This window comes from Cupressus sempervirens, chromosome 2 (genome assembly GCF_028749045.1).
Source record: "Cupressus sempervirens isolate cs-2001-9-10 chromosome 2, ASM2874904v1, whole genome shotgun sequence".
Taxonomy (NCBI): Eukaryota; Viridiplantae; Streptophyta; class Pinopsida; order Cupressales; family Cupressaceae; genus Cupressus; species Cupressus sempervirens.
The window spans coordinates 290,746,923-291,035,280 of NC_143119.1; the positions used below are offsets into that span (position 1 = coordinate 290,746,923).

The 288,358-nt window shown below is 34.9% G+C and overlaps 2 protein-coding genes and 1 pseudogene across 5 annotated transcripts; 2 read left to right on the forward strand and 1 right to left on the reverse strand.

The window, feature by feature from the left end:
* The first annotated feature begins 82,386 nt into the window (after positions 1 to 82,386).
* Positions 82,387 to 237,383, forward strand: LOC149572212 (DEAD-box ATP-dependent RNA helicase 17-like). Of its 4 annotated transcripts, none has more exons than XM_089813467.1 (10): positions 82,387 to 82,646; positions 120,232 to 120,304; positions 120,436 to 120,545; positions 121,572 to 121,715; positions 161,494 to 161,602; positions 161,860 to 162,218; positions 162,330 to 162,403; positions 179,632 to 179,939; positions 235,754 to 236,006; positions 236,694 to 237,383. In XM_089813467.1, the coding sequence occupies exons 1-10, from the start codon at positions 82,562 to 82,564 to the stop codon at positions 236,934 to 236,936; spliced, it is 1,758 nt and encodes a 585-aa protein (XP_089669593.1). In that variant the 5' UTR covers positions 82,387 to 82,561; the 3' UTR covers positions 236,937 to 237,383. The 4 variants fall into 4 exon arrangements, with proteins under 4 accessions (XP_089669593.1, XP_089669595.1, XP_089669594.1 ...); XM_089813469.1 differs by having other exon boundaries at positions 82,416 to 82,646; positions 120,450 to 120,545; XM_089813468.1 differs by lacking the exon at positions 121,572 to 121,715 and having other exon boundaries at positions 82,417 to 82,646.
* Positions 237,384 to 248,616: 11,233 nt separating this feature from the next.
* Positions 248,617 to 249,841, forward strand: LOC149572213 (uncharacterized; annotated as a pseudogene).
* A 28,060-nt stretch (positions 249,842 to 277,901) lies between these two features.
* On the reverse strand, positions 277,902 to 278,843 carry LOC149572214 (uncharacterized). Its single transcript, XM_089815789.1, has 2 exons — positions 278,155 to 278,843; positions 277,902 to 277,953 (listed from the first exon to the last, which is right to left on the reverse strand). Exons 1-2 carry the CDS (start codon positions 278,841 to 278,843, stop codon positions 277,902 to 277,904), a joined length of 741 nt encoding a protein of 246 aa, XP_089671915.1.
* Between the last annotated feature and the right edge of the window lie 9,515 nt (positions 278,844 to 288,358).

The following is a 288,358-nucleotide window of genomic DNA, read 5'->3' on the forward strand; positions in this document are numbered from 1 at the left end:
TGTCATTCATCTTTCTCTACATTATTTTGTAAGGTTTCTTTGTGATTTTTCTCTATTTTTCTAGAATCATAGTAAGGCCATGGGGGGACAACATAAGCATCCTCAACCATTAGACTGCAATAAATGGAAGAGGTGAATGAAGGTCTTGGATATTTTGGAGAGAGACGACCTTACTACTCTCATGGTGAGGCTCCATGGAGGCAATATGAATATCACCCAGTTCTTTCTGTGTAAGTGGAATGAAGATACTTTAAACTTTGGTAGCAGAAATATCACCATAACTTAGGATCTTATCTCTAGGGTGACGGGAATTTTGATGGTTGGCTGAAAGCTTTACAGAGACCGTAAATCTTAGATATGGCCATTGATGACTTTCTTAAGGAGTTGGGTGAGAGTGAGGCTTTGGTGAAGAAATAAGGCATGGTATTAAGGTTTCCATTCCATTTTATCTTGTATCTTCTATGACTACTATTGTGGTGTCCACAACACATGCCCCATTCCTCACTAGGAATGGAGACCCCCTACCTTTTTCCTCTCCTAGTCTCACAGTTCAAGAGTCAGGAGAAGAAAATTTTATTACAGTTAAAGTATGAGTCGTCAAAAAAAAATAATAATAAAATATAAAATATAAAATACAAAAAAATTAGAAAATAAGTAAATTTGAAAAACACAAAAACATTAAAAAAAATTGAAAAACACAGAAAAAAAATTAAAAAATTTTAAAAATGCAAAAAATCAAAAAGGAAAATATAATTTTTTAAATTTTTTTTAAAAACAACAAACAAAATTTTTCAATCATGCGCATGCATGTGCATGGGCAGAGTGCGCACCGCGCACCCGGCCCGATGCGGGGTTATAAAACCCCAAAGCAAATCCTTCTTTTTTCATTTTTTCATTCAACACTGATGAGGGCCCAAGGTAATACTGATGCATCATTTTCCATTGGCGTTGTGCTTGACATGCGCACCGTGCACTATGTCGCTGCACAAGCGCCCCAAATTTTGTTACCACTATCTTTGTTAAATTAGCGCCACAATGCCTCATTACCCCTAGCACCACTTCCAAAACCACAGCACACTGGCCTTGGCACTGCACCACTAACAGTTGTGCCGCTCACCCAAACCCCCGATACCACTTTTAAAACCACCACATGTTGGCCTTGGCACCGTGCCACCAATAGTTGCACCGCACGCCCAAACCCCCGGCACCACTTTTAAACCCACCACATGCTGACCTTGGCACTGCACCACCAATAGTTGTGTCATGCGCCCAAACCTCTGACATCGCTTTTAAAATCGCCGCGTGCTAGCCTTGGAGCTGCACCACCAACATTTGCACCCCCGTAGCCTTAGGGCTATAGCATGCCTCCAAAACCCCTCCCCACATACTTTTTTTTTATTTCATTTTTATTTATTTATTTTAAATTTTGAAAAAACAAAAAAATAATAATAATAAAATAATTTTAAAAATAAAATAAAATAAAATAAAAGGGGGATAAAGTAAAAAAATTAAATAAATAAAATGCCCAAATGGGAGCCTTTTTTTCTTTCTTGTATGTTTATTTCAATTCATAGTTTTTATGTTTTATCTTTGACTAATAAACGTTTTCTCACATGTACAGGTGATCAAATGGTGTCCACATCCGGAGCAGCACCCAAACATGTAGTCTTCAAATTCCAAGGTGTACCTGCAAAGTCTAGAGTCCATGATGATTATGTAGATATTAGAGATACCGACCTCAAACACACAGACTTAGGAGAATTCTTAAGAATTTGCAACAAGCCAATAGAGAGGTCAGCCATGATGTTCACATTGATCCATTCTAGATTGGTGAACATAGTGTCACATCCCATGTCAGTACAATCAGCTGAACTAATCATGGCCCTGTCACAGCATTTTGTTCTCGATGAAAGAATAGTCAAGAGTGTAATTGGAGAGGTTGTGTTGGACCTACAACCCAACAATATTGAGAGTGTCTTCCACCTACCAAGAGTAGATCAGTTCATCAAATTATCATATGAAGCAGTTGAGAGATGGTACAGGGAGCACCAACTGGAGGTAATTGACATCATATAGTCTTCATACCTCATTGAGAAGCCTCTGAGGGGAAGGATAATAGGAAAAGTGAATATGACCTGAGGATACATGTAGAAGGATATTGAGTACTCTATTATTCTCCTGAGCAGAGTCATGGGCTTACCTACAGCGAGTCACCTCAGCACCTTCATGGTCAACTTCATTGAGACCATTACATAAGGAAAGATACCACTAGATTGGGCCACCACACTAAGTGAAAACTTGTGTGAGCAACTGAGGATGGTGAAGGACAAGAAGAAGTTTTACATGACTTCTTACATGGTGTACCTACTTGTAACAAGGGAAACAAACTATTCTGGTTTGTATAGGAGAGGCAATATGTGGACCCCAATGCCTGGCCATACATAGTTTATCCCTAGCTAGTGAAGAAGAAACTCTCAAGGCAGAGCAAAGAATATAGAATTGTAAATGATGTGTTCATCTTTGTGATCATTCGATACATTGAGGGAGACTATGGGAAGAGGTTATTTGATGAAGCCAAAGCACAAATCACTGCTCTTGGAGCCTACTTCATCCAGTTCAAAATGTTCACCTATCTACGAGTAGCTGGTGCATCCATCAATCCTAAGAAGCTCCCGAGATACCCAAGTGACAAAATGGTACTATTTTAGATCTCCCAAAAAATTGAGTCAGCCTATGAGAAGATAAAGAGGCAATTGAGACCTTGTTGGGCATGGCCATTGGTCATTGGACCATATTAGGTGAAGAGGAAACAAGATATTTCATCTTTTGAATGGGAATGGGAGAACTATCCTCTTGAAGAATACAACTCTTCCTAGCCATAATGTCAATAAAGTGGACAGTCTAGCAAGAAGAGACTTCCATCATGAGGATGTTGTTGAAGATCACTGGATGAATGCCATAAATGACTATGATGTCCACATTAGGTACCATTGTAGGATGACTTTGTATCTAGCAGAAAGGGCTCTCCAGTTGAACATCCTGGAGAAGATAAAGTAATAGGATTCTAAGGAGTTACTGGACCCCTTATTCAACGCTGACAAAATTGGTGAAAGACCCACTATGAATGTTGAAGTTAACAGGGAGGAGGTCGATGATATTAATCATCGAGTGAGGCATGTCATCAGAATGACAAATGATTGGATCAAGAAACTTTTTCCACTTGATTAAATTCCTGATATTGTGATCTTCCATGCATATGCTCACCCAGAAAGAGGTAGAGGAAGGAAAGTAACAATTCCTACCTTCACAACTCAGTCTCCTATCAGGCCAGAAATAGTGTACCAACTTGATCACCCAGTTGGATATTATCACCCTCCTGAAAGGAAGGGAAAGAACAAAAGAAAGAGGACCTCTCCTCAGAGGATTCAAACAGAATAGGTGCCTCCCCAGTAGCAGGAATAGAGTCCACATGGGTCTCAAGATAGTGGAGCTACCCAAGTCTAGGATGAACCATAGTTGCCTCCCATTGTGTCTAGCCAACTAGAAGAGGGAGAGATTACACAAGTATCCATTCCTCCTACACAAGATGAGCTAGCTTCTCCTTCTAGCTACAAGAAATAGAAGAAAAGAATTAAAATTCAGATGAAGAAAAGGAAAAGAATTAGTAGAAGATTAGTGCCTAATCCATCTATCCCCAAAACCATTCTAGAGGGAGATGATGAAGAAGAAGAAACAAAATCAAAGGAGGAAGAGGAGGAACAAGTGCCCCTATAGGGAATAACTTGACTAGCTAGAGCCACAGAGTTGCAAAGGAGAAAGAGTGTCATGGGTACTCTGTCATCCACTCAAGTAGAACCATTAGAGCTCTCTTCTTCAGAAGATGAAGTACAGCAGTGTGTGGATGAGAAAACTGAAGAGACCGATGATGTTTTCTCAATGTCAAATTTTGATTTCATTCTCGCAGGTACAAAGCTAATCAGGGATAAGATCAAGGACACCCCTATAAGTGAACCTCAATGGGAAGACTAGATGCAGATGACACCAGACACACAAGGTGTTGATCTTACTCCTCCATCTCCACCTCAAGTTATAGTGGTAGAATAGGGCTTGGTGATAACCCCACCTTAGAGTTCAGAGGAAGAACATATCCAGAAGGAACTAGTATTTAAGGAGAGATTGGAACAAAGGGCTACCAATGAAGTGTCAAAGGAAGGACAAATGGTAGAATATTCACAACAACCTTCCCAAGACACTGAGGTACAAGCTACAAGATCCATAGAGACTAAAGCTACAGAAGGGGAGTCCTCAAAATAGGAGATGACTCCAAGTAAGAATGATAAAGGGAAGGAGGTAGTTGAAGACACCCCTTCATCATCAAGAGCCAGGTCCTCAATAGGATGCATCCCTAGATGGATTCGAAAGGAAATAATGAGGAGTACTAAGCCTCAATTCTATGCTTTAGAGGAAGACATTTGTGATATTGCAAAGATCTTGAACAAACTTGAGCCTCCATCACATGAGGCAACACCATTGGCATTTGTCACCACCATTAGGAACTAGGATTTGTTTGTACAAGTGGCTCTCCCTCCTAAAGGCATAGATGCAGAAGGCCTTAGCCTCAAAGATTATGAATTAAAGGATGTTATGTTGGGAAGGCCTACATAGGATTTAGCTTGACAAATGATGACTATGGGAGTCAAAGAGGTCCTCAAGTACATGGAACAAGAAGAGATTGAACTTCATGCACTTCGAAGGCAAGTTGAGATCCTAAAGGGATATCTAGCCAAAGTCGTTGGTCCTCTTGATGCTGAACACCCTGAGCATACTTTGAACACTATACTTAGAGAAGGGGGAGGTGTACAACTTGACCCATTTTTGAGAGCTTCTTAGGAATGGCGAGAAATTTTTGAGGAGAAAGGTGTTACTATCATCACAAGAAATTTGAAGTTATTGCATGCTACATAGGAGAACGTGAATAAGATCATAGCAATTTTGAAGCAGGACTTCAGTATCATGGATGAGGTACATGCCTAGAGTAAGGATTTGTAGACTCTACAAGCCATAAAGGGCCAAAGATATCAGGTTTTGATTGATGTATATACTAGAGAAGAATTAGACATGATTGATTATTGGATAGAGAAAATAGCGGATAGCAATAAAGTAATGGAGACATTACAAGAGGAGATCCATCATCTCAAGGACCAAGCCCGAGAGCAAATTTTGGAAGTAGAGAGACACTATAGTGGTGCATGCTTGGATATTTTTGAAGATGAGGAAGGAGAGAGGTTGTTACCTATAGAGACAGTAGTGGAGAATTTTAGGAAGATTTTTGTGGAGGTTGCCAATGATAAGGACATCCGACAAGCCTTTAGGACAAAAGAAGCATTGTTAGAGTTGGACACCAAACTCAGAGATTTTGCAGAGACTCTAATTGAGGTGGAAAACTACAGACAAAAGGTCAAGGATAAATATGAGGCTTTAAATCTTCTAGATGCGGCTAAGATTACTAAGATGATAGAGAAATTCAAGGGCAAACATCCAAACATAGCTTTGGGATGAAGAAGAACAAAACCTAGGTGCCAGAATTTTAGTTTTGACACTTAGTAAAATTTTGAGATTTTTGACCCTGTTGAGGCCCACAACTCTGTAGGTATGCAGCTCTGTAATTCAGAGGTGCACCAACAATTAACTACCAATTCCAAAAATAGTGCCTTTCATGCATCAGGACCGCATTCTGACGGCAGTTTAACTGTGACACACACCTAGTGAAGGACTAGCTTCTATTTTTGGCACCTCCAGATGCTCCTACTTCGACCGAAGACTTCCTCCTACTTTCTCTCTCATATTTTCTATATTTTTGACATGTAAAGGGATCATGCATCCAATTAATGAATAAAATATGGATGGAGCCCCTCTAAGCACCAGATTAATTGTTAGTTTGTATATATTTAGTTTTTTTTAATGTTTTAAAAGCATTTTATTGCATGAGGATATCTCTCACTCTCAACACAAATTGAGGAGAAAATTTCTTATAAATACCCCATTGTAATAGGTAAAAAGGGTCATCATTATTATGCAATAAAATTATGCTTTTGGTGCTCGCATTTGGAGTGTAGTGATTCTTGCCTGAATGTGTCATTGTTTTGTGAATTTTGTTCATGGAATTGTGATTGAGCCAAAGGTTTATTGCATTGTTTCTGGTTGTGCAATCTTTTAGTTCTAGTGTTTTCTACAGATTTGCAAATTCCACTGACGTAATGAGCTTGAGAAGAGATTATCAAATTGTGCCTGCATAGCCTTTTGTCTCACATGAGTGCACTTTCTATGGCCTTGCAATTTGATGAAAGGTGAAATATCATATGATTGTTAAAGTTTCTTACCGATGATTGCATCAGTGGATTCTAAGAAGCGTTGCTCCTATTTTCATTGGTTTCCTACCAATTTATTTGAAAGCTTAACTCATAGTGTGTTGTTTTCTATAGCTTATGTCCATTTAGGATTTCAATTTCATGTTATTTGCTTTCAGTTTTGTTATTTGCTTTGCTAACCCCTTGTTAGAATAGGAACTCATTTTAGTTGCACTATTAGAATTGCATTCATTGAAAAACTAGAAAATACAAAAATATTGTTCTTTTGTGTGTGATTTTGAGATAGCAAATAGATTTACTTCATTCTGAGATCATAATGGAACCAGCAAAGGCCTCCTTGTGAACAATCACATTTATCTTCAACTGAGCGGATTTTGGTACGTCGCAAGACAAATATTGAACCTTGGAGTTGATCCCAAAAGATTATCTTTTCAAGAGAGGAATTGCGTGAAGGATTCGTGTCATTGGCCTCATGCAGAATGACCACTCAACAACTACTAGTATTAATGGGGTGAGGGAGAAAAATTTGGCTAACCCTTCGCTCCATGAGGGCTTAATGTTGCTTATTTATGAGCACAATAAAGTCCATACTATTGGAAAATTTGTTGAGCTGAAAGAGATGGAGGATGTTAAAGAGAATGAGTTAGAGGAGTCTCAGGGCCTCTCTGACACTAAAGGCAATAAAGGTTTGTATTCAAAGGATGAGGAGATGGTTCTTAAAGCCAAGAAGAATGATAAGGTTTTTGTCCATAAAACCCCTGTGAAAACTTTGAAGAAGAATTTATCTTTTGGGACAAAGTAGAAAAAGAAAATGGTAGAGTTGGATGAGGATTTGTATGAAGAGGACTCTATGGAAACTGAAACTAAGGATGTTGGCTACAGTAAGAAAAATAAAGGAAAGATGGTGGATAAGAAGAGGAAGGAAATGTAGGCCTTGAAGTATGACAGGACCCTATGCCCAAGAAATAAGCCAAGCTAGTAATCCCATCTAATGAGTAAAAAGATGACAATGATGATATGGACATGAATATTTAGGAAGAGTGTACCAGCTAGATTTCCAAGCTGGCCAAGAAGAAATAGAAAATGGGTAAAGGTGAGTTGAAAGGCACAAAAATATCAGTTTCCCCACTAAATTTTATTAAGGATCAGTATGGGGATGCCTCTTCTTCAGAGGAACATGATATTGAGTATGTGCCCACCCAAAATACTAAGACTAAGGTTGGTGTTGAAGTGCCTGCACCTTTGTAAGGTAGGATATTGGTCTAGAAAAATATGAGCATGGATATGGTGAGGGTGGGGATTGTGAGGGAGAAGATTAAACTGAAGGTTAGAGAGGTGAAACGAGGTAAAGTGGACTTCTAAGGGCTCATTGATTGTTCTATGATCACTTTTAGTAATAAGAGAAAGGAGGAGGACATGGACTTACTAGACAATGCCAAGAATAATCTTTTGGATAATTTTAGGTCCATTAAGTGGTTGTTTCATCAGGTCATACATTTGAAAGATAGGATGGGGTCAGTAGGAGGGAGATTTGATGGTGACAAGCTCTAGGATGCTACTGAGCGAGACAAACCTCCTATGGGATCTCTCATTAACATGGCTACTCTCTACAGGCTAGATGTCCAGGTGCCGGAGCAAGACAATAAAGTGAATAGTATTGAGACAAACCTTAGGAATATAGTGGATCAAAGCTATAAAATCCTCAAAGACTCCAATGAGCATGTTGAAATTCTCATTAGTAAATTGGAAGGTAGTCTAAGGGAGAAAGCCATTTTTCACCGTCTTTGAAGATCAAGGTGTTGTTACTAATAATAAAGAAGGGGCCAGGAGGAGGACTAGGGCCAGCACTAGGAAAATGACTGTTGGGGCCTCTTCAAATGTTAACCAAACCAAAGAAGTTGTTGAGAAAATAGAGCAAATTGTTGAAAAGAGATTGTTTAATTTTTTCATTGATGTTAAACCTAATACTTGTTTGTGAGACAATTTCTCTTTGGTCTGAAAGCTATCATTTAGTTGATTGATGAAGAGGATTTGAAAATAGGAGATAACAAGAGCACCTAGAGAAAGGTTGAGTTATTTGGTATATAAAGGAGCACTAAGACCAAGTAATACATTGATACTATAGTGTATCATTTATCTACTTAAAGTCTAAAATGAAAGATTACTCAAGTTAAGACTAGAAGAAGATCAAGTAAGAAAAGTGTTTGCCAAGTCTTATCGAGTAGTTAGTGCAAGCCGAGCAGAAGTCAGTAGAAGCTGAGTGAAAGTCAATAGGTGTTGAGCAAAGAAGACAAACAAAGCAAGCCAAGTGATTGTTAGTATATGCCAAGTAAATTTTAGTTGGTGTCAAGCATCAATAAACTTTAGTTTTTTTTGAGTGAACTAGTGTTGGTCAAGTGATAGGATAATATAGATGTCGAGTGATAACAAACAGTGTTGAATCAAAGATTTGATGAATTTGAATCAAAAAAATTTATTTCTTGAATTGTGTGAAGCATGTGGAAGATAACTATGATGAGCTAGTGGCACATAATTCAAGGTAAACCATTTTGAGAAAAATTCAAGGAAGATTGTAGAGGAAGTTTCTAGAGGAACCAAATGGAAAAGTGGGTAGATTCATTGAATCTTACCTAACCCTAAAATGGATGATTGTGGTTAAGCAACAAAAGATCTAAATTCTCCATAAATAGAGATAGCTAGTTAGAAGAAAAGGTTTTCATGTGCGAAAACCTAAGGAAGACGAGGAGTCTAAGGTATTTCTTCATCTAGTGGCCAAATAGAAGAGACCGCAATTGACATACAAAGAAAGAAGGCTTAAGGGGATTAATGCTTTAAGGGTGAATAAGCTATCAAAACTAAAGATTATGAATGCCAAGAAGGATGGAGGAATGAAACAAATATTTGTAATCTACATGTGAGTTGTAAGTTTTTATCAAGTCCTACTCTTACTTTCTAATAACTTAATCAGTGTGGATAAAATCCTTTGGATTAAGGTTGACCTAACAGTAATTTGTAAATCCTTTAAGTGGGTGGCATTCTAATGGAATGGTCTAAAGTCCTCTTACAAGGCTCACTCCTAATAGGGTGATTGAAATCCTTTAACCATGTCACATTTAACAGTGTGTATGAGTTGGCCTTTCATAAGGCATCACTTTAGAAGAGTGAGAATTAGTTGTATGTTATTGGTGGTTGATCCCAAATTTGGTTTCCACATAAAATTCTTGTGTAAAATTGTGTGAATGTTCTTATTGTATTTCATGTTTATATTTATGAAAAGTTGTTTTGTTCGAGGACAGTAACCTACAAAGTTTAAGTATTGTATGATCTAATGGATGCATAAATGTTAAGGTTTAATGGATATGGATATGGTTAGTACTAAATTTTTTTATTTGTATATCTAGACCTTGGATAAATGATTCACCTCCCTCCCCCCCCCCCCCCCCCCCCCTTAGTTATTCTAAAGAATTCCAACAATTGGTATCAGAGCCATAGTGTTTGAGAGGAATAGTTTGAAGGTACTAAGAGCTAAAGATTAGGATGTATAAAAAGGAGGTGCCCTAATTGAACAAGGAAAATTTTTCTACATGGAAAAGTTTGATGAAGCTACACCTAGGAGGTCTTGGAGACCATGCACAATCTACCATCAACACTAAGCATGTTGATCCTGTTGGAGCCTTAACTGCTGATGATTTGAAAAAGAAGAAAGAACACAATTAAGAAATGTTGGAGATTGCCTCTACCCTAAGTTACTTAGAGTTTGATGACATCAAATATTGTGACATTGCAAAAAAATTGTGTAATGCTATACAAATAATTTATGGAGGAGACATAAATGTTTTGAGAGCTAAATTTGAAAGTCTAAGAGGGAAGTTAAATGACATGAGAATGCAACAAGGTGAGAACATTGTTCAATATTGCACTAGAATAAATGATGTTGTGAATGCTATTAAAGGAGCTAATGGTATTTGATGATGAAACTACAATCAACAAAGTACCGAGAACACTACTACCTATCTATGATATTAGATTTTCTACCATGCAAGAACTAAGGTGTATACTTGGTAGTAATTTGTCCCTTGAAGGATTGATGGGTAGGCTCATTGCCTTTGAACTCTCTAATTTTCATAAATTCAAAATTGAAAATGTTGAATCTAATTTCAAAGCTAAACTCTCATTAAAAGAACCTAAAGAAAAAAAGAAAAAGGTCAAATGTATTTCTAGTGACATTGATACGGGTGAGGAGGATGTAGAACAGCTTAAAGCACTTCTAAGAAGAAGATTTCAAAGAGGCAAAGGGAAATTAAAAGGTAAGCTACCTATCATGTGCTTTAATTGTAATGAGGTTGGTCATATTGATGCTAGATGCCTAGAGAAGAAGAACAATAGAAGTGGAGACAAATACAAAAGTAAAAGAGATGAGGACAAAAAATATTCTAAAAGTAAAGGAAAGAAATCTTGCTACATTACTGAAGAGGGAAAAAAAGATGAATCTGATAACCATGATGATGAAGTGGTGTATGTTGCAATGAAGGATGATTCTGATAAGGATGAGGCAATTGCACTAGTATCTTATGTGAACAAGAGCGACAAATGGATCATTGATATTATGTGTTCACATCACATGACTAGAGATAAAAGTAAGCTCATTACCCTTGATTATTACAATGGAAATAGTGTAAGATTTGGTAACAATGCAACCTATTTGATAAAAGGTAAAGGATCAATAAAACTGGAAAAAAAAATCATGTGTGACAATGCTTATTATGTCGATCTACCTAATAGAGAAGTACATAGTGATTCTGAAAATGACAGATCCATTGAGGAAAGAAGAGAAGAACCAAGATTGTCAAAGTATACCAGAAGACATCACCTTGTTGAACAACTTATTGGAGATAAAGAAGCTAGACCAATGACAAGGAATAACATGAGAAGTGATACATGTTTATTGATCATGCATGAGCCCAAGATAGTGAAAGATGCCTTAGAGAATAAGGATTGGATTAAATCCATGAAAGAAGATATTGATCAGATTAAGAAGAACAAGACATGGACTCTAGTACCTAGACCAGAGAATAAGAATGTGATTGGAGCCAAGTGGGTGTATAGAAACAAGTTAGATGAGAATGGTGAAGTCACAAGGATTAAGGCAAGATTAGTTTGCAAGGGGTGTGCTTAAAAAGAAGGAATTGACTAGGGAGAAACATTTGTCCCAATTGCAAGATTGGAAGGAGTAAGAACTCTTCTTGCTTACTCTACATATAAATGTTTCAAAGTTTATCAAATGGATGTGAAGTCAAAATTTCTCAATGGTATACTCAAAGAAGAGGTTTACATAGAACAGTCTGAAGGATTTAGTGATCCAAAAAACATGAACATGGTATGTGGACTACAGAAAGCTTTATATGGTTTAAAGCAAGCCCCAAGAGCATGGTATGAAAGGCTTCACAATTATCTTATGAAGATTGGTTTTGAGAAGATTGATGATAACAACAATCTATACTTGAAGATAGAAGGAGGTAAAGGTATTTTACTAGCTGAAATTTTTGTTGATGATATTATATTTGGAGGTCAAAATGCATTTTGTAAGGCATTTGCAAATGAAATAAAGAAAGAATTTGAGATGTCTATGTTTGGAGAGATCAATTTCTTTTTTGGTTTTCAAGAATATCAAATGAAATATGGTATATACATCACTCAGTCTACGTATGTGAAGTAAATATTGAAAATTTTTGGTTTGGAGAATTCAAAACTAGTTAGCACTCCTATGGTGATAGGACATAAACTTTCAAAGACTAATGATTCTGCTGAAGTGAATCAAACATTATATAGGTCTATGATTGGAATGTTGAAATATGTAGTACATAGCAATCCTGACATTGCATTAGCTATTGGGATTGTTGCAAATTTTTTTGAAAATCCTAAGGAGAATCATTTGATGGTTGTTAAGAGAATTATGAGATATTTGGAAGGAATAGAAGACTATCGTCTATACTACAAGAAAAATGACAAATTTGAGTTAAGAGCCTTTATAGATGTTGATTGGGTTGGGAACATTGATGATAGAAAGAGAAAAAGTGGTGGATTATTTTTCTTAGGAAAGAGATTGGTTAGTTGGACCAGTAAGAAACAAAATTATATATCTCAATCTACTACTGAAGCTTAATATGTGGTTGATGTAGTAAAGTTTACAAATGTGGTATGGATCAAAAAACTACTCAAAGGTGTAAAGGAGGAAATCACTAAACCTGTGGTACTTTATTATGATAATACAATTGTTATGAAAACATCAAAGAACCCTATGATGCACACAAAAACAACACACTTTGCAATCAAGTAGTATCATTACTTGAGGGAGTTGGTTCAAGGAAAAGAAGTGAGGATGGAATATGTGAATACAAAAGAATAGATAGTTGATATATTTACTACATCTTTACCTAAGGATACACATGAATATCTTAGAGGTAAACTAAGGGTGATACCCCTATCCCAAGCTACTTAAGAAGCTTGAGTAGTGCCTTGTATCAACTAAGATGAATGTTATATCTTACAACTTGATGTGGCTAATCTTACTTTAGGAGCTACCTAAAGTAATGATTAAGGAGCTGAATTAGAAGATTTATAGTCACATGCAAGGTGAAAAAGGGAGAACATAAATTGATTATATTTGCATGAAAAGATGACAAGTCTTTGGTATTGTTGTCAGAGAGGGAGATATCAAAAAGAGGGAGAAAACCTAAGGGAGAGATACTCTAAAGAGGGAGATATAAGAGAAATACATTGAAGGAGATTGAAAAAAGCTTACATCTCCATGTACATAGGAAGGACATATACTAATAGAGGGATAAATTTCAAAGATATTATTTTCTTTTTGGTATTGCTATTGGTATTGGTTTGCCATCAATGCCAAAGAGGGAGATTGTTTTCATTATTTTGTTAATGATGTCAAATCTACTACTTGCTAGTGAGACAAAAAAAATTGGCTTGAAAGCTATCATTTAGTTGACTGATGAAAAGGATTTGAAAAGAAGAGATAATAAGAGCACCTAGAGAAAGGTTGAGTTATTTGGTATATAAAAGGAGCATTAAGACCAAGTAAGACATTGATACTATAGTGTATTGTTTATCTACTTAAAGTCTAAATTGAAAGATTACTCAAGTTAAGACTGGAATAAGATCAAGTAAGAAAAGTGTCTGCCAAGTGTTGCCAAGCAGTCAGTGCAAGCTGAGCAGAAATTAGTAGAAATCGAGCGAAAATCAATAGGTGCTGAGAAAAGAAGACAAACAATGCAAGCTGAGTGATTGTTAGTATATGATAAGTAAATTTTAGTTGGGGTCAAGCATCAGTAAACTTTAGTGTTTGTCGAATGAACTAACTTGTCCGAGTGACAAAACAATATAGATGTCAAGTGATGAAAAATAATGTTAAATCGAAGATTTGACAAATCTGAGCTAACTAATTTGATTTCTCGAATTATGTGAAGCATGTGGAAGATAACTATGATGAGCTAGTGGAACAAAATTCAAGGTAAACCATTTTAAGGCGAATTCAAGGAAGATTATAGAGGAACCAAATAGAAAAGTGGGTAGATTCATTGAATCCTACCTAACCCTAAAATGGAGAATTGTGGCTAAGTGGCAAAAGATCCAAATTCTCTATTTATAGAGATAACTAATCAAAAGAAAAGGTTTTCATGTGCAAGAGAAGAGATTGTAGTTGGCATAAAAAGAAATAAAGCTTAAGGGGATGAATGCTTGAAGGGTGAACAAGCTATCAGAGCTAAAGAGTATGAATGCCAAGAAGAATGGAGGACTAAAACAAAGATTTGTAATCTACAAGTGAGTTGTAATTTTTTATCAAATCAAGTCCTACTATTACTTTTTAATAATTATACTGGTGTGGATAAAATTCTTTGGATTGAGGTTGACCTAATAGTCATTTGTAAATACTTTAATCGGGTGACATTATAATGGAATGGTCTAAAGTCCTCTAACAAGGCTCACTCCTAATATGGTGATTGAAATCCTTTAACCAGGTCACATTTAACAGTGTGTATTTTAACTTTTAACAGGTTTGGCCTTTCATAGGGCATCACTTCAATAAAGTGAGAATTAGTAGCATGTTACTGGTGGTTTTCCCAATTGGGTTTCCACAAAAAATCCTTATGTCAAATTGTGTGAATATTCTTATGGTATTTTATGTTTACATTTTTGCAAATTTGTTTTGACCTAGGACAGTATCCTACAAAGTTTAAGTATTATATAATCTAATGGATGCATGCATGTTAAGGTTTTATGGATATTGATATGATAGTACTGAAAAGTTTTATTTGTATATTTGGACTTGGATAACTGATTTAATCCCCCTTCCCCCCCCCCCCCATCTTAGTTATTCTAAAGAATTCCAACACAAATGAGTAGTAGGCAGCTAAGCTAATCAAGAAAATGGATTAAGTTCTATTTGATATCCTTCTTGTAGTTCTTTTTTTGTCTTCTCGATTCTATCTTTTGATACTTATTTTGTCCTTCTATAGCTAGCTTTGTTCGAGTGTTGGCTCTTTCTCTTTTTACTATGTTGTATCTCTGGACTTAATGATATATCTTTATTTTGTTTTTGTAAAGGGTTTCAAGGCCCCTTTAAAACATGTTTTCATAATAAAAAAATAGATATTACATCTCATTTTCTAGCCTCTCTCCTCAACCTCATAGGAAAAAGGGTTGACATTATGATGTTATTGAGGAAGACCTTTAAATGATACTACTTGGTCAATGACATTGAGGTTCTCATTCATGCACAATTAGGGGTGGGGATCCCATATGCAAGTGAACTCCATAAACTTCTACAACCTAGCATGAATGTGGCCTTGCAACCATTTCTATTGGACCTAAATGATGGGCATTTGAAGCACCACAGGAAATGGGTAGAAATTGACAGGAATTTTCTTTGAAAATAGTTTTATATGGATAAAATAGAAGGAAACATTCAACTTCAAGAATTTGCAAATATAATCATGATTGATGATTTCTACACATATGCACGTGCAGGGGAAAATCACTAGGGCTTTCGCAAGCCCCGTCATCCCTGTTGACATTTTTGTTTGGTTTATATTTTTTTATACCAAATGAAAGTCCTTGTACATACATATGGCTATATACATTATAATTTTCAAAAAAAATTAATGGAAATTTTGCAGTTCCATTTACAATTTTGTTTTATTGTTATATTTTAATCATTTGCATTTTTGAAAATTTCCTATAAATTTTTAAGAGGACTATAGTAGAGCTTCTAGCTAGTATATTAATTTGAATAAGTTCAAAATTTTCTTTTTAAATACTTCTCTTCTAGTACAAGAACATATTTGTAGAATACTTGGTATGAAGGTTGGCTCTCTGCCTAATAAATATCTTGGGATACCTTTGTTTGGCAGTGCAAATAGACCAAGTCTTTGGAAAGACCTAATCAATAGTTGTGTGAAAAGGTTGGAGAGTTGGAAGGGTAGATGGTTGACTTATGTGGGAAGAATTTTGTTAATGCACTTGGTTATCTTTGTTATCCCCAATCAATAATTGTGTGAAAAGGTTGGAGAGTTGGAAGGGTAGATGGTTGACTTATGTGGGAAGAATTTTGTTAATGCACTTGGTTATCTTTGTTAATCAGTTTCTTAAACATTCCTATTAAAGTGTTAACCCCATTAGGATATCATTGGTGCTAGAAGGATGTTTCCTCTTGTGACTTATCTAAGATCATTAAAAAACTATGAGGAACATTTTTAAGAAACACACTTCTCTCTGGTGGAAGGCAAGGACAAGGTTATTTGGTGTGCAACAAAAAGTGGTAAATATTATGCAAAACTAGGCTACCATCTCTTAACCAGGGTAGAAGCTAATGATGAATGGCCCTACAAACTCTATTGGGATAAAGATTATTTATAAAAATTTGGAGCATTTATATGGTTAGTTATTCAAAAAAAAGATCTTCACATGTTAAAGGGGGAAAATGTTTGGTCTTATTGGCTCAACAATGTGCATGATGTGTAAAATTTCACAAAGGAGGTCAATCATCTCCTAATCCAATGTGATGTGGCACAAGCATGCTGGGAAATGTTAAAAGGTAAATTTAATTTGGTTGGTCCTCCTACCAAATAAGTTTTTAAGTCTATTTCAATGCTGGCCTACTTATTTTCACAAGTTGATGATGTCAAAGATATGGATTATTAGTCCATCAATAGTAATTTTGGGAGTTGTGGAAGGAGTGTAATCGAAGAATATTTTAGGGTTAATTTTGATTAGTAGATAATATTCTTAATATAATTAATATGGTGATTAAATAATTTATGTACATGGTTATGAGTAATTTGAATTCAAACAGGGTTTTCTCTTCTTGGTCGGATAATATGAAATAAATGCATTAGCCTAGTATAAAGGTTAGGTGGAAGGGGGATGGTTTTAGCTCTTTTAAGTAGAAGGATTGTAGGGGAGAGGTTGTTTGGTGTCAATAAAAATTAGGTTGGATTAAAATAAACTTTAATGGTTCTTATAAAGGAAATATGGGGGTGTCTAGTGAGGATGGTATAGCATGAAATAAAAAAGGGGAGATTGCTATTAGATTAGAGTGGGACAAATAATATGGCCAAGGCGAATGCACATTTTCTAGTTGTTAGACTAGAATGTCAACTATTAGAAAGTAAAGTACATGTTGGTTAATAGTTTGTCTTCCTTGGGTTTGGTTTATACCTTGACTCTTAATATGCTCAGTGTGATGCAAAACAAAATAGTTAACGATAGAATGGGTCAATATAGTAATCTATCAGAGACCCCTAAATTGAAAAGTAGAGCTTCATTGTGGTGAAAACATTTGTAAAGAATATTTTTTAGTATATCAGCTAATTTTGGGGGTATGCTCTTAACCAAAGAGCAGAAGAGCTATAACTAGATCTTCCAACACTTCAAGCAATCTAGGCTAATTTCATATTATGACTCACAACCTCTACAGACATAAATGTATATAAGTTGCTATTAAGCTCATCTAACACCTAAAATGCAATCTATTCTATCTTATGAATGCAAGATACAACAATGCAAGACTATCTACCAATGCACATTGTATAAGAAAAGAAAGTATGGTCAACTTGACAATACCCAGGTTGCCCAAGTGACTGAGATTTGACAATACCCATATTACTTCTTACTCAGTCCCTTTCATTAAACAAATCTTAGACTTCTCACATAGCATGAAATTCATATGAACTAACTTGCATAGAACAAAGAAATTAAGATAATACTATAAATGAGGAAAGTGAAGCCTACAACTATTGAAAAGAAAGAAAAAAAACCTAGTTGATTTGCAATCTCACAACTTTCATTAACAACACATTTCATTCTAAGAACCATACAAAAATTAAATGAACAACAAGATCAAAATGTAGATGCAAAGTCTCACATAGTAGTCCCATCTACAGGGGTTCTCCCACATGATAATTTTTTGATCTTATTTAATCTTCAAAAAGTTACATTTATAGGCCATCTTAGAAATGGCCAATCACATTTAATGATTACATTGTAGAGCATCTCTGAACAAATGAGTGCTAAAAATAGGATTAATTGAGTTATCATCTATTACAAAGTCTAAGCCTATGAGGAGAATGCCAAACATGGCAAAAATATTAGAAAAGAGAGAGAGAAGGGGGACTACTTGTCACATGTGTAAAGAGGATGTATGTGACACTTCTGTCAGAGCATTAGTTCTTTGGAGTTATGGATTTAGCTCTATAGTCCTTCATTGCTTTGATTACATTCTTCACCTCCATGATACTTGGAATAAGGATGTTGTCATCTCTGACCATCCAATAGTCATGCATTTCTGTTAGTTCCTCCACTCTAGAAATCTTTCATTGGATCTTCTCTATTACATGCTTCAGGACACAGTCTACTACTGTGAGTATCAGAAGCTTTGCCACTTGGAAGTTTGTTGGATTATAAGTTTCTTCAATGAATTCCAAAAACTTAGTCTTCATTCGATCAACATCCACCAACTAGTGGTTATTGGTGACATAAGATTCAGTATGCAAAATCTTTAAATATTAAAGTATCTTATCCATTTATTTTTTCACTAAATCATAGAAATATTTCAATTCATTCTCCAACATCATTGAACTCACATATTTGAATTCCAAATATTACTTCAAATGAAGCAATGGCTCTTGGCCAGTTTTAAGTATCCCATGATTTACAAGCACATTAGTCTTCATGTCAACCACCTCTTGTAGCAAAGACAATTACTCTATTAAGCTTTCTAATTCCTTCTTAATTAAGTCTTGGTGCTTTGACATTTCTTCTCTCAATCTACCTGTATCTAACAATAGATTTCCAAAGTTCTCAATGAGGGGAGGACCTTGGGTCGTGAGTTCATCTATCCAGGCATGACCAATTATACCAAATTGCCTCTATTGTTGTAGCTTAAGAAATAAGCTCTTGTTCTCCTCCACACTTGAATCAAATGTACTTGAAGACATGCTTCCAACCACTCTCTAATATAATCCATCAATTCCCTATTTGAGGCATTCAGTGCCTCTTTTCTCAGACCTTAACTCCTCCAGGTTATCTTCTATCTTTGTATTAGTTGATTTACAGATGTTGACCATAGATTCATGCACTGGAATTCCCATGTCAATAGTTTCAATCTAAAAATCATTAGGAGTTAGTTTTTGAAAATTTCCCATCTTATGGGGTTCTACAATCTCCACAAGCAAGTGTCTAGAAATCAAATCTATCTCCAAAGTTGCAATGGTCTTCTGCTTCTTTTCTTTCTTTGAAATAAGCTGAGGCTGAGTTGCTTGCACAATGAGGTCTTTAGATGGATCACTTTTCTCACATCTCCTCTTCTTTCTATCAATGGTCTCTTCCAGCCAAGATTTGGTTGAAAGGACATTGGGTGTTAACTATAGGGCTATAGGATCAAAGAGCTTCCACACCATTGGGGGTGTCACCTTTCTCCTGCTAGAAAATGGAAAGGCAATTGTTTTAGTAATTGAAAGGGCTAGATTTTTATCTTGTTGAGATGTATCTTGATCATGTCCATAGAGAGGATTATTGTCACCATCTAGGTTGATGACTAGTACAAAGGAGGATTCCTTGACTACTGATTGCTCCTTGTCTTTATCTTTATCTTTTTCTATCTCTTTATCTCCCACTTTTCTAATATGTAGTAGGGATCCTCCTCCATAGATTGGAGGTACTTATATATTCTCTTCAAGAGGTTAATTTCCTCCTCCACCAATAGATTTTGTTGGTCCAATTGATGTTGATGTGGCAATAGTGGTGGAGGTAGCAGTCGATGATGACTAAATAGTTCCATATGCTACTCCATTGGCAAAAATAATGGCTCTAGTTCTCTTATTGCTTTCTAAGGTCCATTCTACCCAATTGTCTATCCTTTTGATGATGTCAGCCATGAGAATTTCCATTGTATCAATGACTATATCAGTGTCCTCAATATGTTCTAAGTAGAGGGCCTCATATAAGAACCATCATCTACAATATCACTAACATCACTTTTCTCATTATATAACTTGATTTCATCAAGATTTAGCCTAGACTAGTACCTCTCTCTAGTTTGGTACTTGCTATAACATCCAACCTAAAATTATTCAATATCCAGAACACTCCTATAAGCATATCCTAGATTTATATGATCTTTGATAATGCTAATAGGATCATATTGGGGCCTTATAACTTAATAGTCAATCAATTTAACCTTGTTCTCAAAGGCTTTCACCAAATTTTGGGCATCAGACCTAGAGGCACAAGAATAAGGTCCTACCACAGTTGGGAAGGGGATGTCGGCTAAATTCTTTACATTGGAACATAAGGCATTCACATCTAGAATTTTCCTGCATAATTCAATAAGTACTACTTTATCTTCAAGATACCTAGGGAATCTTTTTAGAAAACTAGCGAGTGTACTGATCCTTAGGTATGAGAATGACGAAAATTGAAAAAAAAAAATCCCAACTAGCTCGCTATTGATATAGCTTTAGGTGAGAATCTCCACTAGGGGCACCCTTGCAACTTCTATCATAGCCTCTTTGTGGAGATGTCATTCACCTTTACGTATTATTCAAAGCTCTTTTCCAGTTGTAGATGAGGATAGAATTCATATACCTTAGTGTTCTCATCATAGTCTTCAATGTTGGGAAGACCACGACATAGATGATGCATGGATAAAGAATATATTAGGTATGATGACTTGTAAAATTTCTTGAGTGCTTTTGCCAAATTTATCCAGGAGGCTTTCTCTTCACATAGTATTTGGGCCCAATCAATTTTTAGCTCAACAGCATAGATGATCTAAACTATATAGAAGTGATGCTTGATAAAATCTAAGATCTCCTTCCTACCTTTCAATCTTAGCAACAATGCCAAGATGTCCACAATTTCCCTTTTTAAATTGGTTCCAAAAAGGGTTCTTGGCATTTTACTCTTTTTGGAATGAGGATTCTAGAACCAAGTTCTCTACATGTCCTCTATTCTCAAAGTCTTCTTTTCATTGAACATTGATGTAGAAGAAGAAAATTCAATGTCACGATATTGCTCCTTCACTAGAATTCCTAATGTAGATTGTATCAATGCTCTGTTCACCCAAAATAGAATAGATTGGTTGGAGAACAAGATTTTATTAGTTTCTATGTTATACCTTTCAATGTATTCCTTCACCAATTTTGGTGCATGCATAACCATGGGAAAACTAGTGGCTTCGACTAAACCACTTTCTTTCAACTTTTGTGTGATTGATTGGAGAGGCTGGGTGTTTAATCTTCTGTGCAAATTACCAAGGTTGAAAAACATGAGAGAAGTATCAGAAAATTTCTTTAGCTCACTTCTCTAACCCAATCAAACGATCAGACCCAACAACTCTATCTGCGATTAGCTTATAACTTCACACAGAGAAAGCAATTATTTCAACAAACTAGGCATTACAAAATGAGGGACCTCATTTGGAAAAAATTGATTGTATACATTTAGAAATTGGATCATTGAAGCCACATGAACAAAGTAACTCATAATTAACAAACATAATGGTTAAATTTGTAATGAATTGGGTAGATCAATGTCTATTTAAATTATATTCCACCCATATGATAGCTCATAAATATGACCACCATAAAATTCACTTTAATCTCCTATAGTAGCAAGATTATTTCCTTTCCGGATCCTTTACTCAAGTTTACTAAGAACTACCCTCATTACTTGAGAATCCAGAGAAAAGGCTTGCACTTTAATCCATTAAGTGCAGAGAAAGAAGCATTACCTTGATTTTTCATAGACTTGCCTTTTCCTTCAATTTCCTTTGATTTAGGGGTGTAATGTGAGAACTATTCTTTTCATGCCTTGAGTGCTTTACCTTTTTCTTTTCCACACAAGGCTTTTTCTCTTGATTTCCCAACTTAGCTTGGAGAAGCTGCTAAAATAATTCTCTACCTTTAGCATGTGAACACTTTATTTCCTTTGTATTAGACTCTTCTTTGCAACTGACTCCATCAGAAGCATCTTTCTAGAATCTTCGCAAAAGATACTTATATTTAGCTTTAGAATTATTTTACCTTCCTTGTCCTCTAGAAAAGAAGAATTGAATGTTTCCATTAGATGGAAAAACAACATTGAGACATTCTCTTTCCAAAGAGAGAAACACTTAGAAACATTTTCCTTTGCTTTGGCCACTTTTCATTATATATCCTTGAGATGAATCACTGACTATGGATTCATCATTTAGTAATGCATATCAAGGGTCCAGATTATTTTCTTTATAACACCACATCTAGGTCTAGTGGACATGTGGAGTCTTCTAATGGAACACAAATTCTCTTGCTTTATCCTCGTAGCTATTCATTTTTAAATCACAACCTTTGATCTGAAACGGCATTAACGATTAGGATATGTCTTAATCTTTGGAATCACATTAGAAGATGTTCACTTCCAGAGGGTGAATAACTGAAAAACATGAAGTTTCATTCCTCTACACATAAATGATTTCTGACTTCAGATCTTCAATCTTAGAGTTTCTTAGCTTTATCTTTGTCTTTTCACCATGAATCAGTTGGATATACACCTACAAATATCATTGTTTCTCATTCTTCGATGGGGTCTCACTTGATGAAGTTTTCCAAAGACAGAAAACAAGTAAAGAGCGTCAGAATCCAGAGAAAATATTTTTTTGAGGTAGGAATTGAATTAAAGAACCAAAGTAGGACTTTTCTTCTCATTGGGAAATTTCTCAATCAATCAACCCTCCCAATCCTAGATCACCTAAGACCTTAATGCAATGAAATGACAAGAATCCCACATGGAGGCATAAGGGAGAAGTGGAGCAAGGAAAACCTAGAAAGAACACATACGAGAAACCTTAGGATGTTTGATGAGAAGAGAGCTACCTAGGGGCTATCTAGATAAGAAAATGAACATAATTTCATTGAAAACTCTTCAAGCTAGAAGCTTAAAAGGGATAGACTAAAAGTCTAGCAACAACTGGCTTTGATTGGGGATTTAGGCATGCAAATGCCTGAGAAGGGACCTAGCATTTCTAGTTTTACACAGTCTAGATGACAAATTTGGGAGTAGGGAAACCACTAAGCTAAGCACACAATACAAAGAAAACTAAAATAGGAAAATATGAAACTAAACTAAGAAAGTAGGAAACTAAAGCCTACCTAGACTAACCTTTAACTATAGGGGTTACCTACTTTTAGTTGTGAGATTGATACAGCTTTAGGTCCTGGTCATTGTAGGAAAATGACAGAACCTCCAGTGGGATAGGCCAAAATAAAAGAATTGTTCTAATTTACTTGCACAATTTTAAAAGGTGATGCAAGGAGGGGTGAACAACTAGGGTGAAAGGCACACCTAGCTATCCAAACCACTTTTCTGGGTAAACACAACAGAAGAAAACAATAGAGAACAACACTAAGGAGAGAGAGAAAAAAAAAACTTTATTAATTTTTCAAGTAATCAACATACATGCCCAACTGTAAGGCCTTCTGGATTATGACCACATACAAAATACATTCAAGATCCACAATCCAACTTCAAATTTGCACTTCCAGACACATATACCTCCCACTTTCAAAACCCTCTAAGTTCTACCTTTAAACTAAGCCTAAGCATTCTATTTATACTTACCAAAATGGCTTATAGAAGATTCTAGATCATTACATGAAAGAAAGGCAGAACAACTATAATGTTTCATTTTTATCTTCTCTTATTACCAAAATTTCCATCATCTAAACTCTAGAATTTATCATTATTCTATCTATAATTGAGATAATTTTCCAACAAAAATAATACTTCATAATCAAAACTATGACCCTTACTCTAATTCTAATTAGAATCTAACCTCAAGAATACTTGCCACTCTAATCCCAACCCAAACCAAAACTCTATTTTATTATTATCTTATATCTATTTATAATTATAATCTAAAATTTGTCCTTATTATAATAATAATTATGATCTAATCCCTATCCCTAATTATAATTCCACCATATCTTTTAAATTAACCTTAATAATAAATCATAACCCTTTTCCAAAGTCTAACTATACTCTTAACTATAATTACCATTGTAAACCTAACCGTAACTATAAATTTAAGCGTGACCATAATCTTAACTAGACCTTAACCTTAATCACGACCCCAACCCTAATCATAATCATGATATAAATCCTAACTCTATATCTTAAATCATGATACTAAGCATAATCCTAATCCCAACTCTACCCCTAATTCTAACCATGATACCAATCCTAAGTCTAACCTCAAGAACACTACCCACTCTAATCCCAACCCAAACCAAAACTCTATTTAAAAAAAATATTTTATCTAATTATTATAATCTAAACTTTGTCCCATTATAATAATAATTATGATCTAATCCCTATCCCTAATTATAATTCCACACTACCTTTTAAATTAACCTTAACAATAAATCCTAATCCTACAAAGTCTAATTATACTCTTGGCTATAATTACCATTGTAAACTATTGGGCATTCGTTTTGCACAAGGTCAACAGCAGGAATCCATAGTGTAATTCCTCTCTTGAAAAGAAAATCTTTTTACGGATCTGCTCCAAGGTTCAGTATTTGTCTTGTGACGTACCAAAATCTGCTCAGTAGAAGATAAATGTGAGTGTTCACAAGGAGGCCTTTGCTGGTTCTAAAACTTTTTTTTATCTCAGAATCAAAGTGAATCTAGTTGTTGTCTCAAAATATCACACCAAAAGAACAATATTTTTTGTATTTTCTTTTTTTCTATGAATGCAACTCTAACAATGCAGCTACTATGAGGTCCTATTCTAACAAGGGGTTAGCAAAGCAAATAATGAAACTGAAAGAAAAATAACGTGAAATCAAATGACTTGAAATTGAAATTCCTAAATGGACATAAGCTACAAAACACAACACACTATGAGTTAAACCTTTGAAGAAATCAGTAGGAAACCAATGAAAATAGGAGAAACGCTTCCTAGAATCCATTGATGCAATCATTGATGAGAATCTTTAACAAATTGAATGATGCTTCACTCCTCATCAAATCACAAGGCCACAAAAAGTGCGGTCACGCGAGACAAAAAGCTATGTAGATACAAATCGGGTGATCTCTTCTCAAGCTCGTTACGTCAGTGGAATTCAAATATCTATAGGAAACACGAGAACTAAAAGATTGCACAACTAGAAACAACACAATAAACCTTTGGCTCAATCACAATATCATGAATAAAATCCACAAAACAATGAGACATTTAGGCAAGAATAACTACACTCTGAATGCTAGCACCAAAAGCATAATTTTATTGCATAATAACAGCAACCCTAATTACATATTACAATAGGGTATTTATAAGAAATTGTCTCCTCAATTTGTGTTGAGAGTGAGAGATATCTTCATGCAATAAGATGCTTTTAAATTAATAAAACAAACTAATTATATACAAACTACCTATCTAACTGGTGCTTAGTAGGACTCCATCCATTTTATATTCATTAATTGGATGCATGAGCCTTTACATGTTAAAAACAAAGAAATTATGAGAGAAAAGCATGCAAAAGCTTTGACTAATGCCCTGTGAAGGATCAGTCTCTAATTTTGGCATCTCCAGACACTTCCACTTCGACTCGGAGCTTTTGCATGTTTTTCTCTCATAATTACTTTGTTTTTAACATGTAAAGGCTCATGCATCCAATTAATGAATATAAAATGGATGGAGTCCTACTAAGCACCAATTAGATAGGTAGTTTGTATATAATTAGTTTGTTTTATTAATTTAAAAGCATCTTATTGCATGAAGATATCTCTCACTTTCAACACAAATTGAGGAGACAAGTTCTTATAAATGCCCTATTGTAATATGTAATTAGGACCACCGTTATTATGCAATAAAATTATGCTTTTGGTGCTAGCATTTGGAGTATAGTTATTCTTGCCTGAATGTGTCATTGTTTTGTGGATTTTATTCATGAGATTGTGATTGAGCCAACGGTTTATTGTGTTGTTTCTGGTTGTGTGATCTTTTAGTTTTGGTTTTTGCTACAAATATATGAATTTTACTGATGTAACGAGCTTGAGAAGTGATCACCTGATTTGTATCTACATAGCTTTTTGTCTCGCATGAACGCACTTTCGTGGCCTTGCGATTTGATGAGGAGTGAAACATCATTCAATTTGTTAAAGATTCTCACTAACGATTGCATCAGTGGATTCTAGGAAGTGTTGCTCCTATTTTCATTGGTTTCCTACCGATTTCTTCAAAGGTTTAACTCGCAGTGTGTTGTGTTTTGTAGCTTATGTCCGTTTAGGAATTTCAATTTCAAGTCATTTGATTTCACATTATTTTTCTTTCAGTTTTGTTATTTGCTTTGCTAACCCCTTGTTAGAATAGGACCTCATAGTAGCTGCATTGTTAGAGTTGCATTCATAGAAAAACAGAAAATACAAAAAATGTTGTTCTTTTGGTGTGATATTTTGAGACAGTGGATAGATTCACTTCGATTTCGAGATTTAAAAAAGTTTTAGAACCAGCAAAGGCCTCCTTGTGAACAGTCACATTTATCTTCTACTGAGTGAATTTCGGTACATTGCAAGACAAATATTGAACCTTGGAGCAAATCCATAAAAAGATTTTCTTTTCAAGAGAGGAATTACACTATGGATTCCTGTCGTTGACCTCGTGCAAAATGAATGCCCAACATAAACCTAACCATAACTATAAATTGTAAGTGTGACCATAATCTTAACCAAACCCTAACCATAATCCCAACCCTAACCCTAATCATGATATAATCCTAACTCTATATCTTAAGTCATGATACTAAGCATAATCCTAATCCCAACTCTACCCCTAATCCTACACCCTAATGTTAACCATATCTCTTAACCCTAACCTTGATCGTAGTCCTTGTCACAACCCTAACTATCATACTAATTTTAGCTTAAATCATAATTTTAATCCTAATTCTAATAATAAAAATAATATAACATGTTACAAAACTTAAACATAATATTATATTATAATTAAGGAAATAACCTACAATGCATCGTAAATTGTGAGCCTCTAACTATTAACACATAATAATAATTAATCTTAACAATAACAAAAAATAATCAAGTGCTTTAATAATAATTAATCTTAAGAATAATAATAAATGAATAATAAATAAAAAGTACCACATAGTGGCTTAGTACTTGCCTTTAGTTTATTTATAAATATAGTTTTAATTTAATAAATTTATTGTAGTTTATAAAATATTTTAATTAATAAAAATATTATATATTTTTATTTTCCTATAATGATTTTTTTTATATTGGTAAATGGCCAAGGCCATAATAATTGATTAGAATAAATTAAATACAATAGCGTTCCTCCATTCAAACAGGCACTGGTAGGAAAGAACAAGGAAATAAAACCTCCAGTCTAGCCCAAGACCATGGTCCTTTATTATTACAGAATAAAAGGGGCATACTTGAGTCCAAATATCCATAGTACAAGTATTTCAAAATCAAATGATGATGAACAAAATGGAAAAATTACATTCCTTAGAGTTCCCAGCCACCTCTTGATGAGGATATAAAACTTCTCTTACATATACAGAATCGAAATATATTTATCCCTGTCTGATCACTTCCAAACAATCTGGTTGATAAAATAACATGATATTAATTCAAAACCTCTTTATCATGTGATACTATTATATTATAAATAAATTATAATATTTTTATAATAATAATATTTGTTAAATGATTATATAATATGAGAAATATTTGTTTTAGTATTTTTTATTGAATGACAAAAATTATATTATAAAAAAATATAATATTAAAATATTAAAACGTAAACAATTTTTGATTGCGAGATTTTTTAGCTCTGCTCCGCGTGCAAAAATGTCAAATTCGAATATGAAACCTACAGGAATTTCAGGCCAGAAATGGAGGCAACAAAATTGAAAGAAGCATCCCAGAGATTTTGATAGGAGAGGATGCTCTATAGCAAACCATAGTGAATTTCATTGCAAAATTTTTGGAAAAGTGAATGCTAGATTTGAGGTTTCGATAGCCAATAGTTTTGCGACTTTGGATGAACCTGTAGGAGGAAATCTAAACCAATTTCGGGTAGGAGGGCATCAAGGTAAGAAGGACAATTCAAAAGCCTCCTCTGATTTCTCTAGTGGATTTGAAACCATTGCCCATCTCCCTTTCTTTACCGTTGAACAATTAGATAACCAAATTCGAGTTTTTAATCTGACTAGATATGTGCAATCTAAGCTATTAAAGCCTTTATCCTATCCGGAGAGTAACTCTCAGTTGGCCACGATCCCATTTAATAAGGCACCTTATAAACCTAATTCCCCTTCTTCCTACATTCCCCCTCATCGCAAACAAACCAATACCACCCAGCCACCTAACCCTAAGACAACTTCAGGGTCACCCCCATAGAAACCCCAAGATAAGCCTATTAGTATTTCCATTAAAGTCGTAGATGATACCTGGTATGATTGCCTTAAGAAAGGAGTTTTTGCTATCTAGAATGGTTCTTTAAAAGATATCCCTCTTTTAATGAATTGGCTAAATGACAACTGTCAGGAACAGGTAAGTATCTTTCACCATTCGGATAACATATTATTTTTAAAATGTGAGGAAGAATTTGTTAAAAAAGAGCTCATTTCTATTTCTGAATGCTTTTTTAAAGGTCATTGTGTCAAATTTGTAGAATGGTTTCATAATGATATGATTTCTAGGATCTAGGACTATTACAGAGAATGCTAAGCAATTACATAAAGTTAATTTTAAAGCTTTAATAAAGCAAAATCAACGTAATTGAAAATAAGAAAGCACAAAATGAGATGATAGAAAGAGAGATAGAAACACAACACATTTGATTTTGGAGTTCGTTTGGGAAGGACTACATCTCCAGGTCCAGCTCCAATAGGGGGACCGATCCGATTAACTCCAATAAATCAATACAAATGATTTGTGACAATTCCCTTCAAGCACATGCAAAAAAATTCCTCTATGTGCAGGAAAAATCACTAAGTCTCCAAATACACAAAACCTCTCTCACCATTTGCATCATTTCTCCCTTAATTTTCATGCCTTCAAAAGGCCCCTAACCCCTCTTTTTATACAAAATATTTGCCTAATAATAGGGCAAAATATATTTAGACCCTTACAACAATCTCCCTCGGAATGAGTCTCATTTCTATTTTATAAATTTGTCCTTATTTACTAATTGCCCTTATTTAGGCAAGGGAGAATCAGGCTTTGATAGACTTCAAATAAAGTCTGTGCTAATAATATCACAAGCCACTTGCATGGCGCAATGGTAATAAAGGTTTTGAAAATGCACATAATACAGGAAGGTCGGTGGTTCCAACCACCACACCGACCTCTAGCATTTAACTCAAATTAGCACCATATAAACAATAAATAAAACATTCCTTAAATAGTTCTCAAAGGTCGCCAATGGTGTAACGGCCACCGGTTGGATTTTAGGGCCGGTGGTCACGGGTTCAAAACCCGGTGCTGCTATCAAATATTTATTATTTTTTTTTTTTTTTTTTAAATTTTTGTTATTATTATTTTTTTTTCCACCTCAAACTTCAATCGAACATATCTTTCACATGCGAACTCCATTTTTGACAAAACAAACGTCGCTGGAAAGCTCTTGACAAGATCTTCAATTTGAAATCCATTTTTTACCACTTTTGAGATGATTTTATTTTCACCTTTTGATGACCTCTGTACCTGGTTTGACCAAACTTTGACTGGCTATAACTTTTGCGTACGATCTCCTTTTCTGCCCGTTCGAGTTGCATTGGGTGCAAAATTTTGAGGACTTAAAACTTTTGCCATTTATTGGAGTTTTGGAGATACTTCAATTTTTGGTAAAAATATCCCTTGAATCAAGCCTCCCCACTGAGAAGCTTTCAGACCACCAAAAGTTTGGATTACTCGAAAAGAAGGTGAGGGTATTTCTCCCTCACTTTACCAATCTCCATCCATCTTGCCTTGCTTGGATGCATCCCCTTCAATCCCACTTGGAGGTATTTAACTGGTCCTCTTCATGAAGTTCTGACATTCTTGTCTAGGATGACATCTTCTGGCAATTCTGTCATGTACTCTGGTGAAAGATCATCAACTGATGGAACCTGAACACTAATGTCCTCATCCAAGATCATTGGAGGCTCATACAACTTTAGATTCTCAACATTGACAACTGAGTAAATTTGCATGTATGGAGGAAGATTAAGGCAGAAGGCATTAGTACCAATCTTTTCCAAGATTTCAAAAGGACCATACCTGATAGGCTTGAGCTTCCTTCCTTCACCTTGCATTCTTTCCTTACTGATATGTAACCAAACTCTATCACCAACTTGGAACTGATGATCAATGCGATGCTTATCATGGCGAGCCTTGTATTTTGCTTAGCTCTACTCCAATTGTGCTTCTACTGCCTAATGGATTGCTTGGACCTTTTGGATGAAATTCAAAGCCCTTTCTACATCATGGCGTCCATCAATGATGTCATCCTTTCCAAAAGCAAAATCCATTGGTGTTTTTGGCAAATATCCGAAGCAAGTCTCAAAAGGAGACCTCTTTGTAGAAGAGTGTGTTGCATGGTTGTAAGCGTGTTGCACATAGTGAAGACTTTCATCCCACAACTTAGGATGTTTGCTACAGTAACCTCTAAGCAGATGCACAGTTGTCCTATTCACTACCTCTATCTGTCTGTCGGTCTGTGGATGGAAGGTTGTACTCTTCTTTAGCTTGGTATCCATGAGTCCCCACAAAGATGACCAAAATTCCTCTAAGAATCGAGAATCTCGATCCGATACAATAGAAGTGGGTAACCCAAAATGAACCCATACATTTTGAAAGTACAAATGAGCAGTTAGTTCAGCAGTAACTTGCTTTTTACAAGGCATTAAAATACACATTTTACTGAACCGATCAACTACTACATACAAATAATCATGACCCTTCCTAGACATAGGTAAACCCCCCACAAAGTCCATAGACACACTTTCCCATGGACAGGATGGTATAGGTGATGGCATGTACAAACCCAATTTCTTGTTACTTGGCTTGCTGGTTGCACACATTACACATCCTTTTATATACTTGGTGATAGTTTCCTGCATACGAGGCCAATAATTATATTTCTGCAATTGAGCTAATGTCTTACTTACCCCAAAATGTCCTGCAATCAAAGAGGTGTATGCTTCACGGATTATATGTGCTTGTTCATCTTTAGGAATGCATAATTTTCCCAAGTGGTACAACAAATTATCCTGCACATAGTAATCTTTCTCTTCCACATGTTTACCCTAGATTAAAGTTGCATAGATATCCTTAAAGTCCTCATCATTAGCATATTGTTCCTGAAAACTTTCATGAACCATAGAACTATTCTGAAGGATTATCAAAGCATTCTTAACAGGAGGCCTAGAGAGCATATCTGCTACTTTGTTATGGGAACCCTTTTTATACTTAATTACCAAATGAAACTGTTGTAGAAAACCTATCCACCTAAAATGCCTACTCTGTTGCAACTTAGATTGTGAGTGCAAATATTGTAGTGGCTGGTGATCAGTGTGGATTATAGTTTCCTTTCCCATTAAGTAGTGCACTCTAAACTAAAGCATAAAATTCTTTATCATAAGTAGGATAGTTACTTACTACTCCTGAAAAAGTTTCAGAGTGGTAGCAGACTGGTTTACCTCCTTGCATGAGTACAGCTCCCATGGCAAACCCACTTGCATCTGTCTCAATCTCAAATGGTTGATGTTAATCTGGTAAAGCCAGAACTGGTGCGCTGCTCAACTTTTCCTTCAAAGTGTCGAAAGCCTTCTGTTGTGGACCTCCCCACTGAAAAGTTACCTTGATACTAGTCAATGCATGCAATGGTGATGCAATATAAGAGAAGTTTGCAATGAACTTTCTCCAGTACTGAACTGCACCTAAAAAGCTTTTGACTTCTATAACTGTACTTGGCTTAGGCCATTTTACAATACATTCAACCTTCGCAGGGTCTACTTTCAATTGACCATTTCCTACGACATAGCCTAAGTACACTAAGGATGTCTTTGCAAATTCGCATTTTGACATCTTTACATAGATTTTTTCTTTTCTCAATACATCAAGAAATTTCTTTACATGAAGTACATGATCATCCCAAGACTTGCTAAATACAAGAATATCATCTAGATAGACAATGACAAAATCATCAATAAAAGGACAAAAGACATCATTCATGACTCTCATGAATGTAGCTGGTGCATTACAAAGCCCAAATGGCATAACCAACCACTCATAAAGTCCCTGTTTTGTCTTAAAAGCAGTTTTCCCAATATCATTTTCTGCTATTCTTATCGGATGATATCCACTACATAAGTCTAGCTTAGTGAAATAAATTGCATGTTTCAATTGATCAAGTGAATCATCAATTCTAGGAAGAGGGTACCTGTTCTTTACCGTTATCTTGTTCAAAGCCCTGTAGTCAATGCACATTCTCCAAGTACCATCTTTCTTTGGAACCAACACAATAGGAGAACCACAAGGAAAAGTACTAGGATGGATAACTCCTTTCTCGACGAGCTCTTGAACTTGTTTCTTGATTTCTTCATTCTGAAAGACTGATAAGCGGTACGTGTCAATATTAGGAAGTGGTGCATCTTGCTGCAATTGAATCTCATGTTGTATCTCTCTCTTAGGAGGCAATCCTTTCGGTTCCTGAAACAAATCATCATAGGCAGAAACAACTTTGACCATTTCATCTTTATGTTTTGGATCACATCCCTTAAATGCCTCAGACGTTTCATCTTCTTTGGCTTTTATAATCATCAACACAAAATTCTTACTAGAGTTGACTAACCTTTTCATTTGACCAACTTTAACTAGTGCCAGATTAGTCTTAACCTTATGTGCCCATACAATGTATTCAATTTTATCTTTAAACAGATGATACTTATTTTCCCCCCTATAGAAGATAGCCTGTCGATCATATAAATAGGGACTCCCAAGTACAAGACCACAAATATCTAGAGGGACTACATCAGCTTCTACCTCATCTACAAAGTTTGCAGTGATAGAAAATCTTAACTTACATTGCTTGGTTACCTATAATTGCGCATCATTGCAAACCCATCCAAGAGGATATGGCTTTGGATGAGGTGTTGTAGTCAGATTAAGCTTCTTAACAATTTCCTCAGATATCAAATTAACTTGAGAACCCGTATCAAATAATGTATCAACCTTATTTTGCTTGATGATAATTCAACAATTCATTCCTTTTCTTATCATTCTTAGGAGAAGAATCTTCACTTGTACTTGCACTTATGCTAGAAGAACTGGTAGCTGATGAAAGAGAAATACCTTTTCCTTTACCTTGGATCCCAGTAGCAACGATCTTTGTTTCATCTCCGGAGTCAAATCCAAGATCATGTTGAGCTACAGCAATAGTCTTTTGTTTGCCTTTATTTCCACCAAATTGCTTCAGCCTCTTTTCAGGATGCAGCTTCTAGCACTTAGAATCATCATGCCATTCTTTCTTGCAATGTGAGCATGTGGGTTTCTCACCCTCTTTCTTTACTGTAGCTGTCTTTTTACCCTTCCCTTTGCCTTTGGACTTTTCCTTAGACTTAGATGACTTTTTATTAGACTTATCAATGAAGGTACCCTTACCTCTTGACTCTAAATGGGTTGCCTGGACACATACTTCATCCAAATTACAAGGATTCAGGACAAGAATAGAGTGCCTTAGGTAAGAATGAAGACCACCTATATACTTGAGTAAAGTCTCTTGGGTATACAATGGAACATTTAATGAAATAGCCCTTTTATGAAACTCATGGGTGTATTCTTGGATAGTTTGACCTTTCCCTTGTCTAAAATGTTGCCAACTCATCATTAACTGTTGCATATGGCCTAAGGGATAGAATTGCTTCTTTAAAGCACTAACAAATTTTGACCGAGACATATTTAACTTACCATGTTTTGAAGTTTCATGCTGGGTCCTACTCTCCCACCAAGATAGAGCTACATCGCCTAACCGAAGAGTGGCTAACTGAATTTTATCAACTTCATCTACAAGGTTTTGGACTCTACGGTAGACTTCTACTTGCTGAATCCAATCATCTAATTTCTCAGCATTTAACTCCCCACAATATTTTGGCAAGTCAAAATTTACATCTAGCTTTATTCGAGGCTTATGTCCACCCTTAAAAATATTAGAAGACTAAGAATGTGTAGAAGAAGGAGAAGAAGGGGGAGAAGGAGAAGAGGGAGAAGAAGGAGATGGAGGCTCATGATCAAGATCACGATTAGTGCCTTTATTTTTCCCTTTGTCATCACGAGCTGCACGCCTTTGCATCTTCTCTTCTCTTTCTTGTAACAAAACTTCTACCATTGTTTGCAAACTCTGGAGAGTCTTTTGGACATTTTGATCTTTTGAACCTTGTCCACCACCTTTATATTCCATCTGGAATGGTGGATTGGCTCTTAATTTTCCTATCTCAGGATTATATTCTTCAAGATCAGCCTCACCTTGATTGAACCTGGATCTTGTTAACATTCAAATCTGCAATACTAGTCCAACAAAGCTCTGATACCAAATTTGATCTGATTTCTAGGATCTAGGACTATTACAGAGAATGCTAACCAATTACATAAAGTTAATTTTAAAGCTTTAATAAAGAAAAATTAACATAATTGAAAATAAGAAAACACAAAATGAGATGATAGAAAGAGAGATAGAGACACAACACATTTGATTTCGGAGTTCATCTGGGAAGGACTACGTCTCAGGGTCCAGCTCTAATAGGGGTTCCGATCCGATTAACTCCAATAAATCAATACAAATGATTTGTGACAATTCCCTTCAAGCACACATAGAAAAATTCCTCTATGTGCAGGAAAAATAAATAAGTCTCCAAATACACAAAACCTCTCTCACCATTTGCATCATTTCTCCCTTAATTTTCAAGCCTTTAAAATGCCCCTAACCCCTCTTTTTATACAAAGTATTTGCCTAATAATAGGGCAAAATATATTTAGACCCTTACAACAGTCTCCCTCGGGATGAGTCTCATTTCTTTTATAAAAATGTCCTTATTTACTAATTGCCCTTATTTAGGCAAGGGAGAATCGAGCTTTGATAGACTTTAAATAAAGTCTGTGCTAACAATATCACAAGCCACTTGTGTGGCACAATGGTAATAAGGTTTTTGAAAATGCACATAATAGAGGGAGGTCGGTGGTTCAAACCACCACACCGACCTCTAGCATTTAACTCAAATTAGCACCATCTAAACAATAAATAAAACATTCCTCAAATAGTTCTCAAAGGCCGCCAGTGGGGTGAAGGCCACCGGCTGGATTTTAGGGGCCGATGGTCACGGGTTCAAAACCCGCGCCGCTATCAAATATTTATTATTTTATTTTTAATTTTTTTAAATTTTTGTTATTATTATTATTTTTTTCCACCTCAAACTTCAATCGAACATATCTTTCACATACGAACTCCATTTTTGACGAAACGAACGCCACTGGAAAGCTCTTGATGAGATCTTCAATTTGAAATCCATTGTTGACCACTTTTGAGATGATTTTATTTTCACCTTTTGATGACCTCTATACCTAGTTTGACCAAACTTTGACTGGCTATAAGTTTTGCATACGATCTCCTTTTTTGCCCGTTCGAGTTGCATTGGGTGCAAAATTTTGAGGACTTAAAACTTTTGCCATTTATTGGAGTTTTGGAGATACTTCAATTTTTGGTGAAAATATCCCCTGGATCACATAATTTTCACTTAGAAATGGTTGCATGATCTGCTCATGGTTTACCTTGATTTCTCTCCCCTCGGAGCTGTGCGATGTAGACATTATTTATTCATTAGGTTTTGCAATTGGTGAAGTTGTAGCTATTGATGCATCTTTTTCTACTATAATAATATTAAAATCCTCATTAATGTCAACATTAAGCACCCATCAGAAATCCAAAAGAAAGTTGAAACTGGTAAAGCTTCTTATGATATTAAATTTCAAATTTATAAAGGGAAAATCATTGACATCTTGAGATCTAATGAACTACACAAAATCAGACCCAAGATCCTTCCCCTTACCTCAGATTTTAGAAGCAAATTCCCAAGGTTGAGCTCTATGATAAATAGTAGGAACTAGGAGCAAGGTAAGAAGATTTCCCATTCAGAGAATTAGAATGGATAGAATACTCAAAAAGGGCCGAGGATCTCTATAAACAGTATCATAACAAGCAAGGCAAAAGATTCCTTACCAGCTCCAAAATCAAACTCCATGGCAAAAACTAAAGGGGGGAAGGTTGGTAGATCCTCAAAGAAATTTAAAAAAATAAGAAAAAAGAAACATATGTAATCAGAAATGATACTAACATTAGTGGATATGAATCTACTAAATCACAACAATAGAATATCAAGGAGAATACTGCTGAGATTACAGAAGAGTTTTCTTTTATACATAAAAAATATACTAATAATGATAAAGAGCAAGGAAAGTGCTTAGATATAGCTTTAACAGAGTTGGAAAATGAGAATATTAGTACCAATAAGGAAGAAGGGGGTGTCCTAGATCATCCTAACACAGAACCAGATATCATCGTGAGACACCTTGAGAAGGGCTTACAGAAAGATATAACAAGTGATAAGGAAGACCTAGTAACAACTATACCTAAGACAGGAAACAAAGAAGAAGTAGGTCTTACCAAAGTATTATCATGTAAGTTAGGGGAGATTTACAAAAGCGAAGAGGCTTTTGGAACTATACCTATCAGAGCCACAAATAAGTAGGATAATCTAGACATATTAGAAAAAGAAAACACTCCTCTATTTTCTGCACCAAAGATGGGAAGGAATAACACTTCCAATACAGCAAAAAAATAGGTCCAGGAGTTGTTGCACTCATAGAGAGAGGTTGAACCAGAGCTAGTGACTCCCAGCATTAAAGGACTCAAAGGAATATCCAAATCTTGGCAGACCCCGACTAAGTATTCTTCATCTCCCTTCACTCCAAAGAGGGACCAATCAAGTATGTGGGATAAAGAGAGGACTAGAAACTAATCAAAAAGATTAGAAAACAATGGAAATACAATTAATGTAGATTCTTATATGGAAGAAGCCTCTACTCCATATCAAGCAGGTCACCCAGAGGATAATCGAGCAAGTCATTTAGAGGAGAGGGAAAACCTCATGCTGTTCACCTCATGTAAGATAAGCAATGAAAAAGAATCACTAAAGGACCCAAACTCCTCACATTCAATTTTGCCTCTGGCTTCAGACAACATGGTGAAGCTGACCAAAATGCTTAGTAAATTTTGGCAGATTCCCACTACCAACAGTAGCTCACCTTTCACTCCTAACAGCATGGCTCAGCAGACACACAAGGAAGAGGCTCAAGCAGAAGATCTACCAATATTGGATTTCCAAGAATTTATGAATGAGGAATGTCTCTCAGATCCTTCATATGATAAAATAGATATGGAAAAGGATGATGATGTAATGATCGACCAGCTTACTGAAGAGTTGGTCCAAGTTTTCTGTCCAGACAATCTTGATAAGACATCGGTATCACAAAAGGAGGAACTCGTTCGAAGGGTTCTTAAATTGGGTGGTGAGAACTATTCTAGTGAAAATCTTAGAAGAGATATATTGAACATTCAAAAGGAAGAACTGGCTTTAGCATTTACCAAACAATCAGATATAGCTAATCAAATTATTGAAGAAAGTAACTCAGAGTATCAGGAACAATTACTAGCAAGAAAGATTGACATAGTTCAAACAACAGAGGTCAATATTGGACACCTTGGGATCTACATGACATAAGAAGGGCCTAAGTCCCCTTGTTTTGGTAAGATAAAAGGTAAAAGAGGGAGGAAGTCGCTAAAGGAACTTAGAGAATCAGAGAGTCTCAACAAGGATCAGCAGAAGATAGATCAACTATTTCACAATGGGAAGGGGAAGTGCCTTCCCGCTTAGGTATGAAGCTCACCACATGGAATGCTAGGGGCCTTAATGCCCCTAGCAAAAAGAGGTTACTAAAACATAACCTCAAATCTTTTAATTCTGATGTTATTCTTATTCAGGAATCTAAATTAAATTCAGTAGAAATAGATAAATTTAGCAAAATGCTTGGAGTATGGTGTTTTATGTTTCAGGAATCCCTAGGGGCCTCTGCGGTTATGGGCATCCTCTGGGATCCTAGGAAGGTCAATATTAATATTCTTAACTGTACTAAAAATTAGATTAACTTGGCAAGGTACAAAGTTTAAAATCATATCTAAATTTTATAGTTATTAATGTGTATGGTCCCGTCAACAACACGAATAAACTACTAGTCTGGAATGAAATTGGTCAACTCTTGGAGAGTCTAGAAAATGAACTCTGTATATTAGGGGGTGACTTTAACATGATCTTCGATATTAATGAGAAGATAGGAGGTTCTCAAGTGCTATCACAAGCATCCAGAGAATTTAAAGAATGGTGTGCGCTGCACAATTTAATTGGTATCCCTACTAATAATGGGACCTATACATGGAACAATAGGAGAAAGGACTTTGCCTATATCACAGAAAAACTTGATATATTTCTAATGAAAGGTGAACTGGACACTAACAACTTAAACTTTCAGTCTTCAATTCTTCCCATTACTAGATCTGATCACTTCTCGGTCAAATTTGAATTTATTGAGCCCCTCAAGCCAACTAGAAACCCTTTCAAATGTGAGAAGATGTGGTTTCTTGACCCAAAATTTCTCAAAAATGTTAAATTATGGTGGGCTCAAGACAACTGTGTAGGATCTAAAATGTTTGTCTTTATTCATAAATTAAAGATGCTAAAGGAGCACATCCTTAAATGGAATAGAGAACAATTTAATAACATATTCAAAGAAAAGTTGGATATAGAAAATAAACTTAAAGATTTAAATTCAGAGGTTATTAGCAAAGGCATGGAAAACAGAAGCTATTATCTCAAAAACGAATTGTTAGCAAAGCAAGATTCTATCCTATCCAAAGAAGAAACCTTCTAGAGACAGAAATCGAGAGAAAGATGGTTGGCTGAAGGTGATCATAACACAAAACAATTTCATAATTCCACCCTAAATAATAGAGCTAAGAACATAATCATATGCATTAAAGACCAGCTAGGCAACTTTACTGAAAATCCTGGAGAAATAGCAGACACCTTTGTTAATTATTTTCAGGATTTACTGAATAACCAGTAAAGTTCAAATTATACTCCGCAATCTAGTTTATTAAAAGTTATTCTTAAAATTGTTACCCAAGATGATAACAAAAACCTAAATAGACCTATCATTTTAGAAGAAGTCAAGAGAATGGTTTTTGACATGAATCTGGATAAATCTTTGGGACCAAATGGATTCTAGGCCTTCTTCTTCCAAAAGTGATGGGATATTATAGGTCTGGATCTTTGGAAAGCCATTGAAGCTTCCATAAATGGTGGCTCCATCCTTGCTGAAATCAATCATTCCTTCATCATTTTGATTCCAAAGAAGTTTGATCCTGAATCTCTAGGAGATTACAGACTAATAGCCTTGTGTAATACAATTTATAAAATGTTCTCCAAAGTTCTAGCTAACAGGCTGAAAGAGATTCTCCCCAAGATTATCTCTGAGGAACAAATTGGTTTCATGCCAGGTAGATCCATCCTTGATGGCATCATCACCATTCAAGAGACTATTCACTCTGTGGGCCTTAATAAGGAAGCTTGTATGCTCATGAAATTAGATATCCAAAAAGCTTATGATATGGTGGATTGGGGATTCCTGTGCAAGATTCTAGAAGCATTTGGATTCTCTCATCAATGGATTAATCTAATTTTCAAATTTATCTTGACACCTAAAATTTCAGTCCTTGTCAATGGCACACCTAAAGGATATTTTGATATTTCAAGAGGCATCCAGCAGGGAGATCCTCTTTCTCCCTCTCTTTTCATCATAATGGCAGAAGCATTTGGGAGAGCTGTGACGAATGCATATAATAAGCAAAGAATATCGAGTATTATTGTCACGAAAAACTTGCCTAATATTACACATAAGCAATTTGTCGATGACACCATTCTCCTAGGGAAGAGTAAGATCTCTGAAGCTCGCTCCCTCAAAGGTATCATAGATTTATAGATGGAAGCCTCATAACAAAAGGTCAATGCTCTCAAATCTGAAATTTTCTTCTTAAATACCTCATCGGATATGGAATCACAAATATGTAGGATTATGGGCTTCAAGAAAGGAACCTTCCCTTGTAAATATCTGGGTATAGCTTTAGAGAAAGGTTTAAAATCAGGAAAGGTATGGGATAATACCCTCAAAAAATTAGAATCAAAATTATGCTCTTGGAAGGATAGATGGCTCACCAAGGCTGGAAAATGCACTAAGATCCGTGCAGTGCTTTCAGCCATCCCGACTTACTCTCTTTTATGTCTCCCTCTTTCTGAATAGAATCTTTAAAAATTTGATTCTAAAATGAGGAAATTTCTCTAGAACAATAAGGAAAATGAAAATAAATTAGCTCTTATCAAGTGGGAAAATATTTGTAAACCCAAGGCTCTTGGGGGTCTAGGGATTAAAAACTTACAGTGGCAAAATGAAGCCTTAGGAGCAAAGCTCATTTGGCGTCTATACAATGAATATAACCGTAAATGGGCTAAGATCCTCTATAATAAATACCTTATTGCAGAGGACCCACTATCAATTTTTAGAATTAGCTCTCCTCTTAAAGGGTCAAAATGTTGGAATTTTATGATGAAGTGTCGCCATTTGATCAATAAATTCCTAACTTGGGATGTTGGATCTGGGAAAGAGGCACTATTCTGGGAAGATTCATGGGAAGGTAAACCTCCACTCACCTCCTACAAGGTTTCTCTGAATCTTAAAAATAGGTTAACTGAACTCTAGGGCAACAAAGTTATGAACTATTGTATTATGTCAAACTCCGAAGGTTCTCCAACTTGGAATTGGAAATCTCTTAGAGGTTTAGATCTTGATGAAGAATCAATTAACCAATTTGAGAAGATTTTGTAAGGTAGCAAACCTATGCAGTCTAACAAAAGAGACATACTTATTTGGGCAGCTTCCAATAATGGGAAATACAATGTCAAAGATGGATATAAAGCCATTCTAGAAGCCAATAGACTAGTATTTGCGGACATCCCACTTAAGCTTTGTTGGGATCCTTCCTACCTTCAGAAAGCTAGATTCTTTCTATGGCTTGCTCTTCAAAATAGTATCCTTACTATGGATAGATTAAACATTGTTGGTATTCAAGGCCCTTCTAGATGTGTTCTTTGTCACCAAAGCACAGAGAACGTGGATCATCTTCTGTATCTTTGCCCCTACTCCCAAAGATGTTGGGAATGGCTCAGATAGATGTTGGGATGGTCTTCCTCCTTTCCTAAATCATTTATTGTTTTGCTTTGGGGCTGGCCATCTAATAATGGCATTGGTGTCTATAGTAAACTTTGGAACATCTCTCCTTCCATCTTGATTTGGGAAATCTAGAAGGAAAGAAACTGCCATATCTTTTGAAATTTGGATCTCAAACCTGAGAATCTTATATCCAAAATAGAAGCCTACATAGTAGAAACTATTAATTCATACTTAAGGAAGGTGAGCCTAGAAGAAGGCTCATTTTCCAAATGGGATGGCCTCATGAAGAAAACCTAGCCTAATTTGATTAACCCCCCTCTTTACTATTCTAAGGTTAATAAAGAGGCTAGGAAAAATTGTAAATGGGAGCCACCTCCCCCTGGATGGGTTAAACTAAATTTTGATGGGGCAACTCAGGGTAACCCAGGTACATATGATATTGGATGCATCATTCATAATGAGGATGGTCTTTGGATTGCCAAAAAAGCTTTGTCAATTCTGCCCACATCTAATAATTTAGTTGAACTTGAGGCCCTCCATCAAGGAATCAAGTTATGTCATAAGCTTAACTTATCTAAAGTTTTTATTGAAGGCGATTCTCAAATTATTATAAATGCTATAAGGAAACAGTCTACTCCTAATTGGGTCCTCAAGTCTCAACTAGAAGTGGTTTTGTCTCTAATAGACAAGCTTGATGATTATAGGATCGATTATATATATAGAGAAGGAAATCAACTTGCAGATTATCTAGCTAACTTAGGAGCAGATGGAGTTAACTCCATGCTTATAAATGGCGGTTACTCTCTTGCTCCTTAATTTCCTAATATCCTTTATATATATCTTTATATATTGTAATTTTTAGCTAGATTAATATTAATTTTTATCTATTTTATTTATTATTTATATCTATTTTATTTTAATTTTTCGATAGATTATGTATAATTTTTATCTATTTTATTTTATCTATATCTTTATCTATTTTATTTATAAATTTGGTCACCTTCGACTTATCATTAATTATTATTTGTCGAGATGGATGGCTGCGGTACCTCTCTCATCACTTCAATGTCAAATTCATATGTGTGATCACCAGGAGAATCGTGTAATTATAATCCCCATCATGGTTTATCATGAGCTCTGGTTCAACATTTATTTATCATTGTTTGCCTACACTTGTGCATTTGCCCTTGTAGCTTATGTGTTGTCTTACAGAAGTTTCCCTGCAAAATTCCTGGGTGTTATCAGTCAGGTCTTGCTGTTCTTTGTCATCGTTGAGCATGGAATCCAATATCACACTCTTTCATGCTACAGAGAATCCCACTATGGCCTTTTGTGGAGTAGTGAAACCAAAAAGATGGAACCGAATTTTACACCCAGTGGATGACATGACGCGGTTTGCAATCAAAAAAGCCCTGGGTGAAGGGGTTTTTGACTATCAATTCACTTGGAGAACAAATAGTGATATCATTGGGTCATTTATTGGCTATCTGGTTAGAGCCAAAGTTCAAGCAGATAACATAGTAAGGCTTTGTCGCGACTTGTTCAACCCGTCATGGAGAAAGGGGCTTGAACAAGCGGTATATAGTATAGACAACAAATTTTGGATTCCCTTCCCTAAAAATATATGAATATTCCACTTGGTCATCTGGATTTAGACACAGTCCCCCGATGCCAATCTTTGGTCATTCAAGAGAACTTGACGTTTTATTGTGAATGGACAAAGATGGAGGCCAGCCTGAATTTTCTTCTTCGCTGGAGGGGTATCATTCCTAAAGATAATGTGGTATGGCTAATTAATTATCTCCATCTCTTGAATGCTTACATTCAGCCAAGGGTGACATTTGAGAAGCTGGATGATTTGGACTTCAGCACTCCAAATGTAGAAAGAACGAGCATAAAGAAATTTGAGTTTGAGTTTTCGTTGAACTACCAGGTGGAACAGTTCAGTGACATCATGGACATGATCATGGCCTTGTGGAGGGAAGGTAGAGGTCCGATTGGAATGTGATTGTCTCTTACGGTCACAATCATCATATTAGGGTTTTTTGCTACACAAAGTAAGTGATTTTGTTAGTATGCTTGCGACTTTCTGGTTTAGTATCACAGATCGTTACATATGTATAGTCTATACAGCATAGTTTTCTCACTCCAAGACTTATCTCTTTGTTTATGAGAACTTCTCAGATTATATATATAATATATGGCTACTATTAAGGATAATTTCAATCCTTGGCTCCTAAGGGATTTTGCTTTCTTTTGAGGATTCGATTCATTTATGCTCTAAATGTGGGTGGATTTGGAGAAAACTCCACTTGGGCAGTGATCAGGTTGGATTATATTTCTTAAAATAGGTCTCATTCTGAACATGGGTTGCCTCTCCATTTGTTCCTTTGAAAATGTTATGTTGTGATTTGGCATATGTCTTCTATATGTGATCTCCCTCTTTGTTAATATCCCTTAGCTTACAAGTTATAGATCTATTAATTTAATTGTCTTCTGTGTGTATATATATATATATATATATATATATATATATATATATATATATATATATATATATATATATATATATATATATATATATATATATATATATATATATATATATATATCGATTAGCTCAATCTTTCTATGCTTTAGAACATGGACTCTAATTTGGGGATGAAGGATTTCATTACTTTCTGATAAACTATGTAGCTTTTAGCTCTTAAGTATTAATTCATACTCTTCAATTTTGTTATGATTATATCTGCTAGAGTATCCTCTGGTTGTCGATTGTGATTCAATAGGTATTTCTTCGTCCTATACAGATGGTATGGATCTCTTAATTGGATTAATGATTTCTTAAGTATGAAGTCTGTCTAATTGAATTCCTCTTGTCAATTTGAGTTCTCTGCTTATATCGTAATTTTCAAGGGATGCTCGGTTTGGTCCCCTAGTTTTCTCTTGAAATCTTGAATACTGCCTGATATCGGGATAGGAGTATTATCATTTTAGAATCTCAGAATGTTGTATTTGTTTGTTTGCTATTACAACATTTGTTCCATTCGATCCTAGTATGACTTCACTTGGTGTGGCTGTGTTTTTCTTGGAAGCAGGGGTTTGGACTGGATTCATGACCATTCCTCTATTTTTGCGCTTCTCAACTATCTATCATTAACCCTTCTCGAGATTATCTCTTTCATGCACTGTCGATTTTATTTCTTTTAGTTATACAGTGTTCTCTGTTGTGTGTTTTATTAATCCTCTTTAGTGATTATTAAATTGCTTGCTTAATTACATAGGATCTCAACTTGCTCTGTCTTGAGTAATTTATCGTATCATTATTGCTCTCTTCAGACTGAAACTCATATTAATTTCAATTTTAGTATTCAGGGTTATCTCTTATTATGTTTCAATATGGTAAAGTAGGGAGCATCTTATCACATATTGGTTCTCATATAGTCTCTCATAGTTTCCTCTTGTCTATTATATCTTATTGCTTTGTATTTGACTCATTTCATGGGAGGTTTCTTCCTTTCCTACCCCTCAAATGGTATATCATAAATTTGTGTCCCTAATTCTAACTTCTTAACATGTTTAGCTGGTTGGCAATCACATTCAAACATTAGATTCTCCTCGTTGATGAATCTATGGACTAAAACCTTTTGAAAGTAGCTTTGGATTTTCAAATGAAGATGTTGTCATCAGGGGTATAACCCTTTATCAATTGTATTTTTATATACATAATATATACATAGATTTAGTTTACTGGGGTATGCCCCTTTTATTTTGTAATAATATAGGACATCTCTCCCAGGCAAGACTGGAGGTTTTCTTCTCCGTTCTTTCCTACCAGTGCCCGTTTGAATGGAGTAAGCTATTGTAAATTTTCATTTCAATTAATAATAAAAGTATCATGGCCTTGGTCGTTTATCAATCAAAATAATAATAATATTAAAACATAAACCAACCCACTTGCATTAAAAAATATATTTAAAATGAATCACATAGTACTTAGTCTACCGACAAGTACTAAAAGTGCCACATAATTGCTTAGTACTTGTCTTTAGCTTTTATATAAATATAGTTTTAATTTAATAAATTTATTATAGTTTATAAAATACTTTAATTAATAAAAATATTAGATAATTATAGTTTTCTATAATGATATTATTTATAATTATAATTTAAATTTTATTTATTAATATATGTTCTATTGTATATATGTCATGTGATAATATCATATTAGAAATATATTAAAATATGAAAATAATAATATTTTTATAATAATAATATATAATTGTATTTCTTAAACTAATATATAATATACAAAATATATCTTTTTAATATTTTTAATTGAATGATAAATATTATATTATAAAAAAATATAATATTAAAATATAAAAAATGAAACCAAATCATTTACATTAAAATTATTAAGCATCAATCTGTGGGGTTGGGTGTTGGGTCGTCTCGTTCTCCTATGCTTGAGCTCTGACTGGGCTGTTGGAGGGTGAGTTTATGGGTCGTGCACGGGGTGCAGCTTGCTCCTTTTGCTATATTTGTTGCTACGTATTGGGTGATAGTTGTTTTAGTTGTTGGTGGCTTGTATTCCCACGGCTTGGTGTCTTCTCTGTTGTGTGGGGAGGGCGGACTGAAGGTGTGGGATTTGGTGGGGTTCGACTAAGGGTGAGGGGAGGATTCCCTCTTCATCCTTCTAGAGCTTGTCTTTTGTCCTGGCATAATGGCATATTCTATGGGTGAGACGTCGATGAGGAGCATTCACTTGGATTTTCGGGCAGCGATAGGCCCAAAATCTTTGAATCAAGGGATGAAGACCTTTGATAACAATTTGTTTGCACCGAACTCTGGGAGTGTTGATTTGGGGCCATCTAATTATTCAAGGATTACAAATACTAATGGATGTCTTGAGAGGTTCAAGGAGAGGCCAAAACTAGTTATTCCAGTTGTGATGATTGTTGAAGATGTTGAGTATTTTTTGCATCACTCCTTATACTGTAAGTTTTTGGGGATGAGGGTTTCCTTGCAATTTTTGGAGGTTTGGGCCTAGAGGACTTAAGAGCCAAAGGAAGAAATGGAGATAATGTTACTGGCAAAGAATTATTTCATGGTTACTTTTAACTACACTGTTGATCGCAATTGAGTATTTGAGGGGGGCCCTTATTTTCATAATAAGGTAGGGTTGTTTATCAAGCCATGGCATGTTGGATTTAACCCTACATAGGAGCTTCCAAATCGTGTCTTGGTGTGGGTTTGTTTACCGCAGCTCCTGGTGGAATGTTGTCGAGAGGATGTGTTGCACCTTTTGGCCTTTGTGGTAACCCTATAGGGACGTCATCACAGACCTTGGGCAAAAAGGTAATGACTTTTGCACACATTTGTGTTGAAATTGATCTAAGTAGACCTTTACCAGATGCAATAGAGATGTGTGTGAGTTCTTATTCTTGGGTGCAGCAATTGGATTATGAAACTCTTCCTTTTCGCTGTCAACTTTGTCGAGAATATGGCCATTTGCAGTGGAGATGCCTAAGGTACAAGTCTAGGGAGACCCAACCTTCACAACCTATGAGTAATCTTACTAGAATAGATTTGAGGTTTTGGATGAGCTCAACCAACAGGAGGTGAACCAAAGTTTGATCAACTTGGATCAAGGGCTTGTGGACTTAGCCCAGGAGGATCCTATTCTTGATGCTTCTATGAACCCACAAGGGGATGATTATTGGCACTTGGAAGTAGATCAGCAAAGGGGAATTTTTGAGATGCAGGAACCCTTGGCCATTGTTACTACAGCAAGAGTGGATTATTTGTCTATTGGGTAGAACAATGGTTCAGACTCGACAATGAAGCCTAAGCCTCCACCTAAATTGGGCAGTTTGCAAAAAGACATTAAGAAGGGTGAGGCAGAGAAATTTGTTAAACCTAGCAGAAAAAAGGATATGGAAAATATTAAGCTAGCTGGTGAGAATTTGGTAGAGTCAGGGGTAGTTAAGCCTTTGGATTCTATTTTTTCATGCCCTTTGAAATGATTGTTCTATCATGGAATGTAAGGGGCTTGAACAGCGGCCCTAGACAAAAAGTGGTTCGTGAGTTAGTCAGAGGCAAGGTCCTGATGTCGTCTTTTTGCAATAAACTAATTTATCTATTGAAAGTATGCAAGGTTTGACGCCTAAGTTGTAGAAAAATGGGAAGAGCTAGTACATTGGAGCTCATGAGCTTCTAGGGTCTGTCTCGCTTATATATCCTCGAAGAGTCTAGCCTCTTTGGTGGATTTCCTCTAAATCCTCTATGTCTATGATTGCTACTAACCTTAAGACAGGGGACGTCATATTATTTTCCAATATTTATGCTTCTACTAATTTCTAGGGTAAACAATGTTTGTGGTCTCACATTAGATTGGTTCATAGCATGATGCCTTTCCATCATTGGATTTTGGCTGGAGATTTCAATGCTATTTGTGAGTTGGTTGAGAAGCACAGTGGTACTGGAAGGTTGGAGCCCTCTGCAATACTGCTTGGAGATAATATCAATACCTTGAATCTTATTAATATCAAACCAAACAATAGCCAATTCACCTAGAACAATCATCGAGTTGGTGAGTTTTGTATTGCAGAAAGGTTAGATTAGTTTCTGGTTTCTTATTGTTGGGTTGGAGGGATGTGGTCCTCTTGCTCTGAGATCTTGGATTAGAGAGGATCGGACCATTGGCCTATCAAGATGACTATGGAGTCAACTCAAGTGCTTCATAAGCCTTCTTTTAGGTTCCAACTCATGTGGTTGTGGGACCCATCATTGAATGATTTGGTTTCTGATTGGTGGAGGAAGGGGAGACCAGCCTATGACAGATCAATGTATGTCTTTGCTAAACTTCTTCAATATGTTAAATTTGAGTTCAAACAGTGGAATCATCTGTAGTTTGGGAATGTCTTCCAGGAAAAGGTGTTGGCGTAGGCAAATCTAGATGACATTACAAGGAGAATAAGGGAGGATGGGATCATAGTTGAATTGCTTCAGGATGAAGCTCGGGCTGTGAAAATGCTGGAAGAATGGGAACTGTAGGAGGAATTGTACTGGAAACAAAAGGTTCAGATTGAGTGGCTCTGGGAAGGGGACAAAAATACTAATTTTTTCTTTTTAACTCTGTAAAAGCTAGACGCCGCAGAAATTCTATCTCTGGACTAGGGGAAACCTTCTTTCTTCCTTCTTGGAAATTTCTAGTGAGGTAGTGCAGTACTTTGAGTCTCTCTTTCGAGAGGACTCGCAAGGGGGGTCTCCTAAGGAAGCACAAATTCTTTCTTGTATCCCTTCTCTTGTTTCTGAAGACATGAATTAGCAGCTCATGTGGGATATCTCACTTGAAGAGCTTGAAGGGATTGTGTTTAATATGAAGAAGGGGAAGCAACCAGGTCCGGATGGTTTCCTAATTGAGTATTTCCAAGAATTCTAGGATATCATCAAATTTGATCTCTTGGTTGTGTTTCATGATTCTTAACACATTAAGTAGATGTTAAGGGCTCTAAATGCTACTTTTCTTGCTCTTATCCCCAAGAAGGAGGGAGCTGATAGGTTGAGCCAATTTCGGCCCATCTCTTTATGCAATGTTATCTATAAAATTATTTATAAACTTATTGCTGACAAGTTGAAGAAGGGGCTTGTTGATTTTATCTCTGAAGGGAAAAGTGGTTTTGTAGCTGGTAGGCAAATTCTGGATGGGATTGTCATTGCAACTACGGTCATTGCTTATGATAGAGTTAGGTGACCCTTCCTTTGGTGGGTTCTTAGTGCTTTTGGCTTTGTGGAAGATTGGATTCAATGGGTTTGGAGTTGTGTTACTTCAATTTCTTTTTCAGTGCTTATCAATGGGAGTCATTCTAAGCTTTTTGGGGCTTTGAGAGGGCTTCATCAGGGAGACCCTCTCTCCCCTTATTTACTTATTCTTTTGGTTGAAGGCTTGGGGAGATGGATTAAATTAAATGTGGAATCTGGTCTTATTTAGAGTTGGAAGTGGGATGGAGCCTTACCTCTGCAAACTCACTTGCAATTTGTGGATGATACTGCTTTGATGGGGATGGCTACAATAAGGGAGGCCTCTAATCTAAGAAGGGTCTTGGATGCATACCTGGTTGCCTCTGATATTCAGATTAATGAGGGAAAATCTTCTATCTTCTTCTTCAATACTTGAGCCCTATTTAGCAAAGGATTGCTTGCACGTTGAGATTTTAGATCGAGAGTCTTCCACTGACATATCTAGGCATTCCCATCTCGGTGAGTAGACTACCCATAGAGTCTTGGAAGATTATTTTGGATAAATTTCTAGTGAAATTTAATCACTGGATTCATCTTTGGTTATCCTTTACTAGTTGCATCCAGTTGATTAAGTCAGTTGTACAGGCTCTGCCCATTTATAGATGCATGCTCCAGGTTGCTCCTATGGGCTTTATTAAGGATCTTGATTCTGTGGTGCACCAATTTTTATGGGCTGGTTTCTTAGAGTCCTCCAAATGGAGTTTGGTTAGATGGGAAGTGGTGTGTAGTCCAAAATAATATGGTGGTTTAGGCTTGAGACAATTGGCTTTGACTGGGGAGGCTTTGGCTGCGAAACTTTACTGGCAGTGGTGTAATGAGTAGGATAAGAGTTGGGCCAAGCTTCTTTCTCAAAAGTATCTCCTGAGGATCCCTCCTCTCTATATCTCTAGGTACCCCCTTGTGGGGAAGGGATCTATGATTTTGGACACCTTTAAGAAAGGGGCTATGCTTATTAAGGATGGATTATTTTGGATCTGCAAGAGTGGGGAGGAGGCCCAATTCTGGTCAGATTCTTGGGATGGTTATCCTCCCATCACATCTCAGTTTCCCAACCTAGTGATTCTTTGTTAGTGGTTTTAGGAGGCTAGTTGGTCATGGGTGAGGGACTTTAAGTCCTTTTTCCTCTATGGTCAAATGGAGATGGCTAAATGGAAGTCCCCAGATGAATGGTTGGTTGCTAGGTTACAGGAGGAAAGTGATATGCTACAAAATATCCTCTCCAGTCGAAGATGTTTCTCTCTTTGGGAAGATGATGTGCTTGTCTGGTCTCCCAATCCTATGGGGACCTATACTATAACCTCTGATTATAGCAAGTTGTTGTCTCATAAGTTGGTTGGGCCTGAAATGCAGTGGTGGAAAAAGGTTTGGAACAAGCTTTCTTGGCCAAAATGTAATTGTTTTGTTTGGATGCTGGCTTGGAATAAGTGTTTGACTTGGGATAATATTCAAAAGAGAGGATTTCCTAGTCCTTCTATGTGTGTTATGTGTGGGGCTAATGAGGAGGATTCTACCCACTTGTTCTTTCATTGCTCTTTTACACTATAGCTTTGGCACTTTTGGTGGGGTGTTTGGACAACTCCTTGTGTTCATGCTTCTTCCTTGTTTGAGTTTTTGTAGGGGATGGGTCGGCCTCCTTCTATGGCTCCCTTTCTGTAGGAGGTGTAGTTTTGTGGGGCCTATCTTCTTATTGTGGTAGATTTGGCTGGAGCACAATCGAAGGATATTTCATGGAGAACAGAGACTAGTGCAACAAATTTGGAAAAGGATATTGGGCATGGTTCAAGAGATAGTGGAGGCTAAGTGTGAAGTGGAATTCCCTTTGGGGAAGAGAGGTACAGAGTTGGTGGAAAGATTGAGGATTCTGGGGTCTTCTATGGCCTTGACCAGGGCTAAGAGACGACATCATGAGAAGCAAAAAATTGATAGGGTTGGCAAATGGCAGTTTCCCCCCCATGGCATTTTGAAGATCAATATTGATGGATCTTCAAGGGGAAATCCAGGTCTAGCTGATATTGGCAGGATTGGTAGAGATTCTCTAGGCTTAGTGATCTTTGTCTTTTCGATCTATGAAGGGATACAGACCATTAACTTGGTGGAAGGCCTGGCTATTCTTGTTGCTCTTGAGAGAGCTCACGCTTTAGGGTGGAGAGGGATAGTTTGTGAATCTTATTCCCAGGTTTTGATCAATCTGCTTATTGAACAGAAAGTGGCTGATGTTAACTGGCAGTTGGCTAGGATTGGCAACAAATTTTATGGATTAGCTCTTTGATGGAAATGGTGACCTTTGTCCATATTCCAAGGGAGTGGAATAGGGTAGCTAATTGTTTGGCGAAATGGGCTTCTGAGCATGCCTAGGGATGGAGAATTGAGGAGTGGGAGTTGATCTCTCAGGAGATCCGTCTTAATTTAATGAATATTCTAGATGAGGACAGGGTTGAGAATGGTGACAGATGATGGTGATGGTTGTTTTATCTTTGTGTGGGGCAGTGCTTTGGTTTTCCTTGGGACCTTAGGTCCTTGCTTTCTTTGTAATGGTGCCTTCTGATCTTCAATAAAGTTTTTATCCCTTTTTTCAAAAATTATTAAACATCAATGAATCATATTCACCTTAATAAAAACCAACTCTTAAAAAAAATTAGTTTTACAATTCACCCGGCCAGTATAAGAGCTAAATGAATTCAACCAATCAAATCTTAGAAAAATAATATCTTAAAAGTGTAATGTTAACAATCATGCATCTATCTATGCAACATATTAGTTCGATAAATTTTTAAAAAATCAATTCATTTTAAAGTCACTGAAGCCAAAAAATTTAATCACTAGTTGAAGCATAAAATCCAAAAAGTATTACAATAGTACTTAGCCTACCAGCAAGTACTAATAATAAGACAAGTCATTAAAAAAGAATGTATCATTTTACTCTTAGAGTTCAATAGTTTTTTTGGGCACCTTACCAACTTAGGTTTCTTGGGGTGGATGATTATGCATCAACTGTCCTTTTTTAAGAAAGTATATTTTTATAACTTTTTTATTCTCTTTGTTTTCAAGGTTTGATATTTTATGTTATAAATTTGTTTTTAATAATTGAATGTTTATCATTGGTTGTATTATTTAATAATTTTAATTTAGTTTATATTGATAAATGATATTATGTTATTCTTATATTTATTTTTATAATTGTTAATATGAGATATTGATATTATGTTAATCTTACATGAATAATTTTTTAATTTTTCTTTGTTTTTTATTATTAATATAAATTTTTAAAGAAAATTCAATCTTTTTCTTTAAAAAATCTTTAAACTTTTTTCTTTTGAATAAATATTTGATAAATTACATTTTCTTAAATATATTGATATCTTATAGAATTTCATCTTCTTATATATAGAAAACTCTAAGCTTTCTATAATTTTGAATAGTTCAACTACAAATTTTTTAATTTGATACACAAATATTATAACATTTTATTTAGCATCTTATCATATATATATACATGTATACATATATATACATGTGTGTATATATATATATATATATACATGTACATATATATATATACATGTACATGTACATGTACATGTACATGTATGTACATGTACATGTACATGTACATGTATGTACATGTACATGTGTACATGTATATATACACATGTACATGTGTACATGTATGTACATGTACATGTACATATATATACATGTACACATGTACATGTGTATATATACATGTACACATGTACATGTACATACATGTACATGTACATGTATGTACATGTACATGTATATATGTACATGTACATGTATATATATATATGTATATATGTACATGTGTGTATATATATGTATACATATATATACATATATATACATGTACATACATATATATGTATATATGTATATATGTACATGTGTATATATATATATGTATACATATGTATCTATATATATATGTATATATACATGTATATGTACATATACATATATATGTATATATACATATATATATATATGTATATATACATATATATGTATATATACATGTATATGTATATATACATATATATACATATATGTACACACACATATATACATATATGTGTGTGTACATATATGTATATATACATATATATATATATGTACACACACATATATGTATATATGTGTGTACATATATGTATATATATGTATATATACATATACATGTATATATACATATATATGTATATGTACATATACATGTATATATACATATATATATAGATATGTACATATACATATATATGTACATATACATATATATATATATATATATATACACACATGTATATGTATATACATATACATGTATATGTATGTATACATGTATACATATGTATAAATGTATACATATCTATACATGTGTATATATGTATATATACATGTATACATATACACACATATATGTGTGTGTGTGTATATATAAACAACTATTTGTTATCTTTTTATTTGTACACGAAAGGAGATATTTAATATATTAAATATTGAAAATAGAAAAGTATAATTAATAAATTTATTAATATATTGACATATTTATTTATTAGTACTTGCGGTAGGTTAAGTACTATTGTATGACTATTTGAATAATGCGATTAAAATTACATATATCAACCAATTAAGAGCTTCAATTTTTCTCATTTCTTTACGTGTTTTATACCATGAAACTCATTATTTTTTATGTTTATAATATTGACAAATTACTTTTTTATCATTTGATTGGCTAGATTGTTTGAGGTCTTATTGTAAAGAGTTTTAAAGCTCTTTTCATATTGCATGAGTTTCAATTTTCGTAAATAAAAATATGAATATATATTTTTAAGTTGCTTTGAAAGTTAGAAACTAATAAATACTTTCACTAAGTTCTTTACTTTTGTATTAGTGTATAATATATTTTTTCAATAGATTTATAATATAAATAAAATACTATAAATATACAATATAACAATTTTTTTATATAGAATTAATTTATTATATATTAATTATGTATTAATATATATTTAAGTAAAAAACAATTTTAGGATATATTATAGTTTAAATTGAAAAAATGAAAAAAATATTTGATTTTATTATAATAATGTTTCATGTAGTATATTTAAGTTAAAATAAAATGTTTTATATTTTTTCATTATATTTAAATTATATTCGTAATTATATAATTTTGTATTATTAGAAATAAAATACTTAGATACTATTTAAACTAAATTTAAAACTTATATTACTTATATTTATATCTTGAATTTCTTATTATCATTATATATAGTAAATATATAATTATATATTAAATATAATTTTATTAATAAGATGCCATAAATTAATTAAATTTAAAATTGAAATAATATTTTAATTAATCAACTATTAAATATTTAAGTTATAAAAAACATAATATTTAAAAAAATAATATACTATTACTTCTATATTATCTTTTACACTTGTTACATATACTCTCTCAATTTAAAATAAAAAAATTTAAGATTTGAGAAGTATAAATATTTAGAAATTTACTCCTTAGAAAAATGAATTAACCTTTTTTTTTAATATTTCACTTTTTCTTGGTTTTACTTGTAAATATTTATATTTAAATTGGAGAAAATGGCAAACTTTCTCATAAATGAGAAAAAAGTAGGTTAGTCGATCAATCTCAAAAACAAGGCTAAAAACCCTAATTCGCATTAGTGGATAGACAACAATTCCAGAGCAAATACAAAGGTTCAGGCCAAACCACAGTGTCTCCCTGCCATTAAAGATATAGCAAGATCAAAATATGCGGCCCAAATGGCAAATAAATTCTCCATTCTAGAGAAATTTGAGGAGAAGGAAAACTAGGGTCATCCTAGTCACCATGGAGCTATTATCTTGCAACAGGAGGAATCAAGTAGGCAGATAGACAATCTGCCTAAGTTTAAGAACTCCAAGGTTGAATCTCCTTGCAGATCTTCAGGTTTGACAGGGTTATTTAGGCCTTAGTTGATTGTTTTTACTATTGATAGTCTGGACAACTAGATTAGGGTTTTTAACCTTACAAAGTATGCCCATTCTAACAACTACGAGTTATCCCATAAACAAATAGGGTTATGTATGTCTAAGTCTACAGATCAATTTCATTCCAATAGGTTAGGGTTTTCTTTTCCACCTTCTGTAAGCGCATCTCCTAGCTCATATATCCCCCCCCCCCCCCCATCGAAGACATGTGGTTGAGAAATCTCTTGCTTCGTCAAAACCTAGTAAGCATCCCAGTATTCTGGCTCCATCATTTCCTAAAGATAATTCTATCATTATCAACAATGAGGAAAGCAAAGACAAATGGCTCGAATGTCAAAAGGTTGGAGTTTTCACTATTTGGAATGGCCCTAGGAAAGATTTACTCCATCTCTCTAATTGGCTAGAGGGAAATTGCGAGGAGTAGGAAATTATCTCTCACTTTTTAGATGGAATTCTTTATTTGAACTGTATGGATGAATATGTTTAAAAAGACTTTATTTTTGTGTCTAGGTGTTTTTTCAAAGGTTAAGATGTTAAATTTGTAGAATGGTTCCCGGATTGTAGAGAACAAGTTTTAGATATCATGTTACCAACTTGGTTTAGCATACAGTCTTTCCCCCCATAGCTACTTCAAATAGAGATTCTTAGGTCATTAGGATCTGCTTTGGGAGAACTAATAGGTATTGACTCTTCCTTTCAATACTGTAATAATGTGAAAATGCTCATCAAAACTAAGATTAATCAATTTGCACGGATATAAAGGAAAGTAATAACAAACAGAGCTACATATGATTTAAATATGTATATGTTTGATGGTAAAATATCAAAAATTATAAGATTAGATGACAATAGAAAGATCAAATTTAAGACATTGCCACTTACTTTAAATTTCAACAGTAAGTTCCCAATGATGAGAATCAGGAAAAAGAGGATATGTCAAAGGATTCCTAATCATAAGACTCCTACACTTTCTCATGGAAAGATTGAGATTCATGCAGAACCTTCTTGCACAGAAAGGATAGATAATAGAGGGAAGGTGGATACATCAGCAGTAAGATTAAAGCTTAATTCAGTTATAGTGGTTGATCATAAGAAGAGCCCAGGATTTATACAAGATGATAATTCAATAGGAAAACAAAGTTCCACTAAAGAAAAACAAAGAGCTTCAAAAAGCAATAAAGGATAGAGTAAGACTGTAGAAGAAGGTAAAGGTATAGAGGCTAGTGGGAGTACAAATTCATAGCACTTTTATAGACAATTGATATTTAAAGATATGAAGGAAAAGTCTAGCCCCATTGACACTAAGTATCAAGGACTAAATATAAATCTCAGAAAAGACACTATGGACAAAAATTTAAGTCTAACATGCAAAGAAGTCAAAGACAAAGATATTGCAGCAACACAACAAATATAGGCATTACTTGACATTGAAAAGGGTAGTTAGAGGATATAGAGAACTCATTGTTATTCGAATTAAATGCAGAAGGTGAAGGGGAATACAAAATCCCAGTGGAAGAGATTAAATCTGGACAACGCCAAGTACATGTAACAGTGGACAAAATAGTAACACCTATAAAAGAGGTTTCTAATAGGTTATTCAAATTTTGGCAAACTCCATTAGCATCAATTAGTTCACCATTTACCCCAATCAGTAATCAAAAGGAGATGAACAGTGGTGTAAAGAGAATAGAAAAACCTCTTTCAAAAGAACTTCATGACTTCTTAAATAAGGATAACATATGGGAAGCAGAATTGGAGAACATGAGCATACCAAAATCAAAAGAAGATAGCCTTCATCTATTAACTAAGGAATTAGTTCAAGTGTTTAGTTTGGAGAATATTGATAGAAGCACTGAAGCTCAAAGAGAAGACTTAATTCAGAGAGTACTTAAATTAGGAGGAGACAATTATACATGTGAAGATTTAAAAAGAGATCTGCTAAACATTGAGAATGAGGATAAAGAGAAGAGTCAATCTCATATAAGTGAAAATGAAACATTTACAGAGCAAAGGGATAACGTTGTGGGTAAGGATAGAAAAAAAGGTTTAGATCCAAAGATGGAAAATCAATCAAGTCTAATAAATCAAATCTTAAGAGAATTGGAAAATGAGGATGCAGAAGGAAAAGATAGCAATAAGCTATCAACTAGTCAAAATGTAGAAAAAAACTTGGAGCAACTTGAGATTCAGATGAATCAAGAAGATCTAAACTCACCTAAATGCGGCAAAGTGAAAGGTAAAAGAGGAAGGAGATCTTTGAAGGAACTCAGGGAAGCGGATGGTCACAACAAGAGTGACAAAAGATAGATTAGATACTTAACAACGGGAAGGGGAAGTGCCTTCCTAAGGAGCCATGAAGATTACAACATGGAATGCTAGGGGTTTAAATGCCCCTAGCAGAAAAAGACTTTTAAAACAAAACCTTAAATCATTCGATTCTGAAATCATTTTATCATAGGAAACAAAATTAAATAAGCTAGAAGGAATTAAATTAGATAAAATGTTAGGTATTTGGATTTTTGTCCTTCAAGAGTCAGTAGGTGCTTCAGGGGGTATAGAATTCATTTGGAATCCTAGGAAGGTTTCCTTAGATATTTTAAACATAAATAATAATTGGATAAATGGTAATGTCCAGAGTTTGAAATCCAACCTAAAGTTTATTCTAATTAATGTTTATGGTCCAATAAGTAACTTGGAGAAAAAATCAGTTTGCGAAGAAATCAACGTATTTACGAATGATCATAAGGATAGTTTGTTCTTAGTAGGTGGAGATTTTCATACTATTCTAAATTCAAGTGAAAAAGTAGGTGGAATTCAATAGATCTCCCTATCATCTAAAGATTTTAAAGAATGGTGTGATGTTCATAACATGATTGACATTCCACTCATTAATGGGAATTTCACATGGAATAATAGGAGGAAGGATTTTGCTTATATTGCTAAAAAATTAGATAGGTTTCTCATTAAAGGAGATTTGGATCTAAACAATTTGAATATACAATCTCCCATTCTGTCGATTGTTGGATCTAATCATTACCCAATTAGATTAGAATTTTCAGAGCCACATAAACTTTCTAGGAACCCATTTAAATGTGAAAAAATGTGGTTTCTAGATCCTGGCTTTATAAGTAATATCAACGAATGGTGGGTGCACGGTAATTTTGAAGGTTCTAAGATGTTTATTTTCATTTCTAAAATGAAGATGCTTAAGGAGCGAATTCTCAGATGGAATAAAGATTACTTCAATAACATTTTTAAAGAAAAATTCGATATTGAAGAGAGAATAAAGGATTAAAATTTAGAAGTAATTGATAAAGGTATGAATAATGACAACTATTAGTTAGAAAAAAGAATTACTCGCTAAACAGGAGGATATATTATCCAAAGAAGAAATTTTTTGGAGACAAAAATTGAGAGAGAAAGAGAGAGATGGTTAGATGAAGGGGATTGGAACATGAAAATTTTCCACAATTTTACCTTATTTAACAAAACTAAGAGTAAAATATCCAGTATTAAAAACCACTTAGGCATCTTAACTGACAAGCCAAGTGAAATTGTGGAAACCTTTGTGGATTATTTCCAAAAAAATTTAAACAATTATGAGGGGTCAAACAGAGAAGCTCAAGCTAATTTACTCAAAGTAACCCCTAAAATTGTTACAATTGAAGATAATAAGCTATTAAATAAACCTATTTCTTTGGAAGAGGTCAGATCGATAGTCTTTAATATGAACCCTAATAAATCTCTAGGTCCAGATGGTTTTCAGGCTTTCTTTTTCCAAAAATGTTGGGATATTATTGGCCTAGATCTCTGGAAAGTTATTGAAGCTTAAAAAAATGGTGGAGCTCTGCTATCTGAAATCAACTATTCCTTTCTTACTCTGATTCCCAAAAAGGAAGAGCCTAAGACTCCAAGAGACTTCAGACCTATTGCGTTATGTAACACAATTTACAAAAAAAAATTTCTAAGATTCTAGCAAATAGATTAAAGGGTATCCTTCCAAAAATAATATCTAAGGAACAAACAAGATTTGTTTCGGGTAGATCCATTCTTGATGGCATTCTCACCATCCAAGAAATAATTCATTTTGCCTACAAGAACAAAGGGGCGTGCATGTTCATGAAACTAGACATACAAAAAGCCTATGATATGGTTGATTGGTGATTCCTTTGCAAAATTCTAGAAGCTTTCAGTTTCTCTCATTAATGGATTAACCTTATCTTTAAATTCATATCTTCTACCAAAATTTTAGTGCTTATTAATGGGACTCTCGAAGATTTTTTTGAAACATCTAGAGGTATTAGACAAGGAGATCCACTATCTCCTACCCTTTATATTATTATGGTTGAAACCTTTGGGAGAGCTATTACTAATGCTTATAATAATCAAAATATTATAGGCATTACTGTCACAAGGAATATGCCTAACATCATGCATCAGCAATATGCAAATGATACTATTTTGCCTGGAAAAAGCTTAGTAAAAGAGGCGCTTGGCCTAAAATCCATCATAGAATTAGACATGAAAGCTTTCAAACAGAAAGTAAATGATCTTAAATCTAAGATTTATTTTATGAATACAAAACCTAAACTGGAAAATCACATATGTCATATCATGGGATACAAAAAAAGGTCTGTTTCCTTGTAAATATTTGGGCATTGCTTTAGAGAAAGGTGTGAAGTCTAGTAAGGTTTGGAACAACACCCTGGAGAAATTGGACACTAGGATAGGTAGTTGGAAAGATAAATGGCTTACAAAAGCTGGAAAGAGTATCAAGATAAGATTTGTTTTGTCTGCCATTCCAACCTACCTGCTTTTCTATCTTCCTCTATCCAAGCACCTTCTCCTCAAATTTGAGGCAAAACTCAAGAATTTTCTTTGGAATGATTGTGAGGAAGATTAAAAAATTGGCTCTCATTAAATGGGAGAAGATTTGTAAACCTAAGGATTTGGGTGGGTTAGGAATTAAGAATTTACAATGAAAAAATGAAGCACTAGGTGCTAAATTAATATGGCATCTCTTTAAGGAAAGAGAACATAAGTGGGCTAAGATTATGTATAATAAGTATCTTGATGCAAATGATCCTCTATCAATTTTTAGAATGAAGATCCTTCCTAGACGGTTAGAGAGTTGGAATTTTATGACTAAGTGTCATCATCTCATTAGCAAGTACCTAACCTAAGATGTCGGTAAGGGTGATGATGCCCTATTCTGGGAGGATTCTTGGGATGGGCATCCTCCAATAGATACTAGTCACATCCCTGTGGATCTCAAAGAAAAATTAGTCAATTTGTGGGGAAGTAAAGTTAGTAACTACAAGATAGAGATCACTTCGAAAGGTATATCTAGATGGATTTGGAAACCTCTGGAGGGTATAGAATTGGATCCAGCTGCTATAAAGTCATATGAAGAGATAATACTAGATAGGAAAGTTAAGCAACTTGAGAGAAATGAAGAACTCATCTGTGAGACATCGAATGATGGTAAGTATTGCGTGAAAAATAGATACAAAGCATTGATACATTCACAAAAATGGGATGAAGTGGAAATTCCACCTAAACTCTACTAGGACTCTGCCTGTCTTCCAAAGGCAGGATTTTTCTTATGGCTAGCATTTCAAAATAGGATTACGATAGCAGATAGATTTCCTAAATTAGGCTTTGAAGGTCCTTCTAGGTGTGTGTTATGTAAACAAAACAACGAGGATTCAGATCATCTATTATATAGATGTCTATTTTCTCAAGCATGTTGGGAGTGGCTCAGACATATGTTAGGATGGTCTTCGCCTTTGCCAAAATCATTTATTGACGTCCTCAAAGGATGGCCAATCAACCTATTTAAGGGCATCTATAATAAAATCTAGAACATCTATCCTTCCATCTTGGTGTGGGAAATATGGAAAGAAAGGAATAGACAATTTTTTCGTGACTCAAAATTGAAGCCAGAAGAGTTAATATTAAAAATTGAAGCTAGCATAGTTGAGATAGCCAATTCCCATCTCAGAAACTCTAGAAAAGAAGAAGGCTCCTTTTCTATTTGGGATGGTCAAATGAAAAAGAATTGGATAAACTTGATTAATCCTCCAATTGTCAATTTCAAGAAAAGTAAGGAGGCTAGGGAAAGGTGTAAATGGTCTCCCCCTCTGAAAGGATGGGCTAAACTTAATTTTGATGGTGCAACTAAAGGCAACCCAGGAACAGTAGGTATTGGTTGTATCATTAATGATGATACGGGCAAATGGATCACCAAAAAAGCCATGTCTATTCAGCTAACTTCTAACAACCTGGCAGAGCTAGAAGCACTAGATAAAGGTCTAAAACTTTGTCATAAGTTAGGATTATCAAGAATCATCATTGAGGGTGATTCGTAGAACCCCCAACTGTGTCCTTAACTCTAAGCTAGAAGAAGTTCTTGGACTTCTAGATCAGTTTGCAGAAACTCAGATATGTCACATTTTTCGAGAAGGTAACCAGAAGGCGAATTATTTACAAACAAGGGAGTTGATGGTGCAAACTCCTCGGTGATCAAAGATGTGCCATAAATACTTCTACCATAGTTACTCTTTAAATTCTTAGTTTATCCTAGAAGGTTTGGCTCTTTTAAATATGATTTAGTCAATATTATGAATAGTCTAGGGTAAATCTCTACCTAAAGAAGAAAAGGAATGTAAGCATAGTATATTGTTTATAATAAGTCCCCAACTAATGGTATATAAGCTAGACTAACAGACATAGGTTTAGGTTAATTTCTCCGTAACATATGCTTTGGGATATCTTAATTAGATTATGGCTTCATAATGCATTTTATGCTAGGTTTTAAGTATGACTCGCCACATCATTAACAGGTTTGGTTTGGATGCCTCATTATTCCTTACTGATAGACTTTTTTGAGGACTATCCATAGCATAATAGTCTATTAAGTGACTTCAAGCCCTAAGAAAGTGGAGGAAGGTTCGATGTATTTCTAGAGTCTTCGTGAGTATCTGTTTCATCCCTTTTGTAGAAGCATTATCATGAGTTTGTCTCTTTACTTGAAATCGTTGAAATGGATACTTTCATTTGTGTCTTTCACACCTCAAAGACTCATACTATGGCCTTCCAAGGCAATATCAAACCAGAAAGGTGGAACAGGATGATGAGGCCGGTTGAGGAAATGACACGCATCGTTGTTAACTGGGCAATAGGAGAAGGTGTCTTCAAATATGATTTCACCTGGAGGACAAATAGTGGCATTATAGGTATTTTCATTGGTTGAATGGTGAGAGCCAAGATAAATAAATGGGACATGATAAGATTGTGTTTGAATATCTTTGATTCCACCTGGTGTCATGACTTGGTTGAAGCGGTCATGGGCTTGGATGAGAATCATAGAGTGCCCCTTCCGTTGATGTATATGGAGCACCCTCTAGGGAGCCTAGTCATTGCAAACATACCGAGGTAGCCTACATTGGTGATAAGAGACCAGGTAGCTTTCAATGAGGTATGGCTGAAGATGGAATTGTGCTTCCAATTTCTTCTTAGATGGCATAAAATTAAGGAGGATAATGGAACTGATTGGCTCTACAATTATCTTGGTTTGTTCAATGCATATATTCATCCGGGGTTTAAATTTGGTAATTTGGAGGCACTTAACTTCTGCACACCTAATATTGAGAAATCAAGTAGAGAGAAGTTTTCCTTTGAATTCTGTCCCTTTTTCAAGTCTAAAAACCCTTATGACATTGCAGAAGTAATCATGGTATTTGGAAAGAAATAAGGTAGTCACGGTTTAAGTTAGACAGCTCTAGTTTGTTGAATTCTGATGCATATTCTGGTCTAGGTTGTTGGTTGTATTTGGGTCTTATGACGTCATTTTTGGAAGGAAATCTCATTGGTATTCTACCTTTATTAGCAATTTTGGTCTTATAACTTTTAGTACTATGTGGATAGTAGCCCTATAGCTTAGATCAGATAGCTCCCTGTTGTCTGAGGGAATAGTTGCAATAGTTTGATCTATATTATGCCTTTTGTAAGAGGAGGATCTGAGTAATGGTATTTTCATATAAAGCAATTTTTGTTTAATGTATTTACCCCAATTATGAATATATAAGTGATAGTTATAGTAATTGTGGCAATCCTGAGTTAACTATTATGCAACATGGTCTTCTTATTTATTCATAGTTACTTTATAATGGTTTTCATTCGACTTTGATTTTAGCATTGGAAGATGTTTAGTCATGCATGAATGATATTGCTATGATAACTTAAGAGTAACACTCGGTATCTTAGCAGAATATTTTATTATGTTAAAATTTCTCAACAATCGTGGCTCATCTTTCTCAGTAAGCACAGTCGGTTTCAGTTAGGAAATTTGTTCCAGTTTTGTTTGACATGCAATTCCCTTTGTTGAGATTATGCAACCTAATTGATTCGTATATGCAAAGTATAAAGGATGGTAATCTCCATAGTGTGAATGGGGCAATTCTCAGATTAATCTTAGTGCATGTAGATCTTTAAGATTATATTTGAAAGTTATACTTTGTTTTCCGACTACCAAACCTTGTCACGGTATGCTCGGGCTGACAATTTAGTTTAGTTGTTTGTTGATTCATTTGAAGGTTTTATTGTTGTCCTTTTAGTAGCTTGGGTGGTTTTGAGCATTTGAGGTTTTTGAATAATATAGTTGCGTTTAATTATATCCTTGAATGGCTATAGAGCTTGATGCAACTTGAGGATTAATTAGTTATTTCTTCGAGTCTTAAAGTTAAGAACAATCTCAATATAGTGTCTAAGTTATGTGAGGATACTATACCAATTTTGGCCTATCAACATGAGTATCATTGGAGATAACTAGGATTTAGTTTCTGCTTTTGGTCTCTTTAGGAATTGTAATCAGTACTTAGTATTACAATATTGCCTAGTATATTAGGTTAGAATCAGGACAGTGCTTTCTCAATTACAATTATAAATATAATTCTCTGATAGGGATTAAATTCAATAGTTTTATTGATAAGTCTTTAATTTTAAATAAGGGATTACAACTATACTGATAAATCGGTAAGTGTAATGTCAATCCAAAAGGTATGAGTAACAATTTATTTGGTTCAGAGTAGCTTTTATGTTTTAAAGATTATTCAGTATTATTATTAACTAGTCTGATTGTCAAGATAGCTAGGCAGGGATGAGCGTATCTTTCAGCAATGGAAGGACACAAAGAGAAGTGGATGGAATGGTTTTCTATAGGTTTCAACTGTAATTATGAATTATTTGATCATATGCACTCATTTGAAATAAGATCTGTCTATTATAATAATAGCAATGATGACAATTTGACTGGGGTATGCCCCTTTTATGATGTAATAATAAAGGACCATGATCCTGGGCTAGACTAGAGGTTTTCTTCCCCATTCTTTCCTACCAGTGCCCGTTTGAACGATGGTACGCCATTGTAATTAAATTTTTTTATTAATAAAAATTATCAAGGCCTTGGTCGTCTACTAATCAAAAAATAAATAAAAATAAATTATATTTAAATTTTGATTTTCCATATAGCTTTATTTACTTTTTCAAAATTTTAATTTCTAATAATTTATTTTAGATTTATTTTACTATATAAAGTTGTTTTTTTGGAAAAAGGGGTAAAAATTTATTCAATCAAAGTCAAATTATAGAAGGCCTCAAGCCCAGACAACCAAAACACAAACCCAAGAGCAATTAAATTCTATCCTTTTCCACTAACTGCTCAAAAATCCCAATATAGTCAGCAGGAAGATCATCCCTTTCTGAAATATCCTAGCCAGCTCCTTTCTCTGAAACCCATTTCGCCAAGACATTAGCCACTCCATTCCATTCCCTAGGAATATGAGAAAAGGAGATCCAATCCAAAAAGCTACTCAAGTAAAGAATCTCTTTAACAATAGAGGCAATTTACAAGTTACAATCATCCACCCTCTAGTTATTAATCATATCCACAACAATATGAGAATCTAACTCACACACCATTTTCCTCCAACCTAGAGAGCATCCCCGCTCCATAGCCACCTTAATGGCCAAGGCCTCCATCACGTTATTGGAATGAACTCCTTTGTGAATAGAGAACAAGAAAATAACATTGCCATTTGTATCTCTCCCAATCCCCCCCCCACACCAGCCTGTCCAGGGTTCCCATGAGAAGAACCATCTGTGTTAATTTTAAGGATATATGTTGGTGGCGGTCTCCATCTCCCCACCGTACAAACCTTTCTCTTGAGTGGTTGAGGTCTCTTACCACTTGAGCAACCCAATCCTTTGTCCATCAATCCTAGATTCCTGACTATTCTGAAGTCACCATGATCCATAGGTTCTGTCATATCACACTTAGCATAGATAGTTTCCTAAAGTATGCTTAAAATCAACTGCCATATTTTAGTGACTCCCAAACTGGAGTTACAAAAAATCCTATGATTACATTCCAGCCAAAGATTCTAATGAATAATAGTAGGTCCAACAACCCAAGCCACCTGGAGGAACAAAGTTTTTGCTGGGGGTCTACCAAGGCTATCCCAAAATTCAATAAGAGATTCAACATGAATGCATCTATGACACCACACCTCCCACCATTTATGCCAAATTTCTCTAGAGAGAGGGCATAAGAAGAATAAGTGTGAAACATTCTCTCCATTCAATATACAGAGGGAGTATAGAGGACCCTGAAACCTTCTTCTCTAGAGATTATCCTAAGTAAGACACTTCTTTTGAGCAACCAACCATAGAAAAAAATTACATTTCGGTCAAGAGAATTTATTCCAAACCTTCTTCTACCAGGGAACTTCATGAACTCCATGGCATTGATTATCTAGCTAAGCATAGCCTTGGGCCACGCTAAACTTGACAAGGACCCCAAGCAAGGATGTCTTTGTCCTTAGAGAAACTACATAGCCTAATAGAGAGAAGATTAGCTAGCTCAACCCGAATCTCTGAGGAGCCCCCTAGAGGCCATTCATGTGGGTCCTTCCAACTAGCCACATCCATTGATCCAAATCACTTAATAGTCTTGAAGTGAGCTACCTTGGTCCATCCTGCAGTAGAAAAAATTTGACATAGAGGCTGGAAATGAGGGTAGTTGGAGAGAATGGGAGGATGGCCATCCTAAGAGTCCTACTAGAATAGCACACTCGATCCCTCATTACATATCTAGAAAAGGCCTTCCTTGATAAGAGGAGCTCCCCTTTTCAGAGTATCCCAAATAAAGGAGCCCTTTCCATCTAGAGCCAACCTAGGAATATCCTGATACTCCACTCCTAGAAAGTACTTTTGGGCTAGAATCTTAGCCCAATCTCGATCTTGATTCTTTCACCACCTCCAGTATAACTTAGCAGCAAGAGCCTTGATGACAAGAGCCATACATTTAAGGCCTAGACCCTAGTAAACTTAGGCAAGCAAATTGTGTCCCAGTTGACTAAGCTCCATTTAGAAGAGAAAAGATTGCCTGACCAAAGGAATTTTCATGACAAAGCATCAAATTCTTTCATAACTCCGATGGGACGAGTTTGCACTAGACACCTGTAAATGGGAAGAGCCTAAACCACAGTCTTGAGGAGGATAACTCTCCCAACAGAAGAGAGCCACCTATGAGTCCAGTGACTCACCTTGCTATGAAATTTGTCCAATAGACCTTGCCAATATTCTTTCAGCTAAGTCCCCAAAGCTAAGGGAACTCCAAGATAGATCAAAGGAAGAGAACCAATTTGAAACCTGAGAATCCTAGCAATCCTAAGCTAGATCGATTGTGGAGTATTAAAGAAATAAATAGATGATTTACCTTCATTAATTTCCTGTCCAAAAGCTTTTAAATAAGTATCCAAAATCATTTTGAAGTTTCTTGCCTCATTAATAGTAGCCAAGCTTATCAGTCCAGTATCATCCACAAATTGGAGGTGTGTTTACGCTGGAATATTATTGTGCCACTTCCACCCTTAGACAAGCCCCTGTTCAGCTTGAAATTTTATAAATCTGCCTAAGCCCTCTGCCATAATGATAAAGAGATATGGAGAGATAGGATCCCCATTTCAAAGTCCCCAGGAAGTAGAGAATAGCTCAGTGGGTTCTCCATTAATAAGAACTGAAAAAGATGAGGAAGTCACACAACTAAGAATCTAATCAACCCATTCCATATCAAATCTGAAAGTGAGGAACACACTACCCAAGAACTCCCAACTAACCCAATCATAAGCTTTTGCTAAATCCAGCTTAATAAACATAGCCTTTTCCTTAGATGTGGTCATTGAGTGAATAGCCTCTGAAGTAATAACCACCCCATCAAGAATTTGTTTGCCACCAACAAAGCCTCCCTATTCCTCGGAAATCAAAGTGGCCAAAAAAGGCTTGAGCCTTTCAGCATTAATTTGGTGATAATTTTGTAAATGACATTACATAAAGCAATAGGTTTGAACTAATCCAAACTGTTAGCCCCATCGATCTTGGGAATAAGAACCAGGAAGATAACTTTCAAAGACTTGAGCATTTGTTTGTTTTGATATGATTCTTGGACTACTTCTAGAAGATCAAATTTAATAATCTCCCAAAATTCTTGGAAAAATTCAATGGGAAAGCCATCTGGGCCCGAGGATTTACCTTTCTTCATACCAAAGACCACCTTCTCTAGTTCTTCAAGCACAATAGGCCTTAGCAGATCCCTGTTCATATTGCTAGACACAAGTTGAGGAATGCAATCTAAAATAGTCCTTGTCTCCACCAATGAACTAGGTTCTTCCTTAGAGAAAAGTTGAGAAAAGTATCTAGTGACCTCTAGAGAAATTGCCTCTTTGGAAAAGAGTTGATCTCCAAAAGTAGAAACAAGAGAAGTGATAGAATTTCTAGACTTGTGAGCTTTAACCGTGCTGTGGAAGAAAGCAGTGTTTCTATCTCCCTCCTACAACCAGTGCACTTGAGACTTTTGCTTCCAAAATATTTCCTCCCGAATCTCCCATTCCTTTAACCCCCTTAGAGTTGAGGACTCTTAAGACATTAAATCTAAAGTCATGCCTTGATCCCTGATATGGCGAGTGACACTATCTAGCCTGGCCTGGCCTCCCTCAGGTGTTCTTGAAGGTTCCCAAAGCACTATTTATTCCACTGTTTAAGCCTGAATTTCACATGTTGAAGCCTCTTATCGAAAGTGAACATGGAAGTGCCATGAGGAGGCCTACCCTCATGCCACCAAGCCATCATAAGATCCTGGAGGGAGGGATCCCTCAACCACATCAGCTGAAACTTGAAAGAAGGATTCTTAGAAGTCTTGAAAGGAGTGATAGAGAGCTTAATAGGCTAGTGGTTAGAGCCTCTCCAATCAAGAATTTTTGATCTGGTAGACCATCTAATATCCAACCAAAAACAAGAAACTAGGAACCTATCTAGCCTTTCTGAAATAGCCTCGGTCCCACTCCTTTTGTTATTCTAGGTGAATATATTAGAACCATGTTTAACATCAATGAGATTCAAATAACCAATATTATCTCTAAGCATACTAGAAGAAGGGCCCAATCAAGCAACCCCACCTCTCTTTTCCTCTAAATTAGTAACAACATTAAAATCTCCTGCCACAATCTAAGGAAGGAAAGGATCAAAGGACCAAACAAATGTGATATGTGACCACATAAGAGATTTGTCGACCAAATCACTAGGAGCATAAATATTGAAGAACAAGCACCTTTCTCCTGTCTCAAAGTGAGAAGCCATCAAAGAGATAGAAGAACTACTTGAAATCCACCACAGAGGAGTCACCTTCTTAGGATTCCAGAGACAAGCGAGTCCACCCAAGCTCCCTTGAGCACCCACTCCTTGCCAGCGACCATGGGGCCATAACTTTGGTCCACAACTATCCAATTCATCAATTATAAGCTTAGTTTCCTGAATGAAAATAACATCTAGAGAATGAGAGTCTATCAATCTACAAATAGCCTTTTATCTAGGGATGTTGTTCAACCACCTCACATTCCAAGAAAGAATAATCATTTAGAAGATTGTTAGAAGTGGGAATCAATGGGCTTCACAAACCTTGCCTCCACTAAAGTCTCTCCCATCATCTTAACTTTCTCCTGATCAATCTTCCTTCCACTCTTAACAGACTTCTTCAAGGTCCTTTTTTTAAAGGGCTTTTGTTGTAAGCCTAAAGAGGATGCAGATTTAGAACTTTTTGTGTTGTCAGGCATCTCTTTCTTGCCAAGAAGGATAGAAGCTATGATATTTGGGGTGTCACCAGGATGCGACCCACCAAGAATATCACAACTTTTCTCCTGAACCAATCCATCCAAACAAACTGGTCGACCTTGTTTCTCTTCAGGTACTTGGGCTAAATTCCTAACCTCCTCCATTAGGGGCCCCTGAAAAGAACCATCACCTGAGGGTCCATTTCAACTGGTATGCCTTCCTCCTGTACCAAATTATCTAGGACATTAAACTTGTTAAAAGTGTCATCACTTTGTCTATCCATCCAAGTTCTCTTCTGCCCCTTTCCTTTATTACATGACTTAACTGGGATAAAACCCTCCTTGTCCCGGGAAGAACCTTCTGGCATAGGGGCCTTACCCTTCTCATCCTTAGGGGTCAACACAGTGGAAGTCAATGGTTGAGAAAATTTATTCTGGGGGCATTTGTGTTGTAAGTGCCCATACTCATGACATATCTTGCATCTAAAGGGTAAAGTCTCATAGTCCAACTGTTGAATCCATGAAGTAGGGCCCAAGAAAATTTCCATGGAATCAGGCAATGGATTATTAAGATCAACCTCTACACAAATTCGTGCATATGAAATTACCTTTCGATATTGGGTTTGTGTGGCTGACCCAATTGGTTTCCCAAGCAGAAGTGAAATCAAATGAAGAATATCCTCTCTCCAAAATTCTAGAGATAGTCATGGAAGATGAACCCACATTGGGACCCGAGACAGGATCTCCTCAACAGAGTTGAACCCAATGTGTTAGGGTTTAATAAAAAGCCCAACCTGGCTAAAGAAATATGGGCCCCCTTCGAATACCTTATTCCTGTTTGACATATCTGAGAAAATAACCATAAAATAGTTATTGGTCGACAAAAGAATCTCCATATCTCCTTTCGGGTTCCAAATTTGATGCGCCCATGATTCCAACATAGGAAGAGAAAGTTGGAGACCTAAAAACTTACAAATGAGTGCATGCTTTCCCCAATACTCCACATCCTCTAAAATTTGCTTTGGTTGGATAACCAACACTAGTTGATCATCAGATTGCTCCAAACACCCATTCATCTTCTTAATACATACAGAACCCTTCGACGATGAAGCATTCACCCCAAATGGGAGATTGTCAGTTTGACCCTTAGCCCCTCCCCGCATCAGAAAAGAGAGATCAACCATCTCCATATCAGCAGATAATATCTGAGATGCATGGATCTGATTGCCCCATGTCCAGATCCAAAGACCCTAACTCCAAACTGAAACCCTTAATCTAAAAACACAACCCCCTGCTATGCACCCCGCACCGCCACTAAAAGAAGATCCCACTCTCCATGGCCAGCCACTGCTGGCTTTGACCCCAAACAGCCGCCCAAAAACCCTCCCAAAATCCCACCATAGCACTACACACACCTCCTACACTGCCTACAGAATCAACCACCCCACCAACAACCAGAAAAATGACCCCTAGCACAACACACAATGCCTAAAACTGATAGGCTTTGGGCATGTGGACCCTAGCCCTGCAAATCACATGTTCGCGCACTAGAGCCATCTTACTTTCATATAAAGTTATTTTATTTATATAGTTTCAACTTAATTTTTTTAAAATATTGTAGGTTTAAATTTAATTTAATTTTTATAGAAATTTTAATAATGTGTTATGTCTTATATATATAAGCCAAGATTCACAATTTATCATTGTCTTGTAGGCTCTTGCCTAATTTTTGAGAATAATATTATATATTCAATATTTATACAAATTATTTATTATAAAATAAAATAAACTAGCAGTCACATGCTTTTGTACATGCAACGAATGCACCAATAGGAGATGAGATTTAAGAGAAAAATGTAGAATGAACATTAAATAATGTATATATAACTTTTTTTAAATGAGAATACAAAAATAAAAAATTGATTAAAATATAGATATAAAAGTTACAATATTTAAGAAATTTGAATATTGCTTAAGAAATGTGTTCAATAATTTCAAGATTTTACAATTAAATTCAATTTATCAAATATGAAAAAAAATCATTTAAAAAAAAACCATCAAAAAATTTATTACAAAATATTAATAAGAGAAATAAAAAAATAAAAAAATAAAAAATAGTGACATCCCTAACAAATATTCTATTGATTAAATAATTTTTTTTTTTTTTTTTTGATCGATAAATGACCGAAGCCTAGATTTATTATTGTTATTTATTGTAATTAGTTATTTTAATGTGTTAAGCGAATTCAAACCCAAGACCTCCCACATGAGAGGCTCACAAGTTACCGTTGTGTTGTAGACTCTTGCCTTTAATGACTAAATAAAAGAAAAAACTAAACTAATATAAAAAATAATTTAAAGTAATTTAAAAACTAAAACCTAAATCAATTTAAAAAATAAAAAAGTCTAATAAATAGAGATCACAACATAATCTAATGTGGAGATCACAGAAGTAATTATTTTTTAAATAAATAAGAAAAGGAAAATAATAGTTAAAAGTGGATATTTAAAATATAATCTTAGTTTTTTTTTTTTTTTTTTTTTTCTCAGTAAATGGCTGAAACCATGATTAATTTTATTAGATTGAAAATAAAATTTACTTATAGTTCCCTCATTCTAACGGGCACAGGTAGGAAAGAACGGGAAAAGAAAACCTCCTGTCTTGCTCGGGACCTTAGTCCTATATTATACATTCATAAAAGGGGCATACCCCAGTAATTACATCAGTCTGGATTACACCAGTTTAATTGTCTATCCGATGAGGTTCCAAATTGGCGAAAAGATAATCTGCAACTGATCTAAATTCACCACCATCAACATATGTTAAGAGTTAAGGATAAACCATAAATAAAAGGAAATCATGGGGAGTCATTTCAACATAATAGATGAAATCATTAAAATAATAAGATGAATTAAAACCTGCTATAATTATTAATTGATCTACCGTTAGTTCAATTAAATTGATTTACATTTAACTCAATTATTTTCAAATTTGTTAAGATTTGATTATATATCATATGGTGACCAATATTCTTATATCTAAACATTATTAATCTTCATACGAACTATAGGGGTTGGTTTAATCTAAGATTAGATACCAAAGTTTGAATAGTTAGCTTTAACCCAGGGAGAGCAAACCGAAATCCAGTTGCAAGCGTTAATGGAGAAGTACTGATTTTCTCATTATCAATATTGATAAACATTAAGTTTTAAATACAGATAAGCATAAAGCCCTGAATAATTGGCAGGTCTATACCAAATTTAATACTATTACTTGATCAGAAGTGCCAACATATAGGAGCCAAAGCCATAACCAGAAAAGGGTCTGGGCAATAACTAAACACTATTTTTCATTCGTATATATAAGAGTTTACATTAACTTCTGTATCCTGTTGAAAATGACACTATATTAATTGAAGTCTAGTTGACTGCTACATCCTAATTATAATTTGAATGACTTATATACACAGGCATTCTTGCTAAAAATAGAGCTTTACATATCAAAATTTTGGGTTGGGTTCTAATACAAAATGACCCATGGATTATTTTAGTCATTCTTTCTTGAAAACCATTATGATTTTTGAAGCTTCGTGCATAGTGGTTGCCTTGGATCCTGGGGGAAATTCGTAAGTTGACCTACCCCTGCTAGTTTTGTCATAGTTTGGAAAACAAAATTCCACATCCTCCATGTTGTTGAAGTCCACCTCTGGGTGTATATAGGCATCAAATGCCCTCAGGTAATCGGTTAACTAGACCCTTCCTAGGTCTTCGATGATTCCCCTCCATCTCAGTAGAAAACTAATGCTCAACTCCATTCATGACCATGCATTAAAAAATTGAATATTATCCCTAATTACCATGCACAGGCATCTCAGGCTCCTTCCCATTTCTGGGCTATTAACTTCAAATTCCATGTATACCTCTGGGAGAGGAATGCGGAGCCGAGCATATATGTTTGTGACTGCTAGCTCCAGCCCCACTAACCAGCAAGGGTCGAAAATATTGTATGTAATCCTGATAATGTCCCATTTTTCAATTCCGGCCCGGACCAAGCATCCTACCTAGAGCCCTACTACATCACTATTAGTCCTCTACGAGTAATCATATTTGAAAACTCCCTTTCCTAAGACTCGACTAACAGCTATACGACTCATATCATCTATTGGCCTCAAAATTCTGTTCCATTGCTCCTATGTAATCGGCCCACAAAAGGCCATGGTGTGATTTTCGTATGCGTGGAATAGACAAATGTTAGAATCCATAGTACCTAGACTTAATCCTGCCTATTTTATTGTTGAAACCTAATGCGAGCCGAAGGTGCTGTAAAATAGCCCCGAACTTACTGATAAATAGGTGAGATCAAAAATTTGAGATTCCTAATAACGAGGATGGCATGCAATGACCAATGTTGCTCCTCACAAGATCATCATATTAAAAGGACATCCTAGCTTAAGTGAAAGATTGCCCGCAATGTGATACTCTGGCCAAAACGTGTGAGATCACTATAATGCGTTAGGGTAAGATAGAGAAATGATTATTTATGCCTTTACCGAGGTTTATTATTAATGATTTTATGTTAATGTATTAAAACCATCAGTGCCAAGATTTGTTAATGTATCGACCTCTTTATTGCCTTCTCTGAAAATTTGTTTAAATCTCGTTTCTTCAAATGCCGACAGGGATTTAATAATGGCTTCTAATTTGGAATTTAATACCCAATTTGGGGTAACTCCTTTCCGAAGAGCATTGATAATAATTTGTGAGTCCCCTTCTATAACAAGTTTTTTAATATTAAGTTTAATACATAGGTTTATACCTTCTTCTATTGCTTCGAGTTCCGCTATATTATTAGATGCCATGTCTATTGACTTTGATCTTTTAACGATCCATTCACCTAAATCATCCCTTATGATACATCCAATTCCTGCTTTATCAGGATTTCCTCTAGAGGCCCCATCAAAATTCAATTTCTTCCAATCGAGCGGGGGAGGCTCCCATTTGCAAGACCGTCTAGCAAGGTCATTCTTTTTCTTATAATAAGGGGGGGGGGGGGGGGGGTTGATTAGTAATGACCATTGTTTCTTAATTTCAGCATCCCAATCAAAGAAGCATCCCTCTTCTCTAGGTCGCTTTCTGAGATCACTATTCATTACTTTCGAGATTGCTACTTCTATTTTTGAAATTAGGGCTTGTCTTAGTCTAAGAAGATTTAGCGATTACGTTCTTTCCAAATTTCCCAAAGAGCTATAGCCAGGGATATTTTCCAAAGTTTTCCATAGATTTTCTTTAGATCCTCTTTGGGCCAACCCAACAGATGATTTTTCCAATTACCAGCTAACAGGGAAAACCAATTCAATTTACTTTGAAGCCATCTCCAACATTCTTGTGAGAATTTGCATGAGAATAAGAGGTGTTCTGCATTTTATTCCTCTTCTTTATAGAGGGAACATCTAGAAGGTCCTTCAAATCCCATTTTTCGAATCCTATCTTCTGTTAAAATTTTCTTCTGCATGGCCATCCAGAGGAAAATTCCTGCTTTAGGAAGATCTGCTGGATCTCAACATAGGTTCAATGATAGGGAGCTAACTTCCCATTGCTGTGAGTTTGTGATCATCTTGTATCCTTCTCTGACTTTATAAGTTCCATCCTTTGATGTAGTCCAGATTAGCTTATCCTCCTTGCCTTTGATTATAATTGTCCAGGATTTTAATAATGATTCTATTTTATCCTTTTCCTCTTGATTGATATCACATTCAGCGAGTGATTTCCATGTCCATTCCTTACCTATATCTGATACAATTTCCTCTAAATAGTCTTTTACTTTTGTTCCCCATACTGTTTTAAGATGTGATATTGTGTTAGGAGAGAAATTTGAATTAATCAGAGGGTTCCCATTCCAGGAGTCTTCCCAAAATAATGCTTCATCTCCATTCCCTACATCCCATGTAAGGTATTTGGAAATCAGACTTCAATTCTTCAAAAGAAAGTTCCAGCCTGCTGATCCTTTGGGCGGAGAATTAATTCTAAATAATGAAGTTTTATCTAGTGGATTTAGATATTTATTGTATAAGATTTTAGCCCATTTCCTATCTCTCTCTTGATAAAGTCTCCAGACTTGTTTGGCTCCTAGAGCTTTGTTCTGCCATTCTAGGTTCTTAATACCCAATCCATCATATTCTTTAGGTTTGCAGATTTTGTTCCAGCTAATTAGTGTAGTTTTTTTCTTATCCTCCAATCCTTTCCAGAAGAAATTGCAAAGTTTGCTTTCCAATTTAGAATTAATATGTTTAGGTAGATGAGAACAAGACATTTGGTATGACGGGATAGCTGTCAGGACAACTTTTATCTTTGTAGTTCTCCTTGCCTTTGTTAACCATCTTCCTTTCCATGATTCAATTTGAGAATCAATTTTCCTGAGTATATGCTCCCATCCGGGGTTAGTTTGCTTATTCTTATCAAGGTAAATCCCTAAATATCTGAATGGATACTTGCCTTTTCTAAATCCTAATTTTTGACAAATTTGGTCTTCAACTTCAATATCAGTATTTAGAAAGAAGAATTCTGATTTCTCAGCGTTGATTATTTGCCCATATGCCTTTGTATATTTGTTTAAAATATCTTGCATATGGTCAACCTCTTCCAATGTACTCATTCTAGCTAGAATTGTATCGTCAACAAATTGTTGATGGGTGGTATTTTCAACTCCGTTTGTGACTTTCATCCTGATGATTTTGTTCTCTTCTTGCACTGCTTTAATTGCCCTCCTGAATGCTTCTGCCATGATAATAAATAGGAAAGGGGATATAGGGTCTCCTTGTCTGATACCCCTTGAGATACTAAAGAAGCCTTCTGAGGTGTCGTTAATAAGAATCGAGATTTTGGGAGTTGAAATACATTGGAAGATAATGTTAATCCATAATTTGGAGAAGCCAAATGCCTCTAAGGTTTTACAAAGAAATCTCCAATCTACCTTGTCATATGCCTTTTGTATATCAATTTTTAGTAACATACTAGCTTCTTTATTTTTTAATGTCGAATGGATAGTTTCTTGTATAATTGAGATACCATCTAGAATAGATCTGCCAGGGATGAATCCTGTTTGTTCTTCTAAGATGAGTTTAGGTAGAAAGTTTTTGAGTCTATTGGCTAGAATTTTTGAGAATACTTTGTCTATAGTATTACATAATGCGATAGGCCTAAAATCTCCAGAAGTTGTGCTTTTATGCTTTTTGGGGATGAGGGTTAAAAATGTATGATTAATTTCAGTTAATATGGATCCACTATTACAGGTCGCTTCTAAGGCTTTCCACAAGTCTACACTTATTATATCCCAGCATTGTTGAAAGAAGAATGCTTGAAAGCCATTTGGACCCGGGGGTTTTTTCGGGTTCATATTGAAGAGTGCAGTTTTAACCTCGGTAAAAGTAAAAGGTTTGCTAAGGAATCTATTATCCTCCTCGATGATTAACTCTGGAATGTGTTTCAACATTTCATCTTGGTCAAGTTTATTTGATGAGCCAAAGTTATTAAACGTGTCAAAAAAGTGTTCTACAAAAGTTTCAGCAATTTCGACCGAGTTTTCCGTTTGCTGCCCCTCTGAGTTTTTGATTTTGGTAATATTAATATAATTTCTATTGTGAATGGTACTATTACGAAAAAAAATTGTGTTGCGATCTCCTTCTAGGAGCCATTTTTCTTTGAATTTTTGCCTCTAGAATATTTCCTCTTTTGTTAGAATCTCTTCATATTTCAAAAGATATTCTTTCTCTAGATGATAGGATTCATTATTCATTCCTTTCATTATAGTCTCCTTGTTTAATTTACTCATTTTATCTTCAATATCTAACTTTTCTTTAAAAATATTTTAAAAATGTTTCTTGTTCCAGTTTAAAATCTTATTTTTTAAGTTTTTTAATTTGGAAACTAGGCAGAACATTTTTGATCCTTCAGACTGATCCTCCTTCCACCAATGGTTTATCTGATCCATAAAACCTTTATCCATAAACCACATTTTCTCACATTTTAAAGGATTTCTACTAGGTTTACTCTGTTCTTTGATCTCCATTTTGATTGGGAAATGGTAAGATCCTACCATAGGTAATATTTCTGCAACGATTAGCTTATCCATACTTAATTCACCTTTTAGAAGAAATCTGTCTAGCCTTTCAGCAATGTAGTAGAATCCCTTCCTTTGATTATTCCAGGTGTAGATTCCATTCTTGGTTTTGATATCTAGGAGAGAGTCTCTTCATATCCAATTTTGAAAACCTTCCATAGCTCTATTACTTTGACTGTTCCCACCTTGTTTTTCCTCCATGCTTGAGACTGCATTGAAGTCTCCACCTAAAATGACTATTTCTTGAGGCATTGAATTAAGAAGTGAACTGATCTCATTCCAAACTTCCATCTTGTCATCTGTAGCTGTCGGTCCATACACATTGATTATTACTATTTGCAAGTTTGATTTTGTGCTGACGACTCTTATTCCCATCCAATTAAATTAAGAGGAGATCATTTCAATATTGATTTGCCAAGGGTTCCAAATTATTCCTAATCCTCATGAAGCTCCTTGAGACTGCTGAAATTTTGATTTCCATTTTCCCAATTTCTGACTTAACTTTAATCCTTCCTCTTGGCTAAGTTTAGTTTCTTGTAATAATAAAATATTCGTGTCAAATTGGGTGAGGTTATGCTTTAGCAATCATTTTTTGCTAGGGGTGTTAAGATCCCTAGCATTCCAGGTTGTTATCTTCATTGCTCCTTGGGAAGGAACTTCCCCTTCCCATTGTTCAGTATTTCAAAGATTTTTGCCTGATCCTTAACCTACCCTGCTGCCTCTCTAAGTTGTCTAAGTGATTTCCTTCCACATTTCTACTTAGATTTTCCACAGATTGGAGTTTTCAATCCTTCCTGATTCATAGCAATGCTTATACTATCAAGGTTTTGCTCTTCTAATACCTTTTCTGCTATAGAAGAGATCTCCCCCTCTTGAAATTCCTCTGAGATTATTTCTTTGATTAAAAAATTGCTTATTTGCTGATTTTCCTTTGCTACTATCTGAGTGTGCTTTATTACCTTATTCTCTTTATGACATTCTTTATTTGTCTGGCTGTTTAGTTCTTCATTACCCCAAATGGATTCTATGTCTACAGAATGTGGAGTTACTTCTAATATTGATCCATTGTCCTCTTTATCTGATGCAAACATATCTTTCCCATTGTTGGGAGTTTGCCAAAACTTATAGTTTTTCTTCTTTCCTTTCTTTCTGATAGTTATATTGCTCCACTCGGCTGAGTTTGTTGGTGGAAGGATGATTCCTTGTTCAACATTATCATTTGGATTTGCCATATTTTGCAATGTTTCTAGTGCTTGCTCTACTCTGTTTTCTGACCTTTTTTCCTTTGATTTGAGTTCAATTGATCCAATGTGTATCAATTCTCCTTCTGTCTTCTTGTCCTTAAACTAATTTGCACTCATTTCTAGTGTATCTCTTGATTCCATAACTTGAACCACTTTCCCTTTATTCTCCTTATGCAACTCTTCTCCTATTAGACTCTGGTCTATCAAATCATTTTTAATCAGCAGGATTTCATGGCGAAGTTGGTTTAATCTAACAATATTCAATTCCATTTCTTCAATTGCCTCTTTTTCTTTCTGACAGTCCTCGCATTTCTTGAATTTATTCAGTGAATGCTAGTAATTGATCTTCTCTTCCCCTTCTTTTTCCTCTGTTTTATCCACATCTTCTTTATTGGATCTTGGTGCAGTTCTGCTTTTTGAGGATTTTTTTCATATCTTTTTGTTTCTTGAAGGGATGGAGTCTTTGCGATAATCATTTCCACTCTCCCTGATGTCGTGCCTGTGTTTCGTTTAGTTTTTATTTGGTTTTTTATGTTTTTAATAATTTGAGATCTAGCAAAGTTAGCATCTAATGTTTTATGAATTTCTCCTGAGTATTCTTTAAATGTTAATTTGTATATAGATCTATTTGTAATGATCTTCCTGTTTACAGGTTGATTTTGATTTGATTCAACCAAAAACCTAATCTTGTTGGCTTTATTTAGGTTGTCTTTGAAACCTATTACATTTCCCAGAGAATTGCCATTTTTTTAATGGTGGATTCTTCCATTAATTTTGATGGGATTTCTTTACATTCCATCCATTTGATCATTACCATATTTTCAATATTTGTTTTATTGAAGCTAGGTTGCCATTTTAGAAATTTAATGTGATGTCCTTTATAATATAATGGCTCTAAATTTAAAATTTCCTCCTTCTCCTGATTATTTCTACATAAAATGAATTTTTTTTTTCTTCTGAAAACGAGTTAAGGGTACTTACCTTGTCCCCCCAAATTGTGGAAATGATGCGTACCAGCTTGGATCTCCTCCTTGGCGGACCATTCCAATACATATAAATGCCCTTATGCTCACAATCCTTCCATCTTCTTTCATTATAAGCGTTGCTTATAATTATTTCTTCGCCTAATGAATATTGGCTGGTAAGGCTTTGTTTAGAGCTAGTTGTTCTATCTTTCGATGTGGTGGTATGTAAACCGATAATCCTCTTTTAGTGTGATTGATTCGCTAGTTGCTCTCATGGATTTGCTTTGATGGAACCCTATAGTGTTTGGAAGATTTTTGCAGTTGCTTCCCAAGAGGGATCGCATTCACTTTTGAAATCCATCAAGGCTTTGTAGGGTGCTCCTTCTGATTGAAGCTTTCCTTTAGTTTGGAGCTAGGGTTAGGCTCAAAATTTGTCGCAAATTTAGTTTGACCAGCCAATAAATTTTGTTTTGGAATTATTCCTTCCATGGCATTTGGTTTTTGCCGAGTCTGGGGCCATTTTCTCCTTCTCCGCACTGATTGCCAACCATCTTTTTTGTGAGGGTCATTGCCACAAATTTTCGAGATTCACTTGGTGCGTTGTCAAACATATGAATCAAAATTGGGGTTGTTCGATTTACCGGTATCTCCTTGCCTTGAATTTGCTTGCCTAAGGGCTTAAAATTTATTTTTGGTCGCCAAAGGGGGTTGGGGAATCATTTTCTGCTGAAATGCAACATATTTTGAGAAGGGGCAACTGAATTTGAGATGAAATTTCATTTTTTTTCGCCATTTTTTTAAGAGCAGAATAAAATATAATCTTAGTTGAACAAATTAGATTATTAATAATTTTAAATTTAAATAACATAATATTTACTAAAATATTTTAAATAGATTAATAAATATTATTTATTTAAATTAAATTTATCAAATATGAAAAAAAAATCATTTAAAAAAACCATCAAAAAATCTATTATAAAAAATTAATAAGAGAAATACAAAAAAACGTCTAACAAATATTCTATTGGCTAAATAAATTATAGAAACTAAAAAATAATATTTAAAGAAAAAATTAAACTAATATAAAAACTAAATTAAAATAATTTAAAAAAAAAATCTAAATCAATTTTAAAAATCAAAAGTTAAATAAATAGATCACAACATGAGCTAATATGAGATCACAACTAATAAATAAAAAAAGAAAAACAATAGTTAAAAGTGAAGATACCAACTAATAAATATCAAAACAAGAGTTAAAAGTGGAAGGAGATAAAAATTGACAGGTAAATAATTAATGGGAATGATTTTCAATTTTCCAACCAAACTGACAACTTTCCTAGCCAATTTGCAAATTTTTCGTCAAAATTTTAATTATAGAAACTGAAAAAATAATATTAAAAAAAAAACTAAACTAATACAAATAAATAATTTAAAGTAATTTAAAAACTAAAACCTAAATCAATTAAAAAAATCAAAATTTTAATGGAGATCATAAGTAATTATTTTTTAAATAAATAAAAAAAGAAAAACAATAGTTAAAAGTGGATATTTAAATTTTAATCTTATGTGAACAAATTATATTACTAATAATTTTTAATTTAAATAACATAATATTTACTAAAACTTTTAAATAGATTAAAAAATAATATTTATTTAAATTAAATTTATCAAATATGAAAAAATATTCATTTAAAAAACCCATCAAAAAATCTATTATGAAAAATTAATAAGATAAGTATAAAAAAAAATATGTCTAACAAATATTTTATTGACTAAATAAATTATAGAAACTAAAAATTAATATTTAAAGAAAAAATTAAACTAATATAAAAAATAAATTAAAATAATTTAAAAACTAAAATCTAAATCAATTTTAAAAATCAAAAGTTAAATGAATAGATCACAACACGAGTTGAGATCACAACTAATAAATAGAAAAAAATAAAGAAAGAAAAAGTTAAAAAGTGGAGATAACAACTAATAAATATCAAAGCAATAGTTAAAAGTGGAGGGAGATAAAAACTGGTTGGTAAATAATTAATGGGAAGTATTTTCAATTTTCAGGCCAAATTGACAACTTTCTCGACTAACTTGCAAATTTTTCATCAAAAATTTAATTTCCGGAATCAAAGTTCCCACAAATAGCCTATCGACTAAAATATATATTTAATACAATACTCATTAAAATATTGAGTCCAATATAAAATAAAAATAAAAATTTAAAAAAAAAGAAAGTAAAGTTTAGGATTATAGTTCATCACATGGTTATGCTTAAGATTTACATTATAGTATTAGAGTTTGAGTTCAAGATTCTCATTAGGATTTGGTTTAAGGTTTATACCATGGTTGTAATTATGGTTAGGATTAGGGATTTGATTTAGATTCATATTTAGTATTAGGGGTAGAATAAAGATTTAGGTTTATGTCATAGATAGAGTAAGGATTGGGTTTAGAGTTTGGGGTGTAGGATTGAGGTAAAAGTTAGAATTATGGTTAGGTACAACTTATGATTCTTATTAAGATTATGAATAGGATAATTATTTAGGTTTATGTAACAATTAGGGTTAGAACTGTACTTATAATTTAGATTACGATCTTATTTAAAATTAGAATTATGTCTTTATCATAATTAACCTTCAAAATTTCTTTCACATACCCATTTTTATAAATTTAATTTGTGATGCCTTAAGATTATATAAACTAATTATAATATAAGCATATAAGGTTTTATTGAAGATATTCTATTTTAATAATAATAATAAAGTCAATTTAGTGAGAAGCTCCGCGGCGACGCCGGGATGAAAGCAAAGGAAAAAGCACCATTCACGTAGTTTCAGACTGTAATATATATCCTATGCGATATAATCCATTGACAGGACTGAAGCTTAAAAAGTGTATTTAAAAAACGCACTGTTGATCATTTTGGGAGCGTCCAATGAAGATGGAAGGAGATGGAGTTTTTGCGGATTGCTCCTTTGCAGATTTGGGCCTCAACCCTATTCTTTCTGAACAATTAGAAGGTAATAAGTAGGTTTTTTTTTCGCCAGAACGTTTTATATATAGAGAACTTTGGATGAAGGTATGATATGTTGAACGCTATTATTTTAAAGAAGATATTTATTAGTAGAAAAGGTGAATACTATAGAAAATACCAGGGGCCATTATGAAATAAAATAATAACAGGGTTTTCTCCTCTTTTATTGGAGCTATTTCGAAATGCTTGAGAAGCAGGCTCATAGATTCCCTCCCGGGAAGATAGATAGATAGATAAAATTTTAACGTCCACGAGGCCAAAAATAGCCTATGGGACAGCAAGACAACTCAAGCAGACTTAAGTAGCGCTGTTCGCCTCTTGTGTAAACTAATGATGAGCCCCCCCAATTGCTCAATGTACTCTTCGTTGAACAGGTTATGTCAAGAACTGTCATATATAGTATCCGCAAACTTATCCCTGCTATCCTTGTAGGCCTCACATTCTAGAATAAAGTGCTGTTCAGTTTCCACTTTCCCAGAATTGCAAAATCTGCAAATTCTCTCTTCCCAAGCCTCCTTTGGCCTCTTCCAACGCCCGGTCTCACAACGAAGTTGGTGAGAGTTGGTTCTCAGCTGAGCAATAAGAATTTTAGTTCTCCAAGAAATGTTGGCTCCTATGTACACTTTTTCGAGTTGATCACAAGTGGGGTTGAACTCATTTATATAATATAGTTTCTTCCTCCCAATCTCGCTTCCCCAATTTCTCTTGTAGAATTTCTCCATAACAAAGATCTTTATTTCTTTATTACTTGTGGGGCACATATTGAAATGAATATTCCATTTACTCATCCACTTGATGTTTTGTTGCATCCATGTCCTCTTTCGCTTACATAGTGTGTCACTAAAGACAACTTTCGGCCATCTATCCTCTTCCATTTTTTCGATTCTTTTTAGATAGCTTAAAAGGCGAACCATAGCAAGTGCCTCAATAGGCGCAGCCCCCATTTCACTTAGCATGATGTCATATGGAACAGTGCTTTTAATTTTAAACTTGCTTGTAATCAGGCGCTTTTGGATTCCTTCGATTTGTTTCCATTGTGCTATAGTAGTGCTGCTGACCCATAATTCACACCCATAAAGAACAACTGGCAGCACAAGAAGACCAAACAAGGTTTGAATAGTTTTCCAATCCCACAACTCCGCTTCACGGCACCTATTCTGAAGAGCGTAGAAAGCCTTCCATCCACCTAATGTCCTTTTATACCTGTAGCTAGACCAGCTTAGTTTTTTGTTGAAATCGATGCCAAGGTATTTATATTCCGCAACTTCTTCGAGAACACTACCATTGTAATAAAATTCATGTTGATGCTGTTTTTTATTATTAGAGAAAATCATAACCTTGGTTTTGCTGATATTGACTTGCATCCCCACCATTCTACAAAAGCGCTCAAGAGAAGATAGATGGTCTTGCAAACCACAAGCAGATTTGGCAATTAAAATGAGGTCGTCCGCATATAAGAGTAGCTTTATAACAAATTCCCCTAGCTGAATGCCTTTACGCTCTTGCGTGTTTAACCACTCTTCCAGTTTGTCAATATATAAACCAAATAAAGTAGGGGATAAAGGGCAGCCTTGTTTGACCCCGATATCGCTCCTAAAACATTCTGAAATGCCATTTGAAGTTCTGATTTTGACTTTCACCTCTTCGTACATCCTATGAGCAGCAGCTCTGAGATGCCTAGGAATCCCCAATTCTTCCATCCTCAACCAAAGCTTGTCTCTCGGAACGGTATCAAAAGCCTTTTTGAAGTCAACAAAGCAACAAAAAACCTCTTCCTTTTTCTCCCACTCTTTTTCAATAATGTGTCTCAGAGTGACACAGTGATCCACTGTCGAGTGCTTTGGCCTAAAACCAGCTTGCCCTTTAGCACGTTTATGATTTTCTTCTGCCCATTTGCTGATCCTAGTTTCTATCATATTGCCAAAAAGTTTAGCAAAGAGGGGATTGATCATTATAGTCCTGTAGTTGGAGGGATTGTTAACATTACCACTCTTAAAAAGTGGTATTGCAAGGCTGATTGTCCAATCTTTCGGAAACCCTTCGTGGCAGATTTTGTTGAAGATTTCAGTGATGTGCGGTGCAAGAGTTTTCATACCCCACTTCAAATATTCAGCTTGAAGCGCAACAAGGTCTTTTGCTTTGCCTCCACCCATCTTCTTAATCCCTGTCTCTATCTCTTGCACAGTAAAAATATTTGTGGTATCATTGACCAAAGGTGGCTGTCCCACTCCACCCTCTTGTTCATAAAGTTTCTTAGCATAATCAAACCATTGGGTGGCAGTAATATTATTTTCAGTTTGCTTCCTCCTTGGTTGGAGTTCTTTCCAAAAACGTTTGGGGTTATTTCTGCCCAAGAAAATTAGCTCCTCTCTCTTTGTGGACATAAAATCGATTTTTTTCTTCTTTAGGATCTGTTTGTAGGTCTTAATGTCAAGGTTAGTTTTATTTGACTCCCTTAGATTTCTCCTAGCCCTCTTGCATTCCTTATCAAACCATGCATTGGCTGGAAAACAATTAGTTTCAGATTTTCTATTTTTTGCTCTCTTGCATTTTGAAAGAGCCTTGTGAATCAGATTTGATAAATCATGACTATTAACACCATGCTTATACATAGGGTGTCCCATACAAAGTTCCTCAAGAGTAGCCCTGAAAGTGTTACTATTTTCTGAAGTTAACAAAATTCTGCCCTGAGAAGGTGGGTGTTGAGGGCCTTGGATTTTTGCCTCAATCCGTCTATCCTTTGCCCAATACAAATTTACGTACAGTGGTCTATGATCTGATTTGAGATCCCAAATGTGCTCTCCAATTTCAACTTCTTCAATATTGTTATACAAATGCTGCGAACAAATTACATAGTCTACCACATTTGCCCTATTGTATGTGTTGCAAGTGAAATTGCCCGACTTAGCCCATCTAGCCAAACCATTACAGATTATTAGATCAAATGTGCCACACAAAGTGATCAATTCTTCCCCAAAATGATTGCAGCCTTTAGCATCTTCGGATATTCTATCCCATGGATGATTTCTCTCTTCTGTGAGCCAAATAGGGTTATCATTTACTTCGGAGCTGAAAATACTTGCTTGCCAATTTGCTGTCCTAGCATTGAAATCTCCAACGAGAAGGACATCCCCACGTTGTGAAAAAACAGCAACATCTTTCTTTAACGTAGCATAAGGGTCATTGTGATCTAAACCACACTTTTTATAAATTTTAGATACTTGTGGAGCAAAGTAACAAGCTGCAATCCTGAGAAGAGTGTTATTTTCCACGATTTTGAGCCATATAAATTGTTTATTAGAATCAGTCTTTTCCAGCTGAATGACACAACCTTCTTTTTCTTTTACTAAAACCATTATACCTCCATAACCTTTACCATTTCCCGCTGCCTCATTCCACACTGCCATCTTCCAGTAGCCTTCAAACAATGGGGTCTTACATCCCTCATGCTCATGTGTCTCTATGAGACAAATAATGTCTTTGCCTTCCGCAATAGGCCCTAACCCAGGTCCACGTCTCCACGGATAACCTCTGCAATTCCAACAAACTAAACTTAAGGACGCCTGGGTTAAGCTTGATTGCTATTTATTTTGATGCGAAAGACTCAAAGTTGAGTTATTATCGCTAGGTGTGATTATGGATCTTGTTGTATCGCTGCCTGTTAAGGTGTTTGTTGTTGCACCTTTGTTGCCTTCTTGCTGCCCTTCATTGTAGCGGTGGCCAAAATGAGCAATAACTGCTTTTCCCTTGAACATCCAAGCTCTTTTGCCTTCATTTCTAGCTGTTTTGATTTTTTCCATTTCCATCCTTCTTTCTACTTGCTGTCTCATAGTTAAATCCTCCTCTAAAACGAAGCGAGAACCCCACAAGAGCTGTTTTTTGTTAAGTAGATTTTGTTTGTCGCTAATGCTGAGCATGACTACCTTGATTGGCCTATTTCTCTCAGCGTGTGGTTTGCCAACCCTCCAAGCTTGGCAGATTTGTCCTTGCCACAACAGCACATCTTGTAGGAAATCCCTCGTTAGGTCAAGGGTATGTTCGCATTCCCCATAGTCTTTTATCCCCTTGATAATTATATTGGATGCCCTAAGCTGCCTTTCCTTGACCTCTTTGTCTTGCGTGTTCACACGAATCTTTGCCTCTTCTCTTGCCATATCAGGGTGTTTGCTGTTTTTGTCCCAAGTTTTGGTGACTTCTGCAAAACTCCTTCTCTTCTCTTCACCATTTGCCTTTCCTGGAATATCAAGCGAAGGAGAATTGTTCCGTTTCTAAGTCATGTGTAGAATTTATTACCACTCATTAAATTAGAGAGATCCGTTGCAATTGAGTGGGTAGAACTCGAAGCCAGACTAACACGCAATCTAGCTGCAGCAACATGGTATAGTCATGAAGCCATGGTAGAGGTAGTGCTAGCAGAGACCGAAGAAAAGAAAAGACAACTACCTAGGTAATACACCGGGCCAGTAGGAAGCCAAGTGAAAAAACCTTGGCTCAGCTTACATGTGCACAAATAAACTGAGAATGATCAGAAAAGCAGAGGCCCAAAGAGAACATAGATGGGACGTTTCAGCCGAGCTAGGTGGCTTTCTAGTTACATCGAAACTTTAGAACATCCACATGGCTTTTTCATTTGCTTTATTTCTAATATCTTTCCTTAGGTTCTTGCTGACCAATTATTAACAGTGAACATTTTTTTAAAGTATTATTAAAAGGTCTTCTGAATGTAGTAGACTTGCAGCAACTAATACATAGTTGAGAAATCCACGACTTGGATAATAGGTGTTGCATTGCACCGACTCCATTTGATTTGATGTTTTATGTTTTCATATATTTTTCATAGTGGGATTTGTCTTGGGTGGTGTTTAATTTTTTTTTTTACAGTTGTGAGGTCAGTTCATAAGGCTTAAGGTTTATTTTGGTGTCGAAATGGTTATCATTAGCACTCTTGCGAGGTGGTCATGATATATAAAGTATGATTTGCAGAGTTGTAATTTCCCATGGATCTCCTAAATCTCAAACTTAGGTCTATTGTACGCCTTTTTTCAGCGGGCTGGTATGCTTTACCGCCCAACCTACAAAACTTTCTATTGTTTAGGAGTTGGCTTCTTTTCTAACAACAACAGCATGCACTGGCCAAATGAGACCAACGTAGCCTCAAGGACCCTTACAGCTTCCCAATTTTTATGTAAATACTTTGTATTGGTTGATAAATGCTTAAATACCATGCTGAATAGTCAAATCCAATTAGCCTTTCCCATGGTTTGAAAGCTCTGACTTGTCAGCCCAAAATAGGACTCGGCCAAAAAAATTGGCTAGGACTTGACGAAGAAGAAAACCGTAGTTTTTATAAAATAATTTTTAATGCATTTAGAGAATATAAGAGCCATAATTCAAATTTACAATGAACTTCTACTAATCACTTCTATAACTGATAAATTACATATAGGGAATCATAGTTGGAAAACTCGTCAAAACCAAAAACTCGCCTAAGGCTTGAATTTATTTTTGGGGAAAAACTTGGCCAATTCTCAGCAAAAACTCAGCGAACCTAAAAATTTGCTTAAAATTAATTAGAAATGCTTTTTTTTTTTTTTGAAAAAATCAATGAGAAGATGCATCTAATGACTGAATAAATGAGAACACAAAGAAACAAGCTGAGTCTAGATATATTTAAACGTAAAGTGGATACAAAATCACATTCCCATGAAGATGCTGACGGCTAGAAGCAAAATAGTAAATAATTTCTGTAAAACTAAAAGTAAATACATCATTATAATTACGTCTTCCTCTTCCCAACTCTAGTAAAAGCTAAGGGAGAGGTAGTTCTGGAGGATCTAGTCCTAGAAGTCTGCACTGGGCATGGCTATGCTTCCTTACTCAGTATATCTAACTCAAATTGTGGCACTAGGCATGGCTATGCTTCCTTGCTCGGTATATCTGACTCAAACTGTGGCTCGTCCTCCATCTTGGATGTAGCTTTGCCTCTAGCTTTTCTTGGCACTAGCAATGACTCCTTATCCGATGCATCCTCGTCAATGACATCCAGCGTGAAACAAAATCTGACTCAAAGGTTATTTTTCCCCACTTTTATCAGTGCAATTTTCCCCCCATAGTTTTCAATGGGAGATTGGGGGGAGTGCCCCTAGGATGGGGTCAAGGGGCAACTCTCCTTGTGGTGTCACAAGGCAACCCCCCCACCCCCCTACCCCCAACATTTAAAAAAAAGACTTTTATTATTGTACAAAGGCTTTAGGAGTTATTTTTCTATTAGTCGATATATTCTAACCCTAATATTGTAACCGACATAAGTCTTGTCAAATGGCTTACGGTTAGGGCTTTTCATATGAGAATTTGGTAGCTTCTTGCATCAGTATTGAGTTGCAAGGGATTGCAGAGTGTAATCAGATTGATTTGCTAGATAATATTAGACTCTTTGTTTGCTGGATGTAGCTTGAGATTGGGTGAACCATGTTAAATTTGTGTCTTCTTGTGCTATTTTTGTGTGGTTTATTTCTCTATTAGTTAAATTTACATGTAATTGTTAGCCATCTGTCTTTATTCAAGCCCTAACATTTTTTTGCCTTTAAACGTTGATTTTAGATTGCAACCTAGTTTTAATGGAAAAACTTGCCGAGTCTTAGATGCAAGTAAAAGTGGTAAAAACTTGCCAAGTCCAAAAACTCGGGGAGTTTTTGCAACTTGCTGAGTACTATGCGTGCGTCCCATCTATGCATGGAATAATAATATCTTTACGCTCGTGAATAAAGGCTAATCGAAAGTGTAGACTATGACTCATTTTGATGCAGGAGCATCTTGGGTTACCTTGCTATCCTGCTCATCTTTGTTCATTCTGCCTATTGGAGTCGAGTGCCAGCGGTTTACATGTTGTTGCCGAGCTGTTCAGTGATAGCCCAGTTATTGTAGTTAGTGATGGCCGAGTTACTGTAGCTTTCTAGTATTGGCCGAGCTATCTAGTATTGGCCAAGCTATCTAGTGTTGGCCGAGTGTTCCTTCATGTGCCGAGTGAGCTTGATATTTGCTGATGTTCGGTTCCTTCTTTGATCGAGTTTGTCTGTGATTGGTTCTTAGTTTGAGCTGACTTATGTAATTAATTTGGATCACAAATTAATGTTTGGACCTTGTCTTGGGATGTGTGCAAACCGTTTTAAGGTTGGCCTTTCTATTATGTAATGATCTAGAATCTTCCGTAAGCTGTTTTGGCAAGTATAAATAGGGTTGTTTAGGTTTAGGTTAAAGATAACTGGGAGAGTTTAGAGTAGAGTTGCTGAATAGCAAATTGAAGCTGGATTGTCGATCTTAAAGTTGTATTTTGTATCCGGCCATAACCTAGAAGGCCTTACAGCTGGGCATGTATGTTGATAATTTGATGAATCAATAAAGTGTTGCTGTTCCTTCTCTCTTTGCTGTTGTTTTCTGTGTTGTTTGCTTTTGTTGTGTAACTCAGCAAGGTGTTTAGATAGTTAGGTGTGCCTCTGGCCCTAGCTGTTCAATCCCTCCTTGCTTCACATTTTGTGCTAACTTAAAGTTGGTTTGTACTTCAAAACATCAAATGGGGGTTTAGGGACAACACTCTCAGCAAGGTTAAGGTGCAGCGCCCCCCGTGGAGGTATGGGGAAGCAGCCCTAGTAGGGTCGAGGGGTTGCGCCTCTCGTGGTTCCCAGTGCAATGCCTTGGGGGAGCTCCCTATTGCAGGATGGGGTCAAGAGGTGGAGTCCCTCTGCCAAGACCAAATTAAGACCTTCATAACCACATTGAATTCCATGGTGTATATCATTTCGTGACTACATCCACATATGGCCTTTTTGATGACAAAGAAAACAGGCAAAACAAACTAAAAAAGTGTGTTAATTCTGTTTTGCCATTTTCAGGCAGCGCTGAGAGTCATTCACTGGGACTCACTGCAAGTCCATAAAAACTCGGTAGTCTTTGTTTTGCACTCACCAGGACTCGGCATATGAGTCATGGAAACTTGACTCAGCAAGCCATGAGACTTGCTAGCCGTGGTGAGTCTGTGTTGAGTCCCACAAGTCTTCAAACTATGGTCATACCTTTATTTGCATGAAGAGAATGCATTCGTTAAGTACATGACAATATAAGTTGTGGTACTTGTTTGAATTACTAGATGGCCACTGAAAATTTTCAGAAATTTTCCAGAAAGTTCAAAGCAATTCTGTCAGTTTTTAACTTTTTATTGGAAGTTTATAGGAATTCCCTTTTCTTGACCTCAGATTTCCAAAGAGTTTCTTAAGTTTACAGCATCAATTCTAAGAATTTTCAAAACTTTCTGCTGTTTTCATGTTGTCATATTCTGATTCCTTTCTTTTTACAGCTTCCTTACCTAGCTTATGTTTATTTTTGGTATTTTTGCTTTGAATGTTTCCTTCTTGTTAGCCGATATGCCATATTTTGTAGCAGCATTCACCTGGAAAGTTGTCTCATGTCAGTAAAAATAACTTTTGAGCAGATAAAATATCCTCTCCCCCCGCCCGAAAAACAAATTTTAATTTGCAACCAATATTTATGTTTAATAGCTACAAAAATCTAGTCATGACCTCAACAATCTAGTTGCTCTAAAACCCCTGATATTTTTACTTCTACTTTTTGCTTACTGTGAATGGATTGAAGCAGTAGCTGGTTGTTTCATCTCATTAAAAAAAAGTTATATTTTGGTAGGTTTCCGTAATATTTTCCCTGCAAACTTTGCCCTTTTTTTCTAATCCGCATTGTTAACAGCACAAGTGCAGAATCTTGAGGTAAGTCGCTTGCCATGGCTTCGGTGATTTATTTTTGGAATCTGTATCCCAGATCACATCTGTTGTGTTTCATTTCATTGGAAAACAATTCTGTTGTTATCTGTTAAATAAATGGCATTGGTTGTATGATTTATCTATGGCTGTTTTCAGATATGATATTATTGTAGTCTTTACCGTTAGATCTCTATCTGTTTCTTTATGTAGACATATTTTGAACTGTGAAACAAATTTTCCATTTATCTGGTGGTTTAGCATTGTGTTTATTTTGCATTCCTTGTTCTTGATGTCATTTTTGTGACTATTTTCCTTACACAATTATTTAGTATTCAGTGGATAACAGCTACTTCTGATGCTGTAAATGCAATGATTACCAGAGCTATTTTCCATAGAGTGAATAGTAAAGATCAGATAATGGTCATATGTTGAACTTGTAACATTCTTCTTCACAGACCTTATACATTGTATATGTATTCACAGTTTTGTGCCATTGTATTGCCTCTTGTACTTTACAGACCAAACCTCAGAAGGGATTGTTGTGACAAAATGACTAAAATTTTAAAAGATTGTGTTGAATAAGTGAAATGAAATAACTTTTACATTTATCTGTTGGTTTTAAATTTGTGTTTATTTTGCATTCATTGTTATTGATGTTATTTTTGTGACAATTTTCCTTACACAATTATTTAGTATTCAACGGATACCAACTTCTGATGCTGTAAATGCAATGATTACCAGAGCTTCTTTCCATGGAGTGAATAGTAGAGACCGAACCATGTTCATATGTTGAATTTATAACATTCTTCTTCACAAACCTTATGCATTGTACATGATTTATTCACAGTTTAGTGCCATTGTTTGGCTTATGTACTTTAAAGACCAAACCTCAAAAGGGATTGTTGTGACAAAATGACTAAAGTTTAACAACATTGTGTCGAATAAGTGACAAAAAGCTTGATTTTCTATATGGTTACATGCTCTCACATGGCTGGTTACATGGTTAGGACTCAGCAGTACAAGTAGGTGTAAAAATACTTTTAATATGATTGTATTATTTCTGACGCCACATGTCTCTGTAACTTCAAGAAGAATAGGACTGCTACATTTGGTATATAATCTTCCCACAGACAAATAGAGCTACCATCTCTGGTTCTGCATCAGTTTCGAATTATTCAAGATCTTTTTAGAAGCAATTCTAGACATGATCGTGTCTGGTAGGGTCTATCCTTAAAAGAATGAGATTTCAATAACTGCAAAGAAGAATCCCCTCTCTAAAAGTTTGGTTGAAGTCTTTTGTATGCAATAAAAATGCACAGCTTGGCATTTGTTCCTTTTCTGGTTTCCAGTTAGCCAGATTTCTTCTCCTCACACTGTTTTCCATTTCAAGGCACACAAAAGTCCCCCATAGTCTGCTTTTTATGCACCTTTAAAAAGTTTTAGCTGCTTCTCGATGCATCAAGGTGCACAACATTGTTTCTTTTTGATGTCATTTGACACAGGTAATGTATATGAGCCTTAGCTTCTTTAGTCTTATCTTGACTGACAAGAATGTCTACGAGTCTTAGCTTCTTCAGTCTAATCTTCACTGATGAGCTCTAGTGCAGAATTGTCAACTCAATATTTCTGGTTAAAGCAGTTTTTCTTTCTATTCTTCTATATTTTGGCACCTATGCAACCATTGATTGTCAGGTCTAGGACCCTTGCTTATTAATCAGTTGATAGAAAGTATGATACTTGTGCCCACACTTGTCATGAAGAACATCAGTTGCAGTAAAGAAAAGACGCTACTATTAGACCATCTTCGGTGCATCAAAATAGGCCTCAAAAATTCCTTTTGCATTTTAGAAAACACTTTGGAGGAGTAACCTTGGCACTAGGTAAATTAGCTTGTCCACCCCTACATATCTCTGGACATGATGAACTGCTTTCAAATTTGAAAGCACTTTCTTTTTATCTCATAAAATTGGAAAAGAATCACATTCTTAACAAGTGCTTCCATTCTAGTTAGGTGTGCTTTCATATTTGTTCTCTGGGCAAGCCAACTTAAAACCAACAAATCATTGCACACGGATATCTCATGAAGGAGAGACTCTCAAACACAAGTAGAGATCCTCCAACAAGTAGAGACTCTCAAACGGTCAAGCACAAGATGAGGGCTCAAGGTTACAACCACTCATCTACTGGACACCATGCTGAAAGACAAATGCTGAATCCTGAAATTTGACTAAGTTTGAAATCCTAAAGCCCTGAAATTTTCTACAATCTTTATCTTAACTCCTGGAGGCTTGGAACCTATCTCAAATGAATCATCACATATATTAAAATATATTTGAAGTATACTTACATGATATATTTTATACACCCTATAGCTGATCCGTTCTAATATGAGAAGATGTAGGACCCAAAAGGGTAATCAAAACTATAATTCACATCTTCTTGAACTGTGTGCAAACACACACTGTTTGCCATGCGAGAAAACAAACAAGATGCTTGTGCGAGACAATATTCACTCTAGCACAAGTATTCCCCATCAGACGCGTGCGAGACTTTGTCTTGCTGCACGAGGGAGTACATACTCGTGAGAGAATACATACTCGCGTGAGAGACTACTTTTCCCATGCGACAAAAGCTAAATACACAACAATCAAAGCATGAAGAAATGCGTAAAAACATGAAACCTCCACACCGGGGAGTACTGGATCCACAGAATTCGAAGTAGACCATCTCTATACACCAGTCCCCAACAATGGTATAGGTAGCTATGCCTCCCAACCACGTGGTAACCGTAGGCCCACACTCGTCGTGCTCATGGAGATAATGACCCGCAATCACATAAGACAATCACCCATGGCTAATGCACATGCCAATCAAGAACATGATAACAAGATCTGTATGATCATGAAGACAATGTGGTACATCGGATCATTGGTTAGAGCCACTAAGGATAACTATGTAGTGACTCAAGTGGAGTGTCATTACTTGCCATCGGGTAGCGCAAGTACTTTGAGCCTTCGGTCAACTCCCTCAGGAGTCCAGACTCGGAATGTGTCTTCGATCAACTACCTCGGGAGGCTAGGTGTTCCATAATCTTATTTTTCATTAAGTTTATTTTCCCATTAGTTAAATTGGTTTTCACTTATTAGAACCTCTTCATGTTACATTGTCAACCACTTCTGTGCCGGGGTACACGAGAGAAGCCACTCCACTGCCTACCCTACATACCCATGGTCATCATATGATGAGTGCCCGTGGGCAATGCAAGTTCCCAACCCAATCCCCAAATGAACAATCCCTCATCGGGCCTATGTCTGGGAGTTCGGGTCTCGTAAGATCTCGCCATATGCATGTGCATGTGCTTGTGTGTGGGCACAACCAACTTCACAAATGTAATTACATAATACCAATGCAAGGGTTGGATATGAGAAATGCACCAAATGAAATAAGTACAATAATCTTACTCAACTGGCCCATATTCGGGAGTACAGATTCTATAAGAATCGCAATGAGAAAATAAAACACCAAACATCATGAACTCACTCAACCGGTCTAAATTTGAGAGTATTGATTCTACACGAATCCCAATGATGCAAGTAAAACCATGGTCGGATTGGAAACCTAATATACGTTCCAAATCCACAATTGAAACAAATGCCAAGAAACACCCAAGAAAATTGGGTGGCACACAAAACGAGATGATGCGAATATCACTCAAAAATCAACGCTGTCAAAAATTGACAAAACTAAAACCCATTATCCAAATGGCTGCCAAACTCCCAAAAATCAAATAAAAATCGAGTTCTAAGCTCGTATGCAAAAACAACTAGCATAACAGCTCAAAACTTATAAATTCCAAAGTCAAAAACCCGAATTTGCTCACATACACCCAACCAAGCCAAATAAACATACGGAAATGAAGGGGAACACTAGTTCTCAACCTCCAACCATAAAGCAAAAAAAAAGGAAACTAAAATGGGTTAAAATTATTAAAACAAGAAGGCCTGACCTCGCAGTGAAATGGACTGAAATGAAAACAAGCGCCACAAAATAACGAAGATGCCAACATTGATGAAACCCTTGACAAAGGAGGGATTTCCCACTCCAAATCTAACGAGCCTACCCTCGCGCTGATCCCATGAGCGTAGCTCCCACAACGAGCAAATCTCTAAATTGCTCACAAAAGGTTCTGGAGGATTTGCTTGGGAATCCTAAATTTCCAACATTAGAAGTGAGAGTAAATTTACTTTTAGCCAATATAAGCACTTTTTAGAAGTGAAATATAAATTAGATTATTTAAATTAAATAATCTAATTGGCTCCCTTAACCCAAATAAATCTGGCAATTCCAATTGAATTGGAATTCAACTATGGCAATTAGCTGCTAATTTAAAATAAATTAAATCAAATATAAAATTCCCTTTAAACTATTAAATCACAATAATTAAATAACTTCCATGACTACTGCAGATTCCTGTTGCACAGACACGCTCACAGGTCTAATCACAAATGCATAGTGAATAGGGATTTACCAATTAACCGAAGGGTGTATTATTTTAATTAACAAGATACATCGCCCATACAAAGACAACATTGGCTCAGTATGAACAATCAAATCACTAACTCCACGTGCCACTACCAGGGATATAAGTCCTGGACAATAAACAACCCAATCAAGTGTAGATGCACAATAATAAGATAGCCAATGCTACAGCGTGCGAAATCTCGTAAATAATCATTTAATTAAAATCATTAAAATAATCTATCCAAATCATTAATTTGCACCATAATAAAATTTTATTGCAAGAATGATATAAATATCTGTAGCACGAATACATCAATCATAATGCGATAAATTCCATCATATATCCATAAAAAAATAAGTCAACATGTTCAAACACATGAGTAAACACAACTGCAGGAACCTAGTCCAGTCTAACAACACAATAATACACAGTGCAATCACTGCACACATCTCAGGGCAATCACTGAACGACATCGTGACACTTATCTATCCAGGAAACCACTGGCACAATCTCAGTGAAGCCATCTAACACATCATAATCTCACAAAATAGGCAAAAGCATAAACAACCCGCTAAAGCAACAATATAATCAAATCATCTCAAGGGTGTAGACCACTCACGGGTCCTAATTGTGATCACATACAAAGCAAGATCACCAAGGTGGCATCCATTAGGATGACTTACAAAAATCAAATGGGAGAGGCACTACATGAGGTTCATTAAGGTTACAAATAGTAATTTGAATTTAAATTCTTTTAGGTGGATGTAGCATCTTGTTGATCACGACACAGTGATTGGGCAGTAGAGTGTAGGAAGTTGCCTACTCTTGATGGGACTAGAAAAACCAGCCTACCATTCGGATATACAACTTAGAACTAAACACTCCAAAGTATTTAGTGACTTACCACTTGCAGGCCACCTGATAAGGGGATAGAGCACATTATTGAGCTAGAGGAGGGCACTAAGCCCGTTATGACCACTCCTTACTGAATCCCTAAAGTGACTAAACGATGAGATAGAGAAGACCATTCAGGAGTTACTCGCTATGGGACATATTAGGCCGAGTAAGTCTCCTTTTGCTTCATCAGTTGTTTTGATGAAGAAAAAGGATGAGATGCTCAGAATGTGCATAGATTACCGGATGTTGAACAAAAGAACTATTAAGAATCAATATCCTATTTCACATATTGGTGAGCTACATGGGGCGTGTTTCTTCTCCAAGATTGATTTGATATTTAGGTATCATCAGATTAGAGTTAGGGAGTAAGATGTGGAGAAGAAAACATTCATATGTCATTGTGGTGACTTCGAGTTTTTAGTCATGCCATTTGGTTTGACTAATGCCCCAGCTACATTTCGGTCTACTATGAACAACCTTCTATAGTAAGTCGTGAAGATTTGTTCTATTGTTTTTTTAATGATACAATTGTTTACAGTAAGACATGGGATGATCAGGTGACACACTTGGATATAGTATAGGACATTCTTGATAGGGCTTCCTTGTATGACAAGGAGTCCTAATGTGCATTAGGCACGACAAATTTGCTTTATCTTGGGCACATTATTAGTGCAGAGGGGGTTCACATGGATCTCGATAAGGTCTATGCTCTATTGGATTGGTTTACGCTAGAGAATCTGACACACCTTAGAGGTTTCATTAGGTTGTGTGCATTTTACTGCAGATTTGTGGCATGTTTCTCTTGTCATGCAACTCCCTTACTGATCTGACCCATTAGGGTGCATTTGAGTGGTTTGCTTAGGCATTATAGTGCTTTGAGAAGTTCAAACAGATTATGACATCATGCCCCATGTTTTCAAGGTCATTTGAGTTGCATTGTGATGCCTCAAGTGAGGGAATTGGTGCCATTCTTTCCTAGGATCATCATCCCATTACATTTGAGAGTGGGAAGCTCTGGGTTCCTGAGAGACCATTCAATGTTTATAATAAAGAGATATTGACCATTATGCATGCTTAGGCCAAACTTAGGCAGCATTTGGTAGCAAATTATGCATCAAAACATATCATAGTAGCTCGAGGCATTTCCTTAGACAACAAGATCTTAATGAGAGGCAACAAAAGTGGGTCAACAAATTACAATCCTATGATTTTGACATTTCCTATATTAAGGGTACACAAAATGTAGTTGCTAACGTGCTCTCATAAAGATCCCACTTGTGTTTGATTACAAAGGTATTTGAGGATTGGAGATACTTGATCATTGCAGAGTATGCCAGGGATCAGTGGGCAACTGGTATTTTTTATGGTAGTATCCAAGGCAAAAGATATACCCTTGTGAACGAGTTGATCATTTACAAGGGGATGATTTATTTGGTCCCATGATCACGTGTCAGGCAGATTGTATTGCGGGCCTTTCATGATTCTCCATTGGCTAGACATCTTGCGTTCTTGAAGACCAATAGAAAAATTCAAGAGAGATTCACATAGGAGGGCTTGAAGGTAGAAGTGCAATAGTATGTCAGAAAGTGCTCTATTTGTCAACATAACAAAAAAGATCATACCTATCTAGTCAGGTTGCTACAACCACTTCCCATTCTTGAGAAGAAGTGAGAATGTTCATCCATGGATTTTATTGTCCGCTTGCCAAAAGCCCAAGGCAAAGATTGTACTATGTAGTGGTGGATTGCCTCATTAAATATGCACACTTTTTCTCATCACCGCTACATCTTCAGCCATACAAATTGTTGCGTTGTTCTTCTGGGAGGTGTTAAGATTGCATGGTTTACCTCAAGAGTATTGTAAGTGACCGAGATAGGCATTTTATGAGTCACTTCTAGCAAGAGTTGTTTTGATCATGTGGGATAGAGTTGACTCCGAGGACTAGTTACCACCCTTGGACTAATGGCCATACTGAGATTGTTAATAAATGGGTGGAGGGCTATTTGTGGAATTATGTGTCGGCACAACAATGAGCTTCGGTGAAGTGGATATACTTGTGCGAGTAGTGTTATACTTCCACTCACCACATGTCTATTCTGATATTCCCTTTTAGAGTCTTGCATGTGTATGATCCCTCGAGCTTCATGGATTTGTTATTAAATGACAATAGGGTACCTCGTGGAGGAGATTTACTATAGGACAGTTAGGATGTCATGAGGACTTTGAAAAACAACATTCAGAGGGCACAAAATCAGCAGATTCAGTATGCTGATTAGAGGAGGAATGCTTGTTCTTTTCAGGTGGGAGATATGGTGTACTTGATGTTGTAACCCTACAGGTAGTCTTCCATTAGGAAGAGTGGAGTTGAGAAGCTCAAGCCTTGATATTATGGTTCATTTCGTGTGGTTAGATGTGTGGGTAAGCTAGCCTATGAGCTTGATTTGCTAGAAGATAACCAAGTTTATAATGTGTTTCATGCATTACACCTCAAGAAGGCATTAGGAAGGCATGTTGTCCCATCTTCTACTTTACCCCCACTAGATAATGAGGGAAGATTGGAGTCGATCCTTAAGGCTATACTGGATACTAAGGAGAGGCATTTGCACCAACGGATCATTAGAGAGTTTCTAGTGAAGTAGCAGGGTCTTCTAGATGAGGAAGCCACTTGGGAGCTTGAGGATATACTTCAGCACCCCAGGTTGTGACTGCTTAGGGACAAGCAAACTTGGGGAGGGAGGACTGCAATGCCCCCAATTTAGTAGGTCATAGTAGCTTGATGATGTCAGTTCATCATTGCAACCCTTGTGAGGTGAGACTATGTTTTGGGGGTCTCAGTGGAGTGACGTTATATTTATAATAAGTCCGTTCTTGTAGAGTTTCTATTTTTAGTAGTGCAGTCAAAGCATTTGGTAACTTGGCTTCTTCAATGGTTGATTGGGCATTTTTTTTTGGATTAAAGGCAAAAACAAGTTTTGAAGGGACCCGAAACCCATTACAACAAAAGCCTCTTACAGGCAGATACACATGAGAAAGACAGTCATAAAGTAGTTACCAACAAAAAACAAAAAGACAACTAACAACAAGAAACTACACACCATCACCAATAGAAGCGGTGAGAGTGAAACAGTCCAACAAAGACAAAAAAAAAAAAAAAAAGACCAGAACAAAAAAAACTAGGAAAGTAGACCAAGTCTAGGAGAATATGCTCAGTTTGATTTTCCAAATCTTCCAGCTTCTAGAAAGTCTGAAGGACGAACTTCTCTTTAGGCTCTTCCATTTTGGTGTCCTCCGTCTTCTTTCTCATATTGGCCCTCGTTCTCTTGCTAGGACCTGTGATTTCTTCAGTGTCTTCTTTATCCTTGTCCAAATTAATGACCTGTTTTTGCAGCATTTCGTAAAGTTTTTTATGGTCGTAAAGCTTTTTATGGTTCATCTTGGATGCCTTTAGTTGCTCGTGATTCTGGAGCAAAATGGTAACCAACATAGCTTAATTCTTCTTCGTCCTTTCAGTCAAATTCTTAATAGTGCTCTCCATTTCCTTAACCAAACTACTCAAATCAGTATTCTTCTCATCACCAATTTCCTTTCTAGCATCCTTCATTTCCATCTAAATTGATTGAATTTCATTGACAATCCAGTTGTCAAACTGAAGGGAATTAGAATACCTGGCTTGAGCAATGTAAAGAATCTTCAAGTTAACCATTTCCTTGTCCTTATTTCTAGTTTGGGACTGGTCCAGCGGCGTAGTAAACCTAGGCCTTGACAGTATCCTGTTCAATATTAGTATTATAATCCACCCTGTTATCACTAATGTCATTTAGGGCTTTCACTGCAACAGCTTCCAAATTAGTGCGCTGGCTACATTTCTCATTCTCTTGAGACCTGGGAGACGACCCCTTAGCTTCCTCAGTACAATCCTCCTCAATCTCATCACTGACGTAATTATCATCCTCCTGAATCTCCTTGTCTTCCACACCATACCCTCTGTCAATATAAACATTACACTCTGAATTATTATCATCTTTTTTTCTAGCTTTTCTTCAGCATTATCCTTGTGGGGTGCGAGATCTTCATTACCTTCCCCACATTCCTCTTCCCTGTTAATCTTTTCCTCTTCCTCATACTCGGCCTAATCATCATCATCAGGAGCGCTAACCTCCTCTCCTTCAGAACTACCATTTTTCTCAATATCCTAGTCCTTAGTCTCCAAGGAGGTAGAATTATCCTCCGAACTATCAGTGGAAGTGGACGAAGCAATCCCTTTCGATTCAGACACCTTGAATTTTTCCTTCTTCTTAAGGTCCTTATTCGAATCAGAAGAACCATCAAAGGAGTCCTCTGGGTCTGAGATGACAACCATACTTTTCTTGCCTTGTTTCACCTCCCTCTTCCTTTTCCTGGAAGACTCCTCTTTGGACTTCTCCTGGAACTTTGTGCTTCTGACAATACTTAGCAATCAATCGTATTAAACCCTCATGAAGAACAAGGTTAGACGGGTTCTTGCAATGCTTTTCAAGGCCCTTAACCAGAAAATTGTAAAGATAGAAAGGAAAAGAAACTTTAACCTCATGTCTAAAGTGATTAAGAAAAACAAAGTGGTAGTTACGGATGCTTGTGAACCTACCATCAAGAGTGATATACTCCATAATCGCTCTTAAAACATTACGCCATTTCTTCTTAATCTTGTGGATTTCAAAGAAACTAGCACGCTTCTTTGCCAGAAGACCCTTTTCCTTTTTCTTAGTTGGGAATCTATTAAGGGCTTTCTTCGCATACTTAATATCTTAAAATTTTTTTTTTACCAGAATTTGACAACACACTAACTTTAGAAATCAGGTCGATGTTGACAATAACCCTACGATTATGCAGAATTACCTTACCATTCTCCCACGTCTCCACAAATTGCTGAGTAATCTCTTTGTCCGTGCCATGGAACTTCTCTAAAAACTTCAGAACACTAGATTGGGCATTATTGTTGAACAGCATATTGTAGGTTATTATAACTCATTCTTAATGAATAACTAAGAACTTTTTATTATGATTTGATGGTGTGAAGTTGAAGACTCTTAAGTGAGAAGTGTAACTAGGAAGCCAAATGGTGTTGGTGTCTTGAGGAAGACTTAGCTTTGCAAATATTATAAAAAGGGACACATTGTGGAGATCGATCCATCCTCTTGTATTTGACATTTTATGATTTTGTGAAGTCTCGAAGGGTTTCAGTGTTGGGAATTTGGAGAAGTCTGATTTCTCCATTGGAGTTGCCCTTTGAGCTGGTAAGGGATCCAGTGAATTGTGTCTGATTTCTGCATACACGTTTTGCAATTATCTGGGAATTGTTGGTGATGTTGTATACCAAACAATTCATTGTTCTGCTGCAATTTATGCCAAGGAAGTATTCTGAGTTTTGGTGTTATTCTCCTGCCTTCATTTCTGCTATAACTACTGTTGTTTAGAGGTGTTTGTGGAGCTGTAATCAAGCATTCAAATCTGCAATTGAATTCATATTGGATTGACCTGTATTGGGTGGGTGACATGTTTTCTTGGAGCAGTGATTACCTTTTTGATGCTGCATCTAATCTGCTACAGCAGTGTCCAATCCTTTAGGGCTGCATTTCAATGTTATTGGGCCTTGGCGTGGAATAGGTACCACTTCAAATTAAATTCCAATGCCAATTACATCCAGGTTCACTTAGATTTTAGATTGCTTGTGTAAATTATTTGTAATAATTGCAAAACTCATAAATGCAATTCATTATTATTGTGTTGCCATTCATAATGATTTGATTTTACTGTCAATTGTATGAGCATTTCTTATATTTCAAAAGACACAAAAAAAGCATATACATTCAAAACCAATTTTTTTTTGGCAAAAACCTCCAATTTAAAAAAAAAAAAAAACTCTTCAGCATAGTTCTTGAGCTAGCCAACAGTCTCTTACAGGTACTTCATCAGGAGAACTATTGTCATGCTTGAAATTTTATAATCACAGAAGCAATTGTGAACAAACATTTATTTAAAACAATAATATAATCCAGTATGCAAGGAAAAACATCTTTAGCTTTAAAGAAACACCTAAAACTAGTAGAAAACAATGTGAAACTGAGAAAAACACCCCAATTGGATTTTTTGGAGATACAGGGTTTCACAGTCCAGAAACCTTGTCACATTGTTAGGTTCCGAAATCCATAATGTGCGTTGGATGGGTAGAGGTGAACGATCAAATTTTCGGACCTTTGGGTACATCACAACTTTTGGGGTTCTAGAGTCTGAAACTCTGGAATCCTCAAGGGTACTTGCAGCCATTTTGAGCGAGGGACTAAAAGTGTTGGCTACCTTTCCCTTTTCATGGTTTCGGAGTCTAAAGACAGTGACACCCTCAGAAGAATGGTCTCGAAAACCGAAGGGGACCCGACTGCACAACTAGAAACTTTGGTTTGTGGGGCTGTAAAAGCCTGAAGGTCTAGGGATTTCCTACAGTAACCCCCCAAAAAACCTAGACACCCTAAAATGAACAAAAGAAAAGCCTAAGCACACTAAAAAAATTCCCTAAAACTAACAAACTAGACCATTAAAACCTTAATAAAAAGCAAAAAACCGTAGAAAACTGTAAAACTATTAAAACATACAAGAAAAAAGGGAAGAAAAGACACAATCCCTACCTCAAAGAGAATGTGAATTTAAAGGCTCTGTGACATAGAAGGATGAACAAGTGAAGGTGAATGGTTGTAGATCGATCAAGCTAATGGGATGCAATAAAATAAGTAGGGCTGCCTAATGCTGAAAACGTGAAATGTCAAAAGGCTTAGGTCGCAGAATAAAAACAAAGTGCTCAATTCCCTTAATATAGTGCCTTAGAGCTGACGTCAACCTCACATCATTGAGGTGTCCGTGCTCTAGATTGCAATGACTGTAAAACCTCAAACTCCCTAGATGATGCCTTAGGCGTTGAGTGATATGGCTTCAGAGGTGTTGGAGTTCAAAGAACCTCAACACTTTGAAAAAACTCTAAAAGAAAAAACCAACTCCTAAAAAACACAAAACAAACACCAAAAGCAAACAAAGGGGAAAAAAAGGAAAGGAGAAAGGGGGGGACACCAAAAGATGACTTAATTGACATCTAACTATTGGGAGCACAAGGGCCTAATGGTCCCACCAATAAGAAACTAAAATCAGAAAAATGAGGTCTCCATTAGGCCAAGTGGCAAAATGAGGCATGAGTTGCGAAGCCACAACATATTCCATTGTGGGAAATAAGATTGCTCTTACTGTCCCAGGCTTTCCAAATGGATTTGAAAATGATCGATCCTTATGGTTTTACTGGGAAGTTTGTAGCAATCAAATTATTGAGATGTCCTCCTTTGGAAGGTCCTTTTGTTCTGGGAAGTGAATTTTTTTCTAGGAAGTGGGCAGAAGATTGGCTAAGCTAGCAAAGGATATTGAGTTGAAAACTTGAAACCAAGTATTTTTTGATGAAATGAGTTAAAATCTTTCAAGAAGCCTTGTCCCAACTTCAATTTCATCATAGAAAGTTGGGAAAAGTAATGGGAAGTAACACTATTAAAGGCGTGCTGAATCTTGAAATTTGTCTAAGTTCAGAATTTTTTGAAAACTCCCAAAATATAGAATCCTTGCTATAACTTCTATGAGGCTGAACCCATAATTCATAGACTTGGACTCAGAAAGTACTTGGCAAGCCCAAAATTTTCAACTTGGAAAAAACTTAGAGAAAACTCGAAGAAAACTTGACAAAATAGCAAGAACTAAAAATTAAAATATCTTGAAGGAACATATTTTTTTGTTGTAAAATTCAGTTAAAAAGTGACATCTTGAAAGAGAAAAGGCACGGTTTTATAGCAAAAATAGCATGTGAGAAACATAGTTTAACTAACATTTTACCTACATCAACATTTTTGTCCATAGTTTTTTCTCTAAAAAACATGAGTTAAACTCGTGAGTACATGCGCAACAAAAAAAAAAGAGAGAAGTCGACAACTTAGGGAGTACTTGGAGAGTTTGCAAACTATGCTGAAACCTATCTCAAACATCCTGACAATATTTATATAAAATACAACTTAGAATGGTAACTTAAATGTTATATTTTATATAAATCCTCCCGCCCTCTGAGCTGTAAAAATGAGAAGTATAGACAGCAAGTTGGAGAAAGGAAAATTCCTTTGGGCATGGCAGATTTTGCCTTCCGCAAAGGAATCTCCACTATTGTGACCCTTCGAGATTCCGCCCCTTGCAAAACAAGTTCTAGGTTCAAATCGGTGAGAAAAAAGTGAAAGAAATTGTAAAAAAATGTTGTTTTTTGAGGTTAAGTTGTCAAAGAGGAAAATTCCTTTAAACACGACCTTAGAGGAATCCAAACTCCTCTCCTATCCATGATTTCTGCCATCATGATGAGGCAAACTAAGGCAAGCATTGAGGCGTGGAATGATTTCAAACTTAACTAAGGAGTGAAGCAAGCCTATTTTTAGATGTCAAGACAAAATGAGGAGGATGCAAGTGATAAGAGTAAATTCCTCTAGGCATGGCGGATTCTGCCAGCCCTAGAAGAATCAAAATTCCTCTCCCATCAAAATTCCACCCACCATAGTAGGGACATGAGATCATAGCAAAGCCCTTGGACTTTTGCAAAATGAAAATTGATGACTATTTGAAACCAATTGGGCTAATTAGGAGGTTGATATTGAATTTGAAATGAAGGATAAATTCCTCTTGGCACCTCAATTGTTTCCTTGCATATGGCAATAGAAACATGAATTAAGTCCTTAAAATTTGCTCGATGATCAACAAGAATGAAAAGATTAAGGGATTGGCCGAAGTAATGGAGAATGGTGAGCTTGAGGAAAAATGCAAGTGAAGGGGAAAAAATTCCTCCAGGAGAGGTGGATTCTACCACTCATAGAGGAATCCAAATTCCTCTAACATGCCTAAATTTTGCTTGACATCATGATTCTTTAAACTCAATCTTTGGTTTTCAAATTTCATAAGAGAGGAGAATGAATGTGGATGGAGCTTGTCATGAGGAAGTAGAGGATGAATTTGAAGTGAAAATGGACAAGGGGAAATCCCTCAAGGTATGGTGGATTACGCCTTCCTATGAAGATTCCATAAACCTCCCCCACTTTTGATTTCCACCATTCTTCACATAAATAGAAAAACAGGTTGAATCCCCCTAACTCACACAATGAGAAGAAAGTAGAAACCCAAAGCATGGAGATGAGAATTTTGTTTTGACAAAACTAAGGAAGAAAATCTGATTAGCTGTATTTTAGAAGGGATTGATGTGAGGTTTGAAGTGAAATTCAACTAGGCTATGAAGAAATTCCTTGAGGGATGGAATCCGCCATCCCCTAAGTATTAATTATCCTTTGCAGAATCTAGTTTTGCTTAGACCTCAAGGATTGATGGAAATGAGAAGGTTGCATCTTGATTGGTAATTGATAATTTAAAAGATTTACGCCTATGGCTCTCTTGTCAAGTCGGCCCTGTATATGGGTAGAAAATGCTTAAATAAAATGGTTTCACTGACTTGAAAGGCTAGGTTGGCCTTAATGAGAGACACCTTTCCAAATACCTCCTCACCTATATAAGCAAGGAGGTGTGAATTCATTTCAACATCACTCAAAGACAAGCTTGCTGCTGATATTAGGCAGTGAACCCCTCCTCATTTTAGCAGTGAATCACTGTTGGAAAGGCAGCGGTCTGTCATAATGGGAAGTGAAATATTTAAAGGAGAAAGTAATTTCTTTGAGGGAGCAGAGATTTTGGATAACTAAAGGCAAATTTCTCTTAAAATTCTGAGATTAGAGGGTGGTGAGATAATAAAATGTGGGTATGCTGTATTGTAAAATTCATTTGGTTTTCCAGATTTCAAGCAAGATCAAGCTCAAGGCCATCAAATGAGAAGAAGATTCACATCAGATTATCAAAGTGCCAATACAAGATCGAGATCAAGATGGTTTTCAAGAAAGTGAAGAACAAGGAGAAGGAAAAATTAGAATTTACAAATGGAAGAAATTATTATCAACTTGAATTTCTTCCAGAAATCCAAGTTTATTTCGAAGAATCCAATTACATGAAAATTTCACCACTTCACGAAGTTCAAGTTTCAAGTTTGCAAGGACAAGCAAGTTAAAGACCATGGCAATGAGAAAATTTCCAAGAACGAAGATGGAGAACATTTGAGAAGATGAAGCAACTTGGGAATATGCCATCACAATTGAAGGCTTGATAATAATTAGTATTAAGAGATATTTTCTCATCACAAAAGAATTGACCAAATCTAAAAGATAAGGATGTTGAGGTAGCGCCTATTTGTCTTTAAACAATTAGGAAATTCTAGTTACACATGTTTCAATCATATTGTGCCAAGTGTACACATTTCTCATTTGCTCACAAAAGCATTGTGCTTTTCTTATTGACCTATAGGGTGATCCCTTTATGTAATTGGATGATAGGTTGGCAACCCTAATTAGGGTTTGTAATGGGTGAATCTTGGCCCTTCATTTAATTGAACAATTATAGAAAGCCAAGGCCTTTTCATTTGTAAAGGGATTAGATTTTGGATTCATTAGAGAGAAGCTAGTAGAAGTAGAGTAGGAGAGGAGACTTGATAAATTTTTTGCCATAATGCTATTAAAGTAATTGATGATTCATTATTGGTCGTCATAGTGGATTACTTGTTGTTTTGGAGTATTCCATGGTTTCTTCGATTTATCAGTTAGGATTTCATTTTAAGTAGAAGTAGATGAATGGGAAATATTGTTGGATGGTGTCCATACCTTTTGGTGCTTGCTGGTTGGAAGTAATAGTGCAAGGTTAGATCTAGCCCTAAATTGCAAGTGCTTAACTTATATTGGAGATGCTTATATAGATTGCACCATCATAGGGTATTTGGATGAATATTGACAATGTGAAATTCATTCTGGCATCTATGGAAGATAGCACCCTCCTATGCCTAGTTGACATGGGGAAGCAAGGATTGGTTAGAGGCTCACTCCATCATCAACATTGTCTTACATTCTTAGAGTTAGATAAAATTCCTAAACCCTTTCTTTGCAAATTATTTGGTTTTAAATGATTGAAGAAGTTAAAGTCAAGTTGATATCTGTTGAATGAATAGGATAAGTCCCTTTGTGATAACCAACATATCACATCATAAAATGGAGTGAAATTCCATGATTAAGAAGGAACCTTGAAGTTGTCTCATTTGATCACACAATTTCTACACATTGTTTAGAATATGAGCGTCCTTATTCAAGAGAAAGTTGGAGATGTGTTTCATCTTGGAATACTGAGTATTCGATTCTATATGTAGTGGAAGAAAACTTACATCAACAAGGCCCTTGCCAACAATGTCTATTAAAATTAGTGCTCTATCATGCCCAATATACTTTCCTTAACCAAACACAAAAAAACCAAATTCAAATGGCTTTTCTTTACCATTTTCTCCAACCATTTCTTTGTAATATCTTTATTGATTTTCTTGTGAGATAGACCTAGATGCCCAAATTTGGGGGCCGAAGATGAAGCCACCCTCCTGTAATTGGGACAAACATCTCGATGTATTTAGCACAAAGAGAGTGCCCTCAAAGTAGGTTAATCATAATTGAATATAACTCTTCTAATATAGTAGCCCTTTCAAACTTCATTATAGAGTATGTAAAAGACCTTATGCTTTTAGTTTCCTTCATGCTCAAATATTTCTTGTCCTTAATAAATTTGGTAAGATCACCAACAACAACCTACAAATAGGCTGATTTTCTTCTAGCCATGCCAGTATCATCACTCTTCCTAAGCAATTTTCTACGGGGCAACTTATTGGACGCATCACCATTTATTATTATTATCGTCCCCAGCTCCAAAAGAAATCAAAGGACCCTTGCAAGGCATATCTCATGGTCCTCGTCGTACCTTTATCAATGTAGATTGTGTGACTCTTCTTTTTCGTATCCATGTCGACAATGGCCCCACGCTTCTCCAAAACCTTGATACTAGCTCAGGTTTTCTCTACACCTTCAACTCTATCATTGATAATTTGTGGTAACTTAGGGATGCGCGATTCTAAAATCTCAGGCCATGACAAGAGCTGGAATTGACAATGTTGCATGATGTTTCATGTTAAGATTTATTTTTTGACCAGATCTTAGTTGGAGTAAACATCCGACTACCACGAAACATTTCTGAAGTCTGCCCAGCTAGCTCAATGCATTCCCTTGCTCAACCTTCCATTGTTGTTGGTCTTGCCACCACCGTGCTCCTTCCCAGTCAGTTTTGACTCTTCACAATCTAAAGACTCTTCGATAGGAATTGCTCTTTTTGATCTAAACCATCTACTTTGTTTATTTCCATTTCATTTGTTCGATGTGAAGTAATCATCTTCATCTATTTCCATTGGTGTAATTTTAGATCCAATAGTGATGACTTTCCCAAATGAGATATACTATTTCTTATAGTTTCATATATGTGGAATTGAAATTGATGTCTACTCTCCAGTTTCTCACCTTACATTTCTTATGCTCCTTTTTCATTTCTTTTTGAGGATTCCGATAAATCATATGCCAAAGCTCTATGCTATTGCTACGAATAGCTCTGACTTCATTGTGACTCTCTAACAAATATAAAGTACCCAATTTGTTTCCTTTTGCAAGCATTGGGGACCCTTTTGTCACCTTCCACTTATTGGATTCAAACTTGACATTACATCCTTGAGAGCAATTGCCCAACTGAAATTGAGTTATTTTTAAGTTTAGGAAAATACTGAACATCTTGTAGCAGCCAAGTATTTTTATTTGTTAGTTTCAACAAAACATCTTTTCCAACAATATTTAGACATTTATCATTTCCAAGATTGACCTTACCAAAATTGCCGCTTTGAAAAGTTTTGAAAAACCTGTCCATGAAATAGTATGAAATGATGCTCCCATATCAAGCACCTAAACATTTGCTGCAATTTCTTTTCTAGTTAAAATAAGGGCATCGCCGTCTTCCATATGTGCTCTTGTACTCTACCAAGCTTTGATACCAATTGTAAGTTATAATTGCATAGATAAAACTAACAAACATACCTAAGACAACAATAGAAATATAAAGACAAAAACATAACAAAACAAATTATAGCGGTTCACCAAATATGGCCGCATCCACTCTCAAAGTAGGGAATATCTTTTTTAATGTTACCAAATACTACTACATTCATGGTCTACACACATTCATTTATCCAAACATTTATAGAAATCAAATGAAGAGACAAGAATAAGAAAAGTCATGTGACCGTCGGGCTTCACACTCCCAATACAATGGGCACCCCTACCTAGTAGACCTAGACAAGATTAAGCTTTATGATTTTGTTCCATTCACTTCGACATAGGCCCTTACATCATAAGAGTCTTTACAATTTGGTGGAAAATCATAGGATAACCAAGACTTTCCAACATCTTGAAAATGAAGCTCTACTCAATCCTATCATAGGATTTACATCATTCATAAGAGTCTTTACAATTTGGCGGAAAATCATAGGATAACCAAGACTTTCCAACATCTTGAAAATGAAGCTCTACTCAATCCTATCATAGGATTTCTCAAAGTCAATCGGCATCATGGTGATTCCTAAGTTTGATTCCTTTGCCTAGTTTATGGCTTCCCAACATGTGAGAGGGTTCTCCAATATGTATCTACCTTTAACAAAACCTATTTGTGTGGTGTTCACAACTTTAGGAAGAACATCCTCTAGTCTTTTAGTGAAAACTTTGGAAGAATTTTGAAGGACACATTCAATAATGTAATAGGTCTAGTTTTTAAATAGAGACCTATACCCATCTCTAGGAATCAACTTGATATGTTCACTATTAATATCCTTGCCTAAAGACCCTTTACCAATGGCTTCGTTATACACCTTCGGGAGGTTCTCTCTTGTCCATTTAATGTTGCTTTTATATAACTATGCTAGCATCCCATCGGGGTCAAGTGCTTAGTTAATACTAAGAGCAAGAATGGCTTTTTGAATTTCTATTAAGGATAACACTTTGTCCAACTTACCAGAGTCATCATTGCTTATCTTTTTGAGACTTATTTTAGTTCTATCCCTATCCTTATTTTGTCCATTATCTTTTAATGTAAACAACTTATCGTAAAATTGAGCAAAAAGATTAAGTATATCTAATCGATTTGTTATACTTTCCCTTACTTCCTAGATGCTATCAATTTTTTCTTTAGCCTCTTTGCTCTCAAGAAGCTGGAAAAAATAATTTGGATCCTTTGTCCTAATGATCTATTTATTTCATCTTGACTCTAGTCTTGATACCTTGAATTTCACATTTTGAATCCTTCTCAATGCTTCTTTGGCTTGCACGAGAGCCTCACTAGCACCTAGACTAGTTGGGTCTCTTTGCAAAGCACCTTTAACTTTTAGGAGTCTGTTGTGCATGACAATCTCCACGCTCTTGACATCTTTGGCCTTTTCCCTCTGCACAACCTGAAAAAGTGTTTTCCAACTTTGTATGTTTTGGTTCCATCTCTCAATATCACTAACTGGCCTTAGGTTCCATGTGTTGAATAACCTAATAATGTATATAACATACTTAAGATTCTTATAATGTATCAACCTAGTATTGAGGGTGAATTCCCCCTTTTTCCTGGGGTGTAGGGAAGAAAGTGTTGTGACAGATCACTGCTCTTCCAAGGTGATGATTTGAGAGGGAATAAGGAATCACCCTCCAACCACACCTCTTGTCATCCTTTAAAAAAGGATATCCTTGTTTATATATAATCAAACCAATCTACTATATATTCTCTTAACAACATGTTGATAATTGCACCAAGTGTACCATATATGTTGGAGTTCACTCTTCTTCTCCGCGTACGATTGGGAGAGTCTAAGTTTATTGATCATCCTATACAAAAAGAATTTTTCAGTAGCTTTCCATTCAAATTTGATATTACCTGCCTTCTCTTTAGCATATTCAATCATATTAAAGTCCCCTCCAAGAATCCAAGGTATTTCCTCTAGTAGAGCAATCCAATTCCAAAGTTCTGTTCTCTCCTTATGATCATTGGAATGTGGAGTCATATATAGAACATATCCCCACCTCCAACCTTTTTCTAATTGAGAATAGGCCAGACCTGTCTTTTACAAGGTGACCTACTCCATTTGGGAAAAAAAATGCTCCATCTATTGCTGACCAAAATGGCAGACCCCCATCACCTGTAGTGTGCTTAGTGGTAAAGTGATTTACATCTCTCCATATGCATTTCAAGTTGATATCTAAATGAAATTGCCCAACCATTAATTCTTGGAGAAGGAAGATGTCAATATTCATTTTGTTACATCCCAAATTTTGACCTAATTTGAAATATAGCCGTTGAGGTTCACATGAAGTTAGTTGGCAGTTTAATTTGTTATAATTTGGCAAAATGGTAAGATAGTTAGTCGTTATGATTTCAAGTGAAGATAACATGCTAGTTGATCGTTAATCACGAATTCATGGAATTGAGAAGATGGTTAACCGTTATGATTAAATAATTCATTATGATAATATAATTTAATTGCGGGGAAATTCTTTGCAAGAAACATGTCAAAGGGGGTAGAAGCATTGTCAGAAAAGAATTAGGCAGGAGCATCACCATCATTGGGCAGAGGGGTAGAGGATCTAGCGACTTGAAATAGGATACATCTGTGGAACCGCATGAGTTATTTAAATAATTAAATTAATTAAAATAATTGAGTTAAAATATAAAACATATCTCAAAGAATTTTAATTTATCTTTTATCATATTATTTTAATAAATATTTATAAACGTGCATATAATATAAAAATGATTTGGCACCATTATAATTTAATAATTAATAAAGTGATGTTACATGTACATATAAGATTATAATAATGTTCGAATTATAAACTTCCAATTCTATTCTTTCCTTTTAATATTTTTGCTTTTAATCGATTAACACTTGGCATGATTAATTGATTTTATATTTGGCAGTTCGAGTTGTCTTAATCTTTCCAACTTCTCTTCCAACCTTTTATTTTCTTTTCCCTCTTTATTTCTCTCCTTTTTCAATTCAAATTTATGATGTATTCGAAGAGTCTTCTTGAAAACTGTAGGTAGCCGAAGAGCCAAGCAACCATTTTAATAGAATCGTATTTGCTATAACCTATTCCTCTCTGCATTTGGTGGCTCTTCTCTTATCTACTTATACGTTTGAACAAAGGGAGGAGAACCTGAGATTATTACTGGCTTCATTAACTTGTTCCCCCGTCTTCATTTCACCTTCATAGCTTTTTCTATCCGTGGGTTTAGTGCGGAGTCTATCTTTTCCGACTGCAGAAGTAAGGAGCAGTCTGTATAAATCACGTAAGATATATTGAGTTCCGCCGAAACATGTTTAAAATCCATTAATTCCTTTGTTCATAGAGCTATGCCAATCGGTGTCCTGCTATATTCATCTTTCCATGTAAAACTAAATATTGTTGCCAAATTAAATTCAGACTGAATGGAGTATGCATTTATATAGTTTTCTAGTTGGAATTACTTTAACTCTTGGCTTGGCTTTCTATCATAAAATATTGTCCATGACTCCTATTGTGGAGATGAATGCTAGATTATATATCTGCAGGTGGATGTTGCATGGATTGGCTATTCTTGTCTAGCGTTTAATTTATGTACAGGTCCTTCACTTTTCGTATAGTATATACACCGTTAGACTTTTAAAGTATCTTCTAGTGAATGTCTTACCTCATACTCCAGATTGAGGGTGATCGACAGGCAATGTTTAATGAGAAGTTTAGAATGAGATAAAGATCTATGGATTTATAAATGAACAGATATTTTATGTTTGAAAGTCCTCAGATTGGATTTAACATGATTGCGACCTTAAAATGGTTTTAGCTTTAACTGGCCAGCTTGGACCACGTATTGACGATTTAAGAATAGGGCATGCTTGATGCATCTTATTGAGTTTAGGTTGTTACCTTGAATGAATCTTTTACGTTGTTTGTCTTGCAAACTCGATACACATTCTTCGGAGTTATGGACCCACGTTTTCAATTATAAACTTGTATTGTTCTTGGAAGTATCTTACATTTTGGTGTATAACAGTCTTACAGCATGCCACCTGGGATTTACATCAGGGTTCAATCTAGCCCATTAAACTTTGTTTTCCCTATATGTATCTGAAATTTGTTGTAATACGTTTTTGAGAATGCTCCTTGGGTTTTGCAACTTAATTTAAAAAATTTTTTTTTTTTAAAGAATTATTAAACCTGTGAGTGATAGAAAAAATTGATTGTTAATGGAAGTAATGAATCAAATACAAAAGAAGTCTTATATGATGTGATACATCTCAGATTGTTGAACTTTTAAGATTCATGAAAAACTTCTTCTTAACCTCTTTATTTTCAGTTAATTAGTGTCAGATAAAAAGAGTTTCAAATGGTATAAAGAACCTCTATGAATTTTGCCGATCTCAAGAACAAGTTTTATTTTTGTCATAATTCCTTATAAAAGATAGAAGAGTAGTTTGCTCATAATTTTCCATAATACTGAGGAGTTCACTAGCATGATGCCATAAAATTGGTGAAGAGGTGTACATAATAACAAGGTGATTATAATCTTTCAAACACCTAGGATTCACTTGGACATAGAAGCCACATAAGGGTGAAGAGGTGAAATCAAACCTGCAAGAATCAACAATAAATCAGATTTGAATATTAATTAATAGCTCATGCGTGATTTCTTTAAATCTAATTTCCTATCGTCAAGTCAAGAGAGGTGTCTAGATACTAGGATGCTCAGCTGATGACAAGATGATCCTTGGCTATTCCGGGTAGGGAGGGCCTTTCTCATTAGAGATTGTGTAGGGATAAGATTTGGTCCGAGGTTGGGTGGTTAAGCCCTTGACAATGTTTCACCTCTCCATAAGTTACCGGAGGTGCATCGGACAAAGATAAGTCATACATTCAGTTGGTTGTTGGAAACAGGTATTATCACTTTTATGATTAATATGCAAGAAGGTAAGATTAATTGAGTTATTTCATCGTTACACCTAGATGCAAGAGATAGATTTATGGATTGTTTTTCATTTATATGAATATTGAATATAAGTATATTTTCTAATCTTGAGTTACTGTCACAATTAAGTAATCGGAAGGAAAGGAATTTGAAATTGATTGAGGGATAACTGGAACCCTAAATGATATAGTGGTATCGGAAGCCCTAATTGAATTAGTGGTATTGAAAGCCCTAATTGATACAGTGGTATCGAAAGCCCTAATTGAATCAGTGGTATCGGAAGCCCTAATTGATATAGTAGTATCAAAAGCCTTAAATGATCCAATGGTAATCGATGTCCTAATAGATACAATGGTATGTGATGCCCTAATTTTATATAGTCGTATTTAATGGTAATCGTCATTTAATCTCGATATAGCGGTATTGGATGGTAATTGTTGTTTGATATTGTTATAGTGGTATATGTGGACTAACTTGAGTGGTTGCAGAAGCATCCCTACAATGATTTCTTGGTTCAAATTCCATGGTATGTGGATTTTAATTTCTGTAGTAATTTCATTTGATGGTGTTTTTAAGTTTTTAGTTTAAGAAAATTTTGTTTAACTATTTTTAACGGTAAATCTCTTTCACATGAACATGACTATTATAACTGTCTTCTTATGAATTTGAAATAATAACTGTATTTCTTGAAGATGATAGTTGTTAAATAAGACCCGGAAACTCGGGATGTTACACATTTTCATTTTTAGGAACCTTTTTATCACATATTTCTTGTCCAAGGATTCAAGCCCCCTAATATTCCAAGAAGCACATGTCAAATACATTAGGAATTAAGTCTAACCTTCGGGGGCACTCTTCCCTTGTTTATTCATAGAGACATGAAATCACAAATCACAGAATCATAGCAAAATCACCTCAGTGCTATACAAGTGACTGGGAAGCATCATAAAGATAATCATCATAATCATAATAATCACATCAGTTCTCTACGAGCAACTGGAAAGCAACAAAGATAAGTCACAATAACCATTGGTTCTCAACGAGCAACCGGAAAGTGACAAAGATAAATCATAGTATCCATCGGTTCTCAACGAGCAACCGGAAAGTATCCCAACAATACTGATCAATGACTCAGAATGGTTAAATCAGGTATCTCATAACATATATCTCGCTATCCCACAAAGACACTGAAACATAATAACCAACAATAAAAACATACTTATCATAAGCATACCATCACATACATGGTTGAACAATAATGATCAAGATTGAGTCAACATGATGCCACACTCATAAAACCCCCGAGCCTCTGGTAGACGTCCTATAACTGGTCAACAATCTAGTCAACCCCAAAACCCCAAAAACACAGATAGCATAAAGAAACAAGATACAAATACATGTTTGGGTTTGCTTTTACAATCACATGGTTAAGCCAAATATGAGGTTTCAGTTTTCGTTTCAGAGTCCATTGGATCTACCTCTCTATCTTTAAACTCAAAGTCTTGATCAGCTCCCAAAGGGGTGGTATTAGATTATTTGTTCTTTCTAATGTATTTCTTATTCCTTTCTAAAGCCAATTTCTATCATTGTCCCATCAATTAAATCCGTATTGTGGGACCATTATAAAGCACAATAGCCCAATTATCCTTACTCATGTCTTCAACTTCATCTACTCTTAACTTGTTCCAAATTGACCACTCACATCATCCTTACCCAATTTCCTAATTCATTTAACAAGCATAAAATAGCATACTTGGACAATGAGGACTTCACCATTGCTAGAACTTAGGGGAGGCTTGAAGGGGTTAGAGGTAGCAGCATGATTTGCAACAATTAAAACATCAATAAGTGGAACCTTTGGGTCTTATGCCTTATTTATGATAAATAGGATCTCATTTGAGTCCCTAGTCATAACGTCAAATATCCTAGAAGGGATCTTAGGGGCCACCACAGTCCTATCCCCATTACCAGGTGTCTCCAAGTCACTAACAAGGCTAAAGGCCCCATGTTCTAGGGCTTCAATTGTATCCTTGATAGGCTAGTCAATTTGAGTGTGTCTCTCTAGTGAAATCAACTTGTTAATGCTTTCAACCTCTTTGGTCACCCCTGTACTAAGTTGGTCTTCAACCCTTTTTCTTGCAATTGCAATAAGACTCAACTTCTTCAAAACAAGTTGTTTGGCATTCAAATTCTTGTGCTTAGGGGGATTGGTCAAGGGAAGACACTTAGTGAGGCAGCAAAAGTAGGGGAGGGAATAGTGCATCGTGGAGGGGCAACATGCAGAGCTAGAGGAACAAGCTTAAGGAGAGGTTCACCTAGCACACACGCATCCACTAGAGCAACATCAAGGTTGATAGCATTGGGATTATCACAAGGAACCTTCGCAAACACAAGGATATTGAGGGCCATCAATGGGGGCAAGTTCAGAATGGAGGGCAGGGGGAAGTTTACCATCCTTACTGCAAGTGAGAGAAAATTTTTTCCTTGCTATTAGGGTTGACAAAGGGTTTGCCTTTCTTATTGGGGAAAATCGACTTTGCTTTTTTAATAGAGGGCAATATTTTCTCTTGTGCCCTTTCTTTTTATACTGAAAGCATGCCTTTATGACTCCCTAAAATTCAATAGGGTACACCATTGTTGCTTCATTTCAGTTCGTGTATCCTTTGGGAGGTTAAGCCTCAGGTTAATTGACGACCACCACCTAGCATCCATGTGAGGCAAGATAGAGGGGGACTCCTCCATTCTAAGTACATTCCCAATATTTTCCTATGTTTTAGGGATGAAATTCCACAAGATTGGGGGAGTGTTACAAACTATGACCCATCCTGGACAATAAATAGCAAGGATTTCATCATGGTTAGTGTGTGGTGACCAAGTACTCTAAATCACCTAGAGCCAATAGACCAATATTGTTTCTATAAAAACTCCTTTTGGCTATTTGGGTTATTGGAAAAAAAAAATTAAAACCCTTTTTGAACCATCCTGCAATTTGAAAAATGGAACCCTAATTTCTTGCCCCAAATATTCTGTAACCAGTTATTCAAGAAATAATGAGAAGGAATATTATCCATGTCAACAACCACAAGAAAGATTGTAGTGTCTTAAGTTTTTTTTTCCTCATCACCACAAGCAGAGACCATTTGAAGTTAGCTCTAATAATGTGAGAAGCACTAGGGGAGCTCTTACCTCTTCCTCCATGCTTGACGACACTCTTGGGAAGCTCTTGACAGAAAAGTATGAATTTAGGATCATCTACAATACTCTGCTTGTCTATATCTTAGGATTTACCACTAGTTTCTCTTGGGACAATGTCTGATAGCTACTCTCCACTTGGAGATTTATTGCCCATAAATTAAAAAAAAGAAACGATGATGTTTGATAACTGCTCTCCACTTGAGATTTATGGCCCATAAGTCAAAAAATAAAAGCCACACACTGTACCCAATCAAAGGCTCGTAAATGCAAAAGGCTTGGAAGGGACGAGTAGGCTACGCTCCTCTTACCAGTTGACCCTTTGGCATTTAAAGATTATTTTGATTAGGGACAAAAATAAATTATGTCTCACTTTGCTACATGCTCTTTTCAATTTGTATATTTTGAAGACTTAATCAAATGACAACACAAATGTTTATGCTCTCTTGAAAATTTCCGTTTGTGGACAATTAGTTGGGATGCTATTTACTTGCCAGAACTACTAATTTCTATTGAAATATAGGTTATTCACTCTCAAGGATTCATTAAGTTTTTTAAAGTATACATACTATATAGTTTATAGTAGTTAATCCATCAAAATACTCCATTAAATTTTTTTTAAGGAAAACAAGCTATATATGAGTTGGTGATTGAAGAAATAAAGGTACAGAATTGGTTTAGGTCAAGGGAAATTTAAAAAGTTTAACAATTTTTAATTATATATATATGACATGTGATGGTAAAGTTTTTATATTTATGTAATTTTTTTTGTTTTGTTTTGTGTTTATTGTGGAGAATGTTTTTTTACATGTATATTTTAATATATTTTGATGAGTGACCTGATTTTGTGCCAATTTGACATTTTTTTACCTGTCACTCTCTCTCTCCTCTATTTTTTTTCTTTCCACATATAGAATGTACTTTCTGATGTATTGGCTTACTTATAGTCTTCTATCAGCATAAAGTGAACCCGTTTAGGTGGAAGCACTAGCTGTACCCATTTCAGATTCTTGGTGCACTCTAGCAATATCTAGGTATATGGTTGGAGTTATGGTTTAGGGCAGATCATGCAACTGCTGCCATTTCTGACACTTTTCCCTTGTAGTTCCTTACTTCTTTCAATTTCTGTAGATACCCCAGATTTTCAGTTTGAAGGTCTATCCCAAAGTGTCACCCCTTTCCTGACCCAGCCATTCACACTTTTGATACATCTTCACTATTGATTTTCACTTTTCCAAATTGCCATGGGCCAATTTTGGTTTCTTGGTCTACTATAGATATATGGTAAAGAGTCATCGTGAGGGGCAGAGTATGAAATTAGGTGAGAGGAATTGGGTTCTCACTCAATTGCGGAACTTATTTTGGTTTATTCTGAATTCTATTCATTAGTTTGGACCAATTAAGCAGTAAGCTTGATATTTCCCAGACAAGATCTTGATCCTTCCAAGTAGAGATTTGTATTATTATTTACTTAAGCAATTGACCCCACATGTAGAATATTTATTTTTGAATTGATTGGCATATCATAGGAGGTGATTTCATCAGCTAGCCGAATAGTTTATATTATAGAAACCTTTTACTAGAGAAAATGATGTACTTTGGTGATGTTGGCTATTTGATTTTTTATCCAACTGCATTTTAGGTCTGTCATGCCCTGGCAAATGACTACAACAGGTCACTGTTTTTCCTAGCAAATGAAGTCACAACCTCTCTTAATATTAAACCTAGGTGCTAGAAATTAACAGGATGCTGACCAAATTCTTGGAAATAATAGCAATTTATTCTTTAAAAAGCTGACTAGTTGAAAGGGATTATAATATATAAGGGATGACCTTACAAGTAAACCTGGGCAATGGAATCATGAACAATCAACAAGGCCTACTAGAACTGGAAAGAGAGTCTTATGTCTCATCGATCCAAATAATGAGGGTTTTGTTGTTTGTTAATATCTTAGTTTCGTCTTCTACTTTACAGAATACTTTATTGTATTATATACTACTTTTTTTTTGTCATTGATGTTGTTCTTTGCAAGAACAAAATGTGTTTAGGAGCATACTTGCATAGGAAAAGTTGTCAGCCTATTAAAGTTTTTGATTACTGTTGAAAGATGTAATGAATTTGCTTCACTTTAAATATGTTGTTTTACTGAAATAGTTTGCTGTGCTTTGGTTCAGGTAGAATGGGCTTCAAAGTCCCTACTCTTATCCAGAAGCAGAGCATTCCGATCATTCTTTCAGGATGCGACGTGTATCCATTTGTTCCCTTTCCTTTACATATTTTGCAATTAGGATCATTTTGATTCTTGAGAAACTTGATGTAACGCTGGTGTTGAAATGTGAATGCTAAGCAGTTAGTTTTCATTAATGAAAAGAGGGCAGACTTGTCAATGCAGGAACTGGTACTGGCAAGACAATGGTATATCTTGCACCTATCATTCACCACATGCAAGCATATGTTCCTCGTATAAATCGGTCTGATGGAACATTTGGTAAGAACTGAATTTGCTTGTAATGAATTGTGCTTGATTATTTGTATATTTACATTGATTTCCGGATTTCCAGATTCATTTTAAGCATAATCTTTATTACTATCTCATCTTGCTCGGCATCAGTAGCAACTATGGGGTGTAATGCATTTATTATGGTTTATAAAATTTATATAGAAAATTGCTACTGTCAAGGAGATAGTGCATTAGGTTTCAGTGCGTTCTAGTAATCCAATTTTAGCCAGAGATGTTGATTATCTTGATTTTGAGCTAGTTGTCAATCAGAATGCAACATTTTCCCAGCATAGTAATGGGACTGAACATATATTCTTGACCTTCTAGAGTTTGTGTTATTCTAATATATTTTTAATGTTCACTTAACTACTTTCATACTATATGTCATGCATAGTCTATTTTCACACACAGTACTGGCAATTAAGTTAGTGACTCGCCATGTGGTTTGAATGTTTTCCACACTTGAGTGATTAGTGGAAGATGTTATCATATATTTTGAGATTTGGGTTGGATGTTGAACTTGAAACATTCCTTGATTTAACCTCATCACTGATTAATAGCTACTTGGATACCATATCTACTAGATTGCTGCTATTGAGTCACTCTGTGGGCGATGTTATGTCTTACATGATAGATATTGAGATGCTCGGTTTGCTAAACAAGTCATTATGTAGTCATTTTGAGGTCAGAAGAACCTTCCCTTTCCTAACATCAATTCATTTGACAATGGCTTAATTGTTTAGAAGGTGTTCATATGTTCTTCATTCTGCAATTAAATATGATTTTTAAGATCTTTCCCGATACTAAACTGTAGTTTTTTTAGAAGTTAAGTTGTTAGTATACTTTCTTGGACTGGAAGATATGGCATCTTCCATATGTCCATCTTGTCATTTTAGAGACATTTCCAAAGGTTATTTTGGACCTGGACTTCGAGAAATTTAATAGAGGGTAAAACAAATCTTGGTTAAATTATTGTGTTGATTTTATGCTGGAAACTGATCTGTCTAGTTCTAGCGTTGGTACTTGTGCCAACACATGAATTGTGTATGCAGGTTTATGAAGTATTGAAGAAATTGTTGCACCGTTTCCATTGGATTGTTCCAGGGTATGTAAAGGGTGGCGAGAACAGGTTAAAGGAGAAAGCGAGGTTGCGTAAAGGTTAGTTAACAATGATTTACTATATTTCTCATTTATTCCACATTGTTCTCAAGTCTTTCAAGCAGGAGAACCGTTTGGCAGTTCATACAGTTAATCAAACTAGAGAATGCCTTTGGACAAATTTCAACACTATAGCTTTACTTCACTTGAAGTCAAGAACGTTATAAATTTGTAATATTAAGGTTCTATAAAAAGTGCCGTGGGTCAGAAACAAATCAAAATCCCACACATTAAAGACATTTAAAACATAAATACCTTTCTAAACAAGTAGACACTAAATAAATTTCTACAATTTTTCTTTTTGTTATGTGATCTCAGATTCATATGATATATAGGCTCCCTTTTAAAATAATCTTTCTTATTCTTCACTTCTGTCCATTCCTTTACTTCCTCCTCTCCTGCTAAGGAATATGTAGACACCAGATATGATTGATTAATAACTGCTAAAGGATTCCCTCCTTATATGTCTTGTAGGCAATCCAAAAAGGCGACAATTGTTATGAACCAGAAATATAGAAGAAATTACTCAAATCAGAGAAAGATAAAACACCAGACATAGATTTACACTGGGAGCACACTCCTTGAGAGAAAAACCCAGCCACACCAGAAAATATCACTTTATTGACTGATGAATGAGTCTTGATCTTAGCATGATAATATAGAACAGTAATCACAGGATGCTCTAATTATGAAAATGAGTACAACCCACCTGATAATTACAGAATGCATACCAACTATGATCTCTGTAAAACTGCTCACAGAAAACTCAGGACAAAACGAGCACAATAATGCACTAACTGAACACCTACGGCAATTGTCTAATGAACACTTACAGAGATTACAGAATATTAACGATACTGAATAATGACAATACTTTCTAAAACAAAGATACTCTCCAACTGACTTCCCCAACCCACATGGCAAATACGATCCGAGGCTAAACATTATTGTAAAACCAAAAATGACGAACTCTACAAAAAACTGGTTGCCGTGGCATATGCAGAAAACTATTGAACCAAAGACACGTCTCTTCACATTTCTTGACATGCTCATAGTCATCTACAGATGAAAGACTCTTTGTACGTCTTGAATCACACGTCCATATACGGGAGACTCTTTGTAGTAATAAATTGTCCGTTCCCAAAGGTAAAATAATTGCTCACAATCTGAGAATAATACTTAGAACATCTGCCCAACAGACAAGTCTATTTCTCAAAACATCTAAAACATAAGGAGATACTCTGCTACAAACAACCTGCGCTGCCTGAGGTAGTTGCTGGCGTTGAGATGCAGCTTTTAAGATGAAACTCATCACAACCGCAACAGGCTCATATTCGAGTCCATCAACAACATAATAGATTGAAATAGAAAGTGTCTGCATACATTTTTCCCAACTTCCAGTTGACGGCTCATAACCATGACAGCACTCCTGCCGACTAGATATCTGTTAGCCTGCAACTTCTACAGTTACCTGGTGGCTGCCTCTGATTTATAATTATGCGCTTGCAACAGTAAGGCTGACCATATCTGATGTAGCGATATGCGTGCAATGGAGATGTTGTCTCTGGATGCAAGTTTATACTCTTGCACCAAGAATGCCAACAGGTAATATTCTCTAAACAGAGCAATCAGTAAGGGATAAGAAATCAATATATGAATTAATCTGATGATCCTTATGGAGTGAATAAAGACTCCTCATATTTGATTCATAATAAGAATTGTTTCTTCCATCGTGTCTTTTAAAATTAAACAATATTAGACTAATCTTATTAATTGCTGAATAGAAGTTTATTTTCAAATAATGTCATCTCTTCTTTTTACTTGCTGACTATAATATCTGTTATTACCAATCATCCTTTAATTACATGATTAGTTACTTGTCTTAGGCTCTCTACAGATCATATCGTAATTGGTGACAATGACTTATGATTAATCTCTTACTGGTTGGTGCTCAATCATTCTTTATCATCAATAACATTGACTAACATATCTTTAATATATATCGGTTAACATAATTAATGTTCATCACTAGCTTGCATAAAAAAAACTCCGTAAACATTAATCCATGGTAGTAGGACTAATCACTTTAGTTGATGGTTGCCAAGTCATTAATATCTCTAATATGAATGTTGTACAACTCGTTGTGTTAGATAACCTCTATATCCAATCTCAAAGAAGCTTATCGATGTCACAATAACATATATCAGGCACTGTCTAGTATACATTAACCATTGAAGATTCTATAGTGGTGGCATCTAAGACGTGTCTACCACTGTGAATCTCTCCAGAGAAGGATTGGCTTCTCAAAGAATACGATATTCCTTAATCCCTTTCAATGAATCTGTGAAATATTTCCATGTTTTGATCGTTATTCATTAATTCTTAGTTATACAAGATAGATATGTAGACTCAAGTGCAGATATGATTGTTGTTCTTTCATATGACGTTGAATTAATGTCCATGTAATCATTGATCCCATCCCATAATTATGTTAACTAAATTGCTTGGTTGGATTGCTGCATCAGCATATCATATTAAATATGATTACCTCAGTTTTCTATGATTTGTTTGAAAACTCCATTATTATATTCATTTTTGTTGAGGGGTTGTTTGATTTTTTTTTAAGTTCCTTTCTTTACATTGTTCTTGCCAAGAACATTATTCCTTCTTAATCGCTGGGCTAAGATACATGAATGCCTTTTACTAAAAGTGAGCTGAGTATCGTTGACCTTTTTCTTTCTTTTGTATTGAGAGTCAAACCTCCAAGCTATCATTCATCAATTTGCTTTATGGTCTCAGTGATAATTTAAGTCGACTTCCTTGGAGTGCTATGCTTGATGGGCAGGGTGTGACTCTGCATGTACAACACTTAGATTCGGCAATAATATTTCATGACTATTGACAACAATTTAGGCACACAATATTTATGAAGAATACTAATGAAGACTGATCCTCAAACTCTATGATCAAATGCCAGATAACCCCATCGATGTGGGTTTGCCCGTGAAATAATTCCTATAGGATTGTCACCCGCTCTAATAGCATGCTTTTTTTACAGGTTGGTGTGTATATTATTTCATTTTATTTCATAGTTTGGAAGATTGTACTCTTCCCTTATATCTCTTGGTGGCGCCCTATCACCAAAAGTCACCACTTTTCCAAGGTGGCTCAATAGTTATATAATAACTATCTTTTATAGTTAATTATATATTAATTTATATAGTTAATTATATTTTCTTAATAAAAATATTTTTTATTATATAATGATAAATATATATCAATATTATATTTCCCTAATAATTAAGTATAATTATAAGATAACAATATAAAAAATATGTGATCTATATGAATACAACCTTCACATTATTTATTTCAACTTGAAGGAATCCGACGATAGCTACAATGACATCAACACTCCCTCTTAGCTAGGGAGGAATCTTTCTCAATAACTTTTGGTTTGTCTCCCGATGCTAACATTAACAATGTTCACCATGGCTATTGCCATGAGTGAAATAAACACAAGCTCACAGCACGGATGTAAAATCCCAAGTTTTCCAAATCTATTATAAAATGTTATTCTCAGTTTGCTATGACAAACATTCTAAATATATATGAAAATTTTGGACACAGATGGTGATCCATACCACTTAGTATAGAAAGTAACATTCAACGTATATCCAGTATACTCAACTCTGAGATTACAACTGAATTATTCAAAGTTTAAATTTAAATATTTGTAAATAAAAACAGCACCTATTATTATTGGGATTTGGAATTTCTCCTGTCACCTTTACAAATATGCCAATCTAATTGCCAAATGAACAAACTTATCTTTAACCACTATTGCATCAAATATCTTCACCCCCATACATAAGTGGATATTGTTCGTACTTGATAGTTCCTTTGTATTGGTTATGAATGTAGCGTTGGTGTTAGTTTTGTCACTTTCTCCATCTATCCTGACACCCGTGGACCAAGTTTCTTGCCCCTTCTCAAATACACTTGCCACGGAATGATGAAATGTCAGCTTATTGCTTTTTCACCAAGTACAAATGGCCCCCGATTCAGAACAGATAATCAATGTGGCACATAATAACCCAAGGATTATTTGTAATTCAATGTCGGTTTGCCATATAGTATACTCTTATCAACCCAGTCTTTGATTGGCGAATACAAATAATGTTATTACTCTCAACACTTATTATTGATACTACAATAACTCCAATCCAAAACCTCCATAGTTTACAATCTATTAAATAGCATTCTTTGAGAAATTCATAAAACTACCAATCGATCATGTTGAGTAATGAGGATTGCTGCAAATGTAATAGCACTGCCTGTATGGTATGTTTTTTCCAAGGGCAGTGATCTCTTGTATTTATATTGAAAAATGGGTTAATTATTATATTAAATTCTCTAATATTTACATGATAATATATATATATATATATATATATATATATATATATATATATATACATCTCATATATACAAAATATATATACATATCTTCACAAGTTTTGACTCATAGGTTTATCCAATTGAAGCTACCAAACATCAACACTCCCTCTTAGCTAGGGAGGATAAACACAAGATTACCTCAATGTAAAATCAGGAATGACAAGTTTTAAGGTTATCTTTGATCAGAAGATATCCACCATTTAGATATCATCTGATGATATCAAGAGTAATGGCCTTAGAATATCAAGTCACATGATATTCACCAAGTACCAAAAAATTCCATAGATGATGTATCCTCAATAATACTTATCATAGAAACATTCATGGTTTGTTTAAGAAATGCAATCTATAATGTAAGACATAATCTATCATGATTTGTCTCGGACGTCATAAGATGTCCATCACAATAGAAGGCCATGATCTATTTAAGGATCTTAATCCACCATGCAAGTTATCATCTATCATGATTTGCTTAGAAATCATAAGATGAGCATCATAATAGAAGGCCATGGTTTGTTTAAGGAATGTAATCCACCATGCATGTTATCATCTTATCATGATCTATTTAGACATCATAAGATGTTTTTCATCTCAATAGAAGGCCATGGTCTATTTAAGGAACCTAATCCATCATGCAAGTTATAATCTATCATGATCTGCTTAGACATCATAAAATGTCCATCATAATAGAAGATTAAGTTTTTGAAAGATTGTCACCTTCCAATAACTGTTACAAATACAAGTGATGATTATTTGGAAGGCGTCACTTCCTCATGATGTACACAGGGGGCAGGCCCATTAAAATCATGCAGTCACACATGGATTTTCCAACTCCCTCTAAATATCAATCTTTTGAGCTCCTCCAATGTTGCCTCTTGATGAAGTGTCAGACTCCCTTTGAATTTGATATCAATCTTCCTTTTCTTGGAAGAATATCCTCAGAGGAAAAGGTCATGACAAATAACTCTTATAGTTTGTATTAAAAAAAATAAAAGAGTGACTAATATAATACTCAACGATAATAATTTTGCATCAATCCAATACAATATAGATAAATATCTAATTTAAATATATACTTTGAATATATATGCATATATTCCATATACTTTAATCTATATTTTTAACATATTATTTTCTTATTAATGCCACATATAATGATCTAAGGTTACCAATTTCCCCAATCTATATTCACATACATTTATAAGAAATAAGCAATTAATAGTTATCTCCAATCGATACCTATTTGGCTCCATCCTCAAAGACGAGTCTTCAATGGTAAAAATGTTCGCTATTTCTTCCCTTATTGCTGTTTGCATCCTTTGACCAGTATTTCATATCTCCTTGTGTTCAATGTTGACCCTATTTCCCAATTTATTGGTTGACGATAATCCTTGCACTATTAAAGTAATCAATGCCAAAAATCATACCTTTCTTGATAATATTCATGCTCTTGGACTTTGGCATCATTATAATTTCAAAACATTTCATCAAACTTTATATAATTAAGGTCCACCAAAATAAAGTCTTATTGGCTCAAAATAATATCGAATGCCCATATTATATAAAATGACTTGTGCTATTTTCTATCCTTATATATCTACGTGCCTTGTGGGGTTTGATGACTCCCCCTTGAAGTTTGTTCCACGACCTCCGCCATCTGTCAATTCAGAAATCTTTAACAATGAAGTTTGTTCCACGTTCAAAGGGAATGATCTCTTTATTACTATGCCAATGCATTTCCACATTAATGTTTTGTGATTACCTCATTTGATCTACTTTTCCACTTTATGTTTCAAGATTGCATTATTTGTATTTAATGTCTTATCTGTACCTATTTGATTTATGCTAGTATTGTTCCCAATAATCTCAATGAAACTCTGCCAATGTTATCGGGTACCGAGAAGTTACAACTTGCCACTGGATTAGCATTATTGGGGTTCGACGTGGATACTCAAACCATGTGTTGACTGCTTTTCATATTGTAGATTCTTTTCTTTCCCACTTTATTGTCTGTAGACCGTTTTATACTTGGACTGTAATACCTCTTCATAATTTGAATAGGATGGCCGGTAATTATAATACTAATTGTTTTAATAATCGTCTGCCTTGTCTTGAATGTACTTGAAACTTGTTGCATTTATCAAACATGATAGATTGGAGTGATATCATACCTACCTTAACGTTTTGTATATAATCCTCATAAATCTCCCTCCCTTTCTATTTTTTCTTACATTTGTAGTGTGGCTCTGATACCATGTTGAGTTATGAGGATTGCTGCAAATGTAATAGCACTGCCTGTATGGTATGTGTTTTCCAAGGGCAGCGATAACTTGTATTTATATTAAAAAACGGGTTAATTGTTATATTAAATTCACATAATAATAATAATAATAATAATAATAATATATATATATATCTCATATATACAAAATATATATACATATCATCACAATTTTTGACTCAGGTTTATCCAGCTGAAGCTACCAAACATCAACAGATCACCACCAAAATTTCTTACTAGTCAGAATCGTTCCATGTTGATTCTTCAATTTTGCTCCAGTAGGTCAACAAGTTAACGAGAGGATGCACCAAAATACTATTTCACTTAACAATATTCAAAATGTCTCACTTAACAATATTCAAAATAATCGATCTGTCCTCAAGCCACATGACACCAATTTAAATTGGAGTGATTTGTTAACATTCCCGTGAACTTCCAAAAGTGCTTTTTATAATTAAATATGTATTATGTTAATCAACATTTATTTATGCTTCTCCACTATTATTAATTAATTTATATAAGTTCATAAGTTGAAAATTGAAACTAATATAAAATAATTAATTAATGTCTTTAAAAAAAATAGTCCTACTAGAGGGACATTACAAATCTCCCCTGCCTTATGTTGCTTGCCCATAAGCAACTGTAAATTAGGATGTTGGAGCACCTATTCTCCTTCGGATGTTGCATCATCCACCGACAAATTCTTCCATTGTACTAGATATTCCTTGATAGACCGATTACGCAAATGCCTTTCGTGTATATCCAGAATCTTTTCAGGTATGGTTACCAATTTCCCCTCCGAATCCAAGGGTAGTAATTCATTTGATATTGTTACCTGTTGATCGAGCGCCTTCTTGAGACAAGAAACATGAAAAATATTATGGATATGACTACCCTCTGGTAAATCCAATTCATAAGCAATTGCACCAATTTTTTTGAAAATTTGGTAAGGGCCATTGAAGCGGGGCTTCAATTTGTCAGCACCACTATGTTTGAGCAACGATTGACGATATGGCTGCAACCCGAGGTACACTAACTCACCCTCGTCAAAACTTCGCTTTGTACGTTTCTGGTCTGCATAATTTTTTTGTTGATTTAGGGCAGATTGTAAGTTTTCCTTGAGTGCTTTTAAAATATCTTGACATTCTTGAAGCCAGTTTTGAGCTTTGGGTACATTACTATTGTCAAAAACAAGACCAACTAAAGATACAACGTCATATCCATACAATGCCTTGAATGGTGTCATACCAATAGACATATGATATGTCATGTTATAATAATATTCCCCTAAATACAACCACCTGATCCAAGCCATTTGATGTCCAGCCACATAATTGCGAACGTAACCTTCAACCCATTTGTTCACATTCTTTGTTTGCCCATCATTTTGCAGATGGTAGCTGGTGCTATGGTTCAACTTTGTACCTATTAACTTGGACAATTCTTGCCAGAAGATGCTCAAAAATCTGCTATCTCTGTCACTGATGATGTTCTTTGGCAAACCATGTAAGTGGAACACCTCCTTGAAAAATAATTCAGCAACTTGAACCGATGCGAACGCTGTAGTGATAGCATAAGAAATGCGCAAATTTCGTCAGTGTATCAACCACGAAAAAAATACAATATTTACCTTGTACTCATGGCAAACCGGTAATGAAATCCATAGAAACACTTTCCTATTTTTGTTTTGGAATGGGTAAGGGCTGAAGTAGTCCTGCTGGATAGGAATGCTCGGCTTTGTTCTGCTGGCATGTGATACATTCCTTCACATATCGCAAGACATCATTTTTGAGCCCTTACCATGTGAACCGCTCATGGATTTGCCTGTAAGTTTTGAAATACCCTGGATGACCTGCCAAGGGTAAGTCATGGAGTGCTTGCATAATCTTCAATTTCAATTTAGATCCTGTTACAAGAAAAATTCAGTCTTTATAATTAATGATCTCATTTATAATCTTGTATCTTTCATGTTGAATAATCCCATCCAAAATATCACATGCAAATGTATTTTTAGAATATTCTACTAATAAAAGATATTTCCAGCAGTTGCTACTCTCGAGATAGCATTTATTTCAGGTTTCCTGGACAATGCATCAGCCACCTCATTGTTCTTACCTTTAATATATTCAATTTCAAAATCATAAGCTTGGATCGTACTGATCCACTTCTGTTGCTTGTCATTCAAATTTTTTTGGCCTAAGAAATATTTCAAACTGTTATGATCAGTTCTAACCATAAACCTACCACCCACCAAATATTGTTGACATTTAGCCAAAGCATGCATTATTGCTAACATTTCCTTATCATATATTGAATACAACTTTTCAGCACTATTGAGTTTCCTGCTTTCATAAGTTATAGAATGTTTATTTTGCATTAAAATTGCCCCTATTCCTTCACCAGATTCATCACATTCTAGGACAAATGGCCGATTGAAATTTGGGAGTGCAAGAACTGGACAAGGACTCATTACCTCTTTGAGTTTATCAAATACCTGTTGTGCTGCTTCAGTCCACCTAAATGCTCCTTTTTTGGTAAGATCTGTTAGTGGTGCGCCAAGCTATGAAAAGCCTTTAACAAATCTCCTGTAATAACTGCATAAACCAAAGAAACCTCTTAAATTTGAAAGATTTCGCAGAGGTGGCGAATCCAAAATAGCTTTGATCTTTTCCTGATGTACCTGCACACCTTTAGCATTGATCATACGGCCCAAAATAAAAATTTCTGTCATACCAAATTCTTTAGAATCTTTTGCATAAAGGGACTGTGATTTCATTATACCCAAAATCTCATCAATATGTCTCAAGTGTTCCTCCCAAGTCTTGCCGTAAATTAGTATATCATAAAAGAAAATTGGCAAAAACTTCCTTAGTTTATTAAAAACGTGATTCATACAAGACTGAAATATTGGTAGAGTGTTTGTTAGTCCAAACGACATGTTAAAAAATTCATAGTGACCATAATGACAACAGAAAGCAGTTTTATGAATATCCTGTTCCCTTAGCTTTAATCTAATAATACCCTGACCTCAAATCAATTTTAGTAAAATACACAACACCATGTAATTCATCCAATAACTCATCAATTTGTGGAATTGGGCACCTATTTTTTATGGTTATTTTATTGAGAGCATGGTAATCTATGCACATGTGTAGAGTCCCATCCTTCTTTTTAACCAATACCACCGAAGAAGCAAATGGACTTGAACTAGGCCTGATATGTCCCATATCTAGCAACTCCTTAATAAACTTTTCTATTTCATCTCTAATTGCCTTAGGATGTCTGTATGGAGTTGTGGCGATTAGTTTTGCTCCTTCTTTCAATATGATAGTATGTTCAAAACCTCTATCCAGAGGTACTCCTGGAGGTATGTAATTGAAAACCACACTATGTTAATCTAAAATCTGCAACAAATCATCTTGATAATCTTTAGATTCAAAACTTGTTACCTTAGTGGAGATAAGGCATTGTGTTGACCAAGCAACATTGCCATGATGGAAAATGGCCTCCATTCTGTTAGTAGACATGACTCTGGGCCCACCATTTGACATTCCCTTGAGAATTACCCTTTTTTCATCAATTTTGAATGGGAACTCCATGCACTTGAAACTCTGTGAGTACTTATCCAAATTCTCCAAACATTGAATTCCCAACATAACATTAGAGTTAGCCAAATCAACCACATAAAAATCATCAGTTACTATATAATTACCAAGAGCAATACTTAACTGAGGGATCCTATGTGTGCTTACTAAAGTAGTACCACCTGCTACTCTAACATCAAATCCTTCATGCTTCTCTGTATGTAAACCACGTTTTTAAACAAGAGCAATATTAATGACATTATGGGTAGTATCACTATCAATCATAACAATAACTTGTTGCCCCTGCAAAACCCCGCTTACTCTGAAAATATTATAGTGCGGAGTTCCTGTCATTGCTGCTATTTCACTTTTTCTTGATGAATTTTCCTGAACTTGTTCTATAATTTTAGGACCTTGTTCCTGATTTGGATCTATGTTTTCTTCATCTTCACTATCTGATACTACCTCAATGTAATGAATTTTCCCTTTTTCCCTTTTCCAAAACATCTATGACCTGGTTCCCATGCCTCTTTACAATTGAAGCACATTTTTTTTCCTTCTAAGTTTATCACGCTCTTCCTTTTCTAATTTATTTCTAGGAGGTGTGTTGTTTTGAAAAGGTTTTTTATCAAATTCTGGCTTAGAAAGTGGTTCTTTGTTAAATGTCTTTCCTTTAGAAGGGGGCTCTAGTTCCCTAACTCTTTTTATGGTTGTCTGCAAAGGAGGATTTAAAGATTTAACCCACCTTTTGATAGTATTAGATAATCCATCTATAAATATCACCGTTTTCTGTCTCTCAGTGATTTTTGTTACTAATATGACTAATTTTTCAAATTCAGAAATGTATTGTTCCACCGGAGTTCAGGATCCTTAGAATCAAACCTGTTAATAAGCCTTTTTGTGAAAGAAGCATAAGTGTTAATTTGATTGTGACCCAATGTAATTTGTCTATGATGCTGCCATTTATGGGTGATTCCCTCTAAATGTAATGTTGCATATTTGATGGCTTTGTCCTCCATCATTGGATTTAATTGTAGGTATGTGTCAAGTTTTTGTACACAAGCTCTGGCAGTGGTTTCACCCGACCCATCAAAATATGGAATGGACCATTTTACCAATCTTCCTTTGTAATTCATTATTATATCCCATTTGCCCCCTATTCTTATGCTTCATCCTGACATCCAAATATTCTCTACAAGTCATTGATGCCTTGAATTCACTCATATACCTCTTCTTGGAGTTCCCTAAAGGTAGGTTCTCTTTTAGGTTGTGGATTTCTAGGGGTGAAGGTTGGCATGAAGGGTCTTGCTGAAGTTTAACCTTCAGGTTGCCATTTACTGATTGGTTCTCCTATTGACCTATTTTTCTTACATTATTTTGATTTTGATATAGGTTATTGTTCATGAATTGTGCCATTAAATCTGCCATGCGGTTTACATTATTTTGCGTATCTTATTGGGTCTTGAGTAATGTAGTTATGAGATTCCTAGTGTCATCTGCATCTCCCAAATTATTTTCAAAAATTATTTCCTTGTCTGACTCAGTATGGATGTCTTCTATATCAACCTCTATGGAGGAGGTAGATGTTTCTACTTGATTGCTAAGTTGTCTCCTTTGCCTCACTTGGGTATTCCTTAGACTATCAGATTTGGTTTGCAAGTGTGAACTACACACCTTACGAATGTAAGTGTGAATTACATGCGGTGAGCAATCTAAGGGATTTGTGTGATGCGAGTTTGTAGATTTGGTATTGAGATTTGAGAAGTACGTGGTGCAGCAGAGGCACAATGAAAGAGCAAAGTAATAATATTTGGTAGAGAGTATTAGTGGATTATTAATCTTTTGGTATCGTTGTGACAGAAATAATACAAAGGCTGGTTGGACAGTGAGTGCAGTGGTCTTGCCCTTGAAGCTATTTGGACAGTGGGTCCTTCTGCATTACACAACTCCTAACTGGGTTGACACGACTCCTAGCAGGGTTGGAATCTCCTCACATGGATTTAAGATCTCCTAATAGGGACTGATATGTACTGAATGTATTTCATTGACTCCTAACAGGGTCCATTCCTTTGCAAGGAACTTATATATTAGTACATCATTTTGTGGGTACCATCCCCATCAAGGTTTTCCCTTTGATCAAGGCTTTCCCTAGTTAACAAATCTAGTGTTATTGTGCATGGTTATCTTCTTGTGGTTATTGCACTTGTTGATTACATGTTTCAGATTTAAAAGTGTAAGAATTTGGCTTAGGCTAGAATTCACCCAAGACCAAGGATCTCAAACACAAGCACAACAATAGACCAAAGAGAGAGTATGATCAGAATGACGATATATTCATTCAATATGCCATATGCAAGTACACTAGGAGTCCCTGTATATAAAGGCCTCTGGGGAGCTTTTAGAATGCATAGAAGTCAGCGTCATGATAAGTCATACAACTAGGCACATGTCCACCAGATATGGGTTATCCTCCATTAAGCATGGAAGTAAGTGCGATGATGTGAGGATAAACTTTCAATGGTGTAGCATGCAAATCAGTGGTGTAGACAACATGTGCTAAATAAGGAGTGCGAAATTGTATTGTCTACATGACAACTCAGTGAATGATGCAAACTCCAGTGTTGTAGACACCATATGTTCAATTAGAGTTGCGTACTTTTGTGTTGTCAACACGACAACTCAAAAAGGTGCGCAAACTCCTAAGTGTCTCACCTAAATAAATAATAAAATAATGCAAAATAATAAAATAATGCATTAACCTAAGTAAACTTAAGTAAAGTGTAAATAGTAAATACTTATTTACACCAACAAAAAAGTTAATAAAATTTGTATTGATTGGATAACTGATTCATCCCATCCTCGGTTATCTTGGTGGACTTTACTTTCTAACATCTATTCAAGATAATAAAATAGGGAACATGGCTAAATTCACATGTTCACCTACACTAATGAAAGTCTTACAAACACTTCCAAAGATCACCAAGCACTAAATGATAACTTAGAATCAAAGATCACATGAGTCATGAGAATACTCAAAGGAGATCCAGATAGCATCCACGGATCCCAAGAGGGGAATATTGAACTATCAATCCCAAACAAGATGTTCTTTTTAAGTCCAAAGTAAAAGTTCCTAGCATGGTTAAACATACAAGGCCATTGCTAACTAATCATAACGTAATCAAGAATTGTAAGTAGAGACTCTCAAACAGTCCTGCATAAGACGAGGGCTTAAGGTTACAACCACTCATCTACAGGACACCATATTGAAAGACAAATGATGAATCTTGAAATTTGGCTAAGTTAGAGCTGAAACCTATCTTAAATGAATCATCATATATATAAAATATATCTTAAATATAAGAAAGAAGATTATTCTTTCTTATACTTCAATGATATGTTTTATACATTCCTTAATTGAATGGTCAAGGTATGGGGAGCAAGAACTCCCAAAAGATTATCCAAATCACCTTCCGGAACACATCAGACAAGTCGAGAAGTACTTGCTGTTTGGTCGAACAGGTCTTCCAACAGACTCAGTATGATATTTCACATACTGTTGTATGATATTTTACCAGTATCGTACGATAGTTTTGCCAACTAGGGACGATACTTCACCAGTATCGTACGATATGCTGTAGTAGAAAGGTTTAAAGGCTAAACTAGGAAGAAAATAAGGTTAGAACCTCCACACTGGGGAGTATTGGAACCATCAAACTTGAGGAATGAACACTGGAGAGCATCAAAAGCATAAAGAAGATCTTGATAACTCACATAAACAACATGCTATTCTAAGCCATGATAAATAACATTGCAATGAAGTAAAATGACATCCTCATAGGATACATGTACATAAGCAACAATTCAAGAAGGAAAATGCAAGCATATGATACAACTAAATCAAATCAACCATGCTCATTTCCTCCCAAACTTAATGGCATCATGAGACGTCGAGGATTCTAACCATACACACGAGCATGAACTCTCATTTTGCCAACAAGATCATTGGAGTTACCTCATGAGATCTTTCTCATCAATAAACTATCCAATAACATCCCATGAAACAAGAAACATCTAACATGCTAATCTACCAATAGCATCGTTAATCCAAAGCAGTGGTAAGAAACATCAACTAAGCAACAAGATACAACATCATGATAAAGGAATGCACCAAGCAACATACTTAACATCATCTAAACATAATATCCAATGCATCCAAAGTAAAGCACAAATCACAAGGAAACATACTCCGGATACATCGAAGTACCAAGTGAACATCCAACATTGGCCTTAATTGGAAGGAGAGTGTCTTTGTACACTAGTCCCCAGTAGTGGTATAGGTAGTTATGCCTCCCAATAACGTGGTACTTGCAAGCCCACATTTGTTGTGCTCATGGAGATAATGACTCGACCACAATCACATAAGACAATCACCCATGGCTAACACAAACGTCCATAGTTTGCAAACTTGGATTGAGAGTACTCAACAAGCCTAAAATTTTCAACTCGGCAAAGACCTGGAGAAAACTTGACAAAAACTCGGCAACTTAGAAAGAACTAAATATGAAATTCTCTTAAAGAAACATTTTTTTTGTAAAATTTAATTACAAAATGTATTAAATTAAAAATTGACATCTTGAAAGAGAAAATGCATGGTGTTGTAGCAAAAACAACATGTGAAAAACACACTTTTAACTAGCATTTTACTTGCATCTACATTTTTACCCTTAGTTTTCTGTGTCTAAAAAATGCGAGTTAAACTTGAGAGTACTTGCCTCGCAAAAAAATGGAGAGTACTTAGCGATTCAAGGAGTACTCGGAGAGTTTGCAAACCATGCATACGCCAATCAAGTATAGTACCAACATCTATATGATCATGAAGACAATGTAGAACATCATGTAACTGGTTAGACCCTCTAAAGATAACTATGTAGGGACTCTAGTGGAGTGTAAGTTGCTTGACATTGGGAAACCCAAGCTAAATATGGTTTGGCTCAACTCTTGCCGAGAGGCCACATACCTAGCATAGCTCTACTTTCTCAGCGGGCCACATGCTTGGCATGGCTCAACTCTAACAAGATGCCACATGCTGTGCCCTCATATGGTATGGCTCAATTCCCTTTGGAGGCCACATACCATACGAGTGTTCTCTTATCTTATCATTAAGTTTTAATATCCAGTCATTAGTTTGGTTATCACTTGTTTAAAACCTCTTCACGTTACCTTGTTGGCCACTTTTGGGCAGGTACGCGAGCAAAGCCACTTCACACATCTACCCTACATACCCATGCTTATCACACGATGAGTGCCCAAAGGCAATGCAAGTTCCCAATCTAACCCCAAAATGAATAATCCCTCAATCGAGCTATCTCTGGGAGTTCGGGTCTCGCAAGATCTTGTCATACGCACGTGTATGTGCTCTTGTGTGGGCACAACCAACCTCACAAATATAATCAATAGAACCATTGCAAGGGTTGGATATGAGATGCAACAAATGATACAAGTATAACAATCTCGCACAACCAGCCTATATCCGAGAGTACAGATTTGACATGAATCCCAACAAGGCAACAAATCGCCAAACACCATGAACTCACTCAACCAGCCTAAATCCAGGAGTATGGATTCTACACGAATCCCAATGATGGTAAAGTAAAAACATGGTTGAATTAGAAACCTAGCATACATTTTAAATCCATGACCAAAATCGGTGTCGAGAAATACCCAAATAAATTGGGCAGCATGCAAAACAAGACAATGTAAAAATTGCTCAAAAATCAACGTTGTGGAAAATTGACGAAATCAAAACCCATTATCCAAATGGTTATCAACTCCCAAAAATCAAATAAAAATTGAGTTCCAAGCTTATATGCAAAAGCAACCAGCATAATGGCATGAAACTTCAAATTAAAACCTAGGATACCGATTCGTGCCCTATAGCCCTGGATTTGGAAACGGATGCGGGATGTGTTTGGAAGCGTGTTGGATGCTGGCAAGGTGCATTTCTTGAGTGCTAACTTTTGTTTACTGACCAAATCACTACCCAGAACTCTGTCATAGTCTCAGTCACTACCCAGAACTCAGCTACAGGCCTAGTATGGGCCTTAATCATCTTGTATGACACCCTTAATGAAGTATTTCAGACTTATATGGAACTGCTGTAGCAGTCCCTAACATAGACAGCTTCTTTTGTGGCAGTACAACCCTCCAGCAGGTATGTATATAGAACCTTTGAATTTGTAAAGTCCTACTTCAGCCTTGACGGTTCTTACAAAACTCCCAACATTGCCCAGATTAGTATGGCCAGCTGATAGACAATTTGTAACAGCAGTTAGCACTCAATGAACTCCCAACAGATAGACATTTATATATTGCCCTATGTGACCAATGTTGGGTGTTTTGTGAGGGACAGCAAATAGACAATTATATATATAATGTCTAGCAATATTATATATATATATACACACACATACACATAGGCATCCATACGCATCTGCATCCCTCAAAAAAAAAATCATACTTCCCGCATCCATTTCTGAGTCCGCATCCGAATCGGTAACTTAGATTAAAACCCACAAAAACACTCAAATGCTCGTATCTGCCCAACTAGGTAGAACTAGCTTACCAAAACAGAGGGGAACACTAGTTCTCAACCTCCAACCTATTTACTATTGAAAATGGAAACAAAAACAAAGTCAAAACAATAAAATGAGAGAGCCCTACTTCTAGCCAAAGGGGCTAAAACAAGAATTGATGCCACAAAATAATGGGGCCGCCAACAATGATGAAAAGCTTGACAAAGGAGTTTCCCGCTCTGAATCCAATGAGCCTATCCTCACGATGATCCCACGAGCATAGCTCTCACAATGAACAAATTTCCAACTACTGATAAGAGGGTTTTGGAAGATTTGCTCCAAAATCCTGAAGTTGAAAAGTGAGTAGTGTAAATAAACACACTTTTAGTCAATATATGCACTTTTACAAAGTGACATAAATTAGATTATTTAAAATACAATAATCTAATTAGCTCCATTAACCCAAAGAAATTTGGCAATTCCAATTGCTTGGAATTCAACTATGACAAATTAGCGGGTAAATTGAAATAAGTTAAATCAAATATACAATTCCCTTTAAACAATTAAATCGCAATATTTTAATAACTTTTGCGACCACTGTGGATTCCAAAATGCACAGACACACTCACGGGTCTAATCATAAATGCATAATGAGTCCGACGTTTACCAATTAACCAGAGGGTCTATTATTTTTATTAACATAGATACGTCGCCCATATACATACGATATTGGCTTAGTATGAACAACTAAATCACTAACTCCACATGCCATTGCCAGGGATATAAATCCTGCACAGTAAACAACCTGATCAAGTGCAGATGCAAAATATATCATAGTCGAAGCAACACGTACAAATAATAATGTAATTAAAACTTCTAATTAATTCTATTTAAATCATTCATTAAATAATCATTTAAACAAGCCATTTTGCATAAATTATTGAAGGGACAAGGTAACCCAGAAACAAAATCATTAAGGTTGCATCCATTGAGATGACTTACAGAAATCAAATGGGAGAGGCACGACAAAATAAAAATATTAATGCACTGTACAGGATTACATACTCAATAACAGAAGTATACTTCTGTAACACCTTCATAAGACACACAATGGAAAAATCACAGAACTATGCTTGAAAAACACTGCAAGAAACACCCAAAGTAAACTTTGAAACTAGAAAATGAGCAACCAACAATCCACAAACTTTCGTTCAGCCCAAATGCATTCACTAAGTGAGAATGAACAAGGGTATCTGTCCTTTGTTCATACAATGCTAAAAGATATTCATCCACAAGCTTTCTCCTTCAACGGTGTTTTGTGCAGTGAAGTACCTTCTTGCCAATCCGTAAATGCAGATAAGAAAATGATAATCAACAGTCCCCAACATTACAAAAATTCCAAGATTCTTATCCATCATGCATGCAAGGTTTTGATGCATAGTGTTTCCTTTGGATTTCCTGGTAGTTTTATAATGACACGTGCCACAAGTTGTCATTGAGTTATCGAAGTAACATTGAGCTTTCTAAAATTCATTCTGCAGCAACTTTCCCAAAATGACACAACTTCAAATTCGAACTCCCTGCTTTGGAATTCCTCTTTTTATTTATAACTCTTGCCAAAAATTGTCATTGAGTTGTCAACACTTCTCCATTTATAACGATGGAAACTTTTTAAAGTTAAACCTTTACCAACTTTCTTAAAATGACACAAGTTTCAACCCCCCACTAAGTGATTCTAAAAATTTAACTTAATATTTGAATGTCCTTTTGATATATAGAATATTTGGAAGGATAAAATGGATATATGTTTACAAAAAACCAGTTTCAATAAAAAGGGACATGACATTGGGTGCTTAATACTTATTGCATGTTATTATTGGAAGACAATTTCTCTTGCCTTCCTTAGGAAGTAGATAAATTAACCAATTCTTTTCTGCTTTCCTTTTGGCACACCATTATGCATTGGGTTATGCCACTGAGACAAAGGGGAATGGATTACCTTGAAATGTTAGGAGTCGAGGGGGAGGTACATCTGACATAATCTAAGATGATCCCTGTTCAATACTGCTTCAGGCACTAATTTAAGCTGCAATTCTGCTGATCAAGTATCCACCATTTTGATTGATGGGTTCTGAATAGACCTACAATTCTACTTATTCAAAGATGTGATTAATGAACCCCTTGCCACTAAGTTGCTTACTTTACCAATTTAGGTTTTCCCTTTGAGCTTTCAACTACAATATGATTCACTTGAAATCATCTTCTGCAATGGAACAAATGCTTTCATAATCTATAACCCATTTCTAAATCTGGTATTCCACTTTTAGCCATATCTCATTCAGGAACCCTTTCAAAATATCTAATTCTTGTAGCCTTGTTACTGTGGACTGTATCAGGTTATCTATATTTTCTGTCAATAGACAAGAAATTTTTTAGTAGATTTGCTATCCTCTGAAATCAATCATTCAATCAAAACTGTAGCGGGAGGTAAGGGAGTGTGATTGAAACAGGCATAATAAAAGACATCTATATCATTGGATAAAAAACTTGGATTCAAGGCTTAACAAGAAAATACACTTATCCTAAAAACAGGGTCCACTGTCTGAAGTTTTTTCCATTCCACTGGTGTCTCACATGGTAATACAAAAAATCTTGAGCACTTGCATAAATGTCAATATTACCTATTATATTAGCTTTTCTACACAGCAAGATCTTAGGTCCACTTATCTTGGGCACAAAGTGTGCAACCTAAACATTAACCCTTGATTCTTGAGATCTTCTTCCTCATTAAAGACTTTGTGACTTCAGAGATAATATAGAATGTTCCCCAGAACAAAGGATAATGCTTGCTCTGCACATTTTGCTTGCTAAAGTTTAACCCTTGCATTGGCCCCTTGATTTTCTGAATTGAATCTATCGTATTTTTATCTTGAGCTCTTAAATTGTACACGAACTATCTTCCAGTCTTATTGCGAATCCCAGCCTTTGTGGTTTGCTTGCCAAGAGCGATACAGGACACAGAGGCATGTGGACCAGCAGGGCCTTTTGTCCTTAAACATTGTTAGGACCCTAATTCTAACATCTTTCGCTGCATCCTCCTTGCTTCCTGCTATCAATGAAATCTTCTCTACACTGCTTGGCATCTGTGACTGAGGTTTTTTAGTAGCATTGATGGGAAAGGCCATTTTGAATTGCCTTTGGCACTCCAGCTCTCTTGACATGAAGTCCAGAGCACATTACGTTAGGATATCTCATTCCTATAAAATATGCTTAGCGATTAGTTCTCAATGATCCTTGAATTTTATATAGGGAACACTTGTCATCCTCTGGTACAAGTTAGAGAAATCAGATATCTGATCTATAATTGAGGCCACTCTGAAGTCTCATGTGAAAAGGAGTCAAGGATTGGAGCCAATGCTATGATTAAAAGTTGGCATAGATAGTCAATATTTAGTTGGTAGCTATGTTCTTTTATTAGATGGTGAGCTGGAACTGCGTAGATAGGTGGACCACCTTTGATGACATTCATTTAGATACTTGTCCTCGTTCTGCATGGATTGCAGAAGCTTGGGATTTGTATGGATGAACCTGTTGCCACTTAGGATTTAATGCTTCAACTGCCTATAGGTCTATGCAATATTCTAAATCTTTTTGGTTATATGTTTGATACTTATGCATTGTGTTGGAGAAGGTCTTGTTGTGGCAGGTGATTGATTGGGTACCTATGCTATACAAGCTTTCCATCAAGTTGCATGCTCTTAAGGTATTTGCTTCAATCTCAATCCTAAAAGATCCTGATAAATCTGGGAGAACAAGGATTAAAACATGGCATTTTCTTCACGTTTTATCTTACTTTTTGTCACCATCCAACAAACTTGGTCTTTGCTTCTCCTGCTGTCTACTAGTTTAGAGGTCATGCAATGTGTGATAACTCAAGCAAAAACCTATGGTGGACGCTGGTCAGTGCCAAGAAACTCCCAGGATTTGTGTCTTCAAAAGTTAAAACTGACCTGTTTGTTGTGAGTTGTGACTATGATCTTATTAGGGTTGAATCAAACATTGTCTCTATCAATGATGTAGCCTAGATGTTAGATTCTCTTTGGTCTGAATGAACATTTGTCTAGGTTGCATGGAGCTTGTATTGGTGTAGGGTTAGATCCTCTTTGTTCTGAATGAACATTTGTCTAGGTTGCATGGAGCTTGTATTGGTGTAGGGTTTCAAAGATCTGTTGAACTTGATATGCTTATATTATAATTATTGTCATTAAACAAAAATAAAATATTTAATAAAAAGGTACCAATCAAATGTAAGCATTAGATATTGATCTTAATATTTAGAATTTTTTTTTATAGTGTTTTGATCAATATAATGTTTTGTCATCAAGGACTTAATAAAAAGTCTATGTTACCAGGTTCACTGGCTACTTGGCCGGATCCTGGTCTGGTTTGCACTATATCTGGGTATTAGTTGGGTATGTGTCTGAGTGTAACTGTATTAGGAATATGCAATTTTTTCCCTCCCTACATGCATTATTCCTTTTGCTATGTTCATGTTTCATTTGTTGTGGCAAATATATGCAAGCTTATCAAAGACATGTATCAATAATGATCTATTTAGTTGGAATTATTCAATGTTATTTTTGAAGTTGGGAAATTTAAAAGTGTTGTTGGAAGAATTATAATATAACTTTTAAAGTATGTTTGGAGTATTATTTTTAATAATTTTAATTAAATAGCTATAAAATATTTATATTAACATTTAAATTTAATAATAGTAGTACTATTACTATTCTTGATAGGCAATAATAATTTATTTTACTAATAATCTAAAAGAGTACATAGGCATTGTAGAGTAAGATAAGATAAGATAATAATATTAATGTCCAACAAAAGACCACAATGTTGAGTAACTTGGATCTTTTCTGCAAATGTACTAATATGGCCATTGTTATTGATGTCTTCCAAATGCAGATTTGGATCTCATATAAATAGACATGTCTCTTCAAGAGACATGTCCCTATAGTTAATCATCATTAGTTAATAAATAACTATATGTATTACTCACCTTTAAGCATATATGTAATATTAATATATTAACCGTATATCTAATATATTATTGTATTATTATATAATGTATAATATATATAATTTATATTATATTACATATATAATAAATATAATAAATATATATATATATATATATATATATATATATATATATATATATATATATATATATATATATATATATATTTATCTTAAAGCTAATTTCCATCAACGAGGTATCTCATGATAAAATCAATCCGACAGAAGCTATAACCTAATATAATATAAATTATATATATATATAAGATATTTATCTTAAAGATTATTTCCATCAATGAGGTATCTCATGATAAAATCAATCCGATAGAAGCTACAACCTTAACAACAAAGTCATGTCCCTGTAGAGACATGACTCTACGTGGCCAAAGGCCACATAGGGTCATGTCCCTATTTGATCACCGTCGGTGTATAAGAAAACACAATTAGTTTGCTTCTCAATCGACAATCATGTGGTGGTAAAACAATTACATTCAGGAACTCCATAACATAATAGTATCTTTTGATGATAAGAGCCCGTAAAGTCATTTATAAATAAATAGACACACACACACACACACACACACACACACACATATATGTATATTATTCTTATCAGTAATATAAAACATAAAACAATGTTCATATAGATCATGAATACAAATACTCAATGTAATGAGTATATCACTTCGACTAATGCTATACTTCAACACTCCCTCTTAGCAAGGGAGAAGTGACAAAAATGTTTTATGTGATATCAGTATAAAGGATATCTATACACAACATATTATCTGACTTCTTATAGAAATATTGTCATTGATGCCAAAGATACGATAAAGTTGTTATTGATGCCAAAGATATGATAAAGTTGTTATTGATGTCAAAGGCATGTGAAGTCAATGCTATATAATGGTCTTTAATGTGTAAACAAATAACTTTGTGATAATCAAATCTAAAGTTATGGTTTATGAGGAAATCAAATATAAGACTTAATATGCAGAAATGATAGTATGAAGACCATCTGCAGAGATTATTGAAGAGACACCATTAAGGTGATTCGATTGTACAATGAATGAAATAGCCAATTCATGAACAAAGATGCTACAGTAATTAAACAAAAGAGAAGAAACCTACAGTGGAATGGGAAGTTACAGAAAGACTACATTTCATATACAATCAATACAAGAATGTTAATGACTAATAAATTAATACCATGCGGAGCATAGGTATTGATTGACTAATAAAAGAAGACCATAGATGTTTGATCAGAATGAAGTATTCAAACACGTTGAAATAATAAAAGTATGAAGCCGGTAATCCTTGATGAAATGAAATAATAGTACAGTCAGCAACAACTTCAGCGCTAACATTGGAAGGGCAACGTCCATCAGCAAAACGGTGAAGTCTGTTAACAGATTAGCAGCAATTGATGACCATATTCACATCAGCAAATATATCAAGCAAAATCGTATGGATCTACAGGATGGGATTGAATGTATATGTAGTCAGACAAGTCACCTGATAAACATAAATTTTGAAAGGCAAAGTAATAAAGACACATAGACGGTAGCTTATCCAATTAAAGTGACAATTACTAGACACAAAAGTATTTATCTTATGAAAGATATATTGAACAGGCTGAACAGTGGCTTATGAATAAATTATTGATGTCTTAGTAAGATGCGATTTCTACAAGACAGATGCGACTATACTATGCAGTGATTAGAATGTTCCAAAGGTTTCAAGTTTCAAGCCATCGGTGAAAGATGAATTAATGTGAGAGTAAATACAATTGCAATTAAAGGATATACAAATGCTAACATAGAACTGCGATGTTATTAAATGGATGCCAAAACAGTAATTAAAGTGATCGAAGCATATATTACAAAGATAATTAAAAAGGTCATCTATTATTTAATTGATTAATATTACTTTTCATGTAAATTTGTTAAGAAACTATTTGGAAGAGGTGCGACTAAATAAGTTTTGAAAGACATAACTTGACTTTGAAAAAGTCACGTCTTATAGTGGTTAAGATATAAATACAACTTATGTTATTTGTAAAAGAGGGGAAGAAAAAGAGAATGTGGAGAAAATAAGTCAGCAGCTTGAGAAGGTTGGCAGAGGAGCAGAAATAAATCTATTCGGATACCCCTATTCTGATATATATTCAATCAAAGTTGGTAACGAAGAATGAGGAGTCCAAAATTATATATCAATTGAAGAGGGATTGGCTGACTTCAAAGACAAAAGAAATTACATAGTTCCATCATCAGTTGTAAAAGGCAACAAAGAACAGAGGTGGAGTTTCAGATTTTATATCAGAAGTGGGAGTAGGTGCTTCCAGTGGGTTGAAGCCTACGAACTGTGGGAGTTGTAGCTTCTAGTGGGTTGGTGCTCGTAAAATCAAGGTTGGAGCCTCTTGTAGGTTGAAGCCTACAAACATATTGTAAAAAGATTTAAAGTTATAGAAAAGCAATTATTTGCCGTGGTTTTCTCTCGTATCGAGTTTCCACGTAAATCTTGTGTTATTGTGTTCATGTGCATAATTTTTCATTTTAGCTTTTGAAGTTATCATGATTTCCAACACTCTGGGACAACTTAATGACGTCTGTCATGATAACAGGTCTACCATTTATAAGATGACGATCTTATAATGGTTACCTTCTGTTTATATATGTCAATGAAAGATTGCTAACTTTCATTACATATCATATGTCAAATAGAAAACACCATGAACCTAGTCCGAGGGTGGTACAAAGGCTTTCATCTCAATTCTCTCTCATAGAGAAGAATGCATTTCAAGGAATTTCACTTAGAACTTCTTGTCATTGAGAAGATATCATTCACAAAGGATTGCATCTCAAAATTTCTCCCTCTGAACATCGATCCTGGGAAGTCAGGTCCTCTAGTTACTTCCTCAGAAATTCTCTTTACCCAAGGATGCTCGTTGAACTAACTTTGAATCAGTTGTCTGATTTTCTAGTGATAATTCATCACTTCCTCATGATATACATAGGAGTAGGTCCATCACGTCATGCAGTCACCCACATGTATTTCTAGACTCCCTCTGAGTATCAATCTTCTAAGCTCTTGGGTTGTCTTAGAAGAACTGTCATACTCCCTCTTAATGTAGAAGAATCTCATAATCTCAATCATGAAGGATGTTTGATTCAAGATCCTCAGTTTATCTATATTGATCATCAGGGTCTTTGGAGCTACTATCATTAGATTGAGTTTGCACAATTTTTGGTAGCATATGTAAAGTGCGAACCTTCTTTTCCTATAAGAATATCCTCAAACATAAAGGAAAAGATCAAAGCAAATAACCCTTATAGTATGTATAGAATTACAAATAAATGAATAGATAAATGTAAAAGATACAAGTACATATCTGTCCATGAGGGTCATGGAATATCTCCTTTTCTAAGGATGGTTCAAGTGGGAATGAAACATTACCTATTATTCCCCCCCACAATGTAAAATTCCCACTCGTATATCGTTGAACACTTTTACATCACATCAAATTTGACGACTTCTTTCTAAGTTCCAACTTGCTCTTTTCATTCGTTGAAGCTCCAAACATTCATTAAGCTTAATAGTAGAAGCTAACACAAACTTGTCCACAATACACCAATATCTTGATTGAGTATGATTGTGCCACTTGAATGACTCTACAACTCATACATCAAGTTTCATTTATCAAAGAGAGACTTGTAGATAGTTTAATTAAAGTCACAACTTTCTTATGATATTCACATAGTTGCATGAATTACAGTCCTCTTGACTGCTACAATTTATCAATCACTAAAGATTCCATCACAACATTGGTTTACTCCCTCTGAATCAATATGATCGATATCACAAATGGTTGATGAAACCATATCCTCTATCTGCTTCCTCTGATAGATGTGTTAGAATCACTTGAACATAAATCTTCTAAGCTTCTAAAATAAACTTCCCTTTAACAAAGTGTTAGACTTTCTCTGAATCTGATACTAATCCTCCTTTTCCTGCAAGGACATCCTTAGAGGAAAATATCAAGGTATATAGCTCATATATATAGAATTCTAAATAAAAATTTGACCACAAAAGTAATATTGAGGATATAAAGAAAATACTCATCTCATTATTTTTTATTACTTTCCGTATAACTTTTCATTATCTCCTAATACCATGTGAAATGAATTTGTTTTATTTCATATATCAACCCTAATTCATATTCATGTAAATAATAGGCATACTAAATAAGAGGAGAATGATAAAACTTATATGAAATATATATAAACGTGAATATACTTAATAGAATATAACCCTACCAAGTATCATCTTTTATACTTGATCAAAGGTGGGTCCCTAGTTCTTAAGACCTGTCTCCTAACTTCCAATGGGTGCTTTCCATCCCTCACCATGTCTAGATGCTATACTACATTTAAGTACTAGAACATTGAGGTGGGGTTCCATGGCTTGATAAGCCTAAGCCCAAGAGTGGAGTACATACCCCTCTTTCCTTAGGGATCAACCCTACCCTCTTACCCACCTAGTCTCTTTACTTATTAACATATATTTGAATTCTTTGTATTCAAAATGATTAAAACGTAATTTAATAATCTATCCAATATTTACTTCACCTTATTTAATTATCCCATAATATAGTTATTACAAAATTACTAATATAATTCTTACTTAACTATATTATACATAACATTTTCCATTTCTTAGAATATAACTTACTAATCAAAATTAATGAATAAGGAAAGTACTTACCTCTCTTACCTAAGTCTTAGTGGCAGCCTGTGATTGCTGACTTGACCCTGCACTATCATATCTAATGATCCCGTGTCAAAGGGTGCAGTAAATGCCTTATTTCTAGTCAGCAGTCACCGCTCGGTGTGCAAGGAATATGTGAATCTCTGATCCATTGAATCTCCTATCCCCTTTCGACGCATTTTGGCTTCCACACCATACTTCATTTGATGATAACAATCAGTTTCGAGCAACAAATATCATTCTGACCCTTCTTTGGTTGAAGCAATCTTTCAAATCAATTTATATATTTCTTAGATCTCTTAACCTCTGGTGCAAGAGCACCTAATAAGACAAGAATATCACGCCAAAGTTCATAATATGTTCAATTTTATTTTATTTTGACCATTCATGATGTATTAAGAAAATTTGAGTCAATTTTAATAATAATGTAAGGTTGAAAACTTGAAAGACAAAATTGTAAAAGTTGTCAAATATGTAAGTAAATATTGTCGTAAAATGTGGCAATATGAAAAATATGATGCAAGAGAGAAGGTGAAAGGTCATAGGAGTATTTGGATGGTTTCCAAATGTTGAAAATGTTATAAATACCATGTATTGGTCATTCCAAATCAGAATGAGAAGGAAGAGAACATTTTGGTATTATTTTGTGCATTCATTCCTAGTTATTTTGATTGGTGTTCACTGTTTTTATTCTGTTTCCAGGCCTTGTATAGATAGTTACAGCCTGGAAACCATATATAAGTTATATATTTCGATAGTAGGATGAATTATCTTCATTCTCTTTTTGGTTTGGATTAATTTCATTCTGTTTATAAGAAGTTATGCATATTTTGGTGAAACTGGTTATTTACAGATTTCAGATTCCCTAACAGCAGTCATGTTGCAGAACTTGGTACTGACACATATGAATGAGTTATGACCTCTAAATACATTCATTGGAAAGCTATACAAACAATACTTCTTTTCCCTTTGGTTTGGGTCGTTTTTATGAAGATTTGTGGAAGTTATGAATCTTTTAGTAGAAACTGATTTTTTAATATCTTCAATGGAGTTGTGGGCACAAATTTGGATGCATAAAATGATTAATGAATTGGAAGAATTAATGGCTTACATATTTGGAAAATAGACCCATGAAGGATTAATATGAAATTAGTTTGGGATCATTTGGTTTTTTGTTGTGAAAGATATTGGATTTGTTATGAAGGGTTACATGTGTGCTTTCTGGTTTATGACAGTAAAAATGGGTCTCGGTATAGAGACCATAACATGTAAAAGAATTGTTTTATTGGGCTCAGCTTTGGATATGTGTTAGAAGGACTAATTTTTAACAACTCTTCCAAAGGGTTTTTCAAGAAGATGTTGAGAACAAAAGTTATGAATAACATAATATGCTATAGAAATCAGACTGTGTGAATGGAGATATATTGATAAACTTGTTGAAGCATATTGTGCTTTACTTCATGAGATTCCTCTAAATCATAAATCTATTGAATGGATGTTGAAGGGATCAGCATGTATACCATTGATTAGTTGATTTGTAAGATGCTCGGCATCAACCTCCTTTACATCTTTTTTATCATTTTATTAAACTGTCGTTCCATCTATAACTGTTGACACACTGTTATGGCATTCATAAAACCCATTTCATTGTGATGGAGAATATTTTGATACATTTTGATACACTATCAATGCAGTCACCATTGATACAATCCGCCGGGTCTCTTATTCGGACCCATGCTTTTCCACTTTCCTTTAAATTTGATGCTTGGACCACGTCATGCATATAATGTTTGAGTGATGTAAAGAAAGATTTATATTATCCATGATATATTACTTTCTTTGTAGGGCATGTGCTACTGCTACACGTGGGTTCCATTCTCTATGCAATCATCCTGTTCTTGTTCTTCATTGTTGTGCGCGTCAATTTCTTCAATGCCGGCTATGATTTGTTAGTGTATAATTCCTCATGACTTGTGAACAGTACACGTCAGTGCTCCTTTCTAATTCCATGTTATGTCTTTGTTGCCTTGCTATTAATTTTCACTCGTCCATGTGTGTGTTATAATATATGTTTTTTCTTTCCTTGTATATTTCCTTCGATGGTTTATACAATCTCACTGTGGGTTCATTTATGAATCAAAATCTATTTACTAGGACAATCTCTCTTTTCCTACATAGGATTACCCCTATTTCTTTCCTTCATGGATGCCACGTAGTATGTTTTATGGATTGTTTATTTTGCAAACCTTCTTATTTCACTCGTACATATAAATAGTTGCCCAATCATATTCAAATCTATTTATTCCTCCATGTAGGCTGAGCAGATACCAGTTTGACGCTTAGCTGATGTCTTTCCTAATTCAAACCTTTGTTGGAGTCCTACAATCAACCAGTATATGGAAGCTCAGCAATGAGTTGGTCAATTGCTACCTTGAAGGCTTTCTAACTAATTGGGTTGTGAGTAGAGCTTCTAATTTTCGCTTATATTATCGAGTCAGGATTACATGTCAATAATTCTTTTTGATTAAGAAATTCTCAGTCCTATCACCTAGATGATATCATGAATGATTAGGTTGATATTGTCGAACGTCTTTAATAGAGCCATCTCTTCCAATGACATGAACTCCTCGACAAGGCTGCTATTGTCCAAACAAGTGTTTCTACCATGATAATAATATATTAGTCATTCACACTATAGTCAATTCTATATTATGATTCAGGGTAGATATATAATAATAATTATTTTTCCTTGCATTTGTAGTTAGGCTCTGATACCATGTTGAGTAACTTGGACCTTTTCTGCAAATGTACTAACGTGGCCATTGTATTTGATGTCTTCCAAATGCAGATTTGGATCTCATATAAATATGAGAGGAGGTGACACGTCTCTTCAAAAGACATGTCCTTATAGTTAATCATCATTAGTTAATAAATAACTATATGTATAACTCACCTTTAAGCATATATGTAATATTAATATATTAACCATATATGTAATATATTATTATATTACTATATAATAATATATAATGTATAATATATATTATATTACATATATAATGGTTAATATATTATTATATTACTATATAATAATATATAATGTATAATATATATTATATTACATATATAATATATATAATATATATTATATATATAAGATATTTATCTTAAAGATAATTTACCATCAATGAGGTATCTCATGATAAAATCAATCCGACAAAAGCTACAACCTTAACAACAAAGTCATGTCTCTATTTGATCACCATCGGTGTATAAGAAAACACAATTAGTTTGCTTCTCAATCGACAATCATGTGGTGGTAAAACAATTACATTTAGGAACTCATAACATAATAGTCTCTTCTGATTATAAGAGCTCTTAAAGTCATTTATATATATATATATATATTATTCTTATCAATAATATAAGACATAAAACAATGTTCATATAAATCATGAATACAAATGCTCAATGTAATGAGTTTATCACTTCGACTGACGCTATACTTCAACACACAAAAGGTCTATGGGACTAAGAGATTACAACAAGACAATAGACCATAGCGGGTGCATCAAATTGTGTTTGAGAAAGCGAACAACAAAAAGCATGAAGAGGAAAATAAAGGTGCAGAGAAAGGCCAAAGAAAAGACTAGGAATCCTTCAATGGCGAAAAGAAATAAGTCACAGATGGATAAGACTACAGGTGGACCTTCGCCTTGATTTGGCGGGTGTAAGAGATTTTGTTCATCACTAACCATCACTAAGACAACCTAAATCCTTCACCCATTATCATATCAACCCAAAGCCACCCACTAAAGTATGTGTTACCGCTATCTATACTTGTCCAAGAGTTTGAACTTTACAAAAAGGATAATTGCAACATCTCAATAGCTTAACCTATCTACTATGTGTACACCAAAAAGCCAACTAAGTTTAACAATCATATAGAAACATCACAAAAAATAATAGTGAATTAGTGGCATCGAACTCCTACCCTATGAATGATGTTGTTGAGTTATAGGCCTCCGCACCTTTTCCCTCTCCATTCAGAAATTAAGTTCCTTGTGCCATTTTGACCAAGTGTTTCTTCCTCTGTGATCACCTCCTCCTTGACACTTGCGGTTCCACCAACCTTACTTTGGCCTTTGCTACTGCCATTGCACCTCCACTTTAGTAAGATTTAGAAATAGTTTTAAAGTCTCCTGACTCATGGCTTGTCTCCTTTGTTTGCAATCCTAAAAAGCTTCCTTTAATCCCCAAATGAAGGGGATGTAACCACTTCCACCCTCATCTTTCACATTCTCTATGCCCTCATTAACATCCCTCCCTTTACCTAGGATCGCCCATTCAAGGATTGATTCCATACTTGCCGAGAATTCCACGGGCGCAATTGCCTTCATTGCTTGTTTTATAGTAGCTCGTGATTCCCCTAGCTCTAAGGCCCACACCATAATTATGGAGTAAATGCCTATGTTAGTGCGATGCCAGTTCCTCATTTGATAAAAAACTGCTCTTAAAACTAATTGCACACATTTCACTTGTCTCATCTTTATAAAGGAACACGACTTCTAATCTTTTGTTAGTCACAAGGCCATAAAAAGAAGTTTACTTCTTCATCACCCTCACAGTGAAGGAAGTTTCCATAATTTCCTCTATCAAAAACACCCTCACGACAACCTGCAAGGCCTCTACTTACACTCAACCTCATTTGCTACAATAAATGATCACCCAAGATGAGGAGATTTAACAAAATCTTTTTAACATTCCCAAATCAAATACAATGCCATTTCATCCATTTTGCTAACCTATCTACCCACTTCAGCTTTTGAAAAGACCAACTCGTACACCATCACAAAAAAAAATCATCAACTTATTTGATGCACCTTCCAAATTGTTTAAATAACTGAATCATCTCTTGAGATTGATCGAAAGTCTTCAATCCTAATTTCTTCTATCCTTTCAAAAGATAAAGCCGAATTTGACAATTTTGCCGTTTCCTTATTTTCTTCTCCTTACATGAGTTATGTTAAAGTCTTGTTACAAAGAGAAATCCTTTGTTATAAGATCGATGTATTGTTGAAGGTGCCATGCATTTGTTTGTCCTTTAGTGATAGCCTAGATAATAATGAGTGAGCTCCCCTCAATAAGAAACTTTATAGCTCCCATTGTCTTTGCCACTTTTATAATGGTTAGGGCTGCTAAGGCTTCTGCCACATTATTAGTGCTATCATCCAATTTATTCCCCCCCATTACCACGGTTTGCGGATTATAAATCCTACTCTGGATAGGCTTGGGTTACCCTTTGATGCCTCGTCAAAGTTTACTTTCCAATACTCCTCTTTTTGTTTTACCTATTCAATTACCTCAAGGTCCTTCGATATTGGATTAACCCAACTAAGCTCAACACGCCATAATATTATTTTATCTTAATTAATTATACATTTGACTATATTAATATATAATATAATATAATTCCAAATCGATTGGGGGACTTAATGTGCGTGTGTATTACATTATTGAAATATTAGAATATAAAAAGACCTTTTCCTTCTAATGAACACAGGTCTAAATCAGTTCTCAAACTAGTTCACTCTGATTTATATGGACCTATGCTGACACTTTCTCTAGGAGGATTATCTTACTACATAATATCTATTGGTGATTTCTCTAAGAAAACTTGAATCTATTTCCTAAAGGTCAAAGAATCAAATGAGGTCTTATCAAAATTTAAAGAGTTCAAAGAAATTGTGGAAAATCAAATGTTAAAAAGAATAAAAACTCTTAGGTCAGATAATGGAGGAGAATATACCTCTGAAAATTTCAAAGATTTTTGCACCTTTGTTGGGATTAAGAGGGAGTATACTATACCTTATAATCCTCAACAGAATGGGGTAGCAGAAAGGAAAAATAGAACCATTGTTGAAGCAGCAAGAACCATGCTTCATGATCAAAATTTACACTTCTCATTTTGGGCGGAGGCCACTAATACTGCTGTATATATTCAAAATAGATGTCCACACTCAATTCTAGAAAACATAACTCTTGAAGAAATCTTTACAGGAAATAAACCTGACTTAAGTTATCTCAAAATATTTGGTTGCCCTGTTTACATCCGCATACCTAAAGAAAAGAGAACCAAGTTAGAACCATTTGGGAAGAAAGGAATATTTGTTGGGTACAGTGAGAACTCCAAAGGGTATAGAGTCTATTTACCTAGATAGAGATCAATTGAAGTAAGTAGAGATGTCATATTTGAGGAAAACAATGCTTTAAAACTATCAACAAGTACAGAAGATGAGCCATCATAGACTTAGATAAAAATCTACAAACTGAAAATCAGAGGGAGAACATATCAGAGGAGAATGTACCATTACCAGATTCATAAAATAGAGACATCTCTAATATCAGGAAAAGACCATTATGGGCAAGAAAAGTGATTGAAGAAAACAATGTTGAGCCAGATGAAATTTCTAGGGAGAGCAAGAAAACCAGAAACAAATTTTGTTATATTGCACTAGTAATTGAGCTTACTAAATTTTAACTATCAATTGTCGAAGAAACTCTAACTTGTCAAGCTTGGAAAGATGCCATGGTCGAAGAATATCAATTCATATTACAAAATGATGTTTGGGATATTGTACCTAGGCTAAAGACAAATCAGTTGTTTCATCAAAGTGGTTATGCAAAATCAAATATGCTTTAGATGGCAATATTGAAAAACATAAAGCAAGATTTGTTGCTCAAGGTTTTTCACAGAAGGTAGGTATTGACTATGAGGAAATCTTTGCTCCAGTTGCTCGATACACTTCCATAAGAACAATTATTGCAAGTGCAGCATCCAAAGGATGGAAGATACATTAAATGGATGTCAAGACTGCATTCTTAAATGATGTCATTAATGAAGAAGTATATATTGAACAACCTGAAAGCTTTGTTATAAAAGATAAGAATCTATGTGTATGTAAACTCAAGAAAGCTCTCTATGCCCTCAAACAAGCACCTCGAGCTTGGTATGAAAGGATAGATAACTACCTCTCCAAACTAGGATACTCTAAGAACAAAGCTGATCCTAACATATACTTCAAAATTTCGAATGATGACATGTTAACACTTGTTTTATATGTTGATGATCTATTGATAATAGGTGAAGATCACTTAATTGAAAGATGCAATCAAGATCTTATAGTTGAATTTGAAATGAAGGATCTAGGCCTACTACACTATTTTTTGGGTCTAGAAGTATGTCAAAAGAAAGAGCATATTTTTCTAAATCAAGGGAAATACACTCCTGACATCTTGGCTAGGTTTGGAATGATGGACAACAGACCTCTAGCAACTCTGATGGAAACAAATCTACACAAGCTAAACGAAGAAGCTATAAATTTAGAGTCTATTGACACCACTCTTTAAAGACAAATCATTGAATCACTTATGCATCTAGTAAATACTAGGCCTGATATTTGCTATGCCACCAATGTTTTAAGTCATTTCATGTGTGAACCAAAGAAGATTCATTTGATGACTGCTAAACATATCTTGAGATATCTACGTGGTACTATCGGTCTTGGTTTGAAATACAAAAATGTTGAGATTAAACTTGAAGGATATACTGATTTTGATTGCGCTGGTTGTTCCATAAACCGCAAGAGTACTACAAGATGTTGCTTTAGTCTTGGATCAGCTATGATACCCTAGTTTAGTAGAAAACAACCTACAGTTGCCATGAGTTCCATCGAAGCTGAATATATGACAGCCTCCATGGGAGCTTGCGAAGCAGTATGGCTGAGAAAATTGTTATTTGGACTCTTTGGAATGCAACTAAGTCCCACAGTAATTCATTGTGTTAACTAGAGCTGCATCAAACTTTCTGCAAATCTGATGGGGGTGGAAGGATTGGATCCACAATGATAATAAAACACAAAATACATAATACACAGGCACCTATAGAAATTATAAAATCACTTCATTGGTTGATAATCACAAAGGACAAATAGAGGTCTTTGATTATTTCCGGAAACATCTAAATTAATCGAAAAGGACAAATAGACTTTTCTAGAACCATCTAGACATAAATAAATTCTAAAACTTTACAAACCTAAATATTAATTTGACCTAACACTATTCAGTAATCCAGGAATTTCTAGAATGCTCTATTATGCTTTTAGATTTCATTTGAGGGGGAAATTACACATTCCAACACCGCCCCCCCCCCCCAATTTCAACCTCAAATGTTGTTGCGTACAAATCTAAATCCTTTCTTTTGCCTGATGCCAAAATGCTATTTTCCAATAATCTTCATATCCGTTAATGCATGAATAGTGTCTTCCAAAGCTGTGGCCTTTAATTTCTACAAACATTTTGTCAACAATTGGCTGAATCTTTTACCAACGATTTCCTCTTTTCACAGGATCCACTGATAATTTTGCCTTATCTGTCAAAAATGCCGGTGACAGGGTTTACTAATAACCTTGATCAAATTCATGTCTTCTTTCAGCTACCCCTTGATAGCCTCATTATGACATCTATCACAAATGGTGATAGGATTCACTAGAAATTTAAATTAGCTTCATCAGTCACAAATGGTGATAGGGTTTTCCAAATAACCTTCGTCTGCAAAATAAAAAATCTTTTTGTTGTCACAAATGGTGACAAACAAGTTCCTTCCTTCTTCAGCTATCCCTTGATTAGCTGCTTCTGTCAAAATAGGTTACAGGATTCTCCCAATTAATCTGGCTTTGATTCGTTTGTCACAAACGGTGATAGGATTTTCTTAACCTTGGCTCTGATACCACTTGTAGGAGGTGGACCGAGATTTTAAATCTGCTTTGATACCAATTATAGAAACCCACGACAACTCTGATACACCTTGTAAAAGGTGGATGGACAAAATAAACTAAAATGGAAAAATACTTGTTGCGGCACTAATATATTTCATTAACCATTTTGTCTATATCAATTACATTTTGTCCATATCAATAACATTACAAGATGCCTCTATTTATAGAGGTCTTAGAGCATTTCCAGAAACATCTAAAGTAACCGAAAAGGACAAATAGACTTTTCTAGAACCATCTAGACATAAATAACTTCTAGAACTTTACAAACCTAAATATTAATTTGTCGTAACACTATTCGGTAATCCATTAATTTCTAGAATGCTCTATTATGCTTTTAGATTTCATTTGATGGGGAAATTACACATTGCAACAAAATCTTGTCTTCCACAATTGATCAAAGCACATCGAGACTCCTTACCATTATATAAGAGACATGGTTGACAGAAATGTTATTACGCAGATTTACGTCAGCACAAATGAGCAAAATGCGGACATTTTCACCAAACCTCTTGCAAGGTTGAAAATAGAGTACTTTAGAGGTAAACTTGTTATGACAAATTTGTAAATACATTTGTAAAGTTATATGTATACTCGTGAATAATTTAAAAAAAAATGTTGTTTGCAAACTTTGTGTTATGAAAGGTGACGATCTTTCATATGTGTAAGATCACTATTGTAAAGTGACGACCTTATCAATAGTTGATCTATCTCCTAACATCAAATGTGTTGGAGCAAAGTGTTATCTTGGATCCTCGAGCCGGATTTTGTCGGACACCTTGATAACCATCATGGTTCTTCGGGCTGGATTTTGCCGGGCACCATTAAAATCAATTATGGTTCTTTGGGCCGGATTTTGTCGGACACCAAGTGATATTTTTATTTGCATTATATCTGCTTAAATTCCTTTCTCGCTAAAGAGGGAGTGTTGAGGATATTAGCCTCATAGGACATTGGAGCAAATATAATATATGGATTGTTCATACTTTGTAGATCTGATTATATATATAGAACCATAATCTTACATTATTGAAATATCTGTATCAGTTATATACAAATTCCTGAGCATCATATAGTACCGATCACCTTTTACATGTGATGATTCTGTTATTGTATCAATGATACAATGAGTGATCGAGCACCTCTCTCATGATCGGGCATATCCTATATTCATCCCTCCTCATGATCGGTCATTATAATTATGCCGATCATTAACATTATAGTTATCACCGATGGTTATCAATCAGTGTGTTTATGAAACATTATGAATATGTGTAGAGGCATGACTACGTAGGGTCATGCCCCTATTAAGTCATGTCTCAAGACATGTATAATATAATTCATTTGAAACTGCAGATCAGATCAATCATCGTGGCATATAGATCTCAGTCAGAAATCAGAATAGTATAAATACATTAAATCTGCATCCCCATTCAAGGAAGATCTGCTGACATAAAGAAGAGTTATTACAAGTAAAAGGTATACATAAGAAGAAATACGATTTAGTTAGTCTCCACCAACAAAGATCTAAACTTTACACCTAACAGGGTAAGGAAAAGGTTTGAGACATCAAGAAGGCTCCCTAGAAAACTCAAAGAGGGACATAAGAGAAGGTTCAAATTCAAAAGACATGGTGCACATCAAGGGGAATTCGAAGGGAGGATCGTGAGAAGATCAAAGCTAAGAAGGAACAACTCTACAAATGAATAAGGATTACTATCATCAAGGGTTCAAGGACATAAAGATTTACAAGTCCATGATCGATAGAGGGAAACCTGTCACTTCAAGAAAGTTTTCAAGGACAAGTTCAGTGAGAGAATTTCCTAAAGGAAGAGGATGAAGAAACAAAACTGAAACAAGGATCAAAGATGAGGTAGATGAGGTGGCCTTCAGTCATCATTCAACTGATAAGAGAGCTCCAAGTTGATATGTCAAAGATCACCTAATCAGGATCCTTCACAAGTGGACATGTAGAACACATTATTTTTTCATTGGTTCATCCTAATGGGATATGTAGTGTAATTTTCATATTTGGTCACATAATGATGTTAGCCACCAATCATAATGATTTTGGCAGCAAAAATCAGTTTATTCAAAGATATGGAATTTATTAAGAAGAGCCAGTTGGATGGTTTTCCCTTTCTTACGATATCCATTAATAATCTACAAAAGCATACTTCAGATTGGGACATCATACTTGATACTTGCATGGAAAGACAAGAGTTGATTGAACTACAATGTAGTAGGCTACCCAACATTGTCATGGATGATCTTGATGCTATTATGTTCGAGTTCATGGAATTTTCTGAAAGGAGAAATAAAGTAATATATCTTCTAGATGATAAGCTATATTAGATGATAAGCTATATGATGACCAGGAAACTTTTTTTTTCTCCTCTTGGGTTCTCGTGCCTTGAATCTTTTCATTGGCTCATTTTGTGGTGCTTCATTCTCATTAGAGATACATTTAATGTTTTTCACAACCCTAATTAGGTTTTCGTTGAGTAAACTTGGGTCATTGATTCTGATTTAATCTTGTCCATTCATTATATTTAGAGCTCCTATATTAACCTCACTCTTCTCATTTGTAAAGGGAGAGACTTGTGGAAATTGTTTCCATAATGCTATCAAAATAGTTGTTAATTCATTGTTGGTCTTCATAGTGGATTACTTGTGTTGGTTTGGAGTATTGCATGGTTTCTTCATTTCCTCACTCAGATTAGGATTTCATTTCATGTTGATTAGAAGTATGTAGTAGAGTGGAAGATATTGTGGATGCATCTATGTTGAACTCGTTTATACCATACCATTAGCTGCTTGCCGATTGTAAGTTTGCCTTGCATGGTCAACTGGCATATTCACAAGCTTAACATTGATTATTACTTGCACATTGATATGCATTGATGGTGTTAATGAATGGTAATAGTTTGAACATTTCACATTTACTTTAGGAGATTGTGTCAGCTTGGTTGATGTTGATGGCTAAGCCAAGTCTAGTATAGTCACAAAGACATTCACAATCTATTGCTTTTTACTATTTTAGGAGTAGAATAGCTTTCTAAACCCTTTATCCCTTAGTAATTTATGTTGGAAGAAATTGAAGTAGTTGATATCCATTGGTTGAACAAAGTAAGTCCCTTTGTGATACCTAGCATATTACATCACAAAACTGAGTTGAGTCCACAATAAGAAGGAACCTTGGGGTTGTCTCATTTGATCACACAAACCCATATGCATTATTTAGCATATGAACTTCCTTATTCAAGAGAGGGTTTGATATTTGGTGTTTCATCCTAGAAAATTAGGTTTCATGTTGCATGTTGCAGTGGCACAAAACTCACATCAACAGATCTGTGAACCTAATCTGGAACGAGCAACTTACTAAAAGTTATTAAACTATAATAACAGTTCCGAAAATTGACTTCAAATTTCTGGAAAGAATTAAAAAAATTGTAAATCTGATCTAAAACCTACATAGCAAATGCCACAAATATTTAGTTTACAATCTTTAAATTCCTCACCGTTTATTTATAATTGAGAGAATTTAATGATCTTTTAAAGAGCTAGTTTTAGTGGTCCCAAATTGCCAAAAAGGGGACACAACTTGTACTGTTATCTATAACATGTAAAGTTCTTTTAGCTACATTTTTCCTTGAAGGTAAGCTAAAATTGTTATAAAACCAGAGGTTTCATACAAAGATCTTAACCCTAACTTCAACTTTTTAAAAAGTGGCTTGGAAATATCCATTTTCTCTGAATTGTCACAAGGATTGTTGACTGTTCCAATTTTTTTGGGATGCCTGGCTGCCTCTAGAACAACTGGAGGGCTGTCTTTGCATAGGCAGGGTGTCTTGGAAATATCAAATAATCTTTTTCTTTCAGAAAATTTAGTGGATATTCTGGGGATGATTGCCAAGGATTGGGAAGATCCTGGGACCCCTAGACCTGGTGTGGGATTACCTGGGGTGGCCTAGGGATGTTTTCTCTCTGTTTCCATGTTCTCAAAGTCCAAAATTGCAAGGCATATTGAAATATTATTCCCTAGCCTGAACCTGTCCAAGTCTAGCATTTATTAACTAATATATCCACGCGCACACATAATATTAAACTTGTAAGATTTTTTTCTTTCTTTCTTAGGCAATTGCCTATGAGTATTGGAAATTCTTCCGATACTAACATGTTCTCCAATATTAGGAATAACTGTTCTAGTCGCTACTCCTGGACGGCTTTTGGACCACTTAAAGCATACTTCATCTTTTGTTCACAACCGCCTTCGCTGGTTAGTCTGTGACGAAGCAGACAGGTATGTGCTAATACTTCTTGTTTGTGAACACAGTTCATTATAGTTCAGGATGCTTGCTAGTTTTCTAATTCTAGAACTCTTACTTCTTGGTGGAGCAGGCATGTACATATGGTAGCAATTTTTTTTGTTACAATCCTAGGTTTCATTTCTCATGATTGTTTGTATTAATAAAGTTTTGAGTTATGTCTTCTTGAAACAATTAAGTTTCTAAATTTCAAGCTGGTCGTCATTTTAAATATATATTGTGCTTGGACCAGACTTCTGGACCTAGGATTTGGCAAAGACATAGCAGAGATATTGACACTGTTGGAATCAGGGCAACTTGGATTTGGGAATGAGAAGACAGCTAATTATGATCCTTCTAACGATGAGTATCGGCGTCAGAACTTGCTATTGTCTGCAACTTTGAATGACCAAGTTAATAATCTTGCAAAAATTAGCTTACACGATCCAGTCAACATTGGGTTGGAAGATAGTAGGTCTTTTCAAGGCAAGGTTGAAGCTTCCACTGGTATTACCACAGATATAGAAACAAATAAAAGTGCCCAGTTTGATTCTAGTAATTCAACGCCAGACTATAAATTTCCTGCACAGTTAGTTCAAAGCTACATGAAAGGTGACTTCATATTTCTTAAAATGCATAACTACCACTATCAAAGTTGGTTAAAAACCTGAGTGTACTTTAACTTGTTTAATTTATTTTTTATTTTTGAAATGTCATCTGCAGTGCCTTGCAGTATGAGGTTGGTAATGTTGTTGGCTCTTTTACAATCTCAATACACAGTACAATCTTCTTGCAAGGTAAAATTAACTTGTGCTATATTTGAACAAGCTGTTGTATCTCAAAAATATGTGCTGATTTTGCTTGATGCAAAAGTTTTTCATGTCAAATGTGCAGCTTGTAGTGAATTCATCATTTTCTAGCTTTTAGACTTTCTCATTTGGACCTTGACTTTGACTTCAACTTCTGCTTCAACTTAGTATGCTTCAAATGATCAAATAGAAGTAAATGTTCTAGCCACCAGGATACGAATTTGTAAAGATTGGAGCTGTAAATTTAATTTTATGATTCTTAAAAACAAGGACTTGTATGACGTGGGCCTTTTATATTAAGAAATAGCTCTTCAGCAATTTCCCTTCATCCTCTCCCCTGTTTCAGTTGTAGAACAAAAATCATATTATCAGGTATTCATACATAGGTTTAGCAATAAAGATGCTGACAGTAAACCGCACATTGACTTAAATTTGTTTCTCATTCTTTAAGAGGATTGGATGCAAGTTTGTAGCAAAGATAAGCAGTCTGTAAAATCAACCTTACTTGAAGGATACAGTACAATTGGGTAGGAAAACTGGAGTTCCACAGCTAAGCATAGGATGCTACCGTCCCCATATGCATGCAAATTATGAAAAAATCTTTCTTGTGGCAGCTTGTGACAAATTGATTTACTTGAGGAGTCTATTTCAATACACATAATTCAGATCCTTTCCCTTTTACTTGAGGAGTCTATTTAAATATTATAATGTTTCTGTAATGGTCATCTTAGGTATTTCTATTTTGTTAGTTCGTTTCTTTTTCAAAAACTTTTTTTTGTAGTTTCTCTATTTAAGGAGATAAAATCTCCATTGTTTATTATCGAATGATCAAACTATCAATTTTTATAACATGGTATCAAAGCGGGTTTGTGTCTAACTCCGTCACTGGTGGCCCAGGGTTATGTGAGTTTCACGTACTTGTATTTTTTTTTTAGTTGCATGTGCTGTTTTCCACAGAAGTGTTTTCTTGTTTTACCGTGTGTTGAAGTTTGGTCGTGATTTGGGGTATTTTACCACTTGAAGTTTGGTGTTTTGCCATGTGAAGGCTTCTGCGATGAGTTGTTTGGTTTGCCACAACTAGGAACCTATTTTTTGTAGTGTGAGAGTTTTAATCATGGTCGTTTGGGTTTTTGATTTTTTTCCACAAAAAATCATGGAAGGGTTTTATATATATTCTAGTCAAACCAAGATACTCACACCCCCCCCACAAAAAAGACGAAGAAAAACACCTTGAAATACCCATCCCCAAGACCCACACCGGGTGCTTGGATTACCAGAGTACCTCCGCCATTCTGCAACCATGTCATCATCGGGATGGGTACTTGAATTTCTAGTTGAACTTTGATTTTTGAATGTTACTATTCGGTATCTACTATGTTACTATGTTGAATAGTTTTGGTTCATGTTTCAATTTTGCTATGTTCAAGTATTTCAATTTGGTATGTTATACTGAAATGATTTCATAACTAGCATTTGAAGTTTTTTATGTATAGTATACAACACCCCCGCCGCTGTCCTGAAATTGAGGCACTTTGTCCCCGTCTTGGAAACTCTTCCTCACGTACCCCACTGCTGATGTTACACTGTTTTTTTCCATAAAAATGAGGGAAGTAAGTTTTTTGTTGGTTTTTGGGTTTTAATAAATTTTCCCTCGAAAATTTTATTATTGGTTTTCATAATTTTTTCCTTCAAAAATGTGGGAGGGTTTTTAAATTTTTGTCCATATAAGGATTATTTTGCGTTTCATGCGATTGTTTTGCCTCAAAAATTATTTTATAAAAGGGCTTAACCATTTTTCCTTAAAAATGTTTTTTTTTAAAGCTGATTTGTGTCTTGGGTTTTGATCAATTTTTCTCCTAAAAAATTTTGTTTGGTTTTTTCAATTTTATCCTCAAAAACTGTTTCTAGATTTTACATGATTTTTCCCTAAAAAAATCATGGTCTCTTTTGGAGGCTTTTCTAATTCTTTTCCACAAAAAAATAATTATAGGTATTCCTATTTTTAGGGTTTTTACCATTTTTTCTCCAAAAACAGGATGCTTTGTAAACTCAAGTTTCATGGTTTGGTGTTTTTCTCCACAAAAATCGTGGTTTCTTGCAATTTGCTTTGGGTTGCACCTAGAATTGTTGGGGTAAACATTTGTGAACATTCTTTTGCAATTTTTGACAAAAATCGTTTCTGGAGGGTTTGCCGATTTTTCCACAAAATCATTGTTTCAGGTTTTTGTCTGTTTCAACAATTGATCTTAAGAGGGATAACTCTTCACCCAACCTTAGGTTAGACAGATTCCATTATTCTTGATAATTTTCCAAAAAAATAGCAGATTAAAGGTCTCAGCAACAGGCTCATATCGTAATATTCTGAAGAAAAGGGGGTAAACTTCTATGCTTTTTCTATGGTTAGAATGATGACCATTAAGGGAGGCTATCAAATACTATAATGATTTTATAATGGTCATCTTAGGTAGTTTCTATTTTGTTAGTTTGTTTCTTTTTTAGAAACTCTTTCTTTGTAACTTCACTATTTGAGGAGATTGAATTTCCATTGTTTATTATCAGAATATCAAACTATCAAGTTTAATAACAGCTGTAAATATGTAGGTATTTCCCATCTCTTGGTTACAAGTGGATTTTGACTTTGCTTGGGTATGTAATCTTTCCGTAGCTTTGGAACTTGATAGATTTCAGAAAAAAGTGCCTAATTTGTGAGTTGTGCTAATCCAAACAAGTTCCCAAGACTTGATTTGAGAGTCTATGAGAGCTGGAACTTGAACTAAGTCTGGCAAGGTTGACATTTACTTCTGTATACTTTTTATATATTATGTTTTTCTGATTAATTGAGTTCAAGATTGATCCTCAAATAGATTTGTTGGGTTTGCACCAATTTTGAGTCTCAACACTGTATAGGCATCCATGTTGGTGGTGGCTACATTTTTTCCCTTGTCTAGACATGGATTTGGCATAGTAACACGGGGACGCACCAGGGACTAGGGGGCTTCGTTCCCCCATCCCTAGCAGCTCCACCAGATTCTGCCACCTCCGCCGAAGATGGAGGGACCTCCCAGTGTTGAGTATTTTCTGATTTGACTATTTATGTTCAATGTACGAATATCCAATTCAATGCAATGTTCCAGTATTTACTCTTTTACATCTTTATATCCTATCTTGCAATACATCTTTTCATAAATAGCATTTTATGTACTATATGTATAGTATTTACAACCCCTCTTGTCCCCCACCATTGTCACCCCGCTGTCCCCCCAACGTCCCCAAATCAAGGCTCCTCTGTCCCCCCGTCCTGGAAACTTTTCCTTCTGCTCCACCGTTCCCCCGTCCCCTAGGGTGGTGTAACTATGGGATTTGGATGTACGGCTGGTTGGATAGGTACCTTTTGGAGGGTGTGGGGTTAGTGGACAATTGAGTGTTCTAATGATTGGGTAATGCTCATAAACATTGTACCTTGCATTTTTATTGGCGAGTCCATAGCAAGCAGTATTTTCTGAAATAGATTGTATATGGTTTTTCTTTTCTAAGCTTTGAAGTCCCATACATTACTCATCATCAGGATAATGATACTACTCTATTGGGTTAATGGATTCTTATTAATTTTCCTAGTTTGCTAATAAATTTTTACGTCATTGATTGGTTTTTACTTAAAAGACAGTAACAACAATAGCTACATGAGAACAAAATTTCCAAATATTTATTTGTTGACTTTTGAGGTGTTTGTCACTGATGTCAAAAGGTTGTCAGTTGGTTTTTGTAGAGCATATCCATGTTTATTAGTCAATCAATATTCTATGGAATGGTGCTAAATATATTGAACAAGCTGTCTCATTGTTTGCTACAATGATTATTGCTACAGTGACTAAAGTGACTTCCTGTCATCCAGGCGAGAGGAACTTTGTTTGAAGATTGAATAGCAAAAGGAAAGTCATGTGGTGACTGAACAACTTTGACAGAAGATGAATTAGCAATTGTGGTGTTTGTCAAAACAGATTAAATATTAGTTAACTTACAACATCAATGTTCTCTGCACTAATGATGATTAATCTGCATACATATCCAGTAGTAAGTAAAAAAACTATGACATCTTGTTAAGTGTCTGTCAATATTAATGTTTATTTCAGGTTACAGAAGATTAATTGATAATTTTTACTATCAGTTATTAAAAGGACAGTTATCAGCTTGGGTTAAGGCTTGTAGAATATGATAACCAATTTATCGTGTAATTGATGTAAATCTTGACATTTGAAAGGTTCATTAAATACAGATGGCCACCTATTAATTATTGATAATCTGAATATGATATTACCACAAAATCAATCTATTCAAACATTAAAGGCACACAGTTTTTCTGAAGTTTATTATGCTAGGGTTTTATTAAAAAACTGATCTTCTGAGAGAGAAGATGTTGTTGGATATTTGGTTGAGCATGTCAAAGATTGTTGATGTGTGCTGACATTAGTGTTTTGTCATTGATGTCAACATACCAGTGCTGTTGCAGACAGTGTACAGTATTTGTTCAGTTTTGATGATTCATGATGTTCAGATGGTGCATTGAAGATCTGTTGCTGTGATTCTTGTTGGAGTTTCTGATGTATCTGTAGTTTATTCTCATCAACTGACAGAGGTTCACATGGTTGTCGAGTGAGCTATGATTGATTTACTGGTTGCTGGTGCCACAGTGTTCATGTGTTTAGTGGTTGAGTATTTGTTATGGTATGAATCGGATTTAATGTTCAAGAGGCTGCAAAGCTGGTGTTTGTATTGGGACTTATCATTGTGTCCTCAGCTAGTGGTGTTCATCATTCAGAGTACAGCAAGCTATCTTTTGTTATGACAAAGTTCGGTAATTCAGTGTTTGTACTGATTCGATTTGAAGATGAGTTTGAATTTTGAGTTGGAGATTATGCGAAGGTTCTAGATGGTATTCATGCTGCTTGATGGTGTTCTTGGTTTGTGTGATGATCGTTCCAGTGGTTTGCACTTTGCATTGATTGAAGAGACCAGATTTGCTTTTTTTGTGGCGTGTCGGTGTTTCTTCATTTAGATCATAGTAAAATTGATGGAGTAACGTGTTGCAATCTTTGGTGCTGCTTTGACAATGCTATTACGTTTTCGAGGTTATTGATTTGGGTCCTATCCAAGTCTTGGTTGACTTGATTTGGATTGCATTGGTGATTGAGCATATTGTTTGTATCTATTATTGTAATAGGTTTGTGCCGACCTAGTTGATGTTTAATCTTTGTAATGTGTACAAATGAGACATTATTTTGTAATTGTGAAACAATGCGCAAATGTATGGATGCGAGAGAGATGGTGCAGATGTACATTGTATTTCACGGGAACTGTATTGGCATTGGAGATGCTATTTGTCAGTTCAGCTCTAATGGACAATATTTCCATCTTGTAATCAAAGACTAGATTGGTGAGCCTGACTGAGGGCAAGATCTGTGATTGTATTATGAGCAGTGTGCTCTGAGCAGCGAGCTTGCAGATTGGGCTGTAAGCCTATGGATTCAAGTACATTCCTTTTGTTCTCTATTTTGCTCTTAACCAGGCAACACTTTTTAGCAAAGTACATTCATCTGGTGGGCTTAACTCTCACTGGGGTTTTCCCTAACGGGTTTCCACGAGAATGTATTTGGTGTTATGTATTGTGGATCTTGCATTATTGTTTATAACTATAATTTGTTTAAGTGGTTTGGAATTATATAATGAATGTGACATGGATATTAAGTAAGCTAAGTTGCATGGTCTTAAAGGAAAGTATGAAGCTATGAAGATAAGTTTGAAAGAAAAACTCTTTCATCCTTTATGCAAAGAGTGAACAATGTGGTTTGTTCAATTTGATGTACTAGTGGCACCTTAAGTGATGATGAAGTAGTAAGAGAAATTCTAAAATCTTTGCCTGTGTGTTACAGTGAGAAAGTTGTAACTATTGAGGAATTAAGAACTATAAGAGATTTTTCAAGAGAATCTTTGGTTGAAAGATTTTGTGCCTATGAGATGATTACTCTTGATAAGGAACTATACAAGGTTGAAACTGCATTTAAAACCAGTGTGTGCATGATAAGGAAGAGACTAATTCTAGAATCTTGAAAGAATACAACTATGCTAATCATGTGAAGAGATCATGGAAGAGGAAAGGAAGGTTGATGAGCTTGAAATCTTGATTGCAAGAAGGCTAGCTGAGGACACTGGTAAGTACGAATGAAAGTTACCTTTGAAATGCATTAACTGTAATAAGATTGGTCATATTGCATCTAAATGTCCTAATGAAGTTTGTAAGGAACCCAGGTTTAATCTTAGGAATTCCACTCTAGGGGATATAGAAGATATTGTGCTGCCGAGAATGGTGTGATTGATGGAGAATCTTGTGCTAGTGACAATGAGATTGCATTTATTGCTATTAAAGATAATCATCTTAATGAAGATAAAAGCCATAGTTTCACATGTTGATAAGAGAAATGAATGGGTCCTTGATAGAGGATGCTCACATCATAGGATTGGTGATAAAAATAAGTTTGTGAAGCTTGAAGATTATGATGGTGGTGTTGTTAGATTCGGTAAGAACAATCCTAGTTTGATTAAGGGAAGGATTTATTACTCTTTATGGCAATACTCATGATGTTCTTTATATAGAGGGTTTGAGACATAACTTGTTGAGTGTCAGACAACTATTGGATAAAGGTTACAGATTGGAATTCATGGAAGGAATGTACAAAATCATAGGAAGCAATGGAGAGTTGATTGCATCCAATAGACAAACTGGAAGTAATCTATTTCTTTTGAAAAGTGTTGAAAATAAATGTTTGATTGCTAAGATTGATGATAGTTGGCTATGGCATAGAAAATTTTGGGATGTAAATTTTATAAGATGGTAAAGGTTAGTACTACTAATGTTGTTAAGAGATTTGGCTCAACATATGAAGCCAATCAATTTGTCCAAAGAATGTCCATTGGTAAAATTGACTAGATCCACTTTTAAGAATCAGACATATACTTAAAATGGATTACTAGATGTTGTGCATACTGATTTGTGTGGTCCTACTAGAACAAGAAGCTATTGTGGAGATAGGTCCTTTATGTTATACATTGATGACTATTCAAGGATGACGTCGGTTATATTTTTGAGAGAAAAACATATACTTTTTGTTATGCATTGATGACTATTCAAGGATGATGTCGATTATACTTTTTAGAGAAAAATCATAAGCCTTGCAGAAGCTTCAGATATTCGAAGTGATGGTTGAGATAGAGTTTGGATAGAGATGAAATGTTTAAGACCTGATAGAGGAGAGAAATTCACATCCAATGAGTTTTATTCTTTTTGTGAAGAACATGCGATAAAGAGGCAAACTTTTGCTATTGGTACTGCACAACAGAATGGTGTTGCAGAGAAAAGAAATAGATCTATTCTAGATACAACAAGAACCATGATGATTGAAGGAAATGTTTTGCAAATCTATTGGATACTTTGGCAATTAAACCCTTACCCAAGGTTTTATTCGTTGTGAAGTTTTGTCCCTGGAGTTCATCATTCGTTGATGGCTTTGACTGAACCAAAAAACCGTCATACAAGGTCCTCTTTTTGTATTCAATTTTTCTAGAGTGAGGCCTTTGAGGTGCCATTTCAACAAACTAAGGCTCTCAATTAAATATTTTAAACTAAGAGGAAAACTATAATTTTGCAAATCTTGCAATCACAAGATTACGTCCAGCAAATTCTACTCGATTTCATCAAATTCTCGAACCCTAGGAATGAGTTGCAGTCTTTTCTCCACGATTTAAGAGTAATTCCCAATTCTACAACATTAAAACAACCAAGGAAGGCTAAGAATCACACTTATGGCTTTCTCATAGGAAGAAAACCCTAATTTCGCACTGCAACAACTTGTTTTGATCTTCGTTGGCTTTGGAATCAAATGGTGATCTCGTCTGACCGCTTTGATGAATGAAAATGGCTTGAAAATCCTTTTTTATTTGGTCTTAAACAAGTTACCAATGTCGCGTCTGCCATTAATGTTCACTTGGGCTGGAAAACAACTTAAATATATCTTTGCAATAGATTTGAATTCTATCTATTGATCCTCCTCCATGCTGGCCCATTGTACAGATTTGATTGGTCAATTTGACATTCACATCCTACATGGCAAGTGGGCCCATCATTTCCCTAGTGGAAAACATCCATCTCATTGTCCTTCATAACTCATCTCTGAGCCCTACTATCAGCTTGCTTTGTCTCAATGAGGACAGGTGGCATCATCTCATGATGCTGCAATGGTTAGCATCCTAGCATCTCTTTATTGCAAGATCATGATGGTCGCTAATCTGATTTCATCTTATTGGCTTGCCGGAAATAACCCTTGGCTTTGACCAATAACTTTTAAACAACTTTACTTCAACTTTATAACATCTTCGCTCATTTTCTTCATGTGTAGAATGATGCACCTTAGGTAGTGCGTCACTTAATAGAAGAGAACCAACATAATATTTTAAAACCCTTCAAATAGTTTCTTTGGCTAGTCAATGTGTGATAGATGGCAGTCTTCCACGATGAATAAAGTATTTAAAGAGTGGTGTTCACGAAATGGCGGGTAACAGTGAAAACTTGAGATGTAGCACTTCATTAATAAAATAAAGGGAACTCTATGTAAGATGAAGGCGGTACCCATGAGTGGTGTTTTACATAGACTTTCGACCATGGGAATATAGGAAATAAAACTTATTGGAAAAAATAAAAGGGTGGCCAAACATAAAATTAACCTAAGGATGAAACATGACCCCCTTTTACGACATAACGAACCTGAACCTATTTTCAAAGGCAAAAAGTAACAACAAAAAAGAATAGAGGGTTTAACCAAAAGGAATACAAATGAAAGAAAACCTAAACCCCTAAGCCATAAACTTATGATAGAGAAAAACATTATGGATATGATCAAATTTTCACTAAGAAAAATCAAATTTTGTTGTGCTCATTTTTAAGTACTATCAAAGGGAAGTGCACCAAACCAATCATTCGTTCCATACCTCTACATCAATTGGAATAGCAAGTCCTCTGTAGGTGGGCTGAATGGAAAACAAAATGCATCCCACACAATGTAGCCATTATTTGATGCACTAACCATCTCCTCTAGGAATTCTGAATCAGCACTAGGATTCCGTAACTGTCTCTCTATACCAGGAGTCATACAATGGAAACCATTATGTGAAAAATTCACACCATCAAGCGCAATCCATTTATTGGGCTCAACAACCCCATACTAAATAAATGCTACTCAAGTATCATTTTCATGCTCAGTTTCTGTGATGGTAGAGATACCGTAGACTCTGGATGAGTTAGTATGGCAATGTGGTTGAGTCCCAGCTACATGAAGAGTATAATGAATCAAAGGATACTCATCAACACTATTTATTTATTCATGTACTCCTTGGTCATACTGATTGCCAAGTCTCTATCAAAGGCTGATTTGTATTCAACATGTTTTTCATCTGTCAAGAGTGACAAGGCAGCCACCTCCTAGCTGAAATCAGCACCGAATTGAGAAGTACTCTCCGCATAATCAAGACTTGGGACTCCTGATCAAATTCAGGAGGTATTGAGTCATCTAACTCAGAGTGGATATTCAAATGTCCACTCAACACCTATCTCAAAGAGTGAGGTATCAATTTGCTTGAGTTCTGTATTTTCACTAAGCTTCATCCAATAAACATTATGCTGGATCAAAGGATTCACAAAGATGCTTTATCAACCCTATAGTCATCAACCAAAGGGCATGATACCATAATGCATGGAGACTCTTTCAAATTACCAGGTAGCTGATCCATGAGTGTGTCTTTTTCAACCTTGCAGTCCCTATATATACCAATAGCTTATCCTTCTCAGGCTTCCCATATGACTGAATTTTGTCTTTTTCTTTAAGACCTTTTATTAGCTGAAAAAAATCTTCCTTCCTTGCTTCCACATAGTCATCAACCCTAGATGCATCCACCATATTATTTTACTCCAGTAGAAAATCATCAAAGGGACTCATACCTTTGTGTGGCTGATCAATCATTGTTGTCTTTGAAGACGTCATGACAACATACTTATAATCCTTCCTGTTATCATTGAGACTTGTATAATTCACACCCATGGATGCATGAAATGATTCTCCTTCGTCCATACCATCCTTATGTTCACTAATAGTTCCTTCAAGTGCTCTTACCTTTCTTTATCTTGTCCACTGTTAAGAATGGCTTCAGTTTTTGGTCACATTGTTTGATAGCATTGTTAATCAAATTACAAGTAGTAGAATAAGTAAAGTGTGCTTCTTTCAAAACAGCCAATAGGGTAGATAAGAAGAGTTCAGAATAATCATCACTCTCCTCAATAATCAAAGACATAATGGACTTTATAGAAGATATAACATTTCTCGTTTGATCCTGTTAGTAGCAATCAAAAACTGATGAAACACATCAAGAATTAAGTCTTCACAATGAAGATCCAAAATAATCCCACAAGCTCTGATTTTTGCAACTGGCTCCAAAATTTTGACCTTCTCAAAGGGTGGATTATGGATATCACCCAATCTTATAAGGATCACGTGGTGGTGTTATCCTCATAACATTAACAATGCACAAAGTTACCACAAGTCTCACATCTCTATCAGAATGTCTATAGAACACCGGCTTCACCAAAGGAATGACAACAAGCATCACGGTCACTTGTTTTCCCTTAGAACCTAGTTCCTCAATCGTGGATAAGCAATTCTCTATTGCTTTCAATTTGCAAAGTAATCCATGCTTCGATTGAGGCAAACATGCAGGTTTCCTTTTTATATTGTAGAGCTTTTGTACAAGAATTTTTTCCTTGTCCTTGGCGATAAATTTAGGTATCTCCCAAACATTTCTGTGATGAATTTGTTTCTTGTCCTTGTTGTGTTTTAACAATTATCAGGTTGCTAATTCTATCACGTACTAATTTTAGAGGCTTTTAATTTCCTTAATACACTTGGACCTCTTTATTCTTAGTAACTCTTAACAGTTGAATGTTAAGACTTTGATCTCAGACATTATTAAAGGTAACGACAAGCCTTTCAATGTCTTTTCAACAAGCAATTCTGAATAATTACATCCAAACCATACACTGATATGATAGCAACAAGCTGCCAGAAAAATGAAAAACCATGTCACAACAGAAATGAATTTACTGCTGGAATTAAGCCGGCAGTTTTCTGGAGACAATGCCCAGAAATTATAAAAATGAATCTTGATGCAAACTATAGTCTGTACTATGTTTCATGAGCTCCCCAACAGTGTGTCACGTCTGAGTCTGACTAGAAAATTATATCTGATAATTGCTGTAGCTGTTTAACGTCTGCTAGTACTTTCAGTTCTCTTCTCAGATAAATTTCACAATCCGCACTTTCAAGCCTGCAACAGGAAGCCTCCTTCAATGGCAGATTTAGCTCTCATAGAAACACAGAGCTATTCTCAGCAATACCACAGAAGACATCTGAACTTGATCCCTTGGAATCTCTTTTAAAGCTGCCTTTATTTCAGCAGGGCATGGGATATCAAGTATGATTATGAAAGCAGTGATGTTTGCTGAATGTAATATCCCTCAATAATTCTGATCTCAGATCTCATCATAATTTTACAGATTCACAGATTGACATTCGAACAAATATTTGTATCAAACAAACATTCAGAAATATTCACCTACAATTTTTTTGACAAGAAATATGTTACTGTTCTGAGCTGGAATTAAATGGTTTGCAGATACAGATTGTTTCAGATATGCAAAATAGGAATGACAACACATCTAAGCTATGCAGTCACCATTCCAAGTTATTTATTTCAATAGGAGAGTGCAGATAATGTGGATATGATAGTGGTGCACCTGAAAATGGTTGATCGCTCAACTCTTAATGAATGACAGGAAATGTTCTTGTTCTTTTTGCCAAAGATAGGGAAAACGGTAATATTTAATCACCAGTGACCTTTTTCAGAGTTCTGTTCCAATTGGATGCCTATGTTTGCACAACTCTTTCCAATTAAGCAGCTCACGGGAGTTCAGAATGGAGATGCACTTTTCACAATATCCTCTAAGTAACACACAGTAGAAAAATCTAATTCTTTGTCAACAAACAGTTTCGCTTGGTGTCAATACTGACAAATAAATATATTCTCATGACCCTGAACTATTCAAAATATAATCAGTTTTTCTTCTCAGATAGAAATACTCTTCTGAACATCCAACATATTTTGTTAATTTCCTGAATATTGAGTTCTTCAAATAAAAAATGTATGTTGCGGCGGACTTGGAACACCGGAATAATTCTTTCTTCACACTGATGAATATAGTTTACCTTGGTTGTAAGATTATCCTTAGTACTTCGGATTGTCTCCACAAGGGACTTCACAAAATAAGTGCAAATGTAGACTCTGTCATGAAACCACCAGATGAGGAAGAACTAGGTTTCCAAGCTGCACTTTTTTGTTATTCATAAAATCTTACAGGTCTGGGAAAACCAATTCTTATACCACTGTAATATCTCCAATGGACATTTTACCCCCTTTTTTTAACAGAAAAGATTCAAACAATATTTTGCATGCAATTGATTTCCGATTCATTCAACAAATTACAAATGCCCAGCTGAAATATAAATTCTGAAATGATATTATATTACAATCTTCAGCAGAACAATAACAAGATCCATTCGTAAACACATAAAACTACAATCAGATTGGATAATAAGGAACAAAGATTTTAAGCACAAATGAGATACCTGTGTGATATCTCCAGTAAACAGTGGGTTTCCATCCTCAAACCTATTGAAAGCTGAAACTTTCCAGAACACTCCAAGAGAGAAATGAAATCCAAAAACATAAACCAAGAATGCTGAAATAATTTTAACATTCTTCTGTCAAAGCTCAATGCAGTGACTCTTCAGTTTCCCTCTGCCTGACCTTTTGTCTTCTCTCTTTCCATTTTCGTTTCGAAAATATCATTTCCCACCTTATTGATTAAAGTGTTCTTTTAATAATAAAGTGACATAATAATATGTACTTTAATTTAGTAGTCACTTTTTTAATTAATTATTTTATGTTCAGGCATTGCTGATCAATTGGACTTGGATAATCATGTGTGATGTCTCATTGGAAAGGTCTTGACAAGATGTTTCTAGTTCAACCCTGAAATACCGATATCACTGAACCAACTGCTAACTTATTAAAAATAGAAAGTCACTGGAAACCTTGCTAAATAAACTCCGATTAACCTGAAACTGATTGCCTAGGCCAAATCTCTCTCTAATCCTTGAAAAGTCGTGGTCAGCCCACTGGACCAATGCAAAATGGGCTAACAGACACATCATGAATTGATGGGCTAGAAAAGGGATATTAAACTTAGATGCCACTATTGCACAACTTGGCTAGATCTCTATAGTTGAGGCAAATTCTACATATGACATGGTTGGTGGGAGTGGCATTGCAGTTGATTGTGATACAAAGGAATTGATCCAAATATTGAATTTGATGCTCTCAATGAAGAGCAATATGAAGATTACTAAATGTTGGTTATATTTTTCATTGTATTGAGATATGACATATTGTGGAATTATGAATGAGTATCATTTTAATTTTTTTGTTAATTGGCAGATATGAGAATTATTGTTTGTATAGATATAGTTGTTTTGAGCATAGAAGCATGAATTGTTTAAGGAATAGTTTGACAAACCAAAAGTGAGATTTTTGGAAAAATCGGCAAAAAATGGGATTTGAAAAAGTAAATAAGTTGAAGAAAAACTGTCAAAAATCACTTCAATAAAAAAACTAATTGAAGGGCATTTTCGCAACATAGATATTTTGAGATCAAATAAAATATACAGTTCAACCTATCAATTGTAGAAAATAATGGTTGTACAAAAGCCATTGAATTTTCTATGATGGGTTTGCAATTTCCTTGCAGCAGTAAAAGCTTAATTTAGGGTTCTCTCTGATCTTCACAATCCAATTGGAGGAACTTAAAACTTTACTGTAATGTCTAGACTCCCATTTACTCGTTTCTCATTACATAAGAGCTGTGACGTTCCTGGTACCTTAGGACTACCTGTGCTAAAATGTATTACATATTCTTTCTTCTCTGATCTTCTTAAGCTGGGAGTCCTTCTGTGAATGGATGGCTGCTCTTTGATGCTGAGATTCATCACCTTCCTTTCCAAAATATTATTGGTCTCACAAGGTTGTGTTGCATTGGAGTTCTTGTGTATCATTGCACCATTCTGTGTCTGATCTAAGATCTCCTCTTTTCTACAAATCTACCGAACATGTGGTTTCCCCATCACTGTTCTTTAAAGCTTCATTGACGTTCTATCACTTCTACACTTCAAATTGCACATTTGTCTTAACCTTTTGAGAAGAACACTGGTAGCAAGGCTTCCTTTCACTGTTTTATGATAGCTGATAGGACTATTCTGCATATTCGTTGTCTTTTTCATGATAACATGAATCCTTGTGCATATTCCAAAAGGTACTCTTTATGACTGTCTATTCATTGCCTAACATATGTTCAGATCTTTATTTTCTTCTAAAAGTAGGTCTTATCTTGACAGTGAACTAGCTTCAAACAGTGCGAAAAACTCTTCAAGAACAGCCAATCACTCTTTTCATAGAACAGTGATTCACTTATGGGTCAGTCTTTTGATCTGTGAAACAATCATTTGACTATTTACAAAACAGACCTTCAAAACATTATTTTTTCTTGAAATAAAGTGTGAAAACTTTGAAAGAAGGATGAAGCCTTTTTCTGGAGCTGTGTAATAAACTTTTAAGACAGTATATACTCTCTATGAACATAACCGTGATATCTCTGTGCCTGAAGATTCAGTGAATGAGTCTGCACTATCAATCTAGGAGCATTATCTGTAACTTTGAAAAATATAACTAATCAAATGCAATAAACACATGAAAAAAACCCCTTCACTGTTCTTTGAGCTCACCAGTGCTTTAAAGAAATTCTAGAACCTTTCTAACATTGAAATACATCTAATATTCAATGTGAGTTTTCTCACGAATGCTGAATGAACACACTGAGAAATACCAAGGTAGAGCAAGATTTTATGAATATGCGTGGAACCTACCTTTAATTTGATCCCTTTATTGACCATCATGTTGAATGCCCCTTGCAATCTGCATCTTCTCTTTGAAAACTACTGTATAGGGTTTTTTGGCCCATTCACCACCCCAAAAGTTTGCAAAATAATCATTCATAATCGTTGAGCAAACAGCCATGATTTTTTGGGGAATAAATTGGCAGCATTGGTGACAATTTTTTGCAGATTTCTGCTTCTATGGTTTTGAGTGTTATCGTGTGTGTGTGTGTTTACTTAATTTTTTAATTGTGTGAGGTTTCACAGGTTTATTTCTCGCAATTTTTATAGACACAAAAAATGTGGGTAAAACTGTCAGACGCAGGTAAAATGCTAGTTAAAATGCATTTTCATATGCTATTTTTGCTATAAAACAATGCACTTCCTCTCTTGAGATGTCATTTTTTAGTTTAATACATTTTGTAATTGAATATTACAAAAAATATGTTTCTTTCAGATATTTTAATTTTTAGTCCTTTTAAGCTGCCGATTATTAGCAGAGTTGAGAAGTTAGGCTTGCTGAGTACAGTCCGAGTCTGTGCCTGCGACACACACACACACACACACACACGCACGCATGCACACACGCATGCATGCGTGCACGCGCACACGCACACACATGGGAAAATGTTGTACAGTCCGAGAAGTCTGTGCCTGCGACACACACACACACACCCACACCCACACGCACATGCACACGTGCACACACCCACACCCACACACCCACACACACATATGGAAAAATGTTGTACAGTTTGAGAAGTCTGTGCCTGTGACACACACACACACGCACACACACACACAAACACACACATGGAAAAATGTTGTGTTGGCACACTGGAATCCCAAGCTCATACTCATCATATACTAGGATTCTCACCTTAAATTTGCTTTTGAGAATAGATCTAAACAGCATAATAGATTATTTAAATGAATCTTTTGGAACAAATTGTGCAAGATTTTAGTATCCTTTACACAAAGGGGTTCAATATGTGTCTTTTAGTTTTTATTATAATCAATTACTAATGATGCTAAATCTTTTACATAGTTTTTCGCAAAAGTTTTTGTTTAAATTTTAATGCTTGAAAGTCTTTTGTTGTTAACATAGAAAACTCCTTATTGGTGTGCACTTCATCATCTATACCACAGTCTTCATGCTTCTACATATACCTTTGTGTGTGTTACCTTTAGATATGATTAAGGGGCATCTATTTATATTGGACTTCTACTTATTCTGGAGTTTATATTCCATTAGTTGTTATATTTGGAATTCACTAGATCTAGCTAACCTTTTATAATTCCATTGTATATGGTATAATATATTAAAGCAAGAATTGATTGAAGGGCGAATCGATGAATTGACATTTTATAGCATATTTCCTTTTAAGTATTTGTAATAAGATGCTTTAATGATATTTTAGTTGTTCTAAACTTCTAACCACCATACACAATGATGCAAAACACATTCATCATAGTTGAGCTCTCTAACATCATTGAACTTGTCATAATTAAATGAGTTAGGCATATGCTTGGAAGAGACATATTTAGTTCAATTAAGAGGATAACTGAGGACCATTTGAAAGCAAATGCTTCTAATTGTGAATTCAAGTATTTTAAACACTAGATTGGAAGGGACATTTTCTATTATTGTAAGCATAACAAATATAGCTTTTACTGAAATAGCAACAGATTTTCGCCTAGTTGGTACTTTATAATTTGAAACTATGTACTCAAGAATTTTTATTTGTTGTCCATTGGGTGGTGGTGTTGTGGTTTTTGTGTGTTAAGTGTGAAGTCCCAAGTTTATTTCCCTTATTTGAATTATGGATCATCAACACAATGTACTGCTCGTTAATTGGGTGTCATGATAATACAATTATTATTGCGGGTATGCTTGATGTGCTTAAATTCCATTATTAGCATGATATCATGTCAGTGCTAGGGCGTGGTAATGTCCCTTGGTATCCTGAGTTTTTTATTTTTTCAAATTTATAAATGTTCAATATGTTTATAGTTGTTAGCAGTATTGTTTGAAGAATAGTTACTTATCATAAGATCAAACTTCTACATGCACAGGTGGTAGTTTTCTTCTCCACATGTGATGCGGTGGATTTTCATTTTGCTTTGATAAGTGAATTTCACTGGGTGTCAAGTTTTGGAGAGGGCTTGGATGAGAAAGAGGGAAGTTTCATAGGCTGCAAAATGTTCCGTCTACATGGTAATATGGCACAAGAAGATCGGAAGCAAACTTTTCATCATTACAATGTAGAAAAATCTGCTCTTCTCTTATGCACTGATGTGGCAGCAAGAGGTTTGGATTTTCCAAAAGTGAGATGCATTATACAATATGACTCTCCTGGTGATGCCAGTGAATATGTGCACAGGTATGCCCTTGCCATTATCTAGTATTTTTCATTTCAAAATTGTATGGAGATGTTTTTAACTACTCAGAGTGTATAGCATTATCTTCCAGAAACTATTTACTTTCTTTCAGATCATAAAGTTCATTTGTTGTCTCAGTTATGTCTAAAATCTTTGTTTGAACATTATCAAGCAAGGTAAACATCGCGTTTGACTCTGAGCTTTGTTTATGTTCTTTTTATCTTCCCCCCTTCCTGTCATGTTTCTGTTCATATGGTTCGCTTTCTCTTTAGTAGTTGACCAAGGTTCAAATGTAGGTGACTTCTGAGGTCCTTAAGGATAGGATTCCTTTATTGGGGGACATTCTCCTTGTTCACTTTTAAATATGCATGCCTACTTCAAGAGAACTAGGCTCATGCTTGGAACTGATGACAAACCTTGTTAATCTGGAGTTCTAAGAAGTTTACAGAAAACAATAGTTAGCTTTCTGAAGAAAGGAGAAACTATCCTTTCTACAGATGTTGACAAATCATTGATTTCTTGAAAGTTCCGTCTCTAGCTCGTGAGATTGGTATGCATGGTACACATGCATGATCAAAAATTATTATTTAGGAGAGTCTTCCTACCTCCATATTAGAAAATGATTGCTCAAACAACTTTAACGGTGGCACTTTGATTATGGTAAACAATTGTTTGCCCATGAAATTCTAGGACATCCCTCAGATTTGAGAGGTAAAAAACATCTATAGCATATTGACCATCCTTTCTTGTCATTGAGATAAAAATATCAATTTGGAAAGAATAGACTGCTAAATGGGCTCAATTACTTTTGCTTGAATATGTTGGGGTAGACTTAGGCTGAGGTCTTATCTGAAACCTTTCTTCTAAAGATTCTGAATTGGGAATTTATCTAACCGGGGTTTTCATCAGAAGGTAGACTATGAGCAGATACACTTCAAGCACAAAATGTGAACCAATCCAAATGTTAATGCATGCCAAGTTGCTACCCTCTTCTTCCATAAAAGCTTAGTACATAAAATATAAAAAACAAGAATTTCAACATTCCAATATCTGAATTTAATTAGATGATAATAAGAGGAACTAAATTATCATGTATATCATTTGTGTTTCCAAATCTGAAGGGGTTAAGGATAAGGTAGAGGTAGCACAAGAATTTTTGAAAACAAGGAATGGCATATACACACTACCCCTAATCTAGCTAGGTAATGAAAAGCAGTTATCAAAAAAACTTAATATAAGGTGCAATTATATCATTACAAATAGGATTGGATTTGAGTGTAAGCTATAGCCAAATGTTGGCTTGCGATCCTTAGAGTCACTAGCTCTATTAGAATTTGTATATCCTAGCAAGTTTGCATCTCGATTTATTGTATAGTGTGTCCCATGTACAAATGTAGTAAACGCATGTCAACTATCCAATGAAGCTCACAGGGCTCTTGCATAAAGCAAGATACGGTGCCAACATTGCAAGAAATGTCTAGACAATTTTGTGTGAGGTATATAAGCTTGGCGTACAAGTTATTGACACAAGGGAGTATTAACAATAGGAGTTGAACAATGAGCCCCAAAATTAACTCTTGATAGGAAGCGAGTTGGCTTAGATTAATAGGCAACCATCTGAGTCTGTAATAGAAAATCAAGAGCATAAATGAGATGAGCAGGCCATATTTCAAAATTGGTTTTGAGTGATCGTAATCATGAATCTAAATCTTGAGGAATTCTTGTAACAATTTTAAGTTGGTCGTAGAGAGAGTGTTTTGTGGATTGAACTTTGTGGAGCCAATGAGAGATAAACTCCTTGTGATGATTAGGTTATTAATGTTCAATACCAAAAGCATAAGCTCGTCAGCTTGCCACTATATGTACACAATTGTGTCAAAGTGACATTGGGTGAAGCTGATAGAATGAATTAATGAATCTATTTTGGCATACAAAGCCCAACGGGCTTGTTTGAGGTCATAGAGTGTTTGCTTGAGTTTGTAGACCAAGGAAGAATCATCAATGAAACCTTGTGGTTGTGCTATATATAATTCATCCTATTGATCAGCATGATGAAAATTACTACTCATCATGCCCATCTAATATTACTACTCATCATGCCCATCTAATAAATTAACTGGTCACGACCAGCTGTGATGACTAGAGTGAGGTTGATCAAATTCATTTAGTTGACAAGTGTAAGGTCTTAGTATAGTCTATGCCATGTACTTAGTTGTCGTTTGTTCTGTTTGCTGCATACTATTTCAAAAGAGCCACTCATATGAAACCATTTTTCTTGCCTTTGGAAGAGGGACTGAAGCCAAAGTGTTTCTAATTAAGGAAGAGCGTTCTTCACTGCGAAATTAGTAAATTCTATTTGATAATATCTGCTGCATTGTGAATTAGAAAATTGGACTATGCATGCATGCGGCATATCTTGTAAGAGCACCCCTTTTTTTGAATTTTCCCATGAGGATATCCCATGAACACCATAGTAGAGTTTCTTATTGCAATAAATTCTGATTGTGAACTTTGGGCACATTAATTGCTGATATAGATTTCATAAAGGTTAGACTTGTGTGATTAATGCTCCAAATTTCTGAAATAACATTAACAAATTATTTATATGAAATGTACCTTTGAAAACATGCCATGAGTGAGCATGCCAGTCAAACTACTTACAATAAGCTACTGCTCAGAAACAACAGAGGATAAGCAGCCTTGACTGTCATTTTGAACTCCCTCCGTTGCTTGTTCAGCATTCCCAGGTATAACAGATGATTTGGACATGCTCCCAGCATATCAACTCTTCAAAATGAAAATCTTGGCAACATGGAGAATCCAAGGAACATACTTGTTGGTGACGACTGGAACCTGGCACTGAAGGCTGCAACATTTAAAATCTTTATGGAGTATAAAGATGTATTTGCTTGGACTTATAAGGATTTAAAATGGGTCCCGCCAGAGATGTGCGTTCACCGCAAACCTTTGGCACCTGGAGCCATACTTGTGTGGAAGTGTCTGTACAAAATGAACAAAAACTACGCAACACGTGTAGATGAGGAAATACAACGAATGCTGGAAGCCGACATAATATTCAAAGTCCAAACAAGAGAGTGGGTGTCACCAATTGTGATATCCATGAAGAAGGATGGGATCCAAATCCGGATATGTGTGGACTTTCGGTGCCTGAATGCGGTCACGACAAAAGATCCCTTCCCCATTCCGTTCACGGACATAATTTTGGAAGAGTTGGCAGGACACGAGATGTACTCCTTTATGGATGGATTCTCTAGCTATAACTAGATCTCCATTGCTGAAGAGGATAAATTGAAAACTACCTTTGTGGTGGAGGATGGATGATATGCTTACAACCAAATGCCCTTCGGATTGTGTAATGCACCTGCTACATTTCAGAAATTCATTTTAAACATATTTGACAAAATGCTAGTAGGCAACTTCCGAGCATTTTTGGATGATTGGTCCATCTTCAGTGGACGGGACAACCACTTGAAGGTACTCTAGGTATGTATGGAGAGGTGTCGATGGGCAAGGCTGGTACTGAATCCTAAAAAGTTTTGATTCATGGTTCCTCAAGGCAAATTACTTGGGCACATTGTTTGCAAGTCAGGATTAAAGACTGACCCAGAAAAAGTGAGGGTGATTGTGGAAATGGAAGCCTTGACAGAGGTAATGGGAGTGAAGTTTTTTCTCAGGCACATTGGATACTATAGATGGTTCATAAAGAACTATGTCCGAATTGCTCTTCCCCTTGACAAGTTGACACGAAAGGGAGAACCATACATCTGGAGCTCTGAGCAGGAGACTGCCTTCACAGAACTGAAGAACGGATTGTTGGGGGTGCCCATCTTGGCATACTCAAACTGGGACAAGGAGTTCCACGTCCATGTGGACGCTTATAACTTCACCATAGGTGCAACGTTGGCGCAAACTGGCGACCATGGGCTTGATCACCTAGTATATTTTGCAAGCTGGCTACTGTGAAAAACCAAGAAGAATTATAGTACCATCGAAAGGGAGGCCCTCGAGATGGTGTACTCTGTACAAAAGTTTTGACGTTACCACTTGGCTACACCATTCACCTTTTACGTGGACCACCAGGCATTGATGTACCCAGTGAACAAACCAATCATCCAAGGCAGGATTAGTAGATGGTTGTTACTATTGCAGGAATTCACCTTCACCATTATTGTTCGACCTAGGAAGAGTCATGTCATTGTGGACCAGCTCTCTCGAATCAGGTCTGGAGAGCCACTGGAAGGGGTCAATGATGATTTTCCGAATGTACACTTGTTTAGGATCACCATTCTTCCAGGGTGGTACAAGTCTATTGGGGAATATCTATCCATGTCCCAATTTTCGGGGTAGATGCCGCCAGGCGAACAGTGGAAGCTATTGTTAAGGAGCCAAGCTTTTCAATTGATAAATGATCTCCTATATAAGATGGGCCCAAACCAAGAGCTAAGGCGATGCGTAATGGAAAAGGAAGTGTAGAGTGTTTTGAGGGAAGCACATGAAGGTCCCGCAAGTGGCCACATGGGACCCGAGACAACGGCACGGAAGGTCCTACTTGTTGGATTATGGTGGTCCACACTTTACAATGATGCATGGGAATGGGTGTTAAGCTGTGATACATGCTAGAGAGTGGGCAAACCATTCAAGAGAGACTTCATGCCGTTAAACCCGTCCCACGCCTAGGAGTTGTTTGAACGTTGGGGATTGGACTTCATGGGTCCACTGAAGGTGAGTAGGGCCCGATGTTGTCGATATGTGGTTGTGGCCACTGAGTATATAACAAAATAGGTAGAGGCACGGGCACTACCCGACAACTCTACAATAAGTACCGCAAAGATCATCACATGATACACCATACCCATCTAATTGATAAGTGACAGAGGAGGTCACATTGTGAATCACATGATCAGATTATTGATAACAAAATTCAAGATTTTTCATTCATTATCAAGTCCATATTACCCACTAGCCAATGGGTAGGTGGAAGTGACAAACAAAATTCTCGTGGCCATCAAATGTAAATCATGCGTAGTAGAACAGGTAGATTGGGACGAGAAATTGCCCTCAGCGTTGTGGGCCTACCGCACAACATTCAAGGTTCTAGCTAGGTCAACTGGTGCTTTGGTACAATGGCCGCAATGAGATAAAACCAGGGAAATTCAAGGTCAAATGACTTAGACCGTATAAAATCAAATAAGTTGGCGACAATGGTTCTATAAAATTATGGACCTTGGACGGGTGAGAAATTCCTAATGCCATTAATAAATCGAAGCTGAAGATATATTACGAATGACAAGAAGGTGAGGCTAGGGGTGATAGTAGCCGAAAAAGTTATTAGTAAAAAAAAAAAAAACCCAAAAAAATTGGGAACTACCCACGGACATGTGGTCGCAAACAACTATCTCGTGGACATGTGGCCGCGGAAACGTAGTCTCGTGGACATATGGCCGCAAACCTACTGCTCGTGGACAAGCAGCCGTAGCAGAAAAACATAATGGTGCTCGTGGAGAACAAAAAAGCATAAGACTTGTCGTCCATGGAGTAAGGGAAAGGAGAGTGTTCGTAGAGAAGGTCACGTGGAAAGGAAAAGAGGATAAAAGAAAAGTAGGTTGTCAGATACAGATTGACGCCTACAAAAGTGCGTAGGATTAGGCATTTGACTTTGAAATTTCTTGATTTCTTGCTACAAAGATAAGATTGAGCATCCATGGGAAACACAAGAAGAACATCCACAAGGAAGTAAAGACACAACAAAAGCATTCAGCGTGGGAGTAATAGAAAATAATTTGAGGGTGGAAAAGTAGAAAGAAGTAGAGTCAAAGGGAACCATTGCCGTTTGGACAAGCTGAGGAGTAATAGAAGGAAGCATTTCGCAGGAGCTGGAAATAAGACGAGAGGCTGAAGCAAGCCATAGAGAAATGAAAAGGAGAAGCAAAACCTAACCTTTTTTGATTTGTTACAATAAAAGACAAATCAAGAGACTGTTAATATGCAGTCTACAGGGAAAAGAAGATAGTGGAAGGATTAGCTGAAGGGAAATAGTGCCGAGATGGACAAGAATGCGCGAATGTGGCCTCAGGTGTCCATGTTGCAAGGCCGGTAGCATCGAGCAACAAGAAGCAGAAGGTGAAGGCCAACCTGTCACATCTCACAGTTCAGTTTGAAGGGTTGAATGGCAGTGAGTGCCGGAGAGAGGGGCAAGAAATGGCTGATACAGACCTAATCAAGCAAATTCTAATCCTTGCACAAGTACATTGGGCAATACAACTCCCGGTGTTCTCCATTTGGCTATTTGAGATGATCCTAAGAACTATAATAGAAACATACAATAGGCACAACCGAACCAGCACATTTGTATACAAGAAGTATCGTATCACAATCTCCTTCAAAGCCTGAGATTTTAGTAGGGTTCTTGGCATTCCTGGCCAAGGAAGTTGCAAAGTGGTGACCACGAACTACAAACTGCCACAAGAATGCAAGGAGTATTGGGTAAAATTAGTGGGATGTGACCATAGTTTAAAAATTCGGTTTCGGCAATATCTCGTCTAGCCCAATTTTTTTGAAAATATCGGAATCGGCAAAAACTCGGCGAAAAATTCGGCAATAAATCGGCACTTTTATCGAACATTTGAAAATATACAATTTCTTAAAACTCATATACACACACCAAATTTGTAGAACATATAATGATTTGAGATAGCCACCATATATTAATCAAAGTTTTGAGTAAAAAAAATAATCTATGATTCTATAGCAACTAAAACTTAGTAAATTATCATAGTGATAGAATCATATACCAAGAAACAAGTGCAACATTTGATTATAAATACGTTCAATGCATATAGAAGTCAAACTTTGTGAAACTAAAACTTTTCAACACATCTTAAGTTCAAGTTTTAATATCAATTAGGGATCCATATCAAGTTCAAGTTTCAATATCAAGCCTTTCCACTTGTTTGTGATCATGTAGAACTAAAAGTCTCCATTGAGGCTGCCATGGCTTCGAATGTCCTCTTTTTTGCTTCCTTATTTTGTGCAAATTCTTGAAGGCTTGTCAAAGCCTCTCTTGAAGCCTCCTCCGGACATCTATCACACGGTGAAATGTCATTGTTTGGAATCTTTGCAAGATGGTATTTTAGTCGGCTTACACCTAAAGTCATATGCTTCTGGCAAAAGATACATTGGATTTGTCCTTCGTTTGCTCCTCGGAGCCCATATTTCCATAAAGGGTCCTCTCTGCCACCAGCCATCTTGTGAGGAAATAGGCAGACTTTGTAGTACAAAAAATAACCAATTATAATTAGAAAGCTTCTAAATTTACAATAAATCAAATTTAATATTCATTAAATTTATTAAAATACTGTTATAAATTTATTAAAACCTATTGAAAAATAAAATTTCTTAAAATCTAATATAAATCTATTAATATATATTATAAATCTAAAATCTATTAAAATGCATTATAAATATGTAAAAAATTAATAAAATATAGTGAAATTCATAGGAAATTTAAAAGTTAAAACAATCTATTATGTATTTTTAGTTTCTAATTATTTACCAAAATATATTATATTTTGATTTTACTTTTATAAAATAAATTAAATGTTAAACAAAACTTATGAACAAAATATATTAAAATTTAAAAACAATTTACAAAATGGTAAAACAATACATACTTGGGAAGTGCTACCAAAAAAGTTTAAAACAGTCCAAATCGATGCAAGAATGAAGAAATAGTAAAATCGGTGTAATGCTTCTCAAATGCCGATAATCACCTCTACAGTCTTCGAGCTGTCATCGGATGCAGAGTCCAGACAAATCAAAGTCAACTGTCGACCCTCTACCACTATCATGCGCAGACAAATGAGGGTCCAAACTCGTGGAGACCAGACATACTCAGACAAATGATCGATTAGGGTTGAAACGAAACAAATGAGAGTTTGAAATTTATAACATGACATCAAACCTAAAATATCCCGCTCTGACTTTTCAACAATATCTTTTGCAATTTTTTGGATTTTAACGCGATATATCTCGAAATAAATGACGCGATTTTTTGCAATATTTTGTTGCCGGTTTCTACTGCGTTATATTCGGCAAGGTATTTGCTTCGCGAAATATCGCGAGATTGGCAATATTTTGGTGGTTTTTTAAACTATGGACATGACCTCACACCAGAGGAATTTGAGTCCTTGTAAGGGGTACTAAGAGTCTAGGACTACGACGGGTTTTCATCCGGGAAGGCCATTGGAGATGTATTATGGATGTAATAAAAAATAGGTTAACTGGGGCGAGTAGGGTTTCAGATATTACCCTGCCTCATATTACTTTCATGAATGACATCATGAATGGTATAGTGTATGATTGGGCCATCATCCTCGCAGATAGAATGGAGTTCATGACATTGCAACATTAGACATTTTATATGCTGCATCATGCCATAGGTTTTTTCTAGAAGCTGCACTCCATCAAATTCCAGCAGATGATTTTGAAGTCTCACTGAGAGGAAAATTAGCATGAAGAGAACCCCCAGTATTCTATTGGAGGCATTTGAACACGGGTGGCACAATGGCCGGTCAAAAGAGGGTATTGCAGGGCTTAGATGTGTACGGTGACACTAATAGTGGACGAGAGGATACCATGGAAGGTAGTGGGACTGATTCAGAGGAAGAGAGTACCTCGACAGAAGCTAGGAACGATGCTACAGTTGGAGGGTTCACACTTTTCACTCCTCCCCAGTTGCCGACTTCGACACACTTGATAGCCACCACCTCGCTTATTCCTCCATTTGGCCAGAGGCATGCGCCAGTTGTCATGACTCCACCCATGGCCATGACAAAAACCACAGATGTTATGACTCCATGGAACATCTTTGTAGATCCAGTTGTACTAGACTTAGTAGCAGTAGTGCCAATGATAGGGTTAGTGGAGATGCAGGCACCAGAGGTCAAGCCTCAAGTTTGACTAAATGTGATCGGCTCTGAGGCTATTGTCACCATAGCTTCATCTTTGTTGGCTGAACTTGAGTATGGCCCAGCCAGCTCACCCAACACAGCTAACCCAGCTAGTCGAGAGTGTTGGAATGACCCAGACAACACAATTGGAGAATGTTGAGGTGATGGACTGAGCTAGTGCATTCTTGAGACAACAGTTATGACTCATTCCTACAGATGTTGGTTCCTCTATTTAGTTCTCGAGGTAGGAAGAGGTATCCCCAGGAGTAGCTGCCATTTTAACACCACAGGAGTCGAGAGTACCACAGTCCAAGGATGCGCTCAGAGATGAGGAGGCTGCATCGGATGTGGACGTGGCTACCACAGAAGAGGCAGAGAGGGATACAAATATGGAGCAGGATGCCGATACTGAGGACAAAGTGAATCATGGGTCAGATGAGGAGAGATGCAAGGCATACATCAGAGCCATGGAGGTTGTGCTAGAGAGCGTTCGAATTGTTGGGCATCGGGCTTTGACCCATAGGAGGGAGTTTCAGTTGGTCTGAGCCTATATTCAAAGGATTTGTCCGGAGCGTTTTTGCTCTTGCTTTGAGGCCAGAGGATGACCAACTGTGGAAACACCAGAGATGTTGGCTGATTGGACTATAGAGCCTAAGTTGGGACTGTGTAACACTGCTATGGAGAAGCTTGCACATGAGATAGTAGGGGCATATAAAGACATTTACTATGCTCATTGGCATGCAGAGACAGATAGGGAAGTAGAGAGGATTGCAGTTGCGAGGTCAAGGGTAGTCAAGGTAGAAGCTCGAGAGAAGCTAGTTGCTGAATTGACTAGCCAGCAGACAACATGGGCGGCTGAGTGAGTAGTGCTATTGCGAGACAAGGAAAAGGCCGAACAAGGATTGCAGGTGGCCTAGACTCAAGCCATGGAGGCAACACTTCTCTTGAAGGAGGCGGTGCAAGTTAACACACGGACACAAAAGGACTTATAGATACACACTGATCAAGTTTATAAGTTGCGCCAGTAGCTGAACACTCCAGGGACGCAACCTCCTCCCTAATCTATGTTGTATCTATGCTTGTATGCTGTCTCCTAATTTTGTCAGTTTTGAGTCACCAGGAGACGACTTTTCTTTTTTGGGGGGGATGTTATTTGACAAACTCGATAGTTAGACGGTTATCGGTATGGACACGGTTGTGTCATTTCATGAGCATTGTAACAGATATTATAAATGTGACTTTCACTTATGTATTTGACATCATTATATGGAACATTACTGTTATGTACAGAAGCATTTCATTAATGAATAGTATTTTACTTTGATAAGTTATTATATGTTTCTTTCCTATTCAATGATCCATTGATCATTGAAGTCACCTTTATATAAATCTTCCTCTCATCTTACTAAAGGATCAAACTACACTACTTATAAAATATAATTAAATGTCAAAACTAACATTCGTATACTACTATTGCTAAAATCATTGTCTTTAGCACTGTACGTATTCAAAGATTGATACTATTCCCAATCTCTAACTTGATCGATTATGACTGCTTCTCCATTTTCCATGGTCAACAACTATACTAGTAAACTGAGCTTCCTTTATACTTTTGCCACCTCTTTCCTATTTGTGTGAGAGTGAGATCTATATATAATTTGTTTAAATGATTGTGAATCTTATTGAAACCTTAGTATTGTTTCCTTAATTCCACCGATATGGTGCTTATTATTATACTCGACACTTCCTATAGAGCAATTATTACATATTACCATAGGTCACTTATATTGCATGATAATATAAGTTGATTGTTATGGTTCGTAGAAGATAATTGATGATTCTGTTCTGTATCAGTATGTATTGCACTGAAGGGACCATGACACCCTGTCCAACCAGATTATTGCACTTCTTAGTGATAATGATGGTGTCTTCTCCATTATATTGACCCATATTCTCGATTATGTGCTTGGTTTATTTTTTAATACATTTTATTCTTATTCGATTGATGCTACTTCTGATTAATAGAATGAATGATAATCTTCTTTCTTGCTCTTGTTTGGTATTCCTGATTGAGACATTGTCGTGCTAGAAAATCATTGTTTCTTATTATTTGTTAGTCTCAAAATTTCACATAGAGCTTGATACCATTAGTTCACTAATCTTAGTACTGTTTGTAGAATACAAAACACTGCCTTCATGTTTAACGGCAAAGACTTCCTGCGACTATCTTCTTGTAATGCTGACAACGCAAATTAAGTTTTTCATATAAAAAATCCTTTGTTCGACTTTGTATGCTGAGTGCCTACTGCCTAGCAGTGATAATACTTAGTAACTCATTACATTGTAATGAACGGTTCATATCTTACTGCTTACCGCAACCTCTTAATGCCCTAATGATTTATATGCAATCACAATTTATAAACTGCAACCATGCATCAAAATGATATTGCGGTTCCCAACATTGACCTTCGGCTATAACATGGTAAACCAAGATCATGTACTTGATGCAACATGCTTTAAGAATTGTGATTTCTGCTCAATATGAATGAAATTTCTTCTCTATTCTTTGACTATAGATGAACTACTTCTGTGATGCAATTTGTGTCTTAAGGGGCTCAGTGTTGTTACTTCTGGGTGTAAAGACTGCCACTGCTGATCAGGATTCAGAATAATTAAATCTTGTTGACTCTAAATCTTTCATAAATAGTGGAATCCATAGTAATCTTCAATAAAAATGACAGTCTGAAATAGGTCTAATATCTGTCTGGAGAATGAAATTTAGCTCCTATATTCTGTTATAGCTGATTGCGTACTAGTTCCTTCTGATTCTGCAAACACCAGAACTGTTGATTCCAAAATTTTACTTGAATATCGCTAAACCCGGCAGGCAAACTCCTTGCAAATGCACATGATATTAGCAAACATATTTATAATGGCAATGGTATTTTTAATGTTTTGGAAATTTTCACACGTATTATCCTTTCATCTCCATAACAATCCATTACTTATTAATCAATGATACGTGCGCTGGCAGACACTTTGCTAAGATGCCTCTTTTCAGGAAACTTCTACGGTTCCTTACTCAATATGGATTTTTGGTAGATGCCACAAGGGATTAGAGATGGTTTCTAATATTCCGACTTCCTTTCTAACATCTCAAAATCATGAAAAATGGTTGTTGAAGGCAAAACAGTCACTGCAAATATTCCACTGGGATTTCTTGTTTGAAATATATTAGAAACTGTCAAATAAATGCAACTTTCAGGCTGATACAAATATGGGAGTTTTTAAGCAGGCCACGGACATCCATCAAGGTATATATCATGTGAAAATTTTGTCTGATATTATAGTTACGATATCATTATTCAATATTTTAAAACCCAATATCTCTGTGTTGGATTTTGGATTATAATATTCCTCCACGTTAACAGCAATCTGGAGTTTTCTTATTTTCCGTTTATAGATGATACGCCTTTGGGAGAAAGTGAAGTATCTTTTCCTCTATATCTTCTCCGATTTTCCCTCGTATCTTCTCATCATTTGTATCTCCAATTGTCCAAACTTCTGTATAATCGTTCGCAACATTGCTCTGATACCATGTTGAGTAACATGAATAATTTTCTGCAAATGTAATAACACTGCCATTGTTATTGGTATGTTTCAAATGCAGATTTGGATCTCATATAAATATGAGAGGAGACATGTCTCATGAAGAGACATGTCTCTATGGTGTAATCATCACTTAATAATATTATATTAACATAAATAATAATATGTATAACTATATATATGTATTATACAATAATATATTTTATTTAACATGGATAAGTATATACTATATATAGGAAATGATGATTTACCAATAACAATAATGTATATCAGATCAAATCAATCCGACTGAAGCTACAACTTTAGCAATCCTCTTTCACTATCTACTTGCTTATTATTTTATTTTACCTTCCAAATCATTTATATTTGATAGTATGAAAGGATGTGACTTTTCAGGCCAGAATATCTCCTCTTTTATAAACAATGTTTATAATTGCACTTTATGAACACACTTTTCTTTGTCAATCTGATTAAATTAGTTTCGCTGAATAATCAAAGATTGATTATTATTTAACTTGAGTATGTACATAGACGATACCATGCGTATTGTGCAGTACATTTCTAATGATTTACTGCGTGGCTCCTTCTGTAATAAGTCTTACACTTGCTTTTTAATCTTTTTCTTTTACATATACTTTTGCATCATCCTTGCTGACTTGGATATTAAGATTGGTATTGCCTCCATAGTTACCATCATCTGAAACCCACAACGACTTTGATAGCTCTAAGTCTGCCCCACTGTGTCTTCATTGCTTGTGTCTTGGCAACAATTATTACATAAAGTATTGGGCTTAACTTTATAAAACTCTGTACGCACAGGAATATGGGCTCCATATAATATTATGTCCATTTCTACAGCCGTCTTTGCTTTTACCAAAAACAATATTATTGCTGTCTGTAGTTGAATATCGTTTTTGTATTTCACTTCACTATTATTTCCTCCTACAATGATACATGCTTCCTTCTCTATTCATCGCGACTCTTTGGTTCATCGTGTTTTTGAGACTGCATATTATTCTGGGCAGCATTGATGAATCTGGTAAGTAATTAATTTATCCTTTTATGAATTTAATCATTTAATAACTATTTTAATCTTCATTGCTGCTGTCTGCATAAATCGCTGCTCATTATTCTTGTCCATATTGCTTAATATGCAAGTCTTATGTCTTTAAGCTTGATGGCATGAGCATGCATATGTACTGCAGAACACAGACTTAGATTCTCAATTAAACTCATCGAATAAGCCTCTGTTGTCGTCAGACTAATGATTTTTGCATGTGTATATTTGTCTTTTGTCAAATGAAACAAAATATTTACTCCTTGTATTCGTTCGCTGACATTATAATTTGAATACCATATTTATTTCAATAGCAGTTCTCAATAACAATTCTCTTTATCGATTAGTTTTAATTGACAGCAACACTATTTATTCATTATCGTTGCATCTATATAGTTGCTTCTTCTTTCTAAAAAGATGCTGTCAATGTTTGACATAGTGTATCACTCTATAGCCCTTATGTACTCATGTTGTCTTGACATTTATAATGGTTAACTTTTGAATGTGTCTGGACTCCTAATAAGATAAGACTTGATATCTGTATATTCTGAAAACAAAGATGTACTCTACTATATAGATTGTATTACTTCAAAAGAAAACTGTGTATGAACTTTTGCACAAATGTTCTTCATCGTTGTTCTTCTTTATGTACATTGCATATATTACTTTGATGTAGCAATTTAAGGGTCTCAAACTGACATGTGGTCTGTATGTCATTAAGATATTGCTTTCAAATTGATATTGCTGCTTCTAATTACTGAATATGATTGCACTATATTTTCCAAACCTTATTTTTCAAAATGCTGCTCAAAATTTGATGTGTATTAGTGTCTCACCAATTTGCGTGTATTTGCATATCCTTCGTCTCTATTCAGATTTAGTACTGGGCAAATATTATGTCAATCCTATTCGTTTCATTAATTTATTTACATGATTCCCTTCATCAATTACACAATGCCACTTGTGATTTTTCTTTCAATTGCTCTTCATTGTATATATATAATCTTATTACATCACACACACACACAAACACACACATATATTGATTCAACATATAAATAGCTCTTACCATTCCTCTCATCATCCTGCTTCTTTTCTTATCAACGAATTCGACATATGTTTGTTTCACAATAATCCATAACTCATTTCACTTTGTGAGTATCACTTTCTTCATTATTCTTTATATACTATGGGCTGCCCTAAACTTATCACACGTCTTAGCTTACTTGTAATTTCATGTTCGTACCTTTGACATTGATGATAGTTGTACTGATAATCTTATCCTTGCTAGTGAAGCCCTTTGACATCAATGACAATTCTCCATCATTTCACACCATGATTCCATTGCTAATTGGGACCCCCTCTTTTTCTCTAGTAATCTTAGTGTTTTGCCATTAGCAATTTAAGTTATGAACCTAGAAGGTCAGGGAGTGGTTAAGTCATTGAAGTTGCAAATACAAACACATCACAAATAATTGCTGGTCGCTAGGATTATGTTGTACAATTTGTCAAGTTCAGAGTGAAAATTCATAAGTAGTTTGATATTTTGGCTAGTCAAAGGGTCTCTGAGATACTATATGGTCATATTTACCTAGTTAATTTTTACTAAAATTATAAAATCATGCACAAGAAGTGTATAGTCCTTGTGGAGGTTGATTCCCAATTGTGGCGGGTAAAAACATGTAAAATTCACTATTTTTGCTAAAAGTTCCTATAAGGGTTGATTTTCCACTATTGGGAGTCATTAGCAAGTTAAAACCATGTTGAAAATCTCATTTGTCCCTATGGAGGTCAAATTTTCACTCTAGGACATGAGGAAAAAAAAGTTAAAATGCAAAAGTCCCTAGACAGGCTGTTTTTATTGACTAGACACCTAGAAAAATTTGGGATACAATTGGACTAGGAAATCCCCGTAGACAAGGAATTTTCACTTTGTCTTTTTGAGGGTCATTTTTCTACTGGGTTGATACTTAGAAAATTTTCAAAAGTGGAAGTAGAAAGTCCTCATGGACATGGAATCTTCCCTAGTTAAACTATGACTAGAGAATTTGCATTTTATCCCTATGAGACCAAATTTTTCTATTTAAGGAGTAAGGAACCCAACTTGTCCTTATAGATAAGGATTTTCTACTAGTCCTAGTAACCAAGAGATTTCCACTTGTCCTTATAGTGGTTGAGTTTTCCCTTGAGGATTGAGATGAGTAAGAAAAGAGATGAAGTGTTGAGGCCAAGAGTGTTCCTATAGGGTTAAATTTTCCCCTTGGCAAACAACTAAACTGGTAAAATGAGTATCCTAACGATGATCCAATTTCCCCTTTGGTGGGTGAATGAGGATGTGAAAGGTAATTTTAAAGGGATTTGTTAATCCCCATGATGGTTGAATCTCCACTAGTTATACACAAGGTTGATGAATCTCCACTAGTTACACACAAGGTTGATGAAAAAATTATCTATTTTAAAGGGGACTCACTGAAGAAAAATAGTTTGAAGATGGCATGGAGTTGGCCAAAATCCCTTTTTAGTTGAGGGAGAACATGAAAAAGGAGGTAGAGGAGGTGTAGCCAATTGAGGATATTGATACATTCTTGATTTGAATGGGCAAGGCAAAGGAACCAAAACAAGCCAAGAACTTCACTAAGATTACTAGATATGGTTAGGAATCTCTCAGCTTACATGTAATCATCTCAACAGTTGACAAAATGAGAGAGGAGGCTACTATATGGACTATTAGCTTGCAACATTTGATATTGGACCATCCACCAAGAGGCCAAAATTTTAGGAGTTGATAGACATTACTGGTGCAATTAAGGAGAAGATGAATAGGTTGGAAGAAAAGGAGATGTTAGAGTTGGTTGTAGAAACTCTAATTAGGATTTTTCTGTGGGTTAATCTAGGCTTTTGGATTCAAATCAGTGCTGGTCATTCGTTGTGTTTGAATCTTCCATATAAACCTCACGCTTGTCATCAGTAAAGAGATTTTTCAGAGAATTGTCACTCAGATACTAACATAATTGAATCAGATTATTGAAGTGAGGCATTTTGGTGAAAGTTGTGAACTGTTAACAATGTGGTTCTTTAATCTCTCAAATTAGATTAAGATTTTCTTTGAGTATCTAGCTTAGAATTTAATGGATGAAATAAATTGTAAAATAATCTTTGTGAAACTCATTTAATCCATACCAATAGCTATTTGATGATTGTAAATTTGCCTTTCATGGTCAACGAGAAGATTAATAAGCTATGTTCAATTATTTCTTGCACATTGACATGTATCTATGGATGGTGTTGGTGTTATAAAAGTTTCTTGAACATTGATTGCTCACCTTGGAAGATTGCACTAGTTTGGTAGAAGTTGATGACAAAAGTAAGCCTAGTAAAATACACCAACACATTCACGGTCTCTTGCATTCTAGGATTATATTAGAGTCCTAAACACTCAATCCATTTGCAATCTGTTTCAAGAAGCCTTGTTAGCTTATAATTAATTACTTTGTTGTCATATCATTCGTACAAGTTAACATATCAAGAGTGAATTAGCCTAACACCCCTTGCATAGTTAGCATACACCAAGCCAAATGAGCTCATTCACACTAAAGTCACATGTTGGCAGTTTGAACCTTGAAGTTGCCTTTATGATCTTTAGTGCAATCTTAAGCATACATGGTGATTTCGATCAAGAGAGGATAGAGTGTTTTGGCACATTATTATGTGTTGTTGTCATAAAAGAATCATAAATGTTGTCTTGTCTGCATATACAACATCATTGACCACTTGCACTCTATTCGAATGATCAACCTCCTCATTTGCATCTATTAGAATCTAAAATTGGAACTGTGTGTCCTTGCTCCTTCCAAATGGACCAATATTCCTAAGAAAATAAGAGCCTTCTTCATATCTGATTATCACATTGATGAGTGTGGCAATTGTAATGGTACTTCACCCATCCATGATGCTGCTACACGCATGTGTCACCCTTTGTCATCATCTACAATGAATTAACTTTGGGATGATTTTTTCCCCAAGATCATAGTTCTCAATTTTGTTTCATGAGGCACATATGATGGGCCTGTTTTGTGTGCTTAGGTGATAACCTCCTTGAAAGGAGGATTCGAAGCAGCAAGCCTTCCTATATCAATTTTGTTGATGGGTGTTTTATGATCACACCAACATAGACTTAAGTGCCAAAGACTCTCTATCCTCTATTGAACAAAGACACCATATATGCTAAAATTGTAGAGAAGATCCTAGAGGCGATAAGGTTCAAACTACAAACTTGCGACTTTAAGGTGGATGAGCTTGTTTGGCTTGATGTATGCTGGTTATGCAAGGGGACTCATGCTATTCACTTCGGATTCATCAACTTTATGTGAATAATACGATGATTAATTACTTGATCCTAAACTAACAAGACTTTTAAAACAAATTGCAAATGGGTTGAGGGTTAAGTAATTTAATCTAATCCTAGGATGGAAGAGATCGTGAATGTGTTTGTGAACTCTACTTGGCTTAGTTTTTTTATCAACTTCCACCAAGCTAGTGCAATTTTCAAAGGTGAATGATAATTGTTCAAACTATTACCATAACACCAACACCATCAATCAATGCATATTAATGTGCAAGCGTTAATTGAATTTTATTAATCTTCTAGCTGACCATGCAAGACAAATTTACAATCAGCAAATATCTAGCGGTATGGATTAGGTGGGTTTTACAAAGACTGATTAAAAATTCCTTTCATCCAACTAAATTAGTCAAAGAAAAGTGTAAGCTAAATATTTGAAGCAAATTCTAAGCTAATTTGAGAGATCAGAGAACCACTGCTCAATTTCACTCTTCAGTAAATTGCAACATTTTAGTGATATATTTCAATTATGGTAGTATCCTAGTGACAATTCTCTAACAACTTGCTTTTACAAATGAGAGATATGGGTTTATATAGAAACATCAACTATATGATTTGGGTTGCTCTAAATATTAAATGCACCGCCAATGATAATAAAACACCGCTAACGAGCCAATGAGAACCAATAAGAAGAAAAGGAAGATGACTAGTCATCCAACAACTCATCATCTGAAAGATGCATTCCCATTCTTTTTTCCATAGCAAATCGTTGAACTTGGTTACCACTTCAATAAGCTCCTTCATTGCACTATTAGCCAAGTTGCTATGTCACAATTTGACAACCTCAAATTTTCCCATGCCAGTGTCAAGTACATTTTTCCAATCAGAGGTGTGCTTTTGCAGATTGCTGATGGAGATCATAAGAGAGAGAAAACCATCTTAACTATTCTTCTTGATGGATTTCATCCTCTTGAAGAAAAATGATTTCATTTCTCCAATTTTTCTAAGTAGAGAGAAGACCGTCTTAATTATTCTTCTTGATGGGTTTCATCCCCTTGAAAAAGAATGATTTCATTTCTTCAATTTTTCAAGTGTAGCTCATTGGGAACATCAATATCTAGACCTAGCAACTCATTGATTGCAATAAGAACCTTTGAATGCATGTCAAGGATCTGTCCTTCAACCTCAAGATAATCTACTTGTGCATGATCAAATGTGAATCTCCTTATAGACAAGGAATGATAGCAATGATTTAAATCTTATGCACTTCCCTTTTCAATTACATCTCAAACTAGTGTTGATGTAGGATGATGGAAGTATTGTCATTGATGTCAAAGGGTTTTCATGAGCATGAACAAAACTCTAAGTCTTAGTATAATCAATGTCAAAGGTAAGGAGGAAAAGTTGTCATTGGAGTCGAATACAAAAAATTGATTAATATTATAATGATGGACAACATAAACTTTACTATATGGTATATTCAAAGTGTGACAAATATATATGGAAGAGACTGGTATAATCAAAACTATGAATATAACAACAGTGAACACTTAACAGTGATGGCAGAGAAGACCTTGTGATGACAACTTCAAACAATGAAGCTCCTACTGCTGCATCAGTATTTTGGCAAATGAAATTACAGATATACAAAAGATTCGAATACATCAATACAAATATGGTCAGACATACAATGGAGATTGATCAGAAACAATGAGAGAACTTACAGTCTTGCTACAAAAGTGAACATGTGCAAGACGGGAAGATTGGGATATATATAAGCAGCAATATCTACATTAGTATATGGCAATGGCAACGTTGATTGTGCATATCTAAGGAACCACTAAATAAGAACCAAATATTTATGTTGTTTTTGTGTATACACACACAATATGATCTCAATAAAGGAAAGAATAAAGTCACAAGCCAGCGATATAATGGTTAGAGTAATCTGATCAAACTAAGATGCCAACACAAGAATATAATAAGGCATTGGTCATGTATTTGGGTATACAGTGGATTCAGTAAGAATGGTAGAAATGATTTAGAAATGTATTGTTAAGACAAAACAATCAACCAACTACTTGAATACAATTCAACATTGGCTGCGGCATAAAGGATAGATGGTGATGAAAATAAATGGTTAAACAAAAGAAGGAATTCAGTGATGATGGAGATGTTACTATCAAACTAAACTTATATACAACGATGGAAATTCCACAGTGAACGATAATGAGGAGATAGCTGGAACATTATAGTTTTCAGATTACTAACAGCAGTTAGTAAATAACAATATCTACAGCAATGAAGTTTTATGGCAAACACAATAAATGATGTAATATGATTTCCATGTCAAGCAGCCATTGGGGGTTCACCAGTACACAGTGGAATTACACAGAAACTATTAAAACATCATAGCCAAAGTGAAGGCCTGATAGCAAGAATGGGAAAAAAGTTGCAAAAGGATATTCGGAAAATATAGAGTAGGGATAATGAAGGACACCAACAATGAGTGGTCAATGGCATGTTTAACATATTATTTCCAAGGCAATGAGTGCAAAGGTATAGTGACTATGCAGTGAATACAGTTGACAGCAAAGAACTTCAGTGAGCATGGAAATTTAAGACGCCAGCACTGCGGACAAGTAGAAACCGTCTTTGATTAATTATCCATGTTGAAAAGGAACAAGATGGAATACACATATCACAATGATTATGGTTCGATGGTTTTAAATTATTGACACTACAAGATGAATGGCATAGACGGTTTAAAGGTCAATATAAACCATTAACAATGAATTGTATCAAAGTTAGCCAGATCACCGCTGTGGGGAAAGATGTAGCAAGTGCCCATAAGCTTGACATTCTAAAGTAGTGATAAGATAAAGTTACATCAAGGAAGGACAAAGAATTAATCAATATTACTGTTGGAATTGAAAGATAATTAAAAATCTGGAAGTCATCAATGTTTACGCAGTGTTCAAAAGGTCACACGATGACTGGAATTAAAAAGGATATTGAAAGATCAAATCAAACCAAGTGGTAGTATATTGAAGATGAGATTAAAGGGGAGACATAATTAAAAGAAATTATATAAAGGTGCAGTTATATAAGTTAACAGCAAAGTAATTTCAAGAGACATTCTAATACAAGGTTGTGACTTTTCATTTCAAGAAACACGATCTTTATAAGTAAAAGATATAAATAAAGATTTATTTCCCTGTAAATGTATGTCAGTAGATTGGAAAGGAAATGTGCAAAAAGAAGAGGGAAGAATGTGTGTGTGTGTGTGTGTGTGTATGTATGTGTGTGTGTATGTATGTATGTATGCATGCATGCAGATTTTAAAGTGCAGGATTAATGCAGATATAATGGAGATATATGTGCAGATATAAAAATATTTCAAAAGTGGATTTGTGTAGAGACATAAATAAGACATATATGCTTGCAAAAGAAGAGTACGCAAATACAAATTAACAGAAGATAAATATAAAGAAGAGAATAAGGAATTTGATTGAATTGTCCATCATCCGTTGAAGCAAGCAACATTGCCAGGGTTGATCAGAAGTTTGTGTGTAGTGGGGATTGGTGCTTCCAGTAGGTCGGAGCCTATGAAGTGTGGGAGTTGGAGCTTCCAGTGAGTCGGTGTGTATAACCTAGGGGTTGGAGCCTCTAGTAGGTTGTAGCCTACAAATCATTGTGAAAGATCAAATTTGTATATCAAAAGCAATTATTTGCCGTGGTTTTTTCTGCATTGGGTTTCCATGTAAATCCTTTGTTATTGTGTTCAAGCACATAATTTGACTTGGGTCAATGAGTATAACTCAAAATCACACAGTTAAATCCTGATAGCAATATCACAATTTCACTTGCTGTGGAAATTATCTCCTACTTATCAAGTACATAATTGTTAATATCATTATTTGAAGTTATTAAAGCAATTGTTTCGATAGAAAGTCTCAAATTGGCAAAATTGAGGTAAGAAGGTCCTTTTCTTGCCTTCTAATATCTTCAATCCACACCACCTCTTGATGGGTATTCTTCATTTTCTCATTGGGGTTAGGATTTTTGAGGACTAGGCATAGGTGGAGTAAGTGTAGCACTTTCTTGTCTTGTTGGATTCATAAGCCTATGTTTAAATTCCTTCGATCTTTAATTCTTTAACTCTAACATCTTTCTTCTAACCTATCCATCCTTTCCTCAATTGCACTAGCAGTGTGTGTCAATTTTTGCGATTCTTGACTCTTGGTGGATGTTTCAATATCAAATGTTGTAACTTGATAGTCCATAGGAGTAATGTCTTCTCCCGTTTTGTCAACCATAAGGGCAACTACATGAAAGGTGCAAGATCACGAGCCATATATAGTGGTCTGAGTGTCCTTAATCGCCTGCACCTACTCTACCTCCTTCATGTAATCCCTCAACCAATTAGGATTTGTGGACAACTCTATGCGATCCTCAAGCTAATTTTCTTTATTGAGTACCCTCAAAGTTGAAATAATTTCTTCATCAACCTCTTGTGTATTGGGACTGAGGTGTAGCTTATCCTTCATCAAATCAACCTCCAACTAAATGGTGGAAGATGTTGGTAGTTCCTCAGTCTCTTGTTGTACTGATTGAGATGATGTAGATTCCCTTTTATCTTCCCTTTTATCTTCTTGAGCTAGGACCTTAGTATCACCACCCTCTTAGTATATCCACTTCTCTAACCGATGAAGAATTAGTAATGGATGGGGTTGTGGTAGACTTGTAACATTTGTTCTTGGACTCTACAGTAGTAGTTTCTTCATTCCTTGCAAATGATCCTTCAACTACACTTCCCTTTTCTTTGAAGTTTGGCCTTCTTCATGGTTGTTCAATCTTGAATTGTTGATCGTCCTTTCATCCCCCTTTGAAGAAGACCCCATTTGCATTTTTTCTATATGTGAAAGTGACATTGCTTTCTGAACTTGTTTATCCACTCATGCCCTTAATCTATCAGTCACCTCCCTCATCAAGATACTCAACTCTGTTGGTTCTTTCACTTGTGACCAACTAGGTGATTGAGTTGGTCTCTTCTCATGTTATTTCTAGGATTATATATGATTCCCATTGTCCTTAACTTGATCACAAATGTGGAAGACATCACACTTTCTCATGAAGTCCACTAACATCCTAGACCACATTTTTCTCCTTATTGCATATACAACTATCAAGTTTGTAAAATATTCTTCTAGGTCCACCTTGTGTTTGTATTTCTTTCCCTTGTAGGTGCGGATCTTTTGAAAATGGATTGAATTGATCGCTTTCGTTGTAGTTTCTGAGTTGGTAGAAATGCTGCTTAGTGTTGTCTCTGCTGCTAATGTTGTGGGACACATCTCCAACATTTCACCAAGTGTAAAAGGAAGGTCATATCTTGCCTATGTTTTAACTTCTAATTATGCTCAAACACTAATAGTTTCCCACCACCTCAAGTGACTCCGACTTGTCTATAGGATATCATGGAACCTTGTAAGTCTGGAAAGTGACTCCTTACTTAGGTGAAGGTTGGGAACTGAATGAACTAAGATACATATCTCTCTACTAATGTCATTGCCTCCTTAGACAACCTCTTATTCAATCCTCCTTGTAGCGAGCGTGTGATATGCACGACAAATGTATAGTTACCCTTGTCTTAAAGCTGAAGCTTTGAATGACATTCTTATAGTTTAAGTTGTCATCTCTTGTTCCCTACCTTGTCTTTGCATATAAGACCTATGTGCTTGATGGTCCTTGCCAATAGGAAAACTGCATAAGAGATGATATAGAAGGTCTTCTTCCTCTCCATGTTTCTCAATTGGATGTTTAGGTTGTCACTTATTATCTTAGCTCATGTTATATCCCTTTATTTCAAACATGTAAATAAGGGCAAGGAGAAGAAGCATATTTTGTTTTGTACTTATATGCATTTTCTACACTTTGCATACTAGCTAGTCATCATAAGATTTCCATCATGATACACATAGCATTTATACTCATTCATATAGATGCATCATTCATAAAGCACCATGACACATACACATAGGTATAATACTCCATTACATGCACTCAGATAGATGACAACTCATTATTATTACCACAACATTCATATCATTGTCATCCATATGATTACATCAGTACATGACATCATAGTCTATGCACATCAATGCATGTATGGAACACCAAGCCATACTTGAATGTACCCATATACAATCATTACTGCATATAGGTTCATGGCATATTGCATTATGCACTATATTTACAGATATCTCTGCATAGCAATTAAACTGATGAAAGTGAGCATCATCGGGCCTAATATTGCCATGACCAGGCATCACTTCCAATTCATGGATCTGGCCATGCATATGACATTCTGGCCAGGGTGTTCTGGGCTAGCCAAATAAGCATGCAGCCAACAACATTTCAGGGCTTGCATTGCATCAAATAATTCATAACAATTGTGTTATCATCGGTAATCATGTATAATTTTATTTATTAGAGGGGTAAACGCTTTGACCTGGAGCTATGAACCAGTGAGGCCACAAACAGGGGACCTCATCCCCATTAGATTTGAACCTTGATGGCAAGGATAACAACTCAACAACTTAACCATCATAGCATGCCACTATTGGCCGGTAATCATGTATAATTACTCATAATAATCATAAATGATTATCATGAATACCATATTACTGTTTATGAGAGGTGACAACTCTCTATTGCACTTCTTCGTTTTTCAAAGGCATATATTTGTTTAAGCTGAACAGCTTACCCAAATGCAAATAAAAAGAATTGATATGCTAACATATATTTTCACTTTCTGGAAAAACTTCACTACAGAGCATAGAGAGTTTTGATAGCAACTGCTGGTGCAAGTAATACAATTGTATATCAAAGACGGCATACGTTCAAGAGCATATATATATGAGACAGATTGTGTGACAGAGAAGATTGCATATATAATTCAGAACATTAGAGACAACATATCTCTGCCTGAAATTATTTATTATCTTGTAAAATGCAGCATATAACATTCGAAGATGAGATACAACTATATAGAGTATAATGCATATAATCCATGATTAAATCAGAAACAACCATCATTAATAAAATGTGTTCTGGAGCTGCAGCATTGCCTTTGGAACTACAAATCATCCATATTGAGAGGATTTATTAATTGCATTTGGAATTTGTCATGTCCCTATTTTAAGATAGAATCTAAATAATAATTAAATAAGATAACATTATTAAATAAATAATGGTAATAAAATCATATATTACGATTAGTATTAATCCATTAAAAAATAGGAAATAGTAATAAAAAACGATTATAATATGTAAAAATAAATAATAATATAACCTATTATCAATAAAATAATATATAAAATAAATAATAATAAAATTACAATAAATGTTTAAATAAATAAAATTGACTACAAGAGATAATATTGTAGAAAGTAAATAAGTAAATAAAGTATATAATATAAAAATAATATAAGTTAACTAAATCTAATGAAAAGTCAATAGATATATAATAAAGAGACGTGACTCCTGCAAAATAAGATATGAAAGAGTGGAGAATTCATTTCAAAAAGAAAGAAAGAAAGAAGAGGAGGAAAATATAGGTGTGAAAAATGGAATAATGGAAGAGGAAAGTAATATGAAAAAAATAAGGAAATGACTATCTCAATAGGTATTAGTGATATTTGTTGAAACAAATAGCTTCGGTTTAGAAAATTGCACTGATCATATGAGACTATACTCATGTATATATACATGTCGATATGTTGAATACCGATATGTATATTTGCATGAATATAATTTGGATTTCATTATGGTGATCGCAGCATTTAGAACTGCCGATGCATATTATTATTGAGTAATTTTTGAGAAATGATTTCAGTAAACAATCATATTTATACAAATTGTTAAACGATTTCAATGGACTAAGTCTTAATGACATTAGTTTTGTCATGACTAATCACATCGGGTGTGACCATTCCACCAATCGGGTGCATCGATGAATGGTTATGTCTCCATTTGGAGACATGCCCATTCACCCATGTACCCGTCCAGACTTGTATACATAGTATATGCCGCCTGATATTGCAAACATAGAAATTGATAATGTATGCAGATCGAAGGCAATACAGACATCGATCTTCAAGGAACATTTATATAATTTGCATTAACATTATATATACTGTGCAGCACTTTGGATTCTTCATTGGCATTTGACTTTACCTGGAGGAAATATACATACTTCAGCATTGCAAAAAGAAATCTGTAAGTAAACTTTACATGGTATCAGAGCTTGGCTAAAGGAAGATCACACTAAGTTTATTGAATCAGATTTTTACTTTAAGACAACAATCCTCTCTCCCTACAAAATGACAAACACAATGAGAATCAAACATCACCTTGGAAGTGCTGATAACTTCGAATCCTGGAAACTTCGAGTAATGATGTTGTTAAAAGAAAACAAATTGGAATCATTTGTAAAAGAGGACAAAGAGGAACCTAAAGATGATCCTAAGAAATCAAAATGGATCGAGAAAAATGAAAAGGCAATGAAGATAATTGTAGATGTTGTTCGAGACCACATAGTACCTATTGTGGCAAAACATACCACCGCATATCATATGTTTCGAGCTCTTCAAAATGCATTTATAATCAATAATACAGGCAAAAAACTTACTCTTAAAAGGTAGATGAATAGTATAAGCATGAATAAAGGAGAAACTATAAATGCTTTCTTTATGAGAATCATGGACTTAAGAGATCAATTATCTGCACTTGGTTATGAGATTGAAAATCAAGAGTTATCCTTAATAGCATTAGGAGGACTTCCAAACTCTTGGGAATCCTTTCTACAAGGTATAAGTGCTAGGCAAAAAATCCTTAAACTAGATCATTTAAGATCAGAGTGCCTTCAAGAAGAATCGAGATTAATGATTAAGGGAAAACACAAAACCCTAGATGAAGATGTTCAAGTTCTTAATACAAATGCTCATAAGAAAAGAAAGAAGAAAACAACAAAAGGAAAAGAAATTTTTATGGAAAAGGACAATCCAACCAGAAGAAAGACTTGTCCAAAATTGAAAGCTTCAGATGTGATCTATATGGACATTATGCAATAAATTGTCTTGATAAATCTAAACCTCAAGTATCTTTTGCAAAATCTGAGAAGTCAAATGAAGGAAATGAATATGAGAAATATACTTTCTATTTTGCATTATCCAGCCAAATATCAACAAAAAGGAATACATGGATAGTTGATAATGGTTCTTCCAAACACATCACTGGATATCAGGATAACCTAGAAAGCATGAAAATAGAAACAGATGAAGAAGTTACAATTGGTGATGATTCTACACACTCCGTAAAAAGAATTGGGACCTACACCATAAAATTGAAATCTGGAAATTCTATTCAACTTTCTAGAGTTCTTTATGTACCAGGTATTAAGAGGAATTTAATATCTATATCTGCACTTGAAGATTGTAATGTCCCCTACTTTATGTGACCATTAGGATCAATAGATTAGCCTATGGCAAGAGCTTTCGTAGGCTAATGAAGTGGTTAGGGAGCTCATTTGGAAATATTTTCAGGATTTACTAACTTTAGTAAGTCAATGGGAGTCAAGTGATATGGAAATTTCAGTTGTTCGGCTTGGTAGATTTGGTTGAGCTCTTTCCGACGAGCTATCATACATGGTATTTTGAGTTCGACTCTTATGTGATTTTAATGCCGAAGTTAATTTACTTTATTATAAAGTGATAATTAAATAAAAGACTTATCAATTAAGTCACTTAATAAAGTTGTTTTAAAAAGGTATTTCCCATTTATCCCACATTGCTTATGCAAATGAAATCGACTTCTTGGGGGACTTTATATTCTCTTGGCTGGAATGAGTTGGGGCATGCTTGGATGATATTACTATTATGCTATTGGATTTCTAGAAAATATAATTGTTGGGCTTGGAGGACAAAACCCATCTTTGCTAGCATTCTCTTCGTTGTTGAAAGACATAGTCAGGAGGATTATCAGGTGTTTTCATTTAGGAAACACAATGGGATTTATTGGTGATTTTACACATGATTTAAGAGGCTCTAAAGTTTAGGTTATGTAACTGTGAGTAGTGTTTTTGCTATAGTGCCTGTGAATAGTAATTTTGCTACAGTGCGCATGAATAGTGTTTTTGCTATAATGCGCATGAATAGTGTTTTTGCTACAGTGCGCATAAATAGTGTTTTTGCTATAGTGCCATGAATAGTGACTTTGCTACAGTGCGTGTGAATAGTGTTTTTGCTACAGTGCTATGAATAGTGCTGCTACAGTGCATGAACAGTGTTGGATTGAGTTTTCTTGCCCATTCTTTCCGGTTAAAAGTTGGGACGTTGTCATTTCATTTGCAGATCACTACTAGGTTCCTTCCATCATACTGTTCATTTTAGGCATTGTAATAGTTAAATACCAATTTGAATATTTGTTGTAGCCTATAAGGCAATTGTATGTAAACATTTCTATTACAAAATCAATATTTTATCAGCAAATACAAAGGTTCTAGACTTTGCATATTTATTGTTGTATGTTGCTAAGTGTTTGTCAAAATGCCATGTTGAAAATAACACCCTAATTGATAATACTTGGTAGTTTGCAAGTCTCAAAAAAAAAAACGAAAAAAGGGGTGTTTATTATAGTGGTATCAGAGCTTTAAGTCTTGCCATCCTGTGGAAGCCTTACAGGGAATTTGGAACAGCCGGATAGAGGGAAAAGTGTATGACGAAATGTCAAAACACTAAAGTCAGAAATAAAACGGTTTAAGAATGTATGTTTGAGCATGCAACAGAGGCCATTTGCTTCTGCCATACTAGAGCAAGACAACAAAGATTTGGACTCACAAAGCGAGTAGTCTAGTTCATCTGTGTAGGTGGACATAGAATCCAATCATACAGACACAGAGGAGATATTCTTTGAACAAGACAGTAGTATGGGTGACCAAGATGACAGGAATACAAGACTAGGCAGAGGTAGGAGTGCCGGTCCAGATTAGGAGGAGGTAATGTTCAGACGGTTACTAGGTACATTAGAGGAGGGGCAGCATATGCAACAGGAGCAGAATAGGCGAATGGATATGATGTTGCAACTTATGGCTAGACAAATGCAATATTAATCCAGGTGATGCAAACAATGGAAATGGGGTCAATGATAATAATGGAGGTTGAGGCAACAACAATAGTCTTGAGAATAAAATTAATGGTAATAATAACGGACATGACAACAATGGGAATGAGGTTGATAACTTTAGACATGTCGCATGCCCAGCTTGGATAGCAAGCTCGAGACCTCTTCTACCCACCTTCCCACCCAGAGATCTGGTTCAACCAGTAAACGAACCGCATATTACCGAGTTATAGGATCAGTTCAGGAGGGACTAGGAGGCTAGTGGACCAGAGTTTCAGGCAGATATTTCCCTCAGAGATTACATGGATGTAAGGATGAGACACATGGCTGGAGCAGGAGGGAGGAATCAAAACTTTGAGCTGAGAATTGTGATGCTTCAGGGAAGATGACTGCACAAGCTTGGGTGCAGAAGGTAGATACATACTTCTAGTTGAATCTGATTCTTGAAGAGGAGGCTATCAAGTATGCAACCATTCATTTGGATGTTCTGATGCATGAGTGGTGGCACCATGACATGGTAACCACAGGGCATAATTAGATCACATCTTACGAGGAGTTCACTGAGAGACTCATAGTACCAAAGATCCTGAGCTACAATTTAAAGAGTTGGCATATCTCAAGCAGTAGGGATCAGATGAGACATACATCAGTGAATTTCAGAGGTTAGCTGCATTAGTTAGAAATATTTTAGAGAGGAGATTAGTAGTGCTATTTATGGATGGATTTTTAGATCCCTTGAGATGTTGGGTCAAGGGGCATGACCCGGCTACATTATAGGAGGCCATCAAAAAGGCTTGTGACTTAGCACCTTCTTCTTTTAGGAGCAGATTTCTGCATAGGGATTCACATCTAAAGAAGGATAAGGAAAAGGACAAAAAATCTTTTCACAAGGATGCTCAGCCAAAAAGGGATAATAAGTTGGACAATGACACCGTGAATGAGTTAAGGAGGAAGAAGCTATGTTTTCATTGAAGAGAGCCTTGGGATTTATCTCATAAGTGCCCTCTCAAAGCTGAGGAAAATCAAATGGAGTATTTCTCAGCGGAGGAGTCACAGTAAGAGGGGGAGTAACAACACTTTGATTCGGAAGAGAGTAGCACTCCAGAGGAGAACAACATTCCTAAGGATGATAGGTCATTGACGCGGTTGATAGGCGCTCAAAAGGTGATCACATTTAAGGTTAGGGGTACTATCTAGGGGCAGAAAGTGATTTCTCTCATTGATACTGGGGCTACACTTCATTGATGCACAGTTGGTAGCTACGAGAGGTTTACAAATCGAGGAGCATGTTGGGTTTAGAGTCATGGTAGCTAATGGTGACCAATTATTATGCACTCAGAAGATATCTAATCTTCACATCAAGTTTGGAGATGGCTATGAGTTGGAGGATGAGTTCTACATAGTAGACATGGGACACTATGATGTCATCCTCGGCATGACATGGATGGCATTGCTAGTTGAGTTTACACTCAACCTCGCAAAATTGGAGATGAGATTCCAGCATGAGGGCAAAATTGTTGTACTCAGAGGACTTTTAGATGGTAGTTGTAGGGTAGTCTTCCTGAGGAGAATGCAAAAACTTTTTCGGCATAATGACATAGAGTGGGCAGCATAATGTTTCACTATGCTAGCTTCACTGGAGCCATAGGGGAAGAGGCATCCACTAGATATCCAGGAGATACTTGACAGGCACACTAAAGTATTTGGCGAGATTTTGCATGGGGTTCCCCCTGATAGGGGGATAGAGCATGTTATTGAGCTCGAGGAAGGAGCCAAACCAGTTATGATTACTCCCTATCGTCATCCTCAGAAACACAAGGATGAGATAGAGAAGGCAATTAAGGAGTTGTTGGAGATGGGGCACATGAGGCCTAGCAAAAGCCCTTTTGCTTCAGCAGTAGTTTTGGTAAAGAAGAAGGATGGGACGATGCGCATATGCATCGATTATAGGGCATTGAATAAGAAAACAATAAAAAATAGGTATCCCATTCTTAGGATTGATGAGTTGATTGATGAGTTGCATGAATGCTTCTTCATCAAAATTGATTTACGCCGGATACCATCAAATTCGGATGAGAGCAGAGGACATCGAGAAGACAGCCTTTCGTTGTCACTATGGCCACTTTGAGTTTATGGTTATGCCATTTAGGCTAACCAATGCACCCGCTACATTTCAGAGTTGTATGAACCAGGTATTCAGGAGGCAGTTGAGGAAATTTGTCTTGATCTTGTTTGATAACATCTTGGTCTTTAGTAAGACCTGAGAGGAGCACCTACACCATTTAGAAGTGTTATCTATTCCGGAGAGAGTCATATGCTAGGGAATCTAAATGCAAGTTTGGTATGACCGAGCTCCTTTACCTTGGGCATATCATTAGTGCAGATGGTGTGCAGGTTGATTCCAAAAAGATTCGAGCTATTGTGGATTGGCCTACTCCCACAAACCTCACACAGCTCAAGGGGTTCTTTGGTTTATGTGGTTTTTATAGGAGGTTTGCTATGGGATTCTAACAGATTGCTGCACCTTTGACGAATTTCACCAAGAAGGTGGCCTTCACATGGACAGAGGCAGTGCAGAGATGTTTTGACTACTTCAAACAGATAATGTCATCTTGTCCAGTTCTAGCTCTACCTGATTTTACGAAACCATTTGAGCTTCAGTGTGATGCTTTAGGAGGTGGGATAGGAGCAGTATTGATGCAGGATAGACACCTCGTTGCTTTCGAGAGTAGGAAGCTTCGAGGAGTTGAGAGGAGCTATTCTATCTACGACAGGGAAATGTTGGCCATAATGCATGCATTGGCCAAATTCCAAACTTGTTTGGTAGGTGGGGGTTTTGTGATCAAGACTGATCACAATAGTATTAAATACTTCATGGGCTAGCGTGATCTTATTGACCAACAACAGAAATGGGTTACCAAATTGCAAGTTTATGACTCTGACATAGAGTTTGTCAAAGGTAAGAAAAATGTGGTGGCTGACACTTTATCTCAAAGACCTTACTTATGTGCTCTAGCAGAAATTTCAGGAGATTGGAGAGATCGTATTGCAGTGGAGTATGTAGGAGATGATTGGGCTTCTGCAGTAGTTGTGGGCACCATTCAAGATGACAGGTATGCGGTGTTGGATGGGTTGATCAGATTTCAGGACAGGGTTTATTTGATTCCTAGTTTAGAGAGGAGATTCTGAGGGCATTTCATGATGCACCTACAACTAGGCATCTAGGGGTCTTCAAGACCTACAGGTAGATCCAAGAGTGGTTCTCATGGAGAGGGCTCAAGGATGATGTTCAAAGGTATGTCAGGGAGTGTGTTGTTTGTCAATCAGAATAAGGGAGAGCACACATTTCTTGCAGGATTACTACAACTCTTGCCCATTCCGGATGGGAAATGGGAAAGCATTTCTATGGACTTCATCACTGGTTTACGACGAGTGCAGGGGAGAGATTGCATCTATGTGGTGGTAGACCACTTGACAAAATTCGCTCACTTCTTTGCTATTCCATCCACTTACACAGTAGCACAGGTGGGGGATCTTTTCTTCAGAGAGATATTCAGGTTACATGGGTTGCCTAGATTTATAGTCAGTGATCGGGAGAGTAAATTTATGAGTGTTTTTTAGCAAGAATTGTCTGGGTTGTGTGGTACAGATCTTACACCCAACACTAGTTACCATCCGCAGACAGATGGGCAGACGGAGATTGTGAATAAATAGGTGGAGGGATATTTGAGAAACTATGTGAGTGCTCAACAAAGAGCATGGGTCAGAGGGTTGCATATGGGAGAGTATTGTTATAATTTAACATATCAGATGTCCATCAAGATGACTCCTTTCATGGCATTGTATGTTTATGAGGCACCTAGCTTCATCGATTTAGTTTAGGGGGACAACGGAGTGCCCAAAGCTAAAGACTTATTGCATGATAGTCAAGATATCCTGAGAGTGCTCAGGGAGAACGTACAACAGGCTTAGAATCAACATAAGTTGTATGCTAATCAGCACATGGTAGAGCGTAGTTTTGAGGTAGGGGATATGGTTTACTTGAGGCTACAACCATACAGACAATCAATGCTCAAGAAGAGCAGAGTCGAGAAGCTGAAGCCTAGGTTTTATGGCCTCTACATAGTGATTCGTAGAGTGGGCAAGGTCGTCTATGAGATTGAGCTTCCGGAGGGCAGTCGAGTACATAATGTGTTTCACGTGTCGAGACCTAAGAAAGCCATTGGTCAACGAATAGTGCCTTTTGTAGATTTGTTGCCATTGGATGAGGACGGGAAGCTATTTTGGATACTCGAGAGAGGACTCTTAGGAATAGGGTAGTTAGGGAATACTTGGTTAAGTGGAGAAACTTGCTAGAGGAGGATGCTACATGGGAAAAGGAGAAAGTATTGTAGCATCTAGAACTGAGATTGCTTGAGGGCAAACAATTTCAAGGGGGGTGGACTGTAATTTCCCCTACTTAATGTGACCATCATGGTCAATAGATTAGCCTATGACAGGAGCTTCCGTAGGCCAATGAAGTGGTTAGGGAGCTCATTTGGCAATATTTTCAGGAGTTACTAACTTTAGTAAGTCAATGGGAGTCAAGTGATATGGAAATTTCAGGTGTCCGACTTGGTAGATTTGATTGAGCTCTTTCCAACAAGCTATCATACATGGTATTTTGAGTTCGAATCTTATGTTATTTTAATGCTGAAGTTAATTTACTTTATTATAAAGTGATAATTAAATAAAAGACTAATCAATTAAGTCACTTTATTATAAAGTTGTTTTAAAAAGGTATTTCCCATTTATCCCACATTGCTTATGCAAATGAAGTCGACTTCTTGGGGGACTTTATATTCTCTTGGCTGGAATGAGTTGGGGCATGCTTGGATGATATTACTATTATGCTATTGGATTTCTGGAAAATCTAATTGTTGGGCTTGGAGGACAAAACCCATCTTTGCTAGCATTCTCTTCGTTGTTGAAAGACACAATTAGGAGGATTATCAGGTGTTTTCATTCAGGAAACACAATGGGATTTATTGGTGATTTTACACATGATTTAAGAGCTCTCAAGTTTAGGTTATGCAACTCTGAATAGTGTTTTTGCTATAGTGCCCGTGAATAGTAATTTTGCTACAGTGCACGTGAATAGTGCTTTTGCTACAGTGCACGTGAATAGTGCTTTTGCTACAGTGCGCGTGAATAGTGTTTTTGCTACAATGCCGTAAATAGTGCTGCTATAGTGCATGAACAGTGTTGCATTGAGTTTTCTTGCCCAGTCTTGCTGGTTAAAAGTTGAGACGCTATCATTTCTTCTGCAGATCACTACTTCCAGGTTCCTTCCATCATACTATTCATTTTAGGCATTGTAATTGTTAAACACCAGTTTGAATATTTGTTGCAGCCTATAAGGCAATTGTATGTAAACATTTCTATTGCAAAATTGATATTTTATCACAAAATACAGAGGTTATAGACTTTGCATATTTATTGTTGTATGTTGCTAAGTGTTTGTCAAAATGCCATGTTGAAAATAACACTCTAATTGATAATACTTAGTAGTCTGCAAGTCTCCTAAAAAAAAAAACAAAAAAAATGGTGGTTATTACAAAGATGATGGTTTTAGAATCGCATTCATGGGAGGGAAAGTACTTGGCACGGCCTAAACATTCAACCATTAAAAGGCCTCTAACAATAGGAGTAAGACAAGGACTTTTATGTGAGCTATGTGCTAAGACAAATTTTGCACTTGTACATGAGACCTCACAAATGAAATATGGCATAGAAGACTAAGTCATATCAACTTCTGTGCTCTAACATCAATGGAGAAGGTAGTAACGGGAATGCTCAAGTTAAACCATATTCACAATGAATCTTGTAAAGGTTGTGTCTTAGGGAAAAACACTAAAAAGTCACTTCCTCATAGTTTGAGCAAAACAAAAGAAGTATTGGAACTAGTACATTTTGATCTATGTGGGCCCATGTCTTTACCTTCTATAGGAGGATTCTTGTACTACTTGATATTTGTTGATGATTTTTCAAGGAAGACATGGATATACTTTCTTAAATGCAAAGAATTTGAAGAGGTTCTCTCTAAATTAAAAAAATTCAAAACTATCACTGAGAACTCCTTCGGTAAGAACATTAAAATTCTGAGAACAAATAATGGGAAGGAGTATACTTCTGAAATATTTAAAGAGTTCTGCAAACTCACTGGGATTAAAAGGGAGTTCACAGTCCTTTACAAATCCTCAACAAAATGGGGTTGCTGAAAGGAAGAACAAAACTATTGTAGAAGCTGTTCGGGCCATGATTTTTATCAAAATTTGAGTATTTCCTTCTGGGTTGAAGCATCCAACACAATAGCCTATATTCAGAATAGATGTCCTCACTCACATTTGGACAATAAGACTATTGAAGAAGCATTTTCTGGAAAGAAACCTGACATCAGTCACCTAAGGATATTTGGATGTCTTGTATATGTTCATGTACCTAAGGAAAAGACGACTAAGTTAGAACCTTCTGGAAGAAAGGGTATTCTCATTGGTTTTAGTGAAACAATAAAAGGATACAGAGTCTACATTCCTGGACAGAAACAAATAGAACTAAGCAGAGATGTCATCTTTGAGGAAGACATTGCTTTCAGAAGAGCCAAAACCTCTGATGAACTAGATACACTTGATGTATCTCCAGATGAGACTCCTGCTTCTGAGATTCAGAGGGAGTTTCCTGAGAGACTTCAATTGAAACTGAAATCCTTCCTGAGACTCAAGAAGAGAGTCTTGATCACTTTAAAAGGCCACTTTGGGCAAGAAAATCAATTTAGGAATGAGATGGATTTTCAACCCCTTGAGGAACCTTCTGAGAAAGCAAGAGACCTAGGAAATTGACATATAATGCTTTCATGTGCGAGAGCTTGAATCCTAAACCTTCTAGCACTTTTGAATCTCTTAAACATCAAGCTTGGAAATACTCCATGGTGGAAGAATTCTAGTCTATACTAAAAAACGATGTTTGGGACATAGTTCCGAGACCTAAGGAAAAATCTGTTGTCTTCAAAATGGCTGTTCAAAGTTAAGTATGCTGCAGATGGCAGCATTTTAGAACATAAAGCTCGTTTTGTGGCTAGAGGTTTTTCTCAAAAGGAAGGAATTGACTTTGAATAAACCTTTGCTCCAGTTGCCAAGTACACTTCTATTAGAGCTGTAATAGCCATCGCAGCAGTGAAAGGTTGGAAAATCTATCAAATGGATGTAAAAACTGCTTTTCTTAATGGAAAAATAGAGGAAGAAGTAACGTGGAGCAGCCAGAAGGATTTGTAACTCATGATGCTGCTTCTTATGTTTGTAAATTGAAGAAGGCTTTATATGGACTTAAACAGGCTCCTCGGACTTAATATGAAAGGATTGATAAATACCTTTTAAGTCTTGGATTCACGAAGAATGTGGCTGACCCAAATCTTTACTTCAAAGTAACTAAAGGTAATATGCTAATTCTAGTTCTTTATGTTGATGATCTTCTGATTATAGGGGAAGAACATCTTATTAATCAGTGTAAGACAGATTTGGCTTCTAAATTCGAAATGAAGGATTTATGAATTCTCCATTACTTTCTTGGTTTGGAAGTACGTCAGAAGTCTGGTACAGTGTAAGAAAGATTTGGCTTCTAAATTCGAAATGAAGGATTTATGAATTCTCCATTACTTTCTTGGTTTGGAAGTACGTTAGAAGTCTGGTAATATCTTTCTATATCAAAAGAAGTATGCTATTGATATTTTGAAAAGATTTGGAATGTGGGACTGTCAACATATACCTACACCTATGGAAACCAACCTTCACAAGCTAAAGGAAGCAAGTGTTGAATCCAGACTAGTTGATCCCACCTTATACAAACAGATAATTGGGTCCTTGATGTATCTAGTAAATACTCAACTTGATATTTGCTATCCAGTGAATGCATTAAGTCAGTTCATATGTGAACCTTGTGAGATTCATCTTGTTGCCTTGAAACATATATTGAGCTATCTTCAAGGTACTATTGGATATGAACTTAAATATGAGAATATCAGCTTGGAGTTGCATGGATTTATTGATTCCGATTGGGCCAGAAGTGTTAAAGACCGGAAAAGCACATCAGGATGCTGCTTCAATTTAGGATCAGCCGTGATTTCTTGGATCTATTGAAAACAAGCTTCTGTTGCTCAAAGTTCTATTGAGGCAGAGTATATTGCAGCTGCTATGGGAGCTAGAGAAGTAGTGTGGCTTTGGAAGTTGCTTTCTAACTTGTTTGGTGAACCTATGAAACCTACCACTATTCACTGTGATAACCAAAGTTGTATCAAGTTATCAATGAATTTGGTATTTCATGATAGATCCAAGCATATAGAAATTCCTTACCACTACGTAAGAGACATGGTGGAAAAAAGTGGTATTCAATTAGAATATATTAATACAGGTGATCAAACTGCTGACATTCTCACCAAGGCTCTCCCTAAAGTGAAAGTTGATCATTTCAGAAAGAAACTTGGCTTGATTGAAATGTAAGTTTATGAGATTGAGTCTCAACTTTCTAAATTTGTATTAATTAAATAAAGATGTTTAAAGTGTAAACTCTTTTGTCATATTTGTGACTCTATGACTCATGAGCCTACCCTATGTTCATTATTTAAGGAGATAATCTTTTATAATGGAATATTGATTTTGATAATATAAGGTGATGACATTATTATTATTAGATTACTGTCGTGATGAATATCATGTGACTTGATATTCAAGAAAAGATCATGTTAGTTAAAAGAGCATGTTGATGGATATCATGTGACTTGATATCTGTTTACACACCATAACTGAAAAGAATATCATGAGACTTGATTTTCTTATATATATCTTGAGGATATTACTTCTTATAATGAGAAAAATTCATATGCACTGTCTTCCCTTCGCTAAGAGGTAGTGTTGAAACAAATAGCTTTGGTTCAAAAAATTGCACTGATCATATGAGACTATACTTATGTATATATACATGTCAATATGTTGAATACCGATATGTATATGTACATGAATATAATCTGCATTTCATTATGGTGATCACAGCATTCAAAACTGCCGATACATATTATTATTGAGTAATATTGGAGAAATGATTTCAGTAAACAATCGTATTTATACTGATTGTTAAATAATTGCAATGGACTTAGTTAAAGTCTTAATGGCATTAGTTTTGTTATGGCTAATCACATCGGGTGTGACCATTCCACCGATTGGGTGGCATCGGTGAATGGTCATGTCTCCATTTGGAGACATGCCCATTCACCCATGTACCCATCCAAACTTGTATACATAGTATATGCCGCTCGATATTGCAAACATAGAAATTGATTAATGTATGCAGATCAAAGGCAATACAAACATCGATCTTGAAGGAATATTTACATCATTTGCATTAAGATTATATATACTGTGCAACACTTTGGATTCTTCATTGGCATTGACTGTACCTATAGGAAATATAGATACTTCAGCATTGCAAAAAGAAATCTGTAATTAAACTTTACAATATTGAAAGGATGTTACTCTTTGAAAGGGTCATAATTATAAATGGTCGCGACTCCTCAAAAAATTATAAAAATTTTTGACAGTTTGAAAGGATTATTATTATTAAGGGTTGTAACTTTTCAAAAGGATTGTAAGTTTGAAGGGTTGTCACTTTTCATGTGGATTGTAATTATGAAGGGACGTGACTTTTCGAATGGATTGTGATTATAAAGGAGAATATAGATACAGTGAGATTTCCTTTTAAAAGATGGATCAAATGAATAACCGTATATGATTCTAAGATGTATTTTATCTATATGAATACATATTTATATATGTGAATATTGCTCATATATCGATAAGTATTAATATCATTTAGAATAATGAGATTATAATATCTGTTGTAATAGAAAAATCGGAAATATATATCTAAATCTCAATCTTACTACAATTTGGCCATGGAAGGCAGAGTATAGTGTTATCAAGTAGGAGCTTGTCTTAATCCAATCAAATGGATCTTATCCCAATAGAGGGTACAGATCAACATTCCGTAAATCTTCATGAAACAAACTTGGATCTGTAAACTTTGAGGGAGTCTATAGATGGTGTCTAAACAACTTGGATAACATCTATATCCGCCTATCATAAACCAAATAATAATATCATTTGATAACTGAAATGATTACTGTGAACATTATGATTGATTAAGGAAGTGTCTCATATATTCATAAAATTGGGACATTACATTTGGTATTAGAGCCACCTTCCATTTATTAATGTTTCGCCTAGAAATAAAGATAAACAACAATAAACAAAATGAATAAAAATGAGGCATAGAAAGATAGAACAATTTATCCTGGGAAAACCCTCCAACTTGAGGGGAGAAAACCCTGCAACACCCAAAATGTATTTCTTTTATTAAATAATAGAGGTTTAAGTACAATGCTTCTAACTGAATACACCTCTCATCACACAAAGCAATCATATATATAGTGAATTGAGAGGCTCTTACATATCATAACCAAAAGTCTTCATTTTTCAAATGTGCATCTCTTCATATTTCCTAACGCACATTTCTATGCATGTTGCATGTTTTTATCATATTTCCAAACACATGTATATGAAATAGCACCATGGAAGTGATTAGGATATCTTCTACAACTACAAACATCAACATTCCCTCTTAGCGAAGGAGATATCATTTGCAGATTTCATTACATCTTGACAAACACAATGGCTAAACCCATGTGCGTCAATAGCAAGCTTTGTCACAATTTCTTTAACATGATATATTCATCTTAGCATGATATTTATTATGGCTACACCTAGAGGGTGAAGAAACAAAAAATGAAGTCATGGAGTCTTGCACATGAGCTCCATCATGCCTACTTGTAGAGTGTGGATCCATGATACCTATTCACAGAGGGTGGAATGAGGGCTTTCACAACATATTCCTCCCAGAGCAGAATGCATCTCTACCATGTCTACTCACAAAGGGTGGATCCACCATACCTACTCATACAGGGTGGAGCAAGGGATTTTACGTTGAACTTCTCTTGTAGAGAACTCATTAACAATGCATTTCACCTCAAACTTCCCTCACAGAGGAAAACTCATTAACAAAGGGTTGCACCTCGAAGTTCTCCCTCATAGAGAAGTCGTAAGGGATTGCACCTCAAAGTTCTCCCTCATAGAGAAGTCATAAGGGATTGCACCTCGAAGTTGTCCCTTATAGAAAATAACTCATTAACAAGGGATTGCACCTCGAACTTCTCCCTCGTGGAGAAGAATTCTTAAATAGGTCTCCAAGATGATAAAGTTATTTTTGAGACAGATATTAGTCTTCTGAATTTCCAAGTTAGACTCCCTTTGAATTTGATATCAACCTTCGAACGTCCTCGTCCAAAGCTGCCTATAGTGGATGGACAAACTCCCTCTGATTGAATATCACTTCTCAAGAGGGGCAATATGCGCACAATTTGATCAACACAACAAAATAGATTTGACTCCAATGTTGACCAAACAAGGAGCTTTAGCAGTCACACTGCTACATGAGCTAGTTGATTCTTAACAAAAAGATTTGGCACTCTTCCTTTGATGCTCAAGCTCCCCATGAATCTTACTTCTTCCTCTTAGAATGAATTTCTCATGAGATAATCTGAATAGAGATTTCTTCTTCAAGAGGCACCAACACAACTCAGGGTGCAATCTCTCATCATCCTTGTTTTCCTTGATCCATCCTAGAAGCATTTTAGAGAGATTAGTAATAAAATCGAACAAACTAATGCTAGTTTTGGAGATTGTAGTTGCAATAGAGATCTTTATCTCTAGATATATAGGCGTTATTATTGTTATGGTCACCTTTGGCTGAAGAGGACATTTATGATAATAATTGTAATATTACTCGAGACATGTGTCTTATGACATTTGTTAAGGCATGCATGTGGAAATACAAAGAGTCATGTTTTGGGAAATTAAAGAGACCTTTGGTTGTAATGCGAAGAGTCTCTCTATTTGTTATATATACTGCATCAACCGATAAGCATTGTACACTTGAACATTTTATGATCAATAAAAGTGATTTTTGTTCTGTGGTTGGGTTTTTTTCCTTTAAAGTGGAAGGGTTTCCCCAGAGTAATCTCTTGTCTCTTGTATCCATTTTGGCTCTTCCTTATTGCTATTTATCTTGATTTCAGAGCTAATCTTAACATGGTATCGAAGCTAGGTTAGATAACAACATATAAGGATGCTTGCCATTGCCTTTGTTTATCTAAGGATCTTTATTGGCTCTACAACTTTTTAAGGTTTTCGTATGAAGTTTTGCACGAATATCTACACCTGTTAATGTTCATTTGTATATCAAAGCCAACTTTCTGGGTGTGCAATTGTAGATATTTAATAAATTGAAGGCCCAATGTCTATAGGTTAGTCCATTGGGTGCAAAATATCAAATCATTAGATTGCTTGGTTGAAGTTCCATCCCATCATCATGCATGGACAAACCAAAGTGTTGACATACAAATAGTTATCCTTGCTCCATTGATGACTATTAAATATGTAGAGCAAAATCATAAGAAGAAGAATGATTCTAGAGTCATGCATTAATTGCATGGAATTCTATTCAAAAGCTTCTCTTTTGATGACAAATATTGAACGTTGTGGAGCTCAAGCATATACAAAAGCATTGACCCTAGCATGAGCAGGAACATGCAGGTTTTCTTTTTTCAAAGTCTGTAGTAGTGATCGTTATTTTGGCTACAATCGAGACAATTGAAGAAAATTTCATGCAATATGATAACATTGTGACATTACTACACCCGTTTCCTTCTAACTTAATGAATCTTCAGTTGATGTTATTCATCTTGGTGAGAATTTCCTTCTGCTTTTTTTTTTCTAAAGCCTTGTGTGTTATTGGCATCTGTACCTTCTTTTATGGGTCGGTAAGTGATTCGTTTTGTAATGACAATTTTTTCATATTCTTCTCGCCTCTCATGCGTCATTATCTAATAACTAAAGATTGTATGTTGTATGCATTGGAGATATACCGTGATGTGATTCTTGTTGCATTCTATGAATAGCTTCCCTTCAATTTGTTCGACATTCATCCCGATATGAAGTCCACAATTTGTGGATATGTTTCTATAAGGGAAAGAGTGATGAAATTCCCTCTAGTTTACTCCAAATATGCAACAATGGATTCTGAGAAATCATATCTGTCTATCAGCGAAAGGGAGAAGAGTTGAATTTTTTTTAAATTGAAACTTGTGTTGCTTTGGGTTGTAATGGGCTATGGGAGAAGAGATTCCATGACAACATCACGTTGAGAGAGTCCTTGATGATAGATGATTGTGATTCTTGTAGGCTTGTCATGTTGAGAGATTCCATGACATCATCACGTTGAGTGAGTCCACAATGAAAGTTGATTGTGGCGTTTGTAGGGTTGTCATGTTGATAGATTCCATGACAGCATCACATTGAGTGAGTCTATAATGAAAGTTGAATGTGATTTTTGTAGGTTTTGTGTGTTATTGATTCCATGAACTACGTTTTGGATCCATGTGTTTAGAATTTACCATTGACATTTTTTTTGATTGCAACCTAGTGTGACTGTTTAGCTAAAGATATCTCTCGCTAAGAGGGAGTGTTGGAGATTGTACACATGATAGATATCTTTATTTCTAGAAATATGGGTGTTATTATTGTTATGGCCACCTTCAGCTGAAGAGGACATTTATGATAATAATTGTAATATTAATCGAGACATGTCTTATGACATGTGTTGAGGCATGCATATGGAAGTACTAAGAGTCATGTTTTGGGAAATTAAATGGGAAATTAAAGAGACCTTTGGTTGTAATGTGAAGAGTCTCTATATTTGTTATATATATCGCATCAAGCAATAATCATTGTACACTTGAACATTTTATGGTCAATAAAAGTGGATTTTGTTGTGTGGTTGGGTTTTTTCCCTTCAAGTGGAAGGGTTTACGCAAGGTAATCTTGTGTGTCTCTTATATCTATTTTGGCTGTTCCTTATTTCTGTTTATCATAATTTCTGGGTTAACCTTAACAACTATAAGCATAGATGACTCACTACTCTTACTGTTATTGCATGAATTAAGTACATAAAATTCATGATAAATATTCAAAGGTATAATCAAAAAATACTTATCTTTGTTGCAATGAAAAAATAACTCCCTCCAGACAATACTTGAACCCCTCGAGCAATAGAGCCTTTAGTTATGTTACTTGGTCCTCTAGCTCCATAGTGAATGCTACAAAAATGACACATAGTAATGACAAAGACGCCAATACAAAATCTTTGCACACATTTTATAACTTTTTAGGATTCACCATTGTAAGGCAAGTAATCATGGAGGCCATTTCTGCTAACACAATTGAACACGAGCACTGTAAATGAAGCAAATATGCCCCAGATAACCTGGCCCAAACATAGCCCACAACTCCGCTAATTCCATTTCTGACTGACGATGGCACAAGGACAAGTTGCACATGATACAAATTTATAGATGCATTCTTCTGTTTACTTTCTTAACAATTATGCCAATGCTTTGGCTTTCATGGCAATTGTGCTATTTGAGCTCTAAGGGAATAAAGCCAACGTAAGCATTCATGCTCACACAAACACATTCACCAAATGTAACATGAAACCTCTGATCTTTGCACAAAACAAACAATGTCAAACTTCCTTCATGCATTAAAAATTGAAAAATGATGCTGCAAATAATAATTCAGTGTTCTTTACTGAACTTGCAGTTTATACATCACAATGAGCACAACACCAACATATCAAAAGTATGTCAAAATACCAAGATATGAAAAGTCTGTCATGGCCAAAATGAATTGAAGCCCCCAATACAAGAAGATTAATGGGAGATGAGTTGTGACAAAGATAATTGATGAGAATAAACAAAATGTCAAGCCAAAACTTGAATCGACAAGAACAAATGAACCTAACAAAAAAAGAGGTGCAACTCAATTGCCGTGTTGACAAAATATACTAACGTGGCAACATGTTGGAAGAAATTCATGCAAGCTGCCAAAGCATGATTTAATAGTCATGCAAAAAAACACAGGAACAAGAAACTCCAGCTCAAACTAAAAATGAATGAAGGATGCGAAAGAGCAAAAGAGACAAAATTGAGTCTCAAAAGCCAAAACGAACATAGAGCATTGCAGCTTGGACCGAAACATAAATCTATATACGAAGAATTGAAGAAACTTGTGGAAAAATAGCACTAGGGAAAAATCTAAAGGCGTCATACACGATAGATAATCTCAGGTGAAGAAGTTTTATTGCAGGTTTTCATCTTTAACACTCCTCTAATTGCCTTAATCTTCTCAAAAGCCAAAACGAACATGGAGCATCGCAGCGCAGACCCAAAGATAAATCAATATGTGAAGAATTGAAGAAACTCATGGAAAAATAGTACCAGGGAAAAATCGAGAGGCATCATACACAACAAATAATCTCAGGTGAAGAAGCTTTATTGCATCTATTCATCTTTAACACTCCCCTAATTGCTATTATCAACTTTGATACCATGTTAAATGTTTTGCCTATAAATAAAGATAAACAATAATAAACAAAATGAAACAATAAAACACAAAGACAACAATTTATCCTAGGAAAACCCTTGATGGGAAAATCCCAGCCATACCAAAAATATCTCTCTTTTATCAAATAATAGAGTTCTTATCGCACAAAGCAATCATAGATATCTTGAATTTAGAGACTCTTCATATCTTAATAATAAGTCTTTTCATTTTCTAAATGCGAGTCTCTTCATAATTTCCAAATGCATCTCTCTACGCATGTTGCATTTTTTTTCCGTATTTCCAAACATGTATGAAAGAGCACCATGCAAGTAATCAGGATATTTTTTAAAGCTACAAACATCAACACCTGTAATGGATTATGATAAAGAAGACTACAAACAAAAGCAATTCTTGGAAGGGAAGAAGAAGATTGAGTATTCAATAAACTAGTTTGTTAGAGCCCTCCCCCAAGCCTCTCTCAAATCACCACCGAAGTGTTGAAGATTGTTGCCGTGATAGAGATCTTTATCTTTGATTTTGTTATCTGTTGAAATTGGGACAATATGTCTATATTGCATCAAAACTAGAGAAGATATTTATGATGATATTTTGGTCATATTCTTTGCTATAATCAAGTGTAAAAAATGTGGCATTCAATGTGTGCTGGGTGCCACACTCTAAATATTTGATATTTTAATATTTTATTATATGAAAAGACATGCAACATATGACGAGTCATGTGGTTGGAAATATGAAGAGACTCACATTTGGAAACTAAAGAGACCTTTAGTTGTGATATGAAGAGTCTGTCAATTCAATATATATAGATGGTTGGCTTGTGCATATGTGTTGTATCAAGTGGGAAGCATTGTCCTTGAACATTTATTATATTAATAAAAGAGATTATTTTCTAGTGTGGCTGGGTTTCTTCCTTCAAGTTGAAGGGTTTTTCCAAGATAAGTTGTTGTGTCCTTGTGTACCTATTTCATTCTACTTCTTATTGTTGTTTATCATTATTTCTGGGCAAAACATTAACATGAGGGGCACTTCTCACTGCGCAAGGAAGAGTTGAAGACCCAGAGTCCCAACCTTCACTGATCTACCAATATGTTCCAAACAACAAACTTCATAAGCCCACAAGAAAAATACAAAAAGGATTAGGAGAACATTAATTTAAAGGAAGAACTATCTATTATGATAATAGATGACTTCTATTATTAGTTAATGGTTATCTATTTGTAATTTATTGTAAATATTAAATTGTCTCTAATATTTAGTTAGGCTATAGATAACTAACACTATTAGCTAGAATAGAAAGTTTCTATTTTTTACGATCGTAAGGAAACACCATTTCATTCTTTTGTATATATTGACCTCTTGGTCTCTGTTAATATCAAACAAATATTTTCCAATTACTTAGTAATATGGTATCAGAGCAAGGTTGATTTTTTTTTGAAAATAATAATTCCTTGTCGAAATTATCTAAATCTTATTTTCGAAATTATTTTCCATATTTTACCTGCTTACAATGCCTAGTGTTAGCTAGGGTCTTAAAGACAAGTATCTGCAAAAAATCACAACTTATATTTCTATCAGCTCGCGATTTCCATGTAACTGGAAATCACACATCTAAAATTTGCTCGTGTTTGATATTTTTTGGAAGCTCGCGATTTCTTAGCCTTGTTTCTCTGCAAATCGCGTGCCATTGTTGGGTATTTTTTGTAGGATCAAGCACTTTTTGGTAGACTTTTTTTTTTTGCACTCGTTCTTCCTAATGCGCGCATGTTACACCATTTTTGGTGTTGCTACCCTCTCTAGCAGCATCAGTCCATGCACAACCACCTCTAAAAAAACCTATGTTACTCGGGGATGCGTTTCCACCCCTAAACTTGAAGTTTCGGAAATGGGGACGGTTTCGGGGACGGGGGGACAGTAGGGGACGTTTCCCAGACATCCCCACTTGGAGAAGAAAATAGGAAACGCGTCCCCGAAACTTCGGAAACGGTCAATGAGTTTTCGAACCACGTTGACCGTTTCGGGGACTGTTTTTCCGTTTCCTAACGTCCCGGGGACTGCATAAAAGGTTTCCTATTAAAATTTATTAAACTCAAAAAAACCATTAAAAAAATGATTTTCTAGTCATCTGCAGGCCCAAACATGTAGAAGTCAATTTTTTTAAAAAATATATTATAAAATGAATGATTAGGGGCAACTATCATACCATCTTTGTTTTCATTTTGAAGCTCAGGATGATAGTGATAGTGACTTTGATATGGATGATTAGGGGCAGCTGCCTTAGTATCTTTTGTTTTCATTTTGACTTTGATGTTTAAGATTTGGAGTGTTCTGTCTTGACATTATAATATTATATGATCATTGATACACTATAGTTGATACTTCAAAAGTTTAAAACTTTAAAGTTTGAGTCTTTATCTATTCAATGTTTCCATTTTATTGAGAGTTGATGTTTTTCATTCTCTTATTTGACTCATTTCATTATGTGCTAATGGTATCTTAAGTACTTAAATGATGATTGAAAATGATGCTATTTAGAATTTTCTACGATGATTCGATTAGATGCTGATTGCTATGCTCTATGATCATTGATGAATCATTATTTGATGAATGAAATTGATAATTTTAAACTATGTTGCTATGATGAATATATTTGAAAATTCAGATAAAATTCAGATATATATATATATATATATATATAGCTGTCCCTTGCCATCCCCTATTTCGGCAAAAAAAAAACCGTCCCGAAAACTCATTTCCCCGTCCCCCCGTCCCCTCGTCCCGGAAACTTGGGGTAACATAGAAAAAAACGAGACGTTTTTTACCAAAAATCACCATTTTTCTACCTCTATTTCCTTCCATGGCCATTGACTAGGGTTTTGTTCGAAAACCCTAATTTTTTGGCTTGAAATTTGTTCATGAGTATAGATTCTTGGTGGGTTTTTCGAGAGCTCAATTGAGTTGTAGTTAGGCTTTTTTGAGTGCCTCAATTTTCAAGACAACATATTCGAAAATTGACAACATATTCTTTCTGGGGTTTTCGAGCCCTCTTTTGGGTACCCCTTAAATTTTTTTGGGTCTTTTGTCTTTTTGCTTCAAAGTACGTGCCTTCATAGATTTTGACGCTTTTTAAATGAAAAATGTGCTATGGCATCTCTGACAAATATTCTGCAAGAGGGCAATTCAAAATTCAATGATCAAAATTATAGCACATGGAAGCAACAGATACTAGCAATCTTTGAATATTAGAAAACTGATAAGATTTTTTTTGGTGTCACACAACGTCCGACTGCAACTGGTAGTGATCATGATACATGGGATCTAAATAATCGGGAGGTGATGATGCTTCTCAAATTATTTGTAGTTGATGCTCAACTCCCTCCGATTCCATTCGGCAAAACAACTGCCGAGATATGGGAGCATTTGAAGAAACTTCATGAGACTTTCGACAAAAACATAGTCTTCTTTCTCGAGAACACTCTGTTTTCTATTATCATGGATGAGTGGAACTTGCTCCAGGAACACTTGAATAGGATTTAGGAAATCCTTGATTAGTTGATTGCCATTGGATCCAAGATGGAGGAAGAGGACATTGTGGTCATACCCCTCAAAAGTTTGGCCAAGCCCTACGGGCATTTTATCGAGACTCTCAACATCACTTCTACTGGTGTTGATCAAAAGCTCACAAATCTCTGCACACTTTTGCTTCAGCAAGATCAGTGGAAACAACAGTTAGGTAGCAGTTCTATCTCCACCTCCACAGAGCAAGTCTTTGCTACTAAATCCTTTCAAAAGGATAAAGGCAAGTCTCAACAGTCTTCACAACAAATGTCTTCTGGTTGAGGTTTAGAAGCTCCAAGAAAAAGAACATTTAATACAATTATTGCCACAAGTATAGTGACATGAAGGTTGAATGTCGGAAACGCTTAGCTGCCCAATTTGAGCAATTTGGTTCGCAACCCAAAGTGAACAGTGCAAAACACACTGAACAGATCGGATCTTCCTTTTACACCTTCATGGTTAAAAGACTTGTAGATCATGTGAAGTCATCTGCCTAGTACATTGATTTAGGTGCCTCTTATCATTTCACCCACCGCAGAGACTGGTTCACTGACTACCATCCTTATTCAGATTCTGTTATTTTTGGTGGCGTAGAAGAGTACACTATTGTCGGTAAAGGCAACATTCAAATATAGCCTGCTAGGAGGAATCTCATTTTCCACGATGTGTACTAAGTTCCAGGGATGGAACTAAATTTACTTTCAGTCAATTAGCTCTTGCGACACTCTCTGTAGCTGGATGTCATCTTTAGTTCACATCAGTGTACCATCACTAATAGGGTGAATTAGTCTATTGTTGCAATGGGTCTTGAGGATCATGGTTTTTTCGGACTTATTGATTCTCGTGATTCTCAGGAATTAGCTATGGTTGCTTGGCGGTCCTCTGTTAGCACATTATGACATCAACAATATGGGCACCTAAATGTGCATTATCTCTCTCAACTTGCTTGGGAAGAACTTGTCCTCGAATTGCCATACTTTCAGACTCAGGAGCTTGGAGTTTGTGATGCATGCCTGGCTAGGAAGCAACATCGCACACCTTTCACTAGTGACAATTTGTGGCAAGCTTCTCAAGTACTTCAGCTTGTTCATGCCGATATTTGCGGCCCCATGACCCCTCCTGTTCTTGGGTCTAGGTATTTTTTGTTGTTTGTTGACAATTTTAGTAGAAAAATGTGGGTATGTCTTCTTAAAAAGAAATCCAATGCATTTACTATTTTTCAAAAGTTTAATCCTTTAATTGAAAAAGAGTCTGGGTAATTATGTAATATGAATTTTGTTCTAATGAATTCTCTAGCTTCTTGGATACTCATGGCATCATACATCATTTAACCACAGCCCACACACTACAACAAAATAGTGTAGGTGAATTTCGGAACAGAACAATCATTGAGATGGCTCGATCCATGCTTGAACACAAACATGTCCGGAAGAAGTTTTGGGCAAAAGCAATTAACACTGCAATTTATCTTTTGAACTGATCACCCATAGTGGCGGTCAAAGGTAAGACTCCGAAAGAGGCCTTGTCAGGTCGCAAGCCTAGAATCAATCACTTGAAGGATTTTGGCTGTCTTTCTTTTGTTTGGATCTCTAATGCGTCACACACCAAGTTGAATGCCAAGAGTTAGAAACTCATGCTTGCTGGATATAGTAGTCTTCATAAAGCCTACTGCTTGATCATCATTGGGATATCTTGTCTCCTGTAGAGTTGTGGTGTAGTCTTTGATGAGAAGCGAGGACCATTGATGTTCATTTCTCTTGTTCCTAATCTTGTAGACCAGCCTATGAAGGCTCATGATTTGGGAGTTAGGCTTCCATTAGGTCCACCTGATGGGAGGGCTCCAATAGCTCCAGTTATACTAGTGATCTTTGTACAGACACCTCTAGCTTCTTCTATTGGATCACCCAAATTTGTAGATGCTTCACCTGAGCTTGATCCAGATTCTCTTCTAATGAGGAACTTGATTGCCGAGTATCTCCTGATACTAATGTTGGTCATTCTCCTCTCCGACCTAAGTGGTGGGCTAAGACATTGATCTTCGTGCTGATGAGCTCATTGATGGGAGAAATGCTCAGAAAAAGAGAAAACCGACAAAGTTTGTTAACTTTTCTCTCATAGCCAACATTCATAGTGTTTGAACCTCAAATTTATTCCGAGGCTAAAGAAATTCCAGAGTGGGAACATGCCATAACATCTAAACACTATAGCCTATTCTAGAGTAACACATGGGTCCTTTATGATCTTCTATCAGGGAAGAAACCAATTGGTAGCAAATGGGTTTACAAAATCAGATACAAATCTGATTGTACTTTGGATAAGTACAGACCTCGTTTAGTTGCAAAGGGCTTTTCTCAACGTCAGGGCATTGATTATGAAGAGACCTTTTCTCCTACTATAAAGATGAGCTCAATTAGATTAGTCCTAGCCATGGCAGCACAGTTTTACTGGAAGGTCCATTAGATGGATGTCAAGAGTTCTTTCGTGGATGGTGACCTACAAGACGCAACCTCCTAGTTTCAAGGTTGTTGGTAAAGAATATCAGGTTCTCAGATTAGTGAAAGCTCTCTATGGCTTGAAGTAGGCCCATCGAATGTGGTACATGAAAATTGATAAGTACCTCAATGATCAAGGCTTCCAGTGGAGTTCTTCAAATTCAAATTTGTACATCAAGACTACTAATAGTAACATCATAATTCTAGTTATTGATGTGGATGATTTGATCATCACTGGCAGTTCAACATCTCTGATTTAGGGAATCAAATAGAATTTATGATAGTCTTTTGATATGACTATCCTTGGGCTCGTGCATTATTACCTAGGTGCTGAGATTTGGCAATAGTCTTTTGGTATATTCATCTCTAAATCCAAATATGCCAAGGATCTGTTTGATAAATTTTGTATACATGATTGCAAGCCTGCATCTACACCCATGGAGAAAGGTTTCAAGTTATCAGCCAAATCTGATTCTCTTCCTGTTGATGATACTACATACAGGCAACTAGTAGGCAATCTCATTTACCTCTCTGCTACTTGGCCTGTTATCAGCTTCGCAGTCAACTACATCTCACATTTTATGACAGCTCCTAAGGCTGATAATTGGATGTAAGCAAAGTGTGTGCTCCAATGTGGAGGGCACTACAAATTATGGACTTCTTTACTCTCGGAGTTCTGATCCTAGACTCAGTGGGTTCACAAATTCAGATCAGAACTCCGAGAGTTCTGATCATACCTTTCAATTTCTTTGAGATAATATATTTTATGAAATATATAATCCCGCCTTTATAAGCGCACCTTATCTTTGTGGACACATAGTTAATATTATATCTGTTTTTTAATTATTCCTTTTTGGAAATACTACTTCCAGCCATCTGCATAGAATTGCTCATATTATATCATTGTTCTGAGGTATAGTTTAATTGTTCGCTGGCCTTCTGACAAACTCTGAGTTTTCAAACAACTGCTAATTGTAATTGCTGAATGTATTGTTTATTTTGACTAAATTCTTCGGTTGCATAAATATATGAAGGCATAACTTTATATTCCAGTAGTCTTTAATTCATATTCGATAGTACCAAGCTTGACGTGGCTATGAGACCTATTCCGAAACATACATCGCAGTTGTCCTTGCTGGGTGCTGATTCCGTCCGTACACAAGCTTGCCAGTTGTGTATAAGTATATGCTCAAACTTTGTTTATGAGTTTTGTATGTCTCGCTGCTCTAGGTTTGACCATTACCACTATAGCTGCCGTCCATACATCTTTTTATTGCTTCGCATCTCATCATTTTGGGTGGACTTCTCTTACCTATATACATACATTGCATTCGATTTGTCTTTTTACATGCGATCTTTGTCTTTACCATTTTTGCTTACTCCAGTATACTTGCTGCTTGATATGATCTATCATTCAAATACCTCTGTGAAGTTGACTTCATAATTTCATTTTTATGATGAAATCACTGCTGTAAAACTTTCATCGGGCTCCTTGACCAAATGCATCTATATTTTCTGATTTGTATGAGCTTTTTATAACTCCAACATACTCACCGGGTTTCCATGGTTGACTTCAGAACTTAGGCGTTACATCATTGCATAGATTTCATACTCCTGTTTGCTTGTTATACATGATACTTGTTTATTATTCATTTTATTATTGTTGCCAGGCTCTATCTTCGTATATACATTGTGACACTTCCGATTCATCATTTATTATGTTCTTGCTTATTATACGTTCTTTCTTATTACTTCTGGTTTCTGGACTTCAGGCTAAATCTGTACACATGATATTCTTGTGCGTGACTCCTTGTATGTGACCCTGTCTAACATTGCTACTTGGTCTTAAAAATGTCTCATATAACTTGTACAAGTTCATTTGTCTTTTCCTTTTAATATCAAGACATATATAATAGATTAATAAATCTATCTATATATTGTTTAATCTGATGTATATGTACTGCTGTAATATCTTATATAATTGTATATGAATCAGAAATAGTTCTCATATTCATAGTTTTGGCTTGAGATTGAGACTTCCAATCTTCTCTGTATATTAATCTTAGTAATTGTATCTTCTTGATCATTTTGTTTATGTCTTTGATTGTAGCAGGTCCAACATATATCATTGACTTGGATTATAGACTTCATGTATGTATATATCATTAATACATTTCTTTCAAACATTATATCCTTATTTGCATGCTTTCTCATTACTTGATACGTCTTCAAATATCAGTGACTTGACATCAATGACAATTTCTAGCAACATTGTTCTAAAGACCTTTGACATCAATGACAATGTTTCCATCACAACACACATAAGGAGTGATAATGAAGGAAAATAGAAGGGTAGATATTTGGAAAAAGAAGGCAATGAGTATTAAAAGATTAAGACAAACATAACCTGCGAGAGGGAAGATAGGAATAAGGCAGCGACCAATGTGTTAGGAGGTAAGGGTACCAAGCGGGGGAATTAAGTATAACTCTGGATTATATGGGGAGAATATGATTTGACTCAAGCATTAAAAGGAATTGATTTATTAGGAGAAACAACTGTCGCCTAATTCCATAAGTAAAGTTCATGTGGAAGAATATAAGCGGGTAAGGTTACGAATTTATTTCATTTTACATTACTTTATGGTATTTTATAGAGATTTATTTATGTTATATTCATTTATATATAGAGATGTAAATTTTCACATATAATTTGAAAAGGAATAATGTATATGGTGATTATATATATTCTCTAAACAAATATTTATGAATATAAGAGTGAATATAGATTGAAAATTTTGCTTTAAGAAAATTATGTGTTGAAAATATAGATTGATTTATATACATAGAAGATTGAATATATGAATATGTGTTCAAACACATATATTTAAATTAGGTATTATCAATATTTTATTGGAATGATATTATCATTATGTAAAATTATTTTGGTATTTTAATACATACTTTAAGAGCTATATGCCATGATCTTTCCCTCCGAGAATATTATTGCACGAAAAGGGAGATTGATTTCAGACTCAAAGGGAGTTTGACACCTCTTCAAAAGTAACATTGGATGAGCAGTTATGGAGATTGATATTCTGAGGGAGTTTGAAAGTCCATGTTTTTAATGGGCCTGCCACCTGTGTACATCATGAGGAAGTGATGACTTCCGAATGATTATCACTTGTATTTGCGGAAGTCACTGAAAGGTGATGATCTTACAATTACTTAATTTTCTATTATGATGGATATCTTACGATGTCTATGCAGATCATGAGGGGTTATACTTTGCATGGTGGATGTTCAAACGATAAGCATTATGAGGTGGTGCGTGCACGTACCATATGAACATTTTGAGTACATGGTGAATGTTATGCAAATTGATGTTTAGGAGGCCACTACACAGAGTACTTCGTGAATATCTTGGGACTCAACATTCAGGAGGCTAGTGCTCAAAGAGTACGTGGTGAATCGGCATTCAAGAGGCCATTACTCCCAATATCTTTATATTACATTGAGGTAATATATGGTCTTGTGTTTGTCCTCCCTAACTAAGAGGGAGTGTTAATACGATTGCAATTTTAGTCGGATAAAACTCACTATATATATATATGAGATATATTACATATATGTGATATTTATATATATACAAATATATACATATCTATGTGTGTGTTAAATAACAAACTATTGTATTAAATTTTAATGAATAGACATGTCCCGTGAAGGGCCATGTCTATCCATATTTCATCTTATATAAGAGAGATGGCTGCCATTTGGAAAGTACATACCAAAAATAATGGCAATACTGTTACATTTGCAGCGATCCTCAGAAACACAACATATTTTTGAGTTAATCTTAATTTATCCATATTTCATGGATGGTCAAGAATCTCATGTAGGTACCTGTAAAACGATTGCCAACATCATTGCAATCTACACAGTAATACTCCTGTTATAATCTTTATCATCATCATTCAGTAATGAAGGAACATTGTGTTACCAGGGAATCACAGCTTGAAAATGAAGTCTTACAATTTTAAGTACCACCTTCAACCTTCTGTTTAGGGAGTAGATTTCTCAAGTTTTCTGTGTATTTGCACAATTGTTACCAAATGAAGAAAAACAAAAGGTACTCACTCAGCAGCTGTATGATGTTAGAGCGCACTCTATTTTATAGATGATTTTGAAGTATTTCGGCACCTTTAGTGCAAAAATTAATTAACAGATGGAAAACTCAAAAAACTATAGCTTGCACCTATATTTCTGTTGATGTTGTCCAGCAGAACAGAAGCCATAGAATTTGTCTGGGAGAAAATTTGTCCAATGCTAGCCTCAGATAAAACTTTGCAAATGCCACTTTCAAAGAATGCTAAAATATAATGCGCTGACACAAATATGCTTAGGAGTCGGAACTAAAAAAAAAAATCATTTACATCATATTATTTTAGAACCAATTTGTATTTAGTTTTACCTTAATATTGGAATCCTTGAAATTTTTGTAATTATACATATAATGCTTACAACTATCTATTACAAGTACTAGTAGCTTCTTTTTATAGCTTCAAGTGGTTCTATTCCAGAAGATGCATATAAGCTACATCTGTAATTTGATGATTGGAACATCATTGTAGATTGAGCTCTATGTTAATTGTTTTTAAAATGTTGGTCTGTTTGTGGAAGAATAAAAAATCAACTAGTTGTGGAGCAAAGTTGTTAACCAATGCCTGAAACTGGGATGCTCAGCAAAGAACCACACATTTGAAGACTTGGGGGCCCCATTTAAAGAGTAATTTGAGATTTTTGTCTTGTGTAGTACTTGTATGCAATTTTACCATTCGGAAGGACATTTTCTCTGTCTCGTTTTTTGTAGCTACAATTTTTTCAAGATGCTTTTTTTGTTTGTAATTTAGTATTTACTGAACTAATGTGAATAACATTGCCTCTCTTCTTGCTTACTGCTTATTATGGATAATTTTCTTAGAGTTGATTGAATTTTCTATAATTTGTAGGGTTGGCAGAACAGCTCGTCTGGGCCAAAAGGGGGAAGCTATATTATTTTTGCAGCCTATTGAGTTGGATTATTTGAAAGAATTACAGAAACATGGTGTTCCTTTAAATGAGCTTTCAGTTAAAAAGATTCTAGATCATATCCGGGTGAATGGAATAATGAAAAATCATAAACAGGGTAAATGGACCACACTTGAGATGCATCCTAGGGCATTGTCTTTGCAGAAGGCCCTGGAATCATTCATTATGGCAGAGGTATTTTGTACATGTATATATGCTGTTCTATTTGATTATAATTAACTTGCTTATTGTTTACATGCTTAATTCAATTTATTGTGTTTGGAATCTATAAAAAACTGACTCTTAATTCCACCCTTATTTCTGTAAAGTAAGTTTTCAAATATGAATGACAATAATAATAGTTACACAATGTAACAGAGCACTTAATAGAGAACATGAGAACTAGGGACAGGAATAGCATCCTTTAAGGGAAATGGCATGAGTTGAAATGTACCCTTGGTGTTATTTTTGCTATTATTTTTTCAGTTCACCTTGTAGAAAAACTCATTAAAACTTGAAAGAAATTGTATAAATAACCATTTCCTGTATCCAATAGTTTTTTGAAAGGTTGCTTTACAAAATGGCAGGCAATGTAGTTTCATATTGCAACAGGGTGCTTTTTAGGGAACATTAGAGTCCTGTACAAGAACATAGAACCTTTAAAATATAGAACATTCTCTTTGTATATGTTGTCTTTGGTGCAAACTTGAATATGCGGTTTTGCTGCAATATCAGTTTCTATCTTGCAGCTTATCGAAAATATGTATTCATGAACACATTTTGATTCATGATTTTGTAATTTTTGATTAATTCTATTACTTGATTTGTACTTTAGAATTCTTTTGTTTTACTGTAGGTCATAATTGATGTTTTCACATGCAGGGAAGCATGAAACAGCTTGCAAAAGATGCTTTCTGTTCTTTTGTACGTGCATATGCTGCTCATCGAGGGGATCTCAAAAGGATATTTCAGGTGAAGAAACTTCATCTGGGCCATGTGGCAAAGAGCTTTGGTCTTAAGGAGCAGCCATCCTTGGTTGGAAGATCGTTCAACAAGCAAAATAAGAAGAGGGAGAAGAGTCAAATGCATAACAAATGGTCGAAAAAGAAGAGGCGTGTCACCTGAGTTGGGTCTCTACATCTCTCTATGTATATTGCAGATCATTGTATAAGAAATAATTTTCATTAGATCACGAGCGTAATATCAAATCCGATAGTAAATACTTTGACCGACATTCCAAAAATGAGAAAGCATGTTTTTTCATTTCGGATGAAAATTAGCATTTAAAATAGTATTCATTTACAAAGTTTTCTTTGCAAATCATTTTGGCAGAGAACTGAATTTTGGATTATATTTACAGTTAAATGATTAGTTAACCTCATGCTTTAACTTCAACTACGCTGCACATGCCCACCCATTATTTAGGCACGAGTTTAGCTGCGTAGTTCAGTTGCTCTTGGTCTTATGACTGTTGCTTAATAAGGATTGCCCAGTAACTATGATATTTATATCAACTAGCAGTTGTGCGTATAAGTATGAGCAAGATTAACCGATTGGAATTTTTTGTGAGAAGAGGTTGTAATTCATAAATAATTTTTAAAAAAACATTTACATTTAAATCTAGTTAGAAAATGAAGAGGACAATTACAATAAGCATAGTGCCAAATTGTAGATCCAAGTATTTTTTAAATTAATCATATCTTCTAATGGTAAATGTTAACAGCCTAAACAATTGTGATTAGACAAATCACAATACCACTATTTTATATTGTGCTGGTTAATAATTAAAAAAACATGAGTGAAAAAAAATAAATATAATGACAACCTTTTCTATTGGTAATAGAAGCAATATCTAAAGGCACAGTTTTTTTGGCACTTTTTAATTTTGAAACATTGAAGTAGATGCAGAGATTGTTGAGAAGAGATGTCAAGTGTTTGACACAATATTCGTGTGGATGTGTATGCAAAATATGGAATGAATGTATTGACCATTCATATTAATTTGATTAATGTGCATTAAAATAACAATATTTAATTAATATCACTTTATGCGCATAAAAATAGTGAATTTAAGATAAGGCTATTTAGCTATCCAAGTTCATCAGTATATAAAATATTGTATTATTTGTAGATTGGTACATGTGCATGCTAGACAATATTTTGGGAAAAAAATCAGTGTTTAATTCCACAATTTGGATATTATAGAGCTCTATAAAATATTTTTAAGAGCGTTTTAAAAATATGTATTTCAATAAATGCAAAATTTGCTTTCAACTGATTTCATGTTAATTGAGAATTAAAAAATACTAGAGGGCCTTATTTGAAACTACAAAATCAAACATCCATGAATTTGAAACTTCATATGGGTATGGTAAAATTACAATAGTACTTTTAATGTCAAGATATTTGCAAGTATTTAAAATGAGAAGAACAATGTGAAAGAGCATTGGTAGTGTTAAAGCTTGTGATGTTGTAGCATGCGTCATCCTATAAGAAATATTTTATTTGAGAAGGGAAGTTGTATGCTTGATTTGTAAAAGTACATTGGAATCATGTTAGCTTAGTAAGTTATGTAGAAGTTAATAAAAGACCATTCAACTAGTTCGATAGGTAAAATTTTGTAAGTTGTCAATGGGCCATTGGTCTATTGGTGAAGTTGAATGGCTCACAAAGAGCTCACCAGGGATCAAGTCTTGTTGAGTGCAAGGCTTGAAAACATCATAAAGGATGAGGCTAGGATTGTGCCTTAGGCGAATTTGGCAGCGTGGATGCTCCTTAGTCTTTGGTTCTTAGCTGAGGAGGTTTTAGGCACGCGTGGGCCCGTATCAGGTACTTAAAACTTGTTTGTGGATGACCTCCATCATTTTTAAATTTTTTTTTCTTTTTCGGTAGGTTCCCTCATTTTGGAAATTTTGAAAAATAATTTTGGTGAGGTTTATGGATCTCAAAAAGTAGATGTTTTCTATTAACTGAATCATCGATGTTAAATTTTGTAAGTTCCAACATTTTGGATATCGAATTTTTTTTTGCAAGTTCTTTCATGGTTAATTCTTGTTTGCTATCATATTATTCTGAGAGTAGTTTGTTTTCAGATAAAAGGAGGTTTAGTGTACCTGGAATAGTTGCATTGAATCGATGCATAATCTTTGTTATCCAAAAACTAATCAAAGGAAACTCAAGGATTTGATTAGAGCAGGAGTTGGTTCTTGCAAGACAAAATATAGGAAGATCATGTGGGCGCAAAATTATGAAAAGGGTTTACTCTCTATTTCCACAACAAACATTGAAAATCTTGATATTATTTGTAAGATGTAAATGCAAAGATGGGTAGTTACTCACAAAAGCATTCATATGAGGTATCATTGGGATCAGAAATTAAAAAGTGTAATACATGCAATTTGAAAGAGCCATGAAAAAATGTTGTAATAAAACTGTTGAGAATTAAAGAGAAAAATACAAAACTTTCCAACTTCTCATTCAATGGACAAATCTGCAATAGAAGTTTGTCTGTTTATAGAACAAAAGACTTGCAAAAGAAGTTTTAGATGTAATAGAATGAAAAGTGATGCAATAATATCATCTTGTGAATATTTAAAAGATAACTTGGGAAACAAAATTTAATAAGTTTCTAAATACTTACATTTTTCTGGATTTTTCTAATTATGTAACAATATTTTTGGAAGTATCTAAAGATTCTTATAACAAGAAGATAAGTGATGAAATAATATAATCACCAAATATTTAAAAAATAGATAACTTGGAAATGAAATGAAAGTTTCTATTGCTTATTGATTTTTTTAATATCATTGGAAGTTTGTAATTATTTATTTATTATTTTTTTAATATCACAAGAAAGGAATTCTTTAATATGAAGAGGAGCATACTTTTTAAAAATATATAATTATCATAAAAAAAAATTCACATTCACATTTAAATTTTAATTATATGATTTATTCCTTATCACATTTAAATAACTCTATCACAAATTAATGTTAAATCTAATTTTAATATGAAAAATTTATATTTGAAGCTACTCAAAATATAATATTAATAATTAAAAAAATAATTACATATTTTCGGTCTCATATATATTTATGCTTATGTCTCCACAAAAATTCTAGTTTAACAGAGTTTCTATATTACAATATTTTCAAAAAAATCTACAAAAATACATATTTGAAATTTTGGAAAGTTTTTTAAATAAGCAGAATTAATTACAATATTTAAAAGAAATTATGTGAAAAGAATAAATCATTTTTAGAAACTTTTTAAAATGAGTTTTAAGTCACATCGGAAAATTAAAACACTGACATGGTTTTACAAATTTGCTGGCAAAAATGGGAGCAAAGCTCCCACAATAAGCCTATCGGCTTAATTATCTAAATTGGTTAAGGTACGGTCAAATAGTTATTTTAATACTTGCTTTGGTAACTCATTAATATTTTGATTATCTTTGACTGGGGAGTACCTTCAAAATGTTTTTGTAGTATATACCCAACGCATGCACCTATATATGCTGATAGGATATTTAAAATATTTTTAATATATTATAATTAGCTATCAACTAATTAAAATGCTTTAAGGTATTGTGTAAACATGAATTTTCTTATGAAATATTTTAGAAATTTTAGATATTAGTATAGTAATGTATTATCGTTGTTAGAGTACTATTATTTAATTAGATTAATAAGAAATTTATAACCAAATAAATATAATGAAAGTTAGAAGAAATAGTTTAAATATTATAAGGTAAAAAAGTAAGGTGTTTAGTACTGATTTAAAGAGTGAAAAAGTGAGGTAGAGTGTATGGGCTTTGAGTGAAAATTAAAGATCATTCTTGCAAATCTAATAATAAGACACATGTACGTGTGCATAAACTCATGCATGTATTTTTAGTGCTTTAAAAAAATTAATGTTCCTTTATGTGTATTATGTGGATCTGTAATATAACATTGTATTATTGTAGACTTTATTTATTGGTGTCCTACAAACATTCAAGGTACTTGTATTTATGTGGATCTGTAATATAACATTGTATTATTGTAGACTTTATTTATTGGTGTCATACAAACATTCAAGGTACTTATATTTGTCTGTTAGCAAAGTGATTTCAGTTGCCATAATAGACCATGCTACAACTATTGCAATGAGTTTAACCTTATTTATATTTCCCAGTAGCAAATGGTACTCAAGAGGCACAGAGACATTTGTCTCATTAATGTCAACAACTATTCTCTTATAGAAATGTGGTAAGGTGTATGTGAGTTGTTAATTATATAGAACATCAAACTTTGTGGGATATAGCAATCTAAGTATCATAATACTTATTTCTTTTTTTGAGGAACATCTATTATGCAAGTGATGTCTATTTGGGGGATATACTTAGGGATTTTATTAAGAGTTCTTTTTTTTGGCAGCATTGGCTCTAGGAACAAAAATTCACATCTTTATTGTATAAAGAAAGAAACATATAGTTCCACTTCAATATCTTTAGAGGATTTGAAATGTGATGATCATAGTAACATATAAAATTAAATTATAGCTTCTACCAAGATTAAGTGTTAAAGGAAATATAACTTAAAAAAAATCTTAACCATGACATTCGATAGTTTGAAAAAATATTTCATACATAAGATGCAAGGCTTAGGAAGTAAGTTTTATTTACCAAATTAGTTTTCTTCGTAAATTTAGAAAACATTGACAACATATGATAGAATCCATCTAAGTTCCTCGAGGCATTTTGTCGAACAATTTACTAACATTGTTGTGTTTTAGCTTTCCACAAATTTGATACATATCTACCACGACAATTGCAAATGTATATTCTTTGGGTATATGTATATAGTTGTGTATAGATGTATTACCTGTTATAGCTATAACTATTAATGGATTATGAGTAGTTAAATTAGTTAACGTTTGATGTATATAAACTCATAGTTAGAAATAGAAATAATCTATTACTTATTTTTCACTTTTAGATTCACTTAACATTCATAGTACAATGGTGAAGTAACATTTATATAGAATCTACATGTGCATATCTTCTTCTTATGATCATTGCAAAACAACAACAAATGACCAAATAGATATAATCACAATATCAATGAACTTTCTTGAAGATGCGCTGACCCTTGAATAACATGATAGTGACACCATTGCAAAAATGTGCTCAACATCTATTGAATTGTATGGAATCTACAAAAGTGACATCAAGGTCAATAGCTAACAATATTATTACACATTGCTGCACAACGATAAAAGTTCTTTGGTGTGCCTATGAAAATCCACAAATTGATCAAAATTGCGACAATGGAATAATGGTGTAGGCGTCCATGCACACATTAAGTATATCCTATGTCATGTCCCCTTTTCTAGGACCATGATTCTCATTATGCTATTATCTCGTTTTTCCTTGGTCTTATAGACTAATTGTGTATTTTTTGGAATCCGTTTAGTTTTTGGCCTAGGTAGTTTTAGTAGCTAATCAATTAGGGTTGATTTAGTGAGGTTTTTGAGTACTTACTATTTTTGGTAAGCCAACAAGCTAAGTATTCTTGGCATTTCAAGGTTGGACTAGGAACATCTTGTCAAGGCCTTTCCAACAAGCTATCAACCATGCACATTCAAGTCCATCTGATAGAGATTTTAATGCCTAAAGATTTAATTAATTAGTTAATTAAGTGACTATATAAACTTAGTTCAAACTATTAAATGTCATTATTATGAGCACTTTAGGTTTTCAGAGGGAATAAAGAATCAAATAGTGGAATATGATGAGTTGCTTGTGCTTAAAGTAGGAAAACAAAGCTTATTTTTAGCTTACTTGGTTTTGTGATTTCACTCTCTCGCAAATTTATTTTTGGAAGCTTCAACTTTCAATATGTGAGAGGACAAAAATTCTCAAGCTTGGGTAGTGGATGGAAACCCATTGTTGGTTGGATACATCAGGTAGGTGTTTTCACAATATATTCTAGATCCATCTTTTCTATTATCCAATCTTCTTGTAGTTTTTGTGGGTGGGTGAATCAATACTGACTCCAAAACCGGTTAATCCTTTAACCACTCTAAGAAAACTGAGTAAAGACCACTTAATAGCTAAAGCCAAGATAAATGCAAGTAAATTCACACACAAAAGAATTCATTGAGTTAACATTAAGATTTATATGTGGAAACCCTCAATTAAAGGATGAAAACCATGGTGGGGTTAATATACCCAATTTCCCTTATAATGTATGTAAAGGGTTTCCCTGTAGAAAAACATTTTGTTAGGTTTGTTTATAACCTATTAGGGTTACACAAGCCTTTGAAAGATACCTTGTTAAATGATTTATAAATCTCCTTCTGAGGGACACATTGTTAGAGGATTTTACAATAAGCTTACTATTGAAGGTTTCCCTGTTAAGAGCTACAACTAGATGCAATGGTAAGAAATCAATCTAATGTATACAACTTGAAATGTGGCACTGGCTTGCCTTGTAGATCTCCATTGTGTATCCTCAACGATGCACTGATCTTGTTGTGAACTTAGTGAGTTCTCTGGTCTTACCTCTCCCCTTGGTTTTTTTGAATAGCTTGTCGTTGTATCTTCTTCCCTTGTAACTGATTCACTTGCTATCTTGCACTTTTATCAAATCTGTGTGTTGTTCCACATGCTCTTCTCTCACTCTCTCTAGCTTATTTTCCAATGCTTCACTTTCTTACAACAATAACAACCAACTTTTCTTTTGCGTGCTTATATTCATTTTGTAATGTCAGATCATAGTTACCCATAACAAAATTATCCCACTTGAATTAAAATTAAAATTTTGAATTCCATGTCTGATTCGCTTAGAGGAAACTTTTGGCCCCTCCTCCTAGGGTCTAGACTAATAACCTTGCCAGTTTGTTTGTGAACCAATAATAGCCTCCATCCTTATTGTTGGGATAAGGTGACTTAGCCTTACCGTGATTTACTGTTTTATTTGTGCTTTCTTGGAAAGTTGCTAAATGAAGTTGGAATCTTCCACAATAAAAGACTTGGAGTAGAAAAATAGAAATTTTCTATTTTTTTGTTGATTTATTCTCTTGTGCTTTATTCTTATGCAAGAGTTGTGCATAAGGAAGTTTCTAAAATAATTTGTAGATGCGTTGAATGTAGATGCTTTAGAAACAGTTTCCTCTTGGATGAAAACTCTATAAGTCCAAGGCAATGTTGTAGAGAATTATGTGAGAGAGCATTGTTTGAAGAGTGTTGTTATGTTATCAAAATTGCTCTAGATTTGATATCATAGTTGAATACTCTTGGAGAGTTGTGGTTATGTAGATTGTATTGTAATTGTTGTTGCTAATTACAATTGAGTTTGGCTTTGGAGTGGTGGCTTTTTTCCTGAGAAGGGCTTCCCACATATATCTTGTGTTCTGTGTTTATTTGTTGAGTCTTTTTGTTTGTATTTGTTTAATTTTACATAGTATGAGGATTGGTGATATAATTTTCAGCATCATCTCTCTTGTTAGATTTAGCATTTGGAAGCATTTTCACACTTAGGCTTCTTTTCAATTGGTATCAAAGGCTACCCAACTTTGTTATTATTATTGCGTAGATAGGTTTTTTGTGTTGATATAGTTTTAGTGGGCATTATGCAAAGGTTTTTCCATAATCTTATTACAGGTCAGATATGGCAAGCACATCCAACAGAGTAGATATGGGTAAGTTCATTGGCAACAATTTTTAGTTGTGGAAACTTAAAATGGAGGACATGCTTTCAGATAGAGATCTATGGGTTGCGATTTCTTCAACAAAACCTCAAACTACATTGCATGAAGATTGGGATAAGATGGATCAAAACACCAAGGGTTTAATAAGACTTTGTTTGGCTAATTTAGTATTCCTAAATATTCATGAAGTAAAGACCAGAGCCAGCCTTTGGAAGAAGCTTGTTGATATTTATCAAGGGAAATCCTTAGTAAATATGTTATTTCTGAGAAAGAAATTGTATTCTTTAAGAATGAAGGAAGAAGGTTCTGTTGTTGATCAATTGAATGCATTTAATATGCTGACTGCTTAGTTGAATTTTGTTGGTGATAAGATTGATGATCAAGATAAATGCATGCTTATGTTATATTCTTTGACAAACTCATGGGATCACCTTGTTATGGCTAATGTAAGCATGACAACCACTTTCAAAGTGGAGAATGTGGTTGGTTTGTAGTTATCTAAGGAGATGTGAAGAAAATCTTTTGAGATGGCTAAGGAGGCCTTTGTTGCTCATGGTAGAACAATGGAGGAAAGAAAGAAAAAGGACAAGAAGGGAAAATCTAAGTCTCCTGGGAGATCTAAGTCTCCTGCTAAAATGTCTAAGGAAAAATATTGAAGCTATGGCAAACCTAGTCATCTTCGAAGAGACTGCAAAGAGGAGAAGAAAAAGAAAGGTAACAAAGATTTCTTTGATTCTAAAACTAATAAATCTTCTCAAGATGATGTACACTCTTTTGTTGCAGCCTTGGCAACACATGCATAATAAGATGTGTGGATGATAGATTCAAGTGCTTCTTTTCAAATGACATCTCACAGAGATAGATTTTCAAAGTATGAAGAGTTTAATGGTGGAAAGGTGTAGTTGGGTGATAGCTCTCCCCTAAATATTGTTGGTCATGGCCGAGTCAAGATCAAATTCTCTGATGGAAGAGTGAAGGGGATTGATGGGGTACAACATATCCCTAGTTTACCAAGAAACCTACTTTCAGTCAGCAAGCTTGATGATGTGGGTGTGCAGGTTGTTTTCTTGAGTAATGGATGCAAGATGACAAAAGGTTCTATGGTGCTAGCTAAGAGTGATAGGATGGGCACCTTGTATAGGTTAGATACATGTATAGTTAAATGTAATAACACTTCTATGAAGTCCAAGAAAATGTCTTTAGATTCTTCATCCACACCAACAGATCAAGAAAAGAAGACCATTGTTTCTACATCTGATGGTCATTTTTTTTGGGTGCCTAAGGGTGCTAATACTTTGAAGATGAAGCTCCTTATTGAGAAGACAATTTATGGCACCAAAGACTGGGTCACATTGGTGAGATGAGTCTTAGAGCCCTGAAAAATAAGAGCCTTGGTGAATTCCTTGATGATTGCAATATGGAGTTTGAATTTTGTGAACATTGCATTTATTGTATACAACATAGTATTACCTTTCATTTGAGTTTTGGATTATATTCATTCAAATCTTTTTAGTCTAGTTAATGTTCCTTCGATATCTAAGTCTTTCTATTTTGTCTCATTCACAGATGATTATAGTAGAAGGACACATGTGTATTTCCTTAGAAGTAAATTAATCTGAATTTTTTAGTTGGTTTAAAGAAATTAAATCCTTGGTTGAAAATTAGGCTGGATGAAAAATTAAGTGTTTGAGGACTGATAATGACAGTGAGTTTTTTTTAGCGAAATTTGATAGGTTCTAGAAAGATCATGGAATTGAGAGACATTAAAAATCTCCATACACTCCACAACAACATGGAGTTGTATAGAGGATGAATAAAACATTGATGGAGAGGGCTAGGAGTATGTTGAGTGGTGCTAGTCATGAACAAAAGTTTTGGCCTGAAGCTATAGCCACTACAAGTTATTTAATTAATAAGTCTCCTACTTCAACACTTGAGACACCCATGGAAGCATGGTCTAACAAGAAGCCATCTTTGAGACATCTTAGAGTCTTTGGTTGTGAATCATATTCTCCTATGCCAAGCATAAAAAGATCAAAGTTGGAGAACAAGGTACTTAAGTGTATCCTCATTGGCTATGGTGTCAATGTGAAAGGTTACAAGCTTTTGGATTCAATTGTAGAGAAAGTGCTCTATAATAGAAGTTTTATATTTTGTGAGTTGAAACCTTCTACAGTTAATTTGCAAAAAGAGAAGTAAGAGATACATAAAAAGGAAGTAGTTCATATTCCTGTACTATATCCAAAGAATAAAAATTGCGAGCTCTTGATAGACCTGAAAATGAAGAGAGCTTAAGTAGCTCTGAAAGTTCTAAAGAAGAGCAAGAACCTAGGTCTTAAACTTTGAGAAGCTCTACTCATGATAGACAATAACCTGATAGATTGGGTTATTCTTAGATATTCTTTGTTGGATTCTAGTTATATATTTGCTTTGATTTTTAACACTAATGAGCCTAGGATTGTTAGAGAGGCTATGGATATGAATGATGCACATTCCTGGATAGAAGCCATGAATTCAAAAATTGTTGTGATGTAGAGCCTAATTAGACTTAGAGGTAAATTTGGCACAGTTTGCCCCCAGATTACTTCTATAGGGGTTTGGGGGCAGTGCCCCCAAGATAGGGTCAAATTTTTCTATTTGACGACTTATTCTAGCCTTGATTTTGTTAGCATCAAAAGCTTGTATGAAAAGGCCTAGAGTTAGGTATTTCATAATGTATGGTGATATTGTAGCTTATTGTGGTGGTATTTAGCTATAAGAGATTCTAGATTGTAATCATTAGATAATAATATTATTGGACTTGTTGTTGGTGGACATAGCCTAAGGATTGGGTGAACAATGTTAAATCTTTGTGTCTTCTATTCTCTTCTATGCAATTTTTTTTTTTTATAATATTGATTGTTGTTATCAAAATTTCATTACCTATGAAATTTTGTTTTAACATTCATTACTGTTTATCAATTGCATTCATTTGCCAATGTTCACAGAAACAGAAAAAGTACATCACATTGATAAAATGAGAAAATTCTTTATTTGTGTTAAACAATGACAATTTTCATTTTGAAGTTTATACATTAAAGAATTAAAGAACATGTAATGAATGAAAAAGTGAGAGTAACCTATTCACTATTCTTGTGCAAATAAGGAACATGTAGAAAACATAATAAATGATACAAATGAACATGCAAAAGTAGAAAAAGGGAACCAGCCATTGCTTGGGGGTATATGGTTGGTCTGAGCCCGCATTCCTGAGGTTGCCTTGATGAAACTGAGTTCTCCTTGGTTCCCTAAGCATCCAACTCTTGCAAAAAAGTCAAAGAAAGGTACAGGTTAGATCCATATGGATCTAAGCAATGTTTGGTTCGGTAAAACATACATATACACTTGTACCATTTACCCTTGATCCTGATTTGAACAAGAACAGTGAATTCAATTAATCATGGAGCAGCAATATCAGAAGTCTGAAAATCAATGCATACAAGTGATTTTATTATTAACATGTTTGTGCCATGTGTAGAAAGTAGAGACATTAAAATGATCAACAACAAGTGCAACTGCTAATGAAGTTGTTGATAGGTGTCACGAGCTCGTGCTCGAACCCTATAATTCAACTCAATCAACATTTTTTTTAATTGTAAAAATCCAAAAATGTAGATTAATTGTTGCCTGGGAAGAAAGAAGGCAGTTTGTTGTAGTAAAGAGAACACATTTGAGCTTGAATCTTGTGATGGGACTCATGAGAAAACATCCATCATTTATACCAAAAAGGATTAATATTTGGGGAGTTTTTTTGTTCGAGTAAAGTATATAACCTTGGATCCTTCAGAGAACGAGCATGTTAAGTGCATTTGTAATATCCATGCAATTCAAGATTACCTTTGCAAAGGAGCTGACAGACATCTATTCCAAAGGTCAATAATACTAATGTGGATAGAAGTGTGGGTTCTATACATGCCACAACATTCAGTTGTTTATGGAAACAAGCAAATTTAGCACCTCTATGATCAAGCAACAAATAAAGTGAAAGTTATAGATGAAGAGTATTGTAATTGATGCACTATGAATTCCCTTAATTCAAAGAGTATAACAGCTTATTCAGAGCTCATATTATTTGAATTTTGAAATCCAGAAAGAGTAAGCCTACAATGGCTGGCTCTCAATTTCAAAAGAATAAGCCACATAAAACTCGGTTTGCATCAAAATCTTCAAGGCATATACACAAAATATTTGAGTCAGGTGCAAAGATATCCAAGGGTTCACAACATGATATGAGTAAAGGAGCAAAAGCTGCCAGGATCCAATGCTGTAAAATGGTTTGGGAACAAAAGCGGGCTGCACTTTGGGCAGAAAAATGTGCTTTAACTGGCTCAACAAGTCCCCCATGGATTATTGTATTATTTCCTCCTTCATCAAATGTCCAGTTGACAAAACTAAAGCAAAAACTTTCGTCAGCAATTGCTTCGGATGAAACATGCATTTTGAATGGTGCAGATTCAATGTAGATTGATATATCAGATAATGGAAAAACATAAGGTATAACAAATGTTCTTTGTTCTTCTACTTGCAAATTAAGATCAACAATTTTGGAAGCACCACATGGCAATCTTCATACATGCTTAGACATGGAAAAGGTTGCAGATATAATTGCATTTATAGCTTCGGCTGATGGCTCTAGCAATGGAGTTGTGCACAATTGATAAATTGATCTAATGGGAAGCCAATGCTTATCTATGCTTAGAGCTCTGGGTTTTCCCAACACTATTGGCTTGATTATTGACTTACCAATGGATCAAAGGAAGAGACAAGATGCTAAGAAATAATGCATTTCAACTCTTACAAATGAATTTCCAGAAGACTATAAAATCTTCCCTGCAGATATAAAAGATGACTTTCAAAAGTTAGTAAGACATTTGGGTGAGCTGCGCTTGTCAGTACCTCAATGGAGGAATCAGAAGCCTTTTCTTATGGCTCAACAGGTTGAAATTTCAACATTGGACCATGATTTAGGCAAGAGTACACTGCTTTTTTTAGGCTATGTGTGGGCACGAACTCTATCTGTTAACTAGTTGGTTCATGTGCAAGGAGCTGGAGATTTTCAACTGGATCAAATTGACATTCTTGAAGATTCGTTTCCTCTTAATCGACACAAGACGAGTAAAGTGGATTCCATGCAATTAGATGATAACTCACAAAGTCAAAATATTCTTCGATCATTGGTACCAAATACATTAGAGCAGGAACACATTGTTGTTGAGAATGTTCTAAATCCTCTTGCAGGCAAACAGACATGGCCAACAAAAGAAGAGAACCTAGAATTTGAAGAACATTCTTCTTAATATAATAGCAAGGAATTCTTGTAACAATCCTATGGATGGTAGCCATAATACCAGTAAAAACAAAGCAAATTCATACATGCTTACTTGTTATTGTACATGGCAGCTCGAGCTAAATGAATGGGCACAGTTTTTTACCTAAAAAACTATGAAAAGGGGAAAAATCAAATGGAGTGATGTCTTCAGTCAGCTCACAAATTACATTTCAGGCTCTCATGGCGGCAAGGGTTTCAGAACTCTTCATTATCGTAGACAAGAAGCAAAATGGAAAAATGAAATATGCTTAATCATGTTAGGGTTCATATGCAAAAGACACCCTTTTCTATATTGTAATATCTTTTCAAGTCCGAGCCCTTATGCCTATCGGCATTTTTTTTTCCTTAGTTTTTTTAATAAAGCTCAATGTGTAAATATTTTAATAGTGTGTTAATATTATCTTGTAAAAGATATATTAATATGCTATTAAGTTTTCTTATGAGCTTTATTTTATTTTGTATGTGCATAAGCATTTAATAATTGATTTTTATGATCAATTAATTACTTGTGAGGCATGCCGAATCAGTTGGGGGAACAAATAAAGGGAATATAGGACTTGATTGAGCATATTAGGGATCGAATTGAGCATTCCAAGGGGTTGTTAAGGGGCATTTATTGATAGTTTGAGCCTTTTGGGGGCAGTTTTGATAAGTCACATGGGTGGTTGATAGCTTGGCTTGACTTTTCTACTCATTGAATGCTTTTTGGAGGAGTGGGGAGGCTATTTTTAGGGCTATGTTTGTGCATACGACCCAAAAAGTTGGGTTTTGTACTTAATGAGTTTTAGAGCTCATTAGAAGTTAGTTCTGAGTTATGCAAAACAGTATGGAGTGATATTTTATCCTGAGTATTGTTATGTGCTTTTTCTGTAACTATTTTGAAGAAAAGTTGAATATATGAACAGCATTTTACAGGTTCATTTTGGAAAGGATTTTCAAGCCTCAATCTTTTTCAGTGGTACTGTGTAGTTTTTTTTTTTTTTTTTTTTTTCTAATTTGATAAGTTTAGTCTGTGAATCCAAGGGTTCCTTGTTAATCTGTCTCAGTTCATACCTTGTCACTAAAGTGTATTTTGTCTGTAGGTCACCTTTTGTGTTTGTTTCATTTTCATCTTATTAAGTTAAAAATTTCTATTTTTCTTAATGAGTGAGAATCAAAACCTTAATGTGAAATACTCTTGCAAGCCAATATAAAGTTTGAGTGCTCATTAGTGTTTTTCTTGCATTTTGATGGTGAAATGGTCGTTATTAGTTGAAACCTTTCTTTAAACATTTTTGGTGCATCACCTTTTAGGAAGTAGTTTATTTTTTCCATTTTTTGTAATCTTCCTTAACCCTTTTCTCAGCAAGAAAGTAGTGTTAGAAGAATCAATTAGGTGATTTCCCATAAAGGAGACGACCTAGAATCTGGAGGTTCAGTCATTGATAGGTTACCCATAGCCTTTGGCTATTCCAATTTTGGCCTAAATGATCAAATTTCTATTGTAATTTGATAGGGTGCAAATTTAGGTGACAACAATTATATTTGTATGTAACTGTTATTTCTGTCCATGGTTAATCCTAACATAGATGAAAACATTGAAAAGAATGCTAGATGGGATTTGATACCTTTGCTTGAAGGATGATAACCTATTGGATGTAAATAGGTGTTCAAGAAGAAAGTGGGTCTAGATGGCAATGTTGAGAAGTATAAGGCACATTTGGTTGCGAAGGGCTATTCACGAGTGGAGGGAATTGATTATGGTGAAATAATTCTCTCTTGTAAAAAATTGACATCCATTCGAATGTTGTTATCACTCGCAACAAATTGTGATTTTGAAGTTGAGTAAATGGATGTGAAGGCAACATTTATTCATGGCTATATGAAGGAGGAAATTTATATGTCATAGCTAGACCACTTCACTGCAAGAGGTAAAGAAACTCTTGTTTGTAAGTTGAAGAAATCTCTATATGGTTTGAAGTAGTCTCCTAGAATGTGGTATCAAAAGTTTGACACCTATGTGTTGGCCTTGGGATTTATGAGATCTAAATCTGACCATTGTGTGTATTATAAATATAATAATGGTCACATTCTTATCATAGTCATGTATGTGTATGATATGCTGTTTATTGGGAATGGTAAAAGAATGATTTTAGATTTGAAGTCTCAATTAGCTGCACAGTTTGAAATGAAAGATCTAGGTGTATCTAGATATATTCTTGTGATTGAGATCATTACAGATAAAGCTAGCAGAAAGATTTGGGTGAGCTAGAGGAAGTATGTTAACTCTGTGTTGGAGAAATTCAACATGACAACTTGTAGGTAGTTAGTTGTTCCAATGTTACATGGAACAAAGCTATCCAAGGAGGATGGTTTGAAATCTCCTATGGAGATGGAGGACATGTTGTAAGCAACTTATTTAAGTGTTGCTGGAAGCTTGATGTGTGCTATGGTTTGTATGAGACTAGATGTTTCCCAAGTAGTGGGGGTCCTTAGTCGATATATGGCTAATCATTGAAGGGTGCTTTGGGATGCAATTAAGAGAGTGTTCAGATATTTGAGAGGCACATCCGAGTATTGGTTTTTTTTTTTAATGGTAACTCTTTTGTATCACAACACTATATTTACATTCATGGATATGTAGATTCATATTGGACAGGCAACACTGACAACAAAAGATCCATTAGTGGATATGTTTTCATGATGTTTGGTGGTGCAATTAGTTGGATGAGTAAGAGGAAGGCTATAGCTACTTTGTCCACTACACAAGTAGAGTAGATGGAAGAAACTCATGCTTCTAAAGAGGCCATTTGGCTTAAGAGATTGTGTTATGATATTGGTTTTGATGCAAGATAGATTATTATCTATTGTGATAGCCAGAGTCTAAAAATTTAGCAAAGAATGTTACTTTCTATTTCATAACAAAGCATATTGATGCATAATATCATTTCGTTCATGATATGGTGGAAGATGGAAATGTGAAGTTGGAAAAGGTTGTGACTTTGGAGAATGTTACAGATGCATTGACAAAGCTAATGAACATCGAGAAGTTCAAATGGTGTGTTGGTTTTATGGGCCTTGGGGCCTATGTTGTGATATAATAACTCCTATAAGATCTTGATCAAGTGGGAGATTTTTGGGATAAAGTGACTTAGCCTTACCATGATTCTAGGAAGGACCTTATAACTATTAGAATTTATATACTAACAAATAAAATTTCACTAATCTACCCTCTATCCTAACCCCAACCTTGAAGACGTCTTCATATCAAGATCGATAACCCTCTTGAATTCATATGTCCTCAGTTACTTCTTTGTCTTTTATGAAGTGCTCCCTTCAAGGTCCTTTCTAGAATAGATATTCTATATTTACGACCCTTATCACATATTCATATGTTCATTGTAATGGAACATTCTGACCTTATAACTATATTAAGATCGCTCGCTTCCTAATGGGACTCTCTTGATCTTAAGCTAGTATAATCACTTTCTTCCCAAAAAGACTAATCTTAACAAATAATCATTTTCCCTAAAACAACATATTTATACATATACCTTGCATTTAAGTAAAAATAAATATTCATGCTGTCATGCCCAGACTAAGAGGGAAAAAACACACACACAACTTTTTTTTTAAATTTTATAATAACTTAATAATTAAACATGCTCTATGTTTGATATGATTGAGATATAAGCTTTAGTACAGGTTCTTTTCATTACAATCCTAAGGTTTTAGACATGAGGATGATAACATCATTAAAGTTTTAAAACTTTTGTTATCAGATTAATCTCGATAAAATTATGATATTGTATTAACTTATAATGATATGCAATAAAATTTACATAGATAACAATGTGCATGAATTTGGATCTTCAAGTTACTTTGCAATATCAAATGAATCAAACCTACATTAAAACTTATTTAAATAGCTAGTTAATCGATAAATTTAAACTATTTAATGGTTAAAATAGTAAGGATACATTTAAGATTAAAACTAACTAAATTAGTACTTATAAAATTAACCCATAACTAAGTAACTAAAAATTATTAACGCTCGACACAAGGAGTCCTAAATCAAAACATAGAATAACCTTAAAAATTTATTAAATTAACTAATTATATTTTAACAATTTAAAGTTTCATTGCAACTAACTATTAAAATAATGATATATAGAAAAGAAGCTAGACTAAACTAATAAGTTAAAACAAAAAAAAAAAAAAAGGTAACTATACTAATTAAGCAACCAACTAATAAATACTAACTATCTAAATTAATACTAATCATATTCTAAATTTCTAACTACATTTAAACTGAAAAACAATTAAAACATACACTACTAACTACACTTACCTACTAACTAGCATCTAACCACTAACCCTCTTGCCCTAAGATCTTACCTACACCCTAGCCCCTAACATCCACTTGGCTACAAGTCAAGTGGATGTGACCCCTCCCTACTCCTCTCCCTAGGCCCCACGCGATCCCAAACCTGCACATCAAGGAGAAGGTACGTAGGGGGGGAACAAAGACTAAAGTTTTAAAACAAGCAATAACTTTTAACAACAATACCATCCCAACTAAACCAACGTTCAAAATCAAAGTCATGTCATGACCTAGCTTCTCTCCACCCCACTTTCCACGCAACCCAAGGTAAGGAAAACGCAACCCGAGAGGTGGCATGTGAACAGAGGTGAGCAAGGAAGTTTTTTTTGAAATGAAGGTGACCACCTCAAATTGCCTTTCTCTCATAAATACCATCTTCCCCAAACTGGCCGCTAGGAATGAAGAGAAATGGGGATGGGACAAGGTGGCAAGATGATGTCACCCACCCATCCCATCCACTATGACATGAGGCAGACACTAAAGACCTTTATAAGGCAAGCTTAAATTGACATGCAAGGCCAAGGAGAGCAATAAGTTCATAAAGTTTTATAGGTGAAGAAAAGATATTTAGATATTGACTTTATTTAAAAATGTACATATTTATATTTTCAAAATTATGCACCCATGAGATTTTACATAATATTTATTTTGTTTCTTTATTCATTAAGGAAGGAATCTGAGCAAGAATATGCTCTATGGTTTGGAAGCAATGAATTCTTTTCCCCATGTATTTTCCAGAGAGTTTTTACTCCTGGGAGTGCATATTTTTTTTTTTGAAGCATAACTTTAACAAGGCATGGTCATGCCATTTTATGCATTTCATTTATGTTACTAAGGATTTGAATAATTCTATTATTAACATTCTTCCTTAATACAAGTATTCCAATGCAAAGGAGTACATTAGTTATAGTTTCTCAATCTCTAGTTTAAACATGTATGTTTTATATTGGTTCTTCAAGGACATGGTAAGAGTTCTAAGTTCTGATTATTATTATTATTGATTTCAAGAATACAACCTCTCAGTCCAATTGATCATATTTGAAGAACTTAGAAGGTGAATGATACTATACACATAATAAAAGAAAAGGTGGTGGATTATTCTCATTCAAATTTGATTATAACCACCATGAAATTTACCAAGAAATGAATTATCTTTGATTTCGTAATATATGGTTTGCTCTTGATTGATCTCATCATAATACTTATACATCATAATTGAAACTCACTATATCAATTCAACTCTTCATTATCGTAATTAAAACTTGAACATTCATAAATCAAGACATTATCTATGATTCTATTCTCCCATCTATATATATACAAATTTATTTATTCTATTTTGATGAGCACTCATACAACTGAACATTATGAACAAATATTATGAGAACCAAATACACTCATCCATTACTTTATTGGCTAACCTGATTCAAAGGCTCAGCCGGGAAAGAATCAGGAAGAAAACCCGGCTTCGTTGCCATATACAAAAAGGTTTAAAAATACAATTTACAATAGAATCTTAATCCCAATTTTCAATAATTTAATCAAATTTTCTTCATGATCAAAATCAAGGAGTTTGTAATGTTTTCTGCATCTCACTTCTAGAACCATGGAGGATACCAATAATTGATCGGGTGACAACCAAGCAGAACCAAAAGAACATCAAGCATGCAAAATCACACATGGTTTACACAATAAGATTCACAATGAATCAAGACTAGGGAGAAATTCTTCCAACTGGAGAAGTCAAGCACAACACCAAATTCAGATGCCCAATCGGGGCCAATAACCAAGAACTTCCGTTCTTCCATTTAACTTACCATACTCATACTAGGTTTGTGCTGACGGGTAGGGGCCCATAACACCCTACCCTTTATCCCTCTTCTCATCTTGTGAAGAGACTCTACACAGGTTGGAGTCCAACTAAACAGACCTCTCCCAAAATTGGTCACTTCTACCCTCTCCTAGGGTGAGTAATACCAAAACACCCATGCAAGGAAAACTCAAAATTTCAAACATAAACAAGAAGGAAAACAACCAAAAAGACATGGTTTACAAATCTTCCCAACATACCCACAACCATACAACAGTAAAACAGCAACAAGGTCACAAGAACATGAAACAAAACATAAAAACTGAATAAGGGAGATGGGAGTTTCCTACCTTCACAAAGAGGTAATGGCAATGAACCAATTTGAGTAGAGTATCCCCTTCCTTCCTTCAAGCTTCAAGAAAAGTTCTCTAAATGTAGAGATTGGGTAACCAAACCACTAGACCAAGGAAGGCCTCTAAATAAGCCTCCAACTCAACCACCCAAAAAGGAGCAATAACTATCTCCACCCACTAGCCACACTAGAACTCCTAACTCAACCTACACCAAGGTTAAACCTTAAAAGGAGGTGGGGTAAGACAACTCAAGACAACCACTTGCAATTTTCGCACAAAGGCAAAAAAGGGGACTTTTAAGTGACCTCAAAAGTCAAAAAAAGGGGCTTAGGGGTTGGAAAAGACCCCTAACCCATACCCACACCCATTGGTTAGAAAAAAAACATGTTTTAAAGCCTTAGGGAAGAGGTTAGAGTCAAATAAAATCTAGAGATAAAATAGGTCTATCTAACAACTCTAACTTGCAAATCAAGCACAAAAACATTTTACGAGTATCAAGCGACACTGAAAGAACATAATTACGAACAATAGGGTTTCCAAATTTTAGCACATGGAGATCAGTTTTGTTCCTCCATAGGGTTTCTCGGCTAAATATCTGCACGCTCATTGCACACATCAGTAGTCCCGTAAAATCACATGTATATAAACGCATATGTATCAGAAATTTTCATAAATTAAAACATACATCAATAAGAGTTTCTTCATCCTACATAATTCTTAACCATTGAAATATCTTAAATCAAATCTCAATTTTACTGATTTCGTCAACATACATATACATGATCATTAAATGACAATCATCAAATATATCTGGAAATAACATCACACAACATGAAATAATAAAATATGTTCTAAGCATCAGATAAAGTCTCGACATCTCGAGTCGCGGATAACAAAATAAGAGTAATGTATCACTATGCTACGATGGGTCGGGGCGAGGCCTCACACATGCCTTGTAAAACATTCATACTTTAAATATAATATCCTCCCCTTAATAAATTATTCACAAATGAATATTCATATATTCCTTAGTGGTTGATAGTTTCTTGTACCTCAAATGTGCTTGAACTGCTTCGATTGGTGAGGCACGATCCTCTATGATCTCAATTCTCCAATGGGTTTTTGTAGTCAATGCTTTTACTCTAATGCTTAGCAAATGACTAAAAGTAAGGAAAAAAAATGTATATGTTTTTTTCTAAATTCCAATGTCCCTATTAAATATATCCCTTATGGTCCAATGAACCGGCATGATCCATGACATGCTTAAATGGACCCATGACATAGCTGCATTATGGAGGGTCATGTGGGTTATTTTTGATTAGTATTTTATTAAAGCATTTAAATTATATCATATGCGGTTCGCCTGATTTATGAATGTGATTGTTGTTTAACTTTTTTTTCTTATTATTTATGTATGTATAAATATGAATCAATCATATGATAATAAGATTTGATTATTGATATAGATTGCTATTGATATCTATCTAGATGGAATTCTATAATTCATTAGTTCAATTATTATTTTACTTTAATATGTTTATCATTTATCTATTAATTGATATAAGTATTATTATGATTTAATATTGGATTGTCTTATTAGAGGGGTTATTACATTCCTACCCTCTTGAAATTGCTTGTCCTCAAGCAATCAGGATCTTCATTAGAATGAACCCTTTATTTCACTCATTTGGATCAAATCATAATAGTTAGGATAAATTTATGAGCATGTAATACATGTAATTCAGCTTTAATTTTACACGCTAATAAGATTATTTCTCGTTAGGAGATTAATTAAGAATAATTGATGATCAATTTGTTAGTTGGTTTGTGCTTTGATCATAGGATGATTGGTATATTACATTATATCCAAGAGTAATTTATTATTTTTTATGTGCCACCTATTCAACTTTACTAATTGTTTGGTTGATGGTGGTCAATTTATCATTTGGTTTGAATTGATGACTAGATAATGAAAAATAAATTTGATAATGTCAAGGTGGGTGAGTCTCCCAAATTTCCAAACCAAATTTGATAGTCGACTTAATAATTGATAGATATGGCATGAATGAGATTTGTAGTTTCAATATCTTGTAGTTGATGATTCATTTAATGGTCTCTTTAGAGGATCATCTGTATCCATTTTGAATTGAAATATATTTAAAAGTTAGCATATTTATCTCAAATGTTTTATGGTTCTTACATACCTTCCTTAAGAGGATGAAAATTTAAATGTCATAGGGTGCTAGACACTCATCTAAAAGTAGTCTCTCTTAAAGTATCAAGACTGCATGTTCATACCCATCTTGGAATTTTTTCTCAAGGCTTTTGGAATCATGTCCTTAGCTATCTTTGAATCTACATATCTTGTGAGGATTTTCTCTACCTCTCCCATCTTGAGAATAAATTACTTGTATTCATGAACTTATAATCATCAATTATGCAATAATGTGTGGAGGCTGAATTCTCACATAGATATTAAATAGTTTGTTGATTAAAATGCTTATAATTGTATTCACCCCACATGATGGCATGATCATGCTCTGATACCACCGTAATGTCCCCACTAGGTTGAACAAAAATACTTGTGAAACCACTATTAGAATTTATATTATAACATATTATATTTCACTATTCTACTCTCTATCCTAACTCCATCCTTACAGATGTCTTCATATTGGGATCAATAACCCTATTCATAGGTCCTGAGTTACTTCTACATCTTCTATGAAGTGCTCCCTTCAAGGTCCTTCCTAGAATAGATATTCTTTATTGGGTGCCCTTATCACATATGCATATGTTAACTACAACAAAATATTTCAGCCTCATAACTATATTAAGCTCTCTCTTGTCCTAATGAGACTCTCCTAATCTTAAGCTAATAAGATCACTCTCTTCCCAGAAGGACTCTCTTGATCTTAACAAATAATCATTCTCACTAATATAACATATTTATACATATACCTTGCATTTAAGTAAAAATAAATATTCATGCCTTGTAAAAAATTCTTAATTTAAATATAATATTGGACCCTTATTAAATTATTAACAAATAAATATCCATACATTCCTTAGTGATTGACAACTATTTGTACCTTTAAATGTGTTTGAACTACTTTGATTGGTGGGGCACAATCCTTTGTGGTCTCAATTCTCCAATGGGTTTCTGCGGTCAATGTTTTTACTCTAATTCTTAGCGGATGATTGAAAGTAAGGAAAAAATGCATATGTTTTTTCTAAGATCCCACGTCCCTCTTAAATATAACCCTTGGGATCTCACCAATTGGCATGATCAATGACATGCCTAAATGGACCCATGACATAGGTACATTATAAAGGGTCACATGAGTTGTTTCTAATCGCTATTTTATTAAAAAATTTAAACTATATCATATGCGGTATGCTTAATTTCTAAATGTGATCAGTGGTTTACTTTTATTTTTGTATTATTTAGGGATGTATTAATATGAATCAATCATATGATAATAGGATTTTATTATTAATATATATTTTTATTGATAACTAATTAGATGGAATTGTCTAATTATTTAGTATTTAATTATTATTTAACTTTAATATATTATTCATTTATCAATTATTTAATGTAAGGATTATAGTGATTGAATATTAGATTTTTTTATTAGAGGGGTTATTAGAGTCCTTGCTTGCTTCCATTGTTTATCTCTTTGCTTCTTTCACATCCATGGTGATTCACTTTATTGATGATCTAGATCAATTACCTTTCATTCTTATCTACTGGTGGTGGCGTAGTATAATGTGTTCATACTAATTTACTCTTAATCGGTGACCATATTACCTTGTCTCACTTTCTTCCTTCAACTGGTTGCCAATAAATTTTCCCATAAATGAAAACACTCTTTATATTTCACAATCTTCATGCTAATGAGACTTGTGGGATCAACACAACAATTATGCCAACTTTCATAGCCTGATGTAAGAATGATGCTACTAGACATGTATGATAAGTATAACAAACTTCCAACATGGGTTTAGAGTGATTTACCCTTGATTGATTATGTGGAATTTCATCCAAAGCTATAAAACAAGATTGAGATGAAAAAAAACTACTATGAACTAGCCTAGGATCTTCTTGTAAAAGATAGGTGTGAAAATTGTATGAAGATTTTCAATAGACCAAATTCTTCTTATAGGTGGCCTTGAAAAAGAAGTGCAATGAATTCCATTGATTTGCAACCTTCACATGATCATGTAGAAGATGTTAAACATGGTACATGTCTATTGATATTAAAGTATGAAGGTAGAGGTCTCTTGAAAGGCTATCGACACTAGTTCTCTTGATGGGCATGTTGATAACACATTAAAGAAGATTTCCTAGTCAACCAATAATGATGACTCAATATCTTTTGTGAGTGTTAATGTTGACTTTGATTTAGACCTATATATATCTACATATGGTATAGATTCTTCTTGTGATGAATTTATTTTTAAATATGATATTGTCCCTATTTTTTTTTCACAACTAAGTATAAAAGTTGACATCAATGATATGGCTACGTAAGATGAAAACATTTGTCCCACATCATGTGAAATTGACTTATCTCATACACTTACTAGTTCACCTTATTTGGAGATTCAAATGAAATTTACAAAAAATATGATTATTGTAGTTTGATCATACTTTGATGACATATATGGCATATTTGAAAAGTATATTTGGAAGCAATAGATTGGGGGGAAACAAAGGGGACTTAAAGAGGAATCTCCACAGTTTACAAATTTAAGAAGGGTTGAAAATTATGAATTTAGATTACCTAGTCTTTCTTTTGGATCGCAATCATCTCTTTGACCTTGCATATATTTACTCTGAAGCATTGAGGAAGAAGGAAGCAAATGTAGATGTATGTATGTATGAGCTCATGAATGCCAAGAACACCCTTGTGGCTACTTTAGTGGCATTTCATGAAGAATATAATTATATTATTTAGATAAATAAGAAATTAGATTTGGCACACTCTAATTCAACTCAACATTCAAATATGAACTTTGAGAAGGTTGTCATTGATGATATCTTAAGGAATGATCAGGTTGAGAAGTATTCATCCACTTCTAGTGGTAAAATTATACCATATGATAAGCCATTGATAGAGGTTGGAGATATTTATTTTGACTACATAGTGAGGAGTTCTCATCACTTTTCATTTGATATACATGTAGAATACTTGATGAGGCATAGGTGTGGGTTGACTCAGAGATTTTATCATCCATCATTTGGTGAAGTTTTTCCATCTTTGAAAGATAGTATTAGAGGTTGTAAGTATTTCACTTAGATAGAAATGGCCCATGAGAGACTACATATAGGGACACCAATCAGTTTTTCACTATAGCAATATATATTTGAATGGATTTCTTACTTTTGTGTCACAAAGGTGTCATGTGGATACGTGCTTACATGTAAATATGTTTTTTCTAAGAAAGAAATTGTATTCTTTAAGAATGGAGGAAGAAGGTTTTGTTGTCGATCACTTGAATGCATTTAATATGCTAACTATTTAGTTGAATCCTGTTGGTTATAAGATTGATGATCAAGATAAATGTATGCTTATGTTATTTTCTTTTCCAGACTCATGGGTCCACCTTGTTATGGATAATGGAAGCAAAAAAACCACTTTCAAATTTGAGGATGTGGTTGGTTTGTCACTATTTGAAGAGATGCAAAGAGAATCTTGTGAGATGGCTAAGGAGGCCCTTGTTGCTCATGGTAGAACAATGGAGAAAAGTAAGAAAAAGGACAAGAAGGGAAAATAAAAGTTTCCTCGGGGATCTAACTCTCCTGGTAAAAATGTCAATGCAAAATGTTGAAACTGTAGCAAACCTAGTCATATTCAAAGAGATTGTAAAGAGGAGATGAAAAAGAATGGTACATTTTTTTTTGTGATTCTGACACTAATAAATTTTCTCAAGATAATGTAGATGGTTTTGTTCCATCCATGGCAACACACACATAAGAAGATGTGCAGATGATAGATTCAAGTGCTTCTTTTCACATGACATCTCACAAAGATTGGTTTTCAAAGTATGAAGAGTTTGATTTTGGAAAGGTGTAGCTAAGTGATAACTCTCATTTAAATATTTTTGGTTATAGTAGAGTCAATATAAAATTCCCTAATGGAAGAGTGAAGGGGATTGATGGTGTACTAGATATCCCTGGTTTAGCAAGAAACCTACTTTCAGTCAGAAGCTTGGTGATGTGGTTGTGTAAGTTTTTTTCTCAAGTGATGGATGCAAGATGAAAAAATGATCTATGGTACTTGCTAAGGGTGATAGGATTGGTACCTTGTATAGGTTGGATGCATGCATGATTAAGTGCAATAACACTACTGTGAAGTCCAAGAAAATTGCTTTAGCTTCTTCATCCTCACCAACAGATCAAGAAAAGAATAACATTGTTTCTACATCTGATGGTTGTTCTTTCTAGCTACCTAAGGGTGCTAATACTTTGGAGATGAAGATCCCTCATGAGAAGACAATGCTATGCAACCAAAGACTTGGTTACATTGGTGAGACAAGTCTTAGAGCCCTAAAAAATAAGAGCCTTGTTAAAGGCATTGATGATTGTAATATGGAGTTTGAATTTTTCGAACATTGCATTTATGGTAAACAATACAATGTTTTCTTTCATTTGAGTTCTCATAAGTGTTCTAGGGTTTTGGATTATATACATTCAAATATTTTTGTTCCAATATATATTCCTTTGATAACGAAGTCTTTTTATTTTGTCTCATTCATAGATGATTATAGTAGGACATTTGTGTATTTCCTCAGAAGTAAATTAATCTGAAGATTTTAGTTGGTTTAAGGAATTTAAATCTTTGGTTGAAAATTAGACTTGTAGAAAATTAAGCGTTTGAGGATTGATAATGGAAAAGAGTTTTGTTTAGCAAAATTTGATAGGTTCTATAAAGATCATGGAATTGAGAGACATGAAACAACTCTATACACTCCACAACAAAATGTAGTTGTAGAAAGGATGATTAGAATATTTATGGAGAGGGCTAGGAGTATGCTGAGTGGTGCTGGTCTTGAACAAAAGTTTTGGCCTGGAGCTGTTGCCACTACATTTTATTTAATTAATAGGTCTCCTACTTCAACAACCTTTGAGAAGACACCCATGGAAGGGTGGTCTAACAAGAAGCCATATTTGAGACATCTCAGAGTTTTTGGTTGTGAGTCATATGCTCATGTGCCAAGTGTAAAATGGTCAAAATTAGAGAATAAGTAAGTTAAGTGTATCCTCATTGGCTATGGTGTCAATGTGAAAGGTTACACGCTTTGGGATCTAATTGTAGAGAAGGTGCTCTATAGTAGAAGTGTTATATTTTGTGAGTTGAAACCTTTTACAGTTGATTTTCAACAAGAAAAGGAAGAGATACAAAAAAAGGAAGTAGTTCATATTCCTATACTACATCTAAGGAATAGGAACTACAAGCTCTTGATAGACCTAAAAATGAGGAGAGCTTAAGTAGCTCTAAAAGTTCTAAAGAAGAGAAAGAACCCAAACCTCAAACTTTGAGAAGGTATACTCTTGATAGACAATGACTTGATAGATTTGGTTATTCACCAAGAGGTTTGGATATTCTTTGTTGGATTCTAGTTGTATATTTTCTTTGATTTCTAATAGTGATTAAACAAGGACTAATTAGAGAGGCTATGGATATGGATAATGCAAATTTTTGGATAGAATCTAGGAATGCAGAGATTGTTGTGATGTGGAGCCTAATTAGACATATAGGTTTATTTAGTGCAATTTCCCCTCAGGTTATTTCTATGGGGTTTTGGGGGTAGTGCCTCCAAGACGAGGTCAATTTTTTCCTTTGGAAAAATTATTCTTTCCCTAATTTTGTAGGCGGAAAAAGCTTGTATAAAAAGACTTAGAATCAGGGATTTCATAATGTATGGTGATATTGTAGCTTCTTGTGATGGTATTGATCTATAATGGATTCCAAATTGTAATCACTAGATAATAATATTATTGGACTTTTTGTTGGTGGACATAGCCTAGGTATTGGGTGAAAAAAGTTAAGTCTTTGTATGTTGTGTTCTCTTCTATGTGATTTTTTACTTTTTGATATTGGTTATATTTGGATGTAGCTATTATTTCTATCTGTGGTTAATCCTAAGAGAGATGAGAACATTTAAAATAATGCTAGATGGGCTTTGATACATTTTCCTAAAGGATGAAAATCTATTGGATGTAAGTGGATGTTAATGAATAAAGTGGGTCTAGATTGATAAGTATAAGGAACAATTGCGAATTGATTATGGTGAAATATTCTCTCCTGTAGATAGATTGACATCCATTTGATTGTTGTTATCACTTACAGTAGCTTGTAATTTTGAAGTTGAGCAAATGGATGTGAAGACAACATTTATTCATGGTGATTTGAAGGAAGAAATTTATATGTCACAACCAAACCACTTTGTTGAAAAGGTAAATAAATCTTTTTTGTAAGTTGAAGAAATCTCTATATGGTTTGAAGCAATCTCCTAGAATGTGGTATCAAAAGTTTGACACCTATGTATTGTTTTTGGGATTTCTAAGATCTAAATCTAACCATTATGTGTATTATAAATATGACAATGGTCACATTCTTGTCATAGTCATGTATGTGGATATTATGTTGTTTATTGGGAATGGTAAAAGAATGATTTTAGATTTCAAGTCTTAGTCATTAGCACAGTTTGGAATGAAAGATCTAGGTGCAACTAGATATATTCTTGTGATTGAGATCGTTAGAGATAAAGCTATTAGAAATCTTTGGATGAGCTAGAGGAAGTATGTTAACTCTGTGTTGGAGAAATTCAACATGACATCTTGCAGGCAGTTAGTCATTCCAATTTTTCATGTAATAAAGCTATCCAAAGAGGATTTTCTAAAATCTTCTACAGAGATGGAGGAAATGTTGTGAGTACCTTATGCAAGTGTTGTTGGAAGCTTGATGTGTTCTATGGTCTATACGAGACTAGACGTTGTCCAACCAATGAGAGTCCTTAGTCAATAAATGGCTAATCCTAGAAGGATTTATTGGGATGAAATTACGAGAGTGTTTCGATATTTGAGAGGCACATTCAAGTATTCCTTGTATTTTTATAGCAACTCTTCTATATCTCAACTTTCTATTTACATTCATAGATCTGTGGATTCAAATTGGGTAGGAAAAATTGACAATAGAAGATCCATTAGTGGATATATTTTCATGATCTTTGGTGGTGCAATTAGTTGGATGAGTAAGTGGAAGGCTATAGTTGCTTTGTCCACTATGGAAGCATAGTAAATGACAACTACTCATGCTTCTAAAGAGGCAATTTGGCTTAAGAGATTGTGTTATGATATTTACAGGACAAATTATTATCTGTTATGATAGCTAGAGTGCCATCTATTCAACAAAGAATGTTACTTTCCATACCAAAAAAAAGCATATTGATGCACAATATCATTTTTTTCAAGATATGGTGGAAGATGGAAAGGTGGAGTTGGAAAAGGTTGCAACTTTGGAGAATGTTGCGGATGCATTGACAAAGCTAGTGAGCATTAAGAAGTTAAAATGGTGTGTTCGTTTTATGGGCCTTGGGGCCTATGTTGTGTTACAATAACTCTTGTAAGGTCTTCATTAAGTGGGATATTGTTGGGATAAGGTGACCTAGCCTTACCATGATTTACTTTTTTATTTGTGCTTTCATGGAAAGTTGCTAAATGAAGATGGAATCTTCCACAAGAAAAGACTTGGACTAGAAAAATAGAAAGCTTCTATATTTTTGCTGATTTATTCTCTTATGCTTTGTTTTTATGTAAGAGTTTTTCATTAGTAATTTTCTAAAATAATTTGTAGATGCATTGAATGTAGACACTTTATAAATTGTTTCATCTTGTATGAAAACTCTATTTGTACAAGGTATTGTTGTAAAGAATTATATGCGAGAGAGCATTGTTCGAAGAGAATTGTTATGGTGTCAAAATCATTCTAGTTTTGATATCACAACTGAATAATCTTGAAGAGTTGTGTCTCTATAGATTGTATTGTAACTGTTGTTGTTGATAATACAATTAAGTTTGGCTTTGGAGTGGTGGATTTTTCCCAAGAAGGGTTTCCCATGTAATATTTACTTTATGTTTTTATCTATTGAATCTTTTTGTATGTGTTTATTTAATTTTCCATAGTGTAAGGATTTGTGAGATAGTTTTCAGTAATATTTGTCCTATTAGATTTAGCATTTTGAAGCATTTTCACACTTCAAATTCCTTTCACTTGTAATGTCCCCACTAGGTATGAAAAAAAAACCTATAAAACCACTGTTAGAATTATATACTAACAAATTATATCTCACTAATCTACCCTCTATCCTAATCCAAAACTTAAAGAAGTCTTCATATCAAGATGAATAACCCTCTTGAATTCATATGTCCCCAGTTACTACTTTGTCTTCTATGATGTGCTCCCTTCAAGGTCTTTCCTAGAATAGATATTCTCTATCTAGGGCCCTTATCACATATTCATATGTTCATTGCAATGAAACATTTCATCCTTATAGCTATATTAAGATCAATCACTTCCTAATGGGACTCTCTTGATCTTAACAAATAATCATTTTCCCTAATACAACATATTATACATATACCATGCATTTGAGTAAAAATAAATATTCATGCCTTCCTTGTAAAACATTCATAATTTAAATATAATATCATTCCCTTAATAAATTATTCATAAATGAATAGTCATATATTCCTTAGTAGTTGATAGTTGTTTGTACCTCAAATGTGCTTGAACTACTTTGATTGGTGGGGTATGATCCTCTATGGTCTCAATTCTCCAATGGACTTTTGTGGTCAATGTTGTTACTCTAATTCTTAGCAAATGACTGAAAGTAAGGAAAACATGTATATGTTTTTTCTAAACTCCCATGTCCCTATTAAATATAACCCTTGTGGTCCCACCAACTAGCATGACCCATGGTATTCTTAAATCGACTCATGACATAGCTGCATTATGGAGGGTCACATGGGTTATTTCTGATCAGTATTTTATTAAAGCATTTAAATTATATCTTATGCGGTTCACCCAATTTTTGAATGTGATTGGTGGTTAACTTTTTTTTGCTTATTATTTAGGGATGTATAAATATAAATATGAATTGATCATATAATAATAGGATTTTATTAGTAATATAGATTTCTATTGATATCTAATTAGATGGGATTGTATAATTGATTAGTATTTAACTATTATTTTACTTTATTATATTATTCATGTATCTATTAATTGATATAAGGATTATTATGACTTAATATTAGATTGTCTTATTAGAGGGGTAGAAATTGATTGTCCTCAAGCAATCAGGATCTTTGTTAGAATGAAACCTCAATTTCACTCATTTGAATAGAAAGATAAGAGTTAGGATAAGTTTATGAACATGCACTACATTTAATTCAACTTAAATTTTACATGCTAATAAGATTATTTCTCGTTAGGAGATTAATTAAGCATAATTGATGATCTATTTATTAGTCGATTTGTGTTTGATCATAGGATGATTGATATATTATATTATATCAAAGAGTACTTTATTATTTTTTATATGTCACCTATTCAACCTTACTTAAATTGTTTGATTGATGGTGGTTAATTTATCATTTGGTTTGAATTTGTTGACAAGATAATGAAAAATAGATTTAATAATGTCAAGGCGAGCGAGTTGTCCAAATCTACAAACCTAATTTGATAGTCAACTTAATAATTGATCGATATGGTATGAATGAGCTTTGTAGTTTCAATATCTTGTATTTGATGATTCATTTAATGGTCTCTCTAGAGGGTCATCTGTATGCATTTTGAATTGAAATATATTTAATAGTTAGCATATTGATCTCAAATGTCTTATGATTCTTACATACCTTCCTTAAGAGGATGAAAACTTAAATGTCAGAGGGTGGTAGACACTCATCTATGAGTAGTCTCTCTTAATTTATTAGGACTGCATGTTCATGCCCATGTTGGAATTTTTCCTAAAGGCTTTTGGAATCATGTCCTTAGCTATCTTTGAATTTATCTATCTTGTGAGGATTTTCTCTACCTTTCCCATCTTGACAATAAATTACTTGCATTCATGAACTTATAATAATCATTTACGTAATCATGTTTGGAGGCTAAATTATCACCTAGATATTCAATAGTTTGTTGATTGAAATGCTTATAATTGTATTCACCCTACATGATGGCAAGAACATGCTTTGATATCACCATAATGTCCTTGCTAGGTAGGACAAAAATACCTGTGAAACCATTGTTAGAATTTATACTATGACATATTATATTTCACTATTCTACCCTCTACCCTAAACCCAACCTTATAGATGCCTTCATATCGGGATTGATAACTCTATTCATAGATCCTTAGTTACTTCTATATCTTCTATGACGTGCTCCCTTCAAGGTCCTTCCTAGAATAAATATTCTCTATCTAGGGCCCCTATCAAATATGCATCTATTAATTGCAATGGAATATTTGAGCCTTATATCTATATTAAGATCACTCTCTTCCTAATGGGACTCTCCCGATCTTAAGCTAATAAGACCACTCTCTTCCTAGAAGGACTCTCTAGATCTTTAAAAAAAATCAATTTTTCTAATACAAAAAATTTATCCATATACCTTATATTTAAGTAAAAATAAATATTCAAGCCTTGTAAAACATTCATAATTTAAATGTAATACACTCTCCTTATTAAATTATTAACAAATAAATATTCATATTGTTAGTGTAAATAATTAATTATTATTACACTTTACTTAAGTTTACTTAGGTTAATGCATTATTTTATTATTTATTAGATTAGACATCTAGGAGCATGCATACTCATATAAGTTGTCTTGTTGAAAAAAAATGAGTTAGCATCTCTAATTCAGCACATGGTGTCTACAACACAGAAGTTTGCATATTTATCTGAGTTATCATGTAGACAACACAATTGTTCATACTCTAATTAAGCACATGGTGTTTAAAACATCTTTTCATGTGACACATCTATGTAAGATTATCCTCTCATCATCGTACTAACTTCTGTGTTCAATTGAGGATAATCCACTCTTGGTGGACAGGTGCTTAGTTGTGAGTCTTATCATTTTGCTGACTCCTAGTCATTCTAGAGGCCTTTATATTTAGACACTCCTAGTGTGTATGTACATAAATTCATTTTCATATTGTTATTCTGATCATACTTTATTGTGCCATATTGTGCTAGTGCTTGAGCTTCTTGATCTTGGGTGATTTTTCCCTAAGGAAAATTCTTACATGGTATTAGAGCTGAGGGAGCTTCTCTTCACATAGCCATTGGAGACCATTTTTACTTCACCTCTTGGAGGACCTTGATTTAGATCTAGAGTATCATAGTCATTGGTAGTTTCTAGAGCCAAAGAGGACCTCACCATTGCATCCAGAGCATCGATTTAGTGAATTTTGACAATAGATTTGCCTACCCTAGGCCACAGTCAAATCTGAGGCAATTTTTTTTGTAAATCAAAAGCTAAAGGCCCAATTTGCAGAATTGGTACGATCTTTCAGATTTGCATATTTTAATTTGCATCTTTACATTTTTGCTTTTCAGATTTGCATTTTATTTTCAAAATTTTGTGAAAAATTGGTCTTTTAGGCTAATAGGAAAGAATTTTTTTACATGAAAATATTGGAGCTTGCTGGTGCAAATTAGATATTGGCATCATATTTAGAAGGTCAAAAACCCCCCAAATTGACCTTTATTTCACCAAAATCATACATTTGAGATGAAATTTAGAGTCATTTGATTTTTGGAGGCACGACAACGACAATTTAGGAAAAATAATTACAGAGTATGTTTGAGATCTCTATTCCTAAATTTTTTTGCAAATCGCAAATCCCAATTTTTGCAACCTCATAGGCTTAGTTTGAGCTCATCTAGACACATTTTTAGGTTCTATTTTCTTTAAAGTGCTAAATTTTTTCCTACTTTCCAAATCTGCTACCAAATTATAGGTTTTTGCAGACAAAAATACCACTTTCAAAAATAGGTCCTTTTTTTTACATTGTATTGCTTTGATTAAACTTCAAAATGTTGAATATTTGAGCTACATTTCTGAGTACCAGATTTGAACTCCAAAAGGTGGTTGTAAATGGCAAAATTAGAAGCCCACTTTTTTCCATTTTGACAAGTGAACTATTGTAAACACACTAGATATAAAGTGCCAAAAACATCATTTTTTGGGGGGGTTCTTTGATTGAGTGAATAGGGGGGGTGTGTCTTGTGTTTTTGTGTCTCTCTTTCTCTCTTGTGTTTTTTTAATTTTGCATCATGGGTTCAGCTAAAAATCCACTTTTAACTTCACACAATTATACTACATGGAAAGATATTATATGGAGTAGACTAATGGAAAAAGGTTTAAATCTATATGTTGATGGTACAATTGTAAAACCCACTGATGCTGATGCACAAGTTGATTGGCAAGTTAAAGACAACTAGGCTTTAGGAATTATTAGGAGTTGTGTTCATAGAGATCTCTTCTTCCACATTTCTAACTTTAAGGATGCCAAGGGTGCTTGGGAGAAACTTCAAGGGTTGTATGGTAAGGTGGATGAGGAAAAGGGATTCCAAATTGAGGATGATCTACTTCTATTGGATCCTAATAATTTTGACACAATTCAAGATTATGTCAACAAAGTCAATGAATTGAGAGCACTACTTAAAGATTGTGGTAATCCCATGAAGGATGATCAATTGATTCATCACATCTTGAAGAGGCTACTTTTAGAGTATGCATCTTTTGTTTCGAGTTACAACGCTCACAGGTTGACCATGGGAAGTGCCTTCACTAAGCCTACATTTGATGCATTTGTAGAAATGTTGATGTTGGAACAATCGAATTGATAGAGATGGAAATTATCAAGTCATCCAAGTCTACAACATTGGTAGCTAGTAATGAGAACTAATCAAATCAAGGCAGAAAAGATTTTACCAACAGCAAGAAAAAGTAGTGGAAGCCAAAATCACAATCAGAGACACAAAAATCTTCCTCCTCACAACAAGGTAACTCTTCTTACAAAAAGAAGGGAAACAAAAATAAGAAGGATAAACTATTTTGTGCATATTGCAAGAAACTAAATCATGATGAGCATCATTGCAAGACTAAGAGAATAGATGAGTTGGAAAACTTACTTAGGAAGAAAAAAATCAATGTTCCAAATTCTTCCAAGGATTCAAATCCATCAACATCACAGGGAAAAGGGAGAGTATTTATGGAAAGTTCAATTTCTTCAGGGAAATGGATTCTTAACTCCAGTTGTAATACCCTATTCCATCACATAACCAAAAGAGATAACCATAAGACAACAATCCAAACATATTTATAATATTAAAACCCCAATTTTTTTTTATAAAAAAAAATCTCCAATACATTTTAATCTTTACAAATCTAGTATAGTAAAGTACTCATAATAGCAATGTATCACTTCAAAAGACTACATCAGAGTATATAACATATCTATACTCTTTTATTAGAAGTACAACAACTTAAATACATTCAATTTAACATTGGTTCTAAATGTAAACAATCATTTCTTCTAGGTCCATAACCAAACCTATCTCGAACCTGAAATACAAAAAATAGCACAACCACAACACACAAAACAGGGCTTAGTAACAGTAATTAAATCGATAAGATCTCTAGTAAACCTGCATGTTAGATTTAATGACAAAACTATATTCATTTAATCCAAATAACAGACATACTGAAAATACAATTCCCTTTTTACAATCACTTATAAAGCAAGTACATAATTTCTCACATGCAGATATGCAGAAATAAACTCGCACAGAATATGACAAGATAATGATCCAGTAGTCCATGGGCGTCAACATAAGAATCTATGTTCAACCACTCGTAGAACTCAATATGTCAGGTGAAACCATAATGTTCTTATCTTATTATATGATTCCCATCCCATGAAATTTTAAATATTACCACTTGATTAACTAACTATCATAAAATTTCCCATAAGGATCTAGACTAGTGTCTGAGGGCATCTGGCGACATAATTCTATCACCACAAGATACTCGCTTTATGACAGCCACCCAATCTAAACGATCACACTTGCATAATCTAACACACACATTATAATTAGTTATACTAATTGAAAAGAAAAATAAATTAATTTTCCAATTCCAACTAATACATTTATTTCATTTGCTTCAATATATACAATTGCATCAACAAAACATAAATAATATATGAAACCAACCTTCAATCTTTTAAAGTAACCTTCTTTAAAAATTCCAACTGAAACCATATTTGTAACCTTATGATTGTTAATATAAATCTAAATTCTAACAATCTATTCACATGGGAATACATATATGTTGATACATATAAATAAATACACATTCATATATATACATGGTACATATATATATGTACTCACTTACATATACCAATATATATATATATATATATATATATATATATATATATATATATATATATATATATATATATATATATATATATATATATATATATATATATATATATATATATAACCTTATGAATTTTAAAGTCAGAATTAAAATAGATAAATAAAATTTTCCACTTGAAAATCATATAACTTGTTGTTACCAAATAACTACCATTTTAATTCAAAACAACACCTTTTTGTTTAAATCAGCGACTCACACATAGTACCCCTAATACTAATGTTAGCCACCTACAAGAACTGATAAACAAATTGCCCTTTTTCAGTCCCAGATCTCCTAAAATCTATACAGCCTACAAAACATACATATTTTTTTTTTGATGTTTTAGGAATATATGTAAGTTAACAACCGTAATTAAGTTAATTAAGCTATGGTTTAACACATTCAGCCGTTACCATCATGAATAACAGTAATAACTCACTTGATGCTTTACATAACAAACCTGGATTCGTATAACTAACTAATAGAATTGACAAGATCCAAAAATTGATAGCAAACTGTCATACTTGAAACCCAAGTTCAAACTCGAATACCCTATTCGAATTATTAACTACAAAATAGTATAAACATATATCCCATAGAATTTTGAAACCCACGATAGCAAGAAAAATAAATAATTATGAGCGAATATCCACAGACCCTAATACATAATAATATGGTTTTTGTTTTGTTTTAAGACTCATTCAACAAAATGTTTGATACAATGCCTATGTCTTAGTTCATAATTTTAATTCAAAATAACTACTATTCAAACATAAAATGACTATTTAATACATCGCCAAAAACCCTCAACTATAATCTAGAGCAATACCAAACCAACCACAGTCATACTATTCAGTATTATATTTGTGATACAAAGTCATGCATGTTGTTAGACAAAATAACCAACCCCAATTCATGTCTGTGCCCTCGGTTCATAACTGTGAGTTCATAGACTGCGAACTCGTAATCGTGGTCTAATAACACTGCGGGCTCATAACTATGGCTGAGTCGCATGTAGTTAATACAAAATAACGAACACAAAAACATGATGTACTTAGAGCTCAGCTCTAAAGAAACCAAAACCATATGCTTGATACTCAAATTCATAAACAAATACATAATATACAATGAGACCCAAATTCAACAATATTTACAAAGTAAAATCCCCATACCCACACTCGATTCTAGGTTTAACCACATAACAAACTTTGATATTCAAAAATTCACTAATCTAATGAAACATAACAATAACTATAGGATAGAGTCAAAGAAAAGCCCCCTGCCTGTGCAAGTGCGGAATGATATGCAATAGAAGCTACCTGAAGAGCCCTTTTCTCAAACTCATAACCCCAAGCTTCCAAATTCGTAGCCCAAGCCTTCAAACCCACAAAATATCTATAAGGCAAGTAAGGGAAAATAACCTCCATTACAACCATCAATTTCCCCATGAAAACATAGATAAACTCACTCAACAGAGCAAGCATAACCCCAACTGAAAAACCAACAATGGCGGTCCAAACTCAAACAATGTGAAAAATCAATGCTCATAATAGTGAGCATAACCCTTAACCCACTTTCTTAGCCTTCTCCAACAATGGCAATAGAAGTACCATATACGACCTACAAGCATTAAAATTTCATTTGCATTACCGCCTCACACCAAAACCCAAAACCCCTTGCCAAGTCCTTGATAACGCCAAGTGTAGTTAGGCATCGATAACTTAGGCTATGCTCAAGTTTAGGTTTTATGACTTAGTTAAATTCCATATGATAGGTTAGTCAAGGTACTAACTCTTACTAACATAGTATTAGGTACTAATATTAATATTAATATTAATATTCATATCAATATTAATATTGATATTAATATTAATCCTAATTAACATTAATATCATTGCTAATCAATAAGTATAAATATATGTATACGTATAATTACAACTTGTATTAATATAAATACAAGCACATAAATATACCAAAATTACATATACATATATATATATATATATATATATATATAATTATTTTATACTAATGCACTCATATATATATAATATATATAGTTATACAACGTTATAAACATACATACATACATACATACATACATACATACATACATACATACATACATACACACACACACACACACACACACACACACACACACACACACACACACACACACACACACACACACACACACACACACATATATATATATACTTAAAAATTGGCAACAACAGATATAAGGTACTGATAATATTTTAAAGCCACCTTATACATCAAACTGAAAGTACGAATCAGACAAAAAAAATAAAACTAAAACCATACTAACATTGATTTTTAAAATTTGATTCCTGAATCCAGATTGATTCAAATAATAAGATTCTGAATATAACACAATATTGAAAATATTAAAATATCTGTTCTGAGAATTAGATTTTGAGTAATCTCTGACTTCTCAAAAAGTTTAACATAATAATACCAGAATTAAAGTAACTTAACAAGTATCAAACCATCCAGAAAAGTTAACTAATCTCAGATTCCAAGATGATAGATATAAAACTGTCCAGGCCATGACACCCTCCCCCACCAACTTAGGCTTACTCCTGGAAGCCTAAAAATAAATGAGGATGTGAAGCTTTCATTGCCCCTATATCTTCCCAAGTTGTAGAGGTATCATCATTATGATCCCATAATACCTTTACCTGCTCCACCTTGCGACCTCTAAGATTTAGTTCTCTTCGCTGGACTATCTGCACTGGTTCCAGCATCAATTGGCCATCCATTACCTGTAATGCATTCCAATTCAGAACATGAGTGATATCAGGTATGTATTTCCTTAAGATAGACACATGAAAAACATCATGGATTTGATATAGACTAGGAGGCAAAGCAAGTCTGTAGGCAACCAGACCAACACATTCCAAAATTTCAAATGGTCCCACAAAATGTGGAGACAATTTGGAACCTTTACCATATCTAATAGGACTTTTCCTAGGTCTGACTTGCAGAAATACTTTGTCCCCAACCACAAATTGATGCTCAATCCTATGAAAATCTGCATACTTTTTCTGTCTATCCTATGCTGTAACAAGGTGTTCCCTGATTCGTTTCACATGCTGTTCCATATCTCAAAGCATTTTAGGACCTAGGAGAATTCTATCTTCTAAATTATCCCAGCTCAAGGGTGTTCTACAAGGTCGTCCATACAAAGCTTGAAATGGAGCCATACCTATAGAGCTGTGATAACCATTATTATATGCAAATTCAACTAAATGCAAGAATTCTTCCCATTTGTTCTACCTATCCATGATGTAGATCCTGAGCATGTCTTCCAGAATCTAATTTACACGCTCAGTTTGCCCATCAGTTTCAGGATGATATGCAAAACTAAAATTCAGTTGAGTACCAAGTTCACGTTGCATAGACCTCCAAAGAGAAGATGTAAAAATTGGGTCCCTATCTGATATGATCTTCTTCAGAATCCCATGCAGTCTTACTATCTGCTCCATAAAAATATGTGCTATTGATGTAGCATTATAAGATCTCACTGGAATAAAATGTACAACTTTGGTTAGCCTGTCAACTACAACCATGATTGAATCATGACGCCTAACTGATAATGGTAATCCTACTATAAAATCAATGGAGATGGTATCCCATTTCCATCCAGGCACACTATGAGATTGAAGTAAACTAGCAGGATGCTGATGTTCAACTTTCACCCTTTGACATTCTAGACATCTAGCCACAAAATCTGCAATATCTCGCTTCATACCTGGCCAATAATAATGCTGTTTAAGGTTAACATTCATTTTCTTAACACTAGGATGTGCTGAATAGGGTGCTTTATGAGCTTCAGACATAACCAAATTTCATAGCTCTCCAACTTCAAGAACATAAATATTATCTTTGTAGATCAACAACCCATCAGTGTTAATAGAGTAGCCCTCAAATCTACCTTCTAACGTGCTGCCACTTTCTATAATAGCCTTGACATCTAAAAACCAAGGATCAGTAATCAGATTTTGCAATATTTTCTCCTTTAAATCCACTATGAGAGTTAAAGAAGAGAGCTCGTGACGTCTTCTGCTAAGAGCATCAACCACCTTATTCTCTTTACCTTGCACATATCTAACTTCAAAGTTATATTCACACAAAAATTCCATCCATCTGTGTTGCCATGCATTCAGATTTGGCTGTGTAAAAATATATTGAAGACTTCTGTGATCAGTATGTAACTCAAAATGCTGTCCAAGGAGAAAATGTTGCCATTTGGTCAATGCATGCATTACTGCAGCAAGTTCTAAATCGTGAGTAGGATAGTTTAACTCATGATCGTTGAGTTTCCTGGATTCGTACACAATCACCTTGCCATCTTGCATTAAAATTGCTCCTAATCCATCCAAAGAAGCATCTGTGCAAACCACAAATTCTTTACAAGGATCAGGTACAACCAATACAGGTGCACTAGTCAGACGTTCTTTAAGGTGCTGAAAAGCCTCTTCACACTTATCTGACCAGATAAATTTCTTACCTTTTCTCTGAACAGAAGTGATAGAATGTGCTATTTTTGAGAAATTAGCCACAAACCTTCGGTAGTAACTAGCTAAACCCATAAAACTTCTTACTTCTGACACGTTTGTAGGGGTTGGCCACTCTACAATAGCTCTAATTTTAGCTGGATCCACAACTATTCCATCTCCCATAATAATGTGTCCAAGGTAACTTATTTATGATTTGAAAAATTCACACTTATCAGGATTAGCATACAGCTTATCCCTTTGGAGACATTAAAAAACTTGTCTCAAATGCTGTTCATGCTCCTCCAAGGAGTTAGAATAAACTAGTATGTCATCCAGAAAAACAACTACAAACTTGTCAAGGAAGGTTCTAAAAACTCCCTGCATCCGACTCATAAATACTGATGGTGCATTTGTTAAACCAAAAGGTACAACAACGAATTCATAATGCCCATACCTAGTTCAGAACGCTGTTTTAAGAATATCAGCCTCATGAATTCTAAGCTGATGGTACCTAGATTTAAGATCAATTTTAGAAAATACCTTAGCACCCTTCACTTGATCAAATAAATAATCAATTCTAGGAAATGGATACCTATTCTTGATAGTAACTTTATTCAACTATCTGTAATCAATACATAGTCTAAGTGATCCATCTTTCTTCTTAACGAAGATAACAGGTGCACCCCAAGGAGAGACACTAGGTCTAATCAACCCTTTCTCAAGAAGTTCTTCAAGTTGAACTTTGAGTTCTGCCAATTCTTGTGCTGTCATACGATAAGGAGTTTTATAAAAAGGTTTAGTACCAGGCATAAGATCAATCCTAAAGTCTATTTCTCTCTTGGGTGGAATACCAAAAATTTCTGTTACAAAAATATCAAAAAATTCCTTAAGTAAAGAATGGTCTAAACTAGTTTTCTTTGTCATAGGTTCAGAAAAATCATTGACAGAAACAACAAATAGTTTGCAGCCTTTCCGTAAACACCTTTGAAGTTGTTTAGCGGATATAGTTCTAAAATAAATAGGCCTCTTAATACCTGAAATGAATTTACTTGCTCCAAAATCATCAATACATTCAATAATCTTTTTGCTGCAATCAATTACAGCTTGGTGTTGATCCAACCAGTCCAGTCCTAGAATTATATCATAGGTTCCTAAAGGAATAACTCTGAGGTTTTCTATAGTCGTAAATGCCTTAAGATGAATTTCACAATCTACCACAATCAGCCCAGTTTCTACCTTAGATCTAGAAGCTAACTCAACTTGCCATGCCAACTCAACCTTTCTCATAGGAATATTACAATGTTTAACCAAATTGGCAAAAATGAAAGAATCAGTGGCACCTGAGTCAAATAAAATGGAAATTTTTCTACCTTGATAAGTACCTTTAGCCTCAATCACCATGTTCTGATGTTCTGCTTGATTGTGATCCACAGTAGCAAAAATACGGTGGTTCCTTCTAGAATCTCCAATAGTAGCTTCAAAACTTAATGCTCTTGGCTTACCCTAATTATTTCATTTAAGAGGGAAATTCCATTGTAAATGACCCAACTGCCCACAATGCCAACATTCTGGTCCTCTTTTGGTACTCTTATCCTGCGAGGAATTTGCTTGTGGCAGTGCAAAACTCTGTTTCACACTTTCAGCAGGCTTAATGGATTTAGGTAGTTCAAAAACCTTAAACCCTTTGTCTAATTTGGTAAATTTGTTGAATTTTCGCTTTTGAGATTTACTACCATAGCCACTAGGTGCTGCCTTAGAATCATCCCTGAAGGATTTTTGACTTTTATTACTGCTAGGAATAGATGGTTTAACAACACTCTTGGTTGAAAAACTAGATTTCATTTCAGCAAGCTTAGCCTGATCAACAGCTTCCTTAACAGTCTTTGGTTTAAAAGTTCTCACTTCCTCACCAATCCTAGGATTTAATCCCTTGATAAAGTGTTGCACCAAAGGTTTATCACCTTCATTCCAACCAAAAAACTTCTTAATTTGAAAGAATTTTCTTTCGTACATTTCCACTGTTGAATTCCCCTGAGAAATGCTAAAGAATTCCTCAGATCTGGTTTGCTGCCAATACTCAGACATGAACCTTTCCAAAAACCTCTCAGTGAACAATTCCCAAGTGACTTGAGAAATGTGAAGTCCAAGGTGTTCTAATTCCATTTCCCACCAAATTGATGCAAAAGACCTTAACTGCATTGCAGTCCAACGAACCTTTACATTAGTGTGATAATCATGCAGAATAAAACATCTTTTGATGTTTAGAAGCCAAGCTTCAACTTCATTACTAGCTTCGGTTCCATTAAAATATGGACCTTTGAGCTTAGATATGTCTTTAGCTGAGTCCTGATAATAGGATCTACTACTACAACTTGATTGACATTGGGAATCTGAATACCCTGAGCATTTTCTCCCCCACCAGGAATATTATTCCTAGCTTCAATCCTATCCAAATGATGAAGAATTCTCTAAAGAATCCCAGCTTGAATTCCCTCTTGCTCTTCAACATGAGGTATTTCATCATCAAGCCTATCTTGATGATCTTGACCCCTACCTAGGCCAAGACCTCTACCTAGGCCTCGACCGTGGCCTCTACATCCACCTCTGCCTCTGCCTACATCGACATCAGCAATAGGGATACCTTGTTCCCGTGCTCCTCGTGTAATAGGAGGCATACTGGAATTCCTAAAAAAATAGATTTAATTAAAATCTCATAGAAAGCATAATGAAACCCCTAATAAACCTATTGAGTCTCGAGTGTTTAAACCTTGGGCTCTGATACCAAATGTAATACCCTATTCCATCACATAACCAAAAGAGATAACCATAGGACAACAATCCAAACATATTTATAAGATTAAAACCTCGAATTTTTTTTTTTTTTTACAAATCTCCAATACATTTTAATCTTTACAAATCTAGTACAGTAAAGTACTCATAACAACAATGTATCACTTCAAAAGACTACATCAGATTATATAACATATCTATACTCTTTTATTAGAAGTACAACAACTTAAATACATTCGATTTAACATTGGTTCTAAATGTAAATAGTCATTTCTTCTAGGTCCATAACCAAACCTATCTCAAACCTGAAATACAAAAAACAACACAACCACAACACACCAAATAGGGCTTAGTAACAGTAATTAAATCGATAAGATCTCCAGTAAACCTGCATGTTAGATTTAATGACAAAACTATATTCATTTAATCCAAATAACAGACATACTAAAAATACAATTCCCTTTTTACAATCACTTATAAAGAAAGTACATAATTTCTCACATGCAGATATGCAGAAATAAACTCGCACAGAATATGACAAGATAATGATCCAGTAGTCCATGGGCGTCAACATAAGAATCTACGTTCAGCCACTCGTAGAACTCAATATGTCAGGTGAAACCATAATGTTCTTATCTTATTATATGATTCCCAACCTATGAAATTTTAAATATTACCACTTGATCAACTAACTATCATAAACTTTCCCATAAGGATCTAGACTAGTGTCAGAGGGCATCCGATGACATAATTCTATCACCACAAGATACTCGCTTTATGACAGCCACCCAATCTAAAGGATCACACTTGCATAATCTAACACACACATTATAATTAGTTATACTAATTGAAAAGAAAAATAAATTAATTTTCCAATTCCAACTAATACACTTATTTCATTTGCTTCAATATATACAATTGCATCAGCAAAATAGAAATAATATATGAAACCAACCTTCAATCTTTTAAAGTAACCTTCTTTAAAAATTCCAACTGAAACCATATTTGTAACCTTATGATTGTTAATATAAATCTAAATTCTAACAATCTATTCACATGGGAATACATATATGTTGATACATATAAATAAATACATATTCATATATATACATGGTACATATATATATATGTACTCACTTACATATACCAATATATATATATATATATATATATATATATATATATATATATATATATATATATATATATCTATAAAACCTTATGAAAATTTAAAGTTAGAATTAAAATAGATAAATAAACTTTTCTACTTGAAAATCATATAACTTGCTGTTACCAAATAACTACCATTTTAATTCAAAACAACACCTTTTTGTTTAAATCCACGACTCACACACAGTACCCCTAATACTAATGTTAGCCACCTACAAGAACTGATAAACAAATTGCCCTTTTTCAGTCCCAAATCTCCTAAAATCTATACAACCTACAAAACATACATATTTTTTTTTTGATGTTTTAGGAATATATGTAAGTTAACAACCGTAATTAAGTTAATTAAGCTATGGTTTAACACATTCAACCATTACCATCATGAATAACAATAATAACTCACTTGATGCTTTACATAACAAACCTGAATTCGTATAACTAACTAATAGAATTGACAAGATCCAAAAATTGATAGCAAACTGTCATACTTGAAACCCAAGTTCAAACTCGAATACCCTATTTGAATTATTAACTACAAAATAGTATAAACATATATCCCACAGAATTTTGAAACCCACGATAGCAGCTAAAAGAAATAATTATGAACCAATATCCACAGACCCTAATACATAATAATATGTTTTATTTTTGTTTTAAGACTCATTCATCAAAATGTTTGATACAATGCCTATGTCTCAGTTCATAATTTTAATTCAAAATAACTACTGTTCAAACATAAAATTACTATTTAATACATCGTCCAAAACCCTCAACTATAATCTAGAGCAATACCAAACCAACCATAGTCATACTATTCAATATTATATATGTGATACAAAGTCATGCATGTCGTTAGACAAAATAACCAACCCCAATTCATGTTTGTGCCCTCGGTTCATAACCGTGAGTTCATAGACTGTGAACTCGTAACCGTGAGTTCATAGACTGCGAGCTCGTAACTATGGCCGAGTTGCATGTAGTTAATACAAAAAAACAAACAAAAAAAATGATGTACTCAGAGCTCAGCTCTAAAGAAACCAAAACCATATGCTTGATACTCAAATTCATAAACAAATACAAAATATATAGCGAGACCCAAATTCAACAATATTTACAAAGTAAAATCCCCATACTTGATTCTGGGTTTAACCACATAACAAATTTTGATATTCAAAAATTCACCAATCTAATGAAACATAACAATAACTATAGGATAGAGTCAAAGAAAAGCCCCCTGCCTGTGCAAGTTCAAAATGATACGCAATAGAAGCTGCCCGAAGAGCCCTTTTCTCAAACTTGTAACCCCAAGCTTCCAAATTCGTAGCCCAAGCCTTCAAACCCACAAAATATCTATAAAGAAAGTAAGGGACAATAACCTCCATTATGGCCATCAATTTCCCCACAAAAATGCAGAGAAACTCGCTCAACAAAGTAACCATAACCTCGACTGAAAAACCAACAATGGCGGTCCAAACTCAAATAACGTGAAAAATCAATGCTCATAACAACAAGCATAACCCTTAGCCCACTTTCTTAGCCTTCTCCAACACATGGCAACTAAAGTACCATATACGACCTGCAAGCATTAAAATTGCATTTGCATTGCCGCCTCACACCAAAACCCAAAACCCCTTGCCAAGTCCTTGATAATGCCAGGTGTAGTTAAGCATCGATAAATTACGCTATGCTTAAGTTTAGGTTTTATGACTTAGTTAAATTCCATATGATAGGTTAGTCAAGGTACTAACTCTTACTAACATAGTATTAGGTACTAATATTAATACTAATATTCATACTAATATTAATACTAATATTCATATCAATATTAATACTGATATTAATATTAATCCTAATTAACATTAATATCATTGCTAATCAATAAGTATACATATATGTATACATATAATTACAACTTGTATTAATATAAATACAAGCACATAAATATACCAAAATTACACACACACACACACACACACACATACACACACACACACACACACACACACACACACACACACACACACACACACACACACACACATATATATACATATACATATATATAGACATACATACATACATACATATATATATATATATATAGACATACATACATACATATATATATATATATATATATACATATATATATATGTATGTATACATATATATATATATGTGTATGTATACATATATATATATGTGTATGTATACATATATATATATGTGTATGTATACATATATATATATGTGTATGTATACATATATATATATGTGTATGTATACATATATATATATATATGTATGTATACATATATATATATATGTATGTATGTATACATATATATATATATATGTATGTATACATATATATATATGTATGTATACATATATATATATGTATGTATACATATATATATATATATGTATACATACATATATATATATATATATATATGTATATAATGCACTCATATTTATATATATAATATATATAGTTATACAATGTTATAAATACACACACACACACACACACACATACTTAAAAATTGGCAACACCAAATTTAAGGTACTGATAATATTTTAAAGCCACCTTATACATCAAACTGAAACTACGAATAAGACAAATAAAATAAAATTGAAACCATACTAACATTGATTTATAAAATTTGATTCCTGAATCCAGATTGATTCAGATAATAAGATTCTAAATAAAACACAATATTGAAAATATTAAAATATCTATTCTGAGAATCAGATTTTGAGTAATCTCTGACTTCTCAAAAAGTTTAACATAATAATACCAGAATTAAAGTAACTTAACAAGTATCAAACCATCCAAAAAAGTTAAATAATCTCAAATTCCAAGATTATAGATATAAAACTGTCCGGGCCATGACACCAATGCCTCATATCATGGGTTCTTTAAAAGGACACTTTTCTTCATTGAAGTAGTGTAAGGTACCTCACATCTTTGTAGGGAATGATACACAAGTGGAATTTGAAGGGAAAGGACAAGTTGAGATGGAAAATGGAGAGTTCAAAGATGTTCTCTATGTTCCTAATCTTAGCACTAATCTCCTTTCAATTTACCAAATCACTTACTATGGAGTTGGCAATAAAGTTGAGTTCCTTCTGGATTCAGTAATGGTGCACAATCTTAAAGATGATTCATTGGTTGCAGTGGGTAAAGCCAATCATGAAAAAATGATTTATTCTTTTTCCCACTTTGTGCCTAAGTCTCCTTCACATGCCTTGTTGACACATTCTTAATCATAAAGTAAATAATGACATGATCGGTATGGACATCTTACCTTCCACTATCTTCACAACTTAGCTCAAAAAATATGGCCAAAGTTATACCTACAATTAACTTTTCTATAGGTGAATGTTCAACTTGTTCAATGGATATGCATCTAGAAGAGAAGTTTGACAAAGGAAAGTCCTGGAGAGCATCAATTGTTCTTGAGTTGGTTCACATAGTTCTAGCAGGATCTTTTTTAGTGACATCAGTTAGCAAGGGTTGCTATGTCCTCACTTTCATTGATGACTTTTCATGCTATACATGAGTCTAATTTCTTAATCACAAGAATAAAGTGTTTGATAAGTTTCCAACCTTCAAGAGTCATGTTGAGAAGCAATCAAGTAAAGCCATCAAGATTCTTCATATGGACAATGAAAGTAGATATGTGAACTCAAGACTTAGAGACTTTTGTGAACTTGAGGGTATTGATCTTCAAAATCCTATACCATTTAGTCCACAAAAGACAAGTGTTGCAACAATGAGGATTAGAACTCTTAAGTCAATGGAAAGTTGCATGATTCAAGCTAAGTATCTTGATCCATCACTTGAAGTCAAAGCTATAAGTAGTGCCAATTACATCCTTAATAGGTCTCCTCATAATGTCTTATATGGAATGACTCCTTTTGAGGCATGGTGCAGAAGAAAACTAGTTGTGAAACACTTCAGAGTTTTTGGTTGTCCAACATGGGCACACATATCTTCAAGGGAATGTAAGGCACCACCACCAAGGCCTTGTACTTTCAATGGATACGAAAATAGTGTTAAGACATATAGACTTATGGATCTTGAGATTCATGAGATATTCATAGAGAGGAATGTTCACTTTGAGGAAAGTTCACCTAGCTTATCCTCTAATCCTCTCCATGCTTCATACAATGTGGAAATTGATAGTGACAAAAATGATAGTGATTCATCAGGTTCACTCATGGGGGATCCTATTGACAAATGCAGGACAAGGTCACAACATCAAAAAATTCCACATGCATACATTACTACAGTGATAGGTCCATGTAATTCAATATAGTTGGGTGCACCTTGTCTTCTAGTTCTAGCATCATGGGATGACTACTTGAAAGATATTTTAGGTTTATTTGTGAAGTCCCACATTGCATATTTGGCAGATATTATTGATGATATACATATTCTCTTTGATGAAGATGATCCTTCTTTAGTTGTTGCAAGGGAACACTTTGACCCTCTTATCCATTCTCTACATGATCAATCTTTCAAGGTTGATATGATTGTGGATCCTTATGTATGACAGTTGCAAGATGTCTCTTTATCATTTGAGGAGATAGTTGGTTCTTTGGGATATGTTCTACATCCATCCTTGCTAGATCCAAAATTGTTCTTTTCAACAGTGTTGGAAGGGGTGACCATTAGTATCAACACATGGACAATTGAGCAGGTTTTAGAGACACCATTCATCTTCAGGATTCTTTCTATGAATTAGGGAAGCATCTCATATGTACCTATGATATTGTTTCTTCCTAAAGGGAGGAACATTATTTAGTAGGCATGGATTAGCTTCTACATTAATCTTGGAGAAGCTATCACTAATCGACATTCTACATTTGGGAGGGGGCACTACCTTGTCTCTTTTCTTCTTCTTCTCTCTTATGGTGGGGGGACTTTTTCCTCTTATGGGGTTTTGACCATCTCATATTGTATATACATGATGTATTTTGTAATGGGGGGTCTTAATTTCTCCATCCATCCATGCATCTTGTTTTTTCATCTCTCATTTTGGGGGATGGTTTTTCCCATGAGGTTTTCCCTCTTTCTCCATTTTCAAAGAGATTGCATTGCATTTGTACATGGGTACCTAACATGGCCTAGTATCCGAGACCCATCATGCATTTTCATTATAGCTTTCATAAGCTTAAGTGCATTCCCATAAGTTGCACTTAAGGGGGGTTGGTAGTGTAAATAATTAATTATTATTACACTTTACTTAAGTTTACTTAGGTTAATGCATTATTTTATTATTTATTAGATTAGACACCTAGGAGTATGCGTACTCATATGAGTTGTCTTGTTGACAACATAGGAGTTAGCATCTCTAATTTAGAACATGGTGTCTACAACACAAGAGTTTGCATAATTATCTAAGTTGTCATGTAAACAACATAGTTTCTTGCACTCTAATTAAGCACATGGTGTCTACAACATCTTTTTACGTGACACACCTATGTAAGCTTATCATCTCATCATCACAATAAATTCTGTGCTCAATGGAGGATAATCCACTCTTGGTGGACATGTGCTTAGTTGTGACTCTTATCATTTTGCTAACTCCTAGTCATTATTGAGGCCTTTATATTTAGGTACTCCTAGTGTGTATGCACATCAATTCATTTTCATATTGTTATTTTGATCATACTTTATTGGTCCATATTGTGCTAGTGCTCGAGCTTCTTGATCTTGGGTGATTTTTCCCTAAGGCAAATTCTTACACATACATTCCTTAGTGGCTAATAGTTTTTTTTACCTTTAAATGTGCTTGAATTACTTTGATTGGTGGGGTATGATCCTCTATGGTCTCGATTCTCCAATGGGTTTTTGCAGTAAATGTTTTTACTCTAATGCTTATCAAATGACTGAAAGTAAGGAAAAATGCATATTTTGTTTCTAAAATTCCACGACTCCCTTAAATATAACCCTTGGGCTCTCACCAATTAGCATGATCAATGACATGCTTAAATGGACCTATGACATAAGAACATTATAGAGGGTCATGTGGGTTGTTTCTGATCACTATTTTATTAAAACATTTAGGTTTACTTTTATTTTTGTATTATTTAGGGATGTATAAATATGAATAAATCATATGATAATAGGATTTGATTATTAATATATATTTTTATTGATATCTAATTAGATGAAATTGTATAATTTTTTAGTATTTAATTATTATTTAACATTAATATATTATTCATTTATCTATTAATTGGTGCAAGGATTATAGTGATTGAATATTAGATTGTTAAATTAGAGGGATTATTAGAGTCATTTCTTGCTTCCATCATTTCTCTCTTTGCTTCTATCACATCCATGGTGACTCACTTTATTGATGATCTGGATCAATTTCCTTTCATTCTTATCTACTAGTTCTAGCATAGGATAATGTGTGCATACCAATTTACTCTTAAATCAGTGACCATATTACCTTGTGTCATTTTCTTCCTTCAATTGGTTGCCAATGCATTTTTCAATCAATGAAAACACACTTTATATTTTACAATCTTCATGCCAGCAAGACTTGTAGGATCAACACAACATTTATCCCAACTTTCACAACATGATGTAAGAATAAAGATACTAGACATGTATCATGAGTATAACAAACTTCCAACAGGGGTTTCGAGTGATTTACCCTTTAATGATTATGTGGAATTTAATTGAAAGCTATAAAACAAGAATGAGAAGGAAAAAAAATTATTATGAATTGGCCTAGGACCTTCTTGCAAAAGACAAGTGTGAAAATTGTATGAAGAATTTTAGTAGACCAAATTTTTCTTATAGGTGGCCTTGAAAAAGAAGAGAAATGAAATACCACTAATTTGAAACATTCTCATGATCATGTAGATGTAAAGCATGGTACATGTCTATTGATATTAAAGTATAAAGGTAGAGGTCTCTGGTAGGGCTA

Excerpts from the sequence above, each read along its gene's own strand:
- LOC149572214 (XM_089815789.1), bottom strand. The coding sequence starts at position 278,843 with ATGGTGATTGAGGCTAAAGGTACTTATCAAGGTAGAAAAATTTCCATT. Across the intron at positions 277,954-278,154 it reads GAAGAACTTCTTGAGAAAGG|GTACCATCAGCTTAGAATTC; the intron begins GTTGATTAGACC and ends TCTTAAATCTAG.
- LOC149572212 (XM_089813467.1), top strand. The coding sequence starts at position 82,562 with ATGAAGATGGAAGGAGATGGAGTTTTTGCGGATTGCTCCTTTGCAGAT. Across the intron at positions 179,940-235,753 it reads GCCAGTGAATATGTGCACAG|GGTTGGCAGAACAGCTCGTC; the intron begins GTATGCCCTTGC and ends TATAATTTGTAG. Across the intron at positions 236,007-236,693 it reads AATCATTCATTATGGCAGAG|GGAAGCATGAAACAGCTTGC; the intron begins GTATTTTGTACA and ends TTTCACATGCAG.